The sequence below is a fragment of the Mustela putorius genome, unplaced genomic scaffold (genome assembly GCF_011764305.1).
Source record: "Mustela putorius furo isolate JIRA1106 unplaced genomic scaffold, ASM1176430v1.1 tig00004039_pilon_pilon_pilon, whole genome shotgun sequence".
Classification (NCBI taxonomy): Eukaryota; Metazoa; Chordata; class Mammalia; order Carnivora; family Mustelidae; genus Mustela; species Mustela putorius.
Genome location: NW_025422174.1, coordinates 1,138,026 through 1,402,284, shown reverse-complemented (window position 1 = coordinate 1,402,284; position 264,259 = coordinate 1,138,026). Strand labels below are relative to the sequence as shown.

Here is a 264,259-nt window from a genome sequence, read left to right as displayed (position 1 = left end):
AATGATGATAAACTGCGCACCCACACGTACAAAAACAAATGACAACCCCCTAACTGGTTCAGTGCAGCGGGGGGGGGGGGTACCCAGAGACAAGGTGGCCCCGGTGCGTCTCTTGTTTGTTGTTTCTCATGCCTTTTCACTAATAAAGACTCACCTTGGAAACGAGATAGCCATGCAGAAGGAATTCCAGATTTTTTAAAAGATTTTATTTATTTATTGGACAGAGAGACACAATGAAAGAGGGAACAGAAGCAGGGTTAGTGCGAGAGGGAGAAGCAGGCTTCCCACTGAGCAGGGAGCCCAATGCGGGGCTCGATCCCAGGAGCCTGGGATTGTGACCTGAGCCGAAGGCAGATGCTTAAGGACTGAGCCGCCCAGGCGCCCCCCAGATTCTTGATATGAAAGTCATTTTACCTAATTGCCCCATCAGCTGATGAATGCAAAAACAAAATGAGGTCTGTCCGTACACGGAGTATTAGCCGTAAAAGGAGCGAAATACACACGGACAGTACGGACGAGCCTTGAAGATACTGTGCTCAGTGAAGGAAGCCAAGTCTCTGCAGGCCACGTGCTGTGTGATTCTACTTCTAAGGAAGTGTCCAGAAAGGACAGTTCTGTGAACAGTGGCCCATGGCTGAGGGAGGAGGGACTGGGGGTGGGGGCGGTGACTGCCATTGGCTACAGATGTGGGGAGGTCTTGAAGATACCCTAAAATCAGGTGGCGGTGATGGTTGCACAACCTTGTGACTCTACTACAAAGCCACGGACTTGAACATGAAGGAAGCCAAGTAAGGGCGTGGGAAGGCAGCCCCTTCAACCTCACTGGTCTCCGGAGAGGTCTAGATTGAAACCACAGTGAGAATCGCTTCCTGCTGGCCAGAGCGGCTGAGAGTGGCTTCAGAGGAGATGAAGATGGCCGCACCGTGCGCGGCACCGATGGCGAGCAACCGGGACTTCGGTCGCTGTGGCGGGGGTGGGATCTGCTACCCCTTCGGGGGGAAGAGTCTGGTTGGGTACTTCCTCGGAAAAGCACACACCCAGCTCAGGCCCAAGGGCTTAAGAAAAACGAGCGTCATGTCTAAAAACCACTTCTGTATGGCTGCTCCTGGTAGTTTTATTCATGGTGGCCCCAGGCCGGGAAGAGCCCAGGTGCCCTCAGCACAGAGCGGGCCGAACAGGTTTGTTCAGATGTGCGAGGGAGAACACCGTGTTGCTCCGCCATAGAAAAGGACCCACTCCTGACACACACCGCACAGTCGGAGTCCATACGCTAAAGAATGTGGATGGCATGATTACATTTCCTCATTTTTTAAAAGATTTTAATTAATTTATGTAGAGAGAAGGCATGTGCGAGCAGGGGAGGGGCCGAGGGAGAGAGGGAATCCCGAGCCGGCCCTGTGCCACCCTTTGCACTGGCAGAGCCCCGCTCAGGGCTCAGTCTCACGACCCTGAGATCACGACTTGAGCAGGAATCAGGAGTCCGTTGTTCCACCAACTGAGCCACTCAAGGGCCCCGTGATTACATTTCTATGAAGTCCCAGAATGGGGGGAAATCATCTGTAGTGAGCAGTGTCAGAATGGTGGTTCCCTCTGTGGGCAGAACTAGACGCGCGGCTCCTCGGTCAGTGCTGAGAATTGAGGGCCAGCAGCCCCCAAGTTCCCGGTGCTGGGCTTTGCCTCAGAGTTTGTAAGAAAGCCTGAACCCTGCCAGAGTTTGCCCAGCCTCTGGAGGCTGGGAACCCTGGTGGGGTCAGCCGGGGCCGGAAGCCACTTCTCCCAGCTCGGAGCTCCGGCCTTTCCATCCGGCGTGGTCCCGTGCCCGCTGCTGTGTCCCATGGGCTTGGCATTGGCTGTGTTTTCTGGGGGAAATCCAAGCGCAGGACGGATCTGGAGATAGTTTGTTGTAAAACCGGAAAGTGAGGTGGTTCTCCCAGGCAAGGCCCTGCCCTCAACGGGCCGGCTCTGGGTGCTGCGGGCTCTGGGCCCTTCCGCGCTGCTGCCCTCGGCTCGGGAGTGATGCGTCTGTGTTGTCTTCTCCCTGGGCGTTGGGCTGTGCAGCCTAACTTAGCACTTAGCACAGTCGCCGCTTTTTCCTGGCAGTTCCCTGACCCCCCCCCCGTTCCCAGACAAGGAGGGGGTACAGCTCGCGGGCACTGAGCGGGTCCGTGGTGGCCGGCGCCGCCGGGGCCGCCTGGTGTGGTTGCTCGTCCGGCGGCCGCTCTGGTTCTTCCTGAGCCCGGGAAGGCTCAGCAGCTCCGTGAGTCTGGGGCCTCGTGACAGCTTCGCAGCTGTTCTGCCCCCGGTCCCCTTCTCGGAACGCTCAAGTGCGCTCAGCAGGCCGTGGGCCGTGGGCCGTGGGCCGTCGGCCGGTGGTGCATTTCGTCCGTCCTCGGGCCCCGTGGACCTCCGAGCGCCCGGCGTGCCGTCCGCCGCCTGCGTCTGCCCGGGCGGGTCTGACCGGCGGCTGCGAGCCCGCCACGCTCCAGGCTTCGTTAGGGTCCCCAGACTCGAAGATGGCCACGACTCTGTTGTTGTGCTTCCGCGCTGGGAGTGTGAGGGACGCGCTCGCACGCAAGCGGAAAGCCGTTGGACGAGCGGAGCGTGCGGGTGGCCGTTCTGTCGCGTGTGCAGAGAGGGCCACGCGGAATGAAAATCATTCAGGTCGCTGGGACTTGCTTTAATGATTCTTTAATATTGTTACACCAATTTTTTCCCTTGCCAGATTAGGAAAAAGAGGGAAGAGAGGTGTGGCCAGAGTGCTCTGGGGAGCCGCGGGTTCCTGACTCCGGAGCGGCCTAGGAGGGCCTCCAGGAAGAGGGGGCCACTGAGCAGGAAGAACCTGCTGGCGTTTATCTGTTAGGTTGGGGGCGGCACCAGGTAGTGGAACGGCTTCTCGGCCCACTTGCTGAGTTGGCGACCGGGTCGGTCCGGGGAAAGCAGGGGTTTTTTGTCAAATCGTGAGGTGAGATTTTCGGGGGCAGGCGCCCCTCCAGATTGCTGTCCCCCACGTCCACACTTCTCAGTGTTTCCCGCCGCATAGCAATGAGGGGAGATGAAAGCCTTTCAAAAACCATCGGTAACCGTTCATACGTGAGGGGACCCCGATAACTGGTGTAGGGGCCGAGTGTGCGAGGCTGAGGGTCTCCAGAAACGGGGCCGCCTCCCCCCTGCGGCCTGCTTTGGTGTCTGCTCTACTCCCTCCGCTCCAGACCATGTGGGTCCACTTTTCCAGCCAGTGCGCTGCAGGCGTCTGCCTCCAGCTCTCAGGTCTGGGTGTCTGTCTGTGCATCTTCCATCTGCAGAAGGTTCGAGGAGATAACGCGCTTTTTTTCTCCTCCTGTGTATCCATGGGGTACCTCTAGAGAAATACCCAAGAAACACTGCTGGTGGTTTCCAGGGCTGGGAGATTTCATTGTACTTCTGGTATCACTTGGATTTTTTTATTTTGTGCATATGTTTTGTATATATGTATACATTAAAAAAATTTTTTAAAGAGAAACGGGCTTTGTGACCAAGCATGATGAGGTGCAGAAACGGGCTGATACTGTGATAATGTGATAATGTGAAGAGAGCCCAGCTGAGAGAGGGACAGGTGTGGTGGGAGGGAGGGGCTGGCTTTGAGAGAAATTTTTGAGGCAAAATCCCTAGAATTTGAAGCGAGCAGATCAGGGAGGTGGGGTTGTAGATGGTCGAGGAGGAGGAATGGATAACTCTGGGATTTGCAGCTGGGAAGCTAGCTGGACAGCGAGAGATGCCGTCAGCCCCCGTCTAGAAGACAGGGCAGAGCAGGAAGTAGGTGGTGTCTTGAGGGGCATCTGGGTTGAGCCTCAGGTGGCAGCTGGAAATGTGAGCTGGGAACCTTGGAGAGAGGTCAGGGCTGATGATCTCCATTTGGAGGTTTCGGAATATGGGGCCTTACAGCTGATAAGATGCCCAGGGAGTGGGTTAGAGACAGAGAAGGGCTTCCTGGGGTGATGGTCCTTTGGGGTGGAGGAGGGAGCAGCAGAAAGACTGTGCAGGGTGGTCGGAGAAGCGGGGGGACCGGAGGCCTGGAAATCCAGAGAGCAGAGCTTTGAGAAGCAGCGTGTGGTCAGGTACGGAGTGCAGTGGAAAGGTCCAGGAGGCGGCAAGCGATCACGGAGGACTGAGGTAGAGCCGCGGCGCGGTGGGTTGAGGTGTGAGCAGCAGTAGAAGTGCACATGGTGGCTACCACATGCCAGCCCCGAGCTAGCGAGAAGGGGGAGTGCGCGCCACCCTCAGAGACAGACCAGCGGGGGAGGAGACAGAAACACACGAAGAGAATTTTAATAGGATTTGGTTGGCGCTGTGAGAGGTGCACAGGATGTTACCTAGAGAAAGGGGCCTTAACTCGGTCTAGGAGCCTGGGGGTGGGGCTGGAGGCATGGGGGCTCCGACCGTGGCTAGTGGAAGGAGAGGACTTGGTAGGTAAGCTGCGTCTTAGAGACTGAGCAGTGAAATCCTGCAGATTTAGGGGTGTCCTTGCAGGAAGGGTATCGCAGATAGAGGGAACAGCATGGGGCTAAGAAATTACACGGTGAGCTGGGAGTGGCTGGACTAGGAAGTGTGAGGCGGACAGTGGCGAGATGAGGACAGTGGGGGCAGGTGGCCCGGGGGGTGCGGACAGGGGGGACGGGACGGAAGCCTCTTCCTCGAGGCAGTGCGGTGTGTGAAGGAAGGTCTTGGTTTCTCTCCAGGCAGGGGTTGAAAGCTTTGCGAGGGGGACATGACCACACTTGTCTTCTAGATGGGAGGTTTTAGGACCTCGCAGAGGGTGGATCTGACGGAGAATGCAGAAGGGGGTGGGGGGCCCGTGGTGGTGCGGTGGGAAACGGGGGTGAAGGCCAGGGAGGGGATGCGTTTGTGGGGCAGTCAGTCAGCAGGAGTGGTGACTGGTGAGACACAGGGAGACAGGCTTTGAAACTCGATGTTTCCAGCACAGGCGGCTGAATGGGTTAAAGACGCATCAACAGGGAAGGAGTGTGGGCTGGGCGGGGGTGGGGGGGTGGGGAGAAGTCTGGTTTGGGACATCCTGTTTTGTTTTGTTTTTTAAATTCTATTGAGCTGAAAGTTCAAGTACCGTATAATTCACCCATTCAAAGCACACGATTCATTGTTAGGTTTTTAAAGTACATTCGCAGACTTGTACAACCATCCATTATTTAATTCAAGAGTATATTCTGGACACATTGATTTAAAGTCTTTTTTAAACTGTAGACTATTTCTAGCCTACAGAAGGAGGTTCGCGTAAGGAGTGTCTCTGTCAAACGGGGATTTGAGGTCTTCTCCAGTAGAGCAGTATAGCTGGCATGAAAAGAAGATTCTGAATCTTGGGGGAGTCCTAGGGGCTGGTGGTGGATCTGGGAGTTGGTACCTCCTCACAGGAGCCAGGGAAAAGCTTGTATTTCACGACAAAGTTTGGAATCATTGATGCGGAAAATTCAAAATGGACCTCATGGCAGGGGTGGGGTAGGGGGTCAGGGCAGGAGAGAGATCTTGTGTGAAGTATAAACCATTACAAAGTTCCTGCCAGGTCCTTAATGACCTGTCCGTGGTGCTTGTTGATGTCAGGGGATTGTTGTTAAAAGCGGAGGCATGTGCTTGTGCCCAAGGAGCTTCCAGTCTGGCCAGTTTTTAAAGGAAGAGTCCAATAAGAGACAAGTTCGGTTTTGGGGGGACAGTTCAGCAGAGTAGAAACCTGGGACTTCAGCTAGCTGGACCCAGACCCAGGTCTGAGGGCAGTAGCCAACACACTGAGAAGGTTCGAAATGTCCGACAGAATCACTGGCAAGGATAACCAGTGGCAGCGTGACTGCACTGTGGGCGCGCCTGCTGCCGGTGTCAGTGACGCTGTGAAGTACAGTCCCCCGCCCGACCCGGGCCCAGCTGGGGGGCTTGCCTTGGTTTTACTCTGCAGGGCTGTGGGCAGGTAGAAGGCAAGGGGCTCCGTCTAGGTTCCTGCTTCAGTTAGCGGGAGAGGGCACAGCCCTCTGCGCGCTAAGCCGTCGCCTCTGGGATCTTGCTGCTGAGCTCCGGGGTGGTCGGTCTTCCCGTTTTCTCACTCCGCACATCAGCTCCTAGACTTCAGCAATGACCTTCCTGCTGATTATTTCTCAAGTTTGTACACTTCTCATCTCTAAACTCAAGATCCATTATTTCATGCGGTTCTAGCTAATGCAACCAGACTCTTTTTTTAAGGGACATGTTCTTCTGTAGACTGAAATATCTTGCTGTGGTGGTGCAAATAGTGTCGCGTGTGTGACAAAACGGGTCTGCATCCCAAGCAGAGAAAAACAGATAAGTTGGACAGTTTAAAAATCTAAAAATATGTTTCAGAGGACAAAATTCAATTATAAAAAGACGAATAACTCCATAAAAATGGGCAAAGGACAGTTCTACAAAGAAAACATGTAAAAACACGTTCCCCATCATTAGCCGAGAGTTAACATCTCATGGCCTGAACTAGGGCAGCTGGCGAGAGAAAGACAGTCACACGCATTGGTGCAGACACAGAGCTGCCGGACCCTCGTGTGTCGCTGATGGGAATGTAAGATGGTGCAGCTGCCCCAGAAACAGTCTGCCAGCTCCTTGTAGGGTTAAAGAGTGACCACAGGACCCAGCAATTCCACTCCTAGGTATGGACCCAGAAAACGAAAACATGTCCATGGAAAAACTTGTCCAGGTTGCCTGGGTGGCTCAGTGGGTTAAGCCGCTGCCTTCGGCTCAGGTCATGATCTCAGGGTCCTGGGATCGAGTCCCGCATCGGGCTCTCTGCTCAGCAGGGAGCCTGCTTCTCTCTCTCTCTCTCTCTCTGCCTGCCTCTCCATCTACTTGTGATTTCTCTCTGTCAAATTAAAAAAAAAAAAAAAAAAAAAAAAAAAAAAACTTGTCAACAAGTGTCCATAATAGCATCCTTCTTCTTCTTCTTCTTCTTCTTTTTAAAGTATTTTATGTTAAAATAATCTTTAGATCCAATGTGGGGCTCGAACCTATAACCCTGAGATCAGGAGTCAGCCAGGCACTCCCTCATAACAGCCTGATTTTCAGTAGCCAAAAAGTGAACACAACCCAAAGAGCCATTGGTTGACAGATTAATATATAAAATGTGGCATATGCAAACAAAAGAATATTATTCCAGAATGGGCCAATCTATAGAAACAGAAAGTGAATTAGTGTTTGCCTAAGACTAAGGGATACGGGTGGGGAGGGGCATCTGTCTAAAATTAACAGACTTGGGGCGCCTGGGTGGCTCAGTGGGTTAAGTCGCTGCCTTCAGCTCAGGTCATGATCTCAGGGTACTGGGATCAAGTCCCGCATCGGGCTCTCTGCTCAGCAGGGAGCCTGCTTCCCTCTCTCTCTCTCTCTCTGCCTCTCCATCTACTTGTGATTTCTCTCTGTCAAATAAATAAATAAAATCTTTTAAAAAATAAATAAATAAATAAATAAAATTAACAGACTTTAGACTTGGGTTCTGAGTATTTGATCTACTGTGTAGTCTGTTGTGTGTGGCTTTTACTTAGCATAAGGTCAGGGTTCATCTGTGTCCTAGCACAGATCAGTACTTCATTCCTTTCATTGCTGAGTAATACATTCCTTTGTGTGAATAAAACCAGTCCTTATCCATCTGTGTTTCTCCACACCCTCCTGGATACTTGTTATTATGTCTCTTTTTGGTTTTAGCCATCCTGGTGAGAGTGAAATGATACCTCCTGGTGGTTTTGATTTGTATTTCCTTGATGGCTAATGATATTAAGTATCTCTTCATGGGCTTCTTGTCCATTTGTATATATCTTCTTTGGAGAACTGTTTGTTCACATAATTTTTGTATATGGCCTGAGGTTGGGGCCCAAATTCATTCTTTTACATACGGGTATCTAGTTGTCCTGGCACCATTTGTCAAAAAGACGATTCTTTACCCACTAAGTTTACGTTAGCCCCTTGGTGGGAAATTAATTGGCTATGAGTGTGAGGGTTTGTTTCTGGTCTCTCGATTTTGTTTCACGGATCTTTAGGTCTGTCCTTCTGGATTATCTTACTGTCTTGAGTGCTATAGCTTTGTGTAGTGTGTTTTGTGGTTGGGAAAACTTCATTTTCCAGATTGTTTTGTCTCTTCTGGATGCCTTGAATTATCATATGAATTTTAGGATGAGCGTGTTAATTTCTGCAAAGAAGCCAGCTGGGATTGCATTGAAAACGATGAGGGATAGAGGTGCCTGGGTGTCTCAGTCAGTTGGGCATCTGCGTTCTGCTCTGTTGTGGTGTCTGGTTGGGGTGTCCGGGTGGTGGGATCGAGCCCAGAGCCCCGCATCAGACTCCCTGCTCAGTGGGGAGTCTGCTTCTCCCTTGGCCTCTGTCCCTCCCCCTGCTCCTGCACATGCTCGCTCGCTCTCTCCCTCAAACAAATAAAAGAAAGAAAGAAAATGATGGGGGACAGAAGCAGGAAAATGTTTACCCTTAGGCAGGAAGGCTGACCTAAAGCCTGCGTAGTTTTGATAAGGATCAAATGCCAGCTGGTTGCTGTGTTCTCTAATGGCCTCTTGACTGCCCATGTATCTCACCAATAATTAATATCGAACTGAATGATAAATACCAGAGGAAACTTGCAAAAGTAGTTTCAGAAATTCAAAGAAACCTTTGTAATCTGACACTCCCTGCAGGCCTCCTTCCCTTTGACTGCTGAGTCCATAACCACCGGCCTCACGCAGCCCAAGTGCCCCTCTTGCTGCCCAGGGGTCCTGTCCCCGTGCTACTTAAATAAACTCACTAAGTTGCACTGTCAACGGTTCTTTCTTGACTGTTGCATTCAACACCCCTGTGTAAGCTTTGGTGGCCTCTACAGGGACAGCACCAAAAGGAATTGGGGAGATTCGGTACGGCTGGGTGTGTTCTTCATCCCCAGGCTCTGTTACCTGTTCTTTTTCAGAGATGTCCTCAATAGTATGACCCTTTGGAATGTGCCTTGTCCAAGTGCTCAGGAGAGAACCTCCTTCCTGTAGCCACAGGGAGGGACGAACGCCTGCCCCCGGCTGGACACCAGAACCTTGGCTGTCACAGCGCTGGGCTCAGGCTCTCCCAGTCTTTCAATACTCGTATTCCTCTCGGGCACAGGATGGCCATACCTGTCATCAGGATGGCTGCCGATCTTGACTCTCAGATGAGGTTCCCTCCTAAATAACCCGGTGTGACCCCTCCATGAACATAAAACCCAACATCCATCTGACCCCGTGCTTCCTGGAAGGGACCAATGGGCGCTGTTACCCAGTTGGGGCCTTTGCCCCACAGGGCGCCACTCAATCTGAGCGCAGGACCCGGAATGCCAAACAGCCCACGGGTAAGGACAAATGAGGGAAACAAAAGTATGGAACCCCTGTCTAGTCCGGGCGATTTCCGCAGAAGCTTTATCCACGATCCTGTCCGATGGGAGCGGGCCCCGCCCCAGAGGGCCTGTTCTGTGTGTGCACCGCCTTCTTTCCGGTCAGCAGGTCGCTGCCGGGATCCTGCCCACGCCTCCCTCTCTTTGCCATGTTACTTGCTGCCTCTTTGTTGGCTTCTTATCCTGTGCGTTGGGTCCGAGTTGTGTCTTGAGAGGCCTGGATGAACGTTGTCCAGTGCCTTGTATGTGGGGACTTCGCCCTCATCCCTTCGGGGTTGGCGGCTCTCGGCGGCCAGTTTTCTGCGGTTAGTCTGCCTCCAGACAGGGACTCTCAGGAGCCTTCCCAAGCAGCTGATAACACTCGTTTTGTTTCGAGGAGGTTCCCTGTATTCTCTGACTGCACACGGGCTGCCTGTTTTCACTTTCTGTGGGTGGAAAGAAAATGCGCATCTGTTCTTCTGTCCAAGCTGATGAGCCTTAGGACCCAGAGTCCGCTTCTGTTTGGGCTTTTCTCCACCTCTGTGCTCCTGCCTCCCCTTCCCTCTCCTGTTTCTGCACCACCCTAGGAGGAGCTTACGTAACCAGCCCCTTAGACCTCTGTGCCTCTGGAGCCCTTGACTCTTGCCTCTTGGGTCCTTGCCGTGGAGGAGCAAAGAGCACCCCAGCTGTTGTGCCGTTCCAATCATAGTGTCTCCCCGATCAGCATGAAGGGGCCCAGGGTTCCCTTGGACTTAGGCCTCCCCCTTCAGCTCCCCCCACCCGTGCCCCAGGCAAAACTGACAGTGGGGAACACATGGACTGACTCTCAGTGGGCACAGGGGCAATGTATTCTGTATTAACGCCCATTAAGTTTTGTTGGTTTAATTAAAACGGTCGTGTCTTGGGAGTTATCAGCGTGAAATGTAACTTTCACTTTACCAAGATTTACTGAAGGTCAGAGAAGCTCGTGTTACCTTGGCTGCAATTTGTCCACAAAAGATGGGTGAAAATGTTGGTAAATTTCACCCATCTCCTAAAGCTCTCATGGGTCCTTGTTTAAGCATGAGGAGGGGGAGTGAGTAGATACAAGGTAGAAGCGTCTGGGTGGCTCAGTCACTTAAGTGTCTGACTGTTGATCTCAGTCCAGATCTTGATCTCACCGTCTTGAGTTCTAGCCTCACATTGGGCTCCATGCTGGACGGCGAGCCTACTCTAAAAAAAAAAAGAAAAAGAAAAAAGGTTTAAAGTTAAACTTTTAAATGGCTTTCAAAATCTTTGGAAACCTGAACCTTCAAAGTTTGCTGATTTAAACAATCAATTGGATTGAATTCATTGGTAATCCAAGTCTTCTCTCTAACAAAACAAAGTACTAAAGCTTTGTTTACTGAACACAGGTTTGTGCTTCCGGCTGCTTGCAGAGAAACGGACAAGGGTTGTTTTCCTTATCATTTCCATTTAACAGAATTTTAACTTAGAAACCTTAGTCTCCAGTGAAAATTAAGTAGTAACCAATTGTGAACTGTCTGCTAAACCAAAAAATTTTTTTGAAGATTTTATTTATTTGTTAGAGAGAGAGCAGGGGGAGCAGAGCTGCAGGCAGAGGGAGAAGCAGGCTCCGCACTGAGCAAGGAGCCTGATGTGGGGCTCGGTCCCAGGATCCTAGGATCATGACTTGTGCCAAAGGCAGACGCTTAACTGACTGAGCCTCGTACACGTCCCTACCCCAGAATTCTTTAGATTGGCAATTTATGAGTATAGTTCATAATTTCTAGAAACATGTTTTCCCCTAGCACAGTCCTTCAGTTTACTGTATTTAGGAAAGTAGGAAATGTGTAAGGAAGGTGTAAGAAATGAGAATATATTTTGTTGAGGGGAAAAAAAAAGTAATTTTGATCCCAAATGGGATTGGTTATTTAGAGAGGAAAGGCTTATGATTAAATCTGAACGAAAAGAAAGTTGTGGAAGGTATGTGAAGGCAAATCTTTGAAAAGGGCTTTGTGTGGTGTTAGAACTAAGATTGAAGTGAGATTTTAGTTATTTGAGGGAGAAGGAGAAACACTCCCCATGGGGCTCAATCCCAGGACCCTGAAATCATGGCCTGAGCCAAAGTCAGACACTTAACTGACTGAGCCATCCAGGCGCTCCAAAATAAATGGATTTTAAAAGCACACTAGTGTTGGGGTGCCTGGGGGGCTCAGCTGTTAAGCGTCTGCCTTCCTCTTGGGTCCTGATGCCAAGATCCTGGGATTGAGCCCCAAATCTGGCTCCCTGCTCAGCGGGAAGCCTGCTTCTGCCTCTCCCACTCCCCCTGCTTGTGTTCCTCTCTCGCTGTGTCTCTGTCAAACAGATAAATAAAATCTTTAAAAAAAAAAAAGTGCACTGGTGTAAGATTGATATTCTGCTTTTCTCTCCATGAAAAAGACTGTTTTCTTAGATTGTTGTTTTACTCATGATAAGAAATTGTAAATAAAGGCTTATTCCTCTTTATGTGCCTGGAGTACCAAAGCTTCTGTGTTTTTGTCTTTATCAGATCTTTGATGACTTAAGAAAGTTAAAAATTCTCACACACAAAAAAGAAAACTTCTCAATATTAAAAGAGCTAAGTTTTGCTAACAACTGTAGAACCATCTATAGATTCTTACTGCCAGCTGAGTTTAGTAAATCCTGAGTTTCAGAGTGATCTGTGATCCTCCTGAGGCATGTACATCAAAGCTTCCCAAGATTCAAATTCTAAGTCCTTTTGACTCATTAGGCTGGTTTATGTGGTATGTTATTTGGGAAGCACTGTGAAAAAAATGATGATAAACCTTGGGTTCTTTTGTTTGAGTAAATGCTGTTATAACTGTTGTAGAAATTATATGAAATCATGTGAAATTCCTGGTCGTCACTTGACCCTCTGAGCTTTAACACACAGCGGCCACTAACAGCGTCTCTTCTGTTCAACACGTGTCCCCCTCCCCCTGCCAGGCACCCCAGACACAATGGCCCTGGTGTCTGCTGATTCCCGCATCGCAGAACTTCTCACGGAGCTCCATCAACTGATCAAACAAACCCAGGTAAGGAGCCGCCAGCCGGGGAGGGCGTTTGCAAACTTTGGATGTGCAGGGACCCAGGTGACCGCCGGACCGGGAGGGGAGGAGAACGTGGGGTGTGACCGCTGCGTCTTCCTTCAGCGGCAGGACGTCCTGATCCTCTCTGTTCCGTAACAGCTGTGATGAGATAGGAGTTAGAGTTCCATACCGTCCAGCTCCCCCACGATTCCAGTGGTTTCTAGTATATTCACAGAGTCGGGCCACCATCCCCATGATCGGTTTCCGAACATTTTCGCCATCTGACAAAAATGCCCTGTACCCACCACGGCCCTCCGCTTCTCCGTCCGCCCCCTGGTCCCAGCCGAGCAAAGACACCCTTAGCAGGCAGGATATGCCAGGAGCGGAGAGGTCCCATTCCAGAAGCTAGTCAGGGGCCTTGTTTGGAACAAGGTCTGAAAAGACAGGCCTGCTGAGTTTATCTGTCACTGCACAGCTGCCTGGCCCCGGCCTTGGCCTTGGCCTTGGCCTTGGCCTTGGCGGCAGAGTGAGCACAAGTCCGCCGGATGGTGGAGGAGCCAGTGTGGGCCAGGGAGAGACCGCGAGAAACAAGCAGTCCGTCCCGTCGGGCCCACATACACGTTTCCATTTTTCATACTAATCTAATTACCCATTTCCCTGCTCCATCCAGTACCGTTCGTGCCCTCTGATACATTTGTGTGAAACTGTTCAGCATAGAAATTAGCTGATGGCACTGAATCCAGTTCTTCCCGGGCCAGTCAGAGGAGGCCGCGGCTCCGGCTCCCAGCACGTTTGCTTGTCAGCACCAGGTGACTTCTTGACAGGAGGCCTCTGAAGCCCGCCCGGGTTGCCGGCGTGTGACCGTGCTCCGCTGCGGTCATGGCGGAGCTCAGTTTCATTACAGAGCAAGCCGGGAAGAGTTACAGAGCTATGTGTTATGCTCTCCCAACAGAATTGGCCTTGCCCTTTTACCAGATATTGTTATGAACAATGTTTTTTCTTCACAGTATTTGCTTGATTCCAGTTGGCCATGATTCAGTTATTTCTGGGTTCTGAGTCAGCGGGGGATAGAGCCAGTCGCCGGTCCCAGCTCACAGGCTCGTCCTGAGACGGCTTCTCATTGTGTGTTCTCCAGGGCCCTGTTCCTACCTGGGGGGCCCCCAGTGGTGCTCCAAGTAACAGTCCCGTCTCTGCCAGCTGTAGATCAGGATGTTCTGTATTGATCTGTTCTTGGGTCAGGGCAGCCACAGCGCATTGATCTAAATTACAAGTGGAGCCCAACACGGGGCTTGAACTCACAATCCTGAGATGAAGACCTGAGCTGAGGTCAAGAGTCAGATGCTTAACTGACTGAGCCGCCCAGGTGCCCCAGCCAGGTTTATAGTTACCCGATTACCCGTCTCATGGGAGCCGTCTACCACACAGTCCTGTGGCCCAGAATGGAGCGGTCCTGGAAATGCCTTCCCAAACGATGTCCTTTGTAGTGGGATGTATCCTGAAAAGTAAGGGCCGGAAGATACTGGCAGACGTGTTTCCGGGGCCTCAGGCCTGGGGTGCCGGGAGACACAGCAGGACAAGGGGCTGTTCGCCTGACCTGTTGCGCTTACCCCTGCAGGAGGAGCGTTCGCGGAGTGAGCATAACTTAGTGAACATCCAGAAGACCCATGAGCGGATGCAGACAGAGAACAAGAGTAAGTCACTGGACTCAGAAGAGAAGGGGAGGGCGGGGGACGGGCTGAGACCGGGAACGTGGCTGTCACTAGTTTCAGACCGGCCTTTTCCAAGGAGCTACATAATCCGAAACGAACTGCTCCTTAGCCCCAGGGACAGTCTGTCTCCTTTCGGTTGAGTGACCGAAGGTGTCTCTGGAAACAGATCACAGACAACCTAGCACTCAGGAACCTTAAAGTCCCCCAGTCTAGGGGCTGGGAAGTCCGTGTTGAGGCTGCATCCAGGGAACCTCTTTGAGTGCACAAGCGCCCCAGTTAGCTGGTATTCTCTAGAGAGAGAACTTCCTCCTGGCACCCCCCGCGCATGCCCCAGAAGTCCTCTTGCTCAGCCTCCTGGGCTGGTGCGCTCCCATTCGGAGCAGCTTTGAGAGCTGTTGTCTGTTCTCCTGTGTGCTGAGAAACACTTTCTGCATGTGTCCCACTATGCAGAAGTCCTCTGTCAGATGCAGTGATGGTATTTGTGCCGTATGAAACCGTGAACTCATTAAACATGGGGCAGCGGCCGCGGGGCACTTCCAAGCCACCACAGCTTACGTCCCGGTCCGTGGCCTCTGCACGCCTCTGGAGGTCCGACCGGCGTGCCCGGAAGCAGCCCCCCAGGACCGCCAGCTGGCCCCCTGCCCACCTCTTCCTCTGTTCGCTTGCAGTCTCTCCCTATTACCGGACAAAGCTACGTGGGCTGTACACGACCGCCAAGGCTGACGCGGAGGCTGAGTGCAAGTGAGTCCCGTCCCCTCCGCTTTGTTGCCCCCGCGCCCGCCGCTGTTCCTGCCACGGAGAAGTAGATTCCTGCTCCCCAAGCTGTCCCTTGGGGTCCCGGCCTTCCCTAGAACTCCTTCCGGGCCTCCCCTGCCCACTAGCCCTGCCGTTCCCTAGATGGCAGCACAGTGGGGGCTGGAGCCCGGCACGGCATTCTAGGTGTCCTGTGACCTGGAGCAGTGGTTCCCCCTGAGACCCAGTTGCTCCGTCGTGACAACGGGGACCATAACCGTCTACAGAATGGTCAACATAACGTGAGATAATGTATATAAAGTCCCTAAGACCAGTGATTTTCAAACCCACTTGACCACAACCCATGGTAGGAAATACATTCTCTGTTGTGGCTTCCTCATCATATTAGGACCTGGTCATCATCACTATAATAACACTAATAAGGACTCCTGTGTGGCCGTGCTGAGTCCGGTACTGTGCCAGGTACGCTCTGTGTGTGTCTCACAATGCTCGGAGCGGCCGCCAGGTGAGCGTTACCCCGTTTTCCAGGTGAGGACACGGACACACCGGGTTCCATGATGTGCTGAAAGTGACACAACTAGTAAGTCGGGGCCCAGTTGTAAACCCGGGCTCCATATTCTTACGACCATGCTAGAATGGTGTCACAATCACCTTTCTGCAGCACACACGTGTACGTTATAGGGACATATGTCACAGAATCGGAACAAGAAGTACGTTTGTGCTATTATCATATCTATAGGCTGGGGGCTTTTGTTTTTTGTTTTTAAGTAATCTATACACCCGACACGGGGCTCAAACTCCTGACCTGAGATCAAGAGTCACAATGTCTTACGGCTGAGCCAGCCAGGCACCCCTGTTTTGTTTTTTTATTTTTTATTTTTTTAAGATTTTATTTATTTGACAGAGAGCAGGAACACCAGTAGAAGTGAGAGAGGCAGAAGCAGACTCCCCACCGAGCAGGAAGCCTGACGCAGGGCTCCATCCCAGGACCCTGGGATCATGACCTGAGCCGAAGGCAGATGCTTAACAACTGAGCCACCCCAGCACCCCTGTTCTTTTTTTTTTTTTTAAGCTGGTTATTACCCCAGAAATTAATCTCACAAGTCCCTAATGAGCCGCGACCTGCTGTTTAAATACTGCCGGTGCATGTGATGTCCGCCCCCTCAGTGTTGCTGGTGCCTCCGGGGTCTTCCTCTCCTCCCATCTGGCCCTTCACAGGCCCTGTCTTGTGCTCTGAGACCCTGCCTCGGACTCATGGTCCCAGATTTTCCTTGCCTGCCATCATCTTTGCTTTGCAAATCTCTGCTCGCGCTCCCCCTGGGCCCGGTGCTGGGCAGTCCTCACACAGAGACCTAGGATAGCGAGGACCCGGCCAATAAGGGCATCGTCTGGAAAGGAGAGACACCCTAAGAAAACGGTGACCGGGACAGCGTAGTTGGTGGGCCACCAGTTGGGCTCACTGTGCCTGGGGGCCCCGGACAGCCTCAGGGAGGGGGAGAGACTTGAAGTAGCAGTCGGTGGGCGACACGGCAGAGGCAGTGGAGGAGTGTGCGCCGGACACGGGCACTGGAGGACTGAGAATCAGTCCTTTGTGGCTGGGGAAGGGCGAGGCAGGACGGGGAGGGCTTCCAGTAACTGGACTTTATCCCGGCGGCCACAGGGAGCCAGCCAAGAGGTGAAGCAGGAGAGAAGCCTCTGGCTGCTGCGTGGGCAGACAGGTGGGACTCAAGGCCAGGCAGGAGACCAGGCAAGACATGGTGACGGAGTTGAGCCTGGCCAGTGGCAGTGGGGACGGAGAAGCAAGGGTGGGCTCGAGGGCAGGTTCTCGAGTGGAATTTGGGGACCAGCTGGGAGAGGGGAGGCTGAGGATTCCAGGCTTCGCAGCTTAGACGGAGGGACCTGACGGGCTCCATATGCCGGGCTGGGGCCGGCCTGGACGGGAGGAGACATCCCGCCTTCTGATTGTGCTGTGCTGCAGGCACGCTGCTCCGGGCTGCCTGGTGAGCTCCACAGGAGCCCGGGGCAACCCCCGCCACCGGCGAGGCGGGGCCTCCCTCCGGCCCAGTGAAGGCCTTCAGAACCTCGGGGGAATTCCTAAAGGTGGACCAGAGGAAGAGCCGTGGGAGAGAGGGAGATGGACCCCAGATGGAGTCCGGGCTGCTTACTCCTACTGAAAGATTCCCTGGAGGAGAGCCCTCAACATCTAGGATAAAGAAACAACCTTCCTCCAGCGGGGACCGTGTTCACTTCCGCGGGATTGCCTGGCCCGGCCACCCCGGAAGCCCGGAAAGGAGCTGCCGAGGGTTTCTGGGCTGCAGCCTAACAGAGACCCGTCCCTCCCTCCTCCAGCCCGCTCCGAGCCCAGAGAGCTCCGCCCGGGCATCTGGAGTCTGGAGCCTGTTCTTTCCCTTGTCCCAGCTGGGGCGGAGCCCAGGCTTCAGCTTCTACCCTCCGACCCCGCACGCTGCTGGGGGCGGCCAGCAGGGCTCCGTCCCGTCCCGCGGTCAGGTGCGGCGCTCTGCGGGGCTCGCTGCTCCTCCCGGGTCTGGTGGGGCTGAGGCTGCCCCTCACACTTCGTCAGTTCGTTTATGCTCTTAAAGTGGAAACACAGGAGCGCCCGGCAGTCGGTATGGGGCGCAGTCGGTAGAGCATGCAACTCTTGATCTTGGGGTTATGGGTTCAAGTCCCCCATTGAGTGTAGAGATTACTTAAAAATAAAGTCATAAATATAATATCCTAAATAAATAAATATCATAAATAAGTAAAGTAAAAATAAATAGAAAAGCGGGTAGGGTTGACAGTTGCCGGCAGGCGGCCGGTCTGAGTCGCGCAGCCCGCGGCGGGCGGGAGAGGTCCGCGCTCCTGCTCCATCCTGTTCTCTCCCTTCTCCCCGCCAGCATCCTCCGGAAAGCTCTAGATAAGATAGCGGAAATCAAGTCTCTGTTGGAAGAAAGGCGGATTGGTGAGTTGGAGGGCGGCGTGGCGCTTCTTGATCAGGCAGAGTGAGGCTTCCTGAGTGGGGGGTTGTGGCTCCCCGCAGGAGTGGGGAGCTGCTGCCTCCGCCCCGTGTCGTTCCGCAGACTTGGGGCGCGCGTCTGGGCAGCCTGGGTCTGGGAGGCAGTGGAGGTTGCGGCTCGTGCTCGAGGCAGGGGCTCCCAGTGTCCCTGTGCAGACCTGGGAGGTCTCCCTGCGCCCCTCATGTCTCTGCCCCTTGTGCCTGGGGCGGTCGTCTCCTTCCTGCTACGGCCCCCCACCCCGGCGGCTGCGGGAGCGCGTCCTTCAGCTCGGAGCTTACACAGGGTGTTGGCCTCCGAATCCCTTCAAACCGGCCTGGCTCTCCCATCTCTTACCCTTTCAGTGACCCCTCCGTGGGCACACGGCTTGCCCGTAGACACGTCCCACCGCCAGCCGGGTTTGTGCGAGGTTGACCGGGGGTGTTGAGCCGTGCTTGAGGTCAGGAGTCTGTCTGCGCCTGACAGTTCTTTTTAGTTTGTTGTCTAACGACAACACGTACTCGTGCTAGAAAAGTACACGTAAGTACACACACGGCTCTGAAGTGTTCGCTAACCGAACAAATGGCCGTGCCAGCACCCCAGAACCCTTTTTCCCTGTAGTTCCGTCCCCCTGAGGGCATCCGCTGCTCTGACCTCTCACGGGTCTGTGAAAGCAGCACACTGGGCCCTGGGCGGTCACTCGGGAGGCGGCCTCCAGGCCAAGCTCTGCTGACCGCGCCGCGCAGCCGTGCAGCCGGGGGTCTGCGGTGGGAGCGCTGGCCCTCGTGCCTCAGGGGTGCGCTTCCTTCCCACAGCGGCCAAGATCGCGGGCCTGTACAACGACTCGGAGCCCCCTCGGAAGACCATGCGCCGGGGGGTGCTGATGACCCTGCTGCAGCAGTCGGCCATGACCCTGCCCCTGTGGATCGGGAAGCCTGGTGACAAGTGAGGGCAGGCCTGGGCCGGCGGAGGGGGGTGGGGAGCTGACCGGAGGGAAGGGCTGGGACTAACGCCTTACCCCAACCCCTAGGCCCCCACCCCTCTGTGGGGCCATTCCAGCCTCTGGGGACTACGTGGCCAAGCCCGGAGACAAGGTGGCCGCCCGGGTAAAGGCCGTGGATGGGGATGAGCAGTGGATCCTGGCGGAGGTGGTCAGTTACAGCCATGCCACCAACAAGTGAGCGGGCATCAGCCCTCGGTCCGCTATCCTGTGACACGTGCGCCGTCTGCAGGCTGGGCCCAGCGCCTCCCCCAGAGTGTCTGGGGGGCGGGGGGCGGGGCTGTGTAGGACTCTGGCTCCCTGGGCTGCTTCCCCTCCCCGTGCCCCGCGCCCCCTCCTCGTCGCTCCCCAGTTTGGACCGTGGGTCTCCCTGCGTCCACTGTTCTGTCTTTGCTCTCCAGATACGAGGTGGATGACATCGACGAGGAAGGCAAAGAGTGAGTGTGCTGGTCGGGGCGGGGTGTGGAGGCGGCTGGGCAGCAGCCCCCCTCCTGGCCGTGGGTTGACCTGAGCCCACCCTTCCAGGAGACACACGCTGAGCCGACGGCGTATCATCCCGCTGCCCCAGTGGAAAGCCAACCCGGAGACGGACCCGGAGGCCTTGTTTCAGAAGGAACAGCTTGTGCTGGCCCTATACCCCCAGACCACCTGCTTCTACCGTGCCCTGATCCACACGCCCCCACAGCGGGTAAGGTAGCCCCCAAGGGAGGGACAGACCATGAGAACAGATGGTCATGGGGTCACCTGCCGCCTCCTGCCTCTCCGGCCCTCGCCTCCCCTCTCGGAGCTGGGAGAGTCCTGGGTGTTGGCCCGTCTCTCCTGCTCACACTCTGCCTGCAGGCACCCTCCAGCCCTGTCCCCTCGGGCAGTGCCAGCCCCCTCCAACCTTCAGAGCCCTAGCCAGCCCCGCTGGAATGGGACCCGTGTTCCCTCTGGTCTCACTTTTGCACTGAGGTGGGCAGCGCCACACCCAGGGCCCGCCCTCCAACCTCGACTGCCGCACCCCTGCCCTTTCTTCGTGTGAGGTTGTGCTCGCCCGTGCTGGTGACCTGTCGCCTGGTGGCAGGTTCAAGGCTGTTCTCCCCTCCTCCACGTGCCCTGCCTGCTGCCTTCTGGGTTTTCCTTGGTCCCTTGAACGCAGGGTCCCCCAAAAGCACCAGATTCTCCGTGTAGTGCCCCCCCACATGTACAGCAAGGGTCCCCCCTCCGAGCTCTTTGTTGCTGAGAAGAGGGCTGTGTTGTAGCAGGACCAGGTCTGCAGTAGAGATGGGGACAGGAGAGGCAGGGACCCCGTGTATCAGCGGTTCCCGTCAGTCTGGGTTGGGGGCCTTGCCTGGGGGGTCTCTGACCAGCCCCTCCTGTCCACCTCCTGCCACAGCCCCAGGATGACTATTCAGTCCTGTTTGAAGACACGTCCTATGCAGACGGTTACTCCCCTCCCCTCAATGTGGCCCAGAGGTACGTGGTGGCTTGTAAGGAGCCCAAGAAGAAGTGAAGCCGGCCGGCAGACTCGCGCTCTCCTGCCGCCCTCGCAGGGGAACGCGGCAGCAGATTTCGTGGCAAATAAATAGTGTTCCCCTTTGCCCACGTCCCCTTGGTTTTGTTTTTCCAGGCGTTTCTCCCCTTTCCCATAACAGGGCAAGTTGGGGAACTGGAGGCTGTGGGGGAGATGGATCTGTTTGGTCCCAGTGGGCATTTCTTTTTTGCTCTTGGCTTGCATTAAAGGCTCTCGGTGTAATACACATGGAATTTTATTTTTGAGGCTGGGGGCGGGTCACAGCCGCGGGGCCTTGGGCGTGCCTCCCAGGGACACCACTCATAGCTCTGTGCGGAAGCTGAGGCCACAGCCCTCCATCTTCCTGGCATAGTCAGCATCAAAGCGCTCATTCTGGGCCACAGTGAAGGTGGTCTTCCAGTCCCCCGTGATGCCTGCGGACAGACGGGAGGGCGGCTACAGCCCCAGCCACAGAGCAGGCCCCGCGGGGCTCAGGCCGGCCCCGGCCCCCACGCCTGCCCCGAGGCCCGTCCCGCGCAGACACTGACCTTTCCTCATGAAGGCCGAAACGCTGTGGTCCATGATGTCAGCGGGTATGGTGCTGTAGTTCACCGTGGAGTTTTTCTTCATCTCCTTGAAGGACGTTTGTTGGACAATGAGATCCACGGTCTCCTCTGGCAGGGAGCGCCCCAAGAACTTCAGGATTTTCTGAATCTCCCTCTTGGGGTTCTGGAGAGCAGAGGGGCTCTTCAGTGGCAGCTGGATGGCTCACTGAGCAAATAAACGGGAGGGTCCCCACTGCTCCAGGACCTGGTCACCTCCGCCTAGAGACCTCTCAGCCCCGGCTCCTTGACTTGGGTCCTCTTTCCCTGGGGCACATTAGCTGCCCCTGCCCTATGACCCTGAACGAAGCTCCTATTTGGGTCCTGATGGGTGAGGGCAGGGATGGTCCTCCTTCCTAACTGGCCACAGGAGATGCCGGCGGATGGCTGGCTCTGTGTCGCTTGGGTCTGAGATCAGAGCTATACAGCCTTGCTGCCTGGGTGACGCTGCAGCTCAAGTCCCTGGCAGGAAGGAGGGACTGGGGGGTCTGGGGGGGGGGGGCGGCGCCAGAGACAGGCCGCCGAAAGGGCCTTGGCAGGTCCTGGGGAGGTCCCTGCCTCTGCACGTGTGACCCGGAGGGAAGCAGCAGCGGGTGGCCTCACCTCTTTCATGTCCTCGTAGAAGAGGTAGAGGACAGGGTGGGTGTGACTCAGCTCCCACCACTCCCGCACGTGCTGGTACCAGGACCCGTAGGACACTGCGGGGAGGGGCAGGGACACGGGCCCACAGGCCGGCATCAGCTTGGGCCGGCGGCCGCTCAGCTCCACCCCAGTCCTTCCCCCAACTCAGGCCCACCTTCCCCAGCCATGAACTTCTCCAGGAAGCAGTCCCAGGTGCCAGGGTCCGGGTGCACCTTGGCCATGCGGTAGAAGTGGTAAAAGGAGACAGCCACATCCTTGGCGTTGCGGGCCACGTAGACCACCTGGAAGGACAAATGTCCCCCCCACACCCAATCCCCATCACCGCACAGCGAGCCGGGCAGTTCCGCCTTCCACGGCAGCCCAGTGAGGGAAGCTCGCTCTTGGTCTGGCCAAGAGGGACACTGACCTGGAGGCTGACTTGCTTGTGGTCCCTGACACCATACCTGATGCTAATCTTGTCCCCTCCGTGCTGCCACACCCAGACTGGGACGGAGGTATGCTAGGTTCTCGCCAGCCCCCTCCTCCCCGGGCCTGGGGCGGCCTGCAGAGAAGACTGCCCTTCTCAGCCCCGCACAGGGCTCTCCCTTGCACAGACCCCCGCCCCAGGATGAAGACCACCCCGTGCCCGCTTCCGGTGAGACCTTCCCAGCAGAAAAGGCTAAAGCTGGGAAGGCCCCAGTGACCACCTTCCCTGGCTTCCTCTGTCACTCACCTTGACCTTCTGATCCAGCAAGGTCTGAGGGAGCAGAGCCAAGGGCAGGTGCGTCTTAATGAGTCGTGGGGCTGGTGTATCTTTCAGAGCCTCCAAACCTATACCAGGAGGAGGGAAAGGTCCGCTGAGCTGGAGCCCAGTCCTGCCCCCTCCCTCTGCTGCCCTGGTCCCCAGAGCCCCCAGTGCGAACCTGTGGGAACACCTGGAGCCTTGAACTCCAGGAAGGGTACCCGCATGAGGATGGAGGCCCGGCGACACTTCTGTAGATCACCGCCCTGGTAGATCATGTCGAGGATCTCGCTCACCCAGGTGGTGCCTGGAGAGCAGGGGAAGGGGAGGTGAGCTGGGTGAAGGGCAGGTCCTGGCTGGTCCGACGTGGGGGACTATGGCCCGCTCCACCTACCAGATTTGGGGTAGGTGCTGATAAGCAGGTCGTCAGGCCAGGCTTGGAAGTCCTGCAGGGAGCCCAGGGCCTCTGCAAAGTACTTGATGAGAGGGATTCCCTTCACATACGCCAGCGGCGGGCGTGAGGGGTCTTGGATGAGCTCCATTCCACCGCGTCGGGGACAGAGGGCGGCCAACTTGCCTTAACAACATCACGACACGCCATGTGTTGAAATCCTGCTTCACGAGGAAGGCCTGGGGCTGACTTGGCCCTGCTCACAAAGCTGGTGAGCGGCAGGAGCTGGGGCTCGAACCCACACCCAACCCTCACACAGCGGGGCTGGTGCTGGCTTGCGCCTTCGCTGTCCTGCAGATCCCCGTGCCTGAGGCCACATCCCACATCAACAACATCGCTCTCTGGGGCCCCGTCCCAGCCTTCTGGAAGCTCCAGTGGATTCCAGTGCACCCTTGAGAGCTCCTACTCGAGTGCCCGCCCGTCCTAAGTCCTCTCCTGCCAGCTCTCCTCCACTACCTCTGCGACGGCCCCTGGCCTGCGGCACTGGCCCCACTCCCCCTGCCGGTCCCCGGAGCAGCCTGGGCCCCTCATGCATCGCCGAAAACATTCCAGAAGCCAAACCACGCCATCTTGGCTCGGGGATAAACACAGCCAGTGAGCAACGTGAGCCTGTTTTGTGGCGCCAGAGTCTGGCATGCAGCTGAGCTAAGTGATAGGTCAGCAGAAAGGGGAAGGGGGTTTCGGCCTGGGGTCGTGTCGGCTGACGGATGGCCCATCCAGAGGGCAAGGGCCAGGAGCTAGCCCTGCCCAGCCGCCCCACCGGGAGAACTCACCAGACCTCTCTGGATGTCGGTCCTGTGACCACTCTGCGCGGTGGCGAACCGGGTGCCGTGCGGTGGGGTGGGTGCAGCACTGTTCTCCAAGCTGAAGGGTTTATGAATTCCCAGTGGGAGGGTCTGGAGCCAGCCTCCAGAAGGAGTGGGTGGAGCTTAGAGTGGGAGGGCCCCTGTGCTGCGGCGCCCTTGCACCCCAGCAGGAGCCAAGCTTAAATGGGCCTGAAAACCCAAGATGTGGGTTTAGTGTGTAGAAAATAAAGGGAAGACTGAAACTATTCTGCGGGGTGTTTTGCAGCTGGAATCTTGGCTCTGACCTGCCCTCTGTACTCCACCCCGGTGGGGCGGGCCAACCAACAGCTTGTCCTGATGGCCCCAGCCAGTTTAGAGGGGGCAGACCAGAGAGGAAAGGTGACACCCTTGTGAGCAGGGCCACTCACCTTCCTGTTGGCTCCAGGCCAGTCTTGCCGATGCCAGAGGTTCAGGCTAGGAGTGGCCCCCAGGCACCCCCCAGCAGCACAGGCTTTCCAGAACTGCTGGTCTGACCTCTGACCACAAGGCCAGTACAGAGCAGTGGGGGGCAGGGGGGGGGGGGGGGGGGGGTGTGGGGATGGGGGCAGGGGTGCGGGGTTGGGGTGGAGCAGAGACAGGACAGGCTTTCTGAGGCAGGAGGGAGAGAAAAGAGCAAGAACCAGAGTCTCATAACCCTGGGACTGAGGCCAGCTGCACACACAGCTCCCACGGACTTCAGAGCCATGGGCCCCACAAGGAGCTTTTCTTTCCCTGGTTTTGAAGGGGCTCTGCAGCCAGAGACAAGAAGGAACTGGGGCGTGGAGAGCCACAGGGCCCCATGGGGTAGTGTATCCCCCCACCCACCCCACTCATGCCCTTTGTCCTACTATCTGGATTAAAGTCCAAAGTCAACCTGGACACTGGGTTTGGACGGGCTCTGAATCAAGAGTGTGAGTCTCCCAAGCAAAGAATCGTGTGAGGGGCACCTGGGTGGCTTAGTCATTGGGCATCTGCCTTCGACTCAAGTCATGATCCCAGGGTCCTGGGACTGAGCCCCGCATCGGGCTCCCTGCTCCGTGGGAGGCCTGCTTCTCCCTCTCCCACTCCCCCTGCTTGTGTTCCTTCTCTCACGGTCTCTGTCAAATAAATACATAAAATCTTAAAAAAAAAAAAAAAGAATTGTGTGACCTCAGAAGCATGTGAAGGAAAAGCCAAGGCACGTGGGCCTCCAGGAAGGGGAGAGGCTGGTCCACACAAGCGAGCGGCCCCTCCCCACTCTGCTCTTCTCCTCAGGCCCCAGGCACTGGCAGGGCCTCTGTCTCCGAGCTCCAGCATCCCCCTTCCCCGGCAATCACCAGAAAGTTCCCTTAAGTCAGACTCTTTATTGTACTCAAGTAAAAAGTACCCAGCCAGAGACAAGGAGTGGGCAGAGGGTGAGGGGCGCCGAGGATCAGGTCTCCAGCATGTCTGTCCAGTGTTCCTGTGGAGACAGGAGGACTGGTCAAAGGCAGCCTCGGGTACGGGGTGGGGTCGGGAGGCCGGGGCCAAAGCCACCTCTCACCTCTTCTAATTCCAGGTCCTCCTCTTCCTCCTCGGGGCCCACCTGGCACAGCCAGATCAGGTCTCCCCACAGCACGGAGTTCTTACAGCTACCAACGAGTGCAGGTGGCAGGACAGAGAGTCAGACTCACAAGCCTCCTCCAGGCCAGGCCCTCGGCGGCCGAGATACGGACTCAGCTGCCCCGGGGCCTGGACTTGGACCACTGGCGCCATCTTCCCAGAACTCAACCAGGCTGGGGCGGGGGTGCTGGGACTCACCCAGGGCACTGGCCCTCCAGAGGCAGAAGCTCCTCCGGCTCCTCTCGCAAGAACTCCTCTGCTAGGCAGATCATGTGGGCTCTGAGGCAGCAGCCGGGGTGGGGGCAGCACAGGGGGCCCTCCTCTTCCTGTTGGGGCGCCCAGCGTGGGGGGGGGCAGGCAAGTTAAGAGAGAAAACCAGAAGGAATGATGGAGCTCACGTTCTACGGAAATAAATACGGAAAGACACCGGTCCAGAAGCTTCACGTTCAACAACGCTGCAAGTCACACACTACTAGTATTTGCGCTTTATAGATGAAACTGAGGCACAGAGAGGTGACGATCCCTACCCACAGGGACTAAGGTGGCCGGCGTCCCTGAGCATTAGCAGTGATTCCAGAAACAGGCCGCTGTAGCCAGACTTCCAGGTCTCGCGGGCTCAGCATCCCAGGGAGGGCCCCTAACCCTGACCCCAACGGCAGGTACTCAATTTACACTTCCGGAGAGCTCCGAAGTCGGACCCACCATCTCGGTTCATTCCTTAAATATGGATCATGGGCACCTGCTATTTGCCAGACCCTTTTCTTTTCTTTCAAGAACTGTATTTATCTGGCAGAGAGACAACGAGGGAACCCAAGCAGGCGGGGCGGGGGAGGGGAAGCGGGCTTCGGGCCGAGCAGGGAGCCCGCCGCACGTGGGCTCGATCCCAGGACCCCGGGATCATGACCTGAGCCGAAGGCAGACCCTTAACGACGAGCCACCCGGGCGCCCTGCCAGACCCTCCTCGACAGCAGTGAGCGAGGACTGCCCTGGAGGGGGCAGGGGACACTGACAAGATCAATACGACGCCGACTCCGTTAGACCCTAAGTTTATGGGCTCCAAGGGCACAACGAGGCAGGGAAGCGCACACGAAAGACGCGCGGCTGCCCACGGGGGCGCCCCGGACGACCGCGAGGGGCCGGGGCCGGCGGCACGCCGTCAAGACTGGGGTGAAGGTCTAGGAGGAGCTTCCCGTCCCAGGGTCAGCGCAAAAGGCCTCGAGAAAGGCACGGGTTTCGCGGCGGCAGAAGGACCGCCGTCCCCGTCTTGGCGACGAGCGCAAAGGGCGACTGAGGGCTGCCCGGCCCGTCCGCCCACGGCGGGGTCCCCAGCGGCCCGAGCCCGGTCTCCCCGCGAGGACCAGGCGGGGCGGCTCACCTGGAAGGAGCGCGCGCACAGGGCGCAGGCAGCCGCGGCGTCGGCCGACGGACCCGAGCGGCTGCCGCGCGCGGAGGCCCGGGCCGGCGGGGGCCCGAAGGCCAGCGGCATGTGCGGCGGCGGCGGCGGGCACAGCTCTCGGCGGAAGTCGGCGCGCGGCCAGCGCACGGTCAGCGGCAGGCGCGCCCAGGGCGGCGCGCGCAGCATGTGCGCGAGCACGCGCAGGTGGAAGGCGAAGGCCGCCTCGCTGCGCAGGCGCGGACCCACGTGCGTCAGGCGGCGCGAGGCGTGCGGGTGCTGCCAGGCCCACTCGAACTGCGGGCGGGGCACGGGCTTCAGGGCCTCCGGGCGACCCCCCACGGCCCGGCCCGCCTTCCCAGCGCCCCCGGCCCGCTCCTTACCCGAAGGGCGGCCACGGCGGAGGGGAAGCCGTGCACGAGCAGCACCATCTCCCTGGGGCCGGGAAGGAGGACGCGGCCGTGAGAGTCCGCGCCCACCGCTGTCGGGCCGGAGCCCCTCACCGGGTTCACCCCTCACCGGGGTTCACCCCCCGCCCCACCCTCGCGGAAGCGCAAGCCCCACGCCCGGCTTCAGCCCTCGGCCGCGGGGCCCCGCCCCTGCGTGGAGGTCCGGCCCTTCGCACCTGCCAACCCCAGGCCCCGCCTCCGGCACAGGTTCTTACCTGGCCGCCTCAGTTCGTCTCGCTCGCAGGGTCTTTAACACCCCGCCGGCTCCTCAGCCCGCGGTCACCCCCCAAGCCCGGAACGGTGCTCCCTACCCAGTCCCTTCCTTAGTCCCACGGCGGAGTTTCACGGGGCCCCGCCTTCCCCTGTGGGGGCCGCGCTCCTCCCCCACGGCAGGCCCGCCCTCCCCGGCAGGACCCCGCCCCCCGGCCCGGGGATCCGCCACCCTAGGGCTCCGCCCACTCCCCTGGCCCCGCCCCTCTCGGCCGGCCTCTCCTCCCCGCAGTCCGCTACCTCTTACCAGGGCCCGCGCCCGCTGGTCCGCCAGGCCCCGCCTTTTTTGCGGCCGCCGTTGTGCTGCTGGACCCGACGAGCAGGGTTGACGGTGAAGCCCACGTAGACGCGGCCCCGGTGCCGAGGGTTCAGGCAGTAGAGCAGGTAGACGCCGAAGAAGCGGCCGGGCCTCGCCGTGTCCCCCGCAGGGCCCATCGGGGCTTTGGGTTGATTGCTGCGGCCTGTGACCTCAGGGAGGGCCGAGCTGCCAGGGCCGCAAGATGCTTGTCTCGGAAAGAGCGTCTGGGGGCGACCCCGAGGCACCCTAGAGACCGCAGCAGTGCAGGTTCGCTCACCCTCCTGGCTGGCGTCGGGGGTCCAAACCGGCCCACAGGACCCAGGCTGCGGCGCCGACGGCGGACGCCTCTGAGCGCCCGAATCCGGCCTTGTGCAGACTCTGGCCGGCTGAGGGTAACCGCGGAGCCCGGGACTGTTGGAAAGTAGGGCCTGCGTGAGGGCGGAAGTGCTGCGTTCACGGACGCCTTCGTGAGGGCGGAAGTGCTGGGTTCACGGACGCCTTCGTAAGGGCGGAAGTGCTGCGTTCACGGACGCCTTCGTGAGGGCGGAAGTGCTGGGTTCACGGACGCCTTCGTAAGGGCGGAAGTGCTGCGTTCACGGACGCCTTCGTAAGGGCGGAAGTGCTGGCTTCACGGACGCCTTCGTAAGGGCGGAAGTGCTGGCCTCAGCGGAAGTGGCGTCGGTAAGGGCGGAAGCGGTGTGGCCGGGGTCGGAGCTGGGGTTCCCTCCCGGCTGGGCTGTCGCCCCTTCTGGGCCGCCGCGATGGAACTCAGCGCCGAATACCTCCGGGAGAAGCTGCAGCGGGACCTGGAGGCGGAGCATGTGGTGAGTTGAGCGGCCTGGATTCGCCCCCCGAGCGGGAAAGCGCCCCCGAGGGGCGGGGGTCACACGCGCCCTCGGTTCGGCCTCCTAGGAAGTCGAGGACACGACTCCCCACCGTTGCGCGTCCAGCTTCCGAGTCCTGGTGGTGTCGGCCAAGTTCGAGGGGAAGCCACTGCTTCAGAGACACCGGTGAGACCTCGGGAATACCTCGCTCGGCGCGATCTCGGCGCCGGGACCCCAGCCCCGGCCTCTCCCCTAAATCGAACTCCCTCGCCCCCGCCAGTGCGGTCCTGCCCCGTGAACCGCAGCCCCAAGGATCCCGCCTTCGTGACCCCTGTATGGAGACTGGGGCCTCTGCCTCTTTGGTTCCCAAGTCCCGGGGTCCCAATTTGGGGGACACGTCCAGTCTCCTGGATCGCCCTGCCTTCGGAGGCCGTGACCCAGGCCCTGGCCTTCCATTTCCTCACCCCGTCTCTCCCCCAGGCTGGTGAACACGTGCCTAGCTGAAGAGCTTCTGCACATTCATGCCTTTGAGCAGAAAACCCTGACCCCAGAGCAGTGGACCCGCAAGCAGCAGAAATAAGAGACCAAGGCCTGCACAGCCATTAAATTACGAATCAGGGCCGGCTTCTGTGTCAGTGTGTTGTGCGTGGGAGGGTGGACGGTGCGGAGCTGGAGTCTAGAGCCTGGTTTCTCCCTGCTCGGCCACTCTCCATGGTCTTTACCTCGGACAAGTCCTTCACACACAGGCCTCTGTGTCCCCACTTACAAAATGAAAGTTCTGTCCTTAAAGTATCTCCCGGGGCAGGCAGCCCCGGCCTTCTCTGCAATCCTTGGTAGAGCCCTAGGGACGGTGCCGCGGTTCCTTGGCCATTACCAGGGGATCCCGCCCTCTGTCAGTTTTCAAGGTGCACAGATGGACGCGGACTCGGGATTTCAGGGCACTGGCCAATTTATCAAACTTCCCCCACTCCCCAGTGTCACCCTAATGTCAGAGGCATGATGGAGGGTCCTCTGCTTCCCTGCAGGTTATCCAGCCTCTCATGGTCTCAGGGGATGTGGTACCCCAGTGGGGACACCACAACTTCTGGAAGGCTGCTGTTTCCTGCTCCGCTGCAGAAAATACAATTGACCCTTTAGCCCAGGGCTTTGGATGGTCACAGTTGCCCCTGGGGAGACCATGAGAGTTTCAGGAATGGAGCTGGGGGCAGGACGCACGGATAGGGTTAAAGCAGGAAAATGAGGCCATAAAATTGGGCACATGATACCCTTGTGGCAGTCTTAAACACAGGTGCCAGGATTGGTAAGGTCTGGCACAGATGGGTTCTGTGGGACCCAGGAGGGGCCAGAGCTCTTTGGGAGTGAGGGGTTACAGTCTAGAACATCCCACCACTCGGTTCCCCTCTTCAGGACTAGTTCCTTGGCCCCAAATAACCATCCCACTTCCTACCTCCCTCTTGTTCCTAACAGAGGGAGAAGGGCCTAGTAAAGCTTGAAGTCATGGTGATGATGGGTTAACCCTTCTCCATTCCTAGGAGGCTTTCCTGAACTTTACTTGGTCCCTTGGACCAGGGGCAGAGCTACTGACTGAGTGTACTCCTGTATGACTTCCCTAGGAGGCCGCGTCACCACCGCTCTGTGGGAGAGGCTCAGGGAAGGAGTGTCACTTTAAGAGGCGCACGTTCCAGATTTTCTGCTTCTCTATCACAGCCCTGATTGGATCCACCCACTGCGTTCACAGAGCTGTGATGCTGTCCCTCCCGATTTTCTAGAGCACCTGAGGCCTGGAGAGAAGTGACCGGCGCAGGGTCACATGGCTTGCATAGAGATTGAGACTCAGATGTGCCAACAGGGCATCCATGCAGCTGCCTCTCTACACAGGTGGTTCTCCCCCACGTGCTGAAGGGGAGTCGGGGGGTGAATGAGGCACTTAGTCCTTGCTGTGGTCCCTCTGTGGTATGAGGGGAGGTCTGCCGCTGTGGCCGGGACCCCCATCTAACCCCCAAATGGATAGGGCCATACTGCGGGGAAGACTGGGAACTGGAAGAGGCGGACGGCTCCTGACTCAAGGTCTGCCTCCCGGCGGTCCTCCTCCTGCTCTGTGCCTCCCGGGTCCTCCCCTGTAAACCAGGGTTTGGTTCTAAGCTTTGGCCTCCCAAAAGATCCCCTGATTTTGCTCCCTTGGGCTTGCATTTGAAATCCGTCCCAGAACTGCCGTCTTAAGTGTCCCGTGAGTTCAGTTTCCCCACCACCAACGGTGACCCGTCGAGTCAGCATGCAGCCTGTCACGGTTGACTAGGAAAGGCGAATTCTGTTGTTGTTATGTGAATTCTTGTGGCCCCAGGCAAGGGCCTTGTGTACCCCAGACCCTGCCAGTTCTCAACCCACCCAAGCAAGGCGCGGCTGCCACCCGCTGTGGCCTGTTCCCTTGCGGCCTCCGTGCTCAGAGGCATCCCCCACCCCGCCCGCTCCCCGCATGGGCCAGTCTCATCAAGGCAACCGAGGGACAGCTCAAGGGCAGGTCGGTTCAGCAGACCCGGCATCCAGGTGACCAGCGGAGTCACAGATACCAGAAAATAAAGCCATTTTATTATTATTTTTTGATCTGCCATCGCGGCCTGAGGAGAAGGGCGTGAATGGAGGGAGGCCGGGGATGCCAGGCCCCGGCTGAGGCCGTCGGGTCCTCTACTTGGCCTGGACCGTCTCCTCCAGCCTCTCCAAGCGCTGCTGTAGCTCCTGCACCGTGGCCTGGAGCTTCTTCATCTCCTCCTCCAGGCGGGCTACGGCGTCCTGGGGTATGTCGTGCTGCATCAGTCCTAGCTCTGTCACAGGCTCCCCCTCATCCGGCCATTCCCCCTCCGCCCTCCCAAGAGCTCCGGGGCCAGCCTGTCTCTCCGCAGCTCCCTGGGCGGCTGCAGGCCAAGAAACTGAAATCTGTTCTCTGAGGCCTGAGCACGACCTGCTCTCGGCCCCCAGAGGGTCAGCCTCCTCCTACTGGGACAATGACCCCGTCAGTAGCAGCCCCTGCCCAACTCCCAGATTCGCATCTGCTTCTCACCGAGCTGGGGGTCCCACTGGCCTCTGGAGCTGTCTTCCTGCGCCCCGTGTCCAGGCCCCGGTTGACCCTCAGCTCCCGGCTCTTTGGAGGCACGTAGCCGTCCTTGAGGGAAAGGAGGAGGGGTCCGGCGTCCCGGCCGCCCAGCCACTCCTCCGCCGTGAGGGCAGCATCGGGCCCTGCGGTGGGTGGGTAGAGGTCCTCCTGGAACAGGTCCGACTGTGGGCAAGGCCAGGGCTGGTTAAGAGAGTGCTTGGGCCTCACCGCCACCCTGCAACTGTGTGAGGTCCGTGCCTGGCCCAGCCCAGGAGGGGACATGGGAGCATCACCTTTCTAGGCACTGTCATGGCGATGGGCTCACACCGCCGCTCGTGCAGCTTGTAGAATCTGTGGAAATAAGGAGGTGAGCAGCGACCACCGCAGGGCTGGGCTGGAACCGAAGGTCCCCATGGGGTCCAAACAGCCCAGGGTGCGTGCTCGGGTCAGGGTCAGGGTCAGTCACCTGGCAATCTCACACTTGTTCACCTCCAGGCCACGTTTGGGCATGTAGCCCATGCCCCGCTGGGACTCCTTGGAACTGAACATGGAGAGATAGTGCAGGAACGGGGCCTCGGAAGTGATCTCGAAGTACCGGATAGAGCTGTCCCCCTGCAGGAGGTGGTGCGAGGGCAGGGGTCAACACCGTGGAGTCCTCTCGCCTGGCCTTTCCAAGTCCCGCCCATCCCCCCACCTCCTGCCCGGGAGCCCCGGCCTGACGGGGACACCTTGCCACAGAGGTAGACTATGTTGGTGTCGGGGTCGAAGAAGGGCAGCAGGACGCCGCTGCTGGTGTCCAGTTCCTGCAGGGACAGTGGCTCCTCCAGGTGCTTCTGCAGAGATGGGGGGGAGGGGGGAGAAGGGGAGGCGGGGAACAATGAGCTGGGCCAAGTCGGGCCTAGAAGGAGCCCTGGGCAGGGACTCGGGGTGGAGACCCCATCCCACAGAAGGTAAACTGAGGCTCCGTATGATCCGGCAAGTGGCAGGGCAGGGACCGAGCCTCCCGCGGAGCCCGATCGCCGCTCCCCCGCCCGGCGCTCACCGTGTCCCACAGCGCCACCTGCCGCTCACTCATGCGGCTGAAGCCCGTGGTCAGGATCTTTCCATCGGATACGAAGACTGCGCGCACAGGCCGGGTCCCCTCATGGGGACGGTCCTTCTCCTGCAGGAAAAGGCAGGTGGTCAGTCAAGTGCCCACACACACATCCTAAGCACCAGACTCCAGCTGAGGGCGAGAGAGGGCAGCATCCGGGGACCTGGCTGATGGTGTAGGAGGGTGAAGGTCCTAGGGTCAAGGGTCCCAACTCAGGGCAACTCACAGCAACCACAGTGCCTTTGCGCGGCTCGATGATGCGCACTCGCTTGTCCCGGCAGGAGGTGCAAATGAGGGCGCCGTCTCGGCTCCAGTCCACGCTGTAGATGGTGTCCGGGTGCACGTCGGAGCCCAGCGTCAGCACAGCTGCCCCAGTGCCCACGTCCCACACCAGGATCACGTTGTCACAACCTGGGTGATCACATCCCCCGTGTTGGAAAGCCAAGAGCCTCCCTCCCTTGCTGTCAGGCGACCGGCCTGCCCCTCTCCTCCCCGCCAGGCACCTGCACTGAGCAGCACGTTCTGGGCCGTGGGGTGCCAGACCACGATGCCCACGCGCTTGGTGTGGCCCTCCAGGGTGACGACGGGCTCCCGCAGGGGCAGTGTCAGGCCCCCATCAGGGATCTCCCACACCTGCAGAGAAGAGGCCAGTGAGACGGGGGGCTCCAAAAGTCAGATCCAGGGCTCGAGCCCCACCCCCCCAACCCTTGTGTGCACCGCCCCCCCCCCCCCACCGCTCACCATGACTGTGCAATCCTCGGAGCCGCTGGCAATGACGTTATCATTGTGTGGGCACCAGGCGATGTCCAGCACTGGGGCTGTGTGGCCGCAGACCATGGGTACGTTCTTGTCCACACGTCCAGTCTAGGGAGTACAGCAGGGCCTCTGAGGGAGGGACTTCTGCTCTCCAAACCTGATCCAGCCTCCCCACGCCCCTCAGAGAGGCCCAGAAATGAAGGCAGTGGGGTCCCTGGGACGTGGAAACAGGGCCTAGGGCAGGAGGGCTTGTCCTCTGCCTCAGTCCCAGAGATGTCTCAGAAGGGCTGGCCCCAAGGAATACAGGATGGGGGTGTGGGCCTGGGTACCAGCGGCCACACTGGGCCCTGGGCCCGCCTTACTGTCCGACCCTGGCCAAGGTCCTGACATCTCTGCGGGCTCCTTTCTCACCAGTGCCCTGAGGGCTGGCCCTCCCACCCCAGCTTCCCCGAGGGAGGCTTTCCAGCGCCGGGCCAGGGAGGTTGTAGTAAGGTTAGGGTTCCCCAGGGAAATGTGGGGATGGGGAGGGGTGCTTCCAACAGGATAGGGAACGGGGAAGTCTGTCCTAACTGGCCCCAGGCAGGAGCAGAGGTTTGGAAATGGCTGCTTCCGGGGACAGCCGCTGCTGCACGGTTTCCGGTGTGAAGAGCGGGCCCAGCTCTAGCCCCACAACCACTTCCTCTTCTCTTGGCTTCCATCGGCCCTTTTAAGGTAACAACTTAGGGCCCATCTCCCCTTCCTGTCTCACCCCCCAAGAGCACAGGAGTATGCTGCGGGTGGGGGTCAGCAGAGGGGAAGGCAGGGCGAGCAGGAGCAGAGGGAGGGGGGCAGGGCCTTTCACATCCTCCCTGGCCCCAGCCGGGGGGCCAGAGCTGGCCTGGGCTGGGGTTGGGTGGGGGGTGCTCAGACAGGCCCAGGCCTGGAGCCCCTCCCACCCTGGGAGCACGACTGGGTCTGCCCTGACCCCATGGAGCCCTCTCTGTGCTCCGGATGGGAGAAGGCCCGGGTCTGCAGGCCTTGCCTTGTGACCTTTCTGGTGTCACCTGAGCTTCAGTTTCCACGCGACCACTGCACGTAGGAGCTGGAGGAGGCTGAAGGCTCATGTGGCCCAGCTCAGTTTTACAGCTGACAACGCTGCAGCCCAAGAAGGCTTGGTGACAGTCACCCAATCAGGACCCCCGTGGGGCCACTGGAGGACCAGAGGCCCCCTCAAAGGGAATACCACTGCCCCAAGGGCTCCAAGGGCTCACCTTGCCCAGGGGCAGCACGAGGAAGGCCCCTCCCCCACTGGCCTCGCAGATCAGGGCCACAAACTTGGGGTTGACGGCACAGAAGCCACTGTCCCAGGTGGTCTGAGAGACGCGCACGTCCTCATAGCACTGGTCGGCCTTGGCGGGCTGTCCAAACACATGGCGGAACTTGCTGGAGCGGACCACCTGCCGGCTCATCCTGGGGGGACGCATGGGTTTGAGGGCTTTTCAGGTTGACTCTGGCCTTAGAGTGCCCCCCCCCCGTGTCCCCCAGGACACCCCTCAGCTGGTGTTTAAGGTCTCAGTGAACTTCCCGGCATCAGCTCCCTGGGCTCCCTGCCCCCTTCCCTGCAAGCTGCCATCCTGTCTCCCTCTTGCTTGCGGTCCTCACTCCTTCCCGCTCCTGGCTAGCCCGCAAGGCCCGCCTTCTCTGCCCACGCCAGGGCCTCATGTCTGTACCCTCAGCCACTCCGGCAGAGCCCGATGTGGGGAAGCACCAATGGCTGATCTGTGGTCTTCTGCCAGACTTCGCCCATCCTCTCCAATGGCTCCCACTGCCACCCTCTGGGGGCTTGGGTGGGTACAGCCTGGAGGGTGGGTTCTTTCAGTCACAGCAGCCACACTCCACGCCCCCCACACCCACACAGGGAGCTTCCTGAGGGCCTGGGCAGGGCTGGCCTCCCTCCCCTCCTGGCTCAGGGCTGGGCATCCAGAGGGAAGCAGCATGTGGGCCTGTCCAGGAGGCAGGTCTCTGGCCCCCAGAAACAGGCAGATGGCTTGGGTCCCACTTTCTCCTCCTCACACCCCTGCCTCTCGAGTCTGCCGAAGCAGGTGCCCTTGAGTGCCATCTCCCCCTGCTCGGGAACCATGCATGGGAGGGGGGAGGCGGCACTGACTTCTCAGAGGCCTAGCGAAGATGGTTTCCCCAGCCTGGCTGCGGGGAGAGCCTGGCTGGGGAAGAGCAAGTGAGGTGGGGGGGTCTGCCTCTGGCCCCCCAGGCTCCGGCCCCCCCTCCTGACTCCCAAGAGCATCCCCTTCTTGTGCCAGCTAGGGGCCATGCCACCTGCTCAGAGGGCACCTCCCAGACCCCACCTTCCCAGCTTCAGCCTTTCTCACGGGGCGCCCCGCTGCCCCCGCCTGCCCCGGGAGGCTCCGGGTCCACCTGCCAGAAAGCAGGCGAGAAGCATGTGTGAGAAGCAGTCCAGGGGCGAGGGGATGGGTCCCCAGTGAGAAACCTGGGCCTGCGGAGAGGGGAGCCCCAAAGCCGAGGCTGGGGGACAGGAAGCCATCGCCCCACCCTGCCTCCTCCCCCCACCGCAGGTACCAGGCTCAGAAACCACGGAAAGGGGAACTTGGTCTTTTCTTGTTTTGCTCTGAACCCCTTCCTGTCTCTCCAAGCTCAGGGCAGCTGCGCGGCTCACCCCACCCTGCCCCCTCCCCCACCCCCACCCCCACCCCCACCCCCGACGCCGTTCTGGCGCAAGCCAGCCCCCCCACCCCCGGGCTCCCCCACCTCCATCTTGGCTGCGGTGGTCCCTCACCCTGGCCTGTGCACGGAGCCCTGGGACACGCAGATGGACCCTCCCACGCACACTCCCCGCACCCCCCCCCCGGCGAGTCCCCTGCACGCGCGGCGCGGACGGCTCTGTCCCCTCTCCCGGCGGCGCGCTGACAGCCCGTCCGCCCCCACGGCCGGTTCCGCCGAGCTCACGCCTGCCCCACAGGTGGCCCCGGGCAGTGATGTCCGGTCCCTGGCCCCGCGACCCAGGCTTACCTGCTGCTGAGAGATGGGGGACCCCCCAAATGGAGGAGGGCGCGGAGGAGGAGGAGGAGGAAGGAGCTGGCGGAGCCGGACACGGCCCGCTGAGGATGCTCTTGTCAAGACAATGAATGAGAAGCGGCGTCTGCCCGCCTCCTTAGCAGTGGCAGCGCCCCTTTGGGCGGAGCTCGCAAAGGCGCTCGCCCTCGTCCGCGCGGAGGCCCCGCCCCCCCCCCCCCCGGCCCGCGGCCGCCCCGCCCTCCGCCCCGCCCTCCGCCCCGCTCGGCCGCGCCCGCCCCCTCCGAGCCCAGGCAGACGCTGCCGGCCGGTCGCCGACCATCTAATGGGCCCTTCTGTCAGGTCAAAATGCAGAAATACCCTGTCCCTCGCTCGTCAGTCCGCCCCCAGCCCGCTCGCCGGACCGTGCCCCGCACTCACAGGAACGCCCACCCCCAGTGAAAGCTGCTCTGCCTCCCGCCCCACACCCCGGGCCAGGGCGGTAGGTCAGGGCCAGGTTCCTGACCCTGAAGAGCTCTCAGCCTCCTGAAGGGAGAGGAGCCGAAGGACGACCCCAAGGATGACCCCAAGGATGCGGAGCAGAGGAGGAAGCCAGACTCCAGACTCAGCAGGGGAGAGGACTCCACTGTCACCCTTGGATTTGACGATGGCGTCGGGGGCGGCGATGCAGAAGCAAGAGGGGCGAACCCCAGAATCAGATTCCTTCCCAAGTTGGGCTCCTGGCGGTCACACCACCGACTGACCCTGGGCAGGCTACTTAACCTCCTTCAGCCTCAGTTTCTCTGTCTGTAAGAGTCATACGTAGCTCAAGAGGCTATGGGGAAAGCAAAGCTTGACGCACCTCGTCTGGAGTGCAGCAAGTGCATATGGACTAGTACTACTGTTACCATTTACCGGGGGTTTGGGCTGGACCCCAGAAGGAGAAGGGCGTCAATGGACACCACCAAAGGAGGCCTTGTGGGCTGCCACCGCTGACTGGCCGCATGGTCTTGGCCATGAAGTCTAACCTCTCTGAACCTCAGGCTCGTCATCTGTAAATGGGGGATCAATGCGGCCTGTCCTGCCCTCTTCGCCAAGTGATAAGGCTCAAATGAGACCAGGCGTGTAAAAGCGTCCTGCACAATTCCATCGCAGCCACCTGCGGGCCGCGGTGTTCCTCACAGCCCACCGCAGGACCGGATTGGACTGGACGGGGACGGATAGTACCCACCGGAAGTGGTGGCGTTTACTGCATGCGGGACAGGGTGCAGGGCACTGTGTCAGCTGTGAATATGTCCCGCCCCTTTAGTCCGTGCAACACCTCTCGGGTGCAGATACCCCCTCCACTGTGCACAGGAAACCGGCACACACTGCCTTCCATCTCCGAGCGCCTCCTTGCCCAGCATTGGAGGAGTACATTGGCGAGAGACCTGAAAACCATGGCCCAGAAGCAAGAGCTGGACAGCTGTGCAGAGGGCCAAGCGGGCAAGCACAGAAGCTGTTTTCACATCCCAGTGTGGGGTGGGGCGGATGGGTATGGGGCCACCACAGAGGCCAGTGGGAGGCCAGTGGTGAAAGTTATGTTTCGGCTTCTCTGCAAGCTGATGTCTGGAGAACACAAAGCTAAGCGTCCGTTGGGTGGTGAGGGCCCTGACCCGAGGCTCCTCTTGTGTCTAAGAAGGGGCTGACTGCTCCCGATGAGGGGTGTTGGGACAGGGGACCTGTTGGGTGCTGCTGGCCCAGCCTCTTACCAGACCATCTTTACTGGTGGCCGCATCTGGATTTTCCTTGGGGGGACCAATCTTCCCTCACTGGCAGTCCCTGAAGTTCAAGAGCAGATCCAAAGTGGGCACAGGGCCACAGCTCCCCAGTCAAAGCAATCTTTTCTGCTTGGTTCAGGGACAGGCACTTGACTCAAGGCTATGTAACCAGAAGCTTATTCGTTGGACCTGCTAGGAAAAAGAGCCCTCTTTCCACTGGGGGTTAGTAAGCTGATAGGCTATAAGGTCAGCACTAGCAGTGACTATTTTGTCACCACATAGGAAAAGTTGGCTGGAATCAGCCTACACAGACAACTGCAGAATCAAGATAGGAAGACTGCCATATTCTTGACATCCCTTGAGTATCTGGATCAAGCTGTTCCTGAACCCTTTAACCTTTCTGTCACATAAGACATAGGTTCCTTTTTCCACATACGCCAATAAGTTTGAGTTGGATTTCTGGAGCTTACAACTGAAAGAGTTGTAATGGATGGGTACATCCCCTATGGGGACATCCGTTATGGGGAGAGACAGGACCACCCTCGAGAGGCTCTAGGGCCTGATGGAGTCAGAGAAGCCCAGAGACCTACAGCTTCACCATGTCCTGCTGCCCTGGCAAAGTGATATTTCCTCACCTGTAAACCATGCACGCATCGGTCACTCTCTAGAATGTGTACCCATCCCCCAGCTTCATAATTGAAATATTATGTTCTTTAATATAATCTTATAATTTTCTCTGTAAAGGTCTTGTATACCATTAGATTCCCCCCCATTGGCATATTATGGTTTTGTGGCTATTTTGAATGGATTCTTCTTCTTCTAGTTGTGACCTTGTTTTCTTTCCTTCTAAAATCACCTTTATTTCCAATAAAATACGTCTTTCTTTCCATACAATAACACACATTCATTTTAAGTGCATGGCTCCATTAGTTTGACAAGTGTAATAAGCACCATAATCAAGATACGAAGTATTTCCAACTCCCCTCCAAGTCACCTCATGCCCATCTACAGCCCAATCCTTATCCTTAGCCAGGCAACCACTGATCTGCTTTTTGTCAGTATAGAATTTTCCGTACAAATGAAATCATAGAGTATGTGTCTGGCTTTTTTCATGAAGCATGTTTTGAGATTCATCCATGCTATTGTATGTCAGATAAGGACTTTTATTTTACACAATACCCTTATGTAATACATAATTACACCAAAAAAGTTAGTAATAATTTCTTATGTTTGACTTTACACGATTACCACCCCAAAAGGACTCAGCAGTCAATCTTAACATCACTAAAATCACTAGGACGACCATTCTGTACCTCCTATAAAATGATGCAATAAACTTGTAGTAGCACCTTTCCAGTATCCTTGTCAAAATCATCATTATAATCATCACCAGCTTCCTAAATATAATCAAGCCTCCAGCTAGATTAGTTTGGGCGAGATAAGGGGGATGGAAGAACAGGTTAAACAACACCATGAAGAAGTAGTTATGTAAATCTAGAATGCGAACATGTGTGAATCTAGAAATGCGGGAAAATTTTATAAGACAAATTGCCCAGTTTCAATAAATAAATGGCGCTAAAAGAAAAAAGAGGAGGGGCGCCTGGGTGGCTCAGTAGGTTGAGCCTCTGCCTTCAGCTCGGGTCGTGATCTCAGGGTCTTGGAATCGAGTCCCGCGTTGGGCTCTCTGCTCAGCAGGGAGCCTGCTTCCCTCTCTCTCTCTCTCTGCCTGCCTCTCTGTCTACTTGTGATCTCTGTCTGTCAAATAAATAAATAAAATCTTTTAAAAAAAAAAAAGGAGGAAAAACAGTAAAAGAGTTTGAAAAAATATCAATTAGGGCATCCGGGTGGCTCAGTCAGTTAAGCATCTGTCTTCAGCTCAAGTCATGACTCCAGGGTCCCAGGATCAAGCCCCACGGGGGCTCCCTGCTCTGTGGGTAGCCTGCTTCCTCCTCTCCCTCTGCTGCTCCCCTTGCTTATTCTCTCTCCCCCTTCCTCGCTCTCTCCCTCTGTCAAATAAATAAAATAAAATCGTTTTATCAATCAATCAACTGTCATATTGGGGTTTTCCTTGGATCCTGATCCAAACAAATCAACTGTAAAAGTAGATTTCTAAAATTAGTTTCTGTCGCTTACAACCAAGAGTCTTTTTTTTTTTTTTTAAGATTTTATTTATTTGTCAGAGAGAGAGAACACAAGCAGGGGGAGTGGCAGAGAGAGAGGAGCAGACTCTCTGCTGAGCAAGGAGCCTGATGTGGGGCTCGATCCCAGGACCCCAGGATCATGACCTGAGCGGAAGGCAGAGGCTTAACCGACTGAGCCCCCCAGGTGTCCCTACAACCAAGAGTCCTGACTGCTCCAGGCAGCACCAGGTCCTCAGTGCAGCACTAATATTCCATCCCTGGGGTCTCAGGAGCCCTGTGAGCTATTTTACTGTCCCTCTTTTCCAGATGATGAAATCGAGGCTTGGAGGACATAAATGACCTACCCAAGGTCACAAAAACTGGGATTCAGATACAAATCTACCTGACTCTGGAACCCAGGAGTCCATTCAACCTGTCCAGGCCACTGCTCAGAGCAGATGGGTTTGCAAACTAGAGTGTGGTCAGGGCGGCAAGCTAGGAGCGAAGCACGGTGGACACGCCACGGGTGGCATAATGGATGAAAGACGTCACATTAAAACTGGGTCGTGAATGAAAGTTTGCCAAGCAGAGAACAGGTGGCGCGGGGAACCAACTCCAGGAAAGGCAAGACAGAGATGAGAACATTTTAGGAAACGGTGAGCTCTTTGCCATGGCCAGAGCCTCCGGCGCCTGGGGTTAGGGGAAGGTGGTTAAGTCGGCAAGAAGGATCTCTTCTCAAGGAGTCTGCTCCTAAGACAAGGAGAAGGGCACGCCAGTCTCCAAGCAAAGAAGTGAGGGCTCTCAGGTGTGAGAAGTGGCCCTCTCACTGGGCCCAGCTGGCCCTCTCGCTGCCTGCAGACTCAGCCCTGACCCACATTCGAGAAGCGGTCCTGGCAGGAAGCGTATAAAGATGCCGTTTCCATAGGCTCGGGCCTAAGCCAACCTTGCCAGACGCTTCTGGCTGGCCGTCTGCTCAGGCTGCCTTCCTCACATTGGTAAGATGATCATCACTCCTGTTTTATGGAGAAAAGAGGTGAGAACTCTTTCAGTCCCTCCGCTTCCACCGGCAACAGCACCTCCAGTCTCTATAAAAAGCCACAGACTGGAATCACGGAGATGTCCTCCTTGGGCCCTGGGCTGGCTCCTCCTTCTTGGGACACATCCCACTTCCTCAGTGACCTCCCGCTGTCCCTCACCCCTCTTCCCCTGCACTGCCAAGTTCTACTCGCCACAGACCCCCTCTCTCGGGTGTGTACAAACACGTTTAAATGCCCTGTGTCTTTGGGGGAGCCTCTCCCCACTTGGCAGCCCCAAACCACTTCCCTAGCTCACTCTTGCCCTTTGCCATCAGGTCTCTTGAAAGCGCTGTTGACACTCACGGCTCTCACTTCCACATCTCTCACTTACTCCTCCACCTACGCGAGCCTGGCTCTGGTTCCCACCACCAGACACAGACTTGCCCTCACCAAGGCCACCGATAACCTCCTGGTCATGAAATCAGCCTGTGGGTGGCCACCTGATGCTCCTGACTTCCCCTCCCTCTGGAACCTTCCCTTGGCATGCCCCTCCTCCTTCTCTGAAGCTTTCTCTCCCCACCTCCTCCCCCGCCCGCTCCAGAGCAGCTCCCTTTGCTTAGCTTGCAAGGTGCTCCCAGGACTCCCCTTTTTCTCCTGGCTCTCAAACTCCCCCCACACTATCCCATCCATGGCTATAGCTTCAACTACAAACTTGGACAACCCCCACCACCACCTGTCTCTGTGGCCCAAGCCTGCCTCCTGGGCTCCCTAGTGCTGACTGCCAGCTGGAGGGCTCAACTTGTCTATCAGGGAGGGACTCCCAGGAGAAGTAATCTTGACCTTAAATCTCTCCCTTTCCCTCTGTGCCCAGACCCCCACCTGAGTTGTGTTGATCGGATCATTGCACTCGTTCTCTGATGAGTGACCAGCCTCTCATTCCTCTTTAAGAACATTTATGCCTTTGCAGATCATAATAAGCCTACCCTACAAAACCCTACCAAATCCTCAAGCAAAAAGGTCGAAACTCCCCAAGCATGGTGTCCAAAGCCCTTCCTGATCTTCCCCTTCTGGCTTTGTTATTCACCATTACCCAACTCCACATGCTCCCTCATTCCTCTGGTCCAGAGGCCAGACCCTCAGAGGCCTACTTGGGGAGGAGTAGGGGGGGCTGGTCCATTCACCTGGTGCAGAGTGAACCCCTCCAAAACTGGTGTTACGTGTGTGGATTAGTGTTAGACTCTCTCATCGTTCTAGGGTTTTGAGAGGGAGCGTGCCGAAAGAGAGCAGTCCAAGATGGTAAGCCGGGTGGTGGACAAGGCTCCTTTTACCACACTCTCCTGGCTAAGCTGTCATGTGACCAGCCCAGCTTCCAGGGGAGGAAAAATTGGCTCCTCCTTTTCATGTGGAAAGTTACAAAGAGTTTGCAGCCATCCTTACTGGACGCCAAGGCCTGGGCAGGGAATAATGAACGGTTGGTGTGGGCCAGGTGAGTTACAAAAGCGAGCAGACGGGCTGTGGCTGCGCTAGCCCTTTGTCACCACTCAGAAATGGGGGCTCTGGGAAGCGAAGCCTGATTTTTCAAGACACGTTAGAAATAGGGATTTTTAAATGAAAGCTCCAGATCTTTCAATGTTGGCAGCTAATTCAAAACTGTCTAAAAATGTTATATGAGCAAAAACTAAATATGTCTTTGGTTTGGATGTGATTTTTCTGGCCAACAATTTTTGGACTCTATTCTTTGCCCTTGGCATAGGCCTGAAATCTCTTACTCTGTGTTCATTTCCAAAGCTCTCATGTACCCTATTTATTCATTAAGACTCGGGTCAAGACTCCCATCTCTGGGACCCCTTCCCTTACACCCCCTCCCCCACACAGCCGCTCCCAGAGTGGTTTCTTTTCTCCCCAGTGCTAGTGACCCCTGGTGCATTCCTCTAACGTGGGAATTCATACACTGGATAACAATTGTTCGCAGCCCGACTCTTCGACCAGACTGCATTTTATTTCCCCAGTGCTGGGCCCAACATTCAATAAACAAAAATCCTTCTTTCTTTCCTAACACTGCTAACCCGCCACCCACTCACATACACTCTTCCTTCACCATGTTCTTCCCGGCCGGTCCATCCTCTCTCACCCCCTCCTCACTTCTGCCCAGAATGATTCCAAGAGTCTGCTAGCAAGTCTCCCCAGTTCCAATCTCCTCCGTGACCCCAACCCCTGTCCCTTAGCCAGACTCCTTCTTCCTAACCGCATTTCAAGATTCCTCCTTTATTCTTCAGAATAGAATCCACTCCGGGGACTGGTTAGTAGATCTGGGTTTTGTGCCTGTCCATTGTGACTGGTCCCGGAGTGGAAGTCGCACCAGTCAACGTCAGCCTTGGGTCTTTTTCTGGAATCATTTCTGTCACTAGGTGAGAATGAGGCCACCAAAGGAAAACCAAATGGGAGTGAGGAGTGGGGAAAGTAGAAGATACAGACTGATGTGATGACCTAGCTGAGCCCTCGATCGCACTGTGCCTGAAGACAAATACATTCCAGGCTTAGCAGAAGTGATAGGCACATCAAAGGATACTCTACAAAGAAGGTTCCATTTTGATTTATTTTCAACATGCTGCATTTTTCAAAGAACCAGACCCACCATGGATCAACTTCCATTTTGAAACTAACAAGTCAAATTCACCACACGTTGAGTTCTAGGGAGAATGTTATCCCAGAGCCTTGTCTCTCCCAAGAGACACACCCCCCCCCTGCTGCCTCTCTTGGGAGCTCTTCAATAAAATCTTGGGACATTAACACCAGAAGAGACCTTTGTCCAGCTCCCGCTTTTTATGGGTGGTGAAACCAAGACCCAAGACCAGTGAGGCAGACAGAGTCTGAACAAAATTTTCCACCAACTAGGGGCGCCTGGGTGGCTCAGTGGGTTAAGCCTCTGCCTTCGGCTCAGGTCATGATCTCAGGGTCCTGGGATCGAGCCCCGCATCGGGCTCCCTGCTCAGCGGGGGAGCCTGCTTCTCCCTCTCTCTCTGCCTGCCTCTCTGCCTGCTTGTGATCTCTCTCTCCATCAAATAAATAAAATCTTTAAAAAAAAAAAAAAATTTTCCACCAACTAAAATCAGGGTGGAAGAAAGAGCAGTGCTTGGCAGGCACAAACACGCCCTAAACTCCATGATTTAGGTAGATATAGTCACTGAATCACCTACATTCCTGATGCTATAGGAGTCTCATAGTACATAAATAATAGGGGAATGCGATTTTGTTGTTGTTGTTGTTTTTAAGATTTTATTTATTTATTTATTTATTTGACAGAGAAAGAGAGACAGGGAGAGATGGAACATAAGCAGGGGGAGTGGGAGAGGGAGAAACAGGCTCTCCGCTGAGCAGGGAACCCAATGTGGGGCTCAATCCCATGACCCTGGAATCTCAACCTGAGCTGAAGGCAGATGGTTAATGACTGAGCCACCCAGGCGCCCCGGGGTAATGAGATTTTGAATGGTAGTTATAAAAGTTGTTCTTGTGTTGTTATCACAGTTGCAGAAAAGCATGTGTGTATTTTTCATTGCTTTTATATTGCCATACACACACACACACACACACACACACGCGCGCGCGCGCGCGCGCGCACATTTGGTGCAATGCAAGCTGGTGCAGTCACTTTGGAAAACAGTAAGGAAGTTCCTCAAAAAGTTGAAAATAAAGCTACCCTATGACCCAGCAATCACACTACTGGGTATTTACCCTAAAGATACAAATGTAGTGATCCAAAGGGGTGCCTGCACCCCAATGTTTATAGCAACAATGTCCACAATAGCCAAACTATGGAAAGAGCCCAAATGTCCATCCACAGATGAACGGACAAAGATGATGTGGTCCATATATACAATGGAGTATTATGCAGCCATCAAAACCCCCCAAATCTTGCCATTTGCAACGACATGGATAGAACTAGAGGGTATTATGCTGAATGAAACAAGTCAATTAGAAAAAGACAACTATCATATGATCTATTTGATATGAGGAATTTGAGAAACAAGACAGAGGATCATCGGGGAAGAGAAGGGGAAATGAAACAAGATGAAACCAGAGAGGGGGACAATCCATAAGAGACTCTTACTCTCAGGAAACAGACTGAGGGTTGCTGGAGGGGAGAGAGGTAGGAGGGATGGGGTGGCCAGGGATGGACATTTGGGGGGTCTGTGCTACGGTGAGGGCAGTGAATTACATAAGACTGGTGATTCACAGACCTGTACCCCTGAAACAAATAATACATTATGTGTTCATTTAAAAAAAAAATATATATATATATATACGTACACATAAATACACACACACACACACAATTGCAGGACTATTTAAAAGCTACAAAGAATCATCCCACTTGAAAATACTGAGGACTAAAGACTGAAGTAACCTCTAAAATCACCAATAAGTTATAGCAGAGTCCAGTATCCAAGTTAATGATTTTCTTACCAAATGCCAGCTGTTTCTGGTGGGGCAGGTGACCAGTGTTGGTTTTCCCTGACCATCATCTGTTCTCAACTCTTGTAATAGGAACCAGAATTTCCTTTGGAAGTCTGTAGTGACACAATGATGGTTGCCTACCCGAACCTCCATTTTGCTCCAAATGACTAGTCTAATTCCATCACGGAAATCATATTCCTTGTGCTAAAGATTGGTTCAGAAATGATCATTTCTGTCTCAAACTGGCCAACGAGACCAGCAGAAGTCATGAGCGGTGGCTTCATGTAAAGGTTTCCTTGCTCACAAAAAGGATACACTGGTGATCCCTGCCCTCCAAAACTTGTTGTTATTCCTCTCTTTAATTATAGTCACTTTAGTAGGTATGAGATGGCATCTCATTGGGCTTTTCATGTGCATTTCCCTAATGACTAACGGTGTTGAGCACCTTCTCGTGAGTTTATTGGCCATCTGTAGATCTTCTCTGGGGCAATGTCTATTCAGATCCTTTGTCCACTTTCAACTGGGTTGTTTCTTACTGAATTGTAAGGTTTTTTAAAACATATTTTGGATAGAAGTCGTCATAAGATGCAAGAATGGCAGGTATTTTCTATTCTGTGGGTTATTTTTTCACTTTCTTATTGGTGTCCTTTGAACAACAGAAGTTTTCAATTTTGCTGAATTCCAATTTATCTATTTTTTTTTTCTTTTGTTTCTTGGGCTTCTGGTGATGTATCTAAGGAACCACTGCCACATGGAAGCCATGGAGACTTATCCCTATGTGTTTCTCCAAGAGTTTTATAGCTTCAGCTTTTACATGTAGGCTTTTGATCAATTTTGAGTTGATTTTTGTATATGGTGTGAGGAAACAAATTCACTCTTGCATGTGTGTTTACGGTTATGCTAGAACCACTACTTTTCCTCCATTGAATTGTCTTGACATCCTTGTGAAAAGCCAACGGACCACAGATAGATGGGTTTATTTCAAGACTCTATATTCTAGGGGCGCCTGGGTGGCTCAGCGGGTTAAAGCCTCTGCTTTCGACTCAGGTCATGATCCCAGAGTCCTGGGATCGAGCCCCACATCGAGCCCCACCCGGGCTCTCTGCTCAGCAGGGAGCCTACTTCCCCCTCTCTCTGCCTGCATCTCTGTCAAATAAATAAATAAAATCTTAAAAAAAAAAAAAAAGAAGAAGAAGAAGACTCTGTATTCTATTCCATTGGCCCATGTGCCTATCCTTACGCCAGGACTACTCTTGTCTTGACTACTGTAACTTGGTAGTAACCCTTAAAATTGTGAGTCCTCAAAATTTGTTCTTTTTCAAGATTATTTTGTCTAATCTGGGACCCCTGAGTTCCTATATGTATTTTAGAATACACTTGCCAATTTCTATTTTTTAAAAGCCACTGCGGGGGTAAGGGTGGGGTGCACCTGAATGTCTCAATTGGTTAAGCGACTACTTTTGGCTCAGGTCATGATCCTGGAGTCCCAGGTTGGAGTCCCACATTGGAGGGGGCAAGGGTGGTCCCTGCTGAGCAGGGAGTCTGCTTCTCCTCTGACCCTCACCCCTCGTGTTCTATCTTTCTCTTTCTCTCTCTCAAATAAATAAATAAAATCTTTTTTTGAAAAGAAAAAGGGTTCTGGTAAGGGCTTTTGTTTAATTTGTATGTCAATTTAACAACACAGGTCTTCTGATCCATGAGCACAGAATGTCTTTCCATTTATTTGGATCTTCCTTAATATCTTTTAACAATTATTTGAAGTTTTCAGAGCATATGTTTTATATTTCTTTTGTAAAATTTATTCTCAATTATTATATTCTTTTTGGTGCTATTATAAATTAATGGCTTCCTTAATTTCCCTTTTGCATTATTCACTGCAAGTGACCATACCATACTTGACTTTTGCCTATTGACCTTCTATCTTACAACTTTGCCGAACTCATTAATGAGTTCCAGTTTTTTTTCTTATTATGGTGAAAAATACGTAATGGATCTACTGTCAACAATTTTAGGTATACAGTACAATCCTGTCAACAGTACAATCTTGTTGTGTTGTACAACAATCTCTCTCCATCTTGTACGACTGAAACCCTACACCCATTCAACAGCAACTCCCCATTTTCGTCTCTCCTCCGCCCTTGGCAACCACCATTTTAATTTTCATTTCTACGAATTTGACTACTTTAGATACTGCATTTGGTGGAATCACGTGGTTTTTGTCTTTTTGTGACTGGTTTGCTTCACTGGCTGCAATGCCCTCAAGGGCATGTTGTAGCATATGACAGGACTGTCTTTTTATGGCTGAATAATATTCCACTGTATGGACCTACCATGTTTTCTTTTTCCTTTTATCCATCAGTGGACACTCAGGTTGCTTCCATATCTTGGCTCTTGCAAATAATATTGCAAATGGACTTGGGTGTGCAAATTTCTCTTCAGGTTCCTGATTTAAATTCTTTTGGATAAGTATTCAGAAACTGGAGTGCTAGATAATTTGGCCTTTTTTTTTTTTTTTAAGTAAATTTCACACTGTTTTCATAGTGGCTGCTCCATTTTACATTCCCCCCAACAGTGCACAAGGTTCTATTTTTTCTTCATCCTCACCAACACTTATTATTTCCAGTGTCCTTTGTTTTTTCATAATGACCATCCTAATAGGTATGAGATGATGCCTCACTGTGGTTTTGATTTGCATTTTCCTGATGATTAGCGATGTGGTTCTCATTTTTAATAGATAGCTTGGGATTTTTTATACACAAGATAATGTCATCTGCAAACAGAGATGGTCTAACTCCCTCCTTTCCTATCTGGGTGCCTCTGATTCATTTTCTCGCCTAATTTTCCTGGCTAGAACACGCAGTACAATGTCAAATAGAAGTGACAAGAGTTCCTGAACTTTCACCATTAAGTATGGTGTTGGCTGTAGGATTTTCATAGACGTTGTTTATCAGCTAGAGGAGGTTCTCTTCTATTTCTAGTTTTACATGTTTTTCTTTTTTTTTTTTTTAAAGATTTTATTTATTTATTTGACAGACAGAGATCACAAGTAGGCAGAGAGGCAGGCAGAGAGAGAGGAGGAAGCAGGCTCCCTGCCGAGCAGAGAGCCCGATGCGGGGCTCGATCCCAGGACCCTGAGATCATGACCCGATGACCCGAGCCGAAGGCAGAGGCTTAACCCACTGAGCCACCCAGGCGCCCCTCTAGGTTGTTACATGTTTTTATTATGAGAAAGTGTTGGATTTTGTCAAAGGCTTTCTCTGCATATACTAAGATGATTATGTGGAGTTTTCTCCCTTATTCTTTTTTTAAATTTTTTTCTTTATTCTAATAATATGATATGTGACATGAACTAATTTATTTATTTTTTTAAAGATTTTATGTATTTATTTATTTGTCAGAGAGAGAGAGAGAAAGCACAAGCAGGCAGAGGCAGAGAGAGAAGCAGGCTCCCTGCTGAGCAAGGAACCCCACATGGGACTCGATCCCAGGATCCTGGGATCATGACCCGAGCTAAAGGCAGTGGCCCAACCGACTGAGCCACCCAGGCGTCCCACGTAACATGAATTTAATTTCAGATGTTAAACCAGCCTTCCGTTCCTGAGCTAAGCCTCACTTGGCCATAGTCTGTTATCTTTTTTATAGTTACTGGATTTTGTTTGCTAATATCTGTTGGTATTTTCACTTCTAAATTCATAAACAACATTAGTGTATAGTTTCGTTTTTATTATGATGTCTTTGTCTAGTTTTGGTATCAGGCTGATACTGGCTTTTCAGAGTTGGCAAGTGTTCCCTCTTCTATTTCTTCGAAGAGTTTATAAAGAAATGGTTTTAATTCTTCTTTAACTGTTTGGTCAAATTCACCAGTGAAGCCATTTGGGCCTGGGCTTCTTTTTCTGGAAAGCTGTTTTTTGTTAGTAATTCAATTTCTTTACTTGCTATAGATCTATTCAAATTCTCTATTTCTTCTTGAAATTTGGCAGTCTTTATCTTTCTAGGATTTCGTCCATTCCATCTAAGTTATCTAAATGACTGGCATACAGTCTTTCATGGGGTTTACTATGGTTGGTAGAAATGTCCCCAAGGTATCTAATAATGAATTGGCTTTAATTAAATAGAAGCTGCAGGGGCGCCTGGGTGGCTCAGCCGCTGCCTTCGGCTCGGGTCATGATCCCAGGGTCCTGGGATCCAGTCCCACATCCTCTCTCTCTGCCTGCCTCTCTGCCTACTTGTGATCTCTGCCTGTCAAATAAATATATAAAAATCTTTAATAAATAAATAAATAAATAAATAAAAGCTGCAATAAATCAGTTGAACCTCAAATAACTCTTTGGGGGTCAGACACTATGTTTTAAATCTCTTTCACTGGGGCACCTGGGCATCTCAGTGGGCTGGGCGTCTGCCTTCAGTTCAGGTCATGATCCCAGGGACAAGGGACCGAGCCCCGCATCAGGCTCCCTGCTCAGTGGGGAATGGGCTTTTTCCTCTCCCTCTGCCCCTCCTCCCTGCTGTGTTCTCTCTCTCTCTCTCTCAGATAAATATTTTTTTTAAAAAACCTCTTTCATTTTGCTGATAAGAAAAGCCATCCGTAAAAATAGACTCCAGAAATTACTCATCAGGTTTAGCAAAAACTTCACATGTGGCTTGTCCAGAATAGGCAAATCTATGGAGACAAAATTAAGTTCCCAGTTGCCAGGGATGAGGGGTGTGGGAAGGAGACAGGGAGTTACTGCTGATGAGTGCAGGGGTTTGTTCTTGGCGTGATAAACATCTTCTGGAACTAGATGGTGGTGATTGATACACAACTTTGTGAAGACAGTGAAGACATTGAACTGTACACTTTAAAAAGGCAAACTTTAGGGGCACCTGGGTGGTGGCTTTGGCTCAGATCATGATCTCACGGTCTTGGGATTGAGCCCCTTGTCAGGCCCCTTGCTCACCGGGGAGCCTGCTTCTCTCTCTCCCTCTGCCCCCTACTCATGCTTGCGCTCTCTCTCTCTCTCTCTCTAGGGCTCTCTTTCTCAAATAAATAAATAAAATCTTTAAAAAGATAAACCTTATATGATACGTATTATATTTTGATAAAACTATTTTTTAAAGATTACATTATTCTTAAATTTACTGTTTTTAATTTTAAGGAAGTAAATGTTTTGTTTCCCTACCATTCAATGAAAAGACATAAGAGCTCTCTTGCTGTCGATTTATTTTATCATTTTAAAATATAAACCCTTGGGAACCCTGGGTGGCTCAGTCGGTTAAGCTGCTGCCTTCAGCTCAGGTCATGATCCCAGAGTCCTGGGATCAAGTCCCACACTGGGCTCTTTGCTCAGCCGGGAGCCTGGTTCCCTCTCCGACTCTGCCTGCCACTCTGCCTGCTTGTGCATTCTTTCTCTCTCTGACAAATAAATAAATAAATAAATAAATAAATAAATAACATCTTTAAAGCCACTTCTTTCAGCTCAGGTCATGATCCCAGGGTCCTGGGCTCTCTACTCGGCATCAAGCCTGCTTTCCTTCCTCTTGCTCTGCCTGCCTGTCTGCCTACTATTTGTGATCTCTGTCAAATAAATATAAAAACAAATATAAATATATAAAAATAAATATAAATATAATAAATATAAATATAAATATAAATAAAATCTTTAAAATATATATATGTATATATAAACCCTTTTATAAGAATTATGAAATATATTTTGATAATTATGAGAAATGATTAATTACGCTTGGTGTGGGAGTTTAATGATATTTCTTCTATTTTACTCACTCAGCATTTTAATTTTTTATTTTTGATAAACATATATTTTTATCCCCAGGGGTACAGGTCTGTGAATCACCAACTCACTCAGCATTTTAAATTAACCTGATTTACACTGAAATTTATGAGATTTCTCATTCAAAATTTATTTTATTCCTTCAAACTGTAAAAAGCTGGTACGGCTTTTAGTTTCTGAGACAGCCAACACAACTTTCTATCTTCCTTCTGCAGAAATTAAAAAAACAAGCTTAAATTAAAACAACAAAAACAGTACTTACAACAGTTTCTAGACCTAAACATATCTTGGAAGTTTGTTAATATTTCCCAATTACTCCATTGCAAAATTTTGTATTTGCCTTGCCAACATTCCTAAAACTGGTTTTTCTCTTGAAGCTTCTATTTCAAAGACTCAGCTGAAGAAAGGGAGTATGTCCCCGAAGTCCGGCCTTGACCTTCTGGTTCCATGACTGAGTATGGTGCTAACCTTAGGTACCTCCCTGTCAGAGTCAGGATGACAGCCGGAGAAGTGTAAGAATGGGGGGTCTTGGGGCGCCTGGGTGGCTCAGTGGGTTAAGCCTCTGCCTTCGGCTCAGGTCATGATCCCAGGGTCCTGGGATCGAGCCCCACATCGGGCTCTCTGCTCTGCAGGGAGCCTGCTTCCCCCTCTCTCTGCCTGCCTCTCTGCCTACTTATGATCTCTGTGAAATAAATAAATAAAATCTTAAAAAAAAAAGAGAGAGAGAGAGAGAGAACGTCAGTGGACTGGTAAGGGTGCGGAAAATCTTTCCGAGGAGATGGAAATACTCTAAAAGCAGATTGAGGTAATGGTTGTAGGACTTCATGAAGTGCCCAAAGTCATTTTTCAAGCACACAAATGGATGAATGTAAATTATGCCTCAATGAAGCTGTTTTGGGTTTTGGTTTTTAAAGCAGCCAGGGAGATAGAAGGAAAACCAGCGTGGTGTGAGAGAAAGACTCTGTCCTTTGGAAGCTACAGAATCGTGCCCCTTCAGGGATGTCCACACCCACCCCCTGGAACCAGTGAATATTCGATCTCACAGAGGTAAAAGGGCTTTGCAGATGTAACTAAGCCTGCAGACCTTAAAAGACAGAGAGAATCCTGGATTACCCAGGTGAGGCCAATCTAACCACAGAAGCCCGGAAGAGCACTCTCCCAGCGGGAAGCCGGAAAGAAGTGGAAGAAGAGGAAGTCAGAGATTCAACAGGTTGCCGCCAGCTCTGGGATGGAGAGCTGTGGGCCAGCGAAGGACTGAGGCCTCCTGGAGCTGGCGGCGGGAGGGGGTGTGGTGGGCAGCAGACAGCAGCCAGGAATGGGGCCTCAGTCCTCCCTACAAACATGATGACCTAGATGCCGTTGACAACCTGAATGAGTGGATTCTCCACAGAGCCTCCAGATTCCAGCCAGCCGCCATCTGGCTTTGAGCCTGCTGAATCCCAGAGCAGGGAGACCCGTTAAGCCAACCTTGACTTCTGAACTGCAGAACTCGTGAGACAGTAAATATGTGTGGTTTTAAGTCTCTAAGTTTGTAGTGGCCTGTTAGGACCGCAGTAGAAAGCTAGTAGGATACCTAAACTATAAATCTGATGGCATACCCCATTTCAAACCTTTGTTGCCTAAAACCAAATAGAGTCGAATCCCCTTAGGGCAGCACGGTTGGCCCTTGTGACCTGACCCGAGTCACTCATTAGCCAAAAGTTGCGGCACCTGCTCTGCTGCTTCTCCTCTCCGTCCTGCTCCCTGCCACACGCTGTCCTTCTGTTGGACTAGGCTCAAGCCTCACCTCTTCCAGGAAGACTCTCCTGTGTCCCATAGCACCTTCTGGATAGTTCCATCATTATGATCCAGTATGATAATAATATAGTGTATAATTACACTTACAAAGTGTTCAACGAACTTTTTATGTGCAAGTCCTCCCCACTAGGCTGTAATTTCCTTCAGGGCAGGATCAAGTCCTCCTCATCTTTGCTTCCCCCAAGGCCCCGGACACGATGCTCGAGAAACATTATGTACATGTCCCATTTGTAAGAAGAAGTTTGGTTAACTAATAAAGAAGCTCACTATCGTACAAACAGGTTAGATCCTGAAGTGCTATTCACACGTCGGTTCATTTGTAAGGAAGCAGGGGTTGTGCTTGCATCCCCGAGGAAACATGAAGCCCGACTGTGAGCTTTTTTAGAACAAGCTCCTTTTAACCTCCCTACAGATGTTTTACGGAACACTGTTGTCCACGTCTGTTGCAGATGCCATCCTGCTTCCTTTCTATCTCGAGGTCAGACGTACCTCCTCGAAGCCACGCCTATCCACGGTTGCCACCTGGTTATTCATCAGGACGAAGCCACGCCCATCCACAGTCTCCTGGTTGTCCATCTGGGGGCTGTCTGTGTCCGAAGGCCTTGGCGTATGAACCTACCAGTCGGGAGACTTAAATTTCCACACACAACCTTCACCAAGCCGAACCTGTTCAGTTTTCCTAACTCGTACCAAGCACATGGTCCTTGGAGGCATTTGGCAATCGCTTTTCCTCTTCTCTCGATGATGAACAGCAATGACTCATTTCTGCTGGTTGTGTCATTGGATCTTTGTTTTTCAGGATGGACTTCTCTTGGGGAGAAATGAATCCTGCACACACACGACTCTTTACCATTTTCTCATGACTTATGATGACTTCTTGCTAGCGGCACACTTTCTCCTTAGTACTTCTAACCCTGATGAGAGATGGCAGGGTTCACAACGTTTGTAAAACACCTCCAAACCGAGCACAAACCCAGGAAATACACCAGAGATAATACTGATGCTGAGTAATGCGAAAATGCTCACACACAACCACTAATCCCATCTGTTGGTTGGAGCAGAGCTGGCACGTACCTTTTCCCGGGTACAGCTTGGTTTTTCCCATAAAGGCTTAGGAGCTGAACAAGTGGAGAAAAGTTTGTGCCTCAACTTGAAATTAAAATTGTGTTATCATGTCACAGCACGCACATTTAGAGGCGAACGTTCAAAATGTTCGCCACGAGTTTCCACAGATTGTCGAGAAGGATAAATCCCAACCTGACAAGCATTTTGTTTTCTGTGCTTCCTCTCTGAATCTCCCCTCTGCCATATACAAACACCAGATAGCCTCTGTCTTCGAATCTGTCCTGTAACCTAGAGGAGGCTGTGTGTTGGTAATGGGGTTCAGATTTGTGTCGCCAGCATTGCTGAGCCCTTGGCAGCACTGTCCTTTGCCTCACAAGCACTCACAGTGGCCAAACCTCGGGTACCATCCTGACATCCCGACGTCTACTTCTTCACCCACACTGCACCTGGGGGAAATCATTTGACATCACTAACACCAACCAGGGATGTTATCGGGAAACAGTATAAATAGTCACATTTTATCTATTTTTGTAAATGTCCTCATCAACATCCCAATGTGTAAATGTTTTCGTGCGACACTCCGAAGCTGAGGAACAGGAGGGAATATTTTCTTCTGGCAGAAAAGCCAATCTTCTTACCCTAGGCCTCCCAATTTCTTTAAAAATCTGCCCCTTGGGCTCCTTTCCACACAACTCTTTTCTTGACTCCTTCACTTCAGGCCAATGCACTGTCTCTGGCCTTTGGGTTTCTCACCTCTCTCTTCTACCTATTCAAACCCAGCCCATATCCCAGACGTCCCAATGTTTCCCTAAAGCTATTCCTCTTCTGAACTTCGAAATACCCAGAATCAGACAATTTAGTCACAAACTAGAGGTCTCTCCCTTATATGTCAAGAAATAATTTGCTGTTTGAGGCGTCTGGGTGGCTCAGTCATTGAGCGTCTGCCTTCGGCTCAGGTCATGATCCCAGGGTCCTGGGATCAAGCCCCGCATCGGGCTCCCTGCTCGGTGAGAAGCCTGCTTCTCCCTTTCCCACGCCCCCTGCTTGTGTTCCCTCTCTTGCTGTCTCTCTGTCGAATAAAAAAATAAAATCTTGGGGTGCCTGGGTGGCTCAATAGGTTAAAGCCTCTGCCTTCGGCTCAGGTCATGATCCCAGGGTCCTGGGATCAAGCCCCACATCGGGCTCTCTGCTCAGTGGGGAGCCTGCTTCCCTCTCTCTCTCCCTGCCTGCCTCTCTGCCTACCTGTGATCTCTGCCTGTCAAATTAAAAAAAAAATTAAAAATAAAATAAAGTCTTTTAAAAATGAATCAAAATTAAAATGCTATGTTAAATACCGGTATTTACCTCTACTCCTGCTGGATAATAACATAGCAGTCTGTGAGATTTTTCGAATGCCACAAACTCCAAGAGCGGTAAGAATGGGAGAGAAAATGGTAGAACAGCATTTCTAAAGCCAGTTAATACATGGATATGTAGTAACTGGTTTACCAGGACTGAGAAAAAAAGAATCTGGAGCTGGCCATGGAAAAAATAAGTCCACAGATATCCTTTGCAGAAGCCACAAAGGACACAGAGATCGGCACCTTCGTGCAGGAAACTGGAAGAGCCTTCTGCAGGGAAGCTGGCCAAACCAAGAAGAAAGACCTGAAGACAGTGACATCAGGAGCTCCCTCATGGCCAGCTGGGTCCCTGTGGTGAAGGCCCCAGAAGAAGGCGGCCCACACATGCAGAGCTTCCATTTGGTTTGTAACTATCCCAGACTTATGTATGAACAGACACCCAGGATTCACCAGACCTTTGAGGGAAGCACCCAATCGGTGAAAAGACAGAGGCCAAATGCTTGAGTGGATAAACAAAATATGACAGACGCAAATAAGGAAATATTATTCTTCCTCGAGAAAGAAGGAAACTCAGACACATCCTACAACATGGATGGACCTTGAGGACCTCACACTAAGGGAAATAAACCAGTCACAAAAAGCCAGATGCTACGTGACTCACCAGTCAAATTCAGAGACAGGAAGTAGAAAGGTGGTTTCCAGGAGCTGGCGGGGGGCGGGGGACAAGGGAACGGAGAGTTGCTCTTTCATGGGGACAGAGTCTGAGCCGGGGAAGACGAAAGGAGTCCTGGGGGGCCCCTGGCGGGCTCCGTGGGCGAAGCCGCTGCCTTCGGCTCAGGGCATGATCTCAGGGTCCTGGGATGGAGCCCCGCATCGGGCTCTCTGCTCCACGGGGAGCCTGCTTCCTCCTCTCTCTCTCTGCCTGCCTCTCTGCCTAGTTGTGATCTCTGTCAAATAAATAAATAAAATCTTTAAAAAAAAAAAAAAGGAAAGGAAAAAGAAGAACTAATACATACAGAATGAATTTCCAGACTGACAGGGCCCAACAGGTTGAATGGAAAGAGATTCTTTTTTTTTTTTCTTTTTTTTTTTTTTTTAATTATAATCTCTAGGCTCTGGGTCTCAAGGCTCTGAGATCAAGAGGCACATGTTCTACCAACTGAGCGAGCCAGGTGCTGTGGACCAAGAAGCACTGGTACACGGGGGAAGACCCCGGCATTCTTCCTGAGAGACAAAACAGTCTTCTAATTGTCACAAACCAGAATGGGACTGGATTTCTGAACAGTGACAACAGGAGCCAGAGAACAGCTGTGCGCTCAAAATACCGAGGACAACTGATTTCCAATCTTGAATTCTCTACCCAAGGTATTAAACGAGAAAGTAAAATAAAGTCTCCTAAGAATGCACCCCGACTTATCAAAGTCCTAGGGAATGCACCCACCAAAACAAGGGATAAAGCAAGAAAGGGGAAGATACGGAATCCAGTAAAGGAGGGATCCAACTCAAGAAAACCAAGACCTTCCAGTAGGTGGTAAATAGAATTCTCCAGGAGACCGCTACACAGCGGGCCTGAAGAATAACCAGCTGGAAGCAGGCCAGAGGGCTACAGAGAGGCGTCCTTAAGAAAATAAAACCAATAGCAAATCTAATGTGTTTGAATGTAATGAGATATTTATACCTCAAAGCGGAGTTCAAGATGGAACTAGTGTTGTACACACAAAGTGAACAAACAAAACAGGAACAAACATAAGCGTTTAACTCAGTGGCCGGGAAAGGGGGAACAAAAAGTGCAGGAAAAGAAAAGTCATGGCATGGTTCAGAGGTGAAGAGCATTTGCATATTAACAGTGATGGGAACTGGGAATATCTGTGTAACCAATACAGTATGTGATACAGTAACATGGGGGGCGGGGAGTGAAGGTAGGAAGTGTAGGAAAGAGAAAATCGTTAAAGCCTCAGCTTCCAGGATAATCAGAGGTAATGTCTAGAAGCAAAAAAAATCAAGAAGCAGCAATATGAGCATGCTAATTCTAAAAAAGATTTTATTTATTTATTTGACAGAGAGAGCCCGCACAAGCGGGGAGGGTGGGGGGCGCGATGGGCCAGAGGGAGAGGGAGAACCAGGCTTCCCGCTGAACACGGGCTCAATCCCAGGACCCAGATATCAGCCAGAGCCAAAGGCAGACCCTTAAACCAACTGAGCTACCCAGATGGCCTAACCTCTCAATTTTAAAATGGGCAAAGGACTTGAAGAAACATTTCTCCAAAGATGATGTACAAATGGCCCCTTGAGCACACAGCCATTAGGAAAATGCAAATAAAAACCACAAGCCACCACTTCACACCCACCAAGATGGGTATAATAAAAAAGACAAATAATAAGGGCGCCTGGGTGGCTCAGTGGGTTAAGCCGCTGCCTTCGGCTCAGGTCATGGTCTCAGGGTCCTGAGATCGAGTCCCGCATCGGGCTCTCTGCTCAGCAGGAGCCTGCTTCCCTTCCTCTCTCTCTGCCTGCCTCTCTGCCTACTGTGATCTCTCTCTGTCAAATAAATAAATAAAATCTTAAAAAAAAAAAAAAGACAAATAATAAGAGGTGAGAAGAGAAACTGAAGTTCCCGGTGTTGATGAGCATCTAAAAGGGTACAGTCCCCACGGAAAACACTGTGGCAGTTCCTCCAAAGTTAAACACAGTAAAAAAAAAAAAAAAAAAAAAAGTTAAACATAAAGTTACCGTGTGATCGAGCAATTCTCCTGAATATATACTCCAGAGAACTTATATGTTCACACTAAAACTTGTACAGAAATGTTACAGCAACATTATTCCTAACAGTCAAAAAGTGGAGGAATGGGGCGCCTGTGGGTTAAAGCCTCTGCCTTCAGCTCAGGTCATAATCCCAGGGTCCTGGGATCGAGCCCCGCATCTCTCTGCTCAGCAGGGAGCCTGCTTCCTTCTCTCTCTCTCTGCCTGCCTCTGCCTCTCTGCCTGCTTGTAATCTCTGCCTATCAAATAAAATTTAAAAATTTAAAAAAAAAAAAGTGGAGGGCTGGGGCTCCCGGTTTCTGCTGGGGTGGGGGTCTCGTGGGCCGTGGGACAGAGCCCCAGTCTGGATGAATCTCGATAACATGCTAAGTGAAGCCAAGTCAGGTGGAAAAAGCCACATACTACATTATCCCATGTGTAGGCAATGCCCAGAATAGGCAAGTCCACAGAGACAAAAAGCAGATTAGGGGTTGGCAGGAGCTGGAGGGAGTGAGGGAACAGGCAGTGACTGCTAATGGCTACGGGGTTTCTTTCTGGGGTGATGAGAAGGTTCTGGAATTAGATAACACGACGGTGGCACAACCTTGCAAATACTACAAATGAGTGAATTGTACAGTTTAAAATGTTGAATTTTATGATATATAAATTATAACTGGATAAAAAGCGGGTTTCAAGGAATGAAGTATATTAATATACAGAACACAGATGAATCTCAAAGAAGTCAGACACTCCACAGTGTATGATTCCATTTATAGGAAATCCTAGATAAAGCAGATAAACTAGATAAACTAGAGTGTCAGAGGGGCGCCTGGGTGGCTCAGTCCGTTAAGCCTCTGCCTTCAGCTCAGGTCATGATCCCGGGGTCCTGGGATCGAGCCCTGTCGGGCTCCCTGCTCAGTGGGGAGTCTACTTCTCCTCTTCCCTCTGCCTCCTTCCCCCTGCTCGTGCTCTGTCTCTCTCTCTCTCTCTCAAATAAATAAAATCTTTAAAAAAAAAAAAAAGAACAAAAACTCAGCACCCCTATGAAGCAAGGACTGTATCCTCTTTTCCAAATGACAAAACCAAGGAAGCACTTAAACCGGTAACGGGTGACAGTGTTCAAACTTGGGTAGGCTGATTCCAGAACATGTGTTTTTCTTTTTCTTTTTTTTAAAGATTATTTATTTATTTATTTGACAGAGATCACAGAGCCACTCAGGTGCCCGTGTTTTTCTTTTTTGTTTGTTTTGTTTGTTTATTTGACACAGAGAGAGAGAGAGAGCGCGCGCGCGCGAGCCGGCGCACAAGCGGGGAGGGATAAACTAGCCCTTGGGAGGCACTCCGCTCCCTATCCAATTTGGCCACTGCACCCCTCCCCCAGCACAAAGGAACTCAATAAATTCGTGTTGAAATCCTATAACCCAAGAGTCTGCAGGTAATAGGAGTACCCCTCATCTCTCCACAGTTGTGGGACGTGAATTCACAGAAGCAGAAGGAGAAGGGACCCTGACAGCCCCCACCGGGCTCGTCACCACTCTGCGTCCCCTCACAGTGAAATCTGCAACGAGGAATTGTGTGGCAAGTTCCCCTCGAGAAAAAAACACCGCGAGGGAGGCCGATGGGGAGCAGATATTTCAGACTGGGGGTTCGGGGAAAGGCTCTGCGTGGAAGAGAATAAAATATTGGCCCAATACAAGGGAAGCAGTACTCCCACCACACTCCCACGGGTTAGGCTACATATAGAAAATGGCATATTCTATTTTGGATGCTTCATTTTAACAGGAACACAGTCAACCCTGAGCTCATCTAGAAACGCGCTATCCCAGCTGCTGAAGGCTATGGGCAGCTCGCCATAAATACTCAGGCCCCTCGTTCAAAGATTGTCCACCGAGACCAAAACACTACTGGATGCTGGAGTGAGTTGGAAAGTCAAGACGCCCGCACTGCTACGGTCAGGACATTATATGACTTAGCAGGGAGGGAGGAATGGGCACATCAATCAATATAATGCAAATCTGACATTTGGTCGAAGACAGAAGAAGCAGAGATAAGGCACACGCAGCAGGAGGATCCCTGGAAATGCCTCAGGAAAGGGTGGTCTTTGAGCTAATTCTGGAGCTGGAAAGGATTCCTTTTACTGAAAAAGCCGCGCTGCAGAAGGAGCATCCCTAAGAGTGGGAAACAGCGAGAGCCGCGGTGCCGAAGCGGGAACGTGTATGGTTTTCAGGCCAGGGAGAAATCAGTTTGGCTAACAGAGCAAGAGGTTCATCTAGAAAATGAGTCCAGAAAGACAGATTTGGATCCAACTGAGTAGGGCCTTGGAAGTTTGTCAAGGAATTTGGACTTTATTTGGTACCTAATGGAGGAATTAAGAAGTTCTAATCAGGAGCGCCTGGGTGGCTCCATCGTGAAGCGTCTGTCTTAGGCTCAGGTCGTGATCCGGGCATCTTGGGATCGAGCCCCGTATGGGGGCTCTTGGCTCAGTGGGGAGCCTGCTTCTCCCTCTCTCTCTGCATGCTTGTGATCTCTCTCTCCGTGTCAAATAAATAAATTAAGTAAAATAAAACGTTAACATTTAGGCAGCGCTGATGAAGGGATATACAGAAATTCTTTGAAACATTTTTGCAACTTTTTGGTAAATTCTGAAATTCTCTAAAATGTTAAAAAGGAAAACAATTAAAATACACAGTTGGGTTTTGCGCCACAGTAGCGATGACGGCCCCAGGGACTATGACGGTCACAAAATGGCAAGGAGTTGGCTGGACAAACGAGACGCGACAGGGGCCGGTGCTGGGAGCAGTGGTGTAAGTGCAGCAAGCAGTCTGGAAGACAAACTGGTTCCAAATAACACGGACAAATCTTGCTGGATGTGAAAGCCTCCGTGAGCCTCCAGGTGAAGCTGTCTGACAAACACTGAAACTTTGCAAAGGGAGCTAAAGAGAAAGGCAATAGCTCGGGGCAGAGATTTCCGTAAAGGAAACAGCTGGGGGTGCCTGGGTGGCTCAGTGGGTTAAAGCCTCTGCCTTCGGCTCAGGTAGTGATCTCAGGGTCCTGGGATCGAGCCCCGCATCGCATCAAGCCCGATGAGCAGGGAGCCTGCTTCCTCTCTCTCTGCCTGCCTCTCTGCCTACTTGTGATCTCTGTCTGTCAAATAAATAAATAAATATTTTAAAAGATTTTATTTATTTATTTTTGAGGGAGAGAGAAAGAACACAAGCAGAGGCTGGTGCCAAAGGGAGAAGCAAGCTCCCCGCTGAGCAGGGAGCCCGACGAAGGACTCGATCCCAGGATCCCCGGGACCACAACGCCAACCAAAGCGGGCTCCCCATAAATGATGAAAAGCGTTCGGACCCGTGTTCCTGCACATTGGCTGCCTTCTCAGCTTGTGTCCACGGCTGAAGCTGCTGAAATGGGAATGCTCCCTTGCGCTCTTCAGACGTTACGCACTTGTTACCCTGGGCAAACTACCCACTGGCCGCTCTGGTGACCTTGACGTCACAGATAAGAACTGGGTTAAGCCTTAGTCTGGGTAGATCCAGAGGACAGAACTAAGCCAATGGCAGCCAATTGGAAAAACCCTTAACAGTGCAGTGAGCTGTTTGGAGAGAAGTATTCTGAAAGCTCCTTCCAACTCAGTAGTTCCCTAAGCTTCTGGGTTTGTGTATTTTTTGTTTTTTTTTTTTTTCCTGTTAAGTGTTCATAGCATCTACTTCATATGGCTGCCGGAGGACCACGGGCCACCGAGGACACACAAGTGCCCGGCGCAGAGGAGCGGCTCCGCTCCATCTGCCGTCATCAGACCGGGAAACCGACGAAGAGCCCCACGGAAGTACCAGCCTCGGCCACTAGAGGGGGCCGCGCACCGCACTCCCTCGAACCGCAGCCGCGGCGGGCGGGGGGCTCCGCTGCCCGGCCCTCCCCCTGCCGGGAACCTCGGTCCGCGCGGAAAACCCGGCTCCACGTGCGCGCCACGGCGGCAGTATGCTCTCCCACCGCTGCAAAATGATCTGGCAAAAGTCCCTCCAAGGCTTTGACGGCTCACCGCGTCACAGCCAAACTCCCCGGGCCTCCCTCAGCCCGGCCCCAAGCGGCCCCTCCCGCCTGAACTCCCGGTAATCCTGGATCCTGCGGCCGCGCCGGGCCGGCGAGCTGGGTCTCTGCGCCGGGGCTCACGCGGCTGCTCCTTGACGCCTCCCCTCCAGGCCGACCTTCCCAGACCCTCCTGCTTTCTCCCCCATGCAAATGCTACCTCCTCCTTAACTCTGGTCTCACTTCTCCAAGAGAGATCTCGGGGCGCCTGGGGGCTCAGTGGGTTAAAGCCTCTGCCTTCGGCTCAGGTCATGATCCCAGGGTCCTGGGACTGAGCCCCGCATCCGCATCAGGCTCTCTGCTCAGCGGGGAGCCTGCTTCCTCCTCTCTCTCTGCCTGCCTCTCTGCCTACCTGTGATCTCTATCTGTCAGATAAATAAATAAAATCTTAAAAAGAAAGAGTGACCTCACCAACCCTGAGCTCACCCACCACACAGGACATCCATTTATCTTGTATTACAATGATTTATTCAAGGTACACGTGCATCTTTTCATTCAACTAGATTAGAAACTCCATGGGTAGAGACCTCCATGGGTAGAGACCAGAGGGTCATCTGTCCAGGGTAACGGAGCGAGTCAGTGGTAAAGACAGGATTCGAACCCAGGAAATCCAGAGAGCTCTTGCTCTTACCCACTAATTCACAACCACATAGTAATCTTTCATCAGCCACAGTGCCTAGCTCAGAGCTTTGCACACAGTTCGACTTGACAGCTTATCAAATGAACAACTAAAAACAAAACAAAAAAGACAAAACCAAAAACCTCAAGCATTGATCTAATTAGCATCTTCTAAACCTTCACTGACTTGTAGGCTATTGGGAACCAGCAGCAACTCGGTCTCATTAATCTGCATTAGAGTGCCTGGCTGTAGATCTAATTATGAGTAATTTCAGAATCATAATTACTGTTCCATTTGGGCTCTTGATCTGTAATGCATATAAGGATCCACTCCTAGCTTCTAATGGATTAAAAAAACAAAACAAAACAAAACAAAAACAAGCAAACAAAAAAAACCCCAAAAAACAAAAACATAATTACTTACTGAAGCCTGGTAGGTGTGTTTTGTGAAGCTTCCAGCTCACATCTTCTCTGTGAAGTGAGGGGGATGGACTGGTGGTCCCGGAGGGCCCTGTCTTCAGTGGCTAACAGTCTATGAATCTGGGAGAGTGAACGGAATTACAAAGAGCCTCTGCCTCGGTGTCAGAAGATATCGTTTTGAGTCTCAACTCCCCAACACAGGTTCCCCATCTGTAAAATCTGATTCCTCTAGTCAAAAGTCCGAATGTCTGAGTGCCAGCTACAGGGGGGATACAGCAGCCCCTGCTTATTCTGCGAAGAAAATCCGATGACACCTATAACGGGTTGTCCTAGGTAAGAAACCCAGGGGGTCCAAGCATGGTGCGCACCGCAAGGTCTAGTACCCAATCAAAAGATGATGATCTGGCCAGGATTCCAGTTATGCCAAGTCCAGACAACAAAAACGGTACCTATTCTGCTGTTTTGGAAAAAAGCCTGATCGTGTATTTTAGCCAAACCTAGTCAACCCTGCAGGCCGCTTTCCCACCTTTCTGGTTCCAAGGAAAGGTGGGCGGAGGCTATCTGTCCTCACTTCGGGCCCTGTCCGGTTGCTGGCGGAGGCCGAGTCCCTAGCCCAGTCTTGCAGGCCTCTGTCAGACAGCCATGAGGCCGGGGGTCTGGACCTGTGGGCTCTCCAGCTCTTAGTCACCAGCCCCGGCTCAGGCTTCATTCACTGTCCTCATCTGTGAAAGGCAGGCCCCTTGGGTAAAGAAGCCATACCGACCGGACCGCTTTGCCATCGGGCCGGGCCTGGCTCAGGGCGGCCACACCCCAGAGGGCTGCTGAGGGTTCCCTTGGGGTTCCACGTGAGCCCCGGGGCCACATCTCGGGCTGCAGCAGAGCGGGGGGCCCAGCCCGGTCCCCACGCTCGCGCACACTTGCTGGGTGGCTCTGGGGAAGGTCACCGGGCGGCCCTGCCGGCTGGTCTGCATTCGACGGGAGGGCGCGGACCGTCTCCCGACCGCCCTGGGAGCCCCCGGGCTGCCTGGAGCGGCCGGAGCGGGCGGGGTATCGGGGACCACGGCCGCCACAGCGGAGGGCGCACCGGGAGCGCGCGGGCGCAGGTCACGTGGCGGGCGCGGGGGCGCGCGGGGGCGGGGCCTGGCGCGCGCCGCTCCGCGGGTGGCGGGGCGGGCGGGAAGGGGCGGGGCCTCGGGCGGGGCGGCCGAGGGGGGCAGGCGGGCGGGCCGGAGGGGAGGAGTGGAGATGGCGGCGGCGGCGGCTCAGGGGGGCGGGGGCGGGGAGCCGCGGGGAGCCGATGGGGTCGGCCCGGGGGTCTCGGGGGAGGTGGAGGTGGTGAAGGGGCAGCCGTTCGACGTGGGCCCGCGCTACACGGAGCTGCATTACATCGGCGAGGGCGCGTACGGCATGGTCAGGTGAGGGGGCGTTCCGGAGGAGGGGGTCGGCGGCGGGGGCCCGGGAGCGAGGATGCGCGCCGTCTGGGCAGGGGAGACGTCCAGGGCCCCGAGGAGGCGGGGGCTTCGTGGGGCTGGGGGGCGTTCCGCGGAGGGGGCCTTGGGGTGCTTACAGGAGGAGCGGCGCCTGTGCGTTCTAAGGGAGGGGGCTTGGGGGCCAGAGACGCGACCATTCCGTAAGGCGGGGAGGGACATCTAGGTGTCTGCGGGGGAGCGGGGGGGACCCTGAGGGACCTTAGGAACGCGGGATGAGGCGGAGACACTGAGTATTCTTAGGGAGGCGATCCCCTTAGTGAGGACCGAGCGAAGGACCCTACTCTGGGGAGAGGATGCCTCGGATTCTCCCAGTGAGGCCTGCCAAGGAGTTCAGGAGAGAAGAGCAGAGCTCAGGGCTGGGCAGGGTAGGGCAGGGCTTTGGACCTGCGGCCAGGGGCCCAGGGAGCCGGGAGGGGTCCAGGAATGTGTCTTGCAACTTTCCGGAGGGGTCTGTGAGCTCTCTCTCGTGCCCACTGTGTGCTCCGGGCCTTTGTTCATCTGGGAACAGCTCTCTTGCCCAGGTGCCTCGCCTGACACCGGTGTCCACCTCATCCCTCCGATCCTGTCCCTCCTGGCCGGCTCCTCAGTGTGTCTGCCTCACTGTACCTCCTCCACTCACCTCCCACTCCCTGGACCTGTCCTGGGTTGAGAGAGCCCATCCTGGAGAGGGGAGGCTGAGAGGTCAGGGCAACTAGAATGCACAGGGTTGAGGAGAGGGGAAGTCGGTGAGCGGTCAGTCTCTTCCTCTGTTTGTGAAGTCACTGAAGGGCCGCCCGGCCCAGCTTTCTCCCTGGAGATCCCAGGCCTTCACAGCAGGAAGGAACCAGCATTGTTTATGACTTGGCCAGAGTCCCCTACTGCTCCCTCCCGTCCCTGCTCAGGCCTGGGTGGGGCCACCAGGCCTGGACTCCCCCCCCCCCCCATGTAAGGCCACACCAACATCTCCTCTCTGGCCCTCTCAGCTCAGCTTACGACCACGTGCGCAAGGTTCGCGTGGCCATCAAGAAAATCAGCCCCTTCGAGCATCAGACCTACTGCCAGCGCACACTGCGAGAGATCCAGATCTTACTGCGCTTCCGCCACGAGAACGTCATTGGCATTCGGGATATTCTGCGGGCGCCCACCCTGGAAGCCATGAGGGATGTGTATCCTTCACCTTGGCCAGATGGCTGGCCAGGCATGGCCTCAGAGTTGGGCTGGGAGAGAGCGCTGGCTTGCTTTCTGTTTCCTTCTTCCCTGCCACACTCCAAAACAAACCCAGTAAATGAAACTTTCCAGCAGGAAAGAGACCACAGGCTGTAAGAGTGCTGGGAGGCCCGAGGTGAATCCTGGCTTGGTGAATCCTGGCCTGCGGCAGCCAGGCCATGTGCCCTTGGGCGAGTCTGTTCTCCGTGCTGTGCCTCATTTGGGGGGGGAGGCGGGGAGGGGTTCTATGGGACCTTTGTCTTTTGACAACTGCAGTTCTGTGACATGACCCGGCCTCTGCCCACAGTCCCTGTTTAACAGACGATGATTCTTTCCTCTCCGGGTCCCCAGACTGGAAGGAAGGCAGAGAGGAGGAAGACGGCCCGTGTCCGAGGGCCTGCTGTGAGTGAGGGCCAGCCAACGCCAAGCGCTTTGGCATTTCTTCCTCTCTCTCCCAGCTGCTGTAGGAGATCAGTCTCACCAGCTCCATTTCAAAGATGGGGACACTGAGGCTCAGAGAGCCTGAACTCATTGGCTGCTGTGGCTGCCTCTTCTCACCCTCCCCCAGATGAGAACTTTCTCTGACACTTCCTGCTCAGGGCCTCACCCCAGTCACCTGTGGACTTGCACTTTGCCCAGGGAGGGACAGCCTCGCCTTTCCCTCCCCCACCTCCCACCTGGCCCCGCTTCCCTAGCTGGGCTGGTCGTCCACTTCCTGCCAGGCCCTGCTGTCAGTGGCTTGCAGCACCCGTGGCCTCTCCCCACCCGCCCGCCCCGCCCCCAGGCGGTCCCAGTTCTTCACCCAGACGTGGGGATTTGTGCGGGGTATTTGTGCGGGGTGTCGGCGAGCCCCCACCCACCGCAGGCTGTGGGCAGGAAATCTCCACACTCGCCCCCCAGCTCGCCATGGGACCTTCAGCGAGTCACTGCATCTTGCTGGGCCTTCTCTCCTGTCAAACAAGCAGGATTGGTCCAGACTCTTCAGAAGGCCCTTTCCGGGGCTGATTCTTAAAAGACAGTCCAGATGCACCGTTTCAGAGACCCAGCAAATGGCATTGATTTACTTACTTACTCACTTACTTAACGTATGTTTAATCTTTGTTTTCTCCTAAAATACAAAAGGACATGTACTCCTCCATCTTCTGATGTGTGGCCAAGCCCTCTTGAAGGAGGAGCGTGCTGTTGGGAGTTTTCTCATTTGTCTTGCCCAAAGCATCCCCATAAGGCAGGCGTTTATTTTTAAGCAAACATTTATTGCATGCCAGATGGCGGTCGCACTATCTCATTGAACGCTCTCCACAGCCGTGTGGCTCAGGCATTTCTAACAGCAACACTAGTCCGTGTTTGCTGAGCACTTAAAAGGTGCCAAGCCCTGGGCCAGGCTGGCTGACATAACGGGTCATCTCACCGAATCTTCAGGACTGCTCTCTAAAGAACCATGCTTTCCCCTGCTTTCCACATGGGGCAGTGGAGGTGTAGACAGGTTCAGGTCCCAAGGCCAGTGAGCAGGGATTGGCGGGGGAGAGGGCGGCTCAGACAGCCGCAGAATAAACCCCAGGGCTGTTGCTCTTAACTGCGAAGCTCTCTTGCCTCCTAGTTTTCCCAGTAGGGAAACTGAGGCCACAGATCTGAAGTACTCTCCTTCAGTGCCACCACCCGAGGTGTGGCAGAGGCCCTGAGCCCAGGGGCTGAGTCTGGGCCGTGTACAGTCTTGGCACGGGCTGACAGGTGCATCGAGTCTCAGGGGCAGCGGCTGGAAGGGCACATGGAGGCTAGCCACCAGAGCCTGTTCTTCTTAACCAAGTGTCCCCCACACCCCCGCTCCGGGGGTCGACGGTGCCGCCCTCAGCTACATTGTGCAGGACCTGATGGAGACCGACCTCTACAAACTGCTCAAAAGCCAGCAGCTGAGCAACGACCATATTTGCTACTTCCTCTACCAGATCCTGCGGGGCCTGAAGTATATCCACTCGGCCAACGTGCTCCACCGGGATTTGAAGCCCTCTAACCTGCTCATCAACACCACCTGCGACCTTAAGGTCAGAGCACTGGGTGCCTGTCCCCTCCTCCCAGGGCTCAGGGGCTTCCAGGTGACCGGGAGCCCCCTTGAGTAGAACCTCACGAGCAAAGGGAACAGCGCGGGCTGAGACGTGGCGATAGGACTGCTTGGGCCTTGGGGCTTGGGCCTTGGGCAGCGACCTTAGCAGCCTGGGTTGGCTTCCAGATCTGCGATTTTGGCCTGGCCCGGATTGCCGATCCCGAGCACGACCACACTGGCTTCCTGACAGAGTATGTGGCCACACGCTGGTACCGGGCTCCAGAAATCATGCTTAACTCTAAGGTAGGGGGACCACCCACGCCTGAAGGGAAGGGGCCAGGTCCCAGGAAGCCCTGGAGCCACCTCTGAACCAGGCATGACCCCCACGATCCAGGCCTTGTCACAAGACTCCAGCTGTTAGGCTCTGGAAGGAGGCCGCGCATTAGGTCCTCCAGGCCTCTGCCCTCTTCCTTCCTGCTGGTTTTGAGTCTGGATGGAGCAGTGGCTTCGCCCAGACAGCAGGGCCCTGTTGAGGCCGGCCCAGGAGCCCACTGCTTTCCCCTCCTCCCCAGGGCTACACCAAGTCCATCGACATCTGGTCTGTGGGCTGCATTCTGGCTGAGATGCTCTCCAACCGGCCCATCTTCCCTGGCAAGCACTACCTGGACCAGCTCAACCACATTCTGGGTGAGGGGAGGCCTGGCCAGCTATGCTGGGGAGAGACTAGTGGGAGGTGAGGTTTCCTTAGAGCCCTCCTGCGGAGCCCCTCCAGCGTCTCACAGGATTTCAGTGAGACAGACACAAACCCCCTTCCACAGATAGGAGACAGCAAGGCTACACCGCACCCTTCGAAGGGCTCACATCAGGACTTGAACCCGGGGCTGCCCACATCCAGAGCCCTTGCCTCACAATAGTACAGGCTGGGCCATAATGATCAGAGCTCATCGGTGCGGACTCTCGGTTTGGGTCCCTCCCGTTCCTGGACCAGAGAGGAGGGCACTCACCAAAGCCCCTGCCTTACCCACAGGTATCCTGGGCTCCCCGTCCCAGGAGGACTTGAACTGTATCATCAACATGAAGGCCCGGAACTACCTGCAGTCTCTGCCCTCCAAGACCAAGGTGGCCTGGTCCAAGCTTTTCCCCAAGTCCGACTCCAAAGGTGAGCAAGACACGGGGGCTGGTACCGGACAAAAGCTCGGGGTGGAAGAGGGCCCACAGGCCAAGCCACTGCCTCAGTAGACAAGACCCTGGGCACGAGAAGTGAAGCAAGTTCCTCTGCTTGGAACTCCACTGGGAGTTCCTCCGGCCCTCTCTCTGACCCCCGACTCCTTCTCTTCCCTAGCTCTTGACCTGCTAGACCGGATGTTGACCTTCAACCCCAACAAACGAATCACAGTGGAAGAAGCCCTGGCTCACCCCTACTTGGAGCAGTACTACGATCCAAGTGATGAGGTGAGCCGGCCGTCAGCAGGGGGCGCTGGCGGGGGGGGGGAAGGTGGGTGGCCTTGGGTCCTGGCCGGAGTCTGACCTCTACCACCCCAGCCAGTGGCCGAGGAGCCTTTCACCTTCGACATGGAGCTGGATGACCTACCCAAGGAGCGGCTGAAGGAGCTCATCTTCCAGGAGACAGCCCGCTTCCAGCCTGGGGCGCGGGAGGCCCCCTAATCTGGACAGACATTTCTGTTCCCAGGGGCCTGGTGAGTGCTCCCCACTGCCCATGCACGGGTTCACCCCGATACCAGTGTGCCCAGCACACCCCCGTACAGTCACCGGCTTGTTCACGCCCACGAGGCAGGTGCATGGTGGCAGCAGACAGGCTAGAGCCTGCCCAGGCCACAGCTGGGGGCCCCTGCTTCTTCACACCCTCTTCCTCTCTCGGTCCCGAAAGTCCCCCACCTGGCTGCACCTCTTCATCCTCCTGGCCCTGTGGCCAGAGGTCCCTGAGGGTCCCTCTCCCCGATCTGAAGACCAGAGCCAGGTTTTGGCTCCCCAGTGTGGGCAGAGAGGCAGATGGGGCGGTAGCTGCTCTGGCAGGAGCTGGCAGTCCCCGGCCCCGCCCAGATGCCAAGTCCCTCGCACCTGGTGCCCGGGTCAGTGGTTCGCACACCCGCCCACACGGCTCGCCTTCCTCGAGTCTCTGTTCTGTCCTCCGGGCCAGCTACCGCCCACTGAGAGGAAGGCAGAGACATTCCTGCACTCCAGCTCCAGCCCTGATGCTTAGTAAGACCCATGCAACATTGTGCAAGACTGCTCAGCTCTCTCTGCCTCAGTTTCCTGGGAGAGCTCTTAGGACGAGAGCAGACACAGAGCCCTAAGCACTGTTGTCAGGGGTTTGTATGTATTCACTCTCTGCGTTCTCCAGCTGTCCCCTGAGATAGGCACTGAGACCGCCCCCCCAACCCATGTACACTTACCAGAAGACCAGGCTTGTCCTGGGCAGTCACGAGGAGGAGATGATGGAGGCCGAGGTCAGGGCTCCGGCTCTCTGGTGGGCGCTGACAGTTCTTTCCCACCTGCCTTTTTGTTTAGGCCCGGCCTGCCCCTCTCCTGCCTGCCGGACTGTTAGGAAATGGACCGCATGCCCCGCCCCGACCCCCCTGGAGCCCTGGGCAGGGCAGAGGGTGCGCCCGGCCACCTTCCCCGGCTTCGCTCTGGCCTCCTGCTTCAGGCCGGCCGAGGCTCCCTGTGCCCCACCTCCCCTCCGAGGACCTGAGGGGCTTGGGTGGCTCCAGAGCAGGTTGCCCTCTGCTGCTTGCCTTCGTCTGCCCCTGCTCCCCCAGTCTCCGGTAGTTCTGGAACGGAAGGGATCTGGCCACCCCAGGACCTACTGAAGGCCCCCGGTGGGGGTCTGGGGAGGACGGGGCCTGCGGAGTAGGGACTCGGGGCAGCCCTGACCCGTGAACTCCCCACCCCATTTTCCCGGAAGGAATATTCCGAAGGCTCAAGGGCTAGTGTCCATGAGGAGCAGGGCCCAGGCCTGAACCCCCTCCCCCAAAGCCCCCCCGTCTAACACCCCTGCTGCCTCTGTGTGTGGGTGTCCAGAAGTGGAGCGGGGACGCGAGGAGAGCCCGGCGCCCTCACCCACCCCTGCGCCTGTATCTAATATATAAATATAGAGATGTGATTATGATGGCCATGGCTCCGTCTGTGTCTGCCGACGCCCCCACCATGACTGTTGCTTAGAGGACTGCCGCACCTGCCTGGCCGCTTCCCAGCTGTGTGGTTTTACACACTTCTGGTGACCACTGGCTCCCCAGCTGGCCAGGGTTGTAGATGGGATTGTCAGGAGCGCCACACTCCTGCACAGCTGGGGTCCATTCGCCCTTAGTCACTGTCCTCTGCCCTTCCTAAGGGCTTCCCGTCCAACTGGCTGGGGGTGATTCGGGGCTGACTCAGGGACATCCTCCTCACCCCCGGATTCTCTGAAAATGGCTTGGGGCAGCCTGTCATATACCCCAGCCACAAGCCCCTGTGGCGGGGAGGGGGAAGCTTGTAGCATCCCCAGGGGCAGTGGGGGCCTGGTTTCCCCACAGTGTGGCCCAGGGGAAGCAGGGGTGCGGGGGGCTGGGAAGGGTCTCAAGGTCGGAGAGCCAGAGCTGCGGGAAGCTTCCCTCCCGCCTCTCCCGCATCCCCAGCCGAGCCCTGCAGCCTGGCCCCAGGCCAGGAGCAGGCTCAGCAGGTCCCAGGGGTGTGGTGGCGACCAGTGGCGGAGCCAGCCTAGCCCGGCCAGACAGTCCGCGGAGGTAGTACAGTCCATCAGGAACAGCGGCGTTCACGCGGCGGGAGCCCCGAGAGGCGGTGAGGCCATGAGCGCTGTGCTGTACTATGCTCTGGCCGCCCTGGGCAGCTATGTCCTGCTCTCCGTCTTCTTCCTGCGCCGGCCTCGCCTGCTGCACACACCCTGGGCGCCAGCCTTCCTGCCGCGCCTGGGGGCCCACCGAGCAGGTGAGCTGGGCACAGGGAGGACCAGAGAATGGTGGCGGCGGGTGGAGTCGGGAAGCAGGATGCCAGGGTGGCCGGCCGGCAGCGGGAGAAGCCCTGGCGGCAGGCTGTTACAGAGGCAGAGCCTGGGGCGGAGGAGGAGAGTGGGGTGGGGGGGGCCGGACGCGGAAGGGGGAAGAAGAGGCAGGGGCTGGGGGGGGGTGGGGGGGGGGAGGACCCTGGGACCCACCCCGTTGCCCTGCACAGGATCCGGAGAGCGGCTGGAGCACACCTTGGAGGCCATGGAGAAGTGAGTGTGTGCACTTGCCCCCCAGGCTGCGCAGTGAGGTGGGCCCAGTGGTGCACTGTGTGACACCCGGGGGCACCACTCCGTGGTGGTCCACGTGACCGAGGCCCCCTGGAGGTGTGTCGCGCAGAGCCTGCCCGGCCCGCAGCGAATTCTGCCCCGCACCCCCCCCCCACCTCCCCACTGCCCCGTGGGCTGACCTGCCCCTTTCCTGGGGCCTCCGTCCCCCGCGCTGACCTTCGCTCCCACAGCTCCATGGCCCAGCGATCCGACTTCCTGGAGCTCGACTGCCAGCTGACCCGGGATGGTGTGGTCGTGGTGTCTCACGACGAGAACCTGTCTCGCCAATCAGGCGTGAATAGGGACGTGAGCAGCCTGAACTTTGAGGTTGGCCTCGCCCTAGCCCCACTACTATACCCAGAGAGCCACCATGCCTCCACACGTGCCTTCTGGTGACGTCCCCCCTGTTCTCCCCAGGAGCTGCCCCTCTACAAGGAGGAGCTGGAGGTTTACTTCTCACCAGGTGAGAGCGTGACCTTACCAAGGGGGGTCATGGCCTCAGCCTCCTGCCCTCTCTTCTTCTCCGGGACTCTGACTCTCCTGCCCGGTCCCAGCCATTCCCTTCTGACCCGTCCCGCACAACCCACCCAGGCCACTTTGCACACGGGACAGACCGGCACATGATGAGTCTGGAGGATGTGTTCCAGAGGTTCCCTCGGTTGCCCATGAGTGTCGAGATCAAATCGGTAAACGAAGAGCTCATTCACAAGGTGAGGCCGCAGACGGGGGTGGCCGGGGGGCCCGGGGCTGGAGGGAGGCCTGACGCCCCGCCGCCCCTTCCTCCTCCTCTTCCTCCTCCTCGCAGGTCGCGGGCCTGGTGAGGCACTTTGGCCGCAGTGAAATCACCATCTGGGCCTCAGAGAAGAGCTCGGTCATGAGGAAGTGCAGGGCTGCCGTGAGTCCCTGCGCCTTCGCTGCTCCAATGGCCCTTCCTCCCAAGAGCCGGAGGCTGCAGGGGCCTAGGCTGGACAGGTCTGGGGGGCTGTGGAGGAACTGGCCCTGAGCAAGGTCTCAAAGGGGAGGATTTGGAGAGGAGAGGTGCTGGGGAAAGTGTGAGCAAAGGCGTGCTGGTGGGAAATGGGGTGGGGGCAGCGGAGGGCGCGGGCAGTTAGGCCTAAACGCTGGGTCAAGCTCACACTTTTGATCCTGCGGGCACTAGCGCTTCCTGAATGCCCAGCACTGTTCCCCCCTGGAGCCTGAGGCTCCCGTCTGCTTTCCCAGGAACAGACTGACTCCCCGCCCCCCGCCACTTCTCCTTGCCCCCTAGAACCCCGAGATGCCTTTTGCCTTCACGATAAGCCGGGGATTGTGGCTGGTGCTGGTGTATTATCTGGGCTTGCTGCCCTTCGTCCGCATCCCGGAGAGGTTCTTCATCTGCTTCCTGCCCAGCATCATCAATAGGTACTCACAGTGTCCCGGATTCCCTCCTGCATCTCCCCTCCACCCCGGTCCCCCCGATGCTTCTGTCCTCAGATAAAGACCCCCTCCCACCTCAGGCCTCATGACGCAGGGTCCCCAGCTCCCTGGCCATCCTCAGGGATGACCCCCAGGGTCCTCTGAAGACTGGCTCTCAGCGAGCATTCAGGAATACCAAGGTGGGGGGGCCGGAGGGGACACAAACCCCTGGAAACTCTATGTGAATGTGTGTTGAGGTGGAAGGAGTCTTAGGACAAAGTATTCACTTATTCATCCATTCATCCAACAATTTTTTTTTAAAGATTTATTTATTTATTTATTTGACAGGGAGAGATCACAAGTAGGCAGAGAGGCAGGCAGAGAGAGAGGAGGAAGCAGGCTCCCCGCTGAGCAGAGAGCCCGATGCAGGTCTCCATCCCAGGACCCTGGGATCATGACCTGAGCCAAAGGCAGAGGCTTGAACCCACTGAGCCATCCACGCACCCCACATCCAACAAATTTTTATTGAATGTCTGCTCTGTCCTAGGTGTGGTTACACTAGTAGATAAGATGTGGGTGGGGTAAGGCCCCCCTGAGCTTACAGTCTGGCTGGGAGACAAATATTAACCAATTATAGTATCATTCTCTGATTCTTGAAAGGAAAAGCAAGCTTCCTCCTGCTGGGGGACCAGGGTTAACAAAGTAACAGCTGGGTAAAGTCCCACCATTTGGAGACTTCGCCAGCTCTTAAGCCTGCGCCCCCCCGCCCCCCGGCTTTCTGAGTGCTTCCCTCTCCCCTCTGCTGGCCTGAGGGAGGCTCCCAGCCAGCCCTCACAGTCCTTTGCTACAAAGACATCATTAGACCACAGATCTTGGTCTTTGTAACTTTTATACCCAGTCTGCAAAGTGTCTTCATATCCTTTAGTTGATTAGAGCTTTACTTTGCGGCAACCCAGAAGTTAGAGGAATCGGGACCCCCACGTACCCACGGAGAATCTGAGGCTCAAGGAGACTCTGTAATTTGCTCCCAGCCACACAGCTGGAAGTGCAGGACCCGAGGTTGCCTGGGTCCCACTCCACAGCCTGCGCTGGCTAGTTATATAAAGGGCCTCCAAAGTCGTCCCCGTGTTATGTGCTGTGTTATGCCCTATGCCCCCACCCCCACCCCCGGCAGCTATGTCCTGCTCTTCATCTTCTTCCCGCGCCGGCCTCTCCTGCCGCACACGCCCATCAGGGCACGTAGCAGACGCCTTGAGCGTTGTCTGGCTACGGGAAGCCAGTGGGTCCAGTCAGGGGACCTTCAGACTGTGCAGCCAGCTTGAGACCCAAGCTGCGTTCTGGCCTTGGCCCTAGGGCCAACACCGGTGGGCTGTGACACCTTGGGCAGGTCCCTTCAGCTCCCCCAGACTCAGTGTCCACTTCTGTAAAATGGCCAGGAGGGGGCGCTTGCAAAGTGTGAGGCCCGGGACGTGGGAGTGGACTCTCGCGGATCAACCAGGGACCTGTTCTTTGGGGCACCTGCAAAGTGGTGCCAGGGTATCCCTGGTCAGGGGTCACCACCGCCCCACCCCTGCGACAGAGTGAGATGCAGGGGAGTGACCACGACACCACCTCTCTGCAGGACCTACTTCCCATTTTCCCGCCCTGGGCTGAACAAGCTGGCAGCTGTGGTTTCCAAATGGTAAGGGGGTGAGAATGCTGGGTGGTGTGTACCTGTGGAGACCGCCCTGCCTGCTCCCCGCTCGTCATGGCCTCCGCCCGCCTCTCCCTACCAGGTTAATCATGAGGAAGAGCCTGATCCAGCACCTGGAACAGCGGGGAGTGCAGGTGAGGCTGGAAGGGCCAGACCTTAGCAAGTGGGGGGTCACAGCCCGGCCACAGTTCTGCCGCCGACTGACCGCTCACCTGAAGTCTTAGTCTCTTGGTCTGTGAAGGGGGGGTAATGGTGTATTTAACTAGTACCTCCTCATGGTGTGGCCAGCGCTCGCCATTATCATCATGACGGTGGGGTGGTGTATCGCACCTGCTGTCCCGATTCCTGATGAGAGGGGGAGCAGGGCAGGGGAAGGACCGGAGAAGGGCAAAACCAGCCCGGCCTGCTCCTCGCCCCTCCCCTGGGCATCCGCTTTGACCTGAACTAGCAGACCCTTGTTGAGAATGCACTGTGTTGCGGGCCCTCCCCTCCCAGGGAGCTCACCATCAAATCAGGGGCAGAGGAAGGAAGTGAGGCAGACAATCGCAGGGCACCGAGTGGACAGAAAGGAAACAGCGCTGTGGCCGGTAGGGTCAAAGGAAGCCTTCCGGAAGAAGTGAGGAGCTGGCTCACAGGGAGCGGAGAGGGAGGGCGTCTCCAGCAAGAAGCTGGGCATGTGCGAGGGCTGGGAGAAGCCGGAGGCCAGGGCCCTCGGGGGCAGGCCGCAGTGTGAGGGCTGGGGAAGGCAGCGAAGGGTGTGGCAGGCGGCCTGGGAGCATCCACAAGGAGCCCGGACTCAGCCTCGAGGAAGGGAAGCTTCTGAGGGCCTGAAACGGGAGAGGCTTGATCCAGTTGGGTAACCCAATTAAGGGTCACTCTGGCCACCGTGTGGCAAAGCAGAGCCTCAGGAGGCAGATGCTGTCACTGCCAGGTGTCGGGTGTAGGTGGCAAGCAGGGGGACAGGTGGGGGAGTTGGCAGTCAGGCCGGGACTCCCCCGCCCACAGGAGGGTGATTAGCACCCCCTCCCTCCCCCGACTCCGAAGGTTGCACCATCATTCCCATTTGTCACGTTAAGAAACCGAGCAGTCCGGTGACTTGCCCAGGGTACAGATACCACATGTTCCCACCTCCATGCCCACAAGAGCAGACGCGGGCGACAGGGAAGACCCCGAGCAGCAACCGACTGGGGCAGGCTGGGAGATGCCGGCGTGCTGGTAGATGTGCCGCAGCCGGCTTTGCAGCGGAAAGGAAGAGGGGGCTTGGGTCTGAGCGACAGACGATTTCCCTAGAGCAAGGTGCACGTGCTCTCACCTTGCCCAGTTTGCGGCAGCCGGCGTGAAATCACTGAGCAGAGTTTGGGTGGCATTTCCACCTGACACGCCCAACAGACGCGAGTAACCTCCAGAGGTCATTACCATTACCCGTACGGAATGGTAACATGCAGTAAAATAACTAGGAAGGGAAGAGTTTGGAGTATTTATTACCTTCGTTTTTAAGATCATGATTGAATTACAAGTTTATAGAATTTAGTATTTCATAATGGCTGTGTTTAATAACTAGCTTGTGAAATTCCTGGCGGTCTCACAATCCACCCCAGTGTCCCAATGCCGGGAGCTCCCCACAGAGGAGGAGCGCTCCCCCACCATCAGATGCACAGGGAAGTTCCAGGTAAACTGTGTCAAACTGTGAGCCCCTCTGTCCCACCCAGGTGATCTTTTGGTGCCTTAATGAAGAGTCGGATTTTGAAGCAGCCTATGGCCTGGGGGCCACCGGCGTCATCACCGATTACCCCACAGCCCTGAGGCGCTACCTGGACAACCACAGAGGAGCTGCCCAGACCTCGGAGGCCCTCACCCTCTCCTCTGTGTCTCTTCCCCAATAAAGGTCGTCTTCAGAGTCACGTCTTGGTGTTTGGGGGGGCACAAGTGGGAGGAGATCCTTACCTAGTTGCAAGATGGCAACTGAGGGCCAAAGAGGCCAGCCAAGGGCCAGAGTTTGGGGCCCTCACAAGCCTGACCCACTGGTTGCACCGCATTCCAGACCCAGAGTAATGCCACCACACCCTGTGCCAATCTGGCCTCCACTCTCCTCAGGAATGTCCCTTGCAGGAAGGAGCAAGGCCTCCTGTCCCTTCAGAGCCATGGGTTCCATTCTCCTGAGGCCATGAAGAACCCCAGGCACACAGCAAGGGACTTCATCTGAGCCTGCGGACCTCCTCACCAGGCTGCAGAAGGTAGACGTGGCCTCAGAGGCCGAGTCCTCGGTGCCTGGCTCCTGCCTCAGCCGGTCCAGCCTTCCACTCCTGGGTCTAAGCCAAAAGTGGCCCCAACCTCCTCAGCCCTCTCCAGCCCTAGTACCTTATTCACTGACCAAATCGCATCGCACAACAACTGTTGACTGCTCCAGGCCAGGCAGCATCCTGGGGCCAGGGCAGGGAGTAGGAGGAGTCTAGCAGGGTAGATGCCTGCGTAACCTAACCGAGCCTGCAGAGGCAAGGCCACCAAAGGCGGCTTCCTCGTAGGGAGGATGCTGGGCAGTAGGAACGGGCTTGCTCCGAGGCTCTGGCTCCCAGAGGCCTAGCGCAGACGGGCACCGTTCGCTCTTCTGTTCTGAGAGCCTTTCCCCGGTGCCTTTTGCTAGGGCGAAGACCGTGGAATCCGACCCAAGTGAATCCCAACTTTGCCCCTTCCCAGCTGGATCCCTCGGGAGAGCTGCCGGGCCTCTGTGGCCTCCGCTGCCCCGGAAAACGGGGACAATCGCGCAAGCCGCCTCGTAGGATCGCGGCGGGGATTCAGAGAGTGGGGCGCGGGCGGCGGTTAAACGCGGGTGATTACGGCTATCATCTCCCCGGGGGCGCGTCCGGACACCGTTCCCCCCCCAACCCCGCGCCGGGTCTGGCGCCGCAGAGCCGGGCCCCTTCGAAGCCCGCGGGAGGCCGGACGCGCCCCCGGACCCAGGCCGCGGGGCCGCCCCGCCGGGTTGCGGGGCCGCAGCCGCATTTCCGGGCGGGCCGGAGCGGGGAGGGGGGGAAGGGCCGGCCCGGCCTGCGCCGGCCGCTGTGTGACGCGCCCCCTCATTTGCATGCGGCGCGCCGATTGGCCACGGCGACCGCCGGGACCAGAGGCCGGCCCCCTCCCCCTCCCGCCGCAGCGGCGGCAGCAGCTGGTCTCGGTGTAAACAAGTCGCGGCGGCTGCGAACCCGGGCCGGGGGGGACGGCGCCCACCAGGAGCGCCCCCCACTCCCAGGCCAGGCCACCCCGGCGGACCGGGCCCCCGCGCGCCCAGGCGAGGTGAGGCCCGCATCATCAGGGCTGCGCGTCGCCCCGCGCCCCCGCCCCGCCAGGGAGGACTGCCCCCTTCCCCCGGCGCCCGTCCCCGACCCCAGCGCCCCAGGTGAGCCCCGGGGTCTCAGGTAAGGCTCCGCGATGCAGGTAAGAGCCCCTCGGCACAGACAAGGCCTCAGCGGCCCCCCCCCCCAGGTAAGAGCCCCTCCCCTCCTAGGTGACACCCTCCACCTTCAGTGAGGGCCTCTGCCTTCTCCAGGGGAGGGACCCTCTTCCCACGTGAACTCCGTGTACCTCGAGTGGAGCCGCGTCACCCCCACCCTACCCCCGCCCTTGGCAGTTCAGGTGAGGTCCTAAGGACCATCCAGTTCCTAACCCCTCCATACTTTACCCCTAAACCAGAACCGACAGCTCATCCACTCTGAAGCCCCCTCCTCCAGCTGCAGCTGTCAGGTCAGCAGGGGTGAGGCCGGAAGTAGATGGGTGACTCACCTCAGGCTCCTCCAAGCCTCAGTTTCCCCATGATGCAACTTGAGGCCTCCTCAGTGAGTCAAGACTGAGCCCGCTCTGGCCCCCGGAGAAGCTGCTGGCTCTGGGGAGGAGACAGCAGCCAAGTGTGACAGAGCATCCCCATGGCCCTGGGTGTGCCTGCAAGTGCGTGGCCCAGGTCCTGACCGCCCACTCCCTCCCTCCCTGGCAGGCACTGGGCTCCCTCTGCTCCCCGTGGGCTGCTCCCCGCGTGGGGCCACTGCCCCCGGCCCCCGCCATGGTGCGGATTTCAAAGCCCAAGACGTTTCAGGCCTACTTGGATGATTGTCACCGGAGGTATAGCTGTGCCCACTGCCGCGCTCACCTGGCCAACCACGACGACCTCATCTCCAAGGTAACCAGGTCACCGTCGGGGCTAGACTGAGAGACTAGAAGGGCTACGTGGCAGCTCTCCGCCGGCGACCCTGACTCCCTTCCTCTCTCCCTCCCACCCTCAGTCTTTCCAGGGCAGTCAGGGGCGTGCCTACCTCTTCAACTCTGTGTGAGTATTCGGTTCCCCTTCTTTCTCTCCGTGACCTCTGTTGGGACCTGTGGCCCCCAGCATCACGCTGAGACTCCCAGAGTCCCCCGATTGCAGCTGGAAGATGCGATCGCCCTTGTCTTGGATGCTAAGGACAGACACAGTCGGATACAAGCTAGAGGGGGGCTTTGTGATGGCGGGACCCTCCCTGGGACTCCCCCCGTGTCCCCGCAGGGTGAACGTGGGCTGCGGGCCAGCCGAGGAGCGGGTGCTGCTGACGGGCCTCCATGCTGTCGCTGACATCCACTGCGAGAACTGCAAGACGACTTTGGGCTGGAAATATGTGAGTCCATGACCTCTGACCCCAGGCTCCCCTTGACCCAAGCTCCCACCAGCTCCTCTTCACAGGCAGTGACACAGTAATCTCTCAGAGCCCACAGGCCCAGCTCCCACGAGTCAGACTGTCTTTTCATGCCCTGCCCATGCTCTCTTCTGTCACATCCTGCAAGGGCTTTCAGAACTTTTCTCTCCACCCATCCCTCTCCTCACAGACACACACGTGCCCGTTTTACAGATGAGGCCATCATCCGGGTGGCCATTTATTGAGGGCTTATGGGCCATGCACTGTTGTGTGTGCTTGGCACACTTTCTCTGATTCCGTCATTACAACAATACTGTAGGTAGGGTCTATTGTTAACTTCACTTTACAGTAGCAAAGAAGGCCCAGAGATGTTAAGTAACTTTCTCAAGGTCACACAGCTGTAAGGGACAGCATAGGGATCAGAATCCAGGTGGTGTGTTTTGTTTTTAACTCCACATCCTTGATGGCCAGCTTCCACTGCCGTTCAGAGATTCCGGGAAGTTGCCCAGGACCCCACAGCGACATGGAGCTTGGGTCCATGCGCCTCCTTTTCACTGCTCTCATTGCCACAGCTGCTGTCCAGGGTCTCATGTCACGACCCTGCGTCTCATTTCCTTATTTGGCAGTGGAGGCAAAGGCCACAACCTGGCACCCAAAATTGTTATAGGGATCAGATTAGATGCAGCAGAAGAAGACGCTCTTGGGAAATGGCAAGGGCCAGGACTCCTCACGCACTACTCGGGGCTGCGGGCCCTCTGTGGGGTGCATGTCTCAGGTGGAGGCAGTTCACCTAACCCAAGTTCACCCTTGGCCTAGCCACAGATTTGCTCTGTGCCCCCAGACGGATGGCTCGACCTCTCTGGACCACTGACAGAAAAAGAGATGGCCCAGTCCAGGGGTCAAAAATTCAAGGGCTTGCAGGTCTAAGCAAGTATGCAGGCTTGCATACTTTTTGGGTTTGCAAAAGGGGCAGCATAGCTCTGCGGAGGGACGGGGCAGTCCGTGGCGAAATGGATTGAACTCAGCCCACCTGTATTTTAGTATTTCAAAGTCATTTTTTCTAAACTCTGCTGCTTTGTTTTTCTAAACAAAACACATGCATAGGTCAAAACTGGCCTTCAGCTACCAGTCTGTAATCCCTGGACCTTTTAGAAACTTCCATAGTCTCTCTGTTGGTATGGACATTAGTACTTAAAAACTACCGGTACTTCAGAAAGCTCAGTCTGTCCGATTAGCGAGAGACTGGCTCTGTCAGTTACTGGCTCTGTGTCTTGGGACCAGGTGGTTTGGCTTCTGTGCATGACAGCTCTGTCCTATGTAAAATGGGGCCAGGCATAGCTCCTACTCAACCCTGATCCCTTTTGGTAAAGCCCTTGCTCCAGAGATGACGTCCTCTCCCCTCTGTTCAGGAACAGGCCTTCGAGAGCAGCCAGAAGTACAAAGAGGGGAAGTACATCATCGAACTCAACCACATGATCAAAGACAACGGCTGGGACTGACCCCTGCTCCCGCCGCATGCGGCTCGAGCCCGGCCTGGCCGCCCGGGGGCGCCTCTGGCTTCCCTCCGCGAGAAGGGAGCTCTGGACCCTCAGGGCCCCTGCAGAGGAAGGATCCAGCTCCTGTACATATATTTTATTGCATGCACTGTGACCTTGGGGGGCGATCAGAAGGCGGAAGACACCCCCGCACCTCCCTGCGATCTGGCTGGCTTGGATCTCGTTTTTAACCCCTTCGTGCCCCGCCTGCCCTATAGATATGGCCTGTGTGCTGCTCCCCCGGCCCGAGTGCACCGTCTGCCCTGTGAACTCCTCCCACCGGGCCCCTCTTACCCCGCGCCCGTCTGCTGCCCTCGTTCTGTAGCGTTTGTACATAATAAAACAATGGAGTGGAGACAGCCCCGGGCTCACGCGGAATCCTGGAACTGGGGACTCCAATGCGGATTCCTGCCTCTATAGACCTGGTCTTTTCGGGGCCCAACGTGGCATGGGGTAGGCACTGCGGTCAAAGCCGGGAGTCTGCGCTCCGCGGGCTCAGCCACCCGAGACCGAGGACCGATCCCACAGCCCCGGCGCTTCCCAGCCCCACTAGGCCTACGGAGGCCTTGACCTCGGCTGATCGGCGCCTTCTCGGCTTGAGCGTTGAGCCGCCGCCTAGAGGCAAGCTCTCCCGGGAGGCGAGCGCGCCGCGGGTTCCAGCGCCCCTCGTCGCGACTACACGTCCCAGCGGCCCCAGCGGCAGCTGTCCGTCTCCTCTCCTCCGAATCTCGGCGCTGGGCTTGCTGGGAAGTGTAGTTCCGAGGGGCCCCCAGCGCGGGACCTTCTGGGAAAGCCCGGCTCGGGCGGTCAGAGACTGTCGAGCTGCGCGTGGCCCCGCACCTCGGAGTTCCTGCGGAGGGCGGAGGTTTTGCGGAACGGGGAACAGGAAGGAAGGACTCCAGGGGTTCGGGCCTCGGCCGCGGACTCCTCGAGGACCCCAGTGCCCCGCGTGACAACAAGCTCACGCCGAGCGCCTCCAGCGCTGCTCTTTTCCGCCAGTCATGCTTCGTCCCTCCGAGCCCTGGCTTCCAAGTGGAGGGGGCAGGGGGAACCCGCCAGAAGAGTCTGGGGCGCCAGGGTCTGCCCCCGGACTCGAGGCTCCATCCCAGGGTCGAGGCCCCGCCCCTCAGTAGCTTATCCCTAGCCGGGGCTCCCCCCGTGGGAACGGGGACCAGCTGGCCGGAAGCGCCAAACTGCGTCCCTGTCGAGCCCCGGGGGATCAATCAGGCCGAGGAGCTAATTATGTAATGAGGGGGCAGGGGGTCGGAGCTAATGAAGCCCGGAGGGGGGGGGAGAGAAGGGGAGGGTACCCAGGTATCCGGCCCCCTCTTGGACCCCTTCCAGTCCCCAGGGGTCTCCACCCCAGCCCAACTCCAGGGCCCCAAATAGGGGAGGGGCTGTGATCCTGGGTCTGGAAGGGGCTGAGCTGTGAGCTATAAAGGGGGCATCTCTCAGCACCAGGGGACTGACTCTAGGCAGCGTGACCTGAGGCCAGACGGGAGCACTCCATGTACCATCCACGAGAGTTGTACCCCTCTCTGGGGACAGGCTACCGCCTTGGGCCCCCCCAGCCGGGGACAGATTCCAGCTTCCCGCCTGCCCTGGCAGAGGGCTACCGCTACCCTGGTGAGCATGGGGACCAGCTCCTGTGTCGGGACCGCTGAGGGCTGTGACCCTCTGCTGGCTCCTCATTCTGCCCCCCCACCCCTTCTCTAGATCTGGACCCTCCCAAATTGGATTGCTTCCTCTCCGGGATTGAAGCTGCTCCCTGCACCCTGGGTGCTGCCCCACCCCTGCCCCCGCTCCCCCCAGCCCTGGGCACTGAGCCAGCCCCCCCAGCCCCTGAGGCCCTTCATGCACTCCCCGGAGTCAGCCTGAGCCTGGAGAACCGGGAGCTGTGGAAAGAGTTCAATTCTGTGGGAACAGAGATGATCATCACCAAAGCTGGGAGGTGAGGGGCGGGGCCAGGATGTGCCCGGGGGGCGGGGCCAGGGTCAAGGGGCCCAGGGTGTGCCCGGTGGGGGTCTCCTGGGAAAGGCAGAGTTCCTGGTAATAGGGCTAGGTCTAGGGGTTGCTAGAGGGTCTAGAGCTCTGCCTAAGTTCAGGGTGCGAGTGTGGCCTGGGTCAAGGGTGACTCTAGGGCTGGATCGGAGTCATCTGGTGGCAAGGGCCGAGAGTCAGTCTGTGGAATCTGTAGCTGGTTTAGGGACCAACCTATATAGCAAGGGTCCTAGGTCAGTCTGGGCCTGGGTCAGAAAGTCTGGCTGGGTGATAGGTTCATTTGTGGCCCAAATCGGGGGTCCACCTGCGGCCAGAGCCAGCACTGACACTACCACTAGGGTCAAGGTCCAGCCAGTGACTGGCATTCAGGGAAGTCTGGCCAGAATCAGGGTCAGTATGTGACTAGGTCTGGGGTCCCCCTGGAGGCAGGGATGTGGCCAGTGTGTGGCCCGTGTCTTTCCAGGCCGGGAACTCAGACCCGAACATGCTAAATCCTCCGTCCCAATGCAGGCAGGACATTTTTTTTTTTCCTGAACCAGGTTTGGCCAGCAGTGTAGACTCTGGTGCTGGAGATTAGGTGAGGAGACCAGAGTGGGGAGCAGCAGACTCCCGGCAAGATTAGAGGGACAGAAGTGTGTCACCACTGCTTCTGTGGATGGAGTTGGAAGGGGCCAGGAGTCAGGGGTCCTGGCTCTGGTCCTAATCTGCCCTGTGACTCTGGTCAGATCTCCTGTCTGTTCTGTTCCCCGAGTGTAAAATGGGATGAGACAAGCCTCCGGCTCCAAGACCCTGCCCTCTGAATTCTAATTCCACCTCCGTGGACGTTTCTCTGCCAAAGCTGGGTGAGCCCACAGCGGCTGTGCCCCCTGCCGGCGCTGTGCCCCCTCCCAGCCCCAGCCGGTAGCGCCAGGCCTCTCCCATCCCTCCCCTGTCCAGGCGCATGTTCCCTGCTTGCCGAGTCTCAGTCACTGGCCTGGACCCCGAGGCCCGCTACCTGTTTCTTCTGGATGTGGTTCCAGTGGACGGGGCTCGCTACCGCTGGCAGGGCCGGCGCTGGGAGCCCAGCGGCAAGGCGGAGCCCCGCCTGCCTGACCGCGTCTACATTCACCCCGACTCTCCTGCCACGGGTGCCCACTGGATGCGGCAGCCTGTGTCTTTCCATCGTGTCAAGCTCACCAACAGCACCCTGGACCCCCACGGCCATGTGAGGCCCCAGCTGGCGGGGAGGACAGGTTGAGGGGTGGGTGTGGGGGCCCCCCTGGGCAGGCGGGGCATCACCCTGGGCAGGCGGGGCATCACCTCGCTCCTTCTCTCCCAGCTGATCTTGCACTCCATGCACAAGTACCAGCCCCGCATCCACCTGGTGCGGGCCGCCCAGCTCTGCAGCCAGCACTGGGGGGGCGTCGCCTCCTTCCGCTTCCCCGAGACGGCATTCATCTCTGTGACAGCCTACCAGAACCCGCGGGTGAGTGACCGCTTTGGGGGGGGGTGGGGAGGGGATGGAGGGGTGGGCTCTGCCCTGGCCGCGGGAGCTTTGACCCTGGATGTGTGTCCCCAGATCACACAACTGAAGATCGCCGCCAATCCCTTTGCCAAGGGCTTCCGGGAGAACGGCAGAAACTGTAAGAGGTGGGCACTGTTCATTCATTCCCTGGTTCGTTCAACAAATGCTTGTGAGCCGACCACCGTGTGCCAGGGACACAGCAGTAAGTAAAGACATTTATTCCCTCGCGGCTGCCCGTTTAGCACCTGCTGTGTGCCCGGCACAGTTCTAGACGCTGGAGACCCATCCGTGAACAAAACCAAGGGCCCTGCCCTGATGGGACTGGTCCTCTAGGGGACAGAGTAGGCAGGTCAACAGAGAGAAATAAGTGAAATATAATATGTCAGGGATGGGTTCTAAAGAGAAAAGAAATAAAGGCAGGAAGGAAGAGAGGACGGACCGGAGTGAGGCCTGTATTAGTTTTAGAGGCGTGGTCAAGTCCTGGAGGACCTAGAGTGGGTATCCGAGGAAGAGCGGGCCAAGAAGCGGGAACAGCCTGTGCGAGGGCCCTGAGGGAGGAGCGTGCCTGCGGTGCGACTGGAGAGGAAGAGGCAAGAGCGGTGAAGGGGAGCCACGTTGGACAGTGGAGGTGTGTTTAGGACTCGGCTTCTATTCTGAGTCGAGTTCAGCTCCCTCAGAGCCGTCCTTTGCCGTCAAGGCGGGGACAGACTGGGAGCCGGCCATCAAAGGGTCACCCTTACAAATGTAAACTGTGGACCCATGACGAGGGAGCTTGTGCCATGCCACGGGAGGTCGGGAGGACTTCCCTGAGGAAGCGAGACAAGAGCGGGAGCTGAGACAGTGAGCTAAGGACGGGAGCAGGGACAGACGGACGGAAGAGGGCTCCGGCGAAGGGCGGCTCGGCAAGCCGGGCGGGGGGAGCCGGCTTCGGACCACGCCCTCGCCTTCTAGCTTGGAAGCCTTTTCCCAAATGCAATACACGCAGCAGGAAACCACTGGAAAGTTTTAAGGGGGAAATGGAGCCTGACTCTGCCACTTTCTAGTCACTTAGTTCTCTGGAGTTCCTTCGTCTGGAGAACAGGTAGAATAACAGCACCTGCCTGACAGGGTCCCTGGGAGGGTGAAATGCTTGGCACCCAGCAGGTGCTGTTATTACCATCATCATCATCATCATCATCATCACGTCATCGGTCCCTGTTCTCCAGGGAGCGAGATGCCCGTGTGAAGAGGAAACTGCGGGGCCCGGAGCCTGGAGCCGCAGAGGCCTATGGGAGCGGAGGTGAGCGCAGTCCCAGGAGTGACGGGGCCGGTCCTCAGGTGCCAGTCCCCCTTAGCCCAGTCTGTCCTCTCCATCTGCCCAGATGCACCAGGCGGCCCCTGCGACTCCACGCTGGGTGGGGACGTCCGTGAGTCGGACCCAGAGCAGGCCCCGGCCCCGCGGGAAGCTGCCCCGGCCCCAGCTCCTCTGTGCGGCGGCTCCAGCGCCGAAGCCTACCTGCTGCACCCCGCGGCTTTCCACGGAGCCCCCAGTCACCTTCCAACCAGGCGAGTGGGACAAGGGCACAGAGCTCGGCTCCTCCGCGCTGGGGGTCCCTTTCCCGCATTCTGACCCGTCTCTTTACTTCAGGAACCCCAGCTTCCCTGAGGCTCCAGACTCGGGGCATCCAGCGCCCTACTCGGCTGCGTTCCTGGAGCTGCAGCCTGGGCCAGGGGGCTCGGGGTACCCAGCCGCTGCTCCCCCAGCACCCTTTGCCTCACACTTCCTCCAGGGGGGCCCCTTCCCCCTTGCCTACCCTGGCCCCGGGGCTTACTTGGATGTAGGCTCCAAACCAATGTACTGAGGTGTCCCTGGGCCCTCCGCCTGCCCCCACACCCCATCTTCCATCACAGAGCTCTGCCACCCTTCCCCCAGGCCTGGGGCCCCATTCCTTCCACTGGTCCCATCCCCCATGCCAAATGGCTGCCTGGGGCCTCCCCCACCCCACTTCACACTTTGATTTCACTCCCACCCACCCCGGCTTCAAAGCTCTGGCTAAGCTGCTGGGAGTCCAGCTGGGGCCAGCTTCCCCTTCCAGGCTCTCACCTCGGTGTGAATGGAGGGAGGCTCTGCCTGGCCAAATGGGGCCACTGCCCAACGCTCCCACCTCCTGGGCCTCACCCTTGGGCTCTGCAAGTTCTAGCCCCTGGCCCCAGTGCAGGCCACACCGGTCCGCTGTCAGGACCAGAGTATTTTTGTTAATAAAACTCCAAAGACCTCAGTGCTCTAAAAACATCAGCTAATGCTATTTAGCCGTGGGCGGGGCTGGGTGAGCGGAGGTTTTGTGGGGAGACCTGGGCCCCGATTTTGACTTGCCAGTTTCTAGCTGCTTGACCTCATGCGTGTGAATCCACAGCTCTCGGGCTATCTCCTTTTTAGGGAAGTGGGGAAATCAGTGTCCTGATGCTCACTTGAATTAAATGAGAATTAGATAAGCTGCTTTTGAGAACCCAGCCCTCCACCTAGCATGTGGCAAGCCTTCTGGAAACAGTCACTGTCACTAGATCTAGACCAGGAAGCTCTGGGGCAGTCAAGGTCCTCTGTGCCCCCAGGGCCCAGGCTGGCGTTGCTGCTTGTGACCGATCAAGTCTGACACAAACCCAAAGACCATTTTTCTCCTTTTATTAGAATTTTTCTTTGTTTTCTCTCAAAATTTTTTATCTAAAAACAAACAAAAAAAAAAAAAAAGGAAAAAGGAAAAAAGAAAACCAGAAAATTATTGGAAACTCCATGGTTCAAGTGGGGAGAAAGGAGAGGAGCCTGGAGCTGAGGCTCCGAGCCTCTCCAGAGAGAAGTCCTCACCCTCGAAGTGCCCTCTCCGGGGGGAGAGCAGAGCCGAGACAGCCCCCGATGCCCAGCCTCAGTCTGGAGAAGAGGGCAGAGTCACAGTGGTCCGAGGGCCAGGGGGCTGGAGGGATCACAGGAAGTAATCGGCCACGGGCTTCTTGGAGGGGATGCCCCGGGTCTCCTGGGGAGCAGCCTCGAAGATGATGAAATCTTTCTGGAGATGCTCATCCAGCTCCAGGATGGCGGCCACATTCCCGCAGCTGGAAGCGGGAGGCGGGGGGCGTCAGCAGCATGTCGCGCCTGGCTCCCCACCCCACCCCGACCGCCTGGCCCCGGTGGCTCACCGGTAGCAATAGTTGGGCGCCGACCACACGGTGAGCACAGTCTCGTTGAAGTGCCACTTGTAGCCTTCCATCACCAGCTGGTGCGCGCGGCAGATCATGTCAATGTCGTTGGCCGCGTTGAACTGGGCGACCACGTCGCTGCCGAACAGGTAGCCGGCCCCACGGGGGCTCACGCCCCAGCCTGTTGTGTCTGAGGCAAAGGAAGGCAGGGATGGGGGGAGGGGGTGTCCTCCAGGCCCCTCCAGTACCCACCGCCCTTCAACAGAGAACAAGCCATCCCCTTCTCCCAATCAGGCCCGTGGGGCCGGAGCCCAGGGCCCGGGTGTGCGCCAGGGGATCCCGGGGACAGGGCAGCAAGTGCGGGAGCCGCTAAGATCCAAAGGAGACAGAATGTTCGGACAGTCGGAGCGACCCCATCATCAGTGACCGTGTGATTTACTGGCTGTGACAGGTGTACCCGAAAGTAGAAGGAAGTGACCACGCGGGCGGGTCCAGCCAGTGTGAAGGGGGCTTTCCCGCCCCCCTCCCCTGGTTGGGCTGGCAGGGCAGTGAGGGAGCGGATGCTGTGTGACCACAGAAGGAGTTCTGGACTGGGACTGGGGAGACTCGGCTTTCAGTCTCAGCTCTGCTCCAGACGGGCTGGGGAACCCCACAAAATGAGGGCTCCTCATGGGGCCAGCATCCCGGGAGTCCACCCTCTGCAGAAGCCCCTCCACACTGAGGGCGCAGAGGATTTTGTCCCCAACAAGCCTCTGAGCGATGAGACACACGCCCAACCCCTCTCTGAGCTTCAGCTCAGCCCATGCTCCCCGGTCCCCACCAAGGGTGCTGGTGAAGACCCGGCCCTGCTCCGCTCTTCCCCACCGCCTGGCCCGACCGTCCGTTCCACACTGTCACCTTTAACTGTCCCTTTAACCACAGGACCTCCTCAGTCTCCTGCCAAACTGAAGGGAGAGCCCGCCTGCCAGCCCGCCCGCCCTCACCTTCGGGGTCAGACCAGAGCAGGTCACACATGGGCCCGTCATGGGGCACCTCTTGCTTCCGGTCAATCGTGCGGATCTGGTCCAGGGTCTGGATAGAGGGGGACAGGCCCCCGTGCACGCAGAAGATCTACAGGGGGACGAGGACGGAGCAGAGGCGCGCTGAGCCCCATGCCTCTCCCGGTGCCTCCCCTCGCCCTCCCATCCCCGCAGGGCCTGGTGGCCGGCCTACCTTGCCATCGATGATGGCCGACAGGCTGAGGTAGTCAAAGATCTCAGTGCAGTAGCGCCACACGGTCACCGAGCCGTATTTGCGTAGACACTCGTCATAGAAGCCGTAGACCTGCGTGATCTGGCGGCTCTCATGGTTGCCCCGGATCAGGGTAATCCGGTCAGGATAGCGAACCTGCGGGCAGCCACCCACACGGGGCTGGGGGCTGGGCTCGGTCCCTCCCTTGTCAGCTCACGCACCCCTCCCGGAGCACCGACCTCGCAGGCCCGTGTCCCTCCTCTGGGGGATCTGAGGCTTACCCCACTCAACCACGTACTCACGGGCTCCTCTATCCCCAACAGGTGCCTACCCAGACCCCCGGTGCCCTGTCACCTCGCCCACCAACAGACACCATACCTAGGCGAACTCCATGCCCTGCCCCTGCCTGAACACAGGGGTCCTCTCTTCCCTCCCCTCCAATGCGCAGCTCCTGCTTCTCCTCCAGGGGCCCCATCACACGCCCTCGAGGCAAGGGAAGTGGCTATGCCCACCCCCTGGCAAGCCAGACCGCAGCAGAACAGCTCAGAGCTGGGGGCGGATGGGTCAGGAGACCAGGGCAGAAAGGAAACAGGTCAGGCCCGAGGGCCCAGCTGGGAGCACCCGAAGCCTGGGCTCCCACCTTAAGTGCCAGCAGCAGGAGGAACGTTTCGACGCTGTAGAAACCGCGATCCACAAAGTCCCCCATGAAGAGGTAGTTGGTCTCAGGGACATCACCACCCACCTGGTGGGGGGGGTAGAGGCAGGAAGATTTTGGTTGGTCCCAAAATGTCCCACACCACGGTGGCCTCTTTGCCCATCAAGCGGCAGCCCCCTTCCGACGGCCCACCTAGCTAGAGCCCCTCACCTGCCCGCCATGCGCCAAACTCACAGCTTCCGCTCTCAGTGAGGGGGGCCTCCCAGTCAGCCCCCAGGCCATCGGTCCCCAAGTCACCCCACACTTACTCTGAACAGCTCCTTGAGGTCATAGAATTGCCCGTGGATGTCGCCACACACCTGGGAGGTGAAGAGAGGCGGGCTGGACCTCAAGAGTCTGAAACTCCGCTCCCGGAGACCAGCCTTTAAAACACCCGCAGCTGCAGGAGCTCCTCGCCGCTCCTGGCCAAGTCTCGACTTCTCAGGGCCAAGTCTACCCCTTACCCTGACTTGGCCGGGTCTGGATCACACCCCATCCCGCATGGAGTGCCAACTGCTCTGGGAGGGCAAGAGCTCGAGCCAGGTCTACAGCCGGACCCACAGCTTCTGGAAGGCCTGACCCCCTCCTCTCCCTCTTGCCCTCAGAGAGCCCAGAAGAAAGCTACTAGGACAGAGAACACACGCGAGCGTGTGCAGCACAATCACTGCCACGGTAAGAGGCCTTCTGCTCAGGCCAAGCACATGCCCCCGCAGACCAGAAGAGCCTTCCCACAACATCTACTTGGAACAGCAAGGCTCCCTCGAAGGCAGGAGAGGGAGTAGACACACGGCCTCCGGGGCTCTGAGGGATGAGGGGCAGACCTCGGCAGCCGCCAGGAGTAAGGGGACTGCCCGGGCCCCGAGAACGCACGCCGGGCTCCGCGGGGGCGGGCGGTACTCACGGTGACGGGCGAGTCCACTCTCTGCACGTTGCTCTCCTCTACCAAGATCTCTCTGGAGACAGGAGAAGACCAGGGTCACCACAGCCGGGCCAGCCCAGCCCGACTCCTCATCTCTCTGAGGAGGTCAGAGGCCGTCCTCGAGCCAGGATGGGCTGACCGCGCTTCCCCAGGCCAGAGCCCAGACCCCTACTGCATCCGAAGCCCTTCCAAGAAGGCAGCGGCCTTCCGAGCCTTGACCCTCCCGGCTGCCCTTTCACACGTCCAGGGCTCCTTCCAGAAACAGAGCCCTCTGCTCAGGCGGCTCTCTCAGCTGGAGCGCTCTGAGACCGTGTCCCCCGCGGAGCCGACAGTCCCTCTCTGCCCGTCACGGAGGCCTCGCCCAGGCCGTCCGAAGGCACCCAGTCATCAGACACAGCGTCACAGACCTGCGCTGTGCTCCTTCCTTATTTAGAGGGGTGACAACGTTGTGCTTTCATTTCTCCCTGCAGTGGAGTCTACTACTCCTCGGGAGTTCACGACAGAAAACCACTTGGTCGGTAACAGCCAACGGAAGAGGCGCCATGCTTCCGGGTTTCCACCTTGATGACAGCGGCAGGGACCACTCCAGATCACGCCCTGCCCTGGGACCGCAGGAAGAGCTCTCGTCGATGACGGAAGAGCCCACCCAAAGGCAGACACTGTGGCGCCGCCCACTGCTCCGAGGAGTAAACTGGCCAGAGTCCAAAAGGGCGGACTTGAACAGGAGGCCTGGCTCTGGCCTCTGACGCTGTAATCAAACCGCTCTGGTGTGGGAGGGCCCGGGGCACTTGCCTACCTTTCCCTGCCAGCCTCCGAGCAGACTAGGGGACCCCGAGCTCGGGTGGTTTTCCTATGTCCCCGAGCGTACGCTGACAGAGGCAGCTGGAGGGAAGCGTGCGTGCCTGGCTTTCTGGCAACAGCAAGAAGCCTTGGCCGGGGTCTGAGGGCTCATCTGGCAACCAGGCCCTCCCACCAGGACTGGCTCTTGTGTCCAGCATCTTTCCACATCAACTGCTTGTGATGACCTTCCCAGCTGACCAGCTGAGGCTCTTTTCATCCTCACCTGACAGAGAAACCGAGCTTAGAGAAAAAAGGGCAGGATCAAGGTCACAAAGCTGGAGAGTGAAAGACGTGGAATTCAGAAGCCTAATGGACGAAGAATCTGTGCCAGTCTCATCCACAGATTCCGGTCTCACGCGCCCCACCGACCGGTGCTAGCAGGGCCCAGCACGCTCTGGGCACAGGGGCCAGTCTCTGACCCCAGCTGTCACTCACAGCGCACCATCTGCCCTCTCAGGGCTCACACCTGCCCACCGCCACTTCCGCAACACATGCCACCGTTAGGACGTGCCTGCCGAACTCCCAGTCCCTTTCCCCGCAAACGCAGAATCCCACTCGAGCTCCATAACGACATCAAAGTTCTGAAGAGGTAAAGTGACTTGAGCAGGGTCACACTGTTTACAAGTGACAAAGCTGGAATTCATACTGGAGACCACTTGATTCAAACCCTCCGCTCTGGGGCGCTGCTGTGGCTCAGTCCATTAAGCATCTGCTTCAGCTCCGGTCATGATCTCAGGGTCCTAGGATCGCGCCCCACGACAGGCTCCCTGCTCAGCGGGGAGTCTGTTTCTCCCTCTTCCTCTCCCCCTACTCGTGGTCTCTCTCCCTCTGTTTCACTCTTTCAAATAAATAAGATCTTTAAACACACACAAAATCCCTCTGCTCTCTCACTACGCTAATCCATCTGGAGCACGTGGCGACTAGTTCTCTAGATGCGAGCACTAGCTACCATCACCACCAAGTCAATCCAGGCCCTTGGGCAAGGTGAGTCTTACAGGAAAAAGAAGGGTGCCAAGCAGTAATTGGTTCCTAAAAGTGCCTCCCAAGACTGAGAGAACAGGGGTGACTAAAAACACATCGGGGCTGGCCCAGGCAGGGAGATTTTCTTGAGCTGGCGAAACACAGAGTCACAGACACGCATTTAAAACGAGGCCGTGCCGGCTCGTCAAACAGGCCTGGTCTGGCCGCTGTGGGTCTGTCTGAGGTAAAGCCAAGCAAGGGGCTGAGAGCCACCCGTTCAGAAGTCAGGCGGCCACTTTCTCTCTGGGTGACCTCAGTCGGGTCACGAGGCCTCTAGGAGTCATGTAAAATAGTCCAACCTCAGAAGACGGCCGTGAGAAGACAGGAGTGGCGTGTCAGTGGGAGGCCTGTTGTAGGACGGCGGGCCTGCTGTTCAGCAAATGTAGGGTCATCCTGCTGGCCCTTTCCCCGCAGAACCATCCGCAGTGTGATACAAGCCACAAAAAGTACCTCAGGGGAGGCGGGTAAGTGGCCTTCTCACTGTGCCCACGCATCTCAGAGCCTCCACTCCGCCTGCTCCTAGAGGCCTTCCCTGGTGCCATCAGTCCTCGTGGGCGGTCCCCTCGTCCTACTCGGTACTGACAGCAACACCTGAAGACCGCCGAGCTTACGTCGTACCAACGCGCGGCACCGAGCTTGTCCCAAGCACCAGCTTACTGGTGCTTCACCACCGTCTTCTTAAATACTATTATTCCCTCTTGACAAGTGAAGAAACTGGCCAGCGACCTCGCGATCCCCGACCGAGCCAGCGACCTCGCGATCCCCGTCCCAGCCAGTAAGCGGCGGCACTCACATTCCCACCTAGAACCACCGCCTTCCGAAGCCTGAGCTCGTAACCACCCGGTCATCCTTCTTCCCGGGGGGGGGGGTCTCCCGCCGCGGCGGGTTTAATGCTACTCTGGCTGATCCGCTACCATTTCACACAGAACACGAGGTGACCCCACGCCGCGGCCTGGAGACAGGACCTGGAGCGCTGGCTTCAGGCTCCATCCCTTACTTGCTGGCTGACTCTGAACACGAGTCCCCACCTGCAAAACGGGGACAGCACCCGCCGCCTTCAGGAGCGGTGCTTAGAGTTAAAAGAGTTTTATAAGCCAGAGTGTTTCGCTTTCCTGCCTTGGACTTTTATCCTGGTGGACACTCCCTTTCATCGTCTTACTCTTCGAGGCCTATCCCCAGAGTTCAGTTCTCCCAAGAAACCTCTGTTCCCCCGACAAGTTAGGGCGGCCTCCCTGAGCTGCTCCAATACTTTTTACGAAAACTCTCGAACGCCACTGAAAACACATCCCCTAACACTGTGAGTGTCCTTCTCCGGGTCTGTCTTCTCCCAACAGGCCGGCTGCTCCTCGAGGGAAGTGGCCCTAGTCTGCTCCTCTCCGGGAAAGATTTCAGGACGAGCGAGGCCCCAGGTCCCCAGCTGGGTCGGCCCCGGGCCGGAACCCCCGCAGAGCGGGGCCACCGGGCTCACCTGGCCTTAGCGCACAGGGCCTTGACTTCGCTCTCTTTGATGAGCTCGCAGCGCCGCAGCTGCTCGATCTGCCGGTCCAGGTCGCTGATCTCCGCCATGGCCCACCCCCCCCCGGCGCGGGTCAGAGCCGGGGCCGCCGCCCCCTCCGCACCGCACAGGGGTCTCCTGAGAAAGGCGAGGACGCGCCCGTCGATCAGACTGTCCGCAGCGCGCCGGGGGCGGAGGGACTGAGGCAACGCGACCCTGGAGCTGGCCCGACCCCCCCGCCCCCGCCCCCGCTCACATCGGCCCCCGATCCCCAGCCGTCCCACGGCCCTGGCCGCTCCCCGCGAACTCCCGTCGGACCCGGCGGCCCCGCGTTCGGGACGGTGGCCTACAGGGGTCTCCGACTATTACCGCCGCCGCGACTCCGGCTCCCGCGCCCGGGCTCCCTGCCTGCCTCCTTCCCTTCGCTGTGGGCCACCGCCGCCGCCGCCTCTACTTCCGGCCCCGCCGCGGAAGCCAAGGGGGACAGTTCCGCCGCGCGCCGGATGTGGCGTCATACACACCCGCCCCTCCCGCGCCGCGCCCCGAACCCCACCTCCCGAGCCCGAGAATGGGCGCGAGCGGAGGAAGCGGAAGTCGGCGGCCTGCGGGGGGGGGAGGGGGGCGCGGGCGGAGCGGGAGGACGCCTCGGGCCGCTCCCCTCCGGCCTCAGCGAGGGAAGCCAGCCGAGCTGCGGCTCCGCGTGGAGCTCCGCTGCACGTTTTATCGGACTCGGCCTCCCGCGTTCCAGTCCCGGGGGGCCCACCTGCAGCCCCGGTGCTTAGAACACGGCTGGGCCCGGCCCGGCGAAGCTCCGTGCAAGTTCGACGGATGGAGCCAGCCTGGCCCAGCCTCCTTCCCCGGCCGCGGGGAAATCCCTGCCCTGGAGGACCTCTCCGTGAGAGGCAGAAGGGCCACCTTGCTCACACCTGGCTTCCGTCTCAGAGTGACCGATTCCAGAATAGCCCCAGACATCCACCCTCCGTTGCTTCCTCTGGTCTGCAGGCCCATTTCAAGGAATCCGCTCTAGGTTCTCCTCCATCTGTCACTTACACGTTCTGGAGTTCCCTGTTACTACAAAAGGCCCAAAACCCCCAAAGTGACATTTGAAGGGAACGGCTGGTCTGTTAAGCATACTTCATGGTGTCGGGAGCCTTTGCACAGGCTGCTCCCTCTTAGAAAAATCCTTTTTGCTATCTTCCGTTGACCTTCAATTTTTGCTTTTCTTGACTTTCAAAGAGAGCGGAAGTGAAGCCAGGCACAGAAGTGAGGCCGAGGTTTAGAGGAGCACTCAGGGTGGGCTTGGTTTTGTATGTAGGCAACATGCAGATGTGCATCGAAGGAAAAGGACAGAGTCCCTAACTCCGGCAAGGTCCTAGTCAGTTCTACAAGCATCAGCACAGGGATTCTGCTAGGTCCAGAGAGACCACAAAGTCAAGATTTTTTTTTTCTTCTCTAGCAGGAAGCGGACACAGTCAAGGGCCCGTTATCAAGAAACTCAGGAAATGGCAAGACTCATTCATGAGGTCCCCGGTTATGACCAGGATCTAACAGTTCAGATCCATGTAGGTAACTGCTCCACCCCAGCTAGAAGGGTTCAGGGCATGGCACGGGTCAAGTGCAGGGCCTTCACCATGGCTTCATGTAATACAGCAGCTACAATGGCTCAGGGCTTAACCTGGAACCTGAGCCCCACAGTTCTGTATGCGTTGCTGAGGTCACTGTTACAAAGGGATTCTGGGCTTCTCAAGGGCTTCCCCGCCCCAAAGAAGATTAAGCAAGCCAGTTCTAATCTCATCTCCTATTAAGATGGGAAAACAGACCAGCTCAACAGTGTAGATGAAGGACGTATGTATTAATAATCTTGTCTTCATCAAGAAAGTGCCATCTCAAGCAGTATGGCCTTAAGCATGAACACCTACTCATAGAGCTCACTTGTGTGGCCTGGCTCACAGTACTCGGGAGATGTTGGCTTTTGTCAGTGACTGTCGTTCTCACAGGAGCCTTTCTCCATCTGTAAATTCTGGGTCTGAAAGAGCAGCTGAGCCTAACAGTTCACATGTAGTCCCCAACTGTGGGCCTTACTGGGTGCTGCTGGCAAAAAGGGGCAAAAAAAGCCCTTGATGGCGGAGAAAATCCCACAAGGTCTCTTCCTGAAGACATGGGCAAGAGTAAAAGCAGGAAGGTCCTCTCCCAAACCCATTTGATTTTCTCCTGCCTCTCAAGGACAAACAGAGAACAAGGGCTCTTCCAGGCGCTGCCGCCTCCCCCAGCCGTCCCCTGGCCCGACCACCACACGGACAGCAGACTCCCCCTTAAATAGTTGTTTATTGGCAGTGGGCTGGAAAGAGCAATGGAGTTAGCATATACAGACAACACCACACACCAATGTCACGCGGGAGGCAAAGTGATGGGAGAGAGCAGCCTGGAGCCCTGCTGAGGCCCCCCTCTTCGAGAGTGACGGTGGAGGGGCAGGGGCTGGAGTGTTGAGGGGGTCGCCTTAGGACACCTCCGCTTAGTAGGCGTGGTTAGAGATGAAGAGGGACTCGCTGGCTGCGGCCCCGGCCTGACCACTCGGGGTATACTTTCCTTGGCAGGCAAGGCTGTTGGCCTAAGAGGGGAAAGGAGCCAGAGTGAGGTCTCATCAGAATCCCACCTGCCCTGGTACCCTGCCCACCTCCACCCAGTGCCATCCTTACCAGGGCTCGCTTGATGTACTCCTCCTGGGCGGCCTTCAGGTTCTCCTTCTTCCCACCCCAGGCCTTCAGGGCAGAAGCCTGGAGCGCGCGGCCATAGGAGAAGGTCAGGGCCCACGGCTTCAGCAGGGGGCACTTGTTGATGGCGTTGAGGTTGATGGATGCCTCCTCCTCACTCTGGCCTCCGGACAGGAAGGTGATCCCTACCCAGCAAGGATTGAAGTGCAGTGAAGTGGCTGTACGCAAACACCTGGGGTTTGGTAGTCGCTTCTACAATCTGACCAATGGGCTAAGGACTATGGTTGTTGTCCACCTCCCACAGGTCAAGAGGAGGATAAAGCTCTCACCAGTGACAGCAGGGGGCACTGTGCGGCGCAGTGCTGTGACGGTTGCCATGGCAATCTCCTCATGAGAATATTTCTGGGTGCAGGCATGGCCTGGGGTTACCATGTTGGGCTTCAGCAGAGTGCCTTCCAGGTAGATATGATGGTCACTCAGAGCCTTGTACACAGCAGCCAGCACCTAGAGCAGAGCAGGGCCACAGTGGAATTGAGGTGGAGTTGGGGGCGGGGTGGGGACAGAGGTCAGTCCCCAGGCCCGAGGCCCAGCTGCCTAGCCACCACGCCACCCACAAAGGCAGGCACCTTACCTTCTCGGTTACATACTGACAGCGTTTCAAGTCGTGGTCCCCGTCCGGGAGGATCTCAGGCTCCACGATGGGCACGATGCCGTTCTGTGGAGGACAGGGGAGCCATGAGTCCCCCTAACCCGGAGCCCACCTGCAGCTCTCCGCAGCCATCAGCCAAGACCTTTTGTCCATGACAGAAACTCACAGCTTCACAGCCTGCAGCGGACCTCAGGAGACAGGGATCTCCTCTGAGCCATCCCCACAATCATACCCCCACCCCACCCCGGCTCACAGGGCCCTCGGGTGTCCTCCATGGGCCCAAGCCTGACGCTTGCTGAGGCTCCAGAACAGCTGCCTTGGATGCAGGTGTGGTATGTATCCTGACAGATGAGCAGCAGGCTAGCTGACGTTCTGGAACCAAAGCAGGTGGGAGGTGGCCTGCTGGGGACCCACCAGCCCACCTGCTGGCAGATGCTGGCGTAACGGGCCAGAACATTGGCATTTTCCATGATGGCAAGGGCTGAGGGGGTGTGTTCCCCAATCTTCAGCACACAGCGCCACTTGGCAAAGTCAGCTCCGTCCTTCTTGTACTGGGCACAGCGCTCGGACAGCCCATCCAGCCCTGGAGTGGGTACAGAGGAGTCAGAGCATGGCAGAGGAGGGGGGCAGGTGGCAGCCAGAGGGGTCAGGCCTGGAATGGGTTGGTCTGGAGGGCAGGGAGCGGAGCAGTTTCTCACCTTGGGTGGTAGTCTCGCCGTTTGTTCCTGCCAGGGGCACCACGCCCTTGTCCACCTGTTGGGAGTTAGGGGGGTGTGATTAACAATGTGAGATGAGGAAGTGCCCTCGAGCACTGCACTCTGCCCTCACCTTCCTCAACCTGAGCGGTAGGTACCTCGCTTTGCAAACGTTTTCACGTAGTCACAATACTTGATCCCAGGAGGTTTTAGAAAATACATGGGGATGTGATCAGAGCGAGCCTGGGCTCCTAGTCATTACTAACCCGGTGAGCCACACGCATCATGCCTTGAGTTTCTGGTTTTGGTCTGTACGACGGAAGAATACTGGGCTGAGAATTACAAGGATTAAAAATGCCAAGCAGGAGCACGTATCTGGCTCAGCCAGTGGAGCCTGTGTCTTCTGATCTCAGGTTGGCTGGGAGTTTGAGCCCCACAAAGAATGTAGGGCTTACTTTAAAAAAAAAAAAAAAAGCCAACAGATCCTCTAAGTTTCTCACTCTTCACATACGCTTTGGCAGTGACCTGGGGCAGACCCCCAACCCGACGCCCGCCCCAGCACAGCTTGCAACTCTGGCCTTCTCTCCCCCGTCTACCTCACCTCTCGCACCCCGAGACCCCGCCCCCTCACCTTGATGCCCACAACACCGCCCTTGGATTTGATAACTTGGGGGAAGGGACGCCCATCATCTGTCTTCTGGTACAGGGTCTCGTGGAAGAGGATGACGCCCCCGATGCAGGGGTTCACGCGGTCATCAGCGGTCAGCAGCAACTGGCGGTAGAAGCGGCGGTTCTCCTCTGTGTTCTCAGTGCCGATGGACTGCAGCCGCTTGGCGATGCTCCCTGCAAAGGGGCAGCACGTGGAAATAAGGGGTCAGCCGGTCACCCTCGACCCTAGGCACTCCTCCTCCTGCGTCCTGCCCATACCAGTGGACTCATCTGCAGCCAGGATGCCCTTGCCCGGAGCCACGATGCGGTGAGCGATGTCAGAAAGCTCCTTCTTCTGCTCCGGGGTCAGCGCTGGGTATTGGTAAGGCATGGTGCCGGTCGGTTCCTGTGCAGAGGCAGCAGACGGGGAGGACTGGTTAGCTGGGTCTCATGTGGTCTCCCGACCAGCAGGACAGGACCCCTCTCCTGGAAGTCTAGACAAAAGTTCCCTACCTCCCCTGCTCCACACTGGCAGGTTTCTGGCCACTTGCTGTCCCCAGCCCTCCCCTGCACCCAACTTCCCTATACTAGGCCTGCCTCCGGTACCTTTCCTAACTCTGTCTGTTGCTGGGTGTTTCCCAGCTGTGGGTGGGGTTGCGTACTGGCATCTGGGGCAATGCAATAGGCCAGAGCCATAGACAGTCGGGTCATGTAGAAGCCGGACCCTTCTTGCAAGCGCTCTGCCATGGGGTCACTTTGCCTAGAAGCAGAACCGAACCGGAGTATTTTAGAATTTAGAGAGGGCACACAGGCAGAGGGCCCAACCCAAGGGCCCAGAAAAGGAAAAGTTCAGTGCTTCAAGTCCCACAGCACAAGGGCCAAAGCCGAGATTTAGAACCCAAATCCTCTGGTCAGGGCCTTCCAATCCACCCAGGATCCCAGGGCTGGCCCAGGCTCCAAAGCCTCAAGGACATCCCAAGGTCAAGCTTCTCCCCCCAGGGTTGGGAAGAGTGTTCAAAGAAAGGGCAGTTCAATAATCAGAAGCCAAGGAAAGGGCAGCCGAGGAAGCCCAGCCCAGGGTGGCATTAGGAGGAAGGTTTGCCCATCTCACTGCTCATACAGGTTGAGAAATTGTAGCGAAGCAAGCGGCCCACCCCTTCCCCAGAAAAGGCTCCAGTCGGCTCGCACCGCCGCAGCTGCTCCAGGCTCACAATCAAGGTCACCCAATAAGGAAAGACACGGGAAGTGTTAACGGGGCATCAGGCGCCTCCATGGGGTTCCCCCCTCGTCGGGGGCGCCCACCCCCCAGCGCAGGGCCCAACCACGCTCTCCGGAACCCTCAGGCAGTCTGGGAGCTGGCCCCCTCCCCTCGCTGCCTCTTCGGACCCCCGCAGAGGCGGAGGAGCCGGAAGGCTCAGCCCCTGGGGTCCGAGCAAGAGGACAGAGAACGGCCCTCCAGCGCGCCCGGCTTCCTCCCCGCGCCATGACTCAGCGCGCGGAGCCGCTGCATTGCGCAGCACACCGAGCTCGGCTGGAGAAGGCTGCGGGGCCCGGGCCGGGAGCCTACGTGGAGGTGCGAGCGGGGAGGGCGCGACGCTGGGCCCGAGCTGCGTGGGGGAGATGGGGTCGGGCTGCCGACTGCCCCCAGGGTCCTCCTCTCCGGGCCCTGACCTTCGCACGTGGCGAGGGGCGCTCACCTGGCACGGGAGGGGGCGGACGTGCGGCGGCGGAGGGCGGCGGCGGGCGGCGCGCGGGCGAGCGCACGAACGGAGGGAACGCGACGGTCGTCACCAGGGCTCTGGTTCTGCGGCGCGTTCCAGCAGGAACGCGGCCGGCTCGGCTCCCGAGGGGGCGGCGCAGGGGGCGGGAGGAGGGAGGTGGCGCCGGGCTTTATAAAGGCGCCGCGCCAGCCTCCGCCGGTGATTTTCCGTGAAGGGGGCCGGAGGCGCCCTGGCGTCCAATGGCAGGCGCGGAGCTGTGCAGAGGCCGCCCCCGAAAGGCGAAGCCCGGAGGCGGCGCTTGGGCGGGGACAGCTCGGCGAGCACACGATCCCGCCCCCGGCCCCCCTAGGACGTGACTCGGGCCACATCCTGCGGGCCGCCCGGGCCCCCGCGTCCCTCCCCCTCCCTCCCTCCTCCTTCCCCCTCCCCCCCCCAGTTGGCGCGTTCGGGGGCACCGTGACTCAGCCGATTCGGGGACCGGAGGGGATGGGGCGTGGGGGAAGCGGGTGCAAGAGCCTGGAAAGACGGAGGCTCAGCCTCCCCGCCCCAGGCCCGGCCGGGTGGCGCGGGGCAGCCCCCGCTTCCGGCCTGCGCCGAAGGCCGCGCGTGTCACCCCGGGGCGGGCCCAGAGGTCGGGCGTCGGCCGGCCTCGCCCGTACGCTGCCCTTGCGGGCTCCGCGGCGCGGGGCCGCCCCTCCCAGGATGGCCAGCCCGGGCGGAAGAGCGGCGGCTCCCGTGGTCCTCCCGGAGTCCGAGAGGGCGGCGGGGCCGTGGTTCCCGGGCCGCCCCCCCCCTCGCGGGTGTAGGCGCCGCGGCCGCGCCCGTCCCGCCGGCCCCGCCACGCGTGCGCAGGTCTCTCCGCCGCGGCCCGCACCGACCGGCCCCGACCGGCCCGCGGCAGCCACCGCTCGCCCCAGCAAGTCTGGGGATGCGGCGCCAGAGGGCCCGCGAAGACGTCTCCCCGGAATGTGACTTCCCCGTGCAAATCAGATCTGTCCCTAGCTGGTTAGTCCCCGACGCATTTTGAACCCCTCATCCTATCGGCCAGGTTTCCCCTCCTAAACCGGACCCATTAAGCCCGACCCCGACCCCATCCCTGCTGGGTCCCGCCGCCAGCGCCCACCTGCGAGGAGGCAGAAGAAGTGGGCAGGGCCTGGTCAGCAGCGAGTGAGCCCGGCCGCTCCCGGGCTGGGTTATAAGGCCGCTCCTGCCCTCCCCCCAGCCCATGTCCCCAACTTCCCCCGGTGCCCTCTGCCCTTTCCTTGCCACGGATCCCCTGGCAGGGACCTATATTTAGGGAAACCTGAAGCCCCTGACATTCATGCCAGCGTGGGGCCTACACTGAGGAAAGGAAGCCCTGGGGCTGCCCTAGTTGGGGCGCACCCCTGCCCACTCGCCAGTACCTTAGAGGAAATTTTCTTGGAAATCCAGCCTGAAGCCCTCAGAGGTGGTCAAGAGAAATGGATCTCTGCACAGGGATCTGTGGGGAGGGAGAAGAGGAAAGGAGCCTGGGATCTGTGGCCCTCCCGGCTGCCTTCTCTAGCCTCCGGCCCCTCTGGGCCCTGAAGGAGGCTCTTCTGATTCTGGGGCGACCATTCCTTTGGCCGGGAGAGCAGATGCGGGCACGACACTCACCGAGAATCCACAGCAAGGTGTGGCTGGGGCAGCCCTAGATCCTCATACTGCAGGTTCAAGTCTGTCCCATAGGTGGTCTGTGGTGAGCAGTGTCTCCCACCTCACCTTCAGTGATAACGGTTTACATGGAGAGGAGGATAGGCCCGTGGGGTCCTCTGCCAGAGCGCTAGCCCCTCTCCCTCCTGGCCCTCCAAAGGACAGTCCAAATGGCCAAGGGCTCTCTGAGTCCTGCTCTGCTGGGAGCCAGGCTCTGCACAGCCCAATGAGCTAGCCAGGCCATATGTGGTTCCAGGGGCCTGGAGAAAGGTGCCTGGAGGCCCCGTCAGGGAACGGGGCGTGGGGGCCCCGGGGGTTGGCCACTCTCCAAGGGGCAAGGACTCCGGGTCCTCATCGGATCTTGATCTCAAAGCAGAGACAGTTGAGGCTCTGGCAGTCAGGCAGCTGGCAGGTGCAGGCGCAGTCACAGAGCGGGCAGCAGCGAGGGCAGCGGGGGGCCCAACCCTGAGGGAGAGAGAGAGGGGTGGGGAGGTGGGCAGGGAGAAGGACAACCAGTCCCCTACGCTGTTTCCCTCTCCAGGGAGAAAGGAACAGAGAGGCCTGGGAAGCCACATTTGCCCAGTGGAACAGAGGGTACCACCTACTACTCTTGGGAACAGATCAATTCCCTGCGCTGTTGGGACATGAACAGGGAGGCAGCGTTCCAAACAACCGAGTCCAGGAGCTGGAAGACATTATTCGGCGGCGGGGGGGGGGGGGTGTCTTTCCTTCTTCCCCTTTTAAAGGCAAGGAGACTGAGAAACCAAGTAATCCTGTTCCATGAAGTACTGACATTCCGCTCAAAGCTGGTTCTGCTGTATCCCTGTGGCCTCACTCAGTTCCCAGGGAGCAAATGGGGGAGAGCACACACAGATTTTCCTTCCATGACAACAAGAACCTGGTTCTGTTTTCTTCCTCGGTGTGAGACCGAACTGCAGGACCCCGCCCATTATTTCTGAGTGTCGGCTCCCTGCAAGGCACAGACTGTAATCATGAATGATTCTGAAAAATCTCAGTTGTCTTTGAAAATGGTAACTGGCAGATTTTTAAAAAAATGTTTCCGAGAGCCACAACTCTTTTATTTATCAGAACCTTGCATGGAGACCTCTTTCCAAAAGAGGGAGCGGAGGCTCAGAGACAGAGATCCCCCATGACTCCACTGCCTCCCAGGCCCAGAGCTATCAGCTTCTGCAGGGACAGGGGACAGCTCGTCTCCTATCCCCGTTGAGCAAGCACGAGGACTCACCCTCTGCAGGTACATGAGGCACAAGTGAATGCCCAATGAATGGAGCAATCAAAGCGTTTTCCCCTCTTTGGGAAAAGAGAGAACTCCTCAGCTCCCGGGGGAAAAAGAAGGGTCTGTCTCTTGGGGAATAGGACTGCGTGCCCTTCATGACAAGAAGAGAGAACTGGTCTATTTCAACCTACTCCTCTCCTGCCCAGCGACGGGGGTGATCCGCCACTGCTTCATGCATGGACTGGAGCCCGGCCAAGCGGCTGGAGTGGGACACACCCAGGATGCGCCAGGATATTGGCTCCTTGAGGCCTGAGGCCCAGCTAGCTGGCAGCCACAGTTGCACGGCTCAATCAGATGCCAGGCCAAGCCAGGAATAGGGGAATGACCTTTGCAACAGCTGAGGTTTGGGGGTGCGGTGTCAGATGACTGCGGAGATCAGATCTCACTAGGGGCTCCAGTGAGGGAAGGGGAGCTGCTGGAGAGAGGGACAGGGGTCTGAACTGGGCTGGCGTGGCCTTCAGCAGGACTGTCTCCCAAGGAGGAGACTGGAAGCCCCATGGCAGAAGGGGGAGTGAAGCGGTTTCCTTGTATCTGATGAGGGGGTGGTTTGGGGCATCCCTGGGGAGTCCCAGTTTGGGAAGAAGTGGGCTCTGTGGGTTTGGGGGGGCCGCCCCGTCATTCCTTGTCCGGCGCTGTGTGCTCTGCCACCCTCACCTCGGAGAGAGGGAATTAAAAGCATTTCTGGGCTCTGTCCACTGGAAAGGTTTAGAGCGAGTCATTAATAACTGTCTAATGGATTTCTCGACTCTCACAAGCGGCCATGTGGCTTCTGGAAGGAATCTGCTACTTCAGTACATAAACAAGAATGCCACAAGCCTGTTAACCCTTGTGTGCCTCTTGAGACTCTACAGCTTCGGCTTGGATTCCCTTTCCCCGGATTTTTGCAACGCTGTGGTGTCCAGAGCTCAGGCCTGGATTTGAACCAAATGCATGCCCACCTTGGGCCTGCTCATGTTCTGAGCCTGTTTGGTCATCTCTGAAACAAGTAAGAATGCCTGCTTCAGAGGCTCACGGTGGGGAATCAGTGGAAGGAACTGAGCCCGCTGCCTAGTACATACCGAGCACTCGAGAAAAGGAAGGGATTCTTGCCACAGCTCTCCATGGATCCCTTGCCCCAGCCTGACCTCCTGGGTGGGGGGCCCAGAGGCCTGGCTTTGTGTCTGTCTCCTCCACGTCTCTGATCACACACAGGGCTGAGACCCAGCAATCTCACTATATACCACCTCATTTCTCCTGCTCTAGTGTAACTGCCCACTTCTTCCTCTCTGTCTTTTGCTGCAATGGAAGCCCTATGTGGGTTGGGGCCAGGTCCAGGTTGTTTTGCAGAGCCCCTAGGGCCTGGCACCGGGCCCTGGCGATGACTGCGTAGATCCTTAGTAGGTGAAGGAGTGGGTGAATGAGCGCGATCTCTGCCACTTGCTTGGCGAAAACAGCAGGGCAGGCAGGTGTCTCCCCCAGAGAGGAAGAGAAACTCGGGTTTGCATCCTAGCCTGGGCCTCAGGTAAGTCACTCCAGCCCCTGGAAGCCCGTTTCTAACAGCTGTCAAGTAGACAAGAGCCTTGTCCTATTTGTGGTTGTTACTGTTACTATAAGGAAACTGAAGAACAGATATTTTACTGTACTTCGTGCAAAGACAGCTCAAAGACAAGACGATCCTGCCCTGTGGCCATTCTAGAATCCTTCCTTCCTGGTGCTGGCAGAAGCCAGGTAGATCAGGTCCTAGAGTGTGCAGGTCTGCAATCCCCTGCACCTTATTCCATTGTCACCCTGCCCGAGCAGAGGCCCGGACGGACAAGAGGAGGCAAGGGACCGCATACCCTGGACAAGGGGCCATAAATCGTTTTGTAATTGAGCATTTCCTATAAAATAGGGATTTTTTAGGACCCAGGGTTGTCTTTGCCCTCTTCGGCCCCTTATCCTCATCCCGGGCTCCCTTTCCAAGCTACCCCAGGAAAACAGAAGAAAACTCTATTTTTTTTTTTTTTTTTTTTAAAGAGAAGAGCCTCTGGTCCTGTAATTTCCTTTAAGACTCAAAACATCTCCTAGGAATTTGACCAACTACAGTGAGCCCAAGTTATGAATTCGCTTAATCATTGATGCTCCCTCTTTCCTCCTGGGCAAGGTCACCACTTCAAGGGCAAGAGCGTCCCTGCCTAAATCAGAGCCTAAAATAGGAAGGTGGTCAACTCCATTCACCGTCTTTCAACCCACAAAAACGAAAGTGGCCTGTCCTCCGGGAGCCAGGCTTCTCCCCAAGGACTGTTTCGACACACAATGGAGCAATTCGCTGTGCTAGCCTCTGCTGTGTAACATTGTAGAAGTGACCAAACCTCCCGCAGCCAACTCCTCCCCGCCCCGCAAAGAGAGGACAGAAATACTTACCTGTCTACATACACAGGCGCAGGACGGTTGGCGGTGGCGGGGAGGGGGGTGTCAAGGTGTGATGTCAAGTCAAAAAGGCAAGTAGCAGAAGGGATGAAAGAGTATCTGCGGCAGGACCCCATCTTTGCCAAATACTGGCAGGTAACAGAGCAGGGACAGCTGTCTGTTAGTACACGAGGGGCATACACAAAATGTAGCTGCCTTGGTTAGCGAGCTTTTTTCTACGCTGGTGCTTTCTATGTATTTCTACATGCACACTTTGTAATCAATGCTTTTCATACTCAGAACTATACGTATCCAGGTTTTTAAAAATACCGAGCTCTCGGGGCTGTTGAGTAAATGGTAATGTCCATAAGGGAGCACGGGATCTGTGGCATTGTCCTCACTTGGTGAACGGAGGCGCTCTGGGCTGGGCTGATTTTTCTTTTAACCACCATCTTCAGAACCCCGTATGCCCTTCAGGTTACACACCTGCCCCCAGCTGCCACCCTTGTTTTCTTTTCTCCAAGTAGCTTGTGGCACCAGAGAGTATGTAATATGCTGCCGTTTGAGGTGTCTTTGGCTGTCTCCCCACTGACCCAGTCCCCAGAACTGAGCCCAGCCCAAAGCAGATGCTCAGCAATCCATGTTTGTTGACCACCACCAACAAAAGAATGCCCAGAGAGGGCCCAGGGCAGGGCTCGGATGGGAACTCACAGCTTCCGTGGGCTGGGGGCAGCAGGCATCCAGGCAGTGGGCTGGGCTGGGCAGAGGGAAGTCACAGGCTTCTGCACAGGTCCAGCAATAGTCCTGGGGCCTAGAGGCCCCTTGCTTCCTGCAGGGGGAGCTGCAGTCGGCACAGCAGCCCTGGGCCTAGGTAGGAGATGGAAGGGGGTTCGGACCTGAGCCAGATGGTGGGAGGACGTGGGGGCGGGTGGGAAGACACAACTGCTAGGGGCAGACGCAGGGACTCAACAGCATAGGAGCCTCAGGGTAAAGGCCTGCAGATGAGGGCACTGGCGGCCCATTTCCTCTTCCCCGGAGCCCACCGGTTGGCCTCCACCAGGCCCCTCACCAGCAGGCAGTGCCTAGTCAGCAGCACGACGCCGAGCAGCAACAAATAGATGCCCACAGCGATGAACACGATGGCAGGGACGGGGAGCAGCAGGGAAGGACTGCTGATGGGAGCCGGGGTTGGATTCCACGGGCTAGAGGCGGCCTGGACAAGCACAGGAGGAAGAGGTGACAAGGAGGTGGAGGGGGCTGTGGGGAACACAGAAACACCAGGAGGGACAACCCGACCGGCCGGAGCTGGTTGGGATGAGGGGAGGAACAGCCCCTGGATGGCGGGCATTCATTCATCAGGCCCACACGCTCTTGTTTCCCAAATTCCCATCCCCATCTCAGGCCCATCCGGATCTGTGGGTCATTTGAGAATTTTCCAAGACTTGTTGATCTTGCTCTCAAAATGCCTCTCCATAGGTACCTATTATCTCTGACTCCTCGGCTCTAGGGGGCCACCCCTCAGGTGACGTTACTGTTCCCCAAGGGTCTTCCGACTTGCAATCTTGCCCCCTTCCACACCAGCTGTGTTGCGTACCCTCCCTTCCTTACAATCCATCAACGGCTCCCACTGACTCAGTCCAAACTTATCTCAGCGCCTAAGCCCCAATCCAGCCCTGCCTCCCCCTCCCTCCCTCCCTCCCTCCCCCTCTATACTCCAGCCAGACTGAAGTCCTAGCAGCTCCCCAAAGGTCTAGGCGCCCTCCCACGCCCGAGTCTCTGCCCCGGCTGTTCCCCCAGCCCGAGATGCCTTTCCTCCTCGGTTACGATTACGAGGCAAGCGTCTCGTCCCGCCAGAAGAGCGGAAACGTGCTCTGCCCGCGAGGGCTATCTATCCCGGGCACGCTCTCCCAGCGCCGGTCCTGAGCTCGCAGGGTCTCTGTTGGGAAAACAGTCCCCTGTCCAGTCTGCGCTGGGGCTCGAAGTGACCTTCAGGCCCCGAGGGGGCCGCTGCAAGAAAGGGTGAGGGGCCCGGGACTCACGTCCATGGGTCAGGACAGCGCCGTCAGTCCAGGACCTGCAAGCAGAGAAAGTCCCGGTCTCGGAGGCTGAGAGGGGCCATCGGACCGGGCGTGCCCACTACCCAGCCCCCCAGCTCCCACTTGGAGAAACTGAGGCCGAACATCGTCCTGGTCCGGACAGTGGGGGTCAGGGGCCCGGGGAGGCGTCCCCCTCGCAGGCCCCAGGCTGACCCTGGCCACACCCCCGGCTGTCCCCGCACCCTGGCTCCCTCCGGGGACCGGTCCCCAGCACCTGCACCCTCGGGGCCGGGGGGACAGTTCGCGGATTCCGCGCGGCGCTCGTCCAAGGGGCCGCGGCGGCGGCACCGCCCAGAAGCTCCCGCGGCTTCTGGCCGTTGCCATGGCGACCCGAGCGCCGCTCCTACGGCGGCCGCCGAGACCCAAATTCCTTCTCGCGGCCGCGCGTCGCTCTGCCCGGGCTAGATCCGGGGCGGCCCCCGCCTCGCTTCGCCGCGGCCGGCCGGGTTTTCCCGCCGCCAGAGGCCCGGGTCGAGCCTCACCCCGGGCTGGGTCCTGCGGCGGCGCCGCAAAGGGGAGACCGAGCCCTGGCGACTGGCCAGCGGGCTGCGTGACTCGGACGCGGTTCAGGAACCCCCCTCCGCCCCCGCACCGCTCCTGCCTCGCGGGGATGTTGTGAAAAAGCCGCCGGGTCGGTCGTGGCGCCTTCTGCTTCCCGTCGACCCGACCCCGCTCAGTGTTTACTGGCGGCGCGCCAGTGTAGACCGGGCGGGTCTCCCCAACCTTCGGGTCCCAGGCCAAGGGATCCCCCCACTCAGATCCCGCGTCTGTTCTATTTTGTTTTTTCTTAAGATTTTATTTATTTATTTGACAGATCACAGGTAGGCAGAGAGGCAGGCGGGGTGGGGGGAGCAGGCTCCCCGCTGAGCAGAGAGCCCGATGCGGGGCTCGATCCCAGGACCCCGGGATCATGACCTGAGCCAAACGCAGAGGCTTAACCCACGGAGCCACCCACGCGCCCGCGTCTTTTCTATTTTAAACCTCCAAAGGACAAAGTCCAAATGCTTAGCGGACTGTCCACCTCAACCAGGCTGGCCCGCTCCTGTCTTGCCTCTGTTCAGGAACCGCCTATCTCCCCTAGACTCTGGGCCACCAGCAGAGAATTAAGCAAATTCCCTGCCCACGTGTGGCGCACATTCCCCTGGGGGAGGAGGATCTGGTGATCTGGAAACAAGTCAGACTCTTCTGTGTTCCACATTCTTCCAATCTTCTCCTTGATGGGATCTGGGCGAGGCTCCTGAGCCCGTGCAAAGGTTTCCACAGCTCCACACCTTTGCATATACGGTTCCGCCTGCTAGAACAACACCCTTCCCCTGTTTTCCCCTGAGGAACTCCCTCAACCTTGAGGAACTCCCTCAACCTTCAAGCCTCTGTGGGATTTTGCCTCAGGGAGGTCTTCCTGCCTACTGCCAACCACAGGTGGAAGTGGCTGCTTTGGGCGCCTGATTAATATACAAGCTTATTCCAGCACTGATGACAAGGTTTTTGAATTCTCCCCTTTGGTGCTTGGCTCCCCGTTAGACCGTTAGATGGCAGGCGCCTGGATCTGATTCATTCCCGTATCCCAAGCCCTGGCAGTTGGTAGGATCTTGGGGGCCTCCAGCAAGTACTCAACTGATTCCATGAACGAATCAAATCCGATGCCATCCACCAAGAAAGGGTTATTACCGAGATGCCCTAGTCCTCCCCTGGCTCTCAAGCCACCTGGACTCCCAACTTGCATTCCTGCCCTTTTGGGATCTACACATACATGATTGCACTCTGTATGCTCACATAAGCACACAGAGGACTCGGGCTTCATCCACATGTCCTGCATCCGGCACGTCCCCTGAAAACAGTGATGTAGGGAAAAAAGTTAGAGTTCCAAGCCTATGGCCAAGAAAGAATTCTTGAGGCATCTTTAGTGCAAAAAAGTGATTTTATTCAAGCACTGGGCAGGTCCTGTGGGCAGAACTGCCCTGGGGTCATGAGGAGTGGCCCATTGTATACTTTCAAGTTGGGAGGAGGTCTGGGATAGTGTAAGTCTCTAAGGAATTTTGGAAGCAAGGGAGCCAGCTGCTGTTGGGAAAGGTCATTTATTCCGTCTAATAAAACCTTAGGCATGAGACCCTTCAGCTGTATATCTATGGGCGATATGCTTGGAGGATGATTGCCAACATGCATCTTGGGGGACTCAGAGATAAAGGAAGTTTTCCAAAGAATTTTTGAATGTTAAAGTAGGCTTACAGGATCCCAGGAGGTGGGGGATGGGCTAGGATTGCCTTTTGCCCTTGAGACAGTTGAGTCCCAAGAGGAATGTCACTCTGCCTGTTTCAAGGACTTGTCGACAGGCTGTAGGAAATTAAAAAATTTTTCTTCCGCCTTTGTTTTCCACATCAGCACCAAATACCCACCTTTGTCCATGGCCTCCACCCATTCCTACCTCATCTCTGCTGCTCTCCATGGAGATTTCCTGCACCACGAGGCAACCCCAGAAATTGCCAGGGTTTGTACCAAATCTCCCTTCTCACCTTCAGCCACAGAGTCCCACCCACCATTGCTCCGCCACCCCCAGCCCTCTCAGAGGCTAGCTGTCCCCAGTGTCACCACTGTTGCCTCTAGAGTCAGACTGCCTTCTTGGGGACGTCTTCTTGTCTGCCCTGTATTCTTTGCAGAATCCTGAGGCCCAAGACAGGCCAGTTCCCACCCCAGCCCCAGGAAAGGCCTCAGGTGACACAGACTCCCTCCCTCTGTGCTGTTCCTGCCAACAGAGAGACGTCAGCCTTGGCAAGGCCTCTGGACACGTCCACGGCCTGCAGTGGTCAGACTGACTGTTGATGGTACTCTGTTCCTACCACGGCTCATACATTATGTAGGATGGTGGACAGCACACCGGGCCTCCTCTGGGCGAAACAAACCAATGGACGGGTGACGTACACACCCACTATGCCAAGGCCACTTCTGCCCACATCACACCATTTGCTGGAGGCAGGGAGAAACTGACTTCATGACAGCTGCACAACCACAAGGTCTCCCTCTCCTCCGGTTAAAGCTAGAGATGTCAGATAGGACCATGTGACGTTTTGCACAGCCCCCAGGAAGGAGAGAAAAAGATGAGGGACTCTCCGTCCTTATGGGGCGGGCAGGAGATCTGAGACCCACCGAACACCCAGGAGGTGAGAGACACCCAGCCCAGCCTGCCCGCAGGCATGGGAACGGAACCCGGAACCCGGCCGCTCCGATTTTTTGATCTTAGACTTTCCACCCATCCTGTGGACATCAGACGATATTGCCTCCCAGAGACTAAGAGGAGGTTATCAGCATCCTTTTAGGAAAATGAAAGTCCTGTGCTCAGGTAGTCACTCCCAGGGAATAAGAAGTTAGGGTGACCAGAGCTAGAGTAAGCATCAATCAAGCCCTTCTCCCAGACTTTATCTTATTTAATCCTAACAGCAGACCCGAGTGGCATGAACCATTATTTCCATCTTACTTTAATTTTATTTTAATTTTTAAAAGGTTTTATTTATTTATTTGAGAGAGAGAGAGCAGGAGCAGGGGGTGGGGGAGAGGCAGAGGGAGAAGAAGACTCCCCACGGAGCAGGGAGCCCAATGTGGGGCTCCATCCCAGAACCCTGAGATCATGACCAGAGCCGAAGGCAGACACTTAACAGACAGAACCACCCAGGTGCCCCTCATTACTCCCATTTTATGGATGGAAAAGAATCCTGACCCGGTTGAAAAAGAATTTTAGGACAGGCGATGGATTCTAATTGTGCCACTGTGTATCTGTGTGACCCTGGGCAATCAGCTGACCTCACGAGCCTGAATCTCGCTCATCCGTAACGTGGGGCTCGTGATAATCGGAGGAAAGGTATGTGGAGTCCCCAGCATAGAAGACGGGCTCATGAAAAAGAAAAAAAAGAACCAGAACAACTCGGAATGCATATCCTAGATTTACAAGGGCCCACATAGGAACTGTGCTTTACACACATCTCACTGACTCATCCTATAGCCCGAGGGAGAGAGGGGACTGCTCCTGTCCCTTTCCTTATTTTAAGAAGCAATAAATCACTTGCATGAGTTCTCCTCATGCAAAGCTACAATTTGAGCCCAGGCAGCGGAACTTGGTGTGTATACAACTGAGTCTCAGAGAGGTTCTGACACTTGACCAAGATCACACAGCCGGTCTGTGGGGGACAAAAGGGCCAGACTCATCATTTTCTCATTCCACTCGCCGATGGGGCCCCTCTTCTGGGCCCCAGCCCAGGGTGGGACTGGGCTCACTTTGAACAGTGCCTAACCTGCGACAGGTACAATAAAAGTACTAAATAATAAATGCTCTGGCACACTGGGTGCGACTCTCCCCAGGGCGCGGGTAGGGGGAATTGGACCCTTCCCTGGGTATCATGTGGGAAACAGGCCACTTCTGGCTGCTTATTGTTTACTTACTCATGGCCTTCGGTGATACCGCACCTGCACGCCCGCCTCCTAGGGCCAAGGCTCAGAGCACCCAGGCGGAGAGGATGCCCAAGACAGCATTTGGACATAGGAGCCTGGAGTAGTAGGAACCGGTAAACTCTACCCTCTCCACACCCCCCCCCCGCCCCAGCCGTGAATTGTGTGACAGGTGTATGAGGACGGCGAGCGTGCGGGTGAGAGACTCTTCTGGGGAGCCAGGCTGGGGCGGAAAACAGCCAGAGTCCCTGGATGGGCACCTGGGGGAGGGCCACCCACACGGCCCCTCTCCTTGGGCGCGGTCCCAAGGGCCGCCCCCCGCCTCCGCCCCCAGAACGGACGCGGCCTCCCCTCCTCCTCCTGGGAGTTCAGGCACCCCTAGAACGCCCTGACAAGGGATCACGGTACGTGGAACGCGTCCGATCTGGGGTTTATTTTACACTCTTCACCCATCTGCAGGACAGGGTGCGCATGCATGTGCGGGCGCAAGCTATCCTCTTCCAATTCCTCTTCAACACTTCTGATTATTCCAGGAGCATGTCTCATTTTGCTGCCAGAAGCCCTTTAACACCTCTCTATCCGTGCTTATCTTGCCTTGTCTTGTCTTTAACAAAACAGAGTGCAGGCCTCCAGCTCAGAATTCCTAGCAGGTGAAAGTATCTAGCTAGAAGGTTAGAACACTTTTTTTTTTTTTTCATTGTATTAATTTTTTTTGTTACCTTCTATTTACGCAAGTGATACTGGTATTCTATTTTCGATAGTGATAAAGAGTTTCCTTTTCAAGTGCGCGGTTAGGAGTGGGTACTCTGCCAGTCAGACTATGAGGTTCAAATCCTAGCTATGCCACTTAACTGCCTGTGTGACCTTGAGCAAATCACGCGACCTCTCTGTGCCTCGATTTTCCCTCTGTAAACGGAAAGTAATAACGTTTAGGTTATTAGGTTATTTAGGTTATATAATCTTTAGTATCTCCTCCTTAGGTTATTGTGACGACCCCATTAGCTCGTTTATGTATAGGGCTAGTATGCACTGTACAGATATTTGCTATTATCCGGTCAAATAGGGCAAAAACAAACGGACAAAACAAACCCTGAGGTTTAGAGAAGACCTCGTTGGACCAATCCCACCATGTTCCGTGTGAGAAAGCGCAGTTTTGAAGAAGATAGTTAAGTGGCTGAGCTAGGATCTCCGTAGGTCTCTGGATTCCTAATGCATTTACCAGCCATTTCAGTCCTTGATCATTAATGCAGTGTCTCGCCGCGTGCGTCTGTGAAATGGGACCAGCAGTGTTTCATCGGATGCTGAGATGGTGTGTTCGGGTGTTCTGGCTAAGAACCTGAGTGGGGATGGTGGCTCTAATGGACCTTCACAGGGCTAATATCGCCCCCATGGGGACACAAATAGGTTCTCGGTGGCAAAAAAAAAAAAAAAAAAAAAAAAAAAAAAAAAACAAAACAAAAAAAAACACCAAAAAACAAACAAACAAACAAACAAACAAAAAACCAAAGCAAACTAAAAAAACCTCTTTTTAGTATACTAAGCACAGATATGCAGTTTATCTGTGTTATCAGAATTTCATGGTGAGACATGGTGACTAGGAAACAAAATGTCTAAAAAGGCTGCTTAGGGAGGATAATGGCAGAGAAAGGGCGGAGAAACACGGCTCTAACCCAAACGTTTCCGACTTGAGTCGTTACCCACGATGGGTTATGCAGTCAGGGCAAGGGGTCCTCCTCAGAGGATGAGGAGAAGATGGTTGGGAGAATGTTTCATTAGGCCACTAAAGGCTTCATCTTTAACAATCTTATCTTGTGGCCGGGTTCCGGGGTCAGGCTCCCTGCTCAGGAGGGAGTCTGCTTCTCCATCTCTGCTCCTTTCTGTCTGCCCCTCCCCCTCCTTGTGCTCTCTTTCTCTCTCAAATAAATAAATAAAATCTTAAAAACAAAAAACGAAAACAGGGGCACCTTGGTGGCTCAGTGGGTTAAAGCCTCTGCCTTTGGCTTGGGTCATGATCCTGGGGTCCTGGGATGGAGCCCCTCATGGGGCTTTCTGCTCAGCGGGGAGCCTGCTTCCGCCTCTCTCTCTGCCTACCTCTCTGCCTACTTGTGATCTCTCTCTCTGTCAAATAAATAAATAAAATATATTTTTAAGTATCTTAAAAAGAGTTAGAAAAATTTATAGAGACCAATGCAGTCAGAAAATAGGATTTTAAAAATCCTCGTTCTCTTCCTGTGTAACCTTGGACAAGGTACCAAACCTCTCTGTGCCTCTGTTTTCCCATCTCTTTAAAATAGGCACAATAATACACAACCCGCAAAGCTGTTCCTCTGCTAATGGGGAAATGAGTTATTTGTAAGCACTCAGATCAGTGTCCGGCCCACAGTAAATGTTCTGTAAGTATCATTTAATGACCTGGTCTCATTTTATACCAGCTTCACAGATGAAGAATTGAGGTCCACAGAGCTTGGCCCACCATCATTCAGGGAATGGAAGAGCCTACATTTGTTTAGCATTTTAAAAATTAATTCCAGCTTCATTTAAATAAAATGCACACATTTTAAGGGCACGCCGTGGGCACGTTTACCCGTGTGTACACTCCTGATCAAAGTAAGGGCAATCCCAACGCTTCCGAAGGCTCGCAGGGGTCTCCCCTCGGTCAGGAGCTCCCCAGCAAGTTAAGCGCTGATTTTCCACCAAAGATTTTCTGCCCGTTTTGAAGTTCATCCAAAGGGAGGCCTACAGTCAGTTTCTTTTATTATCCGCAGTCGGATTTTGAAGCCCAGATGGTCCCACTCTAGAAAGTGCCATCTTAACTATGATCCTCTACTGTAGGGCCTGTTACAGCCGCGAGTCCTGGGGCGCTCGTGTTCCCCCCGCCCCCCTTTTCCTGACCCCTTTTTCAGCGGGGCCTGAAACGGAGCTGTCCATCAAGCCCGCGACGAATTCTAATTGGTCAGTTCCGTGTTCGAAAGCCCCGCACAGCCCACCCCCGCCAGAGGAGCATCTGATAGGGCGCGTGTTTCAGGAGGCGGGCCAATGGGGAGGAGAGCCTCTTCTACACCGGCCGCCCGCCCACCAATGGGAGCGAGGTGTGCCCGCCCCCTTCAACTGCCTCCGCCCAGCGGCCTCAGCCTCGTGCCCTTGCAGTTTGACACCCTCCTGGTGTCCTGAGAGAAGGTCCCCTCGAAGCTGCCTAAGAGATGCAGGATGGCGGGCCCCGACTCCCTGCCTCACCCCTGGGCCTTCCGCACCCCTCCCCTCCCTGCAGTGGAGGGGGGGGGAGGCTCTTCCAGGCAAAAATAACACATATGTAAATATGTACGTTTTCAGGGGGTGTGTTTTCTTGGGGGTTTTTTGTTTTGTTTTCTGTTTTTTGTTTGTTTTTTTTTTTTCACTTCCCTTTGTTAATGGGATAATGCCTTGGTTTTTCTTTTTTAAGAAGCATTATTTTTAAATTTCAAGTATCTTTACCATTTGAACACCCTCTTTCCTTTTTCTGAGTTTTGGGTGCTGGGGAGAACCGCCAGCCTCCGTCTGTAGCCTCCACCTTGCCCCTCGAGGTGAGAACCCAGGAAAAGGGAGAGGGGCAGGGAGGAGCTCGGGGGAGGGCAGAGGACGGGGTAGCGGGGAGTTCCCAAGAAGGAGCAGGCACACGTCTTTAGGGTTGAAGGATGAAGAGAAGAAATTTTAAGGTGTGAGATGGATGGGGAAGTGTAGACCAGCACCAAGGATTACAGGGAGAAAATGAAATTGTCGTAATTGCTTGATTTAAAAAAAAAAAAAAATCAGGATGTCCAACTGTCCTGGATGAGGGATATTTAAAGTGAAATAAAGGTCCTGAAAAGGAGCACATGGATGGCTCAGTCAGTTAACCATCTGCCTTGAGTTGAGATCATGATTTCCTCGTCCTGGGATCCTGGGATTGAGCCCTACCTTGGGCTTCCGGCTCACTGGAGAGTCTGCTTCTCCCTCTCCTTCTGTTTCCCCCCCGACCTGGTCATGCTTTCTCTCTCCCTCTCAAATAAATAAATAAAATCTTTAAAAGAAAAAAAAAAAAGATCCCAAAGAGATTAGGGGAGAGCAACACCTGATGGCTTACAGATGGATGGATCCCATGGGGCATTGAGTGATCAGGGAGAAGGGAGTCTTAGAGTCTGAGGGACACCGTGTGTTCTCATGCTCATCTTTTCTCACCTTCTCTACCCCAGACAGACATGGCCCTGTTCTTTGTACTGGGCTGCATTTTCTTCCCACTGAGCTTCACTGTCCTCTGCTGGGGCCTGCAGAGCCACTCCAACCTGCGGATGGAGAGAGCAGAGGCTGTTTCGGTGGCGTCCAAGTAAGAGGGCAGGGTGAGGGTATCCTTCTTGGGCTGGGGCTGGTTGGAGCTGGGCTCCTGCTTTCAGGAAGAGTTAGTGGTGAAAGCAGAAGCAGGAACAAGGCTGTAGGCTGTTTGGGGATGCCTGGTGAGCTTGAGGACTCCATGCTTAGCCCATCCATGGGGCAGCAGCTGGTTGACTCCATCCGAACGCTACGGAACTAGAATAGGGGGCTCCATGTTGTCTGACCTGCTTCTTTCTTAAAAGAAGTTGAGCTTTGATGTGAGATCTCCTAATTTTCAAACGCTGACAAATAAGTTAGAATTTAAGAAAATACTATCCTGGCAACACCATACGGCTAAACAAAGCATGTTTGTGGGCTGGATCGGGCCCTTCCGCAGCCAATTTTTGACCTGTTCACCATAGCTTAATATATACATGAGCTATCATGGAAACCAGTGGGAGAGGGAGCAGGCAGAAGGCAAAGTTTATGTGGGTGTCTAGGTGGATTCCTGGAAGACAGGAAAGTGTCTGTGTCTGCTGTAATTCATGTCATCCAAAGAGAAGCCATGATTGACTAGGTTTGTAGTCCTGAGTCAAGTAGATAAGGAGCCCTGTGACCATCCATCCTCCCCTCAAACTCAACTTTGTTCTTTGGCTTTGGAACTATCCATTTTTGCCAGTTCTCATAGCTGTGTTGTCTTGGGCAAGTTTTTTTTTTTTAATCTTTTTTTTTTTCCCCTCCCCTAAATCTCTGAGCCTGTTTCTTGTCTATAAAATAGGTCTTACCATCTGGGAAGATTAAATTAAGAATGAACATAAACCACCTTGCCTCTTGCCCAGCACGTAGTAAACACTTAAGAAGTTGGGTCCTGGGCCGCCTGGATGGCTCAGTGGGTTAAGCCTCTGCCTTTGGCTCGGGTCATGATCCCAGAGTCCTGGGATGGAGCCCTGCATCGGGCTCTCTGCTGGCAGGGAGCCTGCTTCCCCCTCTCCCTCTATTTGTGATCTCCGTCTGTGAAATAAAATCCTAAAAAAGAAGAAGAAGAAGAAGAAGTTGGGTCCTTTTCCTCCCCCTTAGGGGAAGCCCTGAGGTCAAGAAGCTAGGGCCACTATTATTCCTAAATTGTCCCTAACTCATTCCGCCAAAGGCTAGAGACCTCTCAGGGTCTGTTCCCTCTGCGTGCCACTAGAGGGCAGCACAAAATTGCAAATCCAGCCTTTTGCACCTCTTTTGGGGAGCAAAGGGAAAGGTGTTTGGACAGGCAAAGACAGATTGTGTGGTGGTTTTTCTTAAAAAAAATTTTAAGGATTTATTTATTTGACAGAGATCACAAGTAGGCAGAGAGGCAGGCAGAGAGAGAGAGAGGGAAGCAGGCTCCCCGCTGAGCAGAGAACCGGATGTGGGACTTGATCCCAGGACCCTGAGATCATGACCTGAGCTGCAGGCAGAGGGTTTAACCTACTGAGCCCCCCAGGCGCCCCCCAGGGTTGCTTACTGAAGTGCACCATAGCATAGGCCTGGAAACCAAAGTCCGTTTTGGGTACAGGCCCCACATCATGCAGAAGTCCAGGGGACAGTGGGGTTCACGACAGGAAGGCCAAATTCCAAGAAGCAGCTCAGAGCCCCAATGGGGTTCCAGCAGGGCCTTGGACGGACATGCAGCATGACCTGGGCTAAGTCACTGTGCCTCAGTTTCCTCACGGTTGAATGAGAGGTTTGAACCAGCAAATCCCTGGGGTCCTTTCCCACAGGGAAACTACTATTCTTTGAAGCCCCTTCTCCCCCAGGAAGGGGAGACTGGAAGATAATAAACCTGAAGGAAAAGAATGTGACCAGTGCTGAGGGGAGGCCAGGCAAGGCGAGGCGGCCTGAGGGACAAGGGCAGGGACATCCTCCCATTCCAGGCGGGTTTTCGGAGGGAGCAAGTTTTCCTCACCTTCTTCAAACCCCGTGCGACTCAGATACCCAGCATGGGAGGGCTCCCGCCTCTCCTAACTATGTGGCCTTGCGGAGGGCCATGGAAGGCTTCAGGACCACTCCTTGTTAAAGCCAGACAGGTGCTTTGCAAATGTTAGACAAGATCAGGAGACAGGCTTGCCGCCAAGAGGGGACCTAGGGGCGTGTCACCCACACCTTCCACTTTCCCCCCTTCCCATTGGAGTAAAGGATGTGGGGGGGTCTCTGAGCCTGAAGGAGGCCGTGTTGAGGTGTTTTTATTCTCATCCAGTCCTTAAACTCATCCTTCAGAGAGAGCAAGCTGCGCCACTTTGTCTCACTCCCTCCTCCAAGGAACCCTTTTTCTCTCTGCTGGAGTGACGCCCCTGGACTGGGGACCCCAGCGGACCACCGAGGGGCAAGCTTTGGGAGGCACCGGCAGAGGAAGAAATGGCAGGCATTTGAAACGTGCTGGTGGGAAACAGGGTCCAGCCCCCATCTGGGGGCTCCAAGCCCCCTCCCAGCTGGCCAGGGACCCCAGGGACAGCTTCCTCCCCAACAGGAGAACCAACCCTCCCTCGGCCCATGTCCCCAGCAGCCCCCTGTGCCGCAGCTGCTGTCTCTTTAAGGGCCTCCCCCTCCCTCTTTCTCTGCTCCCCCCCATCTCTGTCGCAGCCGCTGCTGTGGCTCAGAGCTGCATGGGGAGACGCTGCTGCAGGTCCGGTTTCTTGGTGTCTGGTCGGTGCCATCATTCCCCACCCCTCCCCCGCCCTCCCCAAGCCGGTGGCTCCCCCTCCCCCTCCCCCTCCGCACCGAGGGGGCAGGGGGCTGGGCAGGAACTCTCTATAATGCCCCGTGCAGCCCCCGGGCCGGGCGGCAGGGACCGTGGCGGCAGAGGGAGGCAGGAGAGCGGGGCTGGCCGCTGACCCCTTGCCCGGCCGCTCCTCCCGGCTCCCTCCCTCCCTCCTGCCTCCCTCCCCCCCCCAGGGCTGGCACCACAGTCCCACCCCGCCTTCTCGGGTCCTCCCAGCCTCGGCACGTCAGCCCCCCCCACCTGCCGCCTCTCTCCCTCCCCTCCCCCACCGCATCGTCCTCCCCCTCCGGTCCCCTCTCCCCGGCTGTCCTCTTACCCAGTCCTCTCCTCCGGCCTCGCGCCAGCCCTCCGGCCGGCTTCCTCGCGCTCCCCACCCCGGACCCTCCCTCCACCCAGTCTCGCCCCGTTTCCCCCAGTCTCATTGACCCCCTCTCTCCCTTCCTCGGTCCGACTCGCGGCCCCATCCTGTCCCCATCCTGTCCCCGCCCTGTCCCCTTTGTGCCCCTTTTTCTTTTTCTTCCTCCCTCCCGTCCCCACCTCTAACTCCCTTCAGCGTGGCCTCCCTGTCCCCTCGCGGCCACCAGCCTCCCTGCCCGTGGCCTGAGCCACCATGCTGACCCCAATGGTGGCTGGGGGGGTGGTATTCCCCGGACTCTTCCTCCTCTCCAAGAACACGCTCCAGCGGCTGCCCCAGCTGCGCTGGGAGGAGGCTGACGCGGTCATTGTCTCGGCCAGGTAAACTGCATCCTTCCCCTCGCTCCTCTCCCCTTCTCAGGCATTGTCGGGGTGGAAGGGGCCCCAGTCCTTCCCTGGACCCTTGGCCCATTAGGGACTGGGGGTTCCTGAAGCGGTTGGTGGGATGTACCTCCACGCTTCCTGCCCCCCTCGCCGCCTTCCTCACTGTCCCAGGAGACCGGGTTCAAGCCCAGCCATCTGGTCTACTAGTCTCCAGACTGCTTTTCTTCCCTCTCCCCCATTCACCCTCCCACCCTCCAAAGCAGGACCAGCATGTGACTAAAACATTCCTGTTAAGATATTAGGGAATCAGGCAGGGGGCAGAGAGCTGTGTATTAGTCAGGACACATGTTTGGGGGGACAAGGGACAGAGGAGTGAACAGCAGAACTCTGTACAAGCTGGAATGAGGGCCAGAGTTGGGGAGGGCAGCCTGGGGACAGTCAGAGAGGGAGCGGGAAATTGGCTGGGGGAATTTGGGGTCACCAAAGAGTGACATGGTGACGGATGGCCTAGTGCTGCGAGAACAGGCCTGGGGAACCTCCTTGCCATCCAGTGCTGTCCCTGTCCCGACCCTCCCAAGGAAAACACCTTGTTAACAGCATTGTCTCCTCTCAAGATGACCTCCCTGGTGTCTTCCTGAGAGGAGGACCGCTCGGTGTCCACGGGAACACCAATGACCAAGGGCAGGAAGGCAGCAGTGAGGAGTGCGGTGTACTGAGGAGCAGCAGCAGGACAGGTCCCGGAGCCTGAGGTGGGGGGCGAGCCCTGGGCAAGCCGGCCTCAGGCAGAGATGGGCAGACACTGGCCCGAGGCACAGGAGCTGGAGAGTAAAGACAAGAGAAACCAAGAAACCTTCCTCTACCTCTGCTCCCTCTTTCTCCCCAGGCTAGTGTCCTCTGTCCAAGCGGTCATGGCCTCCACCGCTGGCTACATCGTCTCCACCTCCTGCAAGCATGTCATTGATGACCAGTAAGTGCCACGAGACCAACTTTGCCCAGGTTCCCGCAGCCCCGTGTGTGCGTGTCACTCCCGAGGACCCCAGGTCTTCTAGGGGACCTCTTCAGTGGTCCCCCAAGCCCTTCACTTGGGACTGAGCAAGTTAACTGCATTAGCTGCAACTCAACACCCAGGGATAAATTTATCCATGTCCTGTCCTTAAAGGTCAGAGCCAGGGGGAAGAGGAGAGGGGACCAGAAAGGGTTGTCAGAGCGTCTCCTAGGCTTCCTGGACCCTCATATCCTAGTCCTGTGTGCCCTTTCCTCCCCGCTTACCTCCCTCAGACCCCTTTTCGAACCAGCACCCCAACGGGGGTGCCTCCCTCCCATGCCAGGCTCACCCCCCTCCCAGAACCCAGGTGTCCGGTCCCAGCTCCATGCGCACGAGGGAGACAGAGGAGCGAGATGGCAGAGACAAGGCCACTAACGGTTGGGCCGTGGGGGGTGGGGGGGGCGGGGAAGGGTGAAGAGGCCAGCCTTTGGCGCTGACTCTGCCGCAGTGCCCGGTGCTTGCCAAAAAAGCCCAGGCCTGAGAGCTGGGGCGGGAGGAGGAAGCAGAGGGGCCCTGTCCGTGGTGCTGACGGGCCCGCTCCAGGTGACCCCTGGGCTGCTGCAGGATTGCCCGGCTGGGTGCTGAAGACAGACACCCCGCGCTTAACTTCCGGTCCTGACCCCCTTCTCTGGTGACTGTTGGGCAGTAGGAGCACAGTCTGGAGGACCCTGACCTGGCGGCGCCCCTCTTTCTCTACAGATGAGTTCACTTCTCTGTGGAGTGAGGCACAGTCCCTTCCTGGAAGGGCTGCCCTGAGGAGGCGCTGAGCTGCGTGAGCCCAAAGCAGTTTGCCCCTTGCACAGTGGGCACTTAACTCTTTCTTCAGATTCCACTGGGGCACTTAGCTTCCTCTTCCCCTCTGCCCTTCTCCTCCACCCCCGGACCCAAGAGGAGCCTTCTCACACAGAGGTCACCTCTCCACTCATGTTTCCTACCCCCCTCCCCGGGTCTGTTCTTGTCCCTTCCCCTGTAATCCTCAGGTGGGTGGGGAAGATCAGGGTTAATCCGGGGACAACAGCTGTTCCTACTCCTGAACACCTAGCTGCTGAGAGTGGGGGGGACGGGTTTAACTCTTCAGGTTAAACCGGGACTGCTCCCCCTGGCCCCCCGCAAGCCACACTGGCCCCTGGGGCTAGCTCTCCCAGCCACTCCTGCTCCAACTCCCCCTGGGCCAGTCAAACCCCTTTCCACCAGGGCTCTCCCTGCTTTCCTGCCCTGCGTGTCTAACCTGGGCTGCTGCTTCCTTTCCCTTTTGCCTTTCTTCATGCTCCAACATGGGTCCCAGATTCTCTTTGCTCCAAATCATCTCTCCTGGAGTGGGATACCTGTCCCCTTGCTGGCTGGTCTTCCCAGGGTTTGCATTCTGTTTCCCTCTCACCCGATCCTTCGCTGGCCTCCCCCCAGACCCTCATTCCTCTTCTCCCTTGGGCAGCTCCTCCTATGTGGTCTCAGCTCCTTCTCTGCGTCACTCTGGCTGACTTTGCTTTCATCCCTCCACCTAGCTGGGCCGGTTCCCTGACCTCAGACCCGCCATGCGGCTATAACGTTTAAGAGAAAGTGCTCAATGTGCTGAGTCAAGAAGAAAAATGCAATGTTGCATATTCGTGCACTTTTCATTTTTGTTTACTCTCAAAGTACACAGAACTTTCTCTCTTCTTGGCACCTTTTGCTCAGCATTTTCTTCTTAATGCTTGGCTGTACCTGAAAAAAAAAAAAAAAAAAAAACCACCACCACCACCACCACCAAGAGCTTGGGCCATATTCAGGCAGAACAGGCAGCAATTGACAGTACCACCAAGTCCCCAGTGAGGCTTCTCTGTGATACCTATCTCGAATCTTCTAGGGACAGTGGCAGCAGACTTCCCATGGTTGGTTATTCCTTGGCCAAGTCACCTAGTCTCTCAGTTTCCTCATCTGTAAAATGGGGGTGGTAACCAACCCCACTCTGTATAGGGCTTCTGTGGGGAGTGAATAAATTTAGGCATGTAAAAGGTTTTGGATATTAGAACAGTGCCTGCGTGTCGATGGATGTTGCCAGTACGATCCGTCTCCATTGCTTTTGCCTCTTCTGCTGTCATTTGTCCTAACCCCACCTGTCTCTCAGATCTTGCCTGAGCTTGCTTTCTCATTCTGTCACTGCCCTGTGGTCTATGGCTGTCCTTTGGTGTCTTCTCCCTACCTCCCCTCTCCCCATATTGCAGAGAGAGAGAATATGAAAGAAAGAAAGAAAGAATGAATGAATGAATGAATATGAAAAAGGGGTGGGTTCTGAGGTCAGACAGTCTGGATTTGATTCCCAGCACTCCTACCTACCGGCGTTGTGACCATCTGACCGTGGGCCAGTTTCTTGCCGTCTACCCTTGGGTTCCACCACGGATCTCAAGAGTCCACTCACACTTCCACAAGTGTGAGTATCCCTTGTGATCTGACTCCGGTGGCACGTCCAGGGCTGACCCAGGCACCTGGTCACTGCTCTGTCCGTGTCCTTTCCTCTCTGATCTCCCCTCCCCTCTCTCTGCCCAACAGACACTGGCTTTCCTCTGCCTACACGCAATTCGCCGTGCCCTATTTCATCTATGACATCTATGCCATGTTCCTCTGTCACTGGCACAAGCACCAGGTCAAGGGGCACGGAGGGGATGAAGGGGGGCCCAGAGCCCCGGGCAGTACCTGGGCCGTGGCGCGCGGCTACCTGCACAAGGAGTTCCTCATGGTTCTCCACCACGCCGTCATGGTGCTTGTGTGCTTCCCGCTGTCGGTGGTGAGTCGGGGTGCCGAGAGCCAGGGCTCCCTGTCCTGCTCACACCAGTGCTATAGGAGCCCGGGGAACCCTGTGGCCAGGTCCGCCAGCAGCAGGGCAGTCCCAGGACGGAGAGGGTTTCCTGAGCACCAGGCTAGCCCCAAGCACTGAGAGGGTCTGGAATCCCCTGGCCCCGGGCTGGATATGCCCAGCCGTGGGGCCTGGGAGCTGTTGTTGCAGGTCTCTTGGCCTTGGTTCCCTTGTCTGTAACAGAAGCTGTAGAGTCCCCCCTCCACACCCACAGGATGGTTGGTGGGATACGGGGCTTCCCGTGAATAGGGTGAACACAGGTGTTCAGACTTTCCGAGTTGAGCATCTCCAAAAGTGGCCCCAGAGAAAAGAAGGGAGGGAGTCCAGGGTGAGGCCAGGCTAGTTCCTCCCTCTTCTCCGCAGGTGTGGCGTCAGGGCAAGGGAGATTTCTTTCTAGGCTGCTTGCTGATGGCCGAGGTCAGCACCCCCTTCGTCTGCCTTGGCAAGATCCTCATCCAGGTGAGAGGGGCCTGCGGGTGTGAGAGCCTCAGCGGACGGCACTTTCAGGGAGCTCCAGGGGTTCTTCAAGGAACCAGGTCTGGGAGGGGCTGCAGGCTAGGGTCAGGGGAGGCGGGGTCCGGGGAGGGGGCGGAAGGGGAGGGGGGCGGAGTCGGGGCCCCGCCCGCTCCCTGACCGCCCCGCCCCCTGCCCGCCGCCCCCCCCCCCCCCCGCAGTACAAGCAGCAGCACACTCTGCTGCACAAGGTGAACGGGGCCCTGATGCTGATCAGCTTCCTGTGCTGCCGGGTGCTGCTCTTCCCCTACCTGTACTGGGCCTACGGGCGGCACGCCGGCCTGCCGCTGCTCGCCGTGCCCCGCGCCATCCCGGCCCACATCAACCTGGGCGCCGCGCTGCTCCTGGCTCCCCAGCTCTACTGGTTCTTCCTCATCTGCCGCGGGGCCTGCCGCCTCTTCTGGCCCCGGGGCTCCCGGCCGCCCTCTCCCTGTCAGACCCAGGACTGAGGGGGGGGGGCGGCGGCCCGGGGGGGGGGGCGCTCCCCTGCCCCATCCCACCCCCCCACCTTGGGGCCGGGGCTTTGGGGCTGCCGGGCAGAGGGTGGGAGCCAGGAGCCTCTTGCCCTGACAGCCCCGGGACTGACAGGTGGACAGCAAAGGGGTAGGACCTCTCCCCCAGGGGCCGAGGGGCGGGGGCCAGTGACAGGCCGGGAGGGGAGCCTCATCGCCCAGCAGTGCCTGAGCCGAAGGTAGCTAACCCTTCCTGCACACCCCTTCTCCCGTCACCAGACCTGGGGCCCTGGGGAAGGAAGGACAGAGGAAGGGGCCATCACTTCCCATCCCCTGAGGGCTAGAGGGCCGCGGGGAAACCGACTCAAGGGGACCAGGACTCAGAGACTGTGGGGGAGGCCCTGCTGCCCAGGGCATCCCAGCCAGCCCCCCGCCGCAGACTCCTCTCAGTTCCCCACCACCACCCGGGAGGGAGCGACACCCTAACTAACCTCCCCCCACGCAGGCCTTGCTTGGGGCTAGCTGCCTCCACGGCTCCTCTCTCGGGGAGGCCGGCCTGACGAGTCTTACTTTATTTACTCGCCCAAACCATACTAGTCTCTGGGGGTGGGGGGGGAGGTGGCTGCTACTCCCCCACCTTCCCAGTGCTGAGCAATCCCGGGGGCAGGGGAGGGGGCACCCCGTCCCTTCCCCTTTAGGCTGCACATCTTGCCCTCGGGCCCTGGCATGTCCCTGGTGCTACAGACCTCTCAAGGCTTCCTCCGGTCTGGGGTCAGGGGACCCTGGGAGGTGCTTTCCAGACCGCTAATAAAGACGATCTGATCTGCGTGAACGCCAGCAAGGCCCTCTCCACCCAGTCGTTTGGTGCGGGGAAGGGTGGGGGGTCTGGGGGTGGAAAGCGCGGATGACCCCAGGACGGGGCAGGAAGCCCTGCCTAGTTACGGAGCAGTCAGGGAAGGAAAAAGTAGACTTTTATTCATCAGCAGGAGAGGAGGGTGGGTTTGGGCACTCAGGGCAGAGTCCCGGGCCCTTGTGCGGCTCCTCAGGCCCCTCTCTCACAGCTCCTGTGGGATGGAGACAGCAGTGGGGGCCTCACCCCTGCCTCTCTAGGCTTTTTAGGTCCGACAGTCTCGCCCAAGGCCGGCGGAGGTGGGAGGGGCCGGCGGAGGTGGGAGGGGCTTGCGGAGATGGGAGGGGCCGGGGGAGGTAGGAGGCCGAGGTGGGCGGGGCCAGCGGACGGGGCGTGCGGGGGCCCTTACATGTGTGTGCAGAACTGGTAAAGCAGGAAGAAGAAGGCCACTACCAGGGCGCCCACCAAGATGTGATGGAAGAAATCGGAGGTGGATCCTGTTAGACGAGGAGGAGGAGATGGGGACCTGGTCTCCTCTCCAACGGAAGGGCCAAGGGCAGCTCTTCTCCAGGCCCTGGGAAGGAAGGCAGCCCCTTCTCAAGTGGGTTCATACCTGAGTTAACAAAGATGACCGGTTTCTCTCCGATAAACTGGGCCACAGCCAGGAGCCTGGCTTGGTCTGAGTCTGGGTAATCAAAGAAGTCGGGTCTGTCTATGAAGTACAGAGACTCTGCTCCCCGAGCCAAGGTGTTGGTGCTCTCCTGGCTGGGTGCTAGGGAACAAAGTCTATGTCAAGAACCAAGCAGACCCCTGCCCTCCATCCCAAGAAGCTGTAGCTGACCCAGGACCCTGCCAGGCCACACAGCGTTAGCGTGGCTGGGAAGGGGCCTGATTCTGTTCCAGGAGCTTCTCAGGGATCAGCTGAGCTCTCCATGCGAAGGATGAGGAGGGTAGGAGACATGTGGAGGGCGAGGAAGGCCCTTCCTCAGCCTCCCAGCTCCTAAGGCAGATCGACCCTTCACCCCAAGACTGCCCCCTCCCCGCCGCTCCCAGGGCAGCTTCCCACCTGTTTCCACGGCCGCCAGCCCAGCCAGCCACGCCCATGCCCACGCCCACTGCCGCAGCCTCATGACCCTTCCGCTCCTGGGACAGGGTTGGGGGCTCTGTGATGTCATAGCCTGGGGTCATTCTGAGCATGAGCTCTGCGGTGAGGGGCGAGAGAAAGCACTGGGAGCTGGGACCCTTCCCCCAAGTCCCCGCATCAGAAGACACTTTAGGACCCCCCTTGCCCAGGGCCTTCATCGTTGGGGCGATGCCAGTGATAAAACAGTAACGGGGCAGTCCCAACATTTAGAACTAGGAGGGACCCGGGACAAGCTTGCTGGAAGCTGGGACTAAGGAGAGGTGCAGGCACCGTCTTTCCTGGGGGGAGGGGCAGGGATAAACACTTCCAGGGACCCCCCAGCCCCATCCACTCTCGACACGGACTCCGTTACCCATCGCAGCTAGCCTGTCCTCCATATACTGAAAAGGGAACCCAGGCACAGAGGAGCAAAGTCATGTGGGCGACGCACACTTCCCAGGGCCGGGCATTTTCCTCTCTGAGGCAACCCCCTGCCTGTGCCCCCAGATTCAAGGGCATGGGGGTGTCCCTTAGCGCTCCGCGGAGGATGAGCCTGGGGCTGGGAGCCAGGAGAAATAACAGGCGTGTCCCACTAGGTGGCAGCAGTGCTCCCGGTCGCCGGTTTCCCTCCCCCCCGCGAGGGCCCCGCTCCAGCTCCTCCAGGCCCTCCTCCCGCCTCTTCCCGCAGGTGCCGCAGGAGAAGGTGCTGCTGCGGGAACGGCTGGCTCGGGGGTGGTCGGAGGGAAGGCCCGCCCATCTCGAGGCAGGCCCTTTGGTCACCCACAGCGCCCAGGCAGGCTCCCCTCTCTGGGTGGGGTCCCCCAAGGACCATCCCGTTCCCCATTTCCAATCCCCGCTGTTGTCTGTCTGTCACTTCCCAACAGCCGCCGTCCATCCTGCGGGCCCTCAGCCTCAGAGTTAGCTCTCGTCTGATTGGCAGACGGGCCTGTCCGTCACCGATGTGTCCCGCCCCCCCCCAGTCCAAGGACACTTCAGGGTCTTCTTGGTTTGACTACACAGATGCCTGTTGGACAGTCTCTGCCAGTGCGGGCTCTGTGACTTCCCCCAAGCCAGGCACGTGTCCGTGGCGTGTTGGGGGGTGGGGGTGTCTTCCGTCCCGTGAGGGAGGCGCCCTCCTCCCCTGGATCCCCACTCCTCTTTCTTGCCCTCGGGCTTCCCTCTGTGTCCTCACAGTAGCCCGCGGTCAGGTGGGTCCTGGCTCTGCTCAGCTTCTATTTCCTAAACGACGAAGCTCAGGGAGGAGAAAATGGGCGGAGAGGAGGCACAGGCTGACGTCTGACGTCCAGGGGTGTCCTGGCGGCCTCTCTCCCCTACCCTGCTCTCTCTTCTAAGAAAGAAAGTGACTTACCCAAAGTCCTGGCCCCCGTTTAGCCAGGAGAAGGGCTCCAGAGCCTTAAGTCACGGGAGTAGATCCTGGCGTCTCCTCACCCGCTCTCCACCAGAAAAGACCTTTTTGACACTGACAGTGAAGTAAATGTATTGCGTTCCTGCTCTGTGCCGGGCTCCATTTGTGGCCTAGATAGGAATCACCAGGGCTTGGTCCCTGCCCTCAGGGATCACAGGGGAAAGAACTCTTGGGTGCACATTCGGGTAGAGACAGATGTGATGTCTCCGCTTCTGTTCTTCAACCCCTTCCGACCTGGCTCTGACCTTACCACTCCACTGAAGCCACTTTTGCCAAGTCTAACAATGACCTCTTAACTTGCCGAAACTGATGGTTAGTGTTTTTCATTCCATCCGTCTCGTCTCGCAGCAGAACCGTGCCCTTGCCTCTCGGTGTGAGAGCCGTGCTCGCCCATTTTCAGGGTTCTACCTTCTCCAGCCGGCTCAGCCTTGGACCTTTCCTTCTGTCTATATTCTCTCCCCCTAGGTGATCTCATTCAGTCTCCTGGCTTTAAATACCATCTATATGCTGGTGACTCACAAATGTATATTTCCAGCCTAGTCCTCCCCTCTGAGCTCCAGACTCCTCTACCCAACTTCCTGCTTCGTGTCTCTCTATGTCCAAAACCATCTCCAACTCAAGAGATCACACATGGGCCTCTCGGTTCTCCCATTCCGAACTGGGCTCCTGCTTTCCATTGCCGCAAATGGGTCTCCCCGTTCCTTGAGCCAGGAGTCACCTTAAGCCCCCACCCCCACCCCCACCCCCGCCGCAGACAGAGCAATCATCAAGCCCTGGTGGCTCAGTTCCAACATAAACCTCAAATCCGTCCTCCACTGCTGCCCACTCTTCCCAGCCAAGCCCAGGCCTCCCCTGGTACTTTCGACAGCCTGTGGACTGGTGGACTCCTCTCCATTCACTCCTCCTTTGGGGAGAACAAACCAGAACACTCGGATCCCCTACTTAAACCCTCCAACGGTTTCCTGCGGTGCCCGTGTGTTATGAACTTCTTGCCCTGACCTGCAAGACTCTTGCCCAGCCCCCTCCACCCACCAACTTGAGCTCTTGCACGACTCCCCTCTCTCAGCACACTCCAGGCTTTGCACACACCTGTGCCTAGGACACGCTTGCCACCACCCATGAATGGGTCAGCTTCTCCTATCTTCTGAGTCTCAGCTGAGCCCACACTTTGCGCAGGAAGGGAACTCCCGCGGCCTTCGGATCATGCCCTGTCCATCTCACTGCTTTGAAGTTGTCTGTGTCTTTGTCTTGTTTCTCCTACAAGGCTGTGAAGATCACTGCTCTTGGTCATAGACTTGCACCAAAGTATACAGTAGGAGTCCAATAAATGCTTATCGGCTGAATGGATGGATGAAAAACTTTCCACCTGTGGACAAGCCGGGGCTAAGCGCTGTCTGCTATTTGCCCGGTAACTGGCTTGAAGTCCCGCTTCATGCTCTCCTTGCCACCACCAAGGTGAAGCGTGGTGTTGGACCTGAGCTAAGCTATGAGCAGGCAGCAGCCCATGAGGCAGGATTTCTTGGCCAGGTTTCTTCCCCGACTCCCGCAGGTCCAAGTCCACCTCTTGGCAGACCCACCAGCTCTGGTCCTGGACTGAGGGGGGGGTCTCCCTTGGTCCTGCCTCCCCTCTCATCTGGATAGCCCCAAAGGAAACCTGATGATTGCCTTTAAATAGATACTATTTTAAAGTATTCTTTTGAATGGGGAACAGAGGCAAATGGTACAAAATTCAAAGTGTACAAAAGCATAGAATATAAGTCTTTCCTATTCCTGCCCTACCCTACCCCCCAGCAATCTCCTTGGAGCTTGGTTACCACTTTCTTGGGCAGTCTTCCAGGGATAAGTTAAGCCCACAAAAAAACCAAACTCGTATGAACTCTTTTCTCCCCCTTCCATTCATACTGTTCTGTGCCTTACTCTTTTAGATTAAGCTGAGATCGGGAAGACGACTCTATATACGAGTGTGCCTACAAGCATGAGGGCCTCTCTCTCTTTCATCAGATGAAACTGGGTCAGAACGGATTGAACCGACCCCCCCCCCCACCTTGTGGACGTTAAAGTTGTTTCCAGTCTTTTGTCATTGCAAACGGGCTGCCTTTAAGAATCCTGAACTTCAATTATTTTGCTCATGGGCCAGCATATCCGTAGGATAAAATCCTACAAGTAAAATTTCTGGGTCAAAGAGTCTGTGTATTTGCCATCTTGGTATCTACAGTCAGAAGGGTCTCCGCAGAGGTGGTGCCCATTTCCCCACAGCGTTGTGTGCATTGTGTGTTAACAGATGCTTTGAGTTTTGTCATCTGGTCGGTGATGAGTGCTATCTCAGCTTGGTTTGACTTTGCATTTCTCTCGCTTTTTAAAAAAAAATCGTTTATTTTTAAAAAATACACATATTTCTCTCTTAACCACTTGCAAGCATACAGTTCCGTGGTGTTAAGTACATTCACATTATTGTGCAACCACACTTCTCTTACTTTTAAGTCACAAAACTTCAAGATGCCAATTTAGGGCTAGGCCCAGCTTGGGGGAGCCTCCCAGGCACTCCCTCGTGGTGGGGGACACAGAAGTGTAAACAGGAGGGAGAACTGAGCCTAAGGGAGCACATTGGAAACTAGGGGATTGGTGTGGGGATGCTCCAGGAAGGCTTCTAGGAAGAGGTGACCCAGGATGACCACCCGGAAGGAAGGGAAGCTCTTCCAGGCCTGGGAGGTCCAGGGAGCCAAGGTCCAGAGGCCTCGGGGGATCCAGGTGTGTTCTAGGAACTGCAACTAAAATTCCTGCCAGACAGCCCGGGATCGGATAGAAGTCAGGGTCTTGCGGGGCAGAGGGTTTGGGACAAAGAGGAGCAAGGATCCCAGGCTGGAGTTTGACAGGCGGGTGGCAGGGTTCAGGTGGGAAAGGGCAGACTGTGAGCGACCTAGCTGCAGGGCTCCGGGGCATTCGGAAGGAAGTCCGACGCCCCGCCCCACCTGATGAACAGAACTGGAGATGGCAGGGGGTGGGCTGAGGGAGGGGGGATTCCCAAGGGTGATGCCAGTCCTGAGGAGGGGACCCGGGCCCTTGGGGTCTGGGTTGGGCCACAGGAGAGGCGCCTCAACAGCTACAGAGAAGAGGCGTGGGGGAAGCCGCAGCCTCGGACCTGTCCCCTCCCTCTGACTGTGAGGTTCCCCAGCAGGGCTCGGAGACCCCCAAGTCCCAGACCGGCGTGCCCGGGAGGATCCGATCCCCGCCGCCCGCCCACCCCGGGATCACTGCGGATCTCTAAGCCCCGCCCCTAAGGACGGGGGAGGGAGAGGCCCGACAACCTTCTCCCTCCCCCGCGCCCTCTCCGTGGGGGAGGGGCGTGAGGATGCGCGGGGGGCGGAGGAGGAGGGGGAGGAGGAGGAGGAGGGGGAGGAGCGGCGTCGCCATGGCAACCAGGCGGGTGGTCCGGCCCCGCGGACCCGGGAGGGAAGCGGGAGGACCGCGGAGGAGGGAGGCGCCGCGGGCTCGGCGCGGGGGCAGGGGCGGGGGCCCGGGGTCTCCGGGGAGCTGGGGAGCCCCGGGCCCTTCTGGCCGCTGGTTCCCGGGTGTCGGCGAGTGTGTGCACGCGAAGTTCTCCGCCTGGGTTAGTGGCTGTGTGCGAGCGTGCGCACGTGGGCGCAGGCGTGTGCGCGGGAGTGCCAGTGGGTGGGGGTGGGTGTGCCCTCGCGGGCCGCGCGGACTGGGCCGGGCGGGCGCCGGCGGGAGAGTCCCGCCCCCTCCCCAGCCTCCGGCCGCCCCTCCCCGCCCCCCGCCGCCGGCGCCGCGGCCGCCTCGCCCGCACCGCGCTCACCCCCGCCTCCCGCACTTTCTCCTGCTCTCCCTCCCTCCCTCCCTCTTCGGCGCTCCGAGCCGGACTCCGCGCTCTTCTCGCTGGCCGCCGCGGGAGTCGCCGGCCGCCACCGCCCAGCCCGCACCTGCCGCCGCCCCCCCCCCCCAGGGCCTGGGCACCTGTTGGAGGCACAGACACAGGTGCAGAGGGCTGGGCCGCCGGGGGCGTGAGGGGGAGGGAGGGCGCGCGCGGTCGCCTGGGAGCCCCCGGGGGGGGGGGGTTAGGTCCCTGGAGGCTGCAATTTCTGGCGCCTCTTGGAGAGCCGGTCTCAAGAGGAGGCATCCGAGGCAGGGGTCCGCCCGAGGGGCTGGCTACAGGGTGGGGGGGACCCCGGCAGGCTGGCAGGTAGGCAGACAGATCCTGGGGCTGAATGAAGGGCCAGTGGGCCGTGGAAGCCTGGAGGGGTGGGTATCGCGCGGACCAGACAGGCTCCTGGTGCGGACGGACGGACACAGCCCAAGACCGGCAGAGGAGGGGGCCTGCGGGGCTGCTTCAGAGATGGCAGGGCCCAGGGGCAGACGGCGTCCCGGGATGAGGGGCAGGGGCTGGGAGGATGGCATCGGCACTGTCCAAAGGTATGTGGGTCTGGCCGGCGGTGGGGACCAGGACCCATCTGGGGAGTGGGCTGGGGACCCCGTCCTGGTGCAGCACAGCTGGGGGTCTGGGGCCCCCCCCACTGGCCCAGACTGCCCACCCCCTCCTCTCCCGGCACACCTGGGAAGGGAAGCCAGGGAGGGCCCCACCCCCTGGGGAGGTCACCATCTGGCCCTCAGCCAGCTGCCAGCAGGTAGGGAGGAGGAGTCCCCCTGGGGCTCACGCTCTCTGGATCGTCTGGCCCCGCAGCCCAGGGTGCTTGCTGCATGAGGGCCCGCAGAGGCGACCGCATGACCATCAACATCCAGGAGCACATGGCCATCAACGTGTGCCCCGGGCCCATCCGGCCCATCAGGCAGATCTCAGACTACTTCCCCCGCCTGGGACCAGGACCCGAAGGCGGGGGCAGGGATTTCAGGGAGGCCCCTGCCCGCCTTGCGCCTCTGGCTCTGGCCCCGCCTGCAGCCCTTCTTGGGGCCACCACGCCTGAGGACGGAGCCGAGGTGGACAGCTACGACTCGGATGATACCAGTGAGTCTGGGGGAGGGCAGGACCCCGGGGGGGGGGGTTTGGGGGGCGCTGGGGCCCCGCTGGGCGTGCTGGGGGAGGCAGGCTCTGCCTCCGCAGCTGCAGGCAGTGTGGAGATGACAGCTTCAGAAAGGCTCAATATTCAATATTTCTGCTGAGACACTCAACCACCCACACAGCCCCTTGCGGCCCAGCCAGGGACCCAGACGCTCGTGTGCACGCGCGCGCGCACACACACACACAGGCCGGCAGACACCTTCCCCAGCCGCCGGCCCACTGGTCTCACGCACACACACCTGTCTTTACACACTGACTCACGCCAGTCTTCCCGCTTCTGCAGCCGCGCTGGGCATGCTGGAGTTTGACCTTCTCTACGACCAGGCCTCCTGCACCCTGCACTGTAGCATCCTTAGAGCCAAGGTAGGTATCCAGGCCTCCCCAGCCCGTTTCCGGGTCCCCAGGTTGGGCCCCCCCCCCTCCTCCTGGCCCCTGTGCCCCAGCACCCTTCTTCTTGACTCTCTGCACCCCGAGGATCCACTCTGCAGGGTGGGGGGGGGGCAGACAGGGCTGGGAGCTCGCAGCCCTCTTCCCCGCCCCCCTCCCTTGCAGGGCCTCAAGCCCATGGATTTCAATGGTCTGGCCGATCCCTATGTCAAGCTGCACCTGCTGCCTGGGGCCTGCAAGGTAACGGCCTCTTCTGTCCCTCAGCCGGACCTGGCTGGTGGATCTGTCCCCAGCCTGCCCCCGCCTTCAGCCTCTGAGGGTCTGGGGGACGTGTCCTGAGAACCGTCTTCTCCACACCTCAGGCCAATAAGCTCAAAACAAAGACTCAGAGGAACACGCTGAATCCCGTGTGGAACGAGGATCTGACGTACAGTGGGATCACAGACCAGGACATCACCCACAAGGTGCTCAGGTGAGGGCTCCGTGGTCCCTGCTCCCCGGGGTCCCAGCTCAGCGCCTCCTCCGAGGGCTGTCATTGCCACTTCCTTTGGTTGATCTGCCTCCCATTAAGGCCCTCTCACATGCCCTGGAGCAGTCACTGGCCCCCCAGTTCCTCTTCTTTGGCAGCAGGAAAATGTTTCCTGGCATTCCTGCCCTCCCAAGAATCTCCTCCTCCTGTTGCTCCAAGAGAAGACTGCCCACTCACTTGCAGACCTGCAGACCGGTCAGGCTCAAGACTCCTGACCTTGGCCTGTTGCGTCTCTTCCCTGGAGAGTGCTCCCCACTGTGCCTCCTCCTGGAAGCTTTCCCTGGTTGCCGAGAGCCCTCCTCATAGCCCCTGACAGGTCAGACCTATGTAGCAGAGGTCTGCCCGTGCGGTTTCCTGTGCCCCCACCAACAGCCAGTGCCAGGGAGTCAAGTCTTCAGGGACCGGAAACTTGCTCCATGGTCCCAGGAGGTGGAGCTGTGGGGCTTGTGGTCCCTCACCGGATGGAGGGGCTCCACAGGGCAGGCTTGTGAGGCCTTTAGCTGTGTTCTTGGCAAAGGGGAAGTGGGTGGGGGGGGGAGGGTTGGCATTGGGGGCCTCTGGGGGTGTGGTCAAGCTGGGTTTTAGAGATCACCCTGCTGGCTGTGAGGCCAACTGGGGGTTCAGGAGGAGTGGGAGAAGACAGAGGCAGACCCCAGGAAGTCTGGCTCATCTTTCAGATGTGAGTGCAGGAGGCCTGAGCAGCTGAGTACTCACCGGGGCCCGGCCCGGGGCTATGCACTACGACATTCATTTCCCTTGATTCCGATAGGTATAGGGGCTGGGTACTGATAGCTCTGTTTGGTAGATGGGAATTGAGGCACAGGGAGGTTAAGTGACTTAGCCAAGGTCACACGGCAGCTAGTAGGTGGCAGAGGTGGGAAATGAACAGCTCTCGGTGACAGTTTCTCAAGACTGTCAGGACAGAAGGGAGCACGGGAAGCTGCAGAAGGGACGGACAGAACTCAAGGCAATCGTGTCTTCAAGGTTTTATGAGAGAAAGAGCTTGCGAGAGCTTGCGAGAGCACACTAGCAGGGGGAGAGGGAGAAGCAGGGAGCCGATGGCGGGCTCGATCCCAGGCCCCCGGGATCAGGACCTGAGCCGAAGGCAGCGGCCTAACCCACGGAGCCACCCAGGCGCCCCGGAAGCGATCATTTCGTGATCGCTGGGCTCACGTGCCTCTCCCCGCTGGTTCCCTGCTGCACGCAGACAAGGACAGGAGTGCCAGAGTGTGGGATCCTCTTCCGACCGCCCAGGGCTCCTCCAGGAGCTTCTAGCGCTTGCACACTGTCACCCACACCTCCAGTGCCAGCTCCGGGCACCATGTTCAGTTGGGTCCCGTCCCCAGGCTCCGAACAGAGGCAGCGGAGGGTGGGGGCCCTCGGGATTTGTGAGGGCTTTCTGCAGGAGCTGCTCAGGTTCCAGTGGACCAGGGCTGGCCTGGGAAGCCGGAGAGGGGGGCAGAGGACGGGGCGAGTGACAGCCCCTAGCACGCTCCAGGCCGGCCGCTCCCGCACAGCCCGGGAAACGGGGGCGGTGTGGAGGGTTTGGGGCAGAGCGGGGACTGGCTTCAGGCGCTCAGGGTTGGGTGGGAGGGCCTTCCTACCCGACCCAGCGGACCCTGAGCCTGCAGTTCCCTGCCAGGATCTCCGTCTGTGACGAGGACAAGCTGAGCCACAACGAGTTCATCGGGGAGATCCGAGTGCCCCTCCGCCGCCTCAAGCCTTCGCAGAAGAAACATTTTAACATCTGCCTGGAGCGCCAGGTCCCGGTCTGTGTGGGGGCTGGTCTGGGGTGTTGGGGGGGGGTGGAGGGCGGTGGCCCCGGGGAGGCCAGGTTTCCAGAACCTTCTCTCGGTCCCCGCAGCTGGCTTCCCCATCCTCCATGTCAGCGGCTCTGAGGGGCATCTCCTGCTACCTGAAGGAGGTGAGGTGCCTCCCCGGGCGGCAGGTGTGGGTGGGTGGCGGCGCGGCTTCAGGCTGAGCCCCGAGTCTGTCCCGCAGCTGGAGCAGGCCGAGCAGGGGCCCGGGCTGCTGGAAGAGCGCGGCCGCATCCTGCTGAGTCTCAGCTACAGCTCTCGGCGCCGGGGCCTGCTGGTGGGCATCGTGCGCTGCGCCCACCTGGCCGCCATGGACGTCAACGGCTACTCGGACCCCTACGTCAAGACGTGAGCCCGCCGCCCGGCCCTGGAGCCTCACCCCTGCGCCAGCCTCCCTGGGGGCCCAGCAGCCCCTGACCCACCTGCTCCCCCGCCCCACCTTCCTCCGCAGGTACCTGAGGCCTGACGTGGATAAGAAATCCAAGCACAAAACGTGTGTGAAGAAGAAGACTCTCAATCCAGAATTTAATGAGGTGAGCAGGGCAGGGCCCAGAAACTGGGGCTGGGGGTGGGGCCTGGGGCCTGACCGAATGTGTGGCCTGCTCTGCCCCAGGACTTCTTCTACGAGATGGAGCTCTCCACTCTGGCCACCAAGACCCTGGAAGTCACAGTCTGGGACTATGACATCGGAAAGTCCAACGACTTCATCGGTGAGGGAGAAGCGTGCCGGGTGGGGGCTGATGGGGGGGTGCAGGGGAAGGGGGGTGTCTGGCCGAGAGCCCAGCCCTGAAGGTGCCTGCCGCTGCGTGTCACCTCCCAGGCGGCGTGTCTCTGGGGCCTGGGGCCCGGGGCGAGGCCCGGAAGCACTGGAGCGACTGTCTGCAGCAGCCGGACGCAGCCCTGGAGCGCTGGCACACCCTGACCAGCGAGCTGCCCCCTGCCGCCGGGGCCCTGCCCTCCGCCTCCGCCTGAGCGCACGGCCCCTGCCCGGCACGGGCCCTGTGGGGCCGGAACCCCACCTTCGCACGAGTGTGTTGCACGTTTACACGGGGTGGACGCCCCGCCCCCCACTACCTGTCTTCTTTTCGTGAGCGTCTGCGTGACCGTGGGTCTGTCTGTCTCGTGAGGGACCGTGGCGATCTGTGTTCACATATGCAAACTTCCTCCTGCCTGACTCGCTCCCACGCAAATATGCAAACACCTTCCCGTGTGCGCCCACGGGGGCTGTCGCGCGTCCCTCCTGCCTCTCCAGGCTGCCCCGGCCCCCTCGGCCCACAGGGAGGGGGTCGGATTCGGGGGGGTTCGGAGGAGGAGACAGTCTCCAAAAAAGAGAAGGGCAAAAAACCCCACAAAAAACAAAACCACAAACAAAGAGCCGCTCCTTTAATACAGAATCCTCGTTAAAAACCAACCAACCTAGCCCTGTACAGCTGCCCTTTTAAATGGGGAGACCACGGCGGGCTCTCTGCCTGTCCCAGCGCGGGCAGATGCCCGTGGCCACTCATTTGAAGAACCGTCCCCGGCTGGGGCCGGGATGGGAGGGTGGGGCCTCTGCCTTGCCCCACAGGGACCCACCTCTCTGGGGGGGGGACATTCGTGCATGTTTACGCCTCTTCTGATTGTGTCAGCGGCCGCCGCATGGCAACTGGACGCCAATAAACGTCTCTGCGGAAGTGGGGGGCTCGCGTGCTGACTCCGGGCACAGGGCGGGCGCCGGGCCAGAGCGCGCGTCACTCCGGGATGTCGATCACCAGGTCGTCGTCCCCGTCCAGGGCGTCGTCCCCGCTGCCCGCGTCGCTGAACATCTGCCGAGGGACGGCGCTCAGGATCGTGGGGGGCGGCATCTTGGGGGGGGGCAAGGGGGCCAGGGCCGCCCCCACCCCGGCCCCAGAACCCCGGCCCGGGAAGGTCAGCGGCCCTCCCACGGGGCAGTTGGGGGGTCCCACGGCCATCTGCAGCAGGGGGAAGAAACAGAGGGAGGGCTAGTCAGGGAGGCACAGGACCTCTGGGAGGCTGGCGGGGCCTCTTCCCGCAGCCCTGGGGGATAGGGAAGGGGCGAAGGCTCAGGCCGGGCCAGCCAGTGCTGGGATCGGGATCGGGGCCCTGCCTCCCCTCAGCCCCTCGAGTCTCAACCCAGCGAGTGCCTGTAGGTGAGGGGTGGTGATGGAGGCGGTGATGAGCGGGGTGGCGGGGGTGGGGGGGTCTCACAGGACACCGGGAGGGGAAGGCTGGGCCGCCCTCTCCAGGGAGGCACCTCTGCTACCCTGTGAGAGCACTGGGGGCCGGTCAGAGCCGGCCTGCAGCGCCCGCCTAGGACCCCACTTGGCAGCACTGGCCGCCTCTCCCTTCTACTTGAGGACTCCCTGGGGAGGTGGAGGGGGTCCTGGGTCTGCCCCGCCCGCCAGGTGAGGCCCCTACCTCTTCTATCTTGGACGGGCCCCTCCTTGGGATCCCCGCAGCCACCGGCCTAGGCCAGGCCCTCTTCTCGGCTCACCTGGACTACGGTACCAGTCTCCTAACTGGACTCCCTGCCTTCAGCCTCTCCCAGAGCCAGCTCCTCCTCCACACTGCGGCCCGAGCGCGCTCTCTAAAACACAGACCTGAGCGCGTCACTCCTCCACTCCAGGCCTAGGCGGGAAGGCGCACCTGAGAACAGGCCAGTCCCTCCACCTGGAGTGTCCTTTCTAGTTACCCAAAGTCTTGCTTTGTCCCCTGAGGCTGGGAAGTGGCCTCTGTCCGGCCCAGCCCTCCAGCCCCCGCCTCCTGCTAGGTGTGAGTCCCCCCAGACCCCAAGAGAGCTCTTTGGCCCCAACTGGGAACCTGCTACGTGCCAGGTGGTGGCCACTGCTAAAGGTCAGAGACCACCCTGGGAGGGAGAGGGGGGCACAGCCAGAGGAGGAATCCGAGACTTGCAAATTAAGACCCTGAGCCACAGGCCTGCTGGGTTCCCACCAGGCTGTCTGTCTTTGCCCTGGGGCCGCTTTCACACCTTCCGCCCTCACAGCCTCAGGCCTGCCTCTCCAGGAGCCCCCAGCCCTGCTGCTGTCCTTGGGGTGGTGGCAGGCCAGTGCCTCCAGGTACAAGAGTCAGCCAGGACCAGTGACAGACAGGAGGCCCAGCTCCATGAGGGCAGCCCCTCTTCTCTGGCGACAATCCACCCTGCCTGGCCTTCGCCAACAGTTTCTGCCTGACCAGGAGCAGCTCCCGTGGAGCCCCAGGCACTGGGCTGTGTGTTTGGTCTCCCTGAACTCACTTTGTTCTACCCCCACCCCACCCCACCCCACAGAGAAGAAAGCGGAGTCTTGGAAGGGAAAATGAGCTGCCCAAGGTCCCACGGGGAGTGTGTGGAGGACTCAGGCCCACTCCGACCGAGGCCCAGGCCCTTAACAGAGCCCTCCTGTCTTCACGGCTGTCCCTTGTCTCCTCAGACCAAGCCACCCAGGAACTTCAGTGACCCCCACCCCTTTATAAGGACCTCCTGGCTCCGGGCACCCGGGCGTCCGTGACGCCTCCCTTGCCCCCTTCTCCGCCCCCAGTCCTGCCCCAACAATACTTCTGCCATGTCCCGGTCTTCCTTCCACTCCTGTTAAGCCTGAAATGTCCAAATCTCCTCTCCCCTGGGCTCACATGGGACCTCTTCTTTGAGGCCTTCCCCGGTGTCCCCGTTCCTGCACCGCAGCACGTGACCTGGGCCCCTCTCTCCACCAACCACACTTTCCCTCCTCGATGGCCACAGCCCCGCTGCCCGTCCTCTGGACACCTCGCAGTGCCACACCGCCCCCAGGCCTCTCCTGCACCCAGCACCCATGCCAGGCATCACAGCCCCTGGCCTGCCGCACCAACCCGGCTCTACAGGCCAGAAGCAAACCCCTCCCGGGCAGAGTGCAGGGCCAAGGTCACACAGGGGGTAAGAGGCAGCGCTGGGCTCTGAACTCCAGAACCCGCACTCCTCACCACCACAAACATGACCTCCCAATGTGCCTCCAACTCGGTCTACCCAGCTTGAAAGCTGCCCTGTCCAGTCCCAATTCCACTTTGACTCGGAGCTGGAAGGGGGCTGTGCCGCCCGAGCCCTCACCTCTCCCGGGGCTCAGCGCAGGCCTCTTCCCGGCTCCGTCCGCGGTGACCCCCAATCACGCAGCTCCGCGGAGGACTTCAAAACATGCACCCCACGAGCCCCAGGCTCCTGGTGTCTCACTGGCCTTTCCGGACTGCATGTCCCAATGTGTCTTCCCTCCCAAAGCTGCGCGCCCCGCGTCTCAGAGCGCGGCCACCCCACTCCTTCCGTTGCTCAGGCCCAAACCCTGCAGCTGCCCCGGGCGTCGTGCCTTCCCGCAGCCCGCGCTAGCCTTCCCGAGGCTCCATCTTTGAAATCGGTGCTCCCCACCTGCTCCCTGTGGGGCCCTCCCCAGAGGTCCCCCGACTTCCACTCTGACCAGGCGCCTCCCTGGTCCCGTTCTCTGCACAGTGGTCAGTCCCGTAAGGCAGAGCGGACTCCTCTGTGCCTGACCTTCTGCGACGGTTCCCCCGTTTCATTCATAGAACAAGCAAAGTTTCTGCGACACGGAGAGGGCGCTCCACGACCGCCCCTGGTTCTCTCTCTGACCTGCTCACCACCGCGCCCCAAACCCCTCCCTTGCCAACTACCACACTGGCCTCCGTCCTGGTGGCCCTCCTCGAGGCCTCTGCGCTGCCTGCTCTCCCCGAAACGCCTGTTCACGGAGCCAGGGGTCATTTCTCATTTCTTTGAAGCCTCTGACCCAGGGACGTCCCCGACTGCGCCCCCCAAAACACCGGCACCTATCTACTCTGGAGCTCCCCCGCCCCCTCTACCTGGCCCCACTTCTCAGCCCCGACACCCACTTATCTTGTCTGCTTCCACCTCTCTTGCTAGCATGGGGGCTCTGTGACGGCGGGGCTGCCTCCTCTGCAGAACCTAGAACAGTGCCTGGCACGCAGCACGCGTTCCCAAAATACTGGTTCGTTACACGCTGTTTGGTTACTCAGTTACAGACACAGGAGACCTGGAGGGTCCCAGAGACCTGGCTCAAGGTCACATGGCTTTTAACTGGTGCAGCCTTGCCCCCAGCTGCCATGGCTCTGCCCGTGCTCTGGGGCCGCCCGGCATCACAGAGCACACGGTCTTCACTCGGGGGTGCCCCAAGGCTGGTCCCGGCCTTGTTCTTCTCCACGTCAAACCTGGGGGCCAGGACGTTTCTGACCCTCCCCTCGGTGCCTAGCCCTGGCTTGGGCCCCCGGCAGCCCCACATCGATCCTTGGAAGTTCCTCGACGGGCCCCAGCCCGTCCTGAGCCTCCCTCGGCTGGTGGTCGTCCTGCCCTCCGGCCCCTCCCTGACATCCCCCAGCAGGGTACCTTGAGTTTCCGGGGCAGGCGGGGCCGTTTCTCCCGCTTGGGCCTCAGGGGGCTGGGCTCGGGCAGCTGCAGGGCCAGGTAGTCAGAAGGGAATGGGGGGTAGGGGGGGGACGCCAGCTGCAGGCGGGAGTGGGGGATGGAGATGGGAAATGGAGCGGATGGGGGGGGCGCAAACAGGAGGAGGAATGGAAAAACAAGAGGTGGTGATGAGTGTGGCTGCTGAGAACGGAGGGGGAGGGGACAGCAGCAGGACCGTGTCCTGAGCTCCGCTCTCCTCGGTCGCGCCTGTCCCCCATTCCTACACCAGAGAGAAGTGGGCAGCCCCGACGCACACCCCTCAGATGGACGCTGGCTGGCCACACCCGGGCAGGCGTCCCCGGAGTCGGGCCGGCCTCCTGCTGAGGCCTGTCTGCCCGCCGATGCCCGCCGATGCCCACCTCGCTCCCAGGCGCTTCGGTTACCGCCTCCCAGCCCTGACCGCAACTCACCGAGCTCAGGTACGGGGAGGAGGCCGTGGAGGCCTGAAGGGGAAACCCCGCTGGAGGAGGCAGGGAGAGGCTGGAGGGGGAGGGGGCGCCCCCCAGCGGAGGGCTTCTCTTCCTGGAGAAAGGACAGGGGATGGGGCGGGGGTCAGAGGCAGCTCTGCGGCCGGTGCCCCCCGCCCCAGGAGGAGGATGGCTGCTTCTCACCTCTTAGGGGCCGGCGTGTCTGACAGCTTGGGCGTTCCCTCGGTCTCGCTGTTATCTGAAGATGCGGTGGCATCGGAGTCTGTGGGGGGAGGGCTGGTCAGAGAGGGCTGGGGGCTCTGGCCTACCCGAGAGGTGCTACCTCAACTCTGTGGAAGGGCCCGGGGCGCCGACGTGCTCTTCTGGGGAGGCCCCCAGCCTCCTGAGACGTCCTCGACAACGGACTTCCTGGCTGGACTCCCTCAGGACACATCTGTCAAGCACTTAACTGCGTGCTAGGCTCTGGACAGTTCACTGCTGCTCTGTGTTCCCAACCATCTGAGGAGGAGGGTGAGGGCATCACGTCCTCTTCCAGATGAGGTCACCGAGGCTCAGAGTCGGGCGAACAGCTGGGACTTGAAACCCCATCTCTGGCCACTTCTGCCACGCTCCCTTATGAGCCTCTCAAGCTGCCTTCAGGCCCTGCCTCCGCTCCACTCCCCAGGTCCAGGGTCTGGCTAAGCTGCCCCTCACACCTGTCCTATGTTTATCCGCTGCTCCTCATCCCAACGACCACCGGCTCGGGCCACCATCTCCCAGTCGCCGGCTCAGCAGTCTCCTCTCTCCTGCCACCCACTGTCCATGCGAAGTCCAGAACCATCTATCTGGAAAGCTGATCCCCGCCTTCCTGGTGACAGCCCCGACTCCCCGCGAGCCTTCAGAGGGCTTCTTAATCTGGTCTCAACCTACCTTTCTGGTCTCTTGACCGAACCGGCCTCTTTCTTCACATCATTCCCTCTAAAAACAAATTTATCTCCCAGTTCCTCACCTCTATCTAGAAAACCCATGGTTCATTTCGTAAACAACTGATACCCAGGACATAGGCGGTCCCCAGTCTCTCTGCTCAGATCCTCAGAATTAAACACCGCCTCTCCGAGAAGTCTTCCAGAATCCCTTCCGGCTCAGTTACTTGCTGGCTCTTCCCAAAACTCTCCGCTCTCACTTGTCGGGGCTCTCCTCACACTGCGCTAAGATGTGTCTTGTGTGGGTGTCTCCCTGACCAGACGGTGGGTTTTTCCAGGCTACGCGTTGTGGTTTACGTCTCTGGCTCTCACTCAAGATTTACCCCACTCTGACCATGAATGTGCTGTTTTTCTCATGGCTCCTGTCCTCACGTCCCCCTCAAACGGGAAGTCACCTGGAAGACCTTAGGGAAGGCATCGGCAGGCAGTGAGGAGCAAGGCTAAAAGCCAAACAGTGTGCCTTGACCTACATGAGCGGGCTTCCGGCCTATTTCTCTGGCCCCACCCATCACCCACCATCCCACTGTACATAAACTCATGGCCACTGGATATTCCAATAAACGTTATTTACAAAAACAAGCCTGCTGACTCCGCTCCAGACCAGTGTTTAAAGGCACCGTGGAGAGAGGTGACCGTATGCGTCATGGGTTATGAGGACCCCAGGCTGGAATCAGTCTAAAAACCACCAGAACAAATGACATACGATGACCTTAACGTTTCATTCTCTTGTCTCCTTAGCAAGGATGCCAGCGGGACCTTCGTCTGACACGATGAGAAGTGCTCAAAGCAAAGCCGCCTTCCACGCTTCAGCCCTTCTGCTCTGCAGACAGCTCGGTCCCTTCTCACCTCGGGGCGTCTACACTGGCCATTCCCGCTCCCTGCACATCTCTCACTTGTATCTTCACAAGATGGGTTTCTGCTTCTTACCGAGGTCCCGGCTCAAACTTTCTTTCCCGAGAAAGGCTTTCCTGGAGCTCTCTACTGATACGGTCCCTGCTTTTGCCTCGCCTGCCAACTAAAAACGGCTTTTAAGTTTTTAAAAGTGGGGTGAGGGCAGTGGACTCAAAGGAAAAACACTACTTAGGACATGTGGAGATCACGTGAAATTCAAAGTCCAGTGTCCGTAAATAACGCTTCACTGAAGCACGCCTGTGCTCATGTATTTGCACATCCCCTGTGGCTACTTCTGCAGTGCACAGCAGCCCTGGGTAGTTGCCAGCGCTCTGCGAAGCCTGAAGTAGATCTTTACCTGGCCCTTTACAGACGAAGTCTACCCAGCCCTGCTCTACTCCGATCGCTACCACACGACCCTGATTTTACTCCTTTCAAATCTAAGATCCTATTTCTTTGCTGTCCTCGTCCCCCGGCCGGAACGCAGGTTCCCCTGCAGCCCCGTGCAAGGCGACCCGTGCTCCAGGGAAGGGAGCGGCGGTGAGGGGCAGGGAGGGCTCGCAGCCCCGGAGCCCGTAAGGAGGGGCCCGCGAAGCTTGCTGAAGGGCCGGGCGCCTCGGCCCGCACCGCGGTTCCGTGCCCCGCTCACCCGAAGAATCTTCATCCACGTTCTCGTACTGCAGAAGGCGGTCTAGGAGGAAACTAGGGAAGAGGCGGGGGGCAAGAGCGTTCGTCCCCGGCGCAGCCCGTCCCCCGGCCCTGCCCCTCCCAGCCGGCCCGCGGGGTCCGCTCCCCGCCCCAAGCCCCAGTTCCCAGGAGCCCCGCCGCGCGCACACGTCCCCCTCCCCCCGCCGCGCCCCACCTCTTGTCCCGGGACACCTTCAGCAACTTCCTCTGCGCCTTCCTCAGCTCCTCCTGGAAGCACTCGTGTTCCTGTATCACAGGCGAGGTGGACGCTGAGCCAGGGGCCATCGGAAAGGGGCCCGGAGCCCGGCGCCCGCGCACTCCCGCTCCCCGCTCCCTCACGCGTGGGCGCCCCGGGGTCCTACCAGCCCCGGCCCCGGCCCCGGCCCCACCACCTCTCATCCCAGCGCTCACGTAGATGAGGAACTTGAGCTTCCGCTTCAGGTTCCGGTACTTCTTCTTGTAGTCCACTTCGCCGTCCGCCGGCCCGTTCATGACCCGCCCCGCGGGCAGCGCCCCGCAGCGATCGCGCGTCCCGCTGCCCAGAGCCTGCGCGGCGCGGCCTCTCACGCCCCCGCTTCCGGAGACTCCGTCAGGCCGGGTCCGCCGGGACTACAACTCCCAGCGTACCCCGCGCCCAAAGGCTCTCCACCGCAAGGGCTGCCCTCTCAGGAACGCCGGGACAAGAAAGGAGCTTCCGGGGGCTGCGCGGAAGATGGCGCCGCAGCGACGCGATGATGTCATGAAGATGGCGGACGCCGCAGGTCCCTTTCCGGAGTCCGGAGGAGCTTAGCCGTCGCAAGGCGCGGCTTCCCCCAGGGAGTCCGAGTTTTCAGGCGAGGATATCCGGTCCCATCTGCCTTTCGAAGTCGCGGCGGCCTCCCGAGTGCCCGCGACCGCGGACGGAGGCCGTGTCGCGGACTGATGACGTTCAGCCGAGGCGGTCTCTAACGAGAGCTTTGAAAGAAACGCGTGGCCCTGCGGAGCGGGAGGAGCCGCGGACGCCTCCAACCGCTCGAGGCGAGCAAGCTCCGTCCGGTCCGGTGCCCGGCCCGAGCGACCCGCGGCCGACCCCCAACGGCCCCGCCCTCACGGCGCCGCGGCCCCGCGAGTGCGCAGGCTCCTGTCCCACGCGGTGACGGAGGCCGAGGAGACAAAAAGGCGGGAGCCGCCAGTCCCGGGCGGAGCAAAATGGCGCGGGAGCACGAGATGCGGGCGTTCCTCCGCGGCTTCTTCCGAGGCCGCCCGGACCTCAGGTGCGCTGGGGGCCGGGGCGGCGGGGGGAGCGGGCGGGGCCGGGCCGGGCACGCCGCGGTGACCCGTGTCTCCGCAGCGCGCTCACGCACTCCGTCGTGCGGCGCGGGTTCCTGGCGCACGCGGGCCGCGCCCACCTGGAGCCCGCCGAGAAGCAGGCGCTGAAGCGGCTGGTGGAGCAGGAGCTGCTCCAAGCGCAGGTGCGGGCGCGCGAGCCCGGGCCGGGGGGCGGGGCCGGGGCGGAGGGGGCGGGGCCGGGGCTGGGGGGCGGGGATGGGGCGGGGCCGGGGCGGGGCCGCGGACTCGGCGGTGTTTTGCTCGCGCGCGCACAGGTGGATGAAGCGGGCGCCGGGGAAGAGAGGCCGGATCTGGCCGAGGAGGCGAAGGGGCCGCCCGCCCCCAGCCGTGGCCGCGGGAGGAAGAGGTTCCGTTTCAGTTCGGAGTCAGGTCAGTGCCTTCCGCGTCGTGGGTCCATGGAGGCAGCATGTCCCGTGCGTGGATTCGTGCCCGGGCCCTCGAGGAGGGCACGGGGCCGCGGCGTCAGGACCCGGGAACGGGGCGGACTGATGGATGGCGCGGTTTCCCGTTGCCCTTCCTCCACCGGCCCGAGGCCAGCGACCCTCCGTGGAGGGAGCGGCACGGGCGGAACCGTCCCAGCATCCTGTCCCTCCACGTCCCAGAGCCCAGCTCTGCAGCCTCCAGTCCAGACCGGTCCGGCCCGTCAGCACAGAATGGGATGGCGGCCCACGTCCGCCCGGCCGAGGACGAGAGGCCAAAGCGAGCCTCAACGAAAGCCACTGAGGAGAGCGGTGATGAGGAAGAGCCGCAGAGGGCACCGGCTGCCCAGGCTGCGTTGGAGAAGGCGGCGGCCCGGGAGAGCGGTGAGGACGAGGAAGGGGGCTCTGCCGGGACAAGGGAGGTCTCCCCGGTCGACGGCGGCGAGGAAGAGGAGGAAGAGGCGGGGGCGTCTCCAGGCGGGATTAGGAAGGGAGCCGTGACCACGAGTAAGCAGGCGCCCGGCACAACCTCAGCTGACGGCGAGCAGGCCAGGGACCCCGAGGACAGTGAGGAGGAACCGGTCCAGACCAGGAAGAAGGCGGAGGGAAAGAAAGTCGCTAGAAGCCACCAGGCAAGGGAAAAGGACAGTGAGGACGAGGACCCCCTGGCCAGGAAGACAGACAGCAGCGAGGAAGAGGAGGGAAACTGGAAAGCTGGAGCCCGGGGCAGCGGGGGGAAAAGGTCACCTTGGGAGGAGAGGAGCTCTAAGCAGAAGAGCAGAACAGCAGGTCTGCCGGGACACTCGGAGGACAGACAGGGGCCAAAGGAAACAGCGGCAGCGGGCCGCGGGGATGACAGCGGGGGGGATGTCGAGCCCCGGGTGCACAGCAAGAGAAAGGACCGAGCCTCACGGAAGCGTGGGAAAAGGCAGCGCGGAGGCGGCGAGGATGGGGCAGACGGCCGGAGAAAGCTGCAGCCGGTTCCTGAAGGCGCTGGAACGACCGCCAAAGCGGGCAGTATCCGCGGAGAGGCGAGCGACTCGGGGAGCGAGGTGAGCCCCAGTGAGGCAGAGGGTAGCCCCGAGCGGGAGAGGGAGAACCCCTCTTTCAGGAAGGGCTCCAGGAAAGGCAGGACACGAAGCTCCTCCTCCTCTTCCACGGATGGCAGCCCGGAACCCAAAGGCAGGAAGGTGAGGGTGACAGTGGGGCAGGAGGCCACCTTTAGGGAGGAGGGAGACCGTGACTCAAGTCCAGAAGGTCTGGCCTGCAGCCGCGGTCTTTCTCCGGCAGGCTGGCTCCGGTCGCCGCGGTGAGGACCACCCGGCTGTGATGAGGCTGAAGCGCTACATTCGGGCCTGCGGTGCCCACCGCAACTACAAGAAGCTGCTGGGCCCCTGCCGCTCACACAAGGAGCGCCTCAGTGTCCTCCGGGCAGAGCTGGAAGCCCTGGGCATGAAGGGTGAGGCCGGGTATGCCCTGGGGCTGCAGGAGAGGGCCTGGGCGGCTCGGGAAGAGAGGGTCACCAGCCTCTTCTGCCCCAGGTAACCCTTCCTTAGAGAAGTGCCGGGCCCTGAAGGAGCAGCGGGAGGAGGCGGCCGAGGTGGCCTCCTTGGACGTCACGAACATCATTAGTGGTTCAGGTGAGGGGTTTCCTCTTACTGTCCAAGAGATGAGGCTTGGATTTTCTCAGACAATTCATTTGCTTTTCCTGCCCCGCAATCCAGGCCGACCACGTAGACGCACGGCTTGGAACCCTTCAAGAGAAGCAGACACCCCAGGGGAGCTATACTGCCGGACTTTGGGCTCAGAGGATGAGCAGCCCCGGGCCCCACCCCCAGACTGGTCACATATGCGCGGCATCATCAGCAGTGACGGAGAGAGTAACTGAGCCCCTCCGCTTCCCCGGGGGGCTCTCCACTGGTAGAAAGCAGACACAGCACCCACAACCCCCGTGCCAATGTGTGTCTGCAGAGCAGAAGCTGCTTTCTTCAAAGAAGACTTTGCACTCCCAGGGACACAAGTTTTGGGGTCCTGTTTCTCATGTCCTCAGTTTAAGGGGTTTACAGGGGTTTATTTTTTGACTCAATAAAGGAGTTGTTTGAATCACTTCATCAAAAGTGGTCACCACTTGGGGTGCCTGGCTGGCTCAGAGGAGCACGTGACTCTTGATCTTGGGGTCTCTGACACTGGGGTGTAGAGAGGACTTAAAATTTCAAAACCAGTCCAAACCAAAACGACCCCCCCCCCCACTCCCTGTACTGTGAGTCAGGAAGGCGAGTAACTAATGTCCCCACCCCAGTTTGGTTCCTTTATTGACCCCAAGTTCTCCAAATGAAGGCCAAGCCCCCAGCCCCTGCCGTCTAGTCGCCCACCAGGCTCTTATCAGAAAGGAATGTGGCTCCTCCCTCCCTTTCTCTGGCCGGACCAGCAGGGCCCTCATCATCCTGCTTTCAAGCTGTGTGACATGCCCAGCTGGGGAGAGTGAAAATCTGGCCTTAAGAAAAATGTGAAAAAACACAGTGAAATGACTTGGGGACAGCCGGTGTTTACACCTTCCTTCTCCTCATCTGGAAATAGCCACTTAGTCTCTGGGCCAATTCTTTTCACCTTAAAGGAGTGGGTACAGGACGTAGACCTAACCAATCTGAGTACCGCAGGCCTCTGCCTACAGACTGAGCCACTGAAGTCACTTTAGGGCTTTGCCGGCATTCTCACTGCTGAGACGGCTGCTAACATGTAGGCCTGGAGCCCGTGTGTGAACGTGAACCTTCTGAAGATCTTTGAATCCCAAAGCAAAGGGAAGTAGAAGCCAGAAGACTGATGAATTCCTTTAAAGCTCTGGATCCAGCCATGCCCAAAGTCATTAAAACCACTGAAATTTTCAGTTACACAGCCCAATAAATTCCCTTTTTAAAGACAAGTAACAATATGACCTCCCGCCGAACAGTCCTTAATCCACACCTTGGACAGAAACGGTGAGTCCTGGGGTCTGTTAGAATAACCAACAGTTTATTAAAAGCTTGCTGTGGGGCTCTGTGCCAACCCCATAGCTGGGAGGGGCTCCCATGTCTGCCCCCAGGTCTGGGAGCAGCCCTTTCGAAGGTCCTTCCCTTGTTCCCCTGCCCTAGCTCTGATCTCAATTAAAAAAAAAAAAAAAAAAAGGACAAGACGGCACAGGACGTCAGACAGCCACGGGGGGGGGGGGGGGATGGAGAGACCAGGCAACCTGACCCCAAACCCCATCCTGATCCTTCTTTCCTAGGAAGGCCTTTTCCTTCTGTTCTCCCCACCCCAGACCTGCTCTGCCACACCCCAGGTCTGGGGGGCCTGGCATCCCCAGTCCACGGCCCCATGACGCAGGGCAGTATAGTTCTCTGAATATAATATATCTAGACCCACCCTTCCCCTCCCCCAGGGGACCAGATGAATATTTGACACGCACATCTCCCTCCTTTCCCGAGGCTGTGGAGGAGAGAGACCCTGGCACCATGGTGGGGAGGCAGGGGCTCCTGGTCAGCCTTGAGGCACCTATGCCCAAGCTGGCCCTGGGCCACTGGCCAGCCCAAGAAGCTCATGAGATGAGGCGGTCTGAGGGGAGCTGGAGCCAACATCCTGTCCCCCACCCTCGGATGGGCCTCCCCTTCCAGCCCTCCAGGATCAGGCTCCACCCACCCCTGCCCCTGCCCCTGCCCCTGCCCCATTCATCTGCTCCTCCATCCTGCACTTCAGGAATAGAAGTGGGAGGAACCATTGAGGATGTGGGAAGCAACACTGGTGCTGCGGCTCAGAGGCCCAGGCACCGCAGCGGCAGGTGGGCCTACACTGTCACTGCCACTGCCCCCCGAGGCCGCCCGCCGCAGGGGCTGAGGGCTGTTTCTTAGCAGCAGCAGGGCTCCGCCACGGGGTGTTCCACTCTGTGTGGGGGGCCCCAGCCAGTTTGGGGGACCTGGAGGAGCCAGCAGAGAGGGCTGACGCCAGGCTGGGGGGGGCATGCCCGGTGGAGGAGGACCATGGCTCCAATGTGCCCCTGATCGGGGAACAGGACGGGAGGGCCAGGCAGGGGCAGGGGGTGGAGCGGGATAGCCCTGGGCAGCAGCCTCGGCTGGGATGCCCCCCAGAGCCATACTGGAGAAGCCCAGCCTCATGCTCTCGGCATCGAAAGCCTCGATCTCACGGGCCTGCCGCTCGAGCAAACTCCGGATTCGCTCGGAGCGCCCTGTCTGCAAGGCCAGCAGCTCCTCTTCCACCTGGGACACCCAGAAGAGAGGTTAGCACGTCTGCGGGCGGGACGTGGGGAGCCCGCCCTCCCCGATGCCCTCTGGCGTCAAAGCCCCTTACCCGCTGCTCCAGCAGTGCCCGCCTCAGAGCCACCCGCTGCTCCAGCTCCCGCAGCTCCCGCTCGTGCTGACCCTCTGTGCGGATCTTGATCTTGCTCTGGTAGGCGTTGAGCAGCTCCAGCTCCTGTTGCAGCTGCTGCCGAAGGGCCTGGAATTCTGCCTCCTGGGTCTCATCAAGCCGCAGCTGGCAAAGAGGAGAAGGCATGTTAGGGGCCTCCCCCCGCCACACACACCCCTCCCCCGCCCCAGGTAGGCTGGGCCCTCGGGTTTCAAGCAGCAGCCAGTCTCAACATCCAGCAGAACGAAAGGTCGCCATACCCTGTGACACAGCAATTACACTTCCAGTAATCTATGGCCCTGGTACACTCGCACAGGTGCTCGGAGGAGCTCCCCGAAGCGCTGTAATAGCAAAATACTGGAAGCAACCTAAATGTCCACCAATAAGGGATGGGTTAAAGAAACGATGGTACCTTCATACCATGGAAAATTCTACACTGTTTCAAAAATGAGACTTTTCCACATGGAAAAGTGTCCAAGAAATAGAAGGTGGAAAAAGAACAGTACGTACAATACAATTTCAGATTAAGATTGTACGTAGTTTTCCAAATATGCATAGGGAAAAAAAATCTAAACTACAACTATTAACAGTTCCCTCTGAGAGGTGGGCTTGGGCGAGAGAATGGCAGGGACTAGGGCACTTCGGTGTTCTACGCTACGTGTCGTTTTTAACTGGCCCATTCCAGTGTTGTTGTGTGATCACTCTTAGAACAGCAATCTTCAAAATCCTCCAGAAGTCTGAGTAAATCGGCCCAAGGGCCACAGTCATTTTGATTTGCTCCCTGTTAACACGTTAAACTAACTCAAGCCCAGGAAAAAATTATAGCCACTCTTTGCTTGGTGGTTCTTGGTAGTCAGGCTGGCTTTGACAAGACCTCAAGAAAATACTTGAGAGAGTGGGACGCCTGGGTGGCTCAGTTGGTTAAGCAGCTGCCTTCAGCTCAGGTCATCATCCCAGCGTCATGGGATCGAGTCCCACATCAGGCTCCTTGTTCCGCAGGGAGCCTGCTTCTCCCTCTGACTCTACCTGCCACTCTGTCTGCCTGTGCTTGCTCTCACTCGCTCTCTGACAAATAAATAAATAAAATCTTTAAAAAAAAAAAAAAAAAAAAAAAAAAAAATACTTGAGAGAGACAATGAAACCATTGCGGAGAATACGGCCAGTGGGAGGATCCAAGTTTCCCCCCAGAACAAAAGCCCCGTCTCTGTCCACACTCCCCACTCCCACTGCCCGTAACGAAGCCGGGCACACGGAAGCCAGCCTCCACGTGCTCCCTCCCTGGACCCCAGGCCTCACCGCCTGTGAGCTGAGCATCTCGGAGATGGACTGGTCGTACTGCTCGGCTAGGATGGCCAGCTTGCGGGTCTGTTCTTCCTTGAGCCGCTTAAGGAGGCTCTTGTGCTGAGCTTTGGGCGTGGTCTCCAGCAAGTGAGCCCGCAGGGCCTTGTACTGCCGAGTCTGGATCTTACACGTCTCCTGGAACTGCTTCTTGATCTGCAGCTCCTTAGACTATGCAGTGGACGGACCAAGGGGGGTGGGGGCAAGGAGAGGAGGAGGAAGAACAACCGGGGAGAGGGGAGAAGAGAGAGAGAGAGAGAAGAGGAGACAGAAGCAGAGACAGGGAGAGGGAGAGAAACAGAAAACATGTTAGACAGAGGGGGCGGGGGGAGCTGTATACAGACAGACAGGGAGAGATGGGATCGTGTTGAGAGAGATCAGGCAGATGCTTGATGGGCAAGAGACACGAAGTAAACAAGACAGGTTCCAAGAGCAAGTTCAGAGTTGGGTAGAAAACTCACAAGGAACATCAGGAGAGTTTATGGACAGGGAACTGAAAATCTTAAGGGTACTGAGTGTACACAAGAAGCTCTGACCATGCAAAGAGGGAGAAAATACAACCCAGAGACGGAAACCCAGGAGCAGACACAGCATGTGCACAAGAGTGAGAGAACCAAGTCACACATCACACCCATGGAAGAGAGCGACACAGCTAAGGAAAGACAGAGAAGTCCCAGGTTCAGCACCTCGGGAGGGAGGGAGGGAAGGAGGAGAAGCTCCAAGCCAGAAAACGGATAAGGAGTGCCCCATCTTGGGCCACACCAGGGAAAGGGCCAAAAGAGGTGGCCAGGAAGGGCCTGACAGGCTCGCTGGGCCAGCAGCGGCTACCTGACCAGATCCTCACACTCCGGCCCCACCCCTTGTGTACTCAGCTCCCACTCCAAGCCCACAACCAAGCCCCTTTCCACGGGCCCCCCAAACTCACCACCCCTTACTGTAGAGGATTTGCAGATCCATCCCCAAGCCCTCTAGGGTAAAGCCTAATGCCAGGAGGGAAATCCAGCTCCCAGACAAAAGGGAACCACCGAGGGGATGGGCCGGAGTGAAGGCAGGGGATGAGGACAAAAGGACCCGGAACCTGAGGACTCTCTGGAAAGAATCCACCAATGGGGCAACTATGGGACCAAGAAGTTCTTGGAAGCTCAACAGGGGCTCAGACCTCCGAGCTGGTGGTGGTCATGGCGCAACGAAGCTATGAAGGCAGAGAGGATGAGGCTGAGGAGTGGAAGGGGTTAAGATAACGTAGATGGGGGTGAAGAGGTCATGGAACTGGGGGCCAAGGGTCCAGATTGGGGGGCATACCCGGGAGGCTAGGCGGCAGGACAAAGCAGACAGAGGCAGCCTGGGCCAAAGGTACAGTTCCGCTCAGATATTTTATTTGTGTTTGTCTTTTTCTTTTCTTTTTTTTTTTTTTGGTGGGGGAAAGGGGACAGGTTGGAAGGGAGACAGAAAAACAAAATCAAAGAGAGAAAAAAAAAACATGACTTCCCACCCACCGCCACCCCTGGCCCCAGGCCCGAGTTGATGAGGGTGAGGATGAGCACACACACAGCGGGAGAACAGCAATAATTTAGGGTGGGGGAGGAGTGTCGGGAGAGCACAGACTGTAACTTCCGGACTCCGGACTCCACGGGGGAGGCTGCCTGTCGGCAGGTCCGAAGGGCCGGGGCGAGGCGGGGAGGCACACTAAGGAAGGAGGGGTGAAAGGGGGGAGGACTGGGACTGGAGAAACCTCACTGAGGAGTGGGGGATAAAGTGCTCGATGCTCCGGATTCGGGCTGAGGAGGAGCTAGAGGTGGTTACCTCCAGGGAGGCAGGGCCCGGGACTGGCGGGTTCGGGATCGCCGCCCAGTTAGAGTCCCAGGTGCTGGCTGGCGAGAAGCAGGAGGCCCTAGCCGGCGCTGACTGCGCGGCAGCAGCCGGGGGATACGGCTGGGCCTCTCGCCCCGGAGCAGGCCCCAGCTGGCCAGGGTGTGGATGGCCCACGGGGGCAAGTGCGAGGCTAACCCCTGGCTGGCCCGTGCCAGGCGCCAGTTCCAGCCCTTGCACAGGGTCCAAAACCTTGCCAACAGGGCTAGTGGGTGTCGGGCGGCGCGGGAATTACCCCGCCGGGGCCCAGGGACAGGCAAACGGCTGCGGAAGCCATCCTTGTTGGTTTTAGGGTACAGTGCAAACAGGCCCCGGTCCCCCACAGCCCCACAGCCCTGCAGGGCACGAAAGGCCATGGGCGACAGGCGCAGCAGGGCCCGTAACCAGAGTCGAGAGATACCCCGGCGCATCCGGGGGCCCTGCTGCCGCACCCATTTGCCCCCAGCTGCAAGAGCTGCCAGAGGTAGAGCCAGACCTGGCCAGGCTAGGAGCCAGGAGGCCCCAAGGCCCAGAGGGACACCCATAAGGCCACGGCGCCAACTCAGACCCAGGACGGCCCCCAGTGCGGTGCCCTGGGCCAGGAGTAGGAACAGACTGGGGGGCAGGTGCAGAGCTGTACAAAGAAGTAGGTAGGAGGCCCCCAGGCCCACCAGCCCCACCTCAAGGGCCAGCAGCGACGCCTGCAGGCCACCCCCGCCCTGCGCTGCCAGCAGTGGGAGTAGCAGCAGAAGTAGCAGGGGCAGGAGGCCAGAGGAGGACCCCACTGCAAAGGACAGGCCTGCCAGGAGACCGTGGGACAGAAGTCCAGGGAGCTGGTTAGCAGGGCTGTGCCTCAGATGTGTTGGAGGGGGTTCAGGGGGGATGTCTGGTGAGGGACAGCCATCTCCAGGATCCCTCAGGGTCCTAACCGGAGCTCCCTCCTCCTCCTCCTCCTCCTCCTCGGGGACTGGGGTTAGTGCTGGGCCTGGGATCCAGCCAAACTCAAACTCCTCATCCAGCAGGCTCCCGCCCTGCTGGCCCCATAACCTCCACTCCCCAGCTGCCTCCTGGCCTACGATGCTCCTCTCCTGGGGGGCCACGGACGGGACTCTAAGTTCTTCTAGCTCCTCCTCAGGCAGACCCCAAACTTCCTCATCAACCAAACTCCTATGTTTCTGTGGGCCGGGACTAGAGATTCCTGATTCTTCCCCCAACATCCTCTGTTCCTCTGGCTCCAAGGTGGCCCCTTCCTTTCCCAGAATCCTTCTCTCTGGAACTGCTTCCTCCTCCTCTCCCAGAATTCTTTGGTTCAGTACTGCCTCCTGGTCAGATGAGCAGGGCTGCTCTTCTCTAGGGGTGCCTGTGCTGGGTGGTCCCAGAGCCCCAGGAGTGGGGAGCGGGAGGCCCGGGGGACGCTGGCCTGCACGTACTTTGAGGCTCTTGGGCTGCTGGCGAACCTGGGCCGCGTGCTTCTGCCGCAACTCCTGCTCACGCCGCTTGTTGTACTCCAGCTGGTTACCCAGCTCCGTCTGGTGCTGCAGGCGGGTGAGCTCGGCCCGTGTGCGCTGGACGGCCTGGAGCTGCCGTAGCTCCAGCTCCCGCGTGGCCTCGTGCTGCCGCAGCAGCAGTGCACACTCCAAGTCCTTCTGGGTCTGCTTCTTGTTCAAATCCTGAGGCAGAAGGGAGGCAGGGCCCCGAGCCCAGTCAGGAAGCCTTGTTGGTGTCAAGAGAGCCCCAGGACTCCCCGGCAGAGGGAGCTGAGCACAGGGAGCTAAGGGATGTAAGGGAGCCAAGCTCCCGGCTGGTATGGGAGCAGAAGCCTAGGGAGCTCTAGAGGGGTCTGGCAGGCACGAGGAAACAAGCCAAGCTGGCACACGGCAGAGGGCAAAGGGGATAGATGAGCCCAGGTGAGGCAAACGAAGGAGTAGGTGCCTGTGCTGTGGGCGGGAATGGGGGACGGGGTGGCCCACCTCGCGCAGCAGGTCCTGGTCCAGGCTGTGACGCGCCAGAAGCATCTTGCGCTTATACTGGCGACACTGAAGCTCAAAGTACTGGCGCTGCCGCCGCAGCAGCCCTGCCTCCTCCTCCGCCTGGCACTGCTGGAGCTGCTCCTTCTGCCGCAGAAGCCACTCGGCCTTCTCCCGCTTGGGGGTGCTGGGGTTCTCCTGGAGCTCCTGGGCAAGACAGTGGGGAGGGCAGGGGGTCAGGGCGCCTCGCCCAGCACAGCACCCCCCCCCCCCACGGCTGCGGCCCGGGCCCACCTCCTTCAGCTGCTCCTTCCGCAGTTTGTATGTTCGCTTCTGAGCCTCCAGCAGGGCGGCCAGCTCCTTCTTCTGCTGCCCGAGGATGTGCTGCTGGAACTTACGCTCCTCGGCCTGGGCTGCTCGGGCCTCCTTCTCACCGATGGCCTGGTGCCGCCGGGACAGCTTTTCTGCCTCAGCCCCAAAGCCAGCGCGCTGGGCCTCGAGCTCCCGCTGCAGCCTCGCGCTATGCTCCTCCCGTTCACCCCGCAGCCTCGACTCCAGGGCCAGCAGCTGTTTCTGGTGCTGTCGTCGCATCCGCTTATAGCCGCTCAGCTGCTCCCGCAGCGCCGAGTCCTGCTCGTGCTCCTGGATCTGGCGGCTGACCTGGGGCAGGAGGGAGAATGAGAAGCGGGGCTCAGCTCTGCCCACCTCGTTGACACACACGGCGCAACGGTCGCTGGGCTCCACCGGAGAGCACGCGTGTCGGACTCACAGGTTGAATTCTTATCTGGCGCTTTCCTCACACTCAGCCCCCGGGAGCCTGCTGCCTCCACAGGATGCCGGGCACACAGTCCAATTCACAGACAGCTGAGACCCAGGTGAGACCCCAGGCCCAGCACAAAAGTGGTAACAATTCAAACTAAGTCGAAATCAGAAATACCTGGGCTATACGCCCACTTACTAACTTACTAAAGCCTCAGTTCCCTCGCCAGCTCAATGGGGCAATGATCTCCTTTTGTAGGAAGCTGTGGAGATCCAACTGTGATACAGATGAACTAGTGTCTAATAAAACGCGCTGATCTAGCAAGTGTTGGCTTCCTTCCATTTCACCAAACACTGAAGTGTAATAAGGAGTCGGTAAGGACTCCTTACACAGCCCCGGAGATGGGAGCTCGGCCATGAGATGCTGGAAGTATCAAGAACACTGGGCCTGGATGTCCCCACCTGAGGTTTGGAGCTCAGGTCCCATTGTCAAGTAGGCATGACTCCAACCAGTCCAGGTGGCCAAGTCCCTGGAAGTTACAGACCTCTCTGCACAGCACCAAAGCACTGAGCATCACAGGATGTGAAGGGCTGTCCCAGCACAACACTCGACCACAAGTGTTAGCCACAGAATGCAGCAGACTGACCACTGGCCTCTAAGGTAATCGATGCTGGTGCCCGCAGCTAAGCAAAAATGTCATCTAATGGTGCACTGAAAGTGTGGACGAAAACTACATTCCGTGAAAAGTCTATCATTTTCTCCAAATCACCGTGACTTGATTTTAGGAGGATCGAGGTCCTGCTTAATTTGAAAATTTGAGAACCACCAAAGGTGTTTGGGCAAGTGCCTTGGACAAGAGCACGTCTGAGTCACGATTCTCTCATTTCTCCAATGGGCTGTACCCTCTCCCCGCAAAGGAGCTGGAAGGATGAGAGGCAGGCATGAGTGCGGGCCTGAGAGCCAATCACTGGTATGAGGCAGACACTGGCCACCATTCCTTGCCCTCCAGGGATGTAAAATCCAGCACATCTGTCATAATGCCATGTGGGAGCAACAACGCACAGAGATGTGAAGCTCCTGGCTGGCCAGGAGCCTGGGAAGACGCCCCAGGACATACTAATTAAGCCTAGCCACGAGGATGGAGCAAGAGTTCACCAAGCTTGGAATACCCATATCAGGCGATGTAACCAAAACATTCTGCTGAGAGTCTGCTGAGTGGGGAAGGTTGAGGAGAAAAGGTGAGAGAAAACAACAGAAAGTGAGGGTGGAATCTGCACTTAATCCAGCACCACAGCTGGGAAAAATCATCTCTGGACTCGGAGTCTGGGGCATCCAGGCTGAGGGCGGATGGCCACGCTTACCAGGGAGGCAGTACGGATGGTGGCAAAGTGGTCCCGGTTGCGGCAGTAGGCCCGGCGGCGGGCAGAAGAGGTGGCAGAGGCGGGAGCCGGGGCGGCCGGCGGCTGCAGAGGGCTGGGGGTCATCTCTGGCTGGTAGGGGTCATCATACAGGTTGTCAGAACCCTAGAGGAAAGGAAGGTAAAAGGGCTGTCCAAGGTTCAGAGGCTACTGGGCCCAAAGGGAGTTCCCCGGAGACCCCATGACACTTAGCGAAGCAATCACACGGGAGGGAGAGCGGGGGACCGGCCGTGGCACCGCCAGGCTTACGGAGGGCAAGGCGCGCACCGGCAGTCGCTGGATGACGGAACCGTGGGAGGTGACCGTGTGCTCCCCCTCCTGCATCATGGCCAGCTCTCGGGCTTCGGGCCCGTCTTCCTCCTCCTCTTCCTCTTCCTCCTCCTCCTCCTCCTCCTCGTTGTCTGAAGCGTCCGCTAGGCTGTTGACCGAACTGCTCTGGCTGGAGGCGCTGATGGACATGCTGGGCACTGAGTGGCTACTCTCTAGACTGGTCAGCGTCCCAGCCCGGTGCATGTAGGGCTCGGCCTCCTGCGGACAGGGCGCAGGCTGTCGGGCGGGGAAGGGGAAGGACAGGGGAGGGTGTATAGAGGCAGCACAGGGAGACAGGGTAGGAAGAGGGAGAGGGAAAGTGAGCCAAGCGGCTGCCAGGAGGCGAGCACAACACGGCGGTATACGGGGTGCTATGGTAAGCTGGGTCACCTCCTCCTCCTCTGGGGCCTCAGCACCAGGGCCATTGGGTGCCTCTTGGAACAGTATCTTCTTCATCTTACGGTACTGCAGGTTGTCTAGCTCCCGCACAGCATCCTTAGTTCTCTGGATTAGGTCCATGATGACCGTGGGTGGCCGTTCCCGGAGCACAAAGCGGTGCTGAGGGGAGAGAATGCTGAGGCCTGCTGCCAAGCACCCTGCCTCCCAATATCCCCTGGGCTCTGGTGTTCCCTCTGCCCTGAGATACTTCCCTGGGACTCATGTCCACCATGAACTGATGCTAGCCTTGTCCTAACCCCTGCTCCTGCATGAATTTTCACCACCCAATCACTACTCCCGGGGCAGTTGCCTGTTCTCCCAGGCATGGCTGATAGACAAGAACAGTCAGGAGATCTGGATTGTAGTCCAGGTCCTCTGTCAAAGTGCTGTGTGCCCCTGGACACATCATGAGGCCTCTCTGGACCTCATAAGGTATCCCATGATTATAAAGCAAATAGGCCAACCTAGACTGTCTTCATCAGTTCCCAACTAGAGTTCCTTAGGCCTCCATGGATCTGTGAAGGGACTAGGGGCCCCTCTACTTTTGGTAACTCAATAAACACCTAAGGGAAATCATACATTTACCCAAGACAAGGCTACACAGGCTTTTGGCTTGAATTACATCAGATCAGTGTGGCAACCCTGGTTATCGCACGCAGACCAGAAGCTCTGGCTGGCAATTACATACATCTTTGATTAATAAAAGATGGGAAAACAAGTTATTACTTAATAAGTAAAGGCAGTCTTCTAGACAAAATCTTGCAAAACACAAAGTCCACTGGGCACTGGGAAGGGGGGTGGGAATTCGCAGGTGAAGTGGCTGGTGGAGGAAGAACTGGGAATCACTAATGTCACTGAGGGCTTCCTCCAGTGATTCTAACGAGCCACAGTTCTAGGCGACTGCTAGGGCAGTGAGCCCTCACCTTCAGAAGAACCTCTGAGGTTGGTCTGTCTTGAGGGATCTTCTGAAGACAGGAGTCAACAAAATTCCGGAAGTACTCAGACCTAAATGTCAGGGGCGGGTAAGGGAGAGGTGGGAAGGGCATGAGCCACGCAGCCTCACCCTCCGGAAGGTCGAACCCCTGGGCCCAGGAATCCCCGTCCTCACCAGTGTCCTGACTGGAGCACGGGGGACTCATTCTGTGCAATGTGGTATAAGGCACTCATCGCATTCATGTTGAACAGCGGTGGTTTCCGTTCCGCTACAGAGAAAGTCAACAGGCAGAAGGTGAGAGGTGGCAGGTAGGCAGCGGAGGCTAGAACGGAAATCAAAAGATTTGGGTCCAGGGGCGCCTGGGTGGCTCAGTGGGTTAAGCCGCTGCCTTCGGCTCAGGTCATGATCTCGGGGTCCTGGGATCGAGCCCCGCCTCGGGCTCTCTGCTCAGAGGGAGCCTGCTTCCTCCTCCCTCTCTCCCTCTGCCCACTTGTGATTTCTCTCTGTCAAATAAATAAATAAAATCTTTAAAAAAAAAAAAAAAAGATTTGGGTCCACACCTCAGCTCCCTGACTCCCTTGCTGACCAAGTCTCATAATCTCAATTAATTCCCTCTGTAAAATTCAATATTGACCCTTTCCCCTGCACACAGTGGAGGAGAGATCAAAGAAAACATGTGCGTAAGCACGGGAGGAGGCCGAAGGAAACAGTTACCAGCCCGGCTAACATTTATTAGGTTCCAAATAGGAGCCAAAAACTTGCTAAGTGTTATGGGGAAGTTAAGGAAAAACAAGACAGGGGCCCTATCCTCGAAGAACTTCCAGCCCAACAGGGAAGGAGACAGAAAAACGGCTGGAAGTGGGGTGTGCATGGCGGGCCCTCAAACTGGTACCCAGGCAGGGGATCGAGGGCAGGTCTTTTGGAAAAAGGGATACTGGAGCGAGGCCTCAGCTGAGAAGTTAAAAGCCAGGAGGAGTTCCTTGTGGGCCAGACACATGTTTTGTGGTGTTTATGTTTTTTGGCCTGAACACTTTTTTTTTTTTTTTTAAAGATTTTATTTAATTTATTTGACAGAGAGAGAAAGAAACAGCGAGAGAGGGAACACAAGCAGGAGGAGTGGGAGAGAGAGAAGCAGGCTTCCCACTGAGCAGGGAGCCCGATGCGGGGCTCAATCCCAGAACCCTGGGATCATGACCCGAGTAGAACGCAGACACTTAATGACTGAGCCACCCAGGAGCTCCTAAACAGTGCTTTTTTTTTCAAAAAAGATTTTATTTATTTATTTGACAGAGAGAGAGAGATCACAAGTAGGCAGAGAGGGAGGCAGAGAGAGAGAGAAAGGAGGAAGCAGGCTCCCTGTTGAGCAGAGAGCCGGATGCGGGGCTCAATCCCAGAACCCTGGGATCACGACCCGAGCCGAAGGCAGAGGCTTAACCCACAGAGCCACCCAGGCACCCCAAACAGTGATTTTTGAATAAAATTCCAACCTAACAATAACCATCATCATCATCACCACTATCATCTAAATTTCAAGTTTCCCCTAAAGAATTAGATCTGATGAAAAGGAGCTGACATTCCTGCACAATGACGGGCTAGAACTAAGCAACAGCAATCTCCAGTTTGCCAGAGCCTTCTCCTCATTGCTTCTCTGATACAGAATATCAGCTGTCATTTATAATCAGGACTGATTGTTTCTTTGGCAGTAGAGAAACAGTCTCTGCATTCATGTCTCTACCAAAAACTAGAAATATAAAGGACAGCTCCCAATTTTTCTCATACCTGGCCTGATTCACATATTTGCAACACCTGTCCGGCTGTGGCCTTAAATGGCAAATGCAGACATGTGGAGATGGAGAACAAGAATACGTGCAAATCTCGGCCTTCGGGGAGAAGACACAATATAAACCGAGGCAAGACAGTAGAGAAGTTCCCGGCAAGCTCAGGAGGAGAGAGCCAAGCTTCCGGCAGCAGAAGCTTCAGCTGGGTGGAAGGAAGGCTGGGGATGGCGTCAGTCTTGAAGGCAATGGGGAGCATTAAAGGCTTATGGAGGGGAGCGAAGCAGCAGCAGCACCCAGCTGGGCGGGTCTCTCCGTAAGAGAGACTGGAGGGAAGAAGAGACTGTAGGTGGGAAACATCAGCACAGGAGGAAGTCACTGATAAGAGGACCTAAGGGCATTTCTTTTTGCGGCAACTAGCTGTGCCGGGCACCACGTTGAAGGCTTCACCAACACTACCGTGCAAACGGTTGTGTGAGTAGCGTAAGCTGGACAGGCTCCAAGGCCTCATGAACTCACTTGAGCCTAACCTCTGGCCTTACCACTCACTGCTTTTGACATGGCATTACGTGCAATATTCCAAACAACTGAAGCCAGGCTCGGCTCCCCACGTCTGCTCTTTCCTGTCTGGAATGCTCTTCCCTCCAGTCTTCACACAGCTACTATTTGTCTTACCATTCTGCCTAGACATCTCCAGTACGAGGAGACCTTCCCTCAGCCCCTGAACTAGGTCAGGTCCCTTGTTCTACGGTTGTACTGTTCCTGAAACTTCTCCTTCCAGCTTCTATCGCACTGAGAGAAAACATGCCTGTTTCCCCAACCAGAAGGTAAGTTCCATGAGGGCAAGAACCTCATTCACGGCTCTACCCCCAGAACCTGCTGCCATAGCATGGCACACGGTGGGCATTCAAAAAATATAGAGGGGCGCCTGGGTGGTTCAGCAGGTTAAGCCTCTGCCTTTAGCTCGGGTCATGATCCCAGGGTCCTGGAACGGAGCCCCACGTCGGGCTCTCTGCTCAGTGGGGAGCCTGCTTCTCCCTCTGCCTCTGCCTGCCGCTCCCCCCTTGCTTGTGTTCTCTTTCTGTGGGATAAATTAAATCTTAAAAAGAAAGAAAAGAAGACAGAGAACTAGAGTAGTGGACAGGAAGGGAAGAGTGGTTCGAAATCTTCAGGTCTAAGAGCTGTTAGGATTTGACAGCTGACTGACTCGGGGACCAAGGGTAGAGTCAAACGGACAGGAGTTTGAAAGCCTGCGGAGGAGACGGTGTGGGGATGGTAAGAGAAAGAGAAAGGAGTGGAGAGGAAAAAAGGACAAGGGCACAGAGGACGCGTCCTCACCCAGCTCGATGCAGGTTATCCCCAAGGACCAGACATCCACCTTGCCATCATACTGCCCCTCGTCCATTGCCAGGATCACCTCCGGAGCCATCCTGGGAGAAAGGTCAGAAGAAAGAGGCTGATCGGGCACCCAGACTCTGCCAACTCCTGCTCCCAACATCCTGGGGACTCTCTCCACTCACCACGACTCCCACTCACCAGTACGGGGTGCCCACAAAGGAGTTGGCGGGTGCCATGATCGACGCAGAGCCGAAGTCCCCCAGCTTCACCAAGCCTGGCTCCGACAGCAAGATGTTTCCGGCCTTCACATCCCTACCAGAGACAACGCCCGGGGGTAAGGCACGCGTCTCAGGAAGGCTGCGCAAGGCTTCAGCACCAAGTTTCTACGAAGGCCACAGCCCAGCCAAATGAGCAGTGGAGACTGCACCCCTCACAGCCACCGTCGCTGCAGCTCGTACCTATGGATCATGTTGTGGGAGTGCAGGTAAGCCAGACCCTGAAGGGCCCCGTGCGTCACAGCCGCAATCTCCACCTCCTGAAGGGGCTTCTTGTGCACTGGGGAGTGAGGGAGAAACACCAAACTGAAGGGAGCCCAGGGGTGGGGATGGAACAAGCTCCCTTCCCCTACAGCGTCTTTGCTCTTCTCCCTTCTCCCACTTGTTGGCCAGAGCCACTTACCTTCTAGAAGGTCAGAAGCTGAGCCCAGGCAATACTCCATCACCAGCTAAGAAAGGAGAGCGGGTCAGAGATAAGCATCTCCAGCGCCCCCAGCCCCATCTCCCTTGGGCAGAGATCCAGACAGTGTCTCTGCCCATCCTGCAGTCACTGCGCCCGGGGGTGAAAACAGAGAGGGAGGACGACCGAGAAAGCGACATTGCTGAGAGTCCCTAGAGCCAGGGCCTCCTCTAGAAACAGCCCAAGATGCCACGACTCCCAACTGAATCTCTTCAAAGCCCCATTCTAGCTCCACTTCCTCCAGCCCATGTGCCCCTTTCCAACTACTAACAGTTTACGTCCATCTTCAAACCAGCCTCTCCTTCTGGACAAACACTGCTATTCATGGGTTTGTCTGAGGACTAAAGAAGTTGGGGGAGACTTCCTCCTCTCCAAGGTCCCTACAACGGCACCTGGAATAGGGCCCGCCTAAGAGACTGGACCAGGACAAGGACAGGGGCAAAGATCAGGCCAGAGTCGGGGGCTAGCTCACCCAAGCCGTATGCTCTCTCAGGTAACAGCCCCGGTACTGAATGGTATTGGGGTGCCGGAGCTTCTGCAGGAACCGCACCTCCTTGATGATATCCTGCCACTTCTGAGAGGTCAGAGGAGAGGCTTACTCAGCCTCAACATTGAGACTGGGGTTCCCTGCTCTGCCCCCCAGCAGTCTCTTCAAACCTAACCCACCTCATTGGACTGCTTCCCACTGTAGGACATCTTCTTGATGGCCACCACCTCACTATTCCGGACATCTCGGGCCTGTGAGACCAGATCAGAAGGTGGTGAAGGCCCCTGGTGAGAACTGGGCAGCGGGCAGTCTTGTTGGCCCAGCAGGGGAGGGCAGGAGAGGCCGGCGTGGTACAGCCGTGTAGCGGGCTGTGGACCCAGGTCAGGAAGAAGGCAGTGCCTGCCCCTACCCCATTTTCCTAAGCCCCAACTCACAAAGTACACAGCTCCAAAACTGCCATGGCCGATTTCCCGGAGATCAGAGAAGAGCTTTTCAGGGTCATCCTTGAAGAAGAGCTCAGCCACATCGGGGTCCTTCAGGCTCCCGGCCCGGCCCCCAGCTGGCATGATGGCCCCTGGGGGCCCTGAGAGTGGGGCCTGACCTGGAGAATGAAGAGCAGATCCTTAGAGCAAAGATGGGACAGTAAGAGGGAGAAAGGAAGGGGCCTCTCAAGTTTCTGCCTTCTCCTCCACTAGTTCCCTGATGAGGGGGAGGCACGGCAGAGGAAGGGCAAGGGGGAGATTAGGAACAACATCAAAGCTCCAAAAAAATGAAGTTGCCCTGGCAACCAGAGCACGGGGGCCGGGTCCCTGGAGTCCCTAAAACTGCTAGGAAGACTGAGAGCAAAGCATCCTCACCACCGCCAGCCCCCAATAAGATCCATTTCGCTACAACCCTTACTTCCCGCCTCAAGAATAAAAGATCCCACCTCCCAGCCAGAACCCCGATTCCCAAGTGTCCTGTCCGACAACTCCCATACCCCCAATATTTCCAGGCACCTTCCTGTTCCCCTTGGCGTCGAGGCCCCTCCTCCCTCAACCTCTCACACCCTGGAAGAGAGCAGGAAACAGCCAGGCCGGAGGCAGTGGAAATCCGGCCATTGTTAGAAGTGGGTAATGGCCCACAAGGGCCAGAGGACTTGCTCTCAAAAAGGGTTAGGGACACTGTGGTAGGAAGGAGGTGTAGAACGGGAAGGACAGGGACCGCAGTGACCGCTGGCTTTTCGGGCCTGTGACCTGGGCCGCCCTACTTGCCCAGTCCAACCACACGTGGTTCATGAAAAGGTCCAGAACGTTTGCGGGGTACCAAGAACACTGACTAAGCACGTAAGAGTAAGCACCTTTCATGCATCTCGCATTCAATCCTTCCCACAATTTTATGAGAATTTAGTATTACCCCTATCTTGCAGATGGGGAAATAAACTCCGAAAAGGTTAAGTCTTGCCCAAAGCTGGTCCTCTGCTGCTGTGCAGGAAAGAAGCAGGGCCAGACAGTGGTCACCATTTTACAGACTCTGTGACTGAGGCACAGAAAGGAAGCAGGATTTCTCCAAGGTCAGAGAACAGGATCCTCTCTCCGTCAGGCCAGTGTGCTTATTACTGTCTTAGCAACTCCCCTCAAGCTCCTGCCCATCCTGCAGGAAGCCTCCCTTGGCCAGTCTAGCCTTGAGGGCGCGCTCCTAGAGCACACAGCCCGATACCCCCAGAAAGCTCCAGAAAGCTCCCAGAGGAGGAAGAAGCCAGGACCCCGCCCCTCGGCCCCAGGGAATTTCAGGCCAGGCTCCCGGCTAAGCACTTGTTGGAATTTAGGCACAAAAAGAGCTTAGAGCAGAGCTGGACTCCCAGGGCAGAGTTCTAGCTCCTTTAAAGCACCTAACAATTTAGCGTGTAATTATATTCTGCCGTGCATTGTTTCCTGTTGTGTGGTTAATTTTGTCTCCTTAGCCCAACTGGAAGCTGGAGGGCAAGAAGTAAGCCTGACTCTTCAGTGGGCCCCCAGGGTGCAGAGGGCTCAGAATAGCCTAGGAGACTGATCGACTGCCCTCAGCCAAGCCCTCAGCAGCTCCCAAGCTGCTCCAAACAGGCCCCTCTCTCCACTCTCCCGCCAGCCACACCGCCAGCCACCTCTCACCCCCACCACACACCCACTCACCAAGGCAGGGGCTCACAACTTGCCACAGGAATCTTCTTGACCTCTTTACCAGCGCCCAGCCCAGAATGCCGACCCAGGACCCCAAGCCACGCACGAGGGATGCCAGCAAAACATCACACTGGGCCCCCTCCTCCAATAAGGAACATGTGTGGCTACCCATGTCTGAGCGAAATCACAGCCACCTTCTCAAACAACGTTCCCACCCTTCTGCAGATGAGGAAACCCAAGTCCGCCTGTCCCTCAGCTACACTCCCAGTCCAGCTCGCCAGCAACATCCAACAGCAGGGTTTTCCGGAGGCTCCTTATACTTGGTCTTCTCTTTGATAAAATGATGGCAGCACAGGGCTGTTGTGAGGTGTTTAATGAGATCTCGAACCTACAAACACTGTGCAGACACTTGGCATATGGACCTCTCCTTCCCTGCCTCCAGGGTCAGCACAAGGATTTCATACTTTGGGGACCATCCTACCCCAGCAGCGTGGCTTCGACTGTGAAGAGACCCCACGATGGCTATCATTTGTCACAAGAGAGAGCCCTCGCAGGAACCCAGGCCAACGAACGGAATCAGGGTAACGATGAAGGTCACAGCCGAGAGAAAAATCCACGAGACAGAAGACAGGCGTCAGAAAACGCTTCGGAGTACAGCCCTCCCCAAAAGGAAGCTCTTCTTCCCCTCACTCTTCAGTCTCACCCCAACTCATTCGCCTCTGGATCCCTGGCCAAGAAGAGATGCCCAGAGACAGGGACGGAGCGGGGTGGGGGCAAAACTCGATCAAGAATCTGGGTTTCAAAATCCTAATTCTGCCACTGTGTGACCTTGGGCAACCTCTCCGGGCCTCAATATTCTCAACTGCAGAATGGGAAGACTGCAAGGAAAGCGGCCCCCGGGGGAGTGGAGGGGGAGGGGTCGCGGGAGAGAGCCCAAGTAAAGCACTTTCTAAATGACAGATCGCTCGACAAACGGATGAGCTCACACCATCCGCGGGAGGCTGGAAGGTAACGATCCAGCTAGAACACACTGCCAGGCACTCCTCAACACTAATGCACACACACACACACACACACACACTGCCTGGAAAGGACCGTCCAAGCAGACCAAGCCTAAGACACAGGTAGGTGGACCCACCCTGCAGCTCAAAGGCAAGGGATCAGCCCCCCAAAGCCATCCAGAGGAAGGGGTACAATCAGAGAACAGGCAGCTGTAAGGGGCCAAGTGAACACAGACCAGGAGAGTGCAAACCCGTCTGGTTAGCTCAGGCACCCTAGGGTGTCCGCCCCCCCCCCCCCCCGTGACATCGAAGACCCTGTCTGTCACCTTAGGTCCCCCATCGCACGGACATAATGAAGAGGAACAAGGTGGCCGCAGAAGGCTCCGCTAGCCAGAGGCTCGCCGCCGGCCCACGGGGCTTCATCCTGGGAAGAGGGCCTACCCAGGCCCCGTTCCTCCAAAAGGAGCACCCTTTCTTCTCAATGCTAGACAAGGGACCCGCGCCCCTGCCCCCCGTGTCTCACCTGGTAGGGGTCACTATGGTGCCCCAGCGCTTCCGCCTGCTCCCGGGGTCCTCCAGCGGCTCTGCCCGGCTGGGAGAGGGGCAAGGAGACCTCTCCCCTTGCCACCTCTTCCTCGGCTTCCGCCCTTCCTGAGGGGCGGGCCCGGGAAGCCTCCCCTGGAGGGGAGGGGGTGACAACCTGATCTGACCTCGCGGTCCAGTCCTCCTCCTCCTCGAGGGCGACCGTTGCTGAATCCCGGATTTCTGGTTGTGGGGTCTGAACCCCAGATACTTGGGCGAAGGGAAGCTGAATCTGGTATCTGATCGCGCGGGGAATGAGCCCCGGATACCGGTGCGCGCGGGGCCTGAACCCCAGGTTTCTGAAATCCTATGAAACAGAGCCCCAGGTTTAAAGAGGCTGGGGCCCGGGTCCTGGATATGTGGGGTCGGGGGGCTGATGCCCGGATATCTGCGAAGCGAGGGGCAAGCCCGGAGATTCGCGACCGAAGGGCCTGAGCCCCAGCTCTCCGGCCGCCGACAGGGGCCCACCCCGAGGACGTCCGGCCGCACGGCCCCTCTCACACCGGGGTCCGAGGGTGACAGCCCTCCCTCCCGCCCCGGCCTCCTCCCTTTCCCCTTTTCTCCCCTGAGGGCAGCTGAAGGGTTGCAGCTACGGACGGTCCCCGCGCCTCCGCTCCCCTCCTCTTCTCAGGCTCAGCCTCTCTCCGCACCACAGCCCCGGGCTCGTCCCGGTCTCCCTCTCCCTCTTCCTCCCAATTCCAAGATGGAGACCGGGCGGGAGCGCGCAGGCGCGGTAGGGACGCCGGGCCAAAGGGGGCGGAACCCCCAGGAAATGGCCCCGCCCCCCTATCCTCACTGCCGGGGCCAGGGAGACGGGCAGCTACCGGGCCGGAGTGCGCGCGCGCTCCGCCACGCGGACCCTGGGTGGGAGGAGGCGGGGAGAAGGGCTAGGCTTGGAGGGGGAGGAGCTCAGCAAGCGGTCCGACAAGTGGCCGTGGAGAGAGCTGCGGCGCATGCGCTCGCCCCGCCTCAGCGCCGAGCCCGAGCTTGTTGCTAGGGGAAGCTCTGAGGGGGCGCGAGGGGGGAGGAAAGAAGCGGCCGGATCTGCGCCTGCGTACAGGGCAGCGGTTGGGAGGGGCCAGGGAAGGAGGCTCGCTGGGCGCGGAGAAGGCGGGAAAACGGACGGCTCTGGGTGGTCACCGCACAGCCCGGACGCGGGCTCCCGCGCTCGAGGCCTCGGTGCTGGGGACACGCAGTCCGTCCGACCCCTTCCGGACGCAGGCCTTTCGCAGCTGCGCGACCTGCTCAGGTCCCCGGCACTGTCCGGCCTGCTCGTGGCCATCCCGCCGGAGGCCCTCGACGAGGGGCGCTACCGAGTCTCCTCCGCGGACGAGAACCCGGCACGGGGCGGCGCGGCTGCGCGAGACCCAGGGTCTTCCGAAGGCGGGTCAGGGCGGGGCGCAGCCGCGGCCACCGTGCCTCACGCCGGCCGCCGTCCCCCACCGTCCCCCACCGGAGCCGCCGTCCCCCACCGGAGCCGGAGCCGCGGCTCGGCCCCGCCCGCAAGCCGTCTGCCCCGAAATCCCCGGCGCCGCCCCGTGCCCAGTAAACTCCGCGGGCGCCGCCGGGCGAAAGAGCCTTTTATTCCCCACATTCCGGCTCCGTTTCGTCCACCTTCGAACAAAGTCCGCAGAAGCCGATTCACACCTGCAGAAAACGGAGACTGAAAACGGGCAGAGGGCGCCCCGGAGGCGCAGCTGGTCGAGCGTCGGCCTTCGGCTCGGGTCACGGTCCTGGAGTCCCGGGATCCAGCCCCCGTGCGTGGGGGTCCCCGCTCAGTGGGGTCCGCTTCGCCCCGGCTCCTGGGTGCTCGCCCGCTCTCTGCCTCACACACAAACACACACAAATCTTAACTGGAACAAACAGGACAGACTAGACGGCTCTCGGGGGAAGCTCCGCGCGGGCTGTAAGGAGCGAGGAAGGGGGCGCCCCGGTGGCTCAGGTCATGGTCCCAGGGGTCCTGGCATCGAGTCCCACAGCGGGCTCCCTGCCCCCCCGTCCCTCTGCCTGCCTCTCTGCCTACTTGTGATCTCTGTCTCTGTCAAATACATAAAATCTTAAAGAAAAGAAAAGTGCGTTCGGAGCAGAGGAAGTAGTGACTACAGATGGGCACAAGCACCCATCCCAGCCGGGCGGGCCCTTCAGACCCCGGATCTGCCAGGAGCCAGAAAGCCTTCACGTCCCAGTCACTCAGATCCAAGAACAGCGAGGAGGGTCCCACTGTCTCCTGCCCACGTGGGTGGAGCCTAGCCCTGAGCAGAATCAGCCATGTGGACCTCGAGCGTCCAGTTCCTGTGGCCAGAGCCCTTCCCTGCGCCTGGGCTGTTTCTGCTTCTCCCGGGCCATCTCCTAGGGCACCGCAGCTACTCGCTGAAGCTGAGAACAGTTTAAGAGCTGGGCGCACAACAGATGACTCTCAGATTATATGACTTCCACCTGACAGACTGAGACTTTTGATAGAAATATTCTTTCCTTAATGAGCAGACACACGGACTAGTTAGCCAAAAGGTTCCCCGCCCACTGCCACCTTTGTTAGGTGTGTTCCTCCAAAGACTGTGGGCAAACTCAACTTTTTCTAAATGCAATGAAGGCCGATGGAAAAGAGAAAGTGCATGTAAAACGCTTCGGCACATACTTTGTGCCCAGTAGATGGGCGTCATCAATCCTTTTATCCTGTTCAAGGTGAGTTTTACAAAATTTGCATCATGAAACTGGGTAGTAGGATTCCAGGACAAAAGCGAAATAAACGGAATTCATATCCAGGACGCATCCTCAGATCGGAATCCTGTTAGCTCACCACGGTTGCAGAAAGCTTGGATATGAACTACAGCTACGGATGAATCTCAAAATCCGCACGTTCACCGCACGAAGGCGGTCACAGAAGAGTATGAACATGAAGTTCAGAGATAAGTAAAACCACTTTGTGTACGAATGACCCTGTCTCAGTTATCATTGCCACGTCTCCCCATCCCTACTCCCACAGGACTGGGGCAAAGAACCTTACCTGAGAACAAGACGGGAACTAGGCCAGCGCCCTCAGAGCCGCGTTCTAGACCAGTGGGACTCCCGGCGCGGGTGGAAGCACACAGCACTGAGACAGCAGAGAAGGCCACAGAAGAGAAGCAGGAAGGAGCCCAAAACAAGCAACCTGGAGCCACACAGAGCCAGCTCCTCCTAAGGACGGGCAAAGGGAAAGGAGAAATGAATATCTTCTCCTGGGAAGACATTTTATCCCCGGGGCCAGGAGCTACAGAGAAAAGCCCCTGTGCGGGGAGAGGGCTCTCTATATCCAAGGAGCAACCAAATGGAAAATGTAATTTCCATACGAGCTAATGGTCTCAATGGTCTATGAACTGCTTTCTCACCCAACCATCGGGCGAGCCGCTCTGATGTCTCCATGAGATAGGAAAGTTCACTACTGCCATTTTAAATATGCTCGAGCAGGGTTAGGTCTGGAAACCAGTATTTTCTCTGCTTTAAGCTCCCGAGTGGTGTTCCCCATGGGGTCTTTGCACATGTGAGGGAAAAGCACGCAGCAGCCTCCTGTCTCCTCCGCTCGGTCGGTCCCTCTCACCCAGCATCAGTGGCCCCCATGGCCTGCACTATTAAGTCACAGAGTTTTAGCCTCAAGTTACGGAGCCTCACAGTCAGGCCCCTGCCTCTCTCCTGTCTCTTCCCCTCAGTCTTTCCTAAGCCCCTCCTCATGGAGTGCCCTCGAAGGCCAGACACTTTTCCATCTCTAGGTCTGTGCTCACGCGGGTCCTTTGGCCTGGGATTTCTGTCTCGTCTCCAGAATCCCCTCTATTGCATTCTCTGCCCACATCTTCCTCCTCCTCCAGGGTCACCCTGAAAGGGCAGACACAGCCCGGGACTGCAGTCAGAAGGCACAGGCTGTAATCCTGGGTCTGCCACTTAACCAGCTATGTGGCCTGGGGCAATTCACTCCCTCTCTCTAAGCCTGTTTCCTCGTCTGTAAAATGGGATAATAACAGCTACCTCAAAAGGCTGTTTTAAGATCAAATGAGATAATGAACCTGAAAGCACTTTGTACATTATAAACTACTGTACACAATTCTCTTTCTTAAATGCCACCTTCTCTGTGAAGCACTCTCCATAAATGTTCAAGTTAGGGTTAATTGCTCCTTACTCTGTGTTTGAATAACATCTCTATGATAGCGATTAGCCCGTTCAGCCTCTCATTACAGCTTCTGCATTCCTTTAAGGTGGAGATCATATTTTATTCTGTTTAAAGACAATCGTTAACAGTAATAGCTCTCACTCATCCAATCTGTGACGTAGCAGGCGTTGTACTGGGCACCTGACATTCATTCTCATTCATCTTTATTTGTTGGCATCAGGAGATAGTATCGTGTTTTCCATTTTACAGAGGAGGATGCTGAGGCTCAGAGAGGCTCAGATGCTTGCTCAAGGTCACACAGCCTCTGGGGCAAAATTAAAGAGCCCGTGCCTTTTCTATTAGGTAAAACTGCCCTCAGTGAGCTTCAAGGCAGAGCGTTCAGCCGGCAGCGTATGAAATCCCAAAAACCCGAGGCTCTTACCGAGGTGAGCAGCTTGGTGAGCACAAGGCCTTCGTGGCTCCAGACGCTGACACACTCCTCAGTCGTCTGAAGACTCAAGGTGGCATTTCCTGTTCCCTCCTCTGAGCAGGAGAGGGGCGGCTGGCTGGAGGGCAGGATTTCTGAAGCAGCACTAAAATACAGGCACGTTCCTGGGGTCCTTTCTGTGGTCACTCTGGCAGTAATGAGGACCCGCTCTTCCGCAGAAGATCCTGCGAAAGGCACAGGAGAGGCAGTGGAAGAAGTTGGAGGGCGGGGTGGAAGCTATCTTCAGACTTCCATTCATTTCTAAGGCTTCCTTCAGTACCAGCTGTTTTGGCATTCAATAACGTACTCTGTACACTATCACTGGGTCAATAAGAAATAACAATAACTATGTATCCGTATAAACAAAAAATTAACTTTGCTTACAATCAGTAAAACAATCCCACCAGTGCTCACGAAGTTGCAGTGAAACTGGGGCAGACACACATTGCCAATGTCAGTCTGTATAAAGGAGTCTGTCCCTTTTGAGAAAGCAGTTTCCTCGTAGGTACCAAAATCCATGAAAAGGTTCACATCCCATTTCAAATTAGCAGGGAAAGGATGGTCTATTTCGTCAATGCCCTTGGGACAATTTCCATGGGGGGGGGTCAGACTCATCTCATACTATAAAATAAAGTCCAGATGTGCTAGAGACCTATACAAACAAATTAAACAAAACAAAACCCAAAGAAAATTCAGAAGAATATTTTCTAAGTTTACAGTGGGGAAGGCCTTCCTAAAAGACACAAGACCTTGACAAGCCTGAGCAAAGAATGCGAGCAATAAACTTAACTTCGTAACAGTTGAAGGCTTCTCAAAGATGAAAGGTAATGAAAAAAAAAAAGTAACAGAATGGATAAAAATACCTATCCAGGGGCGCCTGGGTGGCTCAGTGAATTAAGCCGCTGCCTTTCGCTCAGGTCATGATCTCAGGGTCCTGGGATCGAGTCCCGCATTGGGCTCTCTGCTCAGCTGGGGGCCTGCTTCCCTCTCTCTCTCTGCTGCCTCTCTACTTGTGATCTCTTTGTCAAATAAATAAAACCTTTAAAAAAAATACCTATCCATTTTTTGTAAAATTTATTTATTGGGGGGCACCTAGGTGGCTCAGTGGGTTAAGCCTCTGCCTTCGGCTCAGGTCATGATCTCAGGGTCCTGGGATCGAGCCCCACATTGGGCTCTCTGCTCGGTGGGGAGCCTGCTTCCCCACCACCCCCACCGCCTCTGCCTGCCTCTCTGCCTACTTGTGATCTCTGTCAAATAAATAAATAAAATCTTAAAAAAAAAAAAGATGTATTTATTGGGGGGGGTAGCAGGAGAAACTTCAAGCAGACTCCCCTCTGAGCAACGAGCTCATGGGACTTGATCTTATAACCCATGGGATCCTTACCTGAGCTAAAACCAAGAGCTAAATGCTTGACAGACTGAGCCACCCAGGTGCCCCAAAATGTCTATATTTAATTGGCAAAAAGGTTTACAATCCAGAATAGATAAAGATCTTCTAAAAATCAAAAACATAAAGACAAGCAACTTAAAAGACAAATGAGCAAAGGATATGAACAGAAAATTCATGGAGGCATGAAAATGGCCAATGAACCTACAAGAAGATAGTCAACCTCACTCACAATCAGAAGAAAGTACATGAAGACAATCAGGCAATTTCTTTGCTCATTAAATTGGTAAAAATTAAAAAGACTGATAATAACAAGAGTTGCTGGGGCACCTGAGTGGCTCAGTCATGGTCCCAGGATCCTGGGATCGAGCCCCGCATCGGGCTCCCTTGCTTAGTGGGGAGCCTGCTTCTTCCTCTGCCTGCTTCTCCCTTTGCTTGTGCTCTCTCTGTCAAATAAATAAATAAAATATTTAAAAATAAATAAATAAATAATAATGAGTTGCTGAAGATGTAGGGAAATGGGCACTCTCAGTGAGTGACACCTTTTAGAAGACAATGTGGCTGCATCTATCACAATTTTAAATGGATACAGACTGTGCCTGAGAAGGCACGCAGGTGGCTCAGCCATTAGGGTGCTGCCTTCGGCTCAGGTCATGATCCCAGGGTCTTAGGATCGAACCCCGCATCGGGCTCCTTGCTCAGCAGGAAGCCTGCTTCTCCTTCTCCCACTTCCCCTGCTAGTGTTCCCTCTCTTGCTGTTCACTGTGTCTCTCTGTCAAATAAATAAAATCTTAAAAAAAAAAAAAAAACAAAACTGTGGACACTGCAGGAGAGGTGAGACAGATTTTTACGTGGGCTTTTTATACTTCTTTGTGGTCCGAATCCACAACAAAACAAATCTATTAAAAAAAGGTCCATACCCTTTGACTCAGTAATACCATTTATAGAAACTCATCGTAAGGAAAGGATTCAAAAGAAAGATGCCAAGTATACCAAGATGTTTACTGTGTTTCTCTCTCTCTCTCACACACACACACACAAAATAGGAAGCGATAAGATGTTTAACACTAGGAAAAGAGTTACAAATGATGGTCCAACCACTTAATGGATCTTTCCAGGTCCATTGGTGTACATCCATTAAAATAATAATGTTCAGACCAGGCAGAAACTAAGAAAATGATGTCATAAGTGAAAAAAGAGAAATACAAACCCCTGTGTATGTATGTGTGTGTATATATTGTGCGTGTGTATACATACAACATAATAACTATAAAAAATCTACATGCAAACTTTCCAAGAGAACGATCCCCTGTTTCTCTACATTCCCCAGATCGAACCATCGACCAAGTCCACCCACTGTCAACGTCTCTCTAGCATCAGTCCCCTTCTTTCACGGCACTGTCTTAGTTTGGGTGTCCTCATCTTCTTTCTATTGTAACCACCTCCTACCTGTCTTCCTGCCATTGGACACACTTCTACCAGGCAGTCAGCCAACAGAGTGTGATCTTTGTCAAAGAACAGCAACAAACTCATACTATTTTCCTGACAAAAATTTGAGTTTGCCCAATGCACCAGATAAAGTTCAACTACCTGAGCTTGGCACGTGAGACCCTCCAGAGGATTCTGTCTGCTTCCTCAAATACATCTCTTGCCACTCATTCAACACTCCTTCCCCTGCAGCATTCGAACTGAACCCCTTGGAGTTCTCAAACATGCTATTATGGTCCCCGTCGGCATGCCTTTGCATATGCTTGGAAGAGCATACTCCTAACTCTCCCTCAAGCCTTGGCTCCAGCACTGAATCCTTGGAAAAGCCTCTTCACTAACCCTGCGTGACAGACTCCTGAGTATTCCCACTGTAACCTGTATGCTCCTTCACACGTTTAAAGGTATTTGCTTCTGTTCATATCTGTATCCTTGCTAGACTTTGGAAGCTGCTCGAGGCCAAGGCCCATGTCTTACATGTCTCTATATTCCCCTTGCTTGGTATATAGTAGGTGCTCAATAATTATTGCTTAGATAATGCAGTCGTATTTTTATTCTGTTTCTAACCATTATAGAAAGAAGAGGGCTTGTCTGCAGAAGCAGAACTTGAGAAGCTGATTCTAAAATCCACATGTAATTAAAGGGATCTGGAATAAGCAAAAGAATTTTTAAAAAGGAGAACAAACTTGGAGGACTCACATTTTCTGATTTGAAACTTAATACAAAGCTGCGGTAATTAAGAGTATGGAGCTACCATAAGGACAGACACGTAAATCAGTGGAACAGAACTGAGAGTCCAGAAATAAACCTATATATACATCCACGGTCAACTGATTGTCAGTAACGGTGCCAAGACTATTCAAAGGAAAGAACTGTCTTTTCAACAAAACATGCTGGGACAACTGGAGAGCCACTTGCAAAAGAACAAAGGTGAACCCCTTCCTCACACCATTCACAAAAGTGAACTCGAAATGGATCCTACAGCTAAATGTAAGCATTAAAGCTATAAAACTTTAATAGAAAAGATGGGGGTAAATCTTCGTGAGGTGGAGTTAGGCAAAGCTCTGCTTAACCAAGACATTAAGAGCACAAGCAACTAAAAAACAAACAAACAAACAAAAAAACCCTAAAACAAAACTTTGGGGTGCCTGGGTGGATAGTTGGTTAAGTGACTGCCTTTGGCACAGGTCATGATCCCCAAATCCTGGGATCCAGCCCCACATTGGGCATGCTGCTCAGCAGGGAGTCTCCTTCTCTCTCTCTTTCTGCCCCCTGCCCCCTCCTGCTTGTACTCTCTTTCTCTCAAAAAACATCTTAAATGAAAAAAAAAAAAAGAACACCATCAACAAAGTGATAAGAGAACCCAGAGAATGGGATAAAATATGTGCAAATCATACATCAGATAAGAGACTTGTATCTAGGGGCGCCTGGGTGGCTCAGTAGGTTAAAGCCTCTGCCTTCGGCTCAGGTCATGGACCCAGGGTCCTGGGATGGAGCCCCTCATTGGGCTCTCTGCTCAGCAAGGAGCCTTCTTCCCCTCTCTCTTTGCCTGCCTCTCTGCCTACTTGTGATCTCTGTCTGTCAAATAAACACATAGTATCTTTAAAAAAAAGAGAGAGCCTTGTGTCTAGGAAAACAAACAACTCTTACAACTCAATAATTAAAAGGCAAATTATCCAAAATTTTTTAAAAGGCAAAACTCTGAATATACATTTCTTCAAAGAGGATAGACAAATGAGAAGCCATAAAAAAATGCTCAGTATCATGAGCCATGCCAATCAGAACCACAGTAAGATACTACTTCCCAATGACTAGGATGGCTAGAATTAAAAAAGATAATAACAAGTGTTGATAAGGACATGGAGAAACTGGAATTCACACACTGCTGGGGGGAAACACAAAATGGTACAGCCACCTTGGAAAACAGTCTGTCAGCTCCTCAAAAGATTAAACACATAGTTATAATATGACCCAGGAATTCCACTTCTTGGTATTTTATTTCCCCCAAGAGAAATGAAAATGTACGATCACACAGAATCTTGTATGTGAATGTTGACAGCAGCATTGTCTGTAATAGTCAAAAAGTAAAAACAATTCAAATGTCAAACAACTGATGAATGCATAATTAAGATGTGGAATATCCATACAATGGATGTTATTCAGCAACAGAAACACGGAATACGGATGCCTGCTATGACATGGATGGACCTGGAAACATACTGATTGAAAGAAGCCAGTCACAAAACAACACACATTGTATGAAATGTTCCGAATGAGCAAATCCACAGAAAAAGAAAAATTAGTAGTTGCCTGGGTCTGGGAAGCTAGGAGGAAAAGGGGAGCAACTGCTAATGGAATGAAGTGCTCTAAAATTGATTGTGGCGGTAGCTGCACACTTCTGGGATGATACGAAAAGCCATTGAATGGTACCTTTTAAATGTGTGAATTTTATGTTATATGATCCTATCTCAATACAGCTGAAGTACATATATTTACAAAATAAAAAGAACAGGAAAAACCATCTCGAGTCTGTATGTATCAGACCCCTTCCTTTACTCTCTTTGACCACACAGATGTACACCTGGACATTGGAGACCTTCCCCTGCATGCCCCCCCACAAAATTCACAAGGGAATCTTAGAATGATAGCATCGGAAGACAGAGTCCTGCCTTTCTCTCCTCCCCTTTTCATCCCTCCGATTTCAGACAAGGAACCTGAGGCCAAATCCCACACAGGAATCAACGGCATCCACTGACACCCCCCCGCCCCTGATCATTTTCCCAGAAGACTCTAAGCTCTGTGGGAATGGATGACGTCTAATTTGTTCTGTATCCTCCATCCTCCACAGCACACACAGCTGTGCTAAGAACAGAGCAGGCACTCAACGCACTTGGTTAATAGAACAGGACATGCTTCTTGAACATCCCTGCGGAACAAGAAGGTGCCTCTAAGAGGAGTAAGCCAGAGGGATAAAGAAGGAAGAGAAAGAACATTAGGGCAGATCTACCCCATCTCATCACACCTCCAAGGAAAGACTCAAAGAACCTCAGAGCTGGAAGGGCAAAGAGCAAACACCTACAGGGAACCCACAGGGTATCACGGTAGTTACTGAAAGAATGTAGCCCTCACTACAGCAGAAGCGACTAAGGCCTTGGTGACCAAGGTCACCAGCCTGGAGAAGTCAGAGACAGAACCCAGCCCCAAGTGTTCTGATGCCCAACCCACAGTGCTCTTTGATCTCACCTTTCAATCCCATGTGACTACCCTGGACCATAGTTTGGAATGTCTGTGTCTTGTTCCTGTCTGGACCATCTCCGAAGTTCAAGGTGGTCAGTAAGCCCACGACCTGAGGCCCATGCCACTTCCCTGTGACTGTCCCATTCACGGGGCACAGGGTCAGCTGGCCAAAAGATCTCAAGAAAGAGACCCAGTCCTGTGTGCAAAAGAAAGGTGGGAGAGAGGTGAGATTAGCAGCACGAGCAAGGACCTGTGAAAAGCATGAAGAAGGTACTCACCTGAGGGATGTCAGGGCTGCGCAGGCCAGTGCTGTGGGTGAGGAGAAAGCCGCCAAGGCCCAGGCCTGACAGGCCAAGAAGCAGCAGGATCAAAGTGGCACAGACCAGGGGTGGGTGGTGGGCCAGACAGAGATGCAGGTTGTGCCCTGCCTGGCAGCTGCCCATGGGGAGGAGAAGGGTCCGGGCCTCCACGGAGAGCCTGCTGGAGGACAGGAGGGGAGAACTGGACAAGAGCCTGCCAGTCAGAAGGCACTTACCCATTCTATTCAAAGGGAAACTAAAGCACTAAAAAGACAAGGGGCTTGCCCAAGGTCACGAAGTGGCAGAGCCAGGACAAGAATCTACGGCTCTCAACTCCAAGTGTTCACCCCTCTGCACCACTTGATCGATGTTTGCTGCAGCTGATTTCTGAAGTAATCAAGGCAGAAGCAAAGCAGAGCACACTGTGTTGGGAAGAGGAACCCAAAAGGAGAATTCTCAAGGGGAGAGATTCAGGAAGCCGCTGCTGTGGGGCTAAGGTTTGGCTGAGGAACAGCTCCATCCAACAGCCCAGACAAAGGGAGTGTCTGATGAAAAGAACTTCAGTGGGGAGCACAAACGGCTCGGTCCGCATCCTCCTCCGCCACTCACTGGCGATGCGAGACCAGTCAGCTAACCTTTGCGCGGGTAGGGGCCTGGGACAGACCGGCCGACAGTAGGGGCGAGATGGGACGGGTCAGGCAGGCTTGCAGAGCACGCGGCCCTGCAGGAACTCGGTCGTGTCCACTGCCTTTCTGTTTCACCGTGTCATACTGAACTTGAAAACTAGGCCACGCAAGGTAAGAAAATACGGTCGTGGAAACTGAGATGCGGGGACTTTCACAGAGGGGCGGCGGGGCCGAGCTCGGAACCCGTCCCAGGCAGGAGGCCGCAGGCTGATGAACAGGAACCCCTGCAAGACGGGACCGACGTCCGGGGTGGGTGGGGGAAGGCGGGCTCCAGGGACATGCGGGTGTCCCCAGCGCCCAGTCCCTGCCCGGCCTCCCGTCCCGGCTCCTCCGGGGAGGGGGAGGAAGCGCGGAGGCGGAGGGCGGAGCCTGAGTCCAGCCGCAGGGGCAGCCCCTGGGCCTCCCCTCCGCCCCGCAAAGCCCCTCCTGCGGGAGCTCAACACCCGCACCATCCCTTCCCGCGCCTGCCGCGCCGGATCCGCCTGCCGCTCCCGCTCACCGCTCGCAGCCGGGCGGAGGCCGGCGCCCCCCGCGACGTCACGCGTGGAGCCGCGAGGGGGCGGGGTCCGCGCTCGCCCCACCCCCCGCGGGAGGCGCATGCGCGCTGGCCCCGCGGGCGGCTTCCCGGCCCCGCCCAGGCTGGGCGGGGGCGTACCAAGGAGGACGCGGGTGAGGGGTCCACGGAGCGGAACGTCCTCCGCCGCAGGCGAGTCGGAGGGAGACACGGCAAGGCAGCGTCTGTGGGGACGTCGTCGGAGCTCACGCCCCAGTCCGGGGACACGGGGGCGCCTCTGAGCGAGAGTCGCGGAGCAGGCATTTTTCGGTGGCCCGCGCCCCTCCCGCGCCAATCGCCCAGCCCGGCCGCGCCCGGGCTCCGGGTCCGAATCGGGGTCCGCCCGGCTCGCGGGGCGGCGTGGGGCCAACGTCGCGCCCGGAGCTCCTGGCCTGGCAGACTCGTCGGGCCGCGCTTTTCCCGGCGCCTCCCGCTCGGTGCCCTGCTTTTGGGGCGTCCGTCGTGCCGAGGTTCCTGCCGCGGCCGGACTGCTCAGCAGAGGCTCACGTCCGTCCGGGCGCGAGGGACGAGGACGCCAAAGGCCGCCTTCCCTGAAGCAGCGGGACGCCCGAAGGGGCCGGGAGCCCGGGGCTCACAGCCGGACCTTGTGCCTGTCTCCGCGCGGGTCAGGACCTGCTCCCGTGGGCAGCGGAGTTCGGTGAAGGGTTCAGCCCACCGACCTCGCTGGTTGGATGGGAAGCTTAAGAGACCAAGGGTGGGGGGCGCCTGGGGGCCCGGTGGGTGAAGCCGCTGCCTTCGGCTCAGGTCCTGATCTGAGTCCTGGGATGGAGCCCCGCATCGGGCTCTCTGCTGGGTGGGGAGCCTGCTTCCCCCTCTCTCTGCCTGCCTCTCTGCCTGCTTGTGATCTCTGTCTGTCAAATAGATAAAGAAAATCCTTAAAAAAAAAAAAAAAGAGAGAGAGAGACCAAGTGTGGGAAAACATGGCCCAGTGTGCACTGAGCACTGAACTGCGCTGGGCAAATGCTCTTTCAAACAAAATCTTAGTATTCAGCTCTAGCGAGTTGCTAAGACAGAGACCGGGTCACTCCTGTGACCGCTTCCCAAACCCTTTCCATATGGTAAAATAAGATTCAACAAGGGGGCCAGGACCATTCCTTGAGGTAAATCTAGTCTTTGCAACAGACGGTATTGGGAACCGGATATTCACATGTGAAAGAATGAAGTTAAACTGTTACTTTACACCACTTAACAAAACTTAATTCATAATGCACCGAAGGTCTACATGTAAGAGCTGGAAGTGTAAAACTCTTAGAAGAAAACAGGAAAGCTTCGTGACATTGGATTTGGCAATGATTTCTTGGGTATGACACCCAAAGCACAGGCAGAGAAAAAAAAAAGGTAAGTGGACTACATCAAAATTTCTGTGCATCAAAGGACTCAACGGAGTGAAAAGGCAACCCATGAAATGGGTTTGCAAATTTGCTTTGCAAATATTTACTGCTAAAGAGTAAATGATATATAGAATATGCAAAGAATTTTTTTTAAAGATTTTATTTATTTATTTGACAGACAAAGATCACAAGTATGCAGAGAGGCAGGCAGAGGGTGGGGGCAGGCTCCCCGCTCAGCAGAGAGCCCAGGGGCTCAATCCCAGGACCCTGAGATCATGACCTGAGCTGAAGGCAGAGGCTTAACCCACTGAGCCACCCAGGTGCCCCTAGAATATGTAAAGAATTCTTTTTTTATTTATTATTTATTTTTTTTTAATTTTTTTAAAAAGATTTTATTTATTTATTTGAGAGAGAATGAGTGAGAGAGAGCATGAGAGGAGAGAAGGTCAGAGGGAGAAACAGACTCCCCAAGGAGCTGGGAGCCCGATGTGGGACTCGATCCTGGGAGTCCGGGATCATGACCTGAGCCGAAGGCAGTTGCTCAACCAACTGAGCCACCCAGGCGCCCCGAATATGTAAAGAATTCTTAATGGTGCAACACAACAACAAAAATTCTGGTTAAAAAGTAGGCAAAGGACTTGAAGATATTTCTCCAAAGGCCGATAGGCACAGGAAGAGAAACTCAACTTTATCATTAGGGAAATGCAAATGGCCCTAACTCGGGCCTTGATCCTAGGCCTCCAGGATCATGACCCAAGCCGAAGGCTATTGCCCAACCAACTGAGCCACCCAGGCGCCCCCAGAGTCTCAGTTTTGCAAGATGAAAATAATTCTGGAGATGAATGATGGTAACAATCGTACAAGGTGAATGTAATTAACACTTCTGAATTTCTACACTTAAAAATGTACAGTAAAAATGGTTAAGATGGTAAATCTTTATGTTATGTATATTTTGTCACTATTAAAAATAACAATCATTAAAAAAAAATCCTTGGTGTGTATGTGTGTATGTGGGGGGGAGTTTATGGCACTGTCCCCTTGAGCTTAGTGGCTCATGAATGCCATTGATTGACTTAATTGAAATTCCAAACATAGGAAGTCTTTTCTTCTCAAAGGAAAAATAAGTGTGGCGGACAGAAACTGGAAGGCACTCTGTAACTGAGCAAGTTCAACAATAACCACCCCCACCCTCACTTTCTTTTCCAGATGCTAAACTGATGTCTGGAGAGGTTAAGGGACTTGCCCCAAGTCTCCCAACCAGTTAAGCCTCAGCGAGAACAGAACCCAAGTGTCCCAACACTGAATCTAGTCTTTTCCCACAAGACCCTCCTTGCTCAGTCCTGTCAAGAGATCTCTTCTGAAAACCTGCAAAAGTCTCTGCCCAACCAACTCTCAGTCACACTCGGCCCAGTCTGAGCCGGTGAGGTCACCTTTCCCTAGTCTTAGTCTTGTCTCCCCAGCCAGCACCTCAGTTCCTGAAATAGTATGCTCCGCAAGCCCCGGGTCTTTTCATAGTTTTGTTTTGTTTTTTAAGATTTTATTTAAGTATTTGCCAGAGAGAGCACAAGCAAGGGGAGCAGAAAGCAGGCAGAGGAAGAAGCAGGCTCCACCGAGCAAGGAGACCACGTGGGACCTGATCCCGGGACTCTGGGGTCGAGCCCCGCATGGGGCTCTGCTCAGCAGGGAGCCTGCTTCCTCCTCTCTCTCTGCCTGCCTCTCTGCCTACGTGTGATCTCTGTCTGTCAAATAAATAAATAAAATCTTTTTAAAAAAATCTGATAAAATCTATTCATTCAGTCAGATATTCATTCAATCAACATCTCTGAGCTACCAAGCAGTATTCTGGAAGCTGGGAATACAATGGTGGACAAAGTAGTCAAGATCCCTGGCCTCCTGGAAAGTAATCTGCCTATGGACCTTCTCCGTGGAAAAAGGCACTTTTGTCTGAATGTTTATATACAGGTTCAGTCAGCCCTCGTGGAGCCTTGTGGAGCCTCGTGGAGCCCAACCTTGCACAAGAGCCCCTACGTATTTCAGAAGGTTTCTTCAATTGGACTTCAATTTTGTGTTTAGTTTCATATCAAGACTGCTTGATAAAATTAATCTTTCTCCTTTAAATTCTTGGTTTTATCCTGTGTTGTTCATCTATTCAATCAACTCATTCATTCATTCAACCGACATTTGAACACTTGTTTAATGCCAGGTGCTTGGTTAGGCACTGAGGGAAGCCACATATCTAACAATGAAAAACCTTAGTGAAAGAGACGGATGCACAAAAAATTATGATAAAATGTCAAATACTATAATAAATGATACCATAATATAAAAAAATAGCTACTCTCTTCTGAATAACTTCTAAATGGGTCAAACATTTAATGGCCCTCAAATGTCATCTTATCGATAAAAAAATGAAATCAGCATTAGCCCTACTTTACAGGTGAGAAAACCAAGGCTTAGCAATGTTAGGACACTCATGCATGGTTTTCAAGTAGTCAACAGCTACATGTAATACACACACACACATTCACACACATACAAATGTTGAGGAAAAAATAGAATATGTTTGCAAACCTGGAATAAGATCTTCTAACACAAGACATAAATACCGGAAACTGTAAATGAAAAAAAAATGGATCAACTTAACCATTGGAAATTAAAAGCCTCTACAGTAATCTCTTGGGCATCAGCCTTAGTAACATATATATGGATATATCTCCTCAGTTAAAGGAAACAAAAACAAAAATAAATGATTAGGACTATGCCAAAATAAAAAAAAAACTTCTGCACAGTGAAGGAAACCATTAACGAAACAAACAGGGAACCTAGTGAATGGGAGAAAATATTTGTAAACGATATATCTGATAAGGGATTAATATCCAAAATATATAAAGGACTTGTACAACTCACTCCCCCCCAAAATCCAATTTAAAAATGAACAGAGGACCTGGATAGACATTTTTCTGAAGAAGACATATAGATGTACAACTGACACATGAAAAGATGCTCAAAATGACTCATTATCAGGGAAATGCAAGTCAAGATCACGAGGAGATACCACCTCACAGCTGTCAGAATGGCTAATATCAAAAAGACAATAAATAGGGGCGCCTGGGTGGCTCAGTGGTTAAAGCCTCTGCCTTCGGCTCATGTCATGGTCCCAGGGTCCTGGGATGGAGTCCCCATGTCAGTCTCCCTGCTCAGCAGGGAGCCTGCTTCTCCCTCTCCCCCTCCCCCTACTTGTGCTCAAACGCTCTCTCTCTGTCAAATAAATAAATTTTTAAAAATCTTTTAGAAAATTAAAAAGAAAATAGATTATAAGAGAATACTACAAACAATTGTACAGTAACAAATTAGAAAACCTAGATGAAATGGATAAATTACTGGAAACACAAATTGTTGAAACAGACCAAAAAGAAATAGTAAAATAAAACTGTCTCGAAAAGGAACAAAGATGAAGGATTCAGGTCCCTGGTTTCCAAACATACTGCAAGCTACAGTCACCAACTGTACAGTGTGGTCCACACGTAAGGATAGACACAGAAATCAATGAACTCAACTAAAGAATCTGGAGATAAACATTGCATACATGTTCAATTGATTTGCAACAGGGGAGCCAAGAGCATTCAATGGAGAAAGGACTGTTTTTGATAAATGGGTTAAGAAAAACTAGATGAAAAGAATGAGGTTGGACCCTTATTTTATACCATGAACAAAAATTAACTCAAATGGGGCGCCTGGGTGGCTGAGTCTGTTGAGCGTCGGACTCTTGATTTTGCCTCAGGTCACGATCTCAAGAGTGGTGGGACCAACCCCTGCATCAGACTCTACACCCTGTGGAGTCTGATTGATATGCTCTCTCTCCCTTTGTCCCGCCCCCTGCATGTGCTATAAATAAATAAATATCTTTCTAAGAAATTAACTTAAATGAATCAAAGATCTAAACTTAAGTGCTCAAACTATAAAGCTCTCAGGAAAAAACAGAGGAGCAACTCTTTGAGATAACATATTTGTCAATGATTTATTTCTTGGATGTGACACCAACAACACGAGCAACAAAAATTAAAAAAAGGTAAACTGGACTTCATCAAAATATAAGTTTTGTGTATTTAAAAGTACTACCAAGAGAGTAAAAACAAAACCCACAGAAGAAAATATTTGCAAATCATGTATCTGATAAGGGACTAATATAGATTATATAAAAAATTCCTACCACTCAATAACAGCAAAAAACCACCCAACTTTTAAAATGGGCAAAGGACTTGAAGAGACATTTCTCCAAAGGAGATCTACAAATGGCCAATAAGCATCTGAAAAGATGCTGAGCGTCATTAGTCACTAGGGAAATGCAAATCAAAATCACAATGACAGGCGAAATAAAAATCACAAAATCACAATGACTGAGCCTGGGTGGCTCAGTGGGTTAAAGCCTCTGCCTTCAGCTCAGGTCATGATCTCAGGGTCCTGGGATCAAGTCCCGCATTGGGTTTTCTGCTCAGCAGGGAGCCTGCTTCCCTCCTCTCTCTCTGCCTGCCTCTCTGCCTACTTGTGATCTCTGTCAAATAAGTAAATAAAATCTCTTAAAAAAATCACAATGACATAATCCTTCACATCCACTAGGAAGGCCATAATAATAGTAATAAAGAGAAGAAAATAACACGTGTTGGTGAGGATGTGGAACCCTTGTACACCTTTGTACATGGGTAGTGGGAATGGAAAATAGAAAAGCCACTGAGACAGGTAACCAATAAATTAAACATAGAACTACCATATGACCCAGCAGTTCCACTCCTAAGCATATACCCCCAAAGTGGAAAACAGGTGTTCAAACAAAAAGCTATACACTAATGTTCACAGTGTCTCTATTCATAACAACCAAAAGGTAAAATTACACAATCGTCTATCAGTAGATGAATGGATAAACAAAACACACACATACACACACACACACACACTCTCTGGAACATTATTCAGCCTTTAAAAGGAAGGAAATCCTGACATAGGCTCCAGCATGGAGGCACCCTGAGGACATTATGCTTTATGAAATGAGCCAGTCACAAAAAGACACACACTGCATGATTCCACTGATATGAGGTCCCTAGAATAGGCAAATTCACAGAGACAGAATGTAGAATGGTGATTGCCAGGCGCTTGAGGGAAAGGAGATTTTAGAGTCATTATTTAATGGGTACAGAGTTTCTGTCTGGGAAAATGAAAGACGTTCTGGAGGTGGACGGCGGTGATGGTTGTGCAGTGTGAGTGCACACAATGCCACGGAACTGCGTACTTTTTAAAAATTCAGTTAATTAACATAAGCTGAACTGTTCATTTAAAGGTAGTTAAAATGGTAAACCTGATGTTATGTATATTTTGCCATGATAAAAATGATGGGGAAGAAAAGAGAATGAAGTACTGACACCGGCTACAACATGGATGAACCCAGGAAGCATTATACTCAGTGAAAGACGTCGGACACAAAAGGTCACATGTTGTAGGATTCCATTTATATGAAAGATCCAGAATAGGCAAATCCGTAGAGACTGAACGTGCCTGCCACGGGCTGGGCAGAAGGGGTCTAGCAAATAACTGCCCAATGGATCTGGGGTTTCCTTTGGGGTGATGTAAATATGTTGGAACTAGATAGAGGTAATGGCTGTACAACACTGTAAATGTACTTAATGGCACTAAATTATACTCTTTAAAATGGTTAAAATGGGGGTGCCTGGGTGGCTCAGTCGGTTAAGCGTCTTCCTTCAGTTCAGGTCATGATCCCAAGGTCCTGGGATGGAGCCCAACATCCAGTGCTTCTCCCTTTCCCTCTGCCCACAGCTCCCCCTGCTTGTGTGCTTTCTCTCTCTCTCTCTCTCTATCAAATAAATAAATAAAAATCTTTTTAATAAATAAATAAATGAATAAATAAAATGGTTAAAATGGTAAATTGCATGTGTATTTTGCCACAGTTTTTAATTTTATTTTTATTTTTTAATTTTTATATTTTTTAAAGATTTTATTTATTTGCCAGAGAGAGCAGAGGGAGTGTACAGGAACGGGGAGTGGCGAGCAAAGGGGGAAGCAGGTTCCCTGCCGAGTAAGGAGCCAGATGCTACACAGGGCTTGATCTCAGGACTCTGGGGTCATGGACCTGAGCCGAAGGCAGATGCTTATCAAACTGAGCCACCGAGATGCCCCTATTTTTATGTTTTTAAAGGTTTTATTCATTAGAGAGAGAGAGCTGAAATCCCTCCCTTCCTCTCTGCAAGCCTACTGCCTTTGCTTACTTGGGGAACGCCTCCTCTCTCCCTGGGACCACAGGAGCTGTCTCCTCACCCTTCTCACGGCCTCCAGTTTCTCCTCCCTTCAATCCAGCGCCCACGTCGCCTGTTGGGTCAACTTGCTAAACGTGCAATGTCAAGATTCCGCTGCTCCGCTGAAGACCTCTGCGGACCCGGGAGTGAAGCTCTAATTCCTGGGGCATGCAAGACCCCTCGCTGCTTAGCCTCCGCCCTGCCTTCCTGCATCACCTCCCACCTTTCCCTCGGCCATTCCACACCACCGTGCCTTTGCTAGTACCGTCCTCTTCGTGGAACACACTTACTTCTACCTTGTACATCCTTTCTTCGGGACCAACCTCGAAGGGCACGGATTCTGTAATGATTTTCCCCACTCCCAGGATGGAGTCTCCACCCTCAACATACCTCCGTAACATTCACCATGATAGTCCCCATCCCCCTGCCTCCCAGCTTTCTTGGACAAAGTCTGTCTCCTCTGGATTGCAGATTTCTGAAAGCAAAGTCTGTTTCACATCCTTCTCATCTGTATAACCTCAACACTCACCTGGCGGCCTCCCCATGGTAGTCTCCAAATTTGGGGGAGTTCCCTCTCCCATACTCAGTCACTGTCTCAAATCTCTCCCAGTCTCCTCAAATCCTTTACCCGACCTCGAAAACTTCCACCTGACCAGTCAGCTGATGACCACGTCAGAAAGAGGGCATCAATCATGAAGTCCTTGAACTTCCTGCCCTTGCCACATACCCGCAAGCCCCACATACACACTTCCCTGCGCACTCATCCGAACTTGCCTCCTTGTCTCTGTTCACAGAGGAACATGCATGTGGCCCCCCTCCCGCCCAAGGCCAATCCCCTCCCTGGGCTCTGGATCCGTCTCAACTCCTCAGTCGTCCCTTCTCGGCTTTTCCACCCAAGTTCATTCAACAAAAATTTACAGAGCAACTCTTTGTGCCTGGATGCTAGGATTATAGTGGGGAACAAATTAGATAATACTCCAGACCTCATAAAGCTTCCATTGTAGTGAGCAAGAGAGACAATTAACAACTAATTTTGAAATGGATGTGAAAGAAATAAATACGAAGATATAGGGAATAAGAGGTCATTTTAAATAAGTAGGTCAGAGAGGTATGCTGATCTTTTCTTTCTTTTTTTTTTTTTTGGTTGTTCTTTTGTGTGTGTATGGGTGTGTGGAGGTGACGTTCGAGTTGACGCCTGAAGTTTTCTGTAGGAAAGTCTGGGAGATGAGCATTCCGGGTAGAAGGAACAGCAGAGCAAAGATCCAGAGAAGAAAGGACTGGCTTGTAGGGCGCTGGTGTGACACAGCATGGATGAGGGGAGACTGGTATGAAAAGAGGCTGGAGAGCTACTCCAGGGCTAGGGCCTTGCAAGCCATTGTAAAGAGACTGGAGTTTATCATAAAGAGGAACGGGAAGCCAAGGGAGATTTTTAAGAAGAATAATGATATGATAATATGTACATTTTTAAATGATCACTGAGCACTATGAGGAACCGGGTGGGAAGGCGGCGATGGCGGGCAGGAGGAAATCAGGAACGGCCCCTCCCTGCAACGAAGACGCGACGGGCCGGCGCCAAGGTCGTCGCGTGGGATGCGAGAAGAGCCGTTCAACTGAGGACACCAGATGGGACTTGGTGACGGAAGGAAAGACAGAAATCAAGGACTCTTCTCTACTGGTTCCCTTCCCTCATGGTTTTAATCATCCTCTGATGAATACTTCTAATGGATCCAAAATGCCAAGAGTGAGCCTTTTGGCTAATAGATCTGACACCCGGCTGTCCCCTCCAGCTCACCATATCTAAAAGGACCCACAGCGAGCCCGTGTTCTGTCTGCAGCTGCTGCCGCATCTCCACCGCTGCCTGTCTCGGCGGACAGCAGCGCTTGCTCTCTTACCGAACCCAAACCCGGGAAGCATCCTTGCCTCTTCCTGGCTCCGGAAGCCTCATATGTAGTCGGTCTGAGCCCTACAGATATTCCTCAAACACACGCTTCACTCTGCCTTCCCACTGCTTTCGCGCAGGTCCTCAACACCTCTCTTGCCAGGACTAACCATTTCCAGACTTGTTCCCCAGAATTCCTTCTCTCAGATGCATTCTGACATACCCGTCTGCTCATTCGTCAGTCGCTGCTTTCATGGGAAAATGGAAGCTTCTTGGGTTGCCCCGTAAGGCCCCTGGCAGTCATATTCCTGCTGACCCTGCAGCACCATCCTCTACAGCTCTAAACCCAGTGAGAGATGAACATCTATTGCTCCCCAGACTTAAGTTGCTAATTCAAATATTTATGCCTGTGTTCAAGCTGTTTCTTCCATGTGGATCACTCCTCACCCTCGTCTGCCTGAAAAACCCCAGACTCATCGTTTACATGTTGAATTTATATTTCTGGTGTAGACCTCTGTCTCTAAACTTCACAGTCATATATTTCTTTTTTTTTTTTTTTTTTTTAAACCGTCCAGGGAAGATCAAGACTCCCTGGAGGCTCTTTTTTTTTTTTTAATATTTTATTTATTCATTTGTCAGAGATCACAAGTGGGCAGAGAGGCAGGCAGAGAGAGAGGGGGAAGCAGGCTTCCCGCTGAGCAGAGAGCCTGATGTGGGGCTCGATCCCAGGACCCTGAGACCATGACCTGGGCCGAAGGCAGAGGCTTACCCCACTGAGCGACCACATTCATATATTTCACCGTCTCCTTGACGTCTCCACTTGCATGTCTAACAGCTCTCAGAAACTTAACATATCCCAAACTGAACACTCGGTCTTTCCCCGTGAAACTTGTCTTACCTTCCGCTTTCTTATCTCAGTTGAGTCTGACTCCATTTTTTTTCCTCCCCAGTAGCTCAGGCCAAAACCATTGAGGTCATTTTTAACTCCTTTTTTCTTCTCTCATGCCACGTCCAGTTCTATGACTTCACCTCAAACACACATCTAGAATCCAACCATTTCTTACCATCTCTGCTGCCACCATGTTTGTCCAAGCTCCCGTTACCTCATATCTGACTTACTGGACCCTCTAATTCTACCTTTGTCCCCATCCCACAGTCTAAAGACAACATCCATAATAATTTTTTTAAGTTGGCTCCAAGCTCAGCATGGAGCCCAATGCAGGGTTTGGATTCATGACCCTGAGATCAAGACCTGAGCTGAGATTAGGAGTTGGACACTCAACCAACCGAGTCACCCAGGTGCCCTGATCCAGAATAATCTTTAAAAAAAAATTTTTTTTTAAAGGAAGGTCAGGTTGCTTCTCTGCTTAAAACCATGCAATGACTTCTCATTTTACCTAGGGGAAAAACCAAAGCTGTCTCAGGGGCCTGAAGCCTATATCATCTCTCTGACCCCCTCCTACTGTCCTTCCCCTGCCTTAGTCGACTGGCCTCCTCGCTGCTCTTTGTGATGTCAGGCCCACACTTACCGGAGAGCCTTGGTGCTGGCTGTCGTCACGACCTGGAAAGCTTTTTCTTTGCTATTTCCTAACTAAATCGCTTTGATCAAGTCTTTGTTCAAAAACCAGCTCCTTGACAAGGGCTACGTGGCCCCCTTACTTAAAATTGCTGTTCGCCTCCCCATCTACCATGGACACGCCTTATCCCCCTACACTATTGTGTTTCTTGTTTTTCCATAGTGCCTATCACCTTGCAACATACTGTATAATTTACTTATTATGTCTACTCATTACTGATGCACTAGGACATAAGCTTTATGAGGACAAGAATCTTTGTCTTGTCACTAATATATCCTAAGAACCCAGGACAGTGTGTGGCACATCTTGGGCCCTTAGCACATGTTTGTTAAATAAATGAATTCTTCAAAACCTATCTCAGGGGACGCCTGGGTGGCTCAGTCGGTTAAGCAGCTGCCTTTGGCTCAGGGCATGATCCCAGCGTCCTGGGATCGAGTCCCACATCAGGTTCCTTGCTCGGCGGGGAGCCTGCTTCTCCCTCTGCCTCGGCCTGCCACTCTGTCTGCCTGTGCTCGCTCTCTCCACCCCCCCTCTCTGATAAATAAATAAAATCTTAAAAAAAAAAAAAACCTATCTCAGAACAAACAAACAAACAAAAAAAAACCCTATCTCAGATACTGGGTTCTTCACCAAGTTTCCCCTAGCTGTGAACAAACCCCACTCTCCCTCAGAAAGATGAAAGGAACTCCTCCCTTCGTTGCGTTACCTTTGTACCTTGTACCGTTGTTGCATTTTCCAGATAATATTGTAGTTGGCATGTCTGGGTTATGAGGGCAAGGTTTAGGACCTGTTCTATTAATTTCTACATTCTTGTGCACAGCTCAGGACCTAACAACATGTATTATTTTGATGAATAAAATAATAAGGCCACACCAAGACTGACTGTCTGGAAATACCCTGTTGTTGAGGGTATGGGAAAACGGGCCCACCCTCAGCGTTGATGGGAGTCTAAACCGATTTAAGCTCCAGGCAGGACAAAGTGGAAATATCTGCCAAGGTGAACACAATCTTTGACACAGAAATGCTACCTTTTGGAATTTATCTGACAAACTTACGCCTGTATTTCAAGATGTATTACAAAGATAATCATCGCAGCATTGTTTATAATATCAAAACAAATAAAGAAAACCACTGGAATTGTCCCATCAGTAGGGCCATAATAGAATGCGATCCATCTACTAAGTAGGATGAGACGTGTCTACATGTACAGAGCTGAAATAGGCTCTAGGTGGAGTTTATTCAAGTGGAAACAGTATAATGTAGGAAAACAAATAGCACGTTAACGTGTGTTTCACAAAAAGGAGGAGATTAGATACACACATGCTTATATGTGTGTAGTATGTTTTAGGAAGATAAAGGAGAAACTCTGAAGACAGGGGCTGCCTCTAGAAAGGAGAATTAGAGGTCAGGGTTGGGGGGAAACATATTTTATACTGCATACTCTGTTATTTTTTTAAAAGATTTTATTTATTTATTTGACAGACAGAGATCACAAATAGGCAGAGAGGCAGGCAGAGAGAGAGGAGGAAGCAGGGTCCCCACCGAGCAGAGAGCCCGACGCGGGACTCCATCCCAGGACCCTGAGATCATGACCCGAGCTGAAGGCAGAGGCTTTAACCCACTGAGCCACCCAGGTACCCCTGCATACTCTGTTATTGTTTGAATTGTTTATCATGTGTATCAGCTTTTCAATAATAATTAAAGTTTTTCTAAATAATAAAAAGAAGCAGTGCCTGGGTGGCTCAGTCGTTAAGCATCTGCCTTCAGCTCAGGTCATGATCCCAGGCTCCTGGGATCAAGCCCCACATCAGGCTCCCTGCTCAGCGGGAAGCCTGCTTCTCCGTCTCCCACTCCCTCTGCCTCTCCCTGTGTCTCTGTCAAACAAATAAATAAAATTTTAAATAAATAAAAAGAAGCCTCATAGGTGCATATTGGGCAAGGAAGGAAAAGAAATGCAGACCTCCATTATGTTTCAGATGATTGATTGATTGATTGATTGATTGAAAAATGACAGATCTTTTTTAGGAACCTCTGTCCTAATCTCTCTCTCTCTCTTTCTCTCCCTCTCTCTGTCTCTGTCTCTGTCTTTATCTCATTACGTTCCTTGGTCATCTCTTTCAAAATGAGCAGCTTGGCCAGAGAGATGTCTTGTTAGCAGAATGGTCTGGTGGTAAAGAGAGCAAGACTGGCACTGGGGATCTGGACTGGGAACCTGATCTGGCATAGAGCCACTCCCTGAGCGATGTGGCCATGGCATGGCGCACAGGACTGTACCCAAAGCATCTTGATTCAGGCTGTTACGACCCACATAGTACATGAGGGGCAGTCAGAGACTCTCAGAATTGGGGTTCTGAGTAATCAGTTTCTTACGGCAAGGCTCAGCCTGACATTACGAGCGCAGGAAGGCAGTCTTGACTCCAAGGGCCACCACTGGCCAAGGGAGTCTGGAATGCCAAGGAGTCAGGGCTAGCTCCAGTCCTAGGAAAACTGTTTTGACATTCAGGGGAACTGAGGCAGAAACCTTGGTCCACAGAGCAGAGGAAAGGGGAAAGTCAGGGGCTGAGTGGGCTTAAGATTCCCAGGGCTCACCTCAGGCAGTTAGAGAACGCCATGGGTCCCCGGACTTTTTGGAGAACAGAGGGAAGGCATATTGTATGGGAAATCGAGGCTGCAGAAAAGGAAGTGAGCTAGTGGGGTATGAACTCCAACAATCAGCCTAAAATTTCTTCTGTTCCCTCCCACTGTCACAAGCCAAAACCATCATAGAATCGGGTCCCTCGCTTCTATGATTCTAGTGCTGGGAGGGTCCTGAAAGTTTCTAGCCAATGCCCTGGGTGATGGCAGAATCCTATATTCTAGGCACCATTCATACACTCAGAGAACAGGTAAAGCCTTCAGAGACCATGGAACCTGGTGTACAGTGCCCTTCTCCTGCTTTCTCCTCGGGAATAGCATGGCTGGAAGAATTTTCCCCACAGCCTTTCCTGCCTGGCTCAGTCCCAGCTCCCAATCAGAAGCCCATACCTGAGGGGCGCCTGGGTGGCTCCGTGGGTCAAAGCCTCTGTCTTCGGCTCAGGTCATGATTTCAGGGTCCTGGGATTGAGCCTCGCATCGGGCTCTCTGCTCAGTGGGAAGCCTGCCTCCTCTTCTCTCTCTCTCTCTCTCTCTCTGCCTACTTGTGATCTCTGTCTGTCAAATAAATAAATAAAATCTTTAAAAAAAAAAAAAAAGAAGAAGAAGCCCATACCTGAGACAGATCTGCTTTCTTCTCCGCCAAAGCCAGCCGAAAGTCAGGAGGCGGCACACTGCTGCGAAGCCCAGAAAGTCCCCCAGATTGCTCACTAGTCAGACCAGCTTCATGAAAACGAACTTTGCTCCCCGGGGATTTGATCATGGAGGTGTTATTGTGTACTTGATCGCAGTTCCTATGGCTACAGGCTCACAGTGGGAAGGAACCAGTATACATCAGCATCTTCCTGTAAATAGGGATTTGACCTCATTTATAGTTAGACGTGCAGCAGGCAGCCTTGCGAATGGCACAGCATGAATGGAATTCAGAGGGTTCTGAATGACTCAAGTAGAAAAGAACATGAAATAAAACAGTACATGTGCAAGTCTGTGTTCAGTCCCTGGGTCAGCTTAGATAGTTAATGGCTGTTAACTATTCATAGCATTCATCTTTACATCCAGAAGGGATCATCCAGCTGAAAGTTCCAAACCCGCAGCCCTTGGGCCAAATCAAACCCACAGACCTGTACCATGATTTCAGACTGCTTGAAACTTGTTTTGAGTTAACTTTTTAAAAAATCAATATCTTGGGCACCTGGGTGGCTCAGTGGGTTAAGCGTCTACCTTCGGCTCAGGTCATGATCCCAGGATCCTGGGATGGAGCCCTGCATCGGGCTCTCTGCTCAGCAGGGATCCTGATTCCCCCTCTCCCTCTGCCTGTCTCTCTGCCTACTTGTGATCTCTGTCTGTCAAATAAATAAATAAAATCTTTAAAAAATAAAAAAAAAATTAAAAATCACTATCTTTCAGTAAAAAAAAAAAAAAACCAATTGCCAGTTTCCAGTGACAATGCCCTCCTGTCAAATGGCACCAAGAATACAGCTGTAATTAAACAAAATTGGGCTTGTTGACTCATTGCAATAAAGGAGACCATACAGTATGGGAAATTGTAGGGCATCTCAGTAAGAAGGTGTTAGAAATGACTTCTTATAGGACTTAAGCTTGTGTTCGGTTTCTGGAGAAGACTCAAGGAAAGGGCCTTTGCCGGTTTGAATGCTATGAGGGAGAAGGCATAGTTCTGAGATTGGATTGCTTAAAATTTTTATTTTATTTATTTGAGAGAGAGAGCACAAACAGGAGGAGCAGGAGAAACAGACTCCCTGCTGAGCAGGAAGCCCGGGTGCAGGGCTCGACCCCAGGACCCCAGGATCATGACCTGAGCTGAAGGCAGACATTTAACTGACTGAGCCCCCCAGACACTCCTGGATAGCTTAAAAATTTTTTTATCTGAAATGTGGGGGAAAAAAGGAGCAAAACTAAAACTATAATTGATAAAAGAGCATAATTATCATATTAGCCAGGATGAGGATATTTCGTCATTTCTGTTTGGATAATGTTCTTGTTTTTGTCTGTGTTCAGTCATGATCTGTCGCAGTGGAGGCTTTGTCTTGTTGTGTTGGTATTTTGTGAAACTGTTCGTGCTCATCAAGAGAAAACCCAGTCTAGTTGTCCGTGTCATAGTGGCTCCTCTCAACACCGAAGTCTTGATGGTGGTGCCAAGCCAGCACCAGGCTGTCCGAGGACGCCTTCTCTGTCTCAGCCTTCCTCTTAGCCCAGGGCAGATGAAGTCAGCCTCAGGACGTTAGTCTACTACCCAACTCTTCACCTTTTCCAAGACTTTGCTCATTAGGAGATTGTGGAGAGAACATCCATAGTTAGACTTAGATCCGTCTCAGCTTTTCCTTTTGTTACAGCTAGAGTTGTTGAGTTCTCTGACATGATGATGGTTGCACAGTATCATTTAAGACTCTGAAGATGCTACATCAGCCAACTATCTTCCTGGAAACTACCAGAAAAAAAATGGTTATGATTTCCTGTAATAGGCCCTGAAGACAGAGCTCTAGGTTATCAAATCCAGGCAATGAAAACATGACCCAAAGTCCAGCTTGTCTTTTTTAGAAATTCAGGTGACTTTTTTTTAGCATAGTTACAGAGTTTTCTACTTGACCTGTATTTATGTAGGTGCAGCAAGAGGTGTTGGCTAAAGCACAATTTTCCCCTGGGTTAATAAATTTAAATTGGATGTTGTGTCATTTATGATGTCTGCTGGGGTTAAAGACAAGTTTTGGATCATCTTCTCCAGTAGTATTATCCTTCTTTAGGGAAATGAAGCTCATATTATATGCATGGTAAGGGAATAGGTTACGCCTCCTGGGAGTTTTCCTGAGTAGCTTGTTCTTGTCTCATTTCAGTGTTTTCTAGGTACCATTGTCAGAAAAACATGACCCACTGGAGAGGTGATAGTTGGAAATATCTGAGAGGCTCTAACAATCACCCTGAATGTGTAGGATAAGTTAGTAGGAGGCAAAAGCTTGATCTCTAAATAAGAAGTTAGGATCCCAGTGAGGCATAGGTTGGACTGAAAGATAAATATCATTTATCACAATAAGTATATACCAGTTTTTGTACTCTTGAGGTGGACAGATTCCTCGAGCAGAGTTACACAATTAATGTAAGTAGGTTAGAGTGTCTGTAGCAAGAATAGCCCCAACATTAGTTCCCATTCCTGATAACCTAGGTTTAACTGGTACAGATATAATGACCTCAGCAGAAACATTTTGTCCAGATCCAAATTTTTATAGTACCAAACTTTGGAATTAATTATGTGAAGAAAACTTAAGACCAGAAAGGAATTGTGGAAGGATCTGCCTTCTAAAGTATTTGAGGCTACTACTTTTTTTTTTTTTTTTTTTTTGGTCAGCAGGATTAGGTGGAGAGGCAACACATCCAACAATGAGTTAAATTCAGAGCGATACAAATAACAAGTGTTGGTGAGGATGTGGAAAAAAGGGAACCCTCTCGCACTGTTGGTGGGAACATGAATTGGTACAAGCATTGTGGGGAACAGTATGGAGCTACCTCACAAAATTAAAAATAGAAATACCATACAGGGGCGCCTGGGTGGCTCAGTGGGTTAAGCCGCTGCCTTCGGCTCAGGTCATGATCTCAGGGTCCTGGGATCGAGTCCCGCATCCGGCTCTCTGCTCAGCAGGGGGCCTGCTTCCCCCTCTCTTTCTGCCTGTCTCTCTGCCTACTTGTGATCTCTGTCTGTCAAATAAATAAAATCTTTTTAAAAATAAATAAATAAAAATAGGAAAATAAAAATAAATTTTAAATGGCATATTGTAGAACAACTGGATGGCTCCATCTGTTAGGCAATGGCTCTTGATTTTGGCTCAGGTCGTGATCTCAGGGTCCTGGGATTGAGCCCCGCATTGGGCTTCACACTCAGCAGAGAATCTGCTTGAGGATTCTCCATCCCTCTCCTCTGCCCCTCCCCCGACTCTCTCTCTCTCTTTCTTACAAATAAATAAATCTTTAAAAAATCAAAATAAAGTAAAATGGTATATTATACTTGGATTAGTGATAACTTTCAATATGTGATTTTAATATTTTTATAATATGCACATGTGTAAAATAATTGAGCATTGCCTACCTATCAGAAAAAAAAAACAGAGCAGTAGCTAAGGTCTAAGAAATACGCAACAGCATATTTTTTCTTTTTTTTTTTTTAAGATTTTATTTATTTATTTGACAGAGAGAGAGAGATCACAAGTAGGCAAAGAGGCAGGCAGAGGGAGAAAGGGAAGCAGGCTCCTCGCTGAGCAGAGAGCCCTGGATGCGGGGCTAAATCCCAGGACCCTGGGATCATGACCTGAGCTGAAGGCAGACGTTTAACCAACTGAGCCACCCCGTATCCCCATAGAGAAGATCATATTAAGAAAACTTCAGTCAGTTAAAGAGGGGGTGTTGAAGACAAAAACAGCTAAGATTTTTCAGAGAACAAAGGGTATGGAAAAAGATCCTGAAGAACTAAAGCATCAATCTTGTTCTGTTGTCTTCTGCAGAAGCTGTTCAATTAGCATCTTGTTTCATCTCCTGGGACAGACACTGCCCACAGTCAGCAACTTCTAAGAGAACTGCTAAGAATCCGCAGTGTGAGGTCCCCTAATGAACTAGATGCCCAGTACTCAGGAGAAAGTGATGTGTGTCTTATCTGGGAAATATAAGCCCTGGGATCAACAACTTGGGAATTTATTTCTGTGTCACTTATCTGTTAAAAGTCCTTTTTGTAGAGGCTCATAGGCAGTTTTTTCTTGATCCTTTTCCAGAAGACCAAATCTCCAGGTATCAGATCATGCTGCTTAGGCGGGTGTTTTGACAATATAGCTTGTTCTTATTGGTGATAAGTCTGGAGGTATTATATAAGTCCCTGCAGAAATTAGTCCTATAAGCTTACAGTGGGATCAGTCTAGGATTGAAGTAATTCCCAGATGCCCGCAACAGTTAGCGCAGACGGAAATAACTTGTGGATCCTACAGGGGATTGATCTTGTGGTACAGTGGCTTGGGGTTTCTGAGAATTTTGATAATCCTGAGTTTTCGTATTTCTTTAGTTCTCTTATTTTTGCCAAAGATGGTAGATGATACAAAAAATTTATTTTCCAAAAAAAAAATTTATTTTCCAAGTCAATTAAGAAAATAACGGTATGAGGGAAATATGTGTTTCTGTTAGCAGAGAGATAAACTGAAACCCCTTCTTGGGAATTTTAAATTTTCAAGTCATTTTTCTCCACCAGGATGTGTTAGCTCTCTGGCAAGAGAAAGTCTCAATCTGTCCTGGAGTAAACAAAAATAATCAGAATATACTCATGATTCATTTGGAGTTGTTCACATGGCCTGGAGGCTTTGGTTCCTGTCCATATCCTACCTTTATAGCATTGCAGGGATAGGTCATTGGCAGTCAGGATATGCGTTGGAAATATCCTCTGCATTACCCTGAAAGTCGCCACCACTCATGTTCGTTCAATGTTGTCAATTTATCTCTGCTGTGTCGGCAATATCAAGGAGCATTCTTGCTAAACTCCACTTTGACTATGCTTACCTCTTCGATAGCAACGAAACATCTAAAAGTTCTTAATGTGCTGTCCATTTTAGAGGGAGAAGTCAGGAAATCTCTGTTTCTTTCTAAAATTTTAATCACTTTTATTTGGAAATAATAATAGAGCCACAAGTAATTCCAGTAATTCCAGTGCTGGACATTTATCCAAAGAAATGATAACTATCCTAATGGTAACATCTAACATCATCACAGTACTGGGTCATAATCAGGAAAGTGCTACTGGGACAATCCACAGACAATTCCGATTTCATCTGTTTTACGTGCATTCATTTGTGTTTATGTGCATACTGAATTTTATCACATTATCACCATCGAGATACAGAATGTTGCTTCACCACAAAGATCCATCGTATTATCTTTAAAAAAAATTTTTTTTAAAAGATTTTATTTGACAGAGAGAGAAAGAGAGAGAGATCACAAGTAGGCAGGCAGAGAAAGAGGGGGAAGGAGGCTCCCTGCTGAGCAGAGAGCCCGATGTGGGGCTTGATCCCACTACTCTGTTTTCCATCTCCATGATTTTGGCGTTTCTAGAACGCCAAATGTTATATAAATGGAATCATACATTATGGAACATATTGTGATTGGCTTTTTTCATTCAGTATAACTCCCCTGAGGTCTAAGTTCTTGCATGTTTCAATAGTTTGTTCCTTTTTATTGCTGAGGGGTATGATAACCAATGGCTGAGAAGCCTAACAAAAGATGGTAAGGCGGGGTGCCTGGGTGGCTCAGTTGGTTGGGTGACTGCCTTTGGCTCAGGTCATGATCCTGGAGTCCTGGGATGGAGTCCTGCATCGGACTCAGCGGGGAGTCTGCTTCTCCCTCTGACCCATCCCCTTCTCATGCTCTCTCTCATTCTCTCTCTAATAAATAAATAAAATCTTTTTAAAAAAGAGAGAGAGAGATGGTAAGGCAAGCCAAAAATTAACAATAGCAGAAACCTGTTACCACTGCTACCTACAGTGGTGGAACAAAGCGTTACCAGATCCCAGGGCCAGGGTTATCTGGAGAAGCTGGAATTATGGCTAGCCTCTCCTGTGGGACCTGACCCCATGTGGAAGCTAGAGTCATCACAGAGGAAGCTACATGACATGGTGATGGGAATGAGGGTGGAGGAGGTGCTGGGAGAGAAACCCCCTGGCTTCTTCCTTCATCTGCTTTACAGGCTCCCTCCATCGCTTTCCACTGCTTGAACCGGAAGCCAGCTGACATGGCTGCCTGAGTTGTGCAGCCTGTAGTGATCAACCGGCCAAAAAACTGAGCACATCAGAGGACGATGAGAAGTGGATCTGACGGCAAACAGGCCCAGAACCCCCATAATAGCATATACAAGTGTTCAATTTTACACTGATTTTCTATTGAAAATAGAAAATTGAACTGATGTTCAATTTTACACTGATTTTCTAAGTTAGAACTTCTATTTCTGATGCACCTTAAAGTCATGAGTTAACCTGAAAGTGTAACCCAGTAGCAGTATAAATATCTGTTTTTTTACCCTCCATCAGCTTGCAGGATGGGGGAGGATAATGAATTTCCCATCTGAACTGATTTAATATCTGGGATGAGCTTATAAGGACAAATCCAAGATTGTGGCTTGGAATTCTAAAATCCAAGGCTGTGTGGAATTTTTTGTTTTTTTCTTTCTTTTTTAAATTATTAGTTATGGCAAAATACACATACGATAAATCTTATGGCTTAGCATTTTAGCCATTTTTAAGTGTATAGGACACTTCTAAGGTGTTGTTCAGTTGTGTTAAGTGCATTCACCTTGTGCAACCATCACATCCATTCAGCTCCAGAACATTTTTCATCTTGCAAAACTGAACCTCTGTCGTTAAATAATGACTCCCCATTCTCCTTTCCCCACAGCCCCTGGAAACCACCATTCTATTTTCTGTCTATGAATTTCACTGTTTTAGTGCCCCATAACAGTAGAATCATACAGTGTTTGTCTTTTTGTGATTGGCTTATTTCACTTAGCATCATGTCCTCATATTATAGAGCATCTGTCAGAATTGTCTTTTTTTTTTAAAGATTTTATTTATTTGGCAGAGAGAGATCACAAGTAGGCAGAGAGGCAGGCGGAGAGGGAAGCAGGCTCCCTGCTGAGCAGAGAGCCCGATGCGGGACTCGATTCCAGGACCCTGAGATCATGACCTGAGCCTAAGGCAGAGGCCTCACCCACTGAGCCACCCAGACGCCAAGAATTTCCTCCCTTTTTAAGGCTGAATAATATTTCATTGTATGTAGATACCATATTTTGTCTACCCTGATATTCATCTGTTAATAGGCACATGGGTTGCTTCTATTTTCTGGCTCTTGTAACTATGCTGCTATGAATAGCTCTTTGAGACTCTGCTCTCAATTCTTTTGGGTATACAACCAGAAGTGGAATTGCTGGATCATACGGTAGGTCTAGTTTTAACTTTTTGAAGAGCCACCATACGGGACGCCCAGGTGGCTCAGTTGTTGGGCGTCTGCCTTCAGCTTGGGTCATGATCCCAGGGTCCTGGGATTGAGCCCCGCATCGGGCTCTCTGCTCAGTGGGGAGTCTGCTTCCCCCTCTCCCACTTGCCCTGCTTGTGTTCCCTCTCTGGCTGTGTCTCCTCTCTCTGTCAAATAAATAAATGAAATCTTAAAAAAAAAAAAAAAAAAGAGCCACCATATTATTTTTCATATGGCTGCACAAATTTATATTCCTACCAGCAGTGTACAAGGCTAGTTTTGCTGTATCTTTGCCAATACTTGCTATCCACCTCCCTTTTATAGTAGCCAGCATAATAGATAAAAAGTGGTAACTAATTTTGGTTCTGATTTGCATTCCCCTAATGATTAGTAATGTTGAGCATCTTTTCATGTGTTGTTGGTTATTTGTATATCTTCTTTGGGGGATGCAGGGGGAGGGGCAGAGGGAAAGGGAGAAGCAGATACCCCACTGAGGGAGCCCAGTACGGAGCTTGATCCCAGGACCTTGGGATCATGACTGGAGCTGAAGGCAGCCACTTAACCAACTGAGCCACCCAGGCGCCCCTATTTAAGGGCTTTGTCTACTTTTTAATCAGGTTAATTTTTGGTTGTTGCTGTTGTTAGTGTAGGATTTCTTTATATATTCCAGATATTAACTCTTTAGCAGATACTGGATTGGCAAATATTTCCTCCCATTTCACGAGTTGTCTCTTCACTCTGTTGATTGTGTCCCTTGATGCACAGAAATTTTAAATTTTATGTAGTCCGGTTTATCTATTTTTTTTTTTTTTGTCTGTGGTTTTGGTGTCATATTCAAGAAATTATTGCCAAATCCAACATCATGAGGATTTTCCCCTATGTTTTCTTCTAAGACTATAATTTCAGGTCTTATGTTTAATTCTTCCATGCATTTTGAATGATCTTTTGTATATGGGGTAAGGTAAAGGTTTATCTTCATTCTTTTGCATGTGGAGATCCTGTTTTCCCAACATTTGTTGAAAAGTCTAGCTTTCCCCCATTGAATGATGTTGGTATCCTTGCTGAAAATCATTTGACCATATGTTTGAGGGTTTATTTCTGGACTCTCTGTTCTATTCCATTGGTGTAAATGTCTTGTGCCAGTTGGCACTGTTTTAATCACTATAGCTTTGTAATACATTTTGAAACAAGAAAGTGTGAGATCTTCAATTTTGTTATTTTTCTTTTTTTTTAAGATTTTATTTTATTTATTTGTCAGAGAGAGAGAGATAAGTAAGAGAGTATAAGCAGGGGGAGCAGCAGGCAGGGGAAGCAGACTCCCTGCTGAGCAAGGATCCCAATGCAGGACTTGATCCCAGGACCCTGGGATCATGACCTGTGCTGAAGGCAGATGTCATGTGCTGAAGGGGTGGGGACCCCAGGCATCCCTAATTTTGTTCTTTTTCAAAATAATTTTGGGTATTCAGGGTTCATTGAGATTCCATATGAATTATAGGATGGATTATCATATTTCTGCAAAAATCACTGTTGGGCTTTAGGTGGATTTGGGTAGTATCAACATCTGAACAATATTAATTCTTCCAACTCATAAACATGGGCATCTTCCTTAAACCTTCCTTTCAACAACGTCTTATAGTTTTCAGTGTATGAGCCCTTTGTCTCCTTGGTTAAGCATATTCCTAAGTATTTTATTATTTTTGATGTTATTGTAAATGGAATGGTTTTCCTTAATTTCATTTTCATATTGCTCGTTGTTAGCATATGGAAAGAACTGATTTTTATGTGTCCATTTTGATTCCTACAACTTTGTTGAATTCCTTTATTAGTCTTAGGGTCCGTGATCAAAGGAACAAGACTGATACAAAGCGAAGGTCAAGCAAAACTTCATTTCGCGCCAAGCATCAAGAATCAAACTGACCGGTCAGGGCTACCTCTTACGAAAAGGCGAGGACGATGATCCCGACAAGGTCACTCCCAAGAAGGCCGCTCCGCAGGAGGCCGCTCCCCGGTTGGAGCCACTCCCAAGAAGAGGCTACTCCAGACAAGGCCGCTCCCGATAACGAAGAGGCAATGATGACAGCAACCATGACAAGGAGAACCACCCCAATGACACAGATCTGTTCCCCAGGACTCTTCTCTCACAAGGCTGCCACCCAGAGGAGGCCACGCTGCAAAGGCCGCTCATGGGTCAGGGTGGCGAGGCATTTTGCGGCCAGGCTGCTGGCAGCTAGGAGCCATTGGGTATCAGGGCCACTGGCCTCTTGGGACCGCTGGCCTCTTGGGGCCACTGGCATCTCGGGGCTGCAGGCGTCGGGATTGCGGACAGCTGGACCGCTGGTGTCTTAGGACCGCTGAGTTTGAGGCTGCAGGTACAGACAGCTGGACCGCTGAGGTCTCGGGACCGCCGGAGGGGGGACCTCCGGAGGTGGTACCGCAGGCGGCTCGAAACTGCAGGCGGCTGAAGGCTGCAGGCGGCTGGAGGGCGGAGCGGGACCCCCGGATGAAGGCTGCAGGCGGCTGGGCCGCAGGCAGCTAGAGGGCCGCAGGCAGCTAGAGGGCGGAGCGGGATCCCCCCCCCCCCAGGCGGGACCGCCCGAGGCGGCTGGAAGCTGCAGGCGGAGGCTCAGGGCCGCTGAGTCGAGACGTCCGGAGGTGGTACCGCAGGCCGCTGGAGGCTGCGGCTCAGGGCCGCCAGAGGCGGGACCGCAGGCGGCGGTTCCAGCTCTTACAGGAGCTGTCACAGCTCCTCCACTGCGCGGACTCTCCCTCCGGCTCCCGCCACAGCTCTCCTCCCCGGCCAGCCGCACAGCAACCTTTATGCGGTTGGTTGAGCCCCGCCCCTACACAGGTGGCCAATCGGATCTCAAGTCACCCTAGTGGATATACACGCGCCCCACCGATTGGACATCTCCACCCGGCCTGCCCCGCCCCTACATCCGGGGTCCACAAGCAAGTTCCTCTGGGAGGGGCAGGCCCTTACAGTGGGCAATGTAAAAAGACATAGCAATGGGCAACAATGGTTATTAGGAGCTTAACTTTTTTCAAAAATAAGGAATCTTTTCAAAAATAACCCAGGAGAACCTGGGTGGCTCAGTCCTTAAGTGTCTGCCTTCAGCTCAGGTCATGATCCTGTGTCCTGGCATTGAGCCCCGCATTAGGCTCCCTGCTCAGAGGGAAGCCTGCTTCTCCCTCACCCACTCCCCCTACTTGTATTCCCGCTCTCACTGTCTCTCTATCTGTGTCAAATAAATAAATAAAATCTTAAAAAAAAAAAACAAGAGTATAACTAAAAAGCACCAAAGAATTCTAAAATTTTTATGACATCACGAAAGACCCTGAGTAGCCAAAACAATGAGGAAGAGCAACAAAGTGGGAGGTATCACAATTTCAGATTCCAAGCTATACTACAAAGTTATAGTAATCCAAAGAGTATGATGCTGGCACAAAAATAGACACATAAATCGATGGAACAAAAAAGACTCTAGAAATTAACCCACACTTATATGGTCAATTAATCTACAACAAAGGCAGCAAGAATATACAACAGGGAAAGGAAGTCTCTTCAGTTACTGGTGCTGGGGGAACTGGACAACTACGTGCAAAACCGGACCACTGTCTTACATCGTACACAAAAATAAACTCAAAATGGATTAAAGACTTAAATGTGAGACCTGAAACCACAAAATTTCTTAAAAAAAACTCATAACGAGTAATCTCTTAGACATCAGCCTTAGCAACATTTTTCTAGATATGTCTCTTCAAGCAAGGAGAACAGAGGCAAAAATAATCTATTGAGACTACATTAAAATAAAAAGCTTTAGCATAGCAGAGGAACCTATCAACAAAACAAAAAGGTGGGAAGCGTGGGTGGCTCAGATCTGATCTCCAGTCCTGGGATGGAGCCCCACATCAGGCTTCCAGCTCAGTGGGGAGTCTGCTTCTCCCCCTCCCTCTGCCTCTCCCCCTGCTTGTGCTCTCTCTGTCTCTCTTTCTCAAATGAATGAATAAAATCTTAAAAAAAAAAAAAAGGGCAACTTACTAAATACAAGAAGACATTTGTAAATGACATATCCAATAAGGGAACCATTTTCTGAAATATATACAGAACTTACACAACACCAAAAAACACAATCTGGGGGCACCTGAGTGGCTCAGTGGGTTAAGGCTTCTGCCTTCGGCTCGGGTCATGATCCTGGGGTCCTGGGATCGAGCCCCATGTTGGGATCTCTGCTCCTGCTTCCCTTCCTCTCTCTCTCTCTGCCTGCCTCTGTCTGCTTGTGATCTCTGTCTGTCAAATGAATAAATGAAATCTTAAAAAAAAAAACACAACACAATCTGATTTTAAAATGGGCAGAGGATCGGAACAGACATTTTTCCAAAGAAGACATAGAGATGGCCAACAGAATCATGAAAAGATGCTCAACATCACTAGTCATCAGGGAAATGCAAATCAAAACCACAATGAGATATCACACCATACTAGTTAGAATGGCTAGTATCAAAAAGACAAGAAAGAAAAAAAAAAAACAGGTGTTGGCAAGGATGTGGAGAAGAGAGAACCCGGGGTCCAGTCATTGCAAATGTAAACTGGTGCAGTCACTGTGGAAAACAGTATGGAGGAGAAGAGAAGCAGTACATAATCCAGGAACTCCACCACTGAGTATTTACTCAAAGAAAATGAAAATACTAATTCAAAAAGATACATGTACCCCTATGTTTATTCAAGCATTATTTTTTAAAGATATTTTATTTATTTATTTGACAGAGAGACAGAGATCACAAGTAGGCAGAGAGGCAGGCAGAGAGAGAGGGGGAAGCAGGCTCCCTGCTGAGCAGAGAGTGAGATGCGGGGAGCCTGTTGCAGGGCCTGATCCCAGGACCCTGAGATCATGACCTGAGCTGAAGGCCACCCAGGTAACCCTGAAGCCTTATTTACAATAGCCAAGATATGGAAACAACCCAAGTGTCCTTTGGATAAACAGATTAAGATTTGGCACATATACACAATGGAATATTAGCCATAAAAAGGAAAGAAATCCTGCCATTTGTGACAAGCATGGGCCTCGAAGGTGTTAGGCTAAGTGAAATAATTTAGAGAAAGAGAAATACCATATGATTTCGCTTATATGTAGAATCTAAACAAACAAGCAAACAAACAAACAAAAAACCACCTCACAGAAGCAGAACAGATTGGTAGCTGAAAGAGGCAGGGGGTTGGGGTGGGGGAAATGGGTACAAACCTCTAATTACAAGACAAATAAGTTCTGAGATATAATGTACAACATGGTGACTAAAAACAATTTAGGTAAATAATATATGAAAACCATGATAATTTACTTAACTTTTAAAATCAATACAAAAGGGGTGCCTAGGTGGCACAGTCAGTTAAGCTCCAACTCGTTTTTTGTTTTTTTTTTTTTAAGATTTATTTATTTATTCTAAACAGAGAGAGAAGGAACACAAGCAGGAAGGGCAGAGGGTGAGGGAGAGAAAAATCCCAAGCAAAGCACAGAGCCTGGCCTGGGACTCAATCCCAACAACCCTGAGATGACAACCCAGCTGAAACCAAGAGTTGGAAGCCCAACTGACTGTACCACCCAGGCACCCCTAAGTGTCTGACTCTTGATCTCAGCTCAGGACTTGATCTGAGGGTCATGAGTTCAAGTCCTGCCTTGGGTTCCACCCTCAGTATGGAGCCTAGTTAAAAAAATCAACATAAAAAATAAGAAGGCTTAAATAATGAGAAAACTAATTGGTGTAAGATCGGGGTTAGTTTTACACTCATCAAAATACTGTGTTGGTATTATTTTTACATGGCAAATTAAAATTTAAAGATATTGGATTATGCCAAAAACTCTTATCTTAGAACTAAGGCCTTTTTGGGGTGCCCGGGTGGCTCAGTGGGTTAGGGTTCTGCCTTCGGCTCAGGTCATAATCTCAGGGTCCTCGGATCTTTTTTTAAAAAGATTTTATTTATTTATTTATCTCTAAGAGAAAGAGAGAGAGAGAGAGGGCACGAGCAGGGGAGGGACAGAGGGAGACGCAGGCTCCCCACTGAGCAAAGAGACTGATGTGAGACTTGATCCCAGGACCCTAGGATCATGATCTGAGCCAAAGGCAGACACTTAACTTATTGAGCCACCAAGGCATCCACCCCCGACCTTTTTTTTTTCTTAAAGTAGGCTCCACATGGGATACCTGGGTGGCTCAGTCAATTAAACATCTGTCTTTGGCTCAGGTCACGATCGCAGGGTCCTAGGATCCAGCCCTACATAGGGCTCCCTGCTCAGTGGGGAGCCTGTTTCTTCCTCTCCCTTTGCTCCTCCCCATGCTTGTTTTCTCGCTCTCTCTCCCTCTTTCTTTCTCTCATAAATAAATAAAATCTTGAAAAAAAAACCACAACAGAAAAATATTGACTGGTTTAAAAAAACAGTAGGCTCCACACCCAATGTGGGGCTTGAACTCACAACCTTGAGATCAAGAGTAGCACGTTCCACCAACTGACCCAGCCAGGTACCGCATAAAATAAACTTTCTCTCTTTTTTTTTTTTATTAAGATTTTATTTATTTAGGGACGCCTGGGTGGCTCAGTTGGTTGAGCAGCTGCCTTCGGCTCAGGTCATGATCCCAGCGTCCTGGGATCGAGTCCCATATCGGGCTCCTTGCTCCGCGGGGAGCCTGCTTCTCCCTCTGACTCTGCCTTCCACTCTGTCTGCCTGTGCTCGCTCTCACTCTCTCTCTCTCACAAATAAATAAATAAAATCTTAAAAAAAAAAAAAAGATTTTATTTATTTAATTGACAGAGATCACAAGTAGGCAGAGAGGCAGGCAGGGAGAGAGGAGGAAGCAGGCTTTCTGCAGAGCAGAGATCCCAGGATTCTGGGATCATGACCTGAGCCGAAGGCAGAGGCTTTCACCCACTGAGCCACCCAGGTGCCCTAATAATCTCTCTTTTAAACAAACGAGACAAATAACCTCTTCATGGGGGTTTCTTCCTTTTTTTTTTTTTTGTTCTGAGGTCCCTCTCAAATAAAGTCCTGTTAGGGGCCACTGCAGTCCTAACTTGTCCCTAGTGAGATGATGTCAGAAAGGTAAGGATACAAGTTAGTGTAATTGTGAGAAGGAAGCAGAAATTTGGCCCAGTTTTCGTTGAGACAAGGATCCACAAGGATGGTGCTGTGCAGCCCTGTATTTGCAGAACTTGGCCAAAGGCCAATTATCATTGACAGGGGCCAGAAAAAAATGTCCTGATTCTGGGCAGAAGAAACGAAACTAAGCAGTTCCCAGGGACATAGACAAAATTAAGGAAGAAGTCCTTATAGCAGTTTAAAATGGCAATCTGCGGGGCGCCTGGGTGGATCAGTCGGTGAAGCATCTGCCTTTGGCTCAGGTCATGATCCCAGGGTCCTGGAATCAAGCCTCAGCAGGGAATCTGCTTCTAACTTCTTCCTCTCCCCTTCCCCCCCACCTCAGTGTGTGCTCTCTGCTATTTCTCTCTCAAATAAATAAAATCATAAATAAATAAATAAAATAGCAATCTGAGGCAAAGTTTATCCAAAAGACACTGGTCTGCGGATACCTTTTAAATCCCATAGCCTCTAAGGCTGGTTGTAGTACAGACTTATTGGACCCTGGTTGATAGGGTGCTTTTCTGGTTTATCCTGGTAACAAAGGACACTCAAGCATGCTAACTGGTTATACGACCCCTAAGTGGTTGCCATCTCCAGCTTCTTAGAGGGACATCACTAGAGTCTGAGCAGTAACAGATTTGTGATACCCTCAGACACGCAGGGCTGCACACCTGTCCTTTCCCTAGAAATGCGTCCTCTTACAGACAAATGGCATTCAAAGCACTGAACAAGAGGACAGATCAGAGGAGCAGGTGTAAAAAGCCAGAAAGCAATTTTACTAAGGAAAAATAAAAATCTAATTGGAAAACCATAAAACCAAAGGGGACCTTATTGTAAGGAAAACAAAATAATCCCAACACCGAAGGGTCTTAACAAAGTATCAGAGCTCAGAGCTCGGGGCGCCTGGGGGCTCAGTGGGTTAAGCCTCTGCCTTCGGCTAAGGTCATGATCCCAGGGTCCTGGGATCGAGCCCCGCATCGGGCTCTCTGCTCAGCAGGGAGCCTGCTTCCTCCTCTCTCTCTCTGCCTGCCTCTCTGCCTACTTGTGATCTCTGTCTGTCAAATAAATAAATAAAATCTTAAAAAAAAATATCAGAGCTCACATATAGTGAGAACTTACCTCCCAGCCATGGGCAGGATGGCAACACAAAACAGTCAGACATACAAAAGGTCTCAGATGTGCACATTATTACTAGAGTTGAGGGTCCCAGTCCAAAGCAGTGAGGGCTTCAGCTGAATCTCTGTGGATTCTCCATTTCTGGCCGTCCAGCCAAGGATCAGTGGGAGCCCACCTGCAGTTGGACAAGGGAAATAGCACAGCATTGGGAACCCATCACGGACATCTCAGCAAGAATGTGGCCTTACCAGAGGATTTGCACTCGGGTTAGATGATTTTCGAGGAGGGCTTGAGAAGGGAGATTTGCTCCGGGTTGGATATTGGTAGGAAGTGGGGATAATTGTTTTTAGTTATCTTAATAATTTTAATCTAGGCATTAGGAGGAATCGACCAGGGATTGAAGCTGCTCTTGCGTAAAGAAGCAGCAGTTACTCAAACTGGGAGGCGGGTAGAGGTTACGTTTGGTCATTTTTGTGGTTTGGGCGATGTTCTTGTTTTTGTGTTCAGACATGATTATGAAATGGTCTTTCTCTGCACCCATCAGAGAGCGCCTCCGTCTGGGGCTGGTGCTCTGTGAACTTGCTGGTGCTCAGCAGCAGAACACCACAGCCTGGCTGATCATGCCAGGCCGGCCCCTAGCGTCAGCAGCGCTTCCAGAGCGAGTGCCAACGCGCTCCCAGCAGCCACGGCGTGCTTTTCTCTTTTCCACCAGTTACACTCGGAAAATCAGACTTGGGAACCCCTTTTGGTGAAACACGAGCTCTCTGGGTCACCGCAGGCCCCGTCACTCCCCAAGATCTCACGACGCCCCACCCCACCCCACTCACTTGCTCTCCCAACTAACCCCCTGGCATTGAAATCTGTGCCCCTCACTAAGCAAAACACAAACCCAGCCCAGGGAACGGTGAATTGCCGAGGATCACCCGGTGAGCTGGGGGCAGGTTGGATTCAACGTTTCCTCCCCGCGGGGCGCCTGGGTGGCCCCGGGGGTTAAAGCGTCTGCCTTGGGCTCAGGTCAGGAGCTCAGGTCCTGGGATCGAGCCCCTCCCAGGGAGCCTGCTTCTCCCCGTCTGCCTGTCTCCCTCTCCGCCTACTTGCGGTCTCCGTCCGATAAATACACAAACCACGTCCTCCCAGCAAACCCCGCAGTAGGCACGGAGATCCCGTTGCATTTCTGCAGCCCCCGTCGGATGAAACACTCCCCGCACGCGTTCCGCTCAATAACGCGCTCCCACCCCGCCCCGCGCACCCCCACCCCCGCGCACCCCCACCCCGGACTGGGGGTCTCGCCATCCGAACTGGGACTCTAAGACCTGTGCTCGGCACGCGGCCGCCACGCGTGCCCTTCGTTCCGCTCCCCGGGACCAGCGGGCGGGTCGCCGCCGGGGCTCTGGGTGCGCGCCCTCCGCTCGGCCGGGAGCCCCCTCCCCGCCCCCCTGCGGCCCGGGCTTCTCAGCTTCGGCTCTGCAGCGCCTCCTCCGGGACGCCCTCCCTGACCACCTCCCCGACTCACGCCCGCGTGCCCTCGCCCTGCGGTCACCTCCTCTAGGAGGCCCCTCACTTCGGGCTCTTACACACTGTCCCTGGCGCTCCGAGCCAAGCTCTCCTCGGCCTGTCCAGAGCGCACGCATGGGAGGCGGGAAACCTCGGCCTGCACACCCGCGAAGCCCCCTGAGAGCAAAGACCCAACCCACCGCCCGGCGGAGACCTCGCTTTCCACGCAGGCCGTGGCGGGGCGCGTCCACCAACCAGGGCCCGGGAGTCGCCGAAGGAGCGCACCCCGCGGCCACCCCACCCGGCCAAAGGCGACGCGCGGCCTCTCAGCGCGGCCCCAGGCCACCGCGCATGCTCCGCACCGCCGGCGCGCGGGGGCGGGGCGGGTCCTCGGCGCGCCTGCGCAGCTGCTCGGCCCGGGCTTCCGGGCGGCGCCCGCGCGATGGGGCGCAGAGCGGGCGCGGCGGGGTAGCGGCGGCGGCGGGCGGGCGGGCCCGGCGGTGCGGCTCGACGGTTCCGCTCTCGGGGCCTCTGGGAGCCGCCGGAGGGCGCGGAGAGAGCTTGGGGCCGCCGGCCGCCGCCGCTCCCTGGCATGTCGGCCGAGGCCTCGAGCCCGGCGGGGGCCGACGCCCCGTCCCTGGAAGCCCCCAAGCCCGCGGGTCTGGCGCCGGGCCCCGCCGCTTACGGCCCGAAGCCCCTGAGCCCGAACAGCAAGTACGTGAAGCTGAACGTGGGCGGCTCGCTGCACTACACCACGCTGCGCACGCTCACGGGGCAGGACACCGTGCTCAAGGCCATGTTCAGCGGCCGCGCCGAGGTGCTCACGGACGCGGGAGGTACGCCGCGCCGCCTGGCCTGGGGGGTCCCGCCGGCCTGGCCTCGCCCCGCCCCGCCGGGCCCTCGTGTCTCTACCGTGCGGTGGACGCCTTTCCCCGCGTCGTGCCCCCGGCGCCCCCGGCCCGGCTCCGCGGCCCTCGTCTCTACCGTCGGGTGGACGCCTTTCCCCGCGTCGTGCCCCCGGCGCCCCCGACCCGGCTCCGCGGCCCTCGTCTCTACCGTCGGGTGGACGCCTTTCCCCGCGTCGTGCCCCCGGCGCCCCCGGCCCGGCTCCGCGGCCCTCGTCTCTACCGTCGGGTGGACGCCTTTCCCCGCGTCGTGCCCCCCGGCGCCCCCGGCCCGGCTCCGCGGCCCTCGTCTCTACCGTCGGGTGGACGCCTTTCCCCGCGTCGTGCCCCCGGCGCCCCCGGCCCGGCTCCGCGGCCCTCGTCTCTACCGTCGGGTGGACGCCTTTCCCCGCGTCGTGCCCCCGGCGCCCCCGGCCCGGCTCCGCGGCCCCCTGTCCTGCACAGCCCCGCGGCGCGCCGCCCCGGACGCTGTGCTGAGAAGTGCACGGGGCGCTTCGGCTTCGCTTCCGGCCCCTCGCGTTGTCCCGGCCTCTTCCGCAGCTCCGCCGGCTCGGGAACCAGCCCCGACCGACGTCCGCGGCGCCCGGCCAGGCGGCCCTCCCGCACCTTCCAGCCGCCAGCCTTAGGTCAGGCCCTGGGCCTCGGCACCGCGCGCCGGGAGCCGCTGTCGGGCTCCGGGGTCCTCTCCCGCCCGCCTCAGGCGTCCACCTGTGAGCGCAGAGAAGGCTGGGGGGGTCGCCGCGGACACCGGAGAGGAGGGACACTTCTCGTTGGCCGGGGACCTTCCCCTCGGGGAGGGGGGCCGTCGGCGATGGGACCCGCGCGCGCAGCAGAGCTGCAGGATGTGCGTGACGGGGGCGGGCGACAGGTGCTGGCCGAGCGGGAAAGTCCAGGCTCTTCGGGAGGGGGTTCCGTCTCCGAAGAGCTGAGCTTCGGGAAGTCCTCGATGCGTGCGGCCCGCGCGGGACAGAGCGCCAGAGCCGCTTTGGTAAAGGAATCAGACACGGGGAGTCTTACGGACTTGACTTTGGTGCGGGGCGGATGGAAAATAACCAAATACACGGGGCGCCTGGGTGGCGCAGGGGGTCAAGCCTCTGCCTTCGGCTCGGGTCCTGATCCCAGGGTCCTGGGATCGAGCCCCGCGTCGGGCTCTCTGCTCGGCGGGGACCCTGCTTCCTCCTCTCTCTCTGCCTGCCTCTCTGCCTGCTTGTGATCTCTGTCTGTCAAATAAATAAATAAACAAAATCTAAAAAAAAAGATTTAAAGAACCAAATACACACACAAAAAGTACACGTACTTGCAGGTAATGAGAAGTTCTGTGAATTGTACAGAGGTGAAAATGGTAGTGACCCCGAAGGCGGGGTGGGTAGTTTAGTTCAGTAGGACGGTCCGGATTCACACTGAAGGTCCCCGTTTGTTGACAAGGTCATCTGTAATCATTTTCTCGGGGTGGGAGCTTCTTTCCGATGTAGAAGAGCGTTGGAAGGGATCACATTCTCTACGAATGGTTAAAAAGGGTCCGCGGGAGAACTCGCTGGAGATGTTCCAGAGCGATTTTCTTGGACATGGCAGAGGTTGGAGACAGATCAGTATTCAGACTTGTAGCTTTGGGGTCCGTTTTTCATAAGAATTTAGTAGCTCCAAGGCCCCCCGCAAAGCCGTCCTTCCTCCTGCCTCTCTCCATTCCACCAGGTTGGGTGCTGATTGACCGGAGCGGCCGCCACTTTGGTACAATCCTCAACTACCTGCGGGATGGGTCCGTGCCGCTGCCTGAGAGTACCAGAGAACTGGGGGAGCTACTAGGCGAAGCACGCTACTACCTGGTACAGGGCCTGATTGAGGACTGCCAGCTAGCATTGCAGGTGAGGGGCCCTGGATGCCTGATGCCCGCGTCTCCGGAGAGCTGCCCGAGCACTTAGATACTGGGACATTAAAAAATAGAAGGGAGGCTGCATAGGGGGTTGTGTCTGGAGAGGCTGCCTGTGGCCTGGCTGTGACTGGCCATGACCACAGAAAACTGGGGGCTGCTTTCCTGTGTGTCCCTGCTGCTTCAAGAGGGACCTCCCTCACCACCTCATGCTAGGACGGTTGTAGTAGTTAAATGCCTGCTCTCTCCTTGCTCTTCCTCCCCGGCTAGTCTGGCATTCACACTACCACCCGAGTGATGATCCTTAAACACAATGGCAATCTCTTCTCCCCCTTGCTCAGAAATCTTAAATAACTGCCTAGGGAAAAAAAATAATCTAAATTTAAATTAGAATATAATGACCTCGCTGTTTTGGTCTTATCCTGGGAGACAGCATTCCACCCCCATCCAGGCTTTGTTTTTGTGTTTTTAACTTTTTCTTTTAGCACTGAAATCTTAGAAGCAGAGCTGCTCCCAATAAAACAGGTTGGGGGTTCCACAGCCCCAGCTGCTGGGCTTCTCTTCTGTGGATCTCTTAGGGTTCTGAGGAGAAGAGCTTAGAAGGCATAGCCAGGACCCATCGGTTAAGCATCACCTCTACCACAGCTGAATGACCTTGATTGAGTCATTTCCTACTTCTGGCATTCTTTCCTCCTGTTCCAAAAGATAGGGAAACGAGAAATAGGTACAGTGTAATGAATTTTACATAAAGCCTTTTATTCTGTTTTTACAGTGTTAAGAATGTCCTTTCCTTTATGATACAATATTAATAGGAGATGAGAGTTTCTTTTTTGATGTCCTTTATATATTAAAAAGTGGCAACTATGAACAACTTTCTGTCGGCTTGGTGAATACTTACTGGTTCATGAAATTCAGAAGTACAGCGTTCCTTTGGCAGTATCCATGTTTTTCAAACTGTGTCCCATAGGAAAAAAAATGCATTTTATACTCACATGTGTATAACTTAACTCAGGACCCTGAGATCAAGAGTCACATGATCTTCCAACTGAGCCAGCCAGGCACCCCAACAGTAGACTTAAAGTCTCGATATTAAACTTTTTTTTTTAAAGATTTTATTTCTTTATCAGAGAGAGAGGGGGAGAGAGCGAGCACATGCAGACAGAATGGCAGGCAGAGGCAGAGGGAGAAGCAGGCTTCCCGCTGATCAAGGAGCCTGATGTGGGACTCGATCCCAGGACGCTGGGACCATGACCTGAGCCGAAGGCAGCCGCTTAACCAACTGAGCCACCCAGGTGTCCCTGTTTTCTTTCTTTTGAATGCTCTTTGGGGCCCACTAAACTTATTTCAGAACTCATGAATGGGTCACCACTTGCAGTTGGAAAACCGTGGAACTCGGTGATCTTCAGAGTGGGTTCCTGCTCTGTAGTTGTCATTTATCCGCGGTATCTGCTGTGTGTTGGGAGTGATTCTGCTATCTGCTTGGGTGTACATCTTGTACCCCTGTTTGATACGTAGGCGGTGGGAGGTTGGGGATGTATCCACGGTCAAAGAGCCAGCCAGTAAGCGGCAAAGCTCGGAGCCAGCCCCTGGTTTTCTGACTCCCGAGTTCAGTGCTTCTCCCTCTGCTCCAGCTGCCTCCGGTCCAGGTCTCCTGACACCGTTCCCTTCATCGCCCCACTCAGAGCTGGCTTGTCGTTTGGAGGTTTTGGTTTTTGCTTTTAAGATTCAGGTATACAGAATTAAGTTCATCCTCAGAGTGTGGTACTTCATCATCGTTGGTCTCTACGAGTCTGCTCTCGTTGCATTTTTCCCCTTTCCTCCCAGCCCCTTGCCCGCTTCCCTTTTACCCGTAGCTGCCCCTCCAATTCTCATGTTTTGCTACATGTACTTGGATTATGTTTGTACCCTTGGAAAGCCATGAACCTCGTTTTGTATATGTATTCGTTTTCAATTTCTATAAATGGCATTGAGCTATGGATTGTGTGTTCTGTTTCTTAATTCAACAGCTCTTTCGAGATATCTTCATGCCACTGTTTGTACGTTCAGTTCTTTGCTTCTAACCGCTGCACAAGAATCTATGGCGTGTATTCACTGTATTTTATTTATACGTTCCCCTGAGGCTAGAGACCTAGATGGCCTCCACCTTCCTTCCCCTGCAGACGGTGCCACCTGCCACCACGAGCATCCTTCTACACGTGCCCTTGTGGGTCCTGGGCCGGGGTTTCTCAGGTTTGTAGCTGGGAGTGGAACTGCAGGGTCACAGAACACAGGCAGGGGAATCGCATGGAGATCATCAGATTACTCCCCTGAATGACCGGAGCGCTCGTACTCCCGGTCTGCACTCCCGGTCAGCGCTCCCGGTCAGCGCGCCATCAGGGGTCCCGTTGCTGCATATTCTCAGCAACACATGGCATCAGCCAGTGTTCTCATTTTGCCAAGCTGATTGGTACAGAGTGATCTCATTTTAATTTGCATGCCTACTAATGAGATTGAGCAGCTTTTCATATGCTTGCTCGGTTTTTTGTGTGTGTGTGTGTGTGTGTGTGTGGTTTCCCCTTCCATGAGTTGCCTATTCATATTCGTGAGCAGATTTTCTACTGAGTTTCCTATCTTTCTCCTGTTGCTTTGCAGAAGATCCTTGCCTATTTTAGTTTAGTTCCTAGGGAGAATTAAGCCCTAAGACATGTATTGTACATAATAAATTTACTTTCCTCGTATGCCTCTAAGAATGGTACTAATTTCCTGTCATCCTCGGAAGAGTTGAGAAAACAGGTACTCAGATTATTTATTTACTGGATTTTGAGATTCAGCTGAGGAATCCTAGTTGAGACAGTCTGTTTCAGATAATTTCTAGTCAAATTTAGTTGTCACCAATATTTTCTCTTAAAATGTCACCTACCTGTGGCATCTTTTGTTGAATAGAAATCCTTGTTTTTATTATAACCATTTATTATTTTTAAGGCAGTATATCTGTATTTATATCTATCTATCTATCTACCTATATATATGTATTGTAGAAATTTAGAAAACACAGATAATCAAAAAAATAAAAGCTCCAAATATCCTTTCAGGTGTGTGTGTGTGTGTATTTGCTAAAATATATATGCTCATGCTATATGTGCTGTTTTGTAGTTTGCTTTTTTTTTGTTTGTTAATAATTGCCATCTTTCCATGTCAATAAAATTTCTTCTTATCTAAAATCCAGCGTATACACAAATCTCTCTATTTGTTCCAGAAATATCTTTTTTGCCTGATTCATCTAAACCAGGACCCAGTCTAGATCCCTGCATTACATCTGGTTATTATGTTCTTCAGGTCTCTTCCAACCCCGAACCATCCCTTGTTTAATCATGGTGACTTGTTAAAAGAGTCCACAGTTGTCCTGCAAGATGACCCACTTTCCAAATTTGCCTCATTCTTTCACTATGGTATCATTTGGTTTGGGACTAGACCTTGCTCTGAGTTTTCTGTAAACTATAGACAGTAGATTTATTTATTTTTTAAGTTGAGTTTTATAGTAATCTCTGGACCCAACATGGAGCTTGAACTCAGGACCCTGAGATCAAGAGTCACATGCTCTTCCAACTGAGCCAGCCAGGCACCCCAACAGTAGACTTAAAGTCTCGATATTAAACTTTTTTTTTTAAAGATTTTATTTATTTATTTGACAGACCAGAAATCACAAGTAGGCAGAGAGGCAGGCAGAGATAGAGAGACAGGGAAGCAGGCTCCCCACTGAGCAGAGAGCCCAATGTGGGGCTCTATCCCAGGACCCTGAGATCACGACCTGAGCCGAAGGCAGAGGCTTAACCCACTGAACCACCCAGGCGCCCCTAAACATTTTGATTAGAATACATTTTAGGTAATTTTATTATTTTTTTAAAGATTTTATTTATTTATATGACAGAGAGAGATCACAAGTAGGCAGAGAGGCAGGCAGAGAGAGATGGAAGCAGGCTCCCTGCTGAGCAGAGAGCCTGATTCGGGCCTCGATCCCAGGACCCTAGGATCATGACCTGAGCCGAAGGCAGAGGCTTTAACCCACTGAGCCACCCAGGTGCCCCCTTTTTAGGTAATTTTATATATTTCCTTTTATGTTGTACTGAGAGATCCATAATGTTAATATTAGTAATATTAGTGATGCTCACATTTGGCCCCTAGATTCAGGTGGTGATGACTGGATCCCTCCGTTATAGTCCGACTTCCTTTTTACCAACTGTAATGTAACCTGTGTGATATTGTTCAGGCACTATGTGAATGGCATTTACCTATCAACCACACACCAAGTGAGAATCCTTAACCTGAATCAATAATTTCAGTAGGGTTGTAATTATAATTCCGTCATTCCTTCAGAGTTATTACCTGGGATTATTTGTTTTTTCAAAGATTTTATTTATTTATTTGACAGAGAGCACGCACGAGAGCAGGAACATAAGAAGGGGGAGTGGGAGAGGGAAAGCAGGCCTCCTGCCAAGCAGGGAGCCCAACATGGGGCTCAATCCCAGGACCCTGGGATCTTGACCTGAGCTGAAGGCAGATGCTTAACAGCTGAGCCCCCCCAGGCACCCCACCTGGGATTATTTGTAAAGTTACAGTTTCCATTGTCAATTGGAGAAAATCTTTATTTTAATGTCAAGTTCCTTTTTTTTTTTTTTTTTTTGCTTAATGGTATATCCTTGTAGGGTCTTATTGAAGGTTTCCTTCCATTCTGTCTACATCTTTTATTAGCTTTATCATCTTTCATATATGGGTCTTTTAATCTAAATGGAATTCACTGTTATAAATGTGGACTATGAAGGGATTTAACAATTTTTCGTCCTCCAGAGAGTGAGCTAGTTTTTCCAGTGCCATCTACTAAACTTTCTGTGGTAGCCAGTGTCCAAGATAGCCACCAGCAATTCTCGCTTCCTCCTCATTCAGGCTCTCGTGTGGTCACCTCCTACACTGAATAGAGCTGACCTATGTAACCAGTACGATATTGCAGAAGTGATAGTGTGTGACTTCTAAAGCTAGGTCATAAAAGCCATTGCAATTTTTGCCTCTGTCTTGGATCACTCATTCTGGGGGAAACCAGCTGCCACATATAGACACCCAGTCAGCTCAGGGGAGAGTTTACTTGTTGAGGAACGGAAGGCCCCTGTCCATAGCCAGCAGACCCCCAGTCAAATGGGTGAACTATCTCAAGCAGATTCTCTAGACCCTGTCAAGTCTTCATATAACTACAGCCAGGCCAACATCTGGACTCCCAACCTGGTCCAGACCACCCAACTAACCAGTCTCAAGTTCCCAGCTCACAGAAACTGTGTGATAATAAATGTTTATTGTTTTAAGCTGCTAAATTTGTAGTAATTTGTTACCCAGCAATGGATAACAGATTTGGTATCTGGGTGGGGTTCTCTGGTAACAAAAACCTAAATCGTAGGAGTGGCTGTAGAACCGGGACGTGCGCACCCCTTGGCAGGACTTCAGGGAGAATGTTAATGAAAGCACGAAGAGCTTCAGAGGGTCTGTTCACGGAAGCCTGATGGCCTCAGAGGAGGCTGCAGCAGGGAAGATATTACTAGAAACTGGTACAAAGGGAACCCTTGTCATGCAGAGGCAGGATTTCGGAAACACTGTCTCCCGCAGTAATCTAGAAAGTAGAAAATGTACCTAATGAGCTGGGTAATGTTGCTAAAGAAGGTTCCAGAAAGAATGTTGAAGGGGCCACTGGGTTTCTTGTTGTTGATAATAAAACAGAAAAGGAGAGGATAAGAAAGAGGGGAAACAATTGAGCAAGGAGGCCGGAATCACTGGGTTTGAAAAGTCCTAACCTTTCCAGATAACACACAATGTTAAAATTCCCAAAAGTCTTCCTAGCAAAGATCAAACACAGGGCATTCTCAATAAAACTTGGTCTGAAGATGAAGTCGAGGATGTAATTATAAAAGCCGTTGTTAAGACTTCAGAAATATCCCAGAAGATGCCACGGAGCCCCGTTGATCGGACAACAGTGGTACCCCTCAGTTGTCTCAGCACATGCCCAAAGTAGAGGGGAGCATATCTCACAGAGATTTGTGGGTGTGACATCTTTCCAATGAACTGAACCCCAAGACTCGCTTCATGAATATCTATCCAGTAAGTTTTTACAAGAATTACATTGGCAGAGACCCTGCCAGCTTGGACCAAAAGTGACAGAAACAATGCAAGACAAGAGGCCTTTGGGCCCCTGAAGCTCTACAGGCAGGAAACCACGTAGCTACACGCACGGACTGTCTTTCACGGAAAACGAAGGCTGACTCAGGGCAGAGCCACGAGCTGTAAAGAATCATTTCTGGCAAGAGTAGGCATTAGAGAACTCCCAATGTTTGTCCGACTGGATTGCAGAATTTCTTTGAAGCAGAGACTTTTGTATGCTACCTACCGGAGAGTCCCCTACTGGTTGTCCTCATGCCTGTTCCACCACTGCACATTAGGTATACGGGAGAGCTATGTCTCTTCAGTTCACAGGTCATCAGATCAAGAAGAAATGTACTTAAGGAGTTATAACTAAGGAACTACACCCAAGGAGCCTCATCGCTGCCCCTAGACTGACTTAGGTGATGGGATTCTGTACTTCAAGCTGATGCTCTAAAGGGATGAGACTTTGGGGTTTTGGGGAGGGGGTGAGCGTGCTTTTCAATGGGAAGGATTTGAATCAAAGGGGCCAGAAGGTGGCCCGTGGAGCCAGCCTCCAGAGGCAGTCCCAATGATTCTCACTCCCTAGTACTCATTCTTTCGTGTACTTCCCTTTCACGCGGAATAGGGCTGACAAACCAGGTCCTAAAAGACACTGAAGCCTCAACCTTACTCTCCCAGATTATTTGCTCCAGAGCAGCCAGCTGCCACGTTGGCAGAACACCCGAGCGACCCTGTGGAGAGGTCCAGATGACAGGGATCCGATGGTTCCTGCAGATAACTGGCATGAACTTGCCAGCCATGTGAATGAGCTTTCTCAGACACACATCCTCTGGACCCAGGCATGCCTTCAGATTCCTGCAGCACTGGCTGACTTGGCTACAACCTCAAGACAGACCCCTATGCCAGAACGACCCAGCTAAACCACTCCTGAATTCCTAACCCACAGAAACCAAGATAATAAATATTTATTGTTGCTTTAAGCTGCTAAGCTTGGGGATGGCGTATTACACAGCAATAACGAATACGCACTCTGTACTTGCCCCACAGGTATGTGGTGTCCCCTTTATAAGTACCAGTTATCATATATATACGTCACCCCATTTCCAAACTCTGTTGTGTTCCATTGGCTTTGTGTTTGTTCCCGCAAACCAAAACCACAGCTTTCATTAGTATGGCTTTATAGGATATCTGAATATCAGTCCTTCCTCTTGGCTCTTTGTAAAAATCGACTTAAGTAATAATAGACTTTTATTCTTCCATATTAATGTTAGAAAGGTCTTTTTTAAAGGTTTTATTTATTTATTTGTCAGAGAGCGAGTGAGCACACAAGCAGGGGTAGTTGCAGGCAGAGGTTGAAGCAGACTCCCCGCTGAGCAGGGAGCCCCATGCAGGACTCGATTCCAGGATCCAGGATCATGACCTGAGTCAAAGGCAGAAGCTTAACCAACTAAGCCACCCAGGTGTCCCCAATGTTAGAAAAGGTCTCATAAGGTTCTTAAAAAAAAAAAAATCTGGAATTTCTGTTGAGAAAAAGATCTGATTGAGAAGGTGAAAGGGGTTTGGGCATAAAGATTCTGAAAGACAGGGCGCCCGGGTGGCTCAGTGGGTTAAGCCGCTGCCTTCGGCTCAGGTCATGATCTCAGGGTCCTGGGATCGAGCCCCGCATCGGGCTCTCTGCTCAGCGGGGAGCCTGCTTCCTTCTCTCTCTCTCTCTGCCTGCCTCTCTGCCTGCTTGTGATCTCTGTCTGTCAAATAAATAAACAAAATCTTAAAAAAAAAAAAAAAAAAGAAAAGAGGAAAGAAGCCAGTGTATCTGGTTCTGCCTCAGACCTCGTCCCACCCAACCAGGCTCATTCACTGAGCAGAGATTGAGCACCCACTGTATGCGAGGCACAGCCTCGGTGAGAACAGATCGTAAGCGAACATACAACGAAATGAGAGCATGTGAGGAGCTCAGGGCCGTGAAGAATGAGCTGCTAATGTGTAAAGGAGGTAGGAGAGGTTGTTGGAGTCGGAGAGCTGTAGGTGACGGGCCGGCACCCTCTGAGGGGCTCTGTTCTGAGTTATCTGAATGGCATGAAGGGGCCAGCAAAGCACACAGCAGCGTAGACCGTTCCCAGCAGTGGGAACTGCGAAGGGCTGGGTGGGCGCAAGGAACGGGCGGTGGGTGGGGCTGAACCCCGCCAGCAGGGAAGAGTGGCGGAGGGGAGAGCAGAGAGGTTGGATCCTGCAGAGTCCTGTGGAACACTGAGTCTGGATTTTTCCCAGAAGGCAATAAGCCACTTTGGACAGCTTTTTAAGTGGGGGAGCGAGTGACCTTTTGTTGTGCTGTTAACCACCTTCCACTTCTTCTCCAGCAAAAAAGGGAGAACCTGTCCCCGCTGTGCCTCATCCCCACGGTGACATCTCCCCGGGAGGAGCAGCAGCTCCTGGCCAGCACCTCCAAGGTGAGGCCCCTGAGCCCTGCAGGGTGGCGGCTGGGGGCCTCTCCCTGCAGCCTGACCCCCGCCCTTCTCTCTGCCCACACAGCCCGTGGTGAAGCTCCTGCACAACCGCAGTAACAACAAGTACTCCTACACCAGGTGACCGCCACGGGGCTGAGGGGTGCCCTGGGCTGGGGATAGGGGGTGCTGGGCTCAGGCACCGCCCCTATGGGGGCCGCCTCGGGGTGTGGGGGCTGTGCCCCATACAGAGGGGCAGAATGCCCGCCGGGATGCAGATTCCAGCTCTGGGTACTTGGGCAGGTCTTTGCCCCCCCCGGAGGCTCCGTATGCTCACCCGCAAACCGGGTTCCGGCGAGGGTTGCGAGAGTGGCTAGCATTGCCAGGGGCTTTTCCACAGCGGACGGTGCTTTTCCCGTGCTAACTCCCATAATCCTCGCGGCCGTGTGAGGGCAAACTCTCTCCATGGAGCAGATGGGGAACTGGGGCGCCAGGAGGTGAAGGAACTTGCCTGCTGTCACTCGGGTACAAGGAGTGGCGCCACTAAGGCGTCAGGCGAAGCCTCCAGGGCCCGGAGCCTGCGGGCATGGGTAGCCCCTCCCGGGTGCTGCTGCTCCTCAGAGGCCCCCTGAGCCCACTGGCGGGCGGAGGAAGTGCCCCGCTGGGCGCGGAGGCCTGGGTGCAGGCGAGGCGCGCCCCCACGCTGCGGGAGCACAGGGAAGGAGGCCAGTGTGCTATAATATAAGGCCCCCCGGCCCCCTGGTCCTTAGCACTTCAGACGACAACCTCCTTAAGAACATTGAGCTGTTTGACAAACTGGCCCTGCGCTTCCACGGGCGGCTGCTTTTCCTCAAGGATGTCCTGGGGGACGAGATCTGCTGCTGGTCCTTCTACGGGCAGGGCCGCAAAATCGCCGAGGTGTGCTGCACCTCCATTGTCTATGCCACGGAGAAGAAGCAGACCAAGGTCAGAAGGGGCTCAGGGCCTGGTCGGGGAGGGCTGTGGTGGTGGGCGGCTCCCGGACCCTGGCCAGAGGGCAGCACGCCGAGCACGCGGCGGAAAGTCCGGGGAGTCAGGAGCTGCTGTTCCCAGTTCCGGGGTCTCGTTAACCTGGGGCAAGCCACCTTCCTCCTGCGGGTCTCTGTCTCTCTGCCACGAGACGAGGGTGTTGGATTGGAGTGGGATTCTTACCTAGCCCATTTAGGTCTCAAGGCCGTCTTGAAGCAGTATGCGGGTTTGGGGGGTGCGTGCATTTTCCCATCTAGAAGGGACCATAGCTGTTAGACTCTCAGCAGGGTCCACGGCCCACAGTAGGCTCTTAGAACCTCAGGACCTTAGAAAACACAGGTCTCTTAGGACACACTGAGTTTGTAAGTCCTGAGTCATGAACGTGGCAGTCAGCACATAGTTTCTGAGAACGTCCTCTGCACTGAGCACGGCACCAGGCTTGGAATCCAGGCGAGTGAAAGGTCTAGGGAAGGGGCAGCCTCTGTCGTGTCCCCTGCTCCCTTCTGGCCTTCATACGAGGAAAGGGCCTCAGATACACAGGTCTCTGAGCACCCAGTGCTACTTCGTACTTCCCCACCCAGCATACACTAGTCCCTCCTCGGGGACTTTTTCCTCACCCCCGGCTGCCTAATGAACTCCTGCTCAATCTTTAAGACACAAGCCAAGCACAGCTTTCTTTGGGACGGCTTCGCTCATTAGCTTTCAACCTCTCACAGCCCCAAAGCTGGTCATACTTCCTTCTTTGTCTGCAGCCGGCGGGAGGAGCGTGTCCCGTCAGCCGCACGGGGTTAGCTCCTGGAGGGTAGGGCTCTAGCTTTGCTTCCTATCTCTCTAGCCCCAGACAGTGGGAGCGAGGAAGCATTGATCCAGTGCATGCATGCATGAATGACCCAGCTTCCAAGAAGTTTCCACTGCGAGTGGGAAGGCAGGAAGATAACCCAGTAGTGAGAAGCAGCTTGGTGACTCTGTCTGTGGTAGCTCATCCCCCCAGGCCGCACGACACCCGCTCTGTCCCTAACACGTCCTCGCTTCACCCCTTTCTGTTCTCTCTCCACTCTGCCTCCCTCCTGCCAATCTTCGAGCCCCGGACTAAGTGCCCTCCTGCCCCAGGCTCCTAGCCTTGCTGGTGCCTCTTCCCCAGACGGCCCTTTCTCTCCTGACCCTCCGGGCTCCTTCCCCCTCCTCTGACTGTTGGTGGAATGTCACCCTTGCAACGAGGCCTTCTCTGAACGCCCTCTCTAAAGCTGTACCGCGTGGCTATGACCCTCCCCACCCTCTCTTTTTGCTGTGTTTTTTCCTGTAACATCTATCAGTATCTGAGGGTTTATATTTGATCACACGTCTGTCTGGGTCCTCCCCCTAGAATGTAAACTTCCTGCAGACGGGGACTTCTGTTTAGTTCACTGCTCTAGTCCCGGTGCCTAGAACGACCCCTGGGACGGGGCCGTCCCTCGGTATTTGTCAAATGCAAGAACGTACCGAGAGACTTGGCAGCAAAGGGAAGAAAACAAGGAGGTAGCTCCGCCTGCCTCCAGAGCTGGACCCTGAAGGGCAAGTACGACTTTGCTGAGCAGAGAATTTGCCAAGAGGACAGAGCGTCCAGGCCAAAGAGCCTGGGTCTGCAGAGGCTGGGGGTGTGCCGGGGGCCGGGGACCGCCTGGGTAACTGCATCCCGGGTAGGAGCGGGGATTGCTGGCCTTTTGCAGGTGGAGTTCCCGGAGGCCCGGATCTTTGAGGAAACCTTGAACATCCTGATCTACGAGACTCCCCGGGGCCCAGACCCAGCCCTCCTGGAGGCCACAGGCGGTGCCGCTGGAGGCGGAGGGACAGGCCGAGGGGAGGATGAGGACAACCGGGAGCACCGTGTCCGCCGGATCCACGTCCGGCGCCACATCACCCACGACGAGCGTCCTCATGGCCAGCAGATTGTCTTCAAGGACTGACCTTTGACCTTGCTCTCTGTCTTCCTCCTGCCGCTGGAACACAGTTCCTCTCTCTTGCCCTCCCTTTCCCAAGCCTTTGCCCCGGCTCTGCTGGCCAAGTCGTGGGTCCTTCTTCTGTCCCTCTGTTGCATGGTACAGTTCACTGCGGCCCTTTTGCATTCATCCCCACCTCCCGGCTCACAGCGCGGTACATCGCAGACCCTCCGTCCGCGAGAACCTTTCCGAAGGCTGCACTTTTCCCTCATCCGCCCTTGTCCTGCTGTTTGCCCTCACCAGCTGCTTTAGAATGGTTTAGAATTCCCTTTTTCTCTTTCTCTGTCTCTCTCTTTTAGCACACTGTACACGCCAGACTGTCCAGCCAGCCCTTACCGACACCCAGCGCGTTCTGAGCCGCGTTCCCACCATCGTGCAGGGTAGCTTCGCTCCCTCCTCCTTCCCCACCCGGGCCCCCCACCCCTTTAACTTTGTACTAGGCTGGCCTGGGCTTGCACCAGCTCAGCCGCCTTCTCAATCTATTTCATATTATTTATTTTAATTTTCTATTAAATTATTGGAAGAAAACTGAGTTGAGGGACTGGTGCTGGCTCCGGGGGAGAGGGCCCAGGAGATGGCTTGTGTTGACGAGGTACTCGGCTGGCCAGATGGGAGAGTACAGGAGCCCCTGCCTCAAGCCTTTCACTGGGCTGGGTAGCTGGAAGCAGGTAGTCAAGAGCTAGGAGAGGCCATCCGATCTGCATTTCAGTGCAGCCTGGCCAGGTCACGCCCTCAGCCCTCCCCCGACCCCCTGCAGCCTAGAGGCGGTCCTGGCTACCACTCCAAGCCATCCATGAGCGAGCACAGCACCTCTCCAGCCCAGGTGTCTGAAGAGAGCCCCTTCCTTCAAGGGTCTGGTGCGAAGACAAAGTCAAGGGCCTGGCGCTCGGCCCCGGCCACGTTGGGGTGCCAGAGGTCCACGATGAAGACCACTCGAGGCCCATCTTCTGGGGAGCCTGAGGCATATGGGGATGGAGACAAGAGAAGGACTGACATTAACTACTTATTTGCCAGAGCACTCCCCACATACTCATAACAGCCAACACTCTGTTTAAATTAAGTGCCAGGCTCTATTCCACCCCTTCTATGTGTTAACTCCTAGTCCTCAAAACAAACTGCAGGTCAGTACCATGATCACTCCCATTTTCTACGAAGTCACTGGGGCACAAAGAGGTTAACTAACTTGTCTAAGGTCACACAGCCAGTAAGTGACAGGTAGGACAGGGACCCGGTTGGTCTAGGCCCCGGGTCTTGTTGGCCATTTTGCGGTGCACCTCCAAGACCTCGTTTAATCCGTGCAGTCACCTGATAAAGAAGGTGGCTCCCACACTTCTCAGGTGTTGGGGGAAGTTGTATGACTTGTTCAAGGTCATGCAGCTGGGAAACAGTAGTGCTGGGACCGGGAGCCAGTTGGGCTTGATAGCGCAGCCTCTGTTCTACCCCCTCCACTCAGTCTCTCATTCCTCCTAGCAGAATGGGAGCCCATTACCATTATGAGCCACTGTGTGCAGGAAGGAGTCGTCCACCAGTAGACAGTGTCCCTCAGCCCAGCACTGGGGCTCGCCCCCGACCACCAGCTCACAGCCAGGAGGAATCTTCAGGCCTATGGGAAGAGACCCAGGCATCCAATTCCCCTGTCTCCAACAAAGGGGCCCACCCCATTCAGTCAAAAAGCAGCTTGAAGCTCTTAAAACGCCCCATGTGGTGTCCCTCCTTGCCCTCTGGAAGGGGTCCCGATGTAATTCCAATATAGTACCAGATGAAGTGCCGGGGATAAGGGAAGGGCAGTGCAAAGCACAAGCTACTTGTTCCAGAGAAAAGGAAAGGCTTCCTGGAGGAAGGGGCATCTCTTCTTGCGCTTCTGCCAGTTTAGCTCAAGAACCTACTGACTGCTCCGCCCTCATTCGTATAAAACGGATGGATCCGGTTTTGCCCAAGGACCACGACAGAGTAAAGTGCTGTGAGAAAACTCAGCAGCCAGCTCAAATGATGGGGAATAGGAGGACCTCCCAGAGGAGGTGTGGACCTTGAAAGTGGGAGTCCTGAAGGCTGAGTAGGAGTATTCCAGGAGGTGATAGGTGATAAGGCGGAAAGACATTGTAGGCTGAGGATCCCAGGAGTGGCACCTGCCAGGATCAGCCAGAAGGCTCTCCTGGTCTGATGCACGGTGGGAGGGGAGAGGAGGAAGGGCATGGGGGGAACGAAGAAAATCTGGACTTGATCCTGAGGCCAGTGTGGGACACATCAACTGGTGGCACAGGAAATGCTTTTAGGCAACACAAGGTTTTAAATAACGCTTTAAATAACAAAATTGTTTCCTTTTCCGTTTTCTCTCAGTCTTTAAAACATGAAGAAAGGAATCTCGGTTTGGTGCTACCGTAACTTTAACAGCCCACTAACTCCACTCCTTTCTAAAGGAAGACAGCGTGGGCTTTAGTCTCAGACTAGAGTGTTTATTTAGCTAGAATTTTTAAAGCTTTTTTTTTTTTAAGCTTAAATTTGTTTTCAGGAGTACTTTCTATTTAGTGCAAGTAATACTGATTAGCATTGTTCTGTAAAGATTCCTTTTAAATAAATAAGTGAAACAAAATGTTGGGGGAGTCGGTACCAAGAGAGAAGAGGCCAGGAGGTAATGCCCACGGCAAAGCTTCTGAGGCTGGTCGGGAGGGAGGTGATCGAAGCTTAGGAAAGGCTGCTGTGGGCAACGGGGGGCCAGGGAAGATTTCTGGGAGGGGAGGCGTGACCGGAAACACTGGAGAAAGCTCCGGGGACAGAAGGAATGGAGGAGGCAAGGAGCTTGTAGGCGACATCTACTTACCCAGATGGCATCTGACCCTTGCGTTGGTGGGCCCACAGCGACCCTCAAGCCGCGCCCCAGGCAGGAGGACAGAAAAGCCAGCGTTGCCGAAGGTGTTGGCACTCATAAAGGTCCGCAGCCCCCGCAGTGCGCGATAGGCCCCCGGACACCGGCGGCAGTTGCTGGGTTGGCACCGGCCTGCTTGGTACAGCAGGAGCTGGTAGCACCCAGGGGCCAGGGGCTGGGACCAGCCCCGAGGCAGAGGAGTAGTCCCTGAGAAGTCCCAGCTCACAGCCCCAAAGTCCCGCAAAATGGCAGGGAAGCTGCTCTCCAGGAGCTCCACGTCATGCCGCTGGGCGTCCCGGGGCACGAAGGGGGCTGAGGGCAGGTCTGGCAAAAAAAGCAGGCCTGGGCGCTGAATGCCCAGGACCTCTGGCCCTCCCCCAGGGCCTGGGCCACCTTGAGCTGCCCGCCTCACCCTACCCATGCCCGCCCAGGAGTAGCGCCTGGCGTAGGCCCGCAGGCGACGGCACACCAGGCCTTCTGCCCTGGGCCCTTCTCCAGGCTCCCCAGAGCTCCCTGGGCCCAGCCTGCCGGCCTCAGAGCATCCCCTAGGCCCTCTGCTGACACGGGCAGCCCGACTCCCAGCTCCCAGAGCCTGCATGTCTTGGGAGCCCAGGCGGTAACAGTACCAGAGGAAAAGGGAAGTGAGGGCTCCAAGCAGCAGGGTGAGGGCTGGGGCGGCCAAGGGCAATGGCCACGCAGGCGTGACGGGCAGGGGAGCTCTGGCCAGCAGGCCAGGGGCATCTTCCAGCCCCCAGTCCCCCTGTCCTCCCAGTTCTCCACCAGTTCCCTCGGGGGCCGCCCCCGGGTTCCCCCCGGGGCTGTTTCCCCTCCACATTCCCCACTCCTTGGTTCTCTCTCCTGAGGTTTTTCTTCCCCGTGTATCTCCCTTTCTCACCTCCTTCTAGCACCTCCCAGCACCTTCCACCTCTTTCTCCCTCAGCTCTCTCCTCTTCCTGCCCCCACCGCTCTCCGTCCTCCCTCCCGAGTTTCTCTCCCTCGGCGTCTCCTTCCTCCGCGCTCGCTGCCCTCCTCCTCGCCTCCCGCTCCTCCGCGCCCCTCCTCGCCTCCCGCTCCTCCGCGCCCCTCCGTGGCTCTCGCTCCTCCCGTCTAGCCGCCCCGGACAGCAGCGCCTACCCCCTCCTGGACCCGTAGCCCCGGGAGCCCGCCACCAGTGGTCCTCCGCAGCGGCTTCGCTCTCTCCTGCCAAGCCCTCGTCCCCTTCGCCCTCGCTCCCCACGCGACCCGACCCGCGGGTCTCCTCTCTCTCTCTCTCTCTCTCTCTCTGTCTCTCTCCTTCCCTCCCTCCCTCTCTCCGACTCGGTCCTTCCTCGGCTCCCACTCACCCTGACGTCACCCCTCCCCACAGTCATCTCAGCTTAGCTACCCCCGCCCCCACCCAGGGGCAGTCGCATCTCAGCGGGGGGGGGGGTCTCCGGATTCGCCTCCCCTCCCCGCCCCGACGGGGCGCCACGTGGGGCGCAGGGGGCACTGTGCCAACCTCCAGCCGCCCCGCAATGCGAAAAGAAGGGGCGGGGGCGGGAGGAGGGGCGTGGCAAGACAAGGGGCGGGGCGAGCGCATAGACTGACGGACAGGCCGGCGCTGGCGGACTGGGGACCGGGGCGCTGCGGCCTGTCCGTAGGTCCGGGGATGCCTTGACCAGTCAGCCTGTGGCTCCCATCCCCCTCCGCCTCTAGAGCGAGCCCCACCCCCACCGCGGGAGCCTGATAGATACTGAGGGCGGCTTCAGCCAATCGCGGCGTCGGGGGCCGCTCGGGCTGGGCCGGGGAGAGCTGTCCGCCAGCTCGTGGTGCTGAAAAGGGCGCCCAGAGCCGTTCCGAGGGAGGCCAGGAGGAAAAAAAAAAAATCAAAGTTGAAGCTGCCTGGCAGCTGGCCGGGGTCCTATACGCAAGAGAAGGGGGTCTCTCCTCCCCCAGATCTTGGACTGTCGCCCCTTAGACTTCTCATAAACGTGGAAATTTGCCATTCTCCTGGGGGAGGGGAAAGCCCATTTCACAGGAGCTGTAAAAGGGAAAGGAGGTCCTGTGGGGAGGGGGAGGCGCCTGGATGTGGGCAAGGGGCATACTGGGGAGCTGAGCAAGCGTGAACCCAGCGGTGCCGCCCCTCGGCACCCTGGGAAAAGGAGATTCAGATTCCAGATGTGCTGGAAAGGCTGGGGGAAGGGGCTGTAATTCCAGCTAGGACCAGAGTTTCCTTTGCCTCCCCTAGGGGCCGCGGGAGTGAGGATTACGGTCTGGCTCATGTGGTCCCTCCTTCCTCCATCTGCACTTCCTCCTTCTGCCTCCCCCCGCATCGCCCCCAAATAAATCCCAGGCCCCTCCCTTCACCCGTCCCCAGGATCTGACGTGGGCTCGACACCTTTCTCAGCTTCTCCCTCCCGCAGCTCCAGTGCCCGAGCTTCGGCTCTCCAGGTTCCGCAACCCCCTCCCGTCCCCACCAAGCCCCGCTAGAGCACAGTAGGGACCCTCCCGATCCCCGACCCCACCCCAGACCCCCAGAAGCTGTCTTGCCTCTCCCTACTCCCCCAGCCTGGGATCCAGCTAGCTCGATGGACCCACGCGCCCCAGCGAGAGGGTAACCCAGGCGACCCAGCCCCTTTGGCCTTCCCGGTCCCACCCCCTGCAGCCGGAGCCGCGCCCCCTCTCCCACAGACCCGATAACAGAGGACAGAGGAGATTGGGCAAGGAGGGGTGGGATCCAGGCGACCCCCAGCCCAATTCTGCCCCTCCATCCCAAGGGACAGAGAAATTGTCTTCCTTGCTAACTGCTAGCAGGGGGGAAAAAAAAAAGAAAGAAAAAGAAAAAAAGAAAATTAAAGGGAAAAATAAAAGGAGACGGAGGAAAGGTGACAGCTAGATTATTTAGGAGAGGCGCAGAGAAGAGAAATCGGTGTGAGTCGCCATGGGGACTCCCAGGGCCCAGCACCCGCCGCCTCCCCAGCTGCTGTTCCTAATTCTGCTGAGCTGTCCCTGGATTCAGGGTAAGGACATGGGAGCATGGGGGTAGGCCCTGGGATGGTCCCACCTGGGGTCCTCTACCATCCCTTCTCTGAACATCCTGGCTTTCTGAGCTTCTGGGGGAGGACGGGTACAGCTGACAGGGAAGGGGCAAGCCAGGGCATTCTGACTTGTACCTGGAGCCCTAACCCCCAATACTGAGAAGGTGGGGAAATGATTGAGGGGAGCTTTAACCAGCGTCTCAGGGGTTAAATCCAGGAAGAAGGGCTGGGGAAGTTGGGGGGATGTCTGCGGAGGCGGCCGAAGCATGCAGGGTACCTGGGTGGGAGATGGAGGTGCGGGGAGAGACGCCAGGCACTGCACGCACAAATGCTCTTGGACGTATGGACAAAGACAGATGAACAGAGGCAGTGCTCAGAGCCCAGATATTCAGTCCTCTACTCTGACCCCTCGCCAGACTCCGGGGAAGCGGGCAGAGACTGCAGAGAATGAAAGAGAGAGAGAGAGTGGGAACCACACTGCAGAGATAGAAACCCAGAGATAAAGCTGGGCATTGCAGAAGCAAGGGCTGGGAGGTGCTGCCAGACCCTCCGCAGAGCTCCAGGGCTGGGGGAAGAGCACCATCGAAGGGGAAAGGAAGGTAGCACCGGGGCCCTCTCCACTCGGCTGGCGCTGTCCAGGGTTCATAAGAGCCAAGATGCTCACTGAAGGCCCACACAGCGTGGGAGGGGAGTGGGGTGGAGAGGAAGGTGCAGGGGTGCCAGGGACAGCTGGGAGCCCCTCCTCCACTCTTGGCTCTCAGCCCAGTCTGGGACCCTCTGAGCTCCTGCAGGCCCAGCTGACTGAGAGGGGAGGAAGAGCTCTGGAAAAGGTCTTTCTGGAGAAGGAAGGAGTGTGGGGCAGTGGAAGGGCTCACACAACTTCATCTCCTAGGTCTGCCCCTGAAGGAAGAAGAGGCACTACCAGAGCCTGGAAGTGAGGCCCCCACAGTAGCCTCTGAGGTTTTGGCCGAGCTGCTCCATGGGGCCCTGCTGAGGAGGGGTCCAGAGATGGGCTACCTGCCGGGTGAGGCCCCAGAGTGGCAGAATTGACCCAGAGAAAGAGGGAGGGACATTAACTCGAGGAGATGGGGACCCAAGCCAGTGATATTCAGCAAGATATGGTCAGAGAGAATCAAAACGGCATAGACAGAGTACCAGGGCGATTGAGACTGAATGATCAAGAGCCAGAGCCAGACAGAAAAACAGACCATCCGAGAGAAAGACAGATGGAAACTCAGAGAACCAGAGTCTGAGGAATCGGGGGAGAGAGACCTAGAAAGAGAGAGAAATGCAGAGAGTAGCAGATTTAGAATCATAAAATCAGAGAGCCACAAGAATACTAAACAGAGAAGAAGAGTTCCAGACAGAGCAAAAGAGAGGACGAGGAGGGAGGAAGGGGTGCGCAGGCAAGGGCGCCAGACCTGCAGGGGGAGGCGTGGAGAGTCTCAAGGAGACTGACCCAGTGGAAGGGCCTCGGTGGAGAGCTGGAGAGGGAGGGCCGTGGAAGCCTTGGGAGGACGTGTTCGTGTGCGGAAGGGAGAGGTGGGGGCTTGCTACTTTCGGGTTCAGTGTGGGGAGCCCCCAGTTTCCCTCAGCCCTGCTCCCCACCCATGACCCACCAATTTGCTCTTTCTGCGCCTTACCTTGTACTGTCCCAGGAGCTGATCCAGACCCCACACTAGCCACCCCTCCAGCCGGCCAGACTCTCGCAGCACCCTCCCTGCCACGCGCCACTGAGCCAGGGACTGGGCCTCTGACAACCGCGGTAACCCCTAGAGGCGGAAGGGGGGCAGGCCCCACCGCGCCCGAGCTGCTGACCCCGCCCCCGGGAACGACGGCCCCGCCCCTTCCCGGCCCCGCCTCCCCAGGCCCGCCCCTCGGGCCTGAGGGAGGAGAGGAGGAGACCACGACCACCATCATCACCACGACCACCGTCACCACCACGGTGACCAGCCCAGGTGAGGCGTCCGAAGGGGGCGGGGACAGTGTGCCGGAGCGTGAACGTGGAAGAGCGCGGGGTGCCCGGGGACAGGCTGCGGGGAACGCGTGGAAGTAGGGGTCTGCGCACAGACGAGACAGGGGCCTCTGCTCAATCATTTTGTGATTATTATTTGATGATTTATTATTATGGTGGGCGCGTGTCTGCCCTTGCGGTGGGCTTTATCTCTACTACAGCTGGGGAAGGGAGTCGTGGGCCCGGGTGGGAGAGGGAGCCGCCGCCGATAAAGACGGTGGGAGGTGCGGGGGACAAGCCAGGCGGGGCCCCCAGAGGTGCTTGGCTGGGAGGGCGAGAGTACAGGGAAGCAGTCAGCTCCAGCCACTTGTGTCTCTTTAGTTCTGTGTAATAACAACATCTCTGAGGGCGAAGGGCACGTGGAGTCTCCCGACCTGGGCAGTGCTGCCAGCCGCACTGCCGGGCTCTTGGACTGCACCTACAGCATCCATGTCTACCCTGGCTACGGCATTGAGATCCAGGTAACGGGACTTTGAAGCCCCCAAGCCCTTTCCTCTGGGCCCAGCCGTGGGCACAGGTTTGGCCTGGGAAACTTCCCTGACTCCGTGGGCCTGTTTTCTGAGGATCTCAGAGACTCTCCCGGAGTTCTATAATGTGGCCAGTGTCACGGTGGTATTTGGGCTGCCACACACAGGAGAAAGGGAGGCAAACGGTGCGGGGCTTGGGGTCACCCAGCTTGACTGACTTGTCCTGTGGGGTGGGGGGGCGGTGGTCTGGGTCTGGCCTTCTTTAGGTGCAGACGCTGAACCTATCTCGGGAGGAGGAACTCCTGGTGCTGGCTGGTGGGGGGTCCCCAGGCCTGGCCCCCCGACTCCTGGCTAACTCCTCCATGCTGGGAGAAGGACAGGTGCTTCGGAGTCCAACCAACCGGCTGCTCCTGCACTTCCAGAGCCCACGGGTCCCAAGGGGCGGTGGCTTCAGGATCCACTATCAGGGTGAGGAGTCTGGGGAGCTGGTGGAAGGGTAGGGGCCACACTGGGCACAAGAGGCATCTCTGGGAGGCATCTGAGCTTAAGGAGGTGTCAGGGGCTTTTCCTCCTGTCTAGGACCTTGTAGGGGGCGGGCAGAGCCCTCAGAGGAGATCTATGCCGGCCAGACTCTTATTTTGCACACTCACAGACTCAGTGTGCACACATCAGAGTGGCAGGTCATTGATTCACTCAAAAAATGTTTATTGAACACCCATTCATACCGGCCCTGTGTTGTCCATACGGAGAGCAATGAACAAGCCAGACGTAAATCTTCCAGGAACTCAGAATCTAGGTAAAGAGATGGACAAGTAATCAGGATGATTATAATTCAATGAGATAAGGACCTACGGCCCTATGAGGAAGGAAACCCAGGCAGAGGAACAAATTTCAAAGGGACCTACATTTCTCCTAAGGAATATAGGGACACCTTCTTGGAGGAGGTAATGAAGCTGGGACCAAAAATAAGAGCTACAAGGGGAAGGGGGTGGGGAGGGAAGAATGAGGAAGACGGGGGTCCAGCTGCATGAAAAAGCATGATCCCCTTGAGGAGTTGAAGTCAGTCAGCATGGAAGATAGAACTGCGCTAGCTGTGTGACCTGGGGTGACTTACTTAACCTTTCTGTGCCTCATGGTCTCATCTGAAAAATGGGAACCATAATACTTGGCTCATGGTATTATTAGGAAGACCAAATTAACTAATAACACATGTCAAGTGCTTAAAATAGTGTCTGGTCCACAATGAGAGCTCAGGAATGTCAGTCACTGCTACAGAAAAGCCCAGAAAGTGGTGGGAGAAAAGCAGGCTGTAAGAAACCAGACTAAGGGGGCGCCTGGGTGGCTCAGTGGGTTGAAGCCTCTGTCTTCGGCTTGGGTCGTGGTCCTGGGGTCCTGGGATGGAGCTGCTGAGCAGAAGTCTGCTTCCCTCTCTCTCTGCCTGCCTCCTGCCTACTTGTGATCTCTGTCTGTCAGATAAATGGGTAAAATCTTAAAAAAAAAAAAAAAAAAGAAAGAGAGAGAGAGAGAGAGAAAAAAAAAAGAAACCAGACTAGGAGGTTGGATTCAGATCAGGAAGGGCCTCATCAAATTCAGTAATGGGTACAGACTACTTACCCTGCAAGGGACATGGAAACGTTTTTGAAATGTCTGAAGCAAGGTAGTGACAACCTCAGATGTGTGACCTAGAAAGATCCTGCTGACTTTGGGGGTGTAGGAAGGGGTGGTATCCGTGCACGACCGCACTCAGGAGCACCCCCCACAGACAGCCTACACGCAGGTGCACACCGTGCTCACCTGTGTGTGCAGGAACCTTCCCACAGAGCGAGCATACGCTCTAGCACGTGTGTGTGCGTGGCAACCTGCTGTCCCATTCCAGACGCTGCTGCCATCTCCAAAGCCCCTTCCTGTGCTCCTCAGAAACAGAGAGCGAACTGGGTTTGGGGCCAATGTCCCCTTCACATTACCTCATGGCCTCGCCGGCCCCTTGTGGGCCTTATCCAGGACACACACAACACGGATCCCTGCCTCACACCCTTTCCAGTTTCTCCTGAGGCCTCTGCTTGGGCCCCAGGGACTCTTATGCGCAAGGCAGAAGGGCCAGTGAGACGGGAGCCACGTAACTGGTGGTCCGGTTGGCAGGGAGCAAGGTCATGCCCAAGGGCCTAGGGCGGGGGTGGGGGGACTGCCCTTCCAACATTACGAAATGGCTCCCCGCCAGCTCCCTTAAGCAGCCACTTCCCGAGGGCCCTGAAAATAGGACTCTTCAGACAAAGTGGAACATCTGGGGAAGCAGGGCTGTTGCATAAATTGGTCTTCATTACCTGCCTCGGTCTTCCCTGCTTTGCGGCTTCTCTGGGCCCCTCTGGGACCGAGGCCCTGTTTAAGCCTTCCCCAGTCTCCACTAGCGGGGCCTCTGGTCCAGAGTGGCCTCGTTAGCTTCTCTGAAAGGCCAAAGGTTCCATCACTGCTCGCCCCAGGCCCAGCAAACACTCCCATTTACACAACCCTGGTGCTGACGGTTGTTTTGTGTGCTTCTCGGGGCACCCCCAAGGGTGGCCGTTGGCCACTCCACCTCCAAGAGGAAGAAGGGCTGTAGGGGCGGCCCAGCCACCCACACGTGTGCTGCAGAGTCAGACGACAGGTCCGCAGACGCCCAGTCATTCATTCATCGAGCCTGAGGGACGGGGGCTTCAGATTTTCTGAGCACTTTCTCTGCGTGAGGTGCTTTGCGTGTTTCTTTCCTTTAACTGGAAGGCTGGCTGGCCAATGGTAGGACTTACTACTGCTATTGACGGGTGACAGGCCCCCAAGGGGGCATCACCTGTCCAAGGTCATACAGCGAATAAGTCGTGGAGCTAGAACTGGAAGTCAGGTGTGCCCATCTCCCAGTGCAGTGTGTTCAGGCACATACCACCTCTGGGCCGCATCGGCGGATCGGCTTGGCGAGGTTTTTAGGGGACAAAACAAGTGAGGCCGGTTCAGCCTCACCATGGCAACAGACAGCAGTTCACGTGATGATAAAAGTACGCGTGTGCACAGGTGTGGAGGCAAGAAAGAAACTAACTCTGTGGGAGAGGGGAGGGGCCGGGAAGACTTCCTGGAAGAGGTGGTACTTACGTTACTCCTTGAAAGATGAGAAAGACCGGGAAAAGGACCTCGCAGGTAGGGGAGATGATGCGAAAAAATATGAAGTCACAAAGCTACCTTGTGGAGGCTCTATGGGTTGTGGGTTTAAGAACTGAAGCTGGAGGCGTTCTGCTGGGTGCAGTGATAGAAGGGGCTGGAATGTCAATCCAAAGCCTTTGGGCTGGATTCTTCCGGTCGTGGAGAGCCATCAAGAGGCTAATATTTATTTAAGCCACCGTGCTCGAGAAACTTTTGGGGTCTATCTCGGTAGACTGCAGACTCCGAACGGACAAGGCCTGGGTCCTTTTCACCTCTCTGCGCTAGCACCCAGCCAAGGAAATGCTTGCTGAACTGTGAAGTAGGGAGACCAGGTCTCTGACTTAATCACTCAGGGCGGCACAGTTAGCAAAAGCCAAGGCCCAGGCGAGCCGCAATCTCCCAAGCATGGCTATCCAGAACCTGCCCCTCCTACAGAGACGCAGCTTTGGTACATCTCCTCCAGGAAGCCCTTCTTGATGAACTCTGTCTGGTCTGAAGCATAGAACTATGTCAGGACCAAATTTAGAGTCCACTGTCTCCTGCCGAGTCACTTCCTTCCTCCCTCTTCCCTCCCCCGCTTCCGTACTCTCTCCTTCCTTTTTAAGTTTAGATATTTAAGTAATCTCCACTCCATGAGTAACATGGAGCTCAAACACATGACCCCAAGATCAAGACTTCCACGACCTTCCGGCTAGGCCGGCCAGCACCCATCCCCCCACCCCGGCCCCAAGTCACTTCCTATTTCTTTGTTTTATCTCCTGTGATTCCACAAGAATTTCAGGAGGCTTTCGAAAAAGAATGCAGCAAAATTAAATAAGAAAATGGGTACCAGGAAGTGCTTATTAAAGATGACAAAAATAGAAGGTGGATGGACAAGCCACTGTTGCTCGGAACAAGCCTTGATCTGGTTCTGAGCTTCTTAGCAGCACAAAAAGAGAGATCACTCAGTTCTCACTGCAAGAGAGGAGAAGAGAAACCAGTTCTTTAAGGACAGCAAGCCCTTCACCTTCCCTGGGGGATTCACGGAGGGGACACTGAGTACTAAGGTCTCCAATGACAGATTAGCCAAACTTCCCAAAGGAGTTTCATGAGGGCTCCTCTGGAGGAAAGCTGGGGCTCTGCTCCTACCACGCACCTCAGCGGGGAGAAATCACTAGGAGTCACTTAACAACCCATTGCTACATCTGGAAAATGGATCACGGCCTTCCTGTGGCTACCTCAGAAGCATGGCATGAGCTCATTTTAGAAGCTGAACAAGTTCTGCAGACACCATTTGTTATTTTTAGAGCTGGCTGGGTTTGCGGTGGCCAACTGACTTGCCTGAGGTTGCCCCGGCAAGTGAGCGCGAGAGGCAGAATTTCTTTGAGTCTCAGATACTGCATCTACGAAATGGAGGCCAAAGTGCGTAGATGACAAAGACTAGGGGACAGAAGGGATGTTGAGATGGCCTCTTCGTGAGACCAAGTGGCCGTGCGAGAGCTCCAGGAGGGAGCCCCCTCTGCCACCAAGGGACCTAAGAGGGAAGCGTGTGCGAGGGGACCGGTGGGAGAGGCTGGCATGGGAAAACCAGTCTCGCTTCTCCCGGCTCTGCCGATCCAGCCTACCTCCTGAGCTGCGGCTTCCCTCCCCGGCCGGCCCACGGGGACGTGAGCGTGACAGACCTGCATCCTGGGGGTACTGCCACCTTCCACTGTGATTCAGGCTACCAGCTGCAGGGCGAGGAGACCCTTATCTGCCTCAACGGCACCCGGCCAGCCTGGAGTGGCGAACCCCCCAGCTGCGTGGGTGAGTCTCCGGCACGCTAGGTGCGGCTTCTGTCCTGGGAGCCCCATTGGGCGGGTACTATCTTGGGGGTCTCTATCTTTGGCCAACACCCATCTTGAAGGGGTTTCTGCCTGGAAGAGTCCCTATCCTGGTGTCTCCATCTGGAGCTCTTCACACAGAAGGTGTCGACCCTTGGAGAATTGCCATTCTTGGCAGCGGTGGGGGCGGGGGGGGTGTCTCTATCTGGGGATGTCCTGCCTAAAGGGTTTCCATATGGGGAGTCACCATTCTGGAGATGTCTTCTTTCGGAGATGTCTTCCTTTGGAGACTCCTCATGCTCAAGGAAACCATTCTGGAAGTCCATTATCTAGAGGTTCCCTATCGTGAAGAATCTTTATCCTGGGGATACCATCTTGAAGATTTTCAAATTTGAGGGCTTCCATTTTGGGGATCCCTCATACTCCCCATGCCAGGGGGTCCATACCTGGGGAGTGTTCATATCACAGGCTTTCCATCCTAGGGAGGGTCTATGCTGGGGGGGCTGGTTCCCTACCTGGGTGGTGGCCTTGGAGAAGGTCCCACCCTCTGGGGTGAGCCTGTAGGGCAGAGAGCACTCTGAGGCTGGGTCCCAGCCGAAAGTGTGGATGTGACAGCTCTGAAGACAGGAGGACAAGTCACCTTCCCATGTCCCCCCTCTACCCCCAGCATCCTGTGGTGGCACCGTCCACAATGCTACACTGGGTCGCATCGTGTCCCCTGAGCCTGGAGGAGCAGCAGGGCCCAACCTCACCTGCCGGTGGGTCATTGAAGCAGCTGAGGGACGCCGGCTTCACCTGCACTTCGAGAGGGTCTCACTGGATGAGGACAATGACCGGTGAGGGTCTGGGTCTTGGCTCAGAGGCCCCCACCTGAGGGAAATAGGAAGGCTGCACTGGGGAGTCAGACCGACCTGGGGTGGATCCCAGTTAAGAGGTGTATCAAACGCAGATCAGTCCTTCCCCTTAGGTGGCATAGCTGTGCAAACAGACCAGTTGCCGGCCCGGTCTGTGCCTCCGTTTCCTCGTCAGTAGAATGGAGATCACAGGACCTCCTCAGAAGGTTTCTGTGGGGATAAAGGTGTTGAGTTACGGGAAGTGCTCGGAAGGGAGTGAGCCCTGGAAATGCGTCTGTCCTCACCATCATCACTGGTACCCCCTCTCGCCTGACCAGCCACTACCTCAGCTCTGCCACTAGTTGCTCTGTGACGCAGGGCAGGTGACTCTGGGCCTCCATTTCCTCATCTATAAAATCAGGGATGATAAATCATGCTGACTCAAGGGCTCTTGTGAAAAGTAATGAGACAAAATGTGCGAAGACTTAGCATACACGGGACGTAGCTGATGCTTGAAAATAACAGCTGTGAAAACGAGTTAGGAGAGCCGGCAAGCGACGAGCCAGCTTCCGAGGGGAAACTTCTCTCCATCGCAGGCTGATGGTGCGCTCAGGGGGCAGCCCCCTCTCCCCAGTCATCTATGACTCGGATATGGACGACGTCCCCGAGCGGGGTCTCATCAGTGACGCCCAGTCCCTTTATGTGGAGCTGCTTTCAGAGACACCCGCCAACCCCCTGCTGCTAAGCCTCCGATTTGAAGGTAAGTGTGTCCCCCCCTCACCCCCACCCAGGGATCCCAACTCCTGCACTTTGCCATCTTGCTGAGGGCAGGGTATGGTCACAAGCACAGACCCTGTCCCTGCTCACCTCTGTCTGGATCTCTGGAAACTAACTTCCTCCCCACCCCCAAACTACAAGGACCCCCTCCAATTCCTGGGGGGGCTCTTCCCATTTAAGTTTCACGGATGGCTGGATCCAGGTACACAGCCAAGAGACCGGGCACCTTCACCCCTCAGTGCTTCCCTCCGTGTTGGCTTCACCATCAGTCAGGCTCTCAGTCTGTGGTGCCCCTAGCAGTTCAAACTGACATGCCACCCACACAGCAAGTCCATCAGAAAGAGAAAGGGCACCGCTTTCCTAAGAGGGCAGCCAAAATGCCAGGGAGGGCTCTCATTGCTCCGGCTGAGGTCATTGACCGATCACGGAAGGAAGGGCGGGTGGCGGTATGATTGGCAGACCCGTATCACATGACCATCCAGAGTTGGCCCCAACTGGACCTCCTGGACTGGAAATGAGGGAGGCGTGTGTCCCAAAATGAAAGTAGGAGTGCCTTGAACAGAAGACGGCGGTGCAGATGCTGGACAGGTAGAAACAAGGTGGTCAGTGATTGTGGGAGAAGAGGCATTTGAGCTGGCCCTTACTGGATAGAGAGAATGGATTTTATTTTATTTTATTTATTTTTTAGAGAGTGAGAGAAAGAGGAGTGGGAAGGGGCAGAGCGCGAGAGAGAATCCCAAGTAGAACTTCGTGCTCAGTGTAGAGCGTGATGTGGGGCTCAGTCTCACAACCCTGAGACCATGACCTGAGCGGAGACCAAGAGTCAGACCCTTAACCACCTGAGCTACCCAGGTGCCCCTAAGATAGAGCATTTTAAAAGAGGGAGATTAGGGGTGAGCACCTCAGGTGAAAGGAACGGGGTGAGCAACAGTAAAGAGGTAGAGAAAGGCCTGGTATGTTTGGGAAAGAGGGTATTTCAGCGTGACTGGAGCAGAGGATCTGTGCAAGCAGTAGCAGGAGAGAGAGAGGGGCTGGTTTGTGGTGTGAATCAAAGGAGCAACTGATTTATCAGGCACTGGGCCCTGGTGGACGCATAGGATTTGGACTTGAGACCTCATCAGGTTGTAAGTAACAGTGAACTAGAACAGCAGATCTGAAAAATAAACTGCCTGTTCGACTTGCAAATGTGCAGAGAATTCCGAGGGCTGAGGTCTGCCTCCCTGATTGTGGGCCATTGCTGCTCTATGAGCTTCACACTCCTCCCCACGGATCGTTCTGCAGCTGAGCTATGGTCACGTGGGCAAAAGCAAAAATGCTCTCCAAATGTTCTTTTTTGCTGAGTTAGTCCAAAGTCAAAATTGAGTAGCTTCTGCATTTGTTGTACTTTGGGATTCTAGCCACAACATGGGTAATCAAGGGTGTGGAGAATCTTTTTTTTTTTTTTTAAAGATTTCTTTATGGACTGCCTGGGTGGCTCAGTCGTTTAATTGGACAACTCTTGGTTTCAGCTCAGATCATGATCTCAGGGTTGTGAGATCAAACCCCAAGTCAGGCTCAGCTCTCATCGGGGAGTCTACATGAGATTCTCTCTCCCCACCTCTCTCTGCTCCTCCCCACCCCTGCACTCTCTCTCTCTCCCTCTAAGATTTATTTATTTACTTTAGAGAGAGAGAGACACACACAGAGTATGAGCGGGAGTGGGGGGGGCACTCAGAGGGAGAGTGAGAATCCACAAGCAGAGCCCAGTGCGGCCTCCACCTGAGCCAAAACGAAGAGTCCATGAGCTGAAACTAGGAGTTGGACCCTTAACCGACTGAGCCACTCAGGCGCCCCTCTAACTCTTGTTTTTGAGGAGAGAACACACCTGTGTGAGCTGTTCTCCGAAGGCACCTTCCCCTCCCTCCTCTGCAGTTTCCAAAACCAAGTGACTCTGGCTAGGATTCAAGCAATCTGGGTTTGAGACCTGATTCTGTGTGACGTTGGGCAAGTGTTTTTTTGGTCTGTGGACCTCAGTTTCCTCATCTGTAGAACGGGGGCTGGGATTTGACTAGCCTAGGGGTTTCCCGTCAGCGGCCAGGAAGGTAACATAAATGTGAGAATGAGAAGGGTTAGGATTTGGGGGAGACTGGAGAGTGAAAGCTAAGCGAAAAGGCATTCTATTTTAAACAACCCACTGAGCAGCCAAACGTCTCTTGAACTCAGCCCCAGACCCCCCCCCAGTCTGAGATCCCCTGAGGCCTGTCCTCATGCTTACTTTCTGTGACTGACCCCTCTCTAGCCTTTGAAGAAGATCGCTGCTTCGCTCCCTTCCTGGCACACGGCAATGTCACCACCACAGACCCAGAGTACCGCCCAGGGGCACTGGCCACCTTCTCGTGCCTCCCAGGATATGCCCTGGAGCCCCCTGGCCCCCCAAATGCCATCGAATGTGTGGATCCCACAGAACCCCACTGGAATGACACAGAGCCAGCCTGCAAGGGTGAGCCCCCACATCCCCAGGAGCTCCCTCCCAGGTCTCCAGCCACCCCCCCGCCCCCAGCTGGAGAAGGCCATTCAGGAAGGAGACTTGCATATCCAAACCCAGTAAACCCAGACCTTGGGTAAAATCCTTGTCCTTTTCAGAGATCGTTTTTCTCAGCTGAATAATTGGTGGGTTTGTTACAGAATTTAGGGGTCGTGACCCAAATGTCTTGAAGAGCTCTAGCTGGAGCTAAGTCTTGGGATGGGCGGGGTAACGCATAGGCGGGAGAGTGGGCGGGGCTGGGTGGGCGGGGCTAAGTGAGAGCAAGGCCGGGATTGGGCACAGGTAATTAAGAGGGAGCCTGTGAAGCAGTCTGGTGCCCACAGCTGGGAGTAGGTAGACCTTAGGTGAATGAAGACGGGGCGTTCGGAATGTGCACCCCCTTCTCCCCCAGCCATGTGCGGAGGGGAGCTGTCAGAGGCGGCTGGTGTGGTCCTCTCTCCCGACTGGCCCCAGAGCTACAGCCCCGGCCAGGACTGCGTGTGGGGCCTGCACGTCCAGGAGGAGAAGCGCATCTTGCTCCAAGTTGAAATGTACGTTAGGGTGCTGCGGAGGGCGCGGTGGGTGTGGGCCCCGTGGAGCGTGGTGTGACGACACTGCAGCCGGCGCCGGGAGCCTGGCTGGCGACCCGAGATGAAAAGGTGACTGACAGTTCAGGACAGGGGTGTGGGGTGTCAGGGAGACCTAGGAACAAATCGCTTTTGGTTTGTCCAGGCGACTCTAGACAAGGACATGGGTCACTCAGGGGCTTCTGCAGCGGCCGTAGTGAAACGGGGGCTCTGGCCCTGTGTCACTCGCTCTTTGGCTGTTTCGAGGCTGCCCCTTGAGCGGTTTCCAGGAACCCAGGCCCAAACTGTGGCCTGGTCACTAGCCTATGAGGTGGCAGTGGGGGTGGGAGAAGCCAGTGAGCTGATTGGGGATGAGATGGCCATGTGACCGGTTTTAACAAGAAGTGGGCATGGCCCCAAGGCGGATAGTCCCAGTGGCTCCTGGAGTTGGGCCGGTGATGAAAGAACATGGCCTGTGACTGGCCGGAGCTGGACTTGAGAGAGAGACTGTGCATCCCCGGGGAGGGAGGCGCCACCGGAGAGTGCGAGGAGTTTCTGGGGAGCTGGGCTGGGAATCAGGAAGCAGGAACTCCGAGCCACGGAACAAGCGGAACCTGGAGGGGCTAGGAGAAGCCCATAATTGCCTAAAGGGCGGCCAGACTTGGGATGGGGAGTAGGTGGGGTTCCTAATGAACGGAGTTACTGACCGGGCAGAACCGCACAGGAGGGGCGAATCGTAACCCGCCCCGCACATCTGGTTCCAATCTCTGCAGCCTGAATGTGCGTGAAGGGGACATGCTGACACTCTTCGATGGGGACGGTCCCAGCGCCCGAGTCCTGGCCCAGCTGCGGGGACCTCAACCACGCCGCCGCCTCCTCTCCTCTGGGCCCGACCTCACGCTACAGTTCCAGGCACCGCCAGGGCCCCCAAACCCGGGCCTGGGACAGGGTTTCGTGTTGCATTTCAAAGGTACCGAGGTCTAGGGTCCTGAAACGCGCAGGGGCTCGGCCAGCCAGAGATCCCGGGAGGAGCAAGGCCCCCCGAGTCTGGAAGGGCGCCCTGAGTCCGTCGCAGGACAGCCTCCAAACTCGCTGTCTCTCCCCTGCAGAGGTCCCGAGGAACGACACGTGCCCGGAGCTGCCCCCTCCAGAGTGGGGCTGGAGGACGGCTTCCCACGGGGACCTGATCCGGGGCACGGTGCTTACGTACCAGTGTGAGCCTGGGTATGAGCTGCTTGGCTCCGACATTCTCACCTGCCAGTGGGACCTGTCCTGGAGCGCCGCGCGCCCGCCGCCTGCCAAAAGAGTGAGCTCGGGCCCCGCCCCTGCCCGTCGGGGTCTCGCCGCTCCGCAACCCCTCTGCGGCGGGCTCAAGTTCCTTTTTGCTCCCGCTCCCGGCCCGGCCGAGTGTCTCACGCCTTCCCTCTGGATTCTGCCCGGATCTTACTCAGGCCTCGTCCCTTTCACCCTTCGGGTTCCAGCCCTCTGATCCTCGGTGTCCCGAAACTGCACCCTGCGGACCCCACTCTCACCTCCGGGCGGTGTCCCTCCCTCGTGCACAGTTCTGACCTCTGACCTGGTTTCCTCTGGGTCGCGCCTCACTTTCTCCTGGCCCCGCCCCCATCGCCTCCTGGTCCCGCCCCCATCGCCTCCTGGCCCCGCCTCCGTCACGTCAGAGTCCCGCCCCCAGCCCCGCCCCGTCGACTCTCCGCTTCGCTCCTCCCCTTCTATACCCTTCTCGAGTCTCAATCTCCCGCCCTTGGCGTGCTGGGGCCTAGGCTGGTCAGAGAACTAGGTTTATCTTACCGCAGTCATTGAAGCCGCAGGCAGGGTTGGGGTGATGCAGGGGGCTGGGGTCCCTCCTGACCCTGGCGGAGCTCACAGTTCAGAAGGGGGACACTGAAAACAGCTCAGGGTATTCCAAAGCCATAACTGCAGGCTGTTTCCGGGCAAAGGACTTCACATCGGAGTTTTCACACAGGACCTGTGCTTGCGAACAGTTCATCAGGTGCTGTAAATAAGGGAGAAGCACCGTGAGAAGAGGGGCGAGGGGCTCATTGCTTCAGGCAGGGGAGATTTCACTGAGGAGGTGATACTTGAAGGAGCAGAAAGGGGTGGCGTCTTGGCATTTTCTCCAGATTTTAGGAAGCCTGCTGCCGGGATATGGGACTGTGGGTCTTCCACCTGGCCCTGGGGGACAATGCTGGGACCAATGAAGTGAAGTTCAGGAAGGCGGATTTGGACTGGACACAAGGAAAACTTCCTGGTTGAGACAGCTCCCCATCTCTAGAAGGACTGACAGTATGTCCAGTCTGAAATCCAGCCAGGACCCAGAGGGTACAGGCCCTGTGGCCAAGGCAGCACACCGAGCCTGAAGCTGAGCTGAGAGCCAAGTCTCTGAATGTCAGCCCAGTGCTCTGGAACAGTTACTTCCCCACCCTGAGCCCTGCGAGATGAGCCACGCTGACCTCAGGATCGTCAGGGTGTAGATGCTGTGCTTGTAAAGCACGTAGCAGAGGTCCGTATACCAGAAATGGCTCTGATTGTTATTTGCACAACAAGGTTGTAAAGGGCAGGCTGTGCAAATGAGCGGAGGGCGCTGGGGATGCCCGGCATGAGGAAGGAGGGGCGCAGGCGGGCTGGGCCGCTGTCCCACATAAGATCCACCGAGTGGGGCTGGTGGCCTCAGGGTGTAGCTCCGAGGCTCCGGTAACAGGGGCAGAAGACTTCACGTTTCATTCTCAGATGGGGCCTGGCTTGTCCCCACCGCTCTTTTCTGGAAGAAGCCCGAAACCTAAAATGCACCGAATTTTACATTTTTCCAACCTCTCATCTCTGCATCTGGAGGAAAGGGTGGGAGACGGGGAGGTGCTTAGCGGGAAGATGGCCCACGGCTCAGGCGTCTCCCCGTCCTCAGCTTCCGGGAGGGCTTTTAAGGCTCCCCCTGACCTTGCTCTCCTGCCAACAGTCATGACTTGTGCCGACCCCGGTGAGATCACCAACGGGCACCGGACCACCTCCGACGCCGGCTTCCCAGTGGGCTCCCACGTCCAGTACCGCTGCCTGCCAGGGTACAGCCTGGAGGGGGCGGCAGTGCTCACTTGCTACAGCCGGGACACGGGCACACCCAAGTGGAGCGACCGGGTCCCCAAGTGTGCCTGTGAGTCTGGGGACACCCTGGAAGGGTGGCTGGGTGGCCTGCTCAGCAGGGGGCCAGCAGCTGACGGACGTTGTGCCCCTCAGTGAAGTATGAGCCGTGCCTGAACCCAGGGGTGCCGGAGAACGGCTATCAGACGCTGTACAAGCATCACTACCAGGCCGGAGAGTCTCTGCGCTTCTTCTGCTACGAGGGCTTTGAGCTCATCGGCGAGGTCACCATCACCTGTGTGCCCGGCCACCCCTCCCAGTGGACCAGCCAGCCCCCGCTCTGCAAAGGTGCCTGGGCAGACCGGGCAGGAGGGGGCACAGCAGGGTCTGGGGAGCGACGGGACTGGGAAAGTCAGGGAGCAGCAAATTTGAGAACGACTGACCGAGCTCCCCCTCCACCTCCCGTGGGCTCTGATCCTCCCAGGAACATCCAGTGGTCTTGGGGAACCTCAAGGGCATGGAACTGTCCTAAGGGATGTAGCAGAGGGGCCTTGGCTTAGAAGTCTCCTTGCCCTCGGGCTAGGTCTCAAGTTTCCGCCATTTTTGACAAATTCTACAGACCGATTAGTTTGGACCACCCAAGAAACCTGAAGTTTTAGGGGTCTGGAGAAAGCGGAAGGAGGCCCTGCCTTGACCAGTCTTCCCCCGCCCCGGCCGAGGGAAGGATAGCGCTTAGGTTGAGCAGAGGCAGAGAGAACCAGGCTGTCCAGCGCAGCCCCACTGGGCTCCCGGCCTCTACCCAGCCTCCTTCCCTCCCTGGCTCAGACCCCGTCCCCTCCCCCTCCTCTCCCTGCAGTGGCCTATGAGGAGCTCCTGGACAACCGAAAACTGGAAGGTCAGTGAGGGCGCAGGTGGAGACCCAGGCCTGGCTGAGTTGGGAGGGCAAGGCAGAGGCCGGGGGTAGGACGCCAGGCCCCGGAGGGGTGAAGCCCAGGGTTCGAGGCCCAGGGCAAGAGGCTGGGAGAGGCCAGTGGGCTGGGCCCAGCCGCAGCTCACTGGCCTCTCCTCTCCCTAGTGACCCAGACCACGGACCCGTCGAGGCAGCTGGAGGGTGGGAACCTCGCCTTGGCCATCCTGCTGCCCCTAGGCCTGGTCATTGTCCTCGGCAGTGGCGTTTACATATACTACACCAAGTAAGGACACTGCTCCCGGAGCTGCTAGCCAGGGCAGCCGTCCTGCCTGGCTGGCACGGAAGACAGGGCGAGGGGGTGTTGGGGGCTCACCTCTGGATAAGCCCCTCTGTCTCTTCCCTTTCGCAGACTACAGGGAAAATCCCTCTTCGGCTTCTCGGGCTCCCATTCCTACAGCCCCATCACTGTGGAGTCAGACTTCAGCAACCCACTGTATGAAGCTGGGGTGAGCCCTTCCCCTTCTGCCCTGGAGAGCCCCCTCTCTCAGCTCCCCCAGGGCTCCAGAACTTTCTCTCAAAGTGTCTGTACTACCCGTCTTGGGGATTTCAAACTCAGCGGCCTACAAAGGCCACAGCAGTGAACACAGCGAGTCAGACGTGCACGGTGGGGAGTGGCAGCGTGGTGGGGACTGGGGCTCAGTGGCCAACTTGTGCCCCATCTGGTCTGCAGTGGAAACTTAGGCCCAACTGCCAGGTCTTCCGGTTGCTCAGGACAACCCAGAAACTCAAATTTGTGTGTGATTTTTAAGATACCGTAAGATGAAGCAGGTGTCCCCGGGGCCAGATACGGCCCTGGTACGGCCCTGGTCCCTGCTCCCCCCGTGGCTCCCAAACCTCATGGCCAATGTTATTTTAAACACCCAGGGTCTTTCCCCTCCCTGGCGGATGCCTCCTCCCATTGTGTTCCCTCCTCCATCCCCATCCCGCTCGAGCAACTGATCCCCGCTCTCTCTCCAGGATACACGGGAGTATGAAGTTTCCATCTGAAGCCCAGGACGAAGGCTGCAGGACCCAGGACGCCCCTCCCCTTCCCATTCTGGGCAGGGAGGAGTACAGAACCTTGTCTCTGGCTCCTTTTCTTCCTGCTGTGTAAATAGTCTCCTGGTCCCACGAGGGGGCTTTGATGGCCCTGGGGACGCTACCGTAAATAAACCAGCATCCTGCCGCCCAAGCCTCCTCTCCTCAGTTGCCCAACAGGGGGCCTGCCCCTCCCCTCCTGCCCTGCTGGCTTTTGGACTCTGGGAGGGGAACTCAGCCCCCCTGCAACTCCTGGGGCCCCTCGGGCCCAGGGTACCCCCCAAGGACTGCCTGAGTACTCTGTTGTTCCTTTTGACCTTGAAGGCTTTTCCCAGATGCTCTGTCCCCGGGCCTCACCCCTGGGCTCTGGGCGGTCAGAAGAAGAGGGATGCAGGGCCCTGCCCACCTGGCGCCATCTCCCAACCCACAGTCTCCCCACCTTCGCTTCTGGATTTTTGGTTTTGAGCAATAAACAGAAAACCACCATTTGTAACTAGGCTGGTGGGGTGTGGGAAGGTGGGTCACAGAGTGGCCTGGAGAGGGGCCTGGGGAAAGGGGAATGATTTGGGAAACAGATGGAGTTCCAAGATGGGACCCGACGATATCAAGAGCCCCCTCTGGGCCTCAGCTGTCTCTGTCTATCCCCTGCCCCTTGCTTGACGCTTCTAGGCTCTGTTAGCCAGGAGACAACGGTAGCCGCCTCCCCCACTTGGCAGGACACAAACAGCCCTCCGTTTCATGACCAGTTCACCTAAAATGCACTCTCCTTTCGAGAATGTTTGTATCCATCCAAGTGTGCCATTCTTTTTAACCCCAATTTTTTTGGCCCTGTAAGTCTCTCCACTGTTAGGTGTCTACTAAGTAAGGGTCAGATTTGTAGCATTTCATAAAGAATGAGCTTGTTTTGTACCCTGTGGGGGTCCTTTTCCAGCATATCTACTTTTGAACATTATAAGGAATTTTGGCCCATTTGTCTAAAGAGTCTCCAAATTAATTGAATTTCACGTCACTCAAATCTCATATTTAAGTATAATTCAACATTTTTTAGGGCACTCCAAAGGACACTGAAATCCTCCGAGGAGGCTGAATTTTAGAACGCGACGCCCACTGAGCCTTCTAATAAATAGCCTGCATTTCTGGGCCCTTATTCTGTGCCAGGCCTGGCGCTAAGCACTTTGTACTCGTTTTTAACCTCTAGGAGGAGCCCTCGAGACAGGGATAATCATTCCCATTTCTCAGATAAGAAAACCGAGGCTCAGATGCGAATGGACTTCCTCAGGAGTCTCGAATAAGCAGCCAGATTCAGACTTAAAGGCAGATTCTACCAAGGCGGCTGGATTCCCTTCTGGCTAGCAATGGCTGTGACACGTGTCCCCAGGCATGAGGCCCCAGAGCCCCGAGGAGAGGCCTCAGCACTGGCGTTGATGGCAGAGGTGGCTCCTCAGAAGCTGGGGGGACCCTCTCAGATGCCCAAGGCTAGACAGGAAGGGGCTGGAGTGTGGCTAGGAGGCAGAGTTCAGATCCATGAGCTCATCTCCACCAAAAGGCAGACAGAAAACCGGTCGTTAACTGCCCGAATGAAAGCTGTTCCAGTAACAAGGACTATGCCATTTCACCCATATGCCCACACATCTGGCAAGAAAAAAAAAAGAGAGAGAGAGAGAAGAAAAAGAAGGAAGAAAAAGGGCCGCCCTCTCACATCTCCACCCCCAGAGAAGCCACTCCAGAGCCCGGCCTGGGTTGGGAAGAGGGAAGGACCTCTCTCTGTCTTTTTATTAAAGCCTTTGATTTCTGGTGATGTCCTTGCCAGCTGCGGGTGGAAAGGCGTGAGATGGCTCCAGAACACCTGGGAGGCTTTGAGTGTGCTGCTGTTCACGACCGGGAGACCCCAGCAAACTGAAGCGTTAGTGACTTGGGAGCAAGGAGCTCTGATGCATGTTCTAGAAGGACACAATGGGGGAGAACGTGAGAGGCCACGAGCAGCACCAAAGGCTACTGGGTCATCCTCCAGATGTCAAGCTGCTAAGCAGAGCTCCCTAGAAAAGAGAAAGAACCTTCTGATTCTTTGGCCCCAACGCTCCTGTCTTCTCCTTCCAACCTCTCCATCCAACCTCTACCCCCGCTCCTCTCTCTCTCCACCCACCATTCCACACTTTCCCCACTCACGCACTCACCATCCATCCATCCACCCGGGTGTTTCCACCCACATATCTACCCATCATTCTACCCACGCCACACTCGACTCACCCATGTGTCTGCCCATCTGTCTCCCCTCATTCACCCGTCCACCCACTCAACCCTCTTCCACCTAAACACTCAGCCTCCATTTAAACTTCTCAGAAGCAAGGGACCCACTGGTTCACTTCTATCCTCCAGCCCCAAAGCAGTGCCAACACATACGAAGTGCCCGATAAACGTTCGGTGAATTTGTCCATCCATCTGTCCATTGCCCTACGCCCTCCAACCACTCACCCATTCCCCGACTTGACATTCTGCCCACATACAATGACCTGTCATTCAAGGGGCAGTTGAAAGTTCTGTAGGCTTCCATGTTCTTGAGGATGAAGAAGGAAAACTCTCTCGGGACCGTGGGGTGCGGCCCAGGGGATGAGAGGGTATTCGCTCAGGATGGAATTCTAAATCAAGTGCATTTGGGAAGGAGCAGGAAACCAGGGCCCTCACAGAGCATCTTGTCCAAGGCCCCCATTTGACAAGTCGGGAGAAAGGCTGACTATCGGGTTGCACAGAGGCTAACTATCAGATTGATAGCAGGTTAGCTGTTAAGGCCCAGGGCTTTCCTGCTACTTCAAGTTGCTTCTGACACCAAAGCCCAGCTGGGAGAGTTCAAATGTCCCAGAGGCCCTGGAAGGTCAGCTGCCTGAGGTTAAGAACAGCGGCTTGTTCTCGGCCGCACTGTGCCACTGGTCTTGGTCATGTATACGGGAAGCAGCAGCCCCAGCGAGCCGACCATCGCTAAGACCTGGCGGACCCAGGAAATACCACTCAATAAACAACTGCTGTTAGCTCCTTCTCTGCCTTCCCCATGACGCCCTCTCTCCTCCACCAACTCCTCACATGCACAGATTCTTCTGGACTCCCCCAGCCTCAGCACCCTCTTCTTGCTTGCTCGGCACCACCCCCACCCCCAGGAGCGACCACACAGCATTCAACTGCCGACTCCCTCCCGAATCCAATTTCTATCACCAGCCCAGACATCCCCGATAAGTTTTGAAGCCCTATTTCCAACGATCTACATGGTCTTCCCAGGGGCTCCTCAAACTTAATCCGTCCAAAGGTGGGAGCACAGCTGCCATGCTCCAGGAAGACGGATGAGGCTGGCGTGACTGAGAACACAGGGAATCAAGGCGCTCCACCCACCATTCCGCACTTTCCCCACTCACGCACTCACCATCCAATGCCTCCCAAGCCTCCGCACTCCAGCCACTCAGCTGCTCCTGAGACCATACACGGACATACCCCCATTCGCTCTACTGAAACTCACCTCATGCCTTTGCTCATTCATACAAGCCCTACCACTTGGAATACCCTGACCAGCCCATGGTTTTTCTGGAAGATTCTTTCTTTGGATGTCACCTCCACCAGGAAGCTCCATGATTCCTTTCCCTCCTATCCCAAGGCTGGGATAAGCGCTCTTCTTGATGTTTCCAATTCTATCACAGGCATGGATCCAGAACGTGTTGTAACTGACCATCTACTTGACTGGCAACACACTGAACTGTGAACTCTTCAAGGGCAGAGACCGTATCCTTCATTTCTGGGTCCCAGGCTCCTAAAACCGGGCCTGGCATAACCTGTGAACTCTAAATGTTTCGTTAACACAGAAGGGGCTTCTCAGTGTGGACTCAGTATATACCTTGTCACGAGGGGATGGCAGGAGGTGTGCCTTAGTACGGGTACGGTTTCTGTCCGAACTAGAGAAGGCAGAGGGAAAGGAGAGGGCTGAGAATTCGGAATTTGAGGATCAGAGCAGGAGAGACTCGGACTACACAGTTTTCAAATCCCCCTACCCTGCTAGGACATTGTCAAACCCTCACTAACCCTAACCCTAACCCTTGAAGCTTCACTCACCGGGTGTCGGTGCCCCGGGTCTTGAAGAACACTGGAAGTAGAGGCCTGAGTCAGAGAAAGTGTTACCCCCACAGCCAGAAAGAGATGTGGCTAAGGAGAAAGGTGCTGAGGTGTTCCTGGCCAGCAGTGAGGAGTGGGTGCTGGGTGAGCTGGAGGGCAGGAGCACAGCGTAGTTCAAGGGCTGGCTGTGAGATCGGGGAGACAGGCTCGGATGGCTGGAAAAGTCAGCTGTGGTTGGGAGGGGTTAGGGACTGGAACTCGGGGTATGGTGGGGTCTCTGGGCACAGTGGTCCTGGAGTAGGGGGGTCACCATGTTTGGATATCTGAGTCCCTCGGTCTTGGGTCTGTTTTTTCTTGGTGGGCACAGAGTTCGTGGGGCAGCCAGCGATAAACAAGGCCTCGTTGGTGAGCTCTGTGCTGATCCGGGTCAGGAATTCCTCAGATCGGGATAATGAAACCTTCTGCAAAAGGGGAAATCACAGGGGGCTCAGCCTGGGAGTTCCCACAGGCGAGTCCCGGGTCTGGGGGCCCCCAAGGCTGGGAGCTTGGGGTCTGAGGTCCGAGTCCGGTATTGGAGGGCTGATGCTTGAGATTTGGCAGAGAAGGCACTGGGCGTGGGGGGCAGTCTTGAGGACCCCAAGGCCAAAAGTGCTCGGGGCTACGGGCTCAGGGCTGAGGCTAGAGTCTCAAGACTGGAGGTGTCGGCGCCCTTGGCCTTGGAGCTCTCCATCCGCGTGGGCTCACCCCCACGCTCACCAGACTTCCAGCAGAGGGGGCTGCCGCTTGGGACATCCTGCTGCCCTTTTTCTCCTCATTCCTGGTAGGTGTGGATGCCATCTCCCTGCAGACAGACACCTGTGTGAGGCTGAGCAACCAGCCTCTCGCTGCACTTCTCCCAGGGGCCTTCCTCCCACCCAACGCCCTGCCCCAGACGGCAGCAAGCAGGCTTGCGGCCCCCGACCTGACAGACGAGTCGAAATCTTGGGCAGGCGGGACACAGGAAGGGCTGAGGAGCCCCTATTTAGGTCTCAGGGGACGGGGAGTAGGAACCGGGGAGGAAGGCCGGGAAGAGGGGGACCAGGGCAGGTGCAGCTCGGTTGCCAGGATATCAGGGATTCTAGAACCAAAAGCGGGGGCCGGGGGAGGGGGCGGCATTTTCCCAGCACGTCGCATTCGCTCTCTGGTCTCCGTTCCACCTCCCTTTGGGTCCCTCCTTGGGGACGGTGACCCCAACGCCCGAAGTCTGAGACACAGGAAGATCACCTAGGGTGGCTCCTGGGACCAAATCCTCCTACCACTAGGAGCGCGCAAGAAGGAAGCCGCCCTCGGCCGCCCTCGGGCCTCTCTAGCCGCCTTCTCGCTGCCCGGAGCCGCCGAGAGCCGAAGGGGCTGGAGGTAGGGGGTGGGCGGCGGGGGGCGGGGGTGGAAGCAAACCTGCGGGCTGTACCACATAACCTTACCTCTCGGGGACGCGCAGCCCCAGGTCGCGGGGGCATGTTCTCTCCTTGTCCTTGTCTCCAGGAGGATACACCCTCCGGAGCAAGGCCAGGAGGACCATTGGTCGAGGCCTCCTCCTCTTCCGACCTCGCCGTCTCGGTTTCCCCCTTCGTCGGGCGCCGAGGCTTCCCCACCCCTCTCCTCCCTCTGCACTTGGTACGCGCCGACTGAAAGGGGCGGAGGGAGGAAAAAGGGAGCGGGCGCGTCTTAAAGGGGCCGCAGCCGTTTTTAGGCTCCTTTTTTTTCCCCCCTCCTGTTTTGCACCCCCGGGCGCAGCTGGGGGAGACCCGGGCCGCCGCTGGAGGCGGGAGCGCCTGCCCCCGGGGGAGGGCGGGCGGGGCGCGCCCCTGCGCCCGACGCAGCTCGGAGCCGGCCCATGCTCCGGCGGGCGGCGAGCGCGAACGCCGGGGCCGGGCGGGGACGGCGGGGGCCTGCGCGCTGTGGGCGCGGCCGACCCGCGGGGCCAGAGGGCGAGGCCGAGCGGCGGAGCCGGGACTCGGGTGCCACCTCCAGATCGGGCCCCGGGGGGCAAGGGGGCCGCCGCGATGCCGGGCGAAAACATCTTCCTGTTTGTGCCTAACCTGATCGGTGAGTGCTGCCCGCGGCTCGGGGCCGAGCGGGCAGGGCGGGCGCTGGCCGGGGCCCCTGATCTGCTGGCTGCCCCCGTCCTTCCCAAGGTTACGCCCGGATTGTCTTCGCCATCGCTGCTTTCTACTTCATGCCCTGCTGCCCCCTCACGGCCTCCTCCTTCTACTTGCTCAGCGGGCTCCTGGACGCTTTCGATGGACACGCCGCGCGAGCCCTTAATCAAGGTGACCGACCCCTCCGCTCGGCCAGCCCGGAGGCCCAGCCCACCCTCCGTCCCCTTCTCCTCCTCCTCCTCGGGCCCTCGGGCGGCGGGAGCTCGGGAACCCGGGGCTTCGTCCCTCGCATCTCGTAGAGCAGAGCGGAACGGCCTCCTCTCCCAGCAGAAGGGATTTAAGCTTTGCTGCCGCGAAGAGCCTCCTGCCAGGGTGTGGGGTGGCGAGACTGGACATGGCCGTGCTGGAGGGCTCCGTGAGGTGACTCCTGGGGGGCTGCTGTGTGCCAGGCACAAGGAAGAGGGGTTCCAGAGCCACGTTTCGAGGGGAGATGGAGAGGCCGGAAGGATCGTTTCTGCAGGGTCCATTAACTTTTTTTAATCTGGTCTCCAAACCCCCCTGCCAGACCTTCCTGAAGAGATTAAGTCAGCTTGGCTTGAGTCCTGGACCTTCGGTTCGGGGGTCGGTGAACTGCAGAGCTAGCGCCCATGACTCCTCGTTTCATGGGGCAGTGACCCCTGCCCCTTGACCTCACACTCCACAGACAGCAGCAGTCTGTTTGCCTCCCCAGCCCAGGGACGGTGCACATTTTCAATCTTCAGACGCTGCATCAGAGCGATACGCCAGTCGTGGTTCCTGTCACAGACCCAGAGGCCCCCAGCGGCCCCCTCCCACCTAACACCCCCCATTTTTCAGGGACCCGGTTTGGGGCCATGCTGGACATGCTGACGGACCGCTGCTCCACCATGTGTCTGCTGGTGAACCTCGCCCTACTGTACCCACGGGCCACCCTTCTGTTCCAGCTCAGCATGAGCCTGGATGTGGCCAGCCACTGGCTCCACCTGCACAGGTTTGCGGCCGGCTGAAGGGGACGCTGCGGTGGGGAGGGCTGAGGCTGTGTGGGAGGGGCCGGCCCCGTTCACAGGTGCATTAAGCAACCCCACCACGTCCGGATTGCATAGTCCGGAGACTTCCAGATAGAGAAGCCATGCTGGGGGCTTCAGAATGTGATATTCAAATCCTGACTCCGCTGGGTCATTACCAGCAAGGTGGCTGTGTGGCTTTGGGCAAGACCTCGGTTCTTCGCGGAGCCCCATCTGCTCCGCTCGGTAGAGGCAATCCCAGCACCTGACCTCATGGGGGCTCATAGGAAGAGCTGATGCACGTGAGTGGCAAGGAGTGCTCATGCATTCCCCCTGCTTCTCCCCAAGTTCTGTGGTCCGGGGCAGTGAAAGTCACAAGCTGATTGACCTGTCTGGAAATCCGGTGCTTCGAATCTACTACACGTCCAGAGTGAGCATTCCTGCCCCGCCCTGATTCCCTCCGCTTTGGCGGAGCCCTGGGCTGAGCCCTGGTCCTGGGTGAGGAGAAGGCCCCAGGCACAAGGAGGGGACGCCCCAACCCAGAGAAGACGCGGCCTCGGGGATGGAGGATTGGTGGGGAGGGAGGGAGGGTTAGCCAGACTGGCCTTCCAGCCAGTTCTCTACAAGCCGTAGGCCACGAGGGCTTGATTCTGGGACCACAGAGAGTGTGGCAGGGAAGCAATACCCTGAGCGCTCTCTTTCACCTTCACTCACCCCTGCAGGCCTCTGTTTCCGGTAGGTATTGTTCCTCCACCCGCAGAAGGATCGGGCCCCTTGTCCTTTAGCTTGGGGAAGGGGCGGCACTGCTTAAGCGGCCCTTTTGCTCTCCATGCAGCCTGCCCTGTTTACCCTGTGTGCTGGGAACGAGCTCTTCTATTGCCTCCTCTACCTGTTCCATTTCTCCGAGGGACCATTAGGTAGGAGGCGCGGGGCTGGGCGGGAGGTGGGTGGGGTCCTGGCCTGCCCGGGGTGATGATGATGGTGATGATGATGGCCCCGCGCCTGCAGACCCCCGGCCCTCCTCCCCCTGCAGACTCCGGGTCCTCCTCCCCCTCACCCGCATCCCTTTTTCTCTGTATCGCCCGTGCTCCCTTCCGCAGTTGGCTCTGTGGGTCTTTTCCGAGCGGGGCTCTGGATCACCGCCCCTGTCGCGGTGCTCAAGTCTCTCATCAGTGTGGTCCACCTGGTCACTGCTGCTCGCAACATGGCCGCCCTGGATGCGGCGGACCGAGCCAGGAAGAAATGACCCCGGAACCTCCAGCCCCTGGCCGCCCACCTGCCCTGGGGAGTCTCGCTGGGCCATGCGGTTCCCCTCTCCCTCCTGGGAGGGCCCAGGCTCCCGTCTTCCTAATGTGCTGTCCAGCCTGCTGAGAAGGGGATTGGCCTCCGGGCTGATGCCATGTTCTCTGAGATCCTGAGGACCAGTCCCACCCACATTCCCAAGGACCTGGACTTCCAATCAGGGAGGATGCTTCGGAGGCCCCCCCCCCCCCGGGCAGTGCTCCCAGGAGGCCGGGTGGCTGGGAGTCCCGGAGTCCCTGGGACCCGGCATTGGCGCACCTGCTGGCTCAGCCCAGGGATCTGGCTTGGCCTGGGACTTGGGACACTCGAGTGAGGGAGATGGCCTAGAGGCTAGGTTTCTCAGAAGGCGGGGAGTCAGACTGTACCCCTGGCCCCAGGAAGCCTGGGGTACCCCAGCTGGGAGAGAAGGGGGCGTGTAGATCCGAACCCATCCCAGTCTCCTGTGTCCAGTCTGTCCTGGCTCTGGAAGCCTCCATAATAGGGGGGTGGGGTGGGGGAGGAGAGGGCTTCGTTCTCCAGGATTTGGTTTCCTTTGAGATACTCTCGGACCAGGGCCTGATAGAGGGGAGCTGGTGGGGGGGAAGGAAGATCCATCTGGATGCGTTTCTCCTAGTTGTGTCCTCACTGGCTCCGCCTGTCATTCCACCGTGACCTCAGAGCGAGGCCCTCCCTGCCACCCAGGTCTTTGCCCACCTGCTCTACTTTCTTTGCGACATTGTCACTGGCTGTCCCCACTTTTTTGTACACCTCCCGTTTTCTACTCCCACCAGAATGTAAACTCCTCGAGGGCACAGACTTTTCTTGTTCCTTCTCTGTCCCCACAGTGAAGATGAACCTTAACCTGGTATACCGTAGCCGCTTAATAAAAGCCACGAGCGGATCACTTCGTTTCTTAGAGTGCCGTCCTTAGATGACCTGTGGATTAGTAGTATTTTTTAAAGATTTTATTTATTTGTCAGAGAGAGAGAGAGCTCCTAAGCAGGGACAGAGCAGCAGGCAGAGGGAGAAGCAGGGTCCTCCATGAGCAGGGAGCCCGATGCAGGACTCGATCCTGGGACCCATCATGACCTGAGCTGAAGAGATGCTTAACCGACTGAGCCACCCCGGTGTCCTGCCTGTGAATTATTTCCTAAAAATTCAGCTGCTTGGACCCTGGGCCAGGCGTTTAGAGTTGGGATCCCTGGGGATGGGCCCAGAGTCTGCTGTTTTAATAAACAGCAGGTGACTGATTCTTCCCCATAATGTTGAGAATTGCCATTCCTGTCTTAAGCCATGTTGGGGGCACCTAGTATGTCATAGACCTTGTTCTGGGCTTCTGTCCCTAACAGCTACCCCTGCCATCTGAGTCTTCTCTGCTGTCTGGCACCAGCTTGCTTTTTAAGACTATATTCAGCCTCCCATATGCCAGAAACTGAGCTGGGCGTTCTTTGCAGATGTTACTTGTTTCGTGCTTGTAATAGTCCCAGAGAGCTGCAATGTAGCAGCTGGGTGTTTGACCTCAGCTCCCGTGCTAGGCCCGGGGATTCCATCCGTCCTCCGAGGAGGTCACGGGCCAGCCATGGGGGAGATCATGCCCTCTGGGCTGTGCTTGTGGGAGGATGGGATAAGAAGGTGCTGGAACACGGTCGTGTGGCCGAAGTGGGTGGGTGTCCGGAAAGCGGCTAGCGATCGGGGCAGGAAGGGTTAATGTGCAAGAGGGGAGTGATTCTCAGCTGGGGGGTGGGGAGGTTAGAGGGCACATGGAGGGGCTCCAAAATGGAACGGATGGATGTACTGGGCACACGGAGTGCCATCGGTTGGGGGTGGGAGAGCCGGCGAGAGCTGGGGCCAGAGCCAGCCAGGGCCGCTCGAGGAGCCTAGCAAGGCACTTGGGACTTCATCCTGAGGCCACACGGAGCCACTGAAGGGAGCCTTCAAAATAATAGGTCAAATACTCTTAGGGTAGAAACATGAATCGCACGCGTTCCAGAAGGTGCAGAAGTCGGCCTCCTCCTGCTCTCCCTTCTCCCCAGAGGCGACCACTGCCACCCCTTGACTTCTTATCTGAAGAAACTCCAGGTCTCCACGCACGAACTTCCGTATTTTAAAACTCGCTCCGTGTGGGCAGTGCTCGGCTCTCACCAGCTTCTGTAGTTCCAAGGGCTTTGGGGCACAGTCCTTCCTTCCTTGGCCTCCGCCCCCAGTCTAGCCGCCTATGGTGCCCACCCTCGAGAGAGGAAATGGAGGCCCTCAGAGGAGACCAGCGGGCCCTGCCCCTGTGCAGGATGTAGGTAAACCGTCCAGGCCCGGTTTTGGAGAACACTTAGGGGCTACACTTGGTCTGCAGTGGGCATGGAGCTTTCGCTTAAGCCCCACGGCCCTGCTTTCTTGGCTCTTTGGCCCTAACCATTTCTAGTGACACCAGGGGTCTCTACCTTAGGTAAACCCAGCAAACCCTCGAGCTGAACGAGGAGACATGGGCGGGACCGTGTGTCTTCCACGCCAGTAGAATACATGACTGAGGCCGGAGGTGCCTCCTGTGGTAGGACCCTGAGGCTGGCCTCTGCCTTTGGTCCCATAGGCCCAGTGGCCAGACTGAGCCCAGGAGCAAGCAGAGTGACCTGGAGGACAGTGGGGAGAGTCTAGACTGAATTTGATCTAAGGGACATAGTGGGGCTGTATGTTACCATGGTCTGCGTGCTCCCCAAATTCCTCTGTTGGAAGCTAAGACCCGGTGGGACAGCTTTTGGAGCCTTCCAGAATGGGAAGCCGTCATAAAAGAGGCTCCAGAGAGCTGATGCCTCTTCCACCAGGTGGGGATAAAGCCAAAGGCACAGTCTCTGAACCAGGAAGAGGGTTGTCACCAGAAGTTGGCCGTGCTGGTGCCTGGGCCTTGGGACTTTTTTTTTTTTTTTTTTTAAGATTTATTATTTGACAGATCACAAGTAGGCAGAGAGGCAGGCAGAGAGAGAGGAGGAAGCAGGCTCCCTGCAGAGCAGAGAGCCCGATGTGGGGCTCAATCCCAGGACCCTGGGATCACGACCTGAGCCACAGAGGCTTTAACCCACTGAGCCACCCAGGCGCCCCACCTTGGGACTTCTTATGCAAGGGGTTCTTTTAATCTTTTTTTTCCCTTAACTTATTTAAAGGCTTTATTTATTTATTTGAGAGAGATCACAAGTATGAAGACAGGCAGGGAGAGGGAGAAGCAGGCTCCCCACTGAGCAGGGAGCCCGATGCGGGGCTCGATCCCAGGATCATGACCTGAGCCAAAGGTAGACCCTTAGCTGACTGAGCCACCCAAGCAACCACATGAATACGATTTAAAAACAGCTTCCCAGGGGCACCGAGTTCCCCAGCGGGGAGCCTGCTTCTCCCTCCCACTCCCTGCCCGTGTTCTCTCTCTCTCTCAAATAAACCAAATCTTAAAAAATAAAGGACAGCTTCTCCTATTACCTTACTAGAGTCCGTAAGCTCATGAGGGGGACATGGAGTGGTCAGGAGGGGCTAGATTATGCTACTGGTAACGTCCCCCTCCCCAGATTCCAGCACCTTAACACTGGCAAATTCTCGGCCCTGCTGTGGGTCTATTATGCGTCAGCTGCGGCTCTGCTTCCTGCCATTTCTCTCCATGGGACCCCGTGACGGAGGAGCCTCTCTTTGGGACATGGCCCGTCCCCATGGCAAAGGGAAAAGAGAGGACAGCCATATCCTTTCCCCTTGCATGACTGGCTAGACCAACTCATATGGCCATGCCTGATGGCCATGAAAGGGGTCCAGAGCTCAGGGTGAGGTCAGGGGTGAGGTCAGGGATGGAGAACTTCGTTTGAAGTCAGTGGGACAGAGATGTTCTAAAGCGTGGGAATGGCAAAGGTGGTCGTTGAGAAAGAACAGGGTTTGGGGCGACCCGTGATTTAGACAGAGCAGAGGAAGTAGAGGTGGCCAGGTGGCCAGGTGTGGGCCTTGGGTGGGGAGGAGGTGGCGTGGGCCATGTCGGGGGAGACCAGGGTTGGTGAAGCTGATCAGAGCAGTTTCCAGGAAGGAAGGGGTGGAGTCAGGGGGCTGAGAAGATAATGGGCGGTAAGGAACGGAACCAAGAAATGGGGCTGCAGGGGCACCCGGGTGGCTCAGTCGGTCAAGCATCTGCCTTCAGCTCAGGTCATGATCTCAGGGTCCTGGGGTTGAGCCCCACATCAGGGCTCTCTGCTCAGTGGGGAGCCTGCTTCCCCCTCTCTCTCTGCCTGCCTGCTCTGCCGACTTGTGATCTCTCTCTCTCTGGGCCCAATAAACAACTAAAAAATCTTAAAAAAAGAGACGGGAGCGGTGGCGGCTGGAGGGAAGGCAGGGCCTGGGGCGAGCCTGCGTGTTGCTTCCAACGCGGGCCAGAGCCGAGAGGCTGCTCACCTGCCTGGGACAGGGAGCCCGGAGGGGAGGGGTGGGTAGCGCAGGCCAGAAAGGTGATCCACAGAGTGGACCCGGGGGCCTTGCGATCAGGGATCTAGAGCCCCGGGGGAGGAGGGCCCGGTCGCCACTGGGCACAGGAGGAGGCCGGACTCCAGGCGCTGGGAATCTGCTACACCGGCTGCCGGGAACCAGAGGGGCCTCCTGCCCAGCGCGTTTCTATTTTCTCTAAGAGGTGAGAGAGCAGGTGGGTGGGGACGTGGGAGACGGGGAGCCGGTGTGAGTGCTTGCTCGGCAGGAGAGCGCCCACAGGCCCCGAGACGCCGCGTCAGAGGCCCTGGGTCTCCCTCAAGATGTGTTGCCATGAGTTTAAAAGGAGCTCCGTCAGCAAGTGGCACGGAGCTCTGCCAGCATCCTGCAGCTCGTCCCAGGCTGCAGAGTGGGCGGAGTGGGCAGTGCTTGGTTTAGGAAAGGATGGGGCTGAGTATCACGGGGGAGGGGCGAGATGGAGTTCAGGGGGGAGGTTTCTGATGAGGGAGTCGCGGCAGGATGGATATGCAGGGTGGGGGTGGGGGTCAAGGTCACGGAAGACTGGAGTTGGAGGAAGTTTGGGAAGGTGAGGCAGCAGCAGCTGAGGTTTCAGAGGCGGTAAGGTTATTAGGACAAGGTGACGGGCTCAGCCATGGGAGCCGGCTGCTGAGGGGAAGGAATATAGCCCAAGGACAACCTTGGCTGCTGTCACCTGCCCCCAGAAGCCCTTGGCCATGGGCAGAAGCAAGGGGGGGGGTGCGGACTGCCTTGCCTGCTCTGTCAACTCCGAGCCTGTCCACCAAGTCCCACCGCTGACTGCGGGCTCCGTGGTCAAACCCGGGCCTCAAGGGCAGACTTACTTTCTTTCCTTTTCCTTTTTTTTTTTTAAAGATTTATTTGAGAGAGAGAGAGAGAGAGCATGAGAGAGGGAGATGGTCAAAGGGAGAAGCAGACTCCCCATGGAGCAGAGAGCCCGATGCAGGACTCGATCCCGGGACCCTGGCATCATGACCCTAGCCAAAGGCAGAGGCTTCACCCACTGAGCCACCCAGGCGCCCTCAAGGGCACACTTGAGCAGAGCCGCCAGCCACACAAATAAAGCTCCACTCCAAACGAGACCATGCTCGTGGGGTCAGGCCTCGGTGCAGGACGAGGAGGACCCCAACCCAAAGCATCCACCCTGTTCAGGAGGGGAATGGCTGCTGAACCCTTTCCTGGATGGAAGGCACCCAAGAAGTTGCCTTCTCCAGCCACACAGAAAGAACCCCGAGCTGCTGCCTCCTCCATCCCTAGGACCCTTCTACGTGGTCTGCAGACCTGCCTCCCACTGCTCTCCCTGAGCAAAGGGCTGGGGCACCAGCAGGTCTCCTCTTGGGGAGGAGGACTTGATCCTGCCCGGATGCTTCCTGCAAGAAAGGGCTCTGCCTTGGTTGTGGGGCGAGGGTGGAAAGAGGGGACTCCTCCCTCTGCTCCTGAAGAGCCCGTCCCAGAGCCTCAGGGATGCACCCCAGTTCCCCCTGAAGGACAAGTGCCCAGGCCCGCGAGGTCTGCAGGGTGACCAGCAGGTGGCGCCAGAGGGAGCCGCCCCAGCGCTGGTGGGGGGACCCCAGACCCTGATTCCAACACCTCCCGGCCCCTGGAGCACTTGGCGGGAGCTCGCCCGGAGGGGCCGGCTGGGTGGGCGC

At 55.5% G+C, this 264,259-nt stretch overlaps 23 protein-coding genes and 2 long non-coding RNA genes across 71 annotated transcripts in view; 12 read left to right on the top strand and 13 right to left on the bottom strand.

Annotated features, from left to right (window-relative positions):
- SGF29 (SAGA complex associated factor 29) overlaps positions 1–20,458 on the top strand; it is a 26,905-nt gene extending 6,447 nt beyond the window's left edge. For 3 of the 5 annotated variants that reach the window (XM_004773961.3, XM_004773962.3, XM_004773963.3), the window contains 9 exons: positions 12,338–12,426; positions 14,036–14,111; positions 14,798–14,870; positions 17,780–17,844; positions 18,691–18,820; positions 18,906–19,052; positions 19,277–19,312; positions 19,401–19,563; positions 20,254–20,458. In XM_004773961.3, coding sequence (XP_004774018.1) covers positions 12,352–12,426; positions 14,036–14,111; positions 14,798–14,870; positions 17,780–17,844; positions 18,691–18,820; positions 18,906–19,052; positions 19,277–19,312; positions 19,401–19,563; positions 20,254–20,370 — 882 coding nt within the window. In that variant the 5' untranslated portion in view covers positions 12,338–12,351 and the 3' untranslated portion in view covers positions 20,371–20,458. The other 2 variants (XM_013046575.2, XM_045072624.1) reach the window with 2 other exon arrangements.
- A 152-nt stretch (positions 20,459–20,610) lies between these two features.
- LOC101685490 (sulfotransferase 1A1) lies at positions 20,611–24,062 on the bottom strand. The gene is made up of 8 exons (XM_004773964.3): positions 23,560–24,062; positions 22,730–22,912; positions 22,517–22,642; positions 22,327–22,424; positions 21,769–21,895; positions 21,576–21,670; positions 20,919–21,099; positions 20,611–20,804 (listed from the first exon to the last, which is right to left on the bottom strand). The coding sequence occupies exons 2-8, from the start codon at positions 22,875–22,877 to the stop codon at positions 20,692–20,694; spliced, it is 888 nt and encodes a 295-aa protein (XP_004774021.1). The 5' UTR covers positions 22,878–22,912; positions 23,560–24,062; the 3' UTR covers positions 20,611–20,691.
- An 876-nt stretch (positions 24,063–24,938) lies between these two features.
- SLX1A (SLX1 homolog A, structure-specific endonuclease subunit) lies at positions 24,939–28,056 on the bottom strand. 2 transcript variants are annotated; one of them, XM_045072628.1, is made up of 7 exons: positions 27,879–28,056; positions 27,551–27,787; positions 26,968–27,019; positions 26,567–26,881; positions 25,390–25,517; positions 25,133–25,220; positions 24,939–25,051 (listed from the first exon to the last, which is right to left on the bottom strand). In XM_045072628.1, the coding sequence occupies exons 2-7, from the start codon at positions 27,736–27,738 to the stop codon at positions 25,022–25,024; spliced, it is 801 nt and encodes a 266-aa protein (XP_044928563.1). In that variant the 5' UTR covers positions 27,739–27,787; positions 27,879–28,056; the 3' UTR covers positions 24,939–25,021. The 2 variants fall into 2 exon arrangements, with proteins under 2 accessions (XP_044928563.1, XP_004774017.1); XM_004773960.3 differs by lacking the exon at positions 26,567–26,881 and having other exon boundaries at positions 27,879–28,051.
- Positions 28,057–28,175: 119 nt separating this feature from the next.
- Positions 28,176–29,044, top strand: BOLA2B (bolA family member 2B). Its single transcript, XM_013046570.2, has 3 exons — positions 28,176–28,425; positions 28,514–28,611; positions 28,906–29,044. The coding sequence occupies exons 1-3, from the start codon at positions 28,363–28,365 to the stop codon at positions 29,003–29,005; spliced, it is 261 nt and encodes an 86-aa protein (XP_012902024.1). The 5' UTR covers positions 28,176–28,362; the 3' UTR covers positions 29,006–29,044.
- A 1,945-nt stretch (positions 29,045–30,989) lies between these two features.
- CORO1A (coronin 1A) lies at positions 30,990–63,587 on the bottom strand. Of its 2 annotated transcripts, none has more exons than XM_045072613.1 (11): positions 63,563–63,587; positions 34,613–34,811; positions 33,348–33,470; positions 33,110–33,239; positions 32,833–33,017; positions 32,556–32,675; positions 32,242–32,346; positions 31,980–32,125; positions 31,807–31,864; positions 31,481–31,696; positions 30,990–31,212 (listed from the first exon to the last, which is right to left on the bottom strand). In XM_045072613.1, the coding sequence occupies exons 2-11, from the start codon at positions 34,808–34,810 to the stop codon at positions 31,108–31,110; spliced, it is 1,386 nt and encodes a 461-aa protein (XP_044928548.1). In that variant the 5' UTR covers position 34,811; positions 63,563–63,587; the 3' UTR covers positions 30,990–31,107. The 2 variants fall into 2 exon arrangements, with proteins under 2 accessions (XP_044928548.1, XP_044928547.1); XM_045072612.1 differs by lacking the exon at positions 63,563–63,587 and adding an exon at positions 36,387–36,539.
- A 1,198-nt stretch (positions 63,588–64,785) lies between these two features.
- MAPK3 (mitogen-activated protein kinase 3) lies at positions 64,786–71,403 on the top strand. Its single transcript, XM_004774037.2, has 9 exons — positions 64,786–64,973; positions 66,011–66,193; positions 68,083–68,272; positions 68,458–68,574; positions 68,844–68,958; positions 69,299–69,430; positions 69,614–69,723; positions 69,814–69,968; positions 70,801–71,403. Exons 1-8 carry the CDS (start codon positions 64,804–64,806, stop codon positions 69,934–69,936), a joined length of 1,140 nt encoding a protein of 379 aa, XP_004774094.2. The 5' UTR covers positions 64,786–64,803; the 3' UTR covers positions 69,937–69,968; positions 70,801–71,403.
- A 139-nt stretch (positions 71,404–71,542) lies between these two features.
- On the top strand, positions 71,543–77,544 carry GDPD3 (glycerophosphodiester phosphodiesterase domain containing 3). The gene is made up of 10 exons (XM_004773957.3): positions 71,543–72,216; positions 72,460–72,502; positions 72,751–72,886; positions 72,977–73,022; positions 73,151–73,269; positions 73,365–73,454; positions 73,827–73,960; positions 75,576–75,635; positions 75,730–75,781; positions 77,357–77,544. The coding sequence occupies exons 1-10, from the start codon at positions 71,700–71,702 to the stop codon at positions 77,528–77,530; spliced, it is 1,371 nt and encodes a 456-aa protein (XP_004774014.1). The 5' UTR covers positions 71,543–71,699; the 3' UTR covers positions 77,531–77,544.
- A 1,231-nt stretch (positions 77,545–78,775) lies between these two features.
- Positions 78,776–82,196, top strand: YPEL3 (yippee like 3). 4 transcript variants are annotated; one of them, XM_013046595.2, is made up of 6 exons: positions 78,776–78,938; positions 79,335–79,385; positions 79,633–79,815; positions 79,919–79,962; positions 80,176–80,284; positions 81,712–82,196. In XM_013046595.2, the coding sequence occupies exons 3-6, from the start codon at positions 79,699–79,701 to the stop codon at positions 81,799–81,801; spliced, it is 360 nt and encodes a 119-aa protein (XP_012902049.1). In that variant the 5' UTR covers positions 78,776–78,938; positions 79,335–79,385; positions 79,633–79,698; the 3' UTR covers positions 81,802–82,196. The 4 variants fall into 4 exon arrangements, with proteins under 4 accessions (XP_012902049.1, XP_004774012.1, XP_044928564.1 ...); XM_004773955.2 differs by lacking the exon at positions 79,335–79,385; XM_045072629.1 differs by lacking the exon at positions 78,776–78,938 and having other exon boundaries at positions 78,975–79,477.
- A 98-nt stretch (positions 82,197–82,294) lies between these two features.
- On the top strand, positions 82,295–87,651 carry TBX6 (T-box transcription factor 6). 2 transcript variants are annotated; one of them, XM_045072616.1, is made up of 8 exons: positions 82,295–83,463; positions 83,554–83,788; positions 84,775–85,042; positions 85,157–85,303; positions 85,397–85,467; positions 86,548–86,621; positions 86,704–86,887; positions 86,970–87,651. In XM_045072616.1, the coding sequence occupies exons 1-8, from the start codon at positions 83,346–83,348 to the stop codon at positions 87,181–87,183; spliced, it is 1,311 nt and encodes a 436-aa protein (XP_044928551.1). In that variant the 5' UTR covers positions 82,295–83,345; the 3' UTR covers positions 87,184–87,651. The 2 variants fall into 2 exon arrangements, with proteins under 2 accessions (XP_044928551.1, XP_044928550.1); XM_045072615.1 differs by having other exon boundaries at positions 82,295–83,081; positions 83,293–83,463; positions 86,704–87,021.
- Positions 87,652–87,985: 334 nt separating this feature from the next.
- Positions 87,986–95,187, bottom strand: PPP4C (protein phosphatase 4 catalytic subunit). 2 transcript variants are annotated; one of them, XM_045072617.1, is made up of 9 exons: positions 95,078–95,187; positions 94,682–94,846; positions 91,336–91,387; positions 90,704–90,754; positions 90,381–90,482; positions 89,723–89,896; positions 89,494–89,620; positions 88,511–88,700; positions 87,986–88,426 (listed from the first exon to the last, which is right to left on the bottom strand). In XM_045072617.1, the coding sequence occupies exons 2-9, from the start codon at positions 94,777–94,779 to the stop codon at positions 88,297–88,299; spliced, it is 924 nt and encodes a 307-aa protein (XP_044928552.1). In that variant the 5' UTR covers positions 94,780–94,846; positions 95,078–95,187; the 3' UTR covers positions 87,986–88,296. The 2 variants fall into 2 exon arrangements, with proteins under 2 accessions (XP_044928552.1, XP_044928553.1); XM_045072618.1 differs by having other exon boundaries at positions 95,059–95,151.
- A 1,827-nt stretch (positions 95,188–97,014) lies between these two features.
- On the bottom strand, positions 97,015–102,357 carry ALDOA (aldolase, fructose-bisphosphate A). 3 transcript variants are annotated; one of them, XM_004773942.3, is made up of 9 exons: positions 102,256–102,357; positions 99,691–99,817; positions 99,395–99,606; positions 98,767–98,821; positions 98,491–98,651; positions 98,051–98,134; positions 97,749–97,923; positions 97,405–97,604; positions 97,015–97,316 (listed from the first exon to the last, which is right to left on the bottom strand). In XM_004773942.3, exons 2-9 carry the CDS (start codon positions 99,800–99,802, stop codon positions 97,221–97,223), a joined length of 1,095 nt encoding a protein of 364 aa, XP_004773999.1. In that variant the 5' UTR covers positions 99,803–99,817; positions 102,256–102,357; the 3' UTR covers positions 97,015–97,220. The 3 variants fall into 3 exon arrangements, with proteins under 3 accessions (XP_004773999.1, XP_004773998.1, XP_004773997.1); XM_004773941.3 differs by lacking the exon at positions 102,256–102,357 and adding an exon at positions 101,109–101,249; XM_004773940.2 differs by lacking the exon at positions 102,256–102,357 and adding an exon at positions 100,018–100,171.
- Positions 102,358–102,531: 174 nt separating this feature from the next.
- Positions 102,532–108,892, bottom strand: LOC123389851 (keratin-associated protein 10-11). 4 transcript variants are annotated; one of them, XM_045072622.1, is made up of 7 exons: positions 108,746–108,892; positions 108,507–108,541; positions 107,537–107,680; positions 107,179–107,334; positions 106,483–106,616; positions 102,768–103,268; positions 102,532–102,612 (listed from the first exon to the last, which is right to left on the bottom strand). In XM_045072622.1, exons 2-6 carry the CDS (start codon positions 108,510–108,512, stop codon positions 102,875–102,877), a joined length of 834 nt encoding a protein of 277 aa, XP_044928557.1. In that variant the 5' UTR covers positions 108,513–108,541; positions 108,746–108,892; the 3' UTR covers positions 102,532–102,612; positions 102,768–102,874. The 4 variants fall into 4 exon arrangements, with proteins under 4 accessions (XP_044928557.1, XP_044928555.1, XP_044928554.1 ...); XM_045072620.1 differs by having other exon boundaries at positions 108,778–108,892; XM_045072619.1 differs by lacking the exons at positions 108,507–108,541; positions 108,746–108,892 and having other exon boundaries at positions 107,537–108,149.
- On the top strand, positions 105,485–126,484 carry TLCD3B (TLC domain containing 3B). 5 transcript variants are annotated; one of them, XM_013046586.2, is made up of 7 exons: positions 116,121–116,315; positions 116,499–116,557; positions 117,210–117,336; positions 121,691–121,774; positions 124,379–124,613; positions 125,046–125,141; positions 125,357–126,484. In XM_013046586.2, the coding sequence occupies exons 3-7, from the start codon at positions 117,212–117,214 to the stop codon at positions 125,642–125,644; spliced, it is 828 nt and encodes a 275-aa protein (XP_012902040.1). In that variant the 5' UTR covers positions 116,121–116,315; positions 116,499–116,557; positions 117,210–117,211; the 3' UTR covers positions 125,645–126,484. The 5 variants fall into 5 exon arrangements, with proteins under 5 accessions (XP_004774001.1, XP_012902040.1, XP_044928561.1 ...); XM_045072626.1 differs by having other exon boundaries at positions 117,206–117,336; XM_004773944.3 differs by lacking the exons at positions 116,121–116,315; positions 116,499–116,557 and adding an exon at positions 105,485–105,601 and having other exon boundaries at positions 117,206–117,336.
- Positions 126,485–126,579: 95 nt separating this feature from the next.
- Positions 126,580–128,549, bottom strand: CUNH16orf92 (chromosome unknown C16orf92 homolog). Its single transcript, XM_004773947.3, has 4 exons — positions 127,564–128,549; positions 127,111–127,269; positions 126,907–126,994; positions 126,580–126,711 (listed from the first exon to the last, which is right to left on the bottom strand). The coding sequence occupies exons 1-4, from the start codon at positions 127,670–127,672 to the stop codon at positions 126,690–126,692; spliced, it is 378 nt and encodes a 125-aa protein (XP_004774004.1). The 5' UTR covers positions 127,673–128,549; the 3' UTR covers positions 126,580–126,689.
- A 4,285-nt stretch (positions 128,550–132,834) lies between these two features.
- Positions 132,835–138,484, top strand: DOC2A (double C2 domain alpha). 2 transcript variants are annotated; one of them, XM_045072539.1, is made up of 11 exons: positions 132,835–133,039; positions 133,743–134,024; positions 134,362–134,441; positions 134,631–134,705; positions 134,828–134,937; positions 136,637–136,763; positions 136,859–136,918; positions 136,996–137,159; positions 137,263–137,344; positions 137,425–137,521; positions 137,632–138,484. In XM_045072539.1, the coding sequence occupies exons 2-11, from the start codon at positions 133,760–133,762 to the stop codon at positions 137,781–137,783; spliced, it is 1,212 nt and encodes a 403-aa protein (XP_044928474.1). In that variant the 5' UTR covers positions 132,835–133,039; positions 133,743–133,759; the 3' UTR covers positions 137,784–138,484. The 2 variants fall into 2 exon arrangements, with proteins under 2 accessions (XP_044928474.1, XP_004773991.1); XM_004773934.3 differs by lacking the exon at positions 132,835–133,039 and adding an exon at positions 133,083–133,474.
- On the bottom strand, positions 138,174–145,779 carry INO80E (INO80 complex subunit E). Of its 7 annotated transcripts, none has more exons than XM_004773938.3 (8): positions 145,643–145,779; positions 145,407–145,477; positions 145,194–145,246; positions 142,875–142,953; positions 142,674–142,785; positions 142,186–142,302; positions 139,306–139,439; positions 138,174–138,616 (listed from the first exon to the last, which is right to left on the bottom strand). In XM_004773938.3, the coding sequence occupies exons 1-7, from the start codon at positions 145,721–145,723 to the stop codon at positions 139,311–139,313; spliced, it is 642 nt and encodes a 213-aa protein (XP_004773995.1). In that variant the 5' UTR covers positions 145,724–145,779; the 3' UTR covers positions 138,174–138,616; positions 139,306–139,310. The 7 variants fall into 7 exon arrangements, with proteins under 7 accessions (XP_004773995.1, XP_012901982.1, XP_004773992.1 ...); XM_013046528.2 differs by having other exon boundaries at positions 139,306–139,398; XM_004773937.3 differs by lacking the exon at positions 138,174–138,616 and adding an exon at positions 138,642–138,763.
- Positions 145,780–146,351: 572 nt separating this feature from the next.
- HIRIP3 (HIRA interacting protein 3) lies at positions 146,352–149,096 on the top strand. Of its 2 annotated transcripts, none has more exons than XM_045072538.1 (7): positions 146,352–146,484; positions 146,562–146,682; positions 146,815–146,929; positions 147,163–148,031; positions 148,270–148,438; positions 148,521–148,619; positions 148,704–149,096. In XM_045072538.1, exons 1-7 carry the CDS (start codon positions 146,420–146,422, stop codon positions 148,865–148,867), a joined length of 1,602 nt encoding a protein of 533 aa, XP_044928473.1. In that variant the 5' UTR covers positions 146,352–146,419; the 3' UTR covers positions 148,868–149,096. The 2 variants fall into 2 exon arrangements, with proteins under 2 accessions (XP_044928473.1, XP_044928471.1); XM_045072536.1 differs by having other exon boundaries at positions 147,163–148,169.
- An 870-nt stretch (positions 149,097–149,966) lies between these two features.
- On the bottom strand, positions 149,967–168,516 carry TAOK2 (TAO kinase 2). Of its 9 annotated transcripts, none has more exons than XM_013046521.2 (19): positions 168,384–168,516; positions 165,156–165,322; positions 164,901–164,972; positions 164,707–164,808; positions 164,178–164,223; positions 163,958–164,054; positions 163,698–163,811; positions 163,500–163,591; positions 160,561–160,654; positions 160,376–160,457; positions 159,405–159,572; positions 158,955–159,251; positions 158,649–158,810; positions 156,822–157,187; positions 156,531–156,734; positions 155,991–156,230; positions 152,671–152,883; positions 151,318–151,500; positions 149,967–151,226 (listed from the first exon to the last, which is right to left on the bottom strand). In XM_013046521.2, the coding sequence occupies exons 2-19, from the start codon at positions 165,285–165,287 to the stop codon at positions 150,705–150,707; spliced, it is 3,186 nt and encodes a 1,061-aa protein (XP_012901975.1). In that variant the 5' UTR covers positions 165,288–165,322; positions 168,384–168,516; the 3' UTR covers positions 149,967–150,704. The 9 variants fall into 9 exon arrangements, with proteins under 9 accessions (XP_012901975.1, XP_004773987.1, XP_004773988.1 ...); XM_004773930.3 differs by having other exon boundaries at positions 158,973–159,251; XM_004773931.3 differs by having other exon boundaries at positions 158,973–159,233.
- Positions 168,517–170,005: 1,489 nt separating this feature from the next.
- On the bottom strand, positions 170,006–195,162 carry TMEM219 (transmembrane protein 219). 10 transcript variants are annotated; one of them, XM_045072540.1, is made up of 7 exons: positions 180,640–180,719; positions 180,090–180,364; positions 179,434–179,635; positions 179,162–179,351; positions 173,002–173,231; positions 171,447–171,616; positions 170,006–170,263 (listed from the first exon to the last, which is right to left on the bottom strand). In XM_045072540.1, exons 3-6 carry the CDS (start codon positions 179,596–179,598, stop codon positions 171,479–171,481), a joined length of 723 nt encoding a protein of 240 aa, XP_044928475.1. In that variant the 5' UTR covers positions 179,599–179,635; positions 180,090–180,364; positions 180,640–180,719; the 3' UTR covers positions 170,006–170,263; positions 171,447–171,478. The 10 variants fall into 10 exon arrangements, with proteins under 10 accessions (XP_044928475.1, XP_044928479.1, XP_044928481.1 ...); XM_045072544.1 differs by having other exon boundaries at positions 179,434–179,632; XM_045072546.1 differs by lacking the exons at positions 180,090–180,364; positions 180,640–180,719 and adding an exon at positions 195,052–195,162.
- A 9,079-nt stretch (positions 195,163–204,241) lies between these two features.
- LOC106003859 lies at positions 204,242–212,531 on the bottom strand. Its single transcript, XR_006604480.1, has 2 exons — positions 210,686–212,531; positions 204,242–204,911 (listed from the first exon to the last, which is right to left on the bottom strand). It is a non-coding gene; the product is annotated as an uncharacterized LOC106003859 (long non-coding RNA).
- Positions 212,532–212,627: 96 nt separating this feature from the next.
- KCTD13 (potassium channel tetramerization domain containing 13) lies at positions 212,628–227,064 on the top strand. The gene is made up of 6 exons (XM_045072636.1): positions 212,628–213,012; positions 214,774–214,943; positions 223,465–223,554; positions 223,637–223,689; positions 224,319–224,514; positions 226,263–227,064. The coding sequence occupies exons 1-6, from the start codon at positions 212,769–212,771 to the stop codon at positions 226,497–226,499; spliced, it is 990 nt and encodes a 329-aa protein (XP_044928571.1). The 5' UTR covers positions 212,628–212,768; the 3' UTR covers positions 226,500–227,064.
- Positions 227,065–227,194: 130 nt separating this feature from the next.
- Positions 227,195–230,409, bottom strand: ASPHD1 (aspartate beta-hydroxylase domain containing 1). Its single transcript, XM_004773912.3, has 3 exons — positions 229,351–230,409; positions 228,022–228,135; positions 227,195–227,488 (listed from the first exon to the last, which is right to left on the bottom strand). The coding sequence occupies exons 1-3, from the start codon at positions 230,228–230,230 to the stop codon at positions 227,379–227,381; spliced, it is 1,104 nt and encodes a 367-aa protein (XP_004773969.1). The 5' UTR covers positions 230,231–230,409; the 3' UTR covers positions 227,195–227,378.
- Positions 230,410–231,253: 844 nt separating this feature from the next.
- Positions 231,254–250,099, top strand: SEZ6L2 (seizure related 6 homolog like 2). Its single transcript, XM_045072638.1, is given in 19 exon segments — positions 231,254–232,394; positions 233,305–233,436; positions 234,071–234,370; positions 234,748–234,887; positions 235,160–235,361; positions 239,658–239,843; positions 240,528–240,696; positions 241,290–241,453; positions 243,749–243,949; positions 244,386–244,524; positions 245,313–245,509; positions 245,649–245,821; positions 245,824–245,845; positions 247,508–247,699; positions 247,783–247,974; positions 248,483–248,521; positions 248,702–248,819; positions 248,946–249,042; positions 249,554–250,099. Coding segments are annotated over 19 exon segments (2,772 nt in total). The 5' UTR covers positions 231,254–232,315; the 3' UTR covers positions 249,584–250,099.
- On the bottom strand, positions 238,881–241,295 carry LOC106003860. The gene is made up of 3 exons (XR_001176600.2): positions 240,772–241,295; positions 240,613–240,676; positions 238,881–239,012 (listed from the first exon to the last, which is right to left on the bottom strand). It is a non-coding gene; the product is annotated as an uncharacterized LOC106003860 (long non-coding RNA).
- Positions 250,100–255,424: 5,325 nt separating the features above from the next.
- CDIPT (CDP-diacylglycerol--inositol 3-phosphatidyltransferase) lies at positions 255,425–259,047 on the top strand. Of its 2 annotated transcripts, XM_013046589.2 has the most exons (7): positions 255,425–255,787; positions 255,877–256,011; positions 256,696–256,849; positions 257,211–257,292; positions 257,585–257,597; positions 257,698–257,779; positions 257,963–259,047. In XM_013046589.2, exons 1-7 carry the CDS (start codon positions 255,745–255,747, stop codon positions 258,231–258,233), a joined length of 780 nt encoding a protein of 259 aa, XP_012902043.1. In that variant the 5' UTR covers positions 255,425–255,744; the 3' UTR covers positions 258,234–259,047. The 2 variants fall into 2 exon arrangements, with proteins under 2 accessions (XP_012902043.1, XP_004773980.1); XM_004773923.3 differs by lacking the exon at positions 257,585–257,597 and having other exon boundaries at positions 255,433–255,787.
- The last annotated feature ends 5,212 nt before the right edge of the window (positions 259,048–264,259 follow it).

Excerpts from the sequence above, each read along its gene's own strand:
- LOC101685490 (XM_004773964.3), bottom strand. The coding sequence starts at position 22,877 with ATGGAGCTCATCCAAGACCCCTCACGCCCGCCGCTGGCGTATGTGAAG. Across the intron at positions 22,425-22,516 it reads GGCTCCAGGTGTTCCCACAG|GTTTGGAGGCTCTGAAAGAT; the intron begins GTTCGCACTGGG and ends CTCCTGGTATAG. Across the intron at positions 20,805-20,918 it reads TTCGGCCTTCATGAGGAAAG|GCATCACGGGGGACTGGAAG; the intron begins GTCAGTGTCTGC and ends GTCTGTCCGCAG.
- SLX1A (XM_045072628.1), bottom strand. The coding sequence starts at position 27,738 with ATGGGCCCTGCGGGGGACACGGCGAGGCCCGGCCGCTTCTTCGGCGTC. Across the intron at positions 26,882-26,967 it reads CCGCCGTGGCCGCCCTTCGG|TTCGAGTGGGCCTGGCAGCA; the intron begins GTAAGGAGCGGG and ends CCCCGCCCGCAG. Across the intron at positions 25,052-25,132 it reads AGGACCTGGAATTAGAAGAG|GAACACTGGACAGACATGCT; the intron begins GTGAGAGGTGGC and ends CTGTCTCCACAG.
- BOLA2B (XM_013046570.2), top strand. The coding sequence starts at position 28,363 with ATGGAACTCAGCGCCGAATACCTCCGGGAGAAGCTGCAGCGGGACCTG. Across the intron at positions 28,426-28,513 it reads ACCTGGAGGCGGAGCATGTG|GAAGTCGAGGACACGACTCC; the intron begins GTGAGTTGAGCG and ends TCGGCCTCCTAG. Across the intron at positions 28,612-28,905 it reads CCACTGCTTCAGAGACACCG|GCTGGTGAACACGTGCCTAG; the intron begins GTGAGACCTCGG and ends TCTCTCCCCCAG.
- CORO1A (XM_045072613.1), bottom strand. The coding sequence starts at position 34,810 with ATGAGCCGGCAGGTGGTCCGCTCCAGCAAGTTCCGCCATGTGTTTGGA. Across the intron at positions 32,126-32,241 it reads TAGTCTACCTCTGTGGCAAG|GGGGACAGCTCTATCCGGTA; the intron begins GTGTCCCCGTCA and ends CACCTCCTGCAG. Across the intron at positions 31,865-31,979 it reads AACAAGTGTGAGATTGCCAG|ATTCTACAAGCTGCACGAGC; the intron begins GTGACTGACCCT and ends TTATTTCCACAG.
- MAPK3 (XM_004774037.2), top strand. The coding sequence starts at position 64,804 with ATGGCGGCGGCGGCGGCTCAGGGGGGCGGGGGCGGGGAGCCGCGGGGA. Across the intron at positions 66,194-68,082 it reads CTGGAAGCCATGAGGGATGT|CTACATTGTGCAGGACCTGA; the intron begins GTATCCTTCACC and ends TGCCGCCCTCAG. Across the intron at positions 68,959-69,298 it reads CCAGCTCAACCACATTCTGG|GTATCCTGGGCTCCCCGTCC; the intron begins GTGAGGGGAGGC and ends CCTTACCCACAG.
- GDPD3 (XM_004773957.3), top strand. The coding sequence starts at position 71,700 with ATGGCTTGGGGCAGCCTGTCATATACCCCAGCCACAAGCCCCTGTGGC. Across the intron at positions 72,887-72,976 it reads TGAGCAGCCTGAACTTTGAG|GAGCTGCCCCTCTACAAGGA; the intron begins GTTGGCCTCGCC and ends TGTTCTCCCCAG. Across the intron at positions 75,782-77,356 it reads TGGAACAGCGGGGAGTGCAG|GTGATCTTTTGGTGCCTTAA; the intron begins GTGAGGCTGGAA and ends TGTCCCACCCAG.
- YPEL3 (XM_045072629.1), top strand. The coding sequence starts at position 79,412 with ATGGGTGACTCACCTCAGGCTCCTCCAAGCCTCAGTTTCCCCATGATG. Across the intron at positions 79,478-79,632 it reads TGCAACTTGAGGCCTCCTCA|GCACTGGGCTCCCTCTGCTC; the intron begins GTGAGTCAAGAC and ends CCTCCCTGGCAG. Across the intron at positions 79,816-79,918 it reads ACGACGACCTCATCTCCAAG|TCTTTCCAGGGCAGTCAGGG; the intron begins GTAACCAGGTCA and ends TCCCACCCTCAG.
- TBX6 (XM_045072616.1), top strand. The coding sequence starts at position 83,346 with ATGTACCATCCACGAGAGTTGTACCCCTCTCTGGGGACAGGCTACCGC. Across the intron at positions 83,789-84,774 it reads ATCATCACCAAAGCTGGGAG|GCGCATGTTCCCTGCTTGCC; the intron begins GTGAGGGGCGGG and ends TCCCCTGTCCAG. Across the intron at positions 86,622-86,703 it reads AGAGGCCTATGGGAGCGGAG|ATGCACCAGGCGGCCCCTGC; the intron begins GTGAGCGCAGTC and ends CCATCTGCCCAG.
- PPP4C (XM_045072617.1), bottom strand. The coding sequence starts at position 94,779 with ATGGCGGAGATCAGCGACCTGGACCGGCAGATCGAGCAGCTGCGGCGC. Across the intron at positions 89,897-90,380 it reads TCCTGCTGCTGGCACTTAAG|GTTCGCTATCCTGACCGGAT; the intron begins GTGGGAGCCCAG and ends GGCTGCCCGCAG. Across the intron at positions 88,701-89,493 it reads GCTCTGGTCTGACCCCGAAG|ACACAACAGGCTGGGGCGTG; the intron begins GTGAGGGCGGGC and ends CCTTTGCCTCAG.
- ALDOA (XM_004773940.2), bottom strand. The coding sequence starts at position 100,158 with ATGGCAGAGCGCTTGCAAGAAGGGTCCGGCTTCTACATGACCCGACTG. Across the intron at positions 98,135-98,490 it reads ACGCCAGCATCTGCCAGCAG|AACGGCATCGTGCCCATCGT; the intron begins GTGGGCTGGTGG and ends TGTCCTCCACAG. Across the intron at positions 97,924-98,050 it reads GTCAGTATGTAACCGAGAAG|GTGCTGGCTGCTGTGTACAA; the intron begins GTAAGGTGCCTG and ends GCTCTGCTCTAG.
- LOC123389851 (XM_045072619.1), bottom strand. The coding sequence starts at position 107,815 with ATGCCCGCCATCCAGGGGCTGTTCCTCCCCTCATCCCAACCAGCTCCG. Across the intron at positions 106,617-107,178 it reads GCCCCCAGCCCACGGAAGCT|TATTTGGCAAAGATGGGGTC; the intron begins GTGAGTTCCCAT and ends GTTACCTGCCAG. Across the intron at positions 103,269-106,482 it reads GCGCCTGTGTATGTAGACAG|GGTTGGGCCCCCCGCTGCCC; the intron begins GTAAGTATTTCT and ends TCTCTCCCTCAG.
- TLCD3B (XM_004773944.3), top strand. The coding sequence starts at position 117,212 with ATGGCCCTGTTCTTTGTACTGGGCTGCATTTTCTTCCCACTGAGCTTC. Across the intron at positions 117,337-121,690 it reads GCTGTTTCGGTGGCGTCCAA|GCTAGTGTCCTCTGTCCAAG; the intron begins GTAAGAGGGCAG and ends CTTTCTCCCCAG. Across the intron at positions 124,614-125,045 it reads TGTGCTTCCCGCTGTCGGTG|GTGTGGCGTCAGGGCAAGGG; the intron begins GTGAGTCGGGGT and ends TCTTCTCCGCAG.
- CUNH16orf92 (XM_004773947.3), bottom strand. The coding sequence starts at position 127,672 with ATGACATCACAGAGCCCCCAACCCTGTCCCAGGAGCGGAAGGGTCATG. Across the intron at positions 126,995-127,110 it reads GGTCATCTTTGTTAACTCAG|GATCCACCTCCGATTTCTTC; the intron begins GTATGAACCCAC and ends CTCGTCTAACAG. Across the intron at positions 126,712-126,906 it reads TACCAGTTCTGCACACACAT|GAGCTGTGAGAGAGGGGCCT; the intron begins GTAAGGGCCCCC and ends TCCATCCCACAG.
- DOC2A (XM_004773934.3), top strand. The coding sequence starts at position 133,453 with ATGGCATCGGCACTGTCCAAAG. Across the intron at positions 134,938-136,636 it reads ATCACCCACAAGGTGCTCAG|GATCTCCGTCTGTGACGAGG; the intron begins GTGAGGGCTCCG and ends GTTCCCTGCCAG. Across the intron at positions 136,764-136,858 it reads GCCTGGAGCGCCAGGTCCCG|CTGGCTTCCCCATCCTCCAT; the intron begins GTCTGTGTGGGG and ends CGGTCCCCGCAG.
- INO80E (XM_004773935.3), bottom strand. The coding sequence starts at position 145,723 with ATGAACGGGCCGGCGGACGGCGAAGTGGACTACAAGAAGAAGTACCGG. Across the intron at positions 145,478-145,642 it reads AGCTCAAGTTCCTCATCTAC|GAACACGAGTGCTTCCAGGA; the intron begins GTGAGCGCTGGG and ends CCTGTGATACAG. Across the intron at positions 142,954-145,193 it reads CGTGGATGAAGATTCTTCGG|ACTCCGATGCCACCGCATCT; the intron begins GTGAGCGGGGCA and ends CTCCCCCCACAG.
- HIRIP3 (XM_045072536.1), top strand. The coding sequence starts at position 146,420 with ATGGCGCGGGAGCACGAGATGCGGGCGTTCCTCCGCGGCTTCTTCCGA. Across the intron at positions 146,485-146,561 it reads CGAGGCCGCCCGGACCTCAG|CGCGCTCACGCACTCCGTCG; the intron begins GTGCGCTGGGGG and ends GTGTCTCCGCAG. Across the intron at positions 148,170-148,269 it reads CGGAACCCAAAGGCAGGAAG|GCTGGCTCCGGTCGCCGCGG; the intron begins GTGAGGGTGACA and ends TTTCTCCGGCAG.
- TAOK2 (XM_013046519.2), bottom strand. The coding sequence starts at position 165,287 with ATGCCAGCTGGGGGCCGGGCCGGGAGCCTGAAGGACCCCGATGTGGCT. Across the intron at positions 160,458-160,560 it reads GTGCTCCAGTCAGGACACTG|GTCTGAGTACTTCCGGAATT; the intron begins GTGAGGACGGGG and ends CCTGACATTTAG. Across the intron at positions 157,188-158,648 it reads CCATCCGTACTGCCTCCCTG|GTCAGCCGCCAGATCCAGGA; the intron begins GTAAGCGTGGCC and ends CTCCTGCCCCAG.
- TMEM219 (XM_004773924.3), bottom strand. The coding sequence starts at position 179,694 with ATGGGTAAGTGCCTTCTGACTGGCAGGCTCTTGTCCAGTTCTCCCCTC. Across the intron at positions 179,352-179,433 it reads GCAGCCCTGACATCCCTCAG|GACTGGGTCTCTTTCTTGAG; the intron begins GTGAGTACCTTC and ends TTTTGCACACAG. Across the intron at positions 171,617-173,001 it reads TCACCAAGCTGCTCACCTCG|GAGGAGCTGGCTCTGTGTGG; the intron begins GTAAGAGCCTCG and ends GCCCGTCCTTAG.
- KCTD13 (XM_045072636.1), top strand. The coding sequence starts at position 212,769 with ATGTCGGCCGAGGCCTCGAGCCCGGCGGGGGCCGACGCCCCGTCCCTG. Across the intron at positions 214,944-223,464 it reads ACTGCCAGCTAGCATTGCAG|CAAAAAAGGGAGAACCTGTC; the intron begins GTGAGGGGCCCT and ends CTTCTTCTCCAG. Across the intron at positions 224,515-226,262 it reads CGGAGAAGAAGCAGACCAAG|GTGGAGTTCCCGGAGGCCCG; the intron begins GTCAGAAGGGGC and ends GGCCTTTTGCAG.
- ASPHD1 (XM_004773912.3), bottom strand. The coding sequence starts at position 230,230 with ATGTGGAGGGGAAACAGCCCCGGGGGGAACCCGGGGGCGGCCCCCGAG. Across the intron at positions 228,136-229,350 it reads AAGGGTCAGATGCCATCTGG|GCCTGAAGATTCCTCCTGGC; the intron begins GTAAGTAGATGT and ends CTCTTCCCATAG. Across the intron at positions 227,489-228,021 it reads GCACACAGTGGCTCATAATG|GCTCCCCAGAAGATGGGCCT; the intron begins GTAATGGGCTCC and ends CATATGCCTCAG.
- CDIPT (XM_013046589.2), top strand. The coding sequence starts at position 255,745 with ATGCCGGGCGAAAACATCTTCCTGTTTGTGCCTAACCTGATCG. Across the intron at positions 255,788-255,876 it reads GTTTGTGCCTAACCTGATCG|GTTACGCCCGGATTGTCTTC; the intron begins GTGAGTGCTGCC and ends GTCCTTCCCAAG. Across the intron at positions 256,850-257,210 it reads CACTGGCTCCACCTGCACAG|TTCTGTGGTCCGGGGCAGTG; the intron begins GTTTGCGGCCGG and ends CTTCTCCCCAAG.